Source organism: Tachypleus tridentatus, chromosome 3 (genome assembly GCF_004210375.1).
Source record: "Tachypleus tridentatus isolate NWPU-2018 chromosome 3, ASM421037v1, whole genome shotgun sequence".
NCBI classification, from domain to species: Eukaryota; Metazoa; Arthropoda; class Merostomata; order Xiphosura; family Limulidae; genus Tachypleus; species Tachypleus tridentatus.
The window spans coordinates 15783267-16044738 of NC_134827.1; the positions used below are offsets into that span (position 1 = coordinate 15783267).

Genomic DNA, 261472 nt, shown 5'->3' on the forward strand with positions numbered 1-261472 from the left:
TAATGTTGAACCGACTCGAAAATTTATTTTCATGCGAAAGTATGTTTTGTGGTTTTTCTTGTTAGACATTTATTGTGTCATTTCATCATACTGTCGTACCATTTGTAGAAATGGGTTTAGAAAGCAGAAAAAAAACAACAACAGGAATTTACGTTCTATATGAACGACCTATATAAATTAAATGCTGTCCAGGGAAATAAAACCCACCCAAAATTAGTATCGGTGTTAACTTTAGATTCAGAATAACGACACTAGCACAATGTTTGTGAAAGAAATTACATTAATAACGTATAAAAGAAACTGCTCTGTGTAAGACAGTTGTAGGTGTGATATTTAACATCATACCCGCTTGTTAAACTCAATGTTCACTTAATGTCTCTAGAATATATAACAACGCCAAAATTATTCCTTTCAATAAAGTACTAACTACTATACAAGTTATATCAGCTGGAATTGGTAACGGGCCGGCTCCAGTGAGGCCTTGTAAAGGCCAGGTATCCTGTTCCTCCCCTAAGATAATACCGCACATTAATCTAATTTAATATTCATTGCTCTCTCTTCAGTTAAGTGAAGCTGAAAACGAGATTAAATCAGTATTACAGGGGGGAGTTTTAATAAATGTGATTCACGTATATAAATTTTAAAGTGCCATGAAATAATCTTTGTTTTTGTATTAAGGCTGCTTAAATCACTGCTGTATAGGTACAATTTTGTATTTTCCAATGTCCGCATACAAAGATGTACGACGTTTATATCGTTCCACGTACAAGTCCGTATAGAACCTTAACTAGTTCAATAACTGTACAGAATTAGAGTTCACAACATTCTTAATCCCTGTGAACTAAATACATGAAAAATACACTGCAGAGTTTTGTAAAACTGTGCATGGTAACAAAATCTAGGCACATAATTGTTCCTTCACTTCAATACTCTTAAGGAGTTTGGTAGTGTCACGTGCCTGTAAGTTGTCGTTCATTGGTTGACAATATTTGCGCCACCTGTCAATTGTAAACTTTGGACTATAACTTAAATCCTGACAAATAATTTCATATATACAGGAATTTATAAGTTCAGTACAATGTTACATTTTACCTTCATTGTACTGGTCTGCCGCACTAGTCTTTCAGTGTGTAAAAAAAATGCAATAATTTAGAAAACCTTAACATTTATTAATAATGTAATATATAATTCTTAGAGAAGAATGTCACCACTGCTTAATTTATTAATGCATATGTCCTCTAGGTCTTTAATTCGGAAGTTTCGTGAAATCATACAGTTGCTTAAATGTTACGCCGATGTTTTATTTAGTTTTTAAATATTTTATTTATATTGTGGTATCAATGGGAATTCCATTCGATAGTGTACATGTACATATTGCTTCTATACAGCAAGTATTTTATTTACTAGTAACATTAATAATGTAGGTAGTGATGGGCTTTACGATTTGTTAGTGTATCATGTTGAAGGTTATGTTGGTCTAACTTAGAATATTATATCGTTGTTTGGTCACAAGGAAACTTTACGTCACGTGCTGAGCGCGTGGTCTATCATCTGGAATTTTCTATAGTTTTAGAACTGTTAACAGTACAAAATGCGAGTTCAGTTAGAGTAAATGATAATAAACTATTAAGTCTATTTAAGTTGTATTGAGTCCGAAGCAGTGTCTGTACAAGAGATACGAATGAGCGAGTGCAATTTCGTATTAACGCCTAGTGTGAGTTTAGGACAATCGCTCAACGAGCGTTAGTTACGTAAAACCACATTAAAACCGTTAAACTTGTATCCGGAAAACTTGGACGCTTTCGTTTTCATTAATAACTGACAAATCACCTGGATCAACTATTACCAAACTTGGCATATGTGCCCTTAGGTGGGCTCAGATCTGACCATCTTATTGTCATCCTGAGAGTCCGAGTGCCTCCCGTTGCGTTGATCGGGTATGTCAGTTAGTAGATTTTAATAATATTTTTATCGCTCAAAAGCGGGTTTTGATTTTAAATATTAATATACTCTGCCTTCAGTGTCAGTTCTCATTTCAATTAAAATTTTTGTTTTAAAGAAATTGTAAATAAAAATTTTAATTAAATATTACAGTGTGTTATTTTAAGAAAGTTCGTATCTTTGCAAATATGTAATTTGTTCACGAGAAGAATTAATTGACAGAATAGAGCTGAGAACTGCAGCTGTGCAGTTTGGATTTTCAGCATGGCTTTAACAAGTCAGTTGTGATATGCATGTTTGTGATTGCGTTTATAAAACAATTACCTATGCTTCCTCTGTTGACACTACAGATGACATAATTCGGACATTCAGGCTGTTGTGTGGTATTTTCCTTAAGCTATACAGTCCACAGGAGGTTCAATGTATTTTCAAATATTTCAGTCCCCAACACGTTGAGTACTCAATACTGGCAAATCATTATTGTTCGACTGTTTTACGATATTTGCTGTTCTGGTAAGCACAAAGCTAGGCATTAGGCTATTTGTGATGTGCCAACCACAGGTATCGAAACCAGATTTTTAGCGTCGTAATTTTCAGGCTTCAACGCACAAAGGAATATATAACGTTAATTATCGAAATTAGTTACTGTTGTAATAGTAATGTGATGTATTGCACATAAAGATTGTGTACATTGGATGATATCAATATATTCATACTCATATTGACTAATGGGTTAATGCGTGTGCTATAAATGTGCGTGTGATGAGATCGGCTATATTGATTAATGTGTTTAGTACATATATATGTATTCCAAAATGTACGTGTGATCAGACCAGTCATATCGACCGACATTTTTATCCTTGTATAGGTCCAGCATGGCCAGGTGGCTAAGGCACTCAATTTGTAATGTGAGAGTCGCGGGTTCGAATCCCTGTTACACAAACATGCTCGCTTTTTCAACCGTGTGGACGTTATAATGTGTCGGTCAATCCCACCATCCGTTTGTAAAAGAGCAGCCCAAGTGTTGGCCATGGCCAGTGGGTTAAGGCGTGCGACTCGTAATCTGAGGGTCGCGGGTTCGAATCCCTGTTACACAAACATGCTCGCTTTTTCAACCGTGTGGACGTTATAATGTGTCGGCCAATCCCACTATTCGTTTGTAAAAGAATAGCCCAAGAGTTGGCGGTGGGTGGTGATGACTAGCTGCCTTCCCTCTAGTCTTACACTGCTAAATTAGGGATGGCCGTCGTACGTGGCCTTTATAACTTTAAGCGAAATTCAAAATGACAAAAAAAATCAATTAAATAATAAAGTATATATTTTTACTTCAATATTGCAGCGGTTGCTGAATGTTTGTACGAGTCCAGCTTAAGCTATCCCTAGATGGAGGGGCAACAGATCAGATATGGGGTGAAAAATTATAATGATTATAACTGTATTGGAATTGTGTAGAGAACTCGGATTTTGTTTAGAAAAGTTTTAGGTTTTTTTTATTAACAGTAAGTAAAACGTTAATTTTGGATATCTCCATAGTTTGTTTCGGTTTTAGCATCGCTGATATGTATATTTATGTTAAAACACAAAATAATTCAACTTATTTTTTAATATTATATTTGAGATTTTGATACGAAAATAGCATTAGCGTCACCCCTTGACAACGGACTTGTAATTATGGATTAGTAGCAGAGTGAAATTATAAAGTATTTAATGTAATAAAATATTGATTAATAATCAATCATAAGAGTAAGTTTGTGAATGTGGTCTTTGACTGGATAATTCCAAAATTATTGTATACTTTTGAGAAAATGAAGATGGAAATAAATGAAAAATAAAAAATTAATAATTACTCATTGGAACGCCATAAAATATTAGGTTTACGATTCTCGTTTTTGCTGATAATTTCATTAAATGGAACTGACAAATTTTTTGTTGAATTTTAATACAAAAGAAGTAATTTTTCTATTTCATTTGATTTTACTTGTACTTTTTAACACCAGCAGGAAAGTGCTGAACAGGGTATTTGTTTTGGGTTAAATTCGAAAGTTTATGGAAGGCTGGAAATATTTTCTGGTATTCTTGCTGCGTGTTTTATGTGCGGAAAACTGGATCAGTCACAGCTGTGTTTGGCAGAGGTGTTGTTAGGTGCTTGAAAGATTCGGGGCTCGGACCCACAGCTGCGGGAATTTTAGGCGTTTCAGTATAATATCGATTACGATTTTCTGTTTTGATTTTTCAAGACACTAACTTGTTACTCGAGGTACTGTCAAATAGAATAGAGACAGAGGCCTTATGAATAAATGCACAGTGACGTCTCTGGCGTTTAAAATTAAAAGCCGTGTAGGAAAAGAATTTGATCACAGTTTCGGATCGGGTTTGAACTAGTGGCTGTCGCAGTGGATCTGAAGACTCATGATTCGTAACCTGTTGCTACTATAACGCACTTTGGGCAGTAGGTGCGATGCAAGTAAAATCAAACTAATTGTTCAGATAGGATTACCCTAAGCGGTTGTACAAGTTTTACGATAAATGGCTGGAGATAAGTAGTTTCAAAAAGTATGTTTATGTAATCGGTTGATTATGACCTTCTTACTCGACTTTTCAGGCAATGTAACCGACTCTGGATTGTAAAGTCTCAGGTTTGAGCGTGTAACCTGCTACATCATATGCCTATCAATATATTCTGTTCCTTCTGCTGTGGCCCGGCATGACCAGGCGTGTTAAGGCATGCGACTCGTAATCTGAGGGTCGCGGGTTCGCATTCCCATCGCGCCAAACATGCTTGCCCTTTCGGCCGTGGGGGCGTTATAATGTGACGGTTAATCCCACTATTCGTTGGTAAAAGAGTAGCCTAAGAGTTAGCGGTGGGTGGTGATGACTAGCTGCCTTCCCTCTAGTCTTACACTGCTAAATTAGGGACGGCTAGCACAGATAGCCCTCGAGTAGCTTTGTGCGAAATTCAAAAACAAACAAACCTTCTGTTGTTGGCGTATTATAAAAGCAGCAGTTAGTTCAGTCATTCGGTTGAGTGGCCACAGGGACAGTGAATATTGCTGTTGAATTCCTGTTTTTTTCTGGTCATTCGCTTTAAATCGTGGATGGATATGCGTGAATCCTGGAGCTTCCCGATTTAACCTATTAATGCACAATATATCACTCAGTTTGAAAAACACCACTTTTATTAGCAGTTTACTTATGTTTCTACTGAAGTCATCTTTATATTTATTATTAAATCACGTACTAATAAAGCTGTTGCTTTATGGAAACGATTCTAATATCGTATATAGACGTCGGTATGAACAAACGTGTAGAGAATGTCTAATTACATAAGAACTTTAAACCTCTGTCGCTTTCAACAAGTCTATCAGTTGCAAGGTCCCACCTATCAGAAGCCCTTTTTTATGTAATGCTGTTATATAAATATTTGTAGATTCCTATCACAACTTTCTAGTTTTTTTTATGCGTAGTTTTAGATGTAATTGCTTTTGTGATGTCCATACAAACTTCGTCTACAAAACATGCAATAAATATTAAATGTTCAGGACATTAATTTAGTAGGTTGCTCCAGAGAATGTTCTTCTTAATACGGAAGCTTCAAAGAAAGTTCCAAATAAGAGTAGTAAACCTTGATCTAGCTGGTATAATATGTATTATACTTTAATATTTTTAAAGGTTATTAATTTGATATCACTGAGTTGAAAAACAAATGTACATAATTAAGAACTGACTATATAAGTTAATGGTTTACTTCTTTTAATAAAAATATCAGTTTTGAAATCATCCGATTTGTTGGGTGATTAGCTATTTAGTTACAATCAGGTATAAAAGTACAGTTGTGCTTATAAATCTAAAGTCATTTTGGGAACATCTGGCCGTTCCATCGGTCATGTGTAATGCTTACATTACAAGTATACAACTACTTTAATTCTGGAGCACATTTTTGAATCTAACTACGGAATGATCAGCTTTCCTCTCCTCGGTGACTCTAAGAGTGAGGTCTTCAAGCGTTAAAATTCAGGTTTGATACTTGTGGTTGCCAGAGCACACACACACACACACACACACACACACACACATTGTGCAGATGTGTGCTGGACAATGAGAAAAAATTCGGTGATTGCGACGAGTCTGTGTTGTTGCTGTAAGATCTGTCATTTACAATCAAAGTATATAGAGTTTACATTAGAACAGTAGTCATTTTAGATCAGTAGGACATTTCGGAACCACACTAGGAAATACTTACTTGTGCCTACGTATGATGGATTACAACAACTAAACATAGATGTAGAGACCATAGCGTATTGTTACTTTAGTACTATTATCTGCAGGTTAGAAAGCAAACTTGTGAAACCTATTCTAAGCATTTTCTTCCTGGACATAGTTTTTAGGTATTTAGATCTATGAATGTGTTAGATATACATGATCGATTATTTTAACTTTACTACAAATGTAGTGTTTATTTTATAATAGCGCAAGCACTGAAGTAAGTAATATTTATGGCAAGTTTTTCAACTATTTACGAATCATCTGTTATGTGCTTCAGTTATAGTGAACTAAAGTCATGTTATTCGAACCTTCTAAATTTTTCACTCTGCCTTAATCGAGTATAGTTACATCACATGATATCTAGTGATGTGTAGAAGGTTTTAGATTATTGTCTTGTGTGTGTCTCTCTCTCTCTAGCGCGCGCACACACACACACATACACATTTGTCTTACTTATTAGCATAGCAAAAGATGTGAATAGAAATAAACTGGATAATCGTGAGTTTAGCCTAAAGTGTGTGTATGTTACAGTGGTTTCAAAGTGGATATAACAACCTGAAGCGAACACGCGTATAACGCCAAAGACTCGTAAGTTCTGTACTTGTACCATTACTTGTCGCCCCCAGTGGCTCAGCAGTATGCCGTCGGACTTACAACGCTAAAAACCGGGTTTCGATACCCGTGGTGGACAGAGCACAGATAGCCCATTGTGTAGCTTTGTGCTTAATTCAAAACAACAACAACCGTTACTTGTCTGAACATAATTTAGTGTCGAAGGTGTACTTGTGTGTATAACACTATTAAACGCAATACAAGTCTGTTTGGAATGTGTGTCTGGCGTGATGTTCTTGAAATGAGTTTTCAATAAAACATTATTGTATTTAGATACCAATACGAATGTTAGTCAACATTTTCAGCATATAATTTTATAGTAAAGATAAATGAACTTATTTTGTAAATACTTAATGTTTGGGTTTTCTGTATACACATTACAACTGTTTTTTTTGTAAATTACAAAGTGTTAAGAATGTTTTAGGATTGAAATGTACATACACGTGTTCGTACTTTCCGATATTTCATGTAAACATTCACTGCATGAACTATACCATCAACATTATTTTCTAGGAAACTCTAAAGATACTAAGTTACCACACAGTTTTCATCATTTCACTCGACTTCAATCAATGTTCTTAAATTTTAGACTGGTATGTACGTTCATTATGCAACTCTCACATATTACTTAAATAATTTGTTTGGGCATTGTTTCTCTTTATTTCTTAACATCTCTTGTACTGCTGTATTCATCTTTGGATCCAACAGTACGCTAAAATACGTGGTTAGATTCCTGTGTCGGTATTAACAAGATTAACTATTGAATAGCTTTGTGCTCAACAAACAACCCATCTTTATAAATTCACGTTTTCTCGATGTAGTTTAGCAATAGACAAATTATAGGTAAGGACTGGAAGTCCTGCTACTGGATAGCCACTATTTTGAGTATTAAGTGGACCTTACCTTCGTTCATATATTATTCTGTATCTTTGAAATATTTGGAAACGTTTCAGTGTAGGTTCTCTGTTAATCTCGGTCTTTAAAAATACATAGACGTTTCAGCGTGTGCGTATAATGATTGTATGCACTCATAATATACCAAAACCCATATTACCAGAAACGGAGAACATGCAATTATCAATGAATTTAGTTTACAGGCGTTTATTCAAACACTGTCAACAGATAGCTCAGGACATTTTAGATGCGTCCTTCAGAATACATTTTAGAGTAAATGAAAACTATTCGAAGTTCAATGCTACAAGTTAGAAAGCATCTTATTCCGCTAGTGGAGGTAAATATCCCATCCATCAAGTTGCAGCAATCAACGCTGAAAACCAATCAATCCAGCAGAGATGGACAATTTAAGCAAATTTATAAATCCAAATATACCCGCAGTCAGTAACTGGAGCAATTTCTCGCGTTAAGGACTTTTACCGACGTCAAACAATCTCAGCAGGATGCAAAATGTATTTTGAAGGAGAAGAAATAATAAAAGTTGTCTATATATCATGTAAGAAATAAAATACTTGCATATATATTTTCAGTTGTTGAACCACTGTTGCAAGAAAACATATTTTCACTCTTATCACTTGTATTACCAGGAGTTTCTGATCAACAGTGAGCTAAAACTATCAGAAAAAGTAACTTGTTAATAAATATTGTATCTGACAATATGGCTACAGGTTCAGGTTAGCAGTACGGAGAGATAATAGGCAGTGATTGCTTATTTCAGTAATGACGTACAAAACGTTTTTTAATAAACGAAAAGTTTTGTTTTATCTCGCATAAAGAAGTAAATAATTCAGTTGAATTGTGGCAAGATGAGCTTAAAATACTTTGTGTCAAGAAATCATGAAGCAAGGAAATAGTTTATAATAGGGATCGCCTATTTGTTCTTCCGTAATGGACATAAATCCATATAATAGCAGTATTGTCCTATCTGAAACAACGAAGTTAGATGAAATACGTAGCTAATATATGTTGCTCTCTCAGAAAACAAAGAATACCTGTGGAAAACAAAGAATACATGTGGAAAACAAAGAGTACCTGTGTAAAACAAAGAGTACCTGAGGAATGGCAGATTGTACTGCTGTTGTTCCTAATGTTATTGCCACGTTGACATTGGTACTGCATATATGATCACTCTAATACATGGTGATCAACATACCACATGCCTATAAAATATATATAGCTATTATATCTATACCCTGTAGCTGTGAAAAGTTTGTAAACGTTGGATTGGACGGACTACTGAACTATACTGGATTGGCGCATGGACTGAATAATGTAATCGCGTGATTTTCTTACATGAATATTGGCTAACAATTGTGTGTGATTCAAACACAGGACAGTGTGTCATAATGTATTACTATATGTATACATACAATAATTTATAATATTTCTTATTATTGTTATATTTCCCTCTTCCTCTCCGCTGGCTATAGAAAGGCCGGTCACGGGTTTTGCTGCAGCTGGTCAGATTTCTTTGACATTCTAAAAACTCTACAAGGTCGAAGTTATAATTATTGATTTATTGTACTAATGTTCCTTTCCCCTTTAATCCTTATTGAGCTTCGATTATGGCACTTTAAGCTTGGATCATGGCACTCTCCTACTATGGTAACCCTAAATTCTGAGTTGTCGCTGTTGCTTACGTTTTCTAAATTTTATTTTCTAAGTATAACGTAGCGACAATATTTTTACCTCACTTTCACCTAGAATAAACCATAATTTTCGTCATCTCCTGCTTGCGCGATTTTTGTCATTTCTTATAGTCAGTTTCAAGGATGGCTACTCTTTCTGCACTATCTATAAAATCACGTAGTATTGGCCGTAATTCGACATTTACCACTAGTTGTCACTGTGACTGTCGATTCGATGATCGAAACTGAACTTTGGGCTATCATTTAAATTGTGGCTTAAATATTTCTGTTGGGGAAGACAACCTAAACGTTTGTACAGTTTGTTCGGAAAGTCGCTGTGCACTTGTATATTTATTAACAGACATGTTTCAATATAGGATACAGGAGGTAAATATGAATGATAATTATAAACAATGTTGAAGGTGACCCCCGTTGGCATCAATACAGGCCTGGATCCTTCTTATTTTGTTTCTAAACACCGCTGTCAGTTGCTGGCTTGAAATAGACTGAATAAAGTATGATTTACAAAACTGCACAGTGACTTTCCGAACACCCTGTATAATTTTATATGTGTTTGTGAAAAATGGCCGAAGTCGATCACGCAGAGGTAGATGATTGTGATCCTGTCATCAGCGTCGTATAAGAAAGGACAAGAAATATACATTTAAATAAACGACGCAAGTAATATTCGCATATAAAGTGTTGTTGGTATCATTAGCTAATCAACTTATCCTTAGATCTTGAGTGGGGTGAATAGAAATATACCTATATGTGACCTTGGACTATGCTTGAGCTTAAGGTAAAATCGAAACACCTGCCAAGGTATAGGGATCAATACAGTTTCAACAAGTTAATAACCGCTATAGTACATGCGTCTTGCCTGTTATATAAACATTAATTACATTCACAGTCTGCATGTATAGATTATGAGGCTCTAGAAAAGCGACAGACTATGTTAAAACAATTGGGTGTTATTGTATATCATGACGTTATTTTCTAGATAACCAAATAAGCTTTAAAACTACTCTACACAATGTGCAATGATGCTTTTAGTAATAGTGCTATGTTTTATTACAATGCTCAATTATTTTTGCTGTTGGCTAGTGGAACAATAAATGGACGATCCATATTATGAACTACTACCGCAGTTTGCGATAATGCACATATGGAACGATTTTTAGTTGGAGAGGGTTATCATATATAAGAAATTTCTTTACAGAATTAAAATATATAAAAATAGAATAAACCAGGAATTTTGTAAAAAGTCGCTTGTAACAACTGTCTACACTCTGCAGGCAAGTTACCTGTCTGAATCTATCAATTGTTGCTGTACGCCTTTCCCTTTTTCAACTTCTCAGTAGGCCAATCATCAGTAAGTCTTACGTAAGATGTTTATCTACCACAAGAGGCTAACTCATGCTCAAATGTCTCCGTTGGCTAGCTGTTTACCTAATGTACGACGTAGTGAGAACTGGTGTGGCCTTGGGGTGACAGTGATGAACACAATCAGTGCCTTTTTATTCACCGTGTGCGAATTGGAAATAGTGCTATTGGCGGACTACCAATCTACTTCCCACCGTACCTAAGAGACTGCTTAACTACCCGGAAAAATCAAGCAGAAATATTTCAAACTGATTGTGTACTCTATCGACAGATCGTGACTAGTTTATCGATACGAGCTCAGATCCCATCATCCTTTGAGTATTATAAAGTTCCAAAGGCTACTGCATATGTTTGAACTATTATATCGTATGTTAGGTTAATCTTCTTAAATTATCTTGGGTTCCTGTTCATTAAATGCTTCACGGCTCCTCTTCGAAACAACTTAGTTCAACGACAATGGTCAAACTCTTCGCAATTTCTGAACAAGAGATAAGAAAGGTTTGTGTGTGAAACACTGTCCATATGATGATAACTATTTTTGTCTAAGTTTTATGCTGGTAGCCATTAGATAAGGTATATATAGTTTGAACAAATGAGCTGGTTTGAACTCTTCAAATTCGAGGTGCTGCCATCTGGTGTATGCAAACTGCCAATATAACTTATTGTGCTCTCTGCTGAAAAATATTCTTATTGCTAACTTCTCATTTTCAGATTAATTAGTTTCACTTTAGTAAAGTGACTTCTGTTCATAAATATAATTACTATTGAGTTTCATATTAAGTTAGCATTAAATTTCATACGTTAAAACCTGTTGGCTTACAGTGCTAAAAATCTAGTTTGGATACCTGTAACGATAGTTCATGGTAACACAAGTTTGTCTTTGTTAGACAAAATTCTACATTTGTGAAAGCACATGTTAGTTTTGTTTGTTACATTTTTTCATGTCCATTCACCCTCCCCCAACAGAGTTTCTAAGGTGTTTAACTATTTACAGTTTTCTCTTGAACATCGTGGTGAATAATATTAGTGTACTAGTGAATTTAAAATGTACACCCAACCAAAACCACGTATTCATAATCTGCTATATAACTATGTATCATAATATGAAAATAATATCTACTGCCTTTTTGATATCTATATTAACACGTGATGGTTATAAAACTTTTCTCGTTGTTTTGTGTTCTGTTTGTAAGATTTCTTGCAAAATAACATTAACTTATTAAACATCAGCAGTTGTAAACCAACTTTAACTTCTGAAACAATCCTTTGTGAGTCAAAAAAATGCATTAGTAATATTTATTTTACAAAAATATTAAAAAAGAGGCGAAGAAATTTTATAGGGCGCTAAAAATATAAACTTATATTCAAGCAATGAAAAACGCCAACTGTTGACCTGATCTACCAAACTGTCCTACATTATAAGCGAATAGCTCGCCTCCATTTGAAACATCAAATCATCACAATCGTCCGTCGGCATGAATCTAACAAATAGTTAATTACATTTGTCATAACGTATTAACATTAGACTTGTTTTTAACACTGCATTCTGCTTCAATCCGTCGGTTTTGTTTTTTGTAAAAAGATGAACAACAAGTTGTCGGCAAAGGATATTTCGCACATAGTGTTACTAAAATACTAAAAGTAATGTGGATTCTAACACCTGTGTCGTAAAAACTGGTAACTCTCAATAAGCGACATGCCATCTTAGTTGTTATTTATCGTTCTATAGAACAGATAAGGTTTCTGTCGGGAAGATGTATTTTTCCCTCTGGTGTGAAAACCGACACACTAAGCTTGTAGGCTCAGTAAATGAATATTAATATTCTTCGGAGATGTGTTGAAGATTAGAATGACAAGTTTTCAACTCTAAGTAGTATTTGAAGATTAGTTTAAAATTCAGTGCTTTCATTAGCCTAACACATCTGAATTACTTACAGTAGTTTCTTCCTTTTCTTGTTCAGAATAAAGCTATGTAAATGAATATTAATATTCTTCGGAGATGTGTTGAAGATTAGAATGACAAGTTTTCAACTATAAGTAGTATTTGAAGATTAGTTTAAAATTCAGTGCTTTCATTAGCCTAACACATCTGAATTACTTACAGTAGTTTCTTCCTTTCTTGTTCAGAATAAAGCTATGTAAATGAATATTAATATTCTTCGGAGATGTGTTGAAGATTAGAATGACAAGTTTTCAACTATAAGTAGTATTTGAAGATTAGTTTGAAATTCAGTGCTTTCATTAGCCTAACACATCTGAATTACTTACAGTAGTTTCTTCCTTTTCTTGTTCAGAATAAAGCTATGTAAATGAATATTTATATTCTTCGGAGATGTGTTGAAGATTAGAATGACAAGTTTTCAACTATAAGTAGTATTTGAAGATTAGTTTAAAATTCAGTGCTTTCATTAGCCTAACACATCTGAATTACTTACAGTAGTTTCTTCCTTTTCTTGTTCAGAATAAAGCTATGTAAATGAATATTAATATTCTTCGGAGATGTGTTGAAGATTAGAATGACAAGTTTTCAACTATAAGCAGTATTTGAAGATTAGTTTAAAATTCAGTGCTTTCATTAGCCTAACACATCTGAATTACTTACAGTAGTTTCTTCCTTTTCTTGTTCAAAATAAAGCTATGTAATGGAATATTTGTAATGTGCCCATCACGGATACCTCAGTCGGGGTCTTTAATATTATAGACTTACAGACTTCTGGCAAGTCTAATGGGAGGATATCGCTTATAGTAACAATAAATGAAAACACAGAGGGCACGAGTTAGCCCTGTACAAGTAGATCTCTAGACTTCGGAGTTGGTGAGCTGGTTGTAAAGAAATATATTAATGGATACTTATCACAGTGAAGGTCAAGCCCTTAGTCTGAATGTTAAGTTTCCGGATGCTGTTTGAGTGGCTTCGTTCCCTCTGGTCAGTATTACAAAATTAAGAATGGTGGAAGAAAGCATCTATAGCTTTGCCATAAAACGCAAAATACAATTACGAAAAATGGTAAAGTTTGCATCATAAGAACAATTGTATCATCAGAACAGAATATGATATTTATATTAAATTTAAAAATCTTGGGTTATTTATTTGTTATATGGATGAAATTAAATTATGTGGGCCTTTACTGCCGCTTTGGTTATCAAAATATATTTTATAATTTAATGATGTTTGATGAGAAATGACAAAAAGTTTCCTAGTAGAACCAAAATCATTTGGTAAGATATGGGAAACGATAAATGCTTAATTCCGGTAGAATGAAAATCATTTGATTAGAAGTTGGAAATGGCAAAGGGTATTTTCTGGTAGAACCAAAATAATTTGTTTGGAAATTGGAAATGACAAAGGATGTTTGCTAGGAAAACCAAAATAATTGATTGGAAGTGGGAAATGGCAAAAGGATGTTTTCTGGAAGAACCAAAATCGTTTCGTGAAACGTTGAAAATGACAAAGGATATTTTCTGATAAATCAACCTGCTGTTCGTGGATCTGTCAAAAATGATTTGATGGATTTTATTTTACTTTTTTATATGAAAATCTCATGTTTCAGGGTATGACATTTATTTTTAGTACATACACAGCCATAGAATAATGGTAAAGTCGTATGCAGAGTAATCGCGAATTTCAATTAAAGAAGGTAATTTGAACCTTTTTTCTTCTTCTACATGATCAGTGTGGAGTCATAATATTTCATTATGTAAAATTAATAGTATTAGAACCGGTCAAAAATGTATTCTAAACATATTGTTCACATGCCAGAAGGAAACCTATTTTCGCACGCCAGTTCTCAATCGGTTCCACTCGGATTTATATACACACTTTCATTATAAGTTGATTGCTGTGGTAAAGTCGGCCTGCCGCTGATGACTGATGACATTTTGTATATTCGGTTGATTTATTTCATCGACGTTTCCCGCGAGGAATCACGGGTAAAACAACGTGAAAAGTACGACTCGGTCGCGAGTAACTGGCACGAGACATCCAGATTGTCACAGAAGTTCACTGGGCGTAGTGTGTTCTGTTAAAGCTTTAATCTCAAACACCTTTAAACGTGTAGCTACAACCCGTGAGTGTTTTATAGTGCTCGTAGTAACCGATAACTTTATTTTCATTGACACCCTCGAGCAACAATGTAAAATGGGAAAATAGATCACATCCTGATTAGAAGGTAGGATATGTAAGCCTTTCTTAATAATGCAAAACTAGATTTGCGAATTGTTTTCATGAAAGTGCAAAGAGTCATAACGTCTTTTTGATTGGGATTATGGTCAGATACACTGTTGTTAATGATACTATATAACATGAAATTTAATATAACTAGATATCTGTTATATTTCTTGAAGTGCACGTGCTGTATACCATATGATGTTAATGATCTATCACAATTTCAATTCTTCCAACTTCAATATCACCTTTCAAATTAACTTTTAGTAATTAATGTACATTACTAGGTAACTATTGCTAACAAATTCTGATTTAACTGTGTTCTATCTTAATTTATTACAATTGTTATTAAAACATTAAAAATGTTACTTGTCTTATTACAACTGCATTTTCTGTCGTAGGGGACAAGCAAGATTTAGATAAATGATGATTGTATCTATTTTTCGTTAACTTTTTTATTACGAAAAAAATAAGTAAATATGAGGGTTGGGCAGCAACCAGTGATTCGCGTCCCCTTACTATGAAAATCAAACAATATCGTAGTCCAGTTTGCGGCATCAGTGCGTAGTAAAAAAAACTTTCAGATTCCAGCATTCGATTATAATAACTTAAGAGTTAGGTGTGGTTCATTCTGACGAGGCACTTTTTCTTTAGTCTTCATTTCAAAATTAGACAGGCTAGCATAGATAATATTTGCAAAATTTTGCTCGAATATTCCAAACAACTAGTTAACTAGAAAGTAGCAACATAATCTGGTTATCATTTGTCAAATCAACTACACTTACATATATCAACTTTCATTTCGATTCACTTGATGAAGTCCACTATAATGTATTTCATTTAAATCAAAATGCGTCCTTTCCCTGTTAACTGATATATGTGAATGCGTCACTACTGACTGATCGTTGAAAAAAAGATCTTTGAAATACTAAGTTTGAACTTGTTCCCATTAGAGTTGAGTATATTACATTAAAACAATTTTTAATACAAAATTCGGCGAGTATCGTTACAGTTATAACCAACGGAAACTCTCTGTGCAACGGAATCTATCAAATTAGATTTGGACTTTATTTGGCGACCTCGAATAGTATGATGCAACCAAAATTTGATCGCTTTTAGGTAGGATATGAATATTAAATACACTCAGATCGGGGATTTGGAATTTCAAAAATAAATACCCATATCCCTTGTAATTAATGACATTGGATAAAGAAAGGAATGTGAACCAACTTGGAGCACCAGGATCAAACAGAAAGAGACCAGAAGGAAGTCGAACCTTAGGCGTAGTAAGCAAATGCATCATCTTATAACAGGACATTCATGAACGTAAATATTAGTGGCAATAGCTGTTCACGTGTCTCAGAAATAGTGCGCAACATCATAAAGAAGGATATTTTATTGAATGCTTCGTTTAGTTTCGTCACGTATTACTATTTTTCCCAGCTATATACTGTAGTTTTCTGAAGTTATTTCTCTTCTGCCTGTGCCGTGGGAGCAACCTGTACATACGTGATGAATCTAAGCGTAATGTACAGGGCGGCCAGTAAGTCCCTACCCATCCCTATATCTCATGTATCCAGTGTATCTGTGTGCTGTCCCTCATTCTCGCTGCATAATATTATGCGATGCCATGTTCTGTGAGACATTTTCCTTAACATAGCAGGGGTTATTGTTCCAAATGCCGTGGTAACAGCTGCCTTCAACTCATCATCATCATAATTGGATATAACATAATAACATATGGATGGGTAGGGACTTACGGGCCACCCTGTACATGTTATTTGATAACTCTTAACAAGTTTCGAGTCATTTTATATCAGTAAACGGATGAAACGTTTTCCAAAACTGGTATCCTTATTCAAATAAATTATTTAGAATTACTAGAAACTGCGCCAGTTGTAAGTTAGGGACCAGAAGAGTGGACGTAGATGTAAAGATGAACTTTGTGTACTACTAGACCAATATTCTAGACTTTTTGTAGAACACAAAAATACCGCGTTTATTACCGTAACGATAGCAACAAGGTATAAGTTCACCAAGATAAGGCTTGTAGTCATACCTCCAACTAAACTGTTGCATATTTCAAGCATTTGAAGAATTAATAAAGTATTCCTGCTATTCCATAAGATCTAACCAAGTCACTTTGCGCAAAGACTGAATTTCTATACAATGGAAGTGTAGAAACTTACACTGTGAAGCTGTTGTTCTCGTATTCTAGGTGGTTTATTGAAAACAAACAGAAATAAGTGATGTGCTTTGAACGCAACGACTCTATCGTTAAGCCTTTAGTAATGGAAACTAAGTTGCAAGATTATTGTGAAGATGTACTGTCGTCAGATATAACATGGTTGATATTTCAACATGACGTGATGTGGCTCCAAATTAATTTTAATATAACCTGCTCGACTCGTATTACATACACGATGATCACAAAATGAGGTAGTGTTTTAGTTTAGCCATCAAAATTATTCACAACACTAATGTTTATTATTTGATTTCCATCACTTATCGTCTCCCCTAAAACATAGTGAATTTTATTTACGTTTATAAATAAACAAACTAGCTTTAAATGACCTAATTATTTTGTATCTGTTTCCAAAACATAAAATAAGTTAATATTAAATATTTCATGTTCTGCAAAAGTTAATAAAAAATATTAAAAAAAAGTCCTTCAAAGTCGTGTGTGTGTGTGTGTTAAGGCGAGGGATAAATATTTTAAAATTTTCAAGTTCTGTATGTCCAAGATTTCGAGTGGCAACAGGAGAACTTGATTTTGTAAACAAGTTACCAGCAATTTTAGTATAAATTACTATCAGCTACTCTTTTTTTCTCGGTATACAAAACTGTTATTCATTTATAGCTTTAAAACATTATATACATCAGTACCTTAGCCTTTTTCACCCGAAAATGTATTAAGCCTTCATTCATTCAAGAACCTTTTTGCTTTTCGAAATAGCGGTTATTGTGAGTTTATTGTTGAAACAAATAAATAAAACAAAAAAAACACTCGATTATAACAACGACCATTTCAGTTGCACCGACGTACGGGTCTTGGTAAGATTATTTTCGAAACAGTCCCAAAGGTACAACAGTTTTATTTATACCAAATAATGTATATATAAACTAAGTATTTATTTATTTTATATCTAGGTGTCTGCTAATAATAGTAATAATGGTGTGAGGATTGGATTGACAGGTACTCACAACTCGATGGGCTCTTTAAGTTATGATTGTGTTAAAAGAGTGACAGTTAAAACTATTAGTTGATTCAAATCTTGGCAAGGTCCTTGTGGCAACAAGTACCGAGTGGTTGTCTTCCGTCTGACCAGTAGTTTAAAATTAGGGATTGTTTATACTTTAAAAAGAAATTCTCACATGGCCGTTCACACCACATGAGTTCAGCATGTATCATTCAACTTGAAAAAACCTCTGCCCCAGGATTTGTCTTACCTGTAGAAGTTCGGTAATGATGTGATGTTTGGTTTAAAGAAAATCTGTATTGGGAATGTTTCTACAAATGTTTCAGAAGTATCTACTATGTTCCTCGCTGGAACAGCGGTAAGTCTTCAGATTTACACTGCCAAAATCAGGGGTTCGATTCCTTTTGGTGGGCACAGAAGATATCCATATGTGACTTTACTATAAGAAAAATGCTAAACGCCTTCAGAAATATAAAATATTTTCACTTGTACAGTGACTTCGAAATTAACTATTCAAATATATCACTTGTGTGGTTTGTTCAATAGCTGTATTAGTTAAAGGATAGTTGTTTGGTATTTTAGGATAAGAATATATTTAATATTTTTGGAAACTTCCTTATCCAGGAATTGTAATTCAAAGTGGTTTTCTGATACTGTTAGAGAGAAACAAGTAACAAGAAATATACGGATTATTGATTTTAATGTTGCAGGTTGCATGCCTGAACCAAACATTGGAAACCAATATGCTTGATATTTGCGTTAGAAATCATATTAGGTTGCTAATGCATTTTGTATTAATTTTACCTTCTGTAGTTTGTCCATTATGGATTTAAAATCAGAACTAAGCAAAAATTACGTTTCATATCACTCTTTTGATCTCCCAAAAGTCGTTGCCCAGGAGATTCTATCGTTCAATACCAGAACTTGTCAGCTTAGCTGGACGGATAATTCTAAAGGCTTCTGGTATGGGTATGAAAACTTTTATACCTGCATTAATTAATTAATAATTTAACATCTAACTGCAACTCACCCTACAGTCTCGTACCCGTTCACACACTCGTTCCTAAAACATCTTTACAGCATCAGTCAGTTGTGAACCCTCTTTGTTAACCTGAAGATGTCCTGAAAAGATCAAAATATTGTACTGTACTTTATTTCAATTAAAGTTTTAATACCCATACCAACCGTCTTTAGAAAAACATATGGATAAGTATCAGAACATTTCTCCTAATCATACCCCATTTCTTTTCCCAACAATTAAAGTTTTAATACCCATACCAGCCGTCTTTAGAAAAACATATGGATAAGTATCAGAACATTTCTCCTAATCATACCCCATTTCTTTTCCCAACAATTAAAGTTTTAATACCCATACCAGCCGTCTTTAGAAAAACATATGGATAAGTATCAGAATATTTCTCCTAATCATACCCAATTTCTTTCCCAAAAGGCTTCATAACAACCTTGATTAATAAAGGCTCTACCAAGACGACAATGCTCCAATATACTGTACTCGTTCGTAATTAGTTGCAACAGTTCTAACCATGGCTTCAATAATCTCTCCTGTCTGCCCCCCACCATAATAATCAAATCCAGTTTTACTGAGAACTATCGAAATAAGTCTGGACATCACAATCACTACAGTTAATGCTACCAAAAGTTTGACAATGTAACTGCTTCTCCTTGACGAATTGATTCCCCAGTAAGTCTGGGAAATTGCAACGCAAAACTCCAAGTGGTGGGCATAAAAGAGATAGCCCATTGTGTAGCTATGTACTTAACAAACCTTGACGATTGCACTTCAATCTAACGAGACACCTTCCACAATCATGTGAACAAATGTCATGCCAATCTTTGATCGTGATTTAAAATGAAAGAAAGAAAAGTAGTCCGAAATATTGTTAGGTTAGTAAAACAGACTATCTGTAAACTGATTATTACTAATGTTTAAAACATAAGTGGTTTTGTAGCTTTTATCACGTTGTTTATTGCGATTACGAAATTGTTGGTTTCATAGTTTTCGCTTCTTTTGCAAAAAAAAAAAAAAAAAAAAGAGATACCGAAGTTATCTTGAACTTAACAATCGACTAGTTCTCCACAGGTCAGTGGTAATTCTAGGGACCTGAAACCCTACAGTTTGAAGCTCAACTTCCCACCATAGACAGAACGAGGATAATTTTGTGTGTAGCTTTGCGTTAACATAACGCACTGTCCATTGTTTTACATGTTAAGAAAATACCTGTAAGATCAGAGTCATTGCTGCGCATTGACATACAGAAATCGTGCCCCGAATCTGAAGTTGATGTCTTCAAAAATCACAAGAGAACACTATGATCGATGTCATAGTGAAACGCCAAAAATTTCCGATCCTATTGGTACGAGATTCAAATCTTTTTAGCATCCAGCAACGCTTCTGTGCAAAATCATAACTCTAAATACAAGTAGCTGCTAATGCACAATAATGACTTTCACTTTCCCTCGATCCATTTCCCTTGTTTCCAGATTAGTTAGCAGTAAGTTTACGTACTTACAACGCTAAAATCTGGAGCTCAATTCCACACGGTGTCAAGAAGGCACAGCCGATTTTGTGCCTTTGTGCTAAAACAAAGAAAAATAAAAATTTGATCTACAGTGACTCAGCGGTAATTCCATAGGCTTACGACGCTGAATAGTGAGTTTTTATACCTGTGATGAGCATAATACACGTAGTCCATTATGTAGCTTTGGGCTTAAAAACAGTGAAACCAATAAATACATTTGTTACGTTAAGGTCTTTATTTTAATTGCTGAGCGTTTTCTGTATCCATATTTGTATAACTTAGTCTCACATTTCCCTAACTAATCAAAATAAACAAATTTTGCGAAATCCAACTTGATTAACTAAGGGTTATAAAAGTACAGTCAAGACAGCCAAACACCAGTAAATTCCTTTGTGAGCTAATCAAAAGTAAAATGTTTCATGAAATGAAAACGTGAAGTATTCATAGAATGATTATTGGTAAAAATCAATTAGAGTAATAGCTTCTAATATATAGAAAAAACGATGCAATTTGACACTAAATTCCAAAAGTGACTTTTTTGTCATGTTGCACTGAGAGTATAAAAACTGCAAAAGAGTATTTGTTTATTCTTCAATTGAGAGTATCCGTTGATTAAAGAGGTTTTATTTTTAATTAAAACAATGGTGATATAACAGAAAATAGCTAAATTAAGAAACGATTTAAATTTAAAATTTAATCAATATTTTTTCCTTTCATGATAAATTTTATGTATTTGTCTCTAGACTAAGTAATCCCACATTATATTTTTAGGCTTACTATACCAACACTCACTACACTTATAATGTTTCACGGCCCCCTTGCACTCGCATCACTAAAATTGCAAAAGGCAAACAATGATAAAATATATTCTATCTGGATAAATGCATTTTAGCTTTGATGATTCCTATTTCAAGAAATCAAGCGTGACGTTTCGTTACACACACAGTAGCTTTTAAATGTATGTAGGTTAGACAATGGCGAACATGTGCGCCACGTGCTAGTAATACAAAACCTTTGTAAATCCTATTGTTCAAAACACCGTTGAAGTAAAAGGCATTAAGCTATCGCTTTTCTTTGTCTTTACAAATGTTTACATTGTTACATGAATCCATTTATACACTGAATTTAACGTGGTTTTGCTTTAGTAACAAATATATAATAACGTAAACCGCTTATGTATCGTCATGTCATTCTCAAAAGTAAATCTAGTTACGGGCTAGTTCATTGTTGTTGATTTGCTTATTCTCTACAGGTTGTTGCGAATTAGGAAGCTAATACACTGTAAATTGAATTGCAGGTTATTGATGTTGCTAGTTTGTTTTGAACAACAGCTTATTTTGACAGATTTTGTAGCGATGTTACCGTTTTCGTTACTCGTTTTCATTACGTTTGTACAAAATTTTGTTACACGCGCTATTTATTTTACAACTTTTAGGGTAAAAATATATGTGACTTTAATTTTAAATATGAATACCCTGGGTGGTTATAGTTAAGTTATATAACTGTAGTTATGTTACATGGTCGCAGCTGTATTATTTAGTTTCAGTTACACAGTGTACCTCTGTTTACAAAAGTACATATAGGTACATTTATATGTTTATAGTTAGTTGACTATAATTATGTTACATATCCATAATTAATTCTCCACAAACATACTGTTTTTCTATTGTTTTTTTTCTTCCAAAACACTTATTCAATCAACTGCCATTCATCCTTTTCTTGTTAACCACGGGTTCGTTCCGGCATGGCCAGATGGTTAAGGCACTCGACTCGTAATCTGAGGGTCGCGGGTTCGAATCCCCGTCACCGCAAACATGCTCGCCCTTTCAGCCGTGGAGGCGTTATAATGTTACGGTCAATCCAACGATTCGTTGGTAAAAGAACAGCCCAAGAGTTGGCGGTGGGTGGTGATGACTAGCTGCCTTCCCTCTAGTCTTACACTGCTAAGTTAGGGACGACTAGCGCAGATAGCCTTCGTATAACTTTGCGCGAAATTCAAAAACAAAGAAACCCCCGCTGGTAGAGCGATAAGTCTATGAAGTTATAACGCTAAAATCAGGAGTTCGATTCCCTTCGGTGAACTCAGCAGATAGCCCGATATGGCTTTGCTATAAGAAAACACACTTTTTCATTTCTCGGCGTTGATGTTAAACTTGGTAAGCTTATACCTTTTTTCAGTAAGTCCATAAGGCTTTTTATTTTTATTTATTTTTTAGTTAGACCTTTTCAGGAATTTTATGGGGCTATAAGTCGTTTTCTACAAGCCAAAAATGTATAGTTCAGGCTATTTTGTACGGTTATATTTATAGCAATCAAGCTTAGAATTGGTACAAATTAAAATTTTCATGCACTCAACACGTTGGAAAAAAAAAACGTTGGATTTACCCATTTTGAGTCTTTTAAGGGAAAGGAAACTTACAAAAAGTATAATTAGGTGTGTTTTTGGAATATTACTTGCATGGAATAATTCAATACAAAGATACTTTTCTGTTTACCTACCCCCATGCATTTACATACAAATATTGTGGAACATTATTTTAGTACTTATAGGAGGGTTAAAAAAACCCACAAAAACCATAACTTTAGGATTTTTTTGACAACTACTTCTTCGGGTTTTGGTCGACCTACATGGTATTCGATGAAAAGATAATTTTTATAGATTTTTTTTTTGTTTTTACAAAAAGTGAGATGCGTCTATTTTTGGACATTTGATGGAGCCCAAAGGTCAAATAAACGTATAGGTTTAGGGTTTGGGCCAGTTACTTAGCTTTGTTTTAAACGTGGTACAAAGATACTTTTTGTGGGTTCCAAACAGTGACATCGACAATTTTGGAATTTTTGTGTTTTGTTCAATTCTTAAGTTAGAAAAGTACAATTTTGAGTTTTTGTGAACTGTTATTAACGTATATGTCAACCAACGTGTACGGGATTTAGTACAAAAATGCCTTCTTTGCTGTAGTTACGTTATACTCTCATAGTAACACTATGTATCTACACTTACATTTATACTAGCATGAATACATATTAGTTCAGCCCCTTATAATATTTAATTAAAATTAATTATTAGGTTTACTTCAAAATGTCACAGAGTATTTTTAAGGCTATCGGAAAAAGCATGTATAAATCGTATTAGATATATTGATTGTTGAACCTTTTAAGGCACCATGTAAATAATCTAATTTACGACTACAGGAACATCTTTCAAGTGACTCAGAAACAGTTCTTGTGATTTTAATCTAATGTATATTTATTTTCAACAGATATTTCTCCGAGATTGTTCCTTGCTAGGTAACATTAATATATTTGCTAGTATTGCATATTTTAAAGTTGATTACTTCAATAAACCATTTTACATTTACGGTTTTTACTTAAAATTATTTTGTAGTAAAGCGTCTAACATCTCGCGAAATGAGGCCAACGTGTGTAACAAATGAGACTATTTTAAAACTACTTGTTAATTTTGTCATTTTATACAATACTATCATAAAGCTGTACACTGAACTTAGCTGTGTTTTCTCCTTTAAATTTAATAGCAGGATTTAAAAGCTTTGTTTCTATTTTGTGAGTTATGTAGTAAATTAAGTGTTTTTATTTGTTTTTATGATGATTATTCTAAAAAGTAAGTTAATGTTTACTAAAAAATAAAGAACGATTAATTACACTCCAATAAACAACAACTTTAGTTAAACCCGTCCATTTCGGCTTACACTTTTCTTAAGGGTAAAAAGAGTTTCATTCTGTTATGCTATGAAAGTTTTAGAAACTAATAAGTGAACACTACCTCGTTTCTTTCGGTAAAACGGATTGCAGTTTCACTTCCTTAAGCACCCTGAACTGTTGAGATTTGAGATCTATCATTATCACTGGGGTTATTATGACTAAGCCTCATTTTTCTCTTAAACAATTAATATCTTAAAACGTTATACGTCAATAAACTACTTGTGAAGGTTTTAAGTCGTGTCACGTTTCGAACATATTTTTATCATTTTTCCGCTCTCATCTTTTTTCCAATTAATTTTCATAATCGTTAGTTATTGAATTTTGTTTTATAAGTTACAACTAATTTAATTTAAAAATTGAAAACACAAAAGAAAAAAAGCACGCGAGTTAATAATAATTGTAAAGCTGACTAAAGGGCTCCTTTTTATTATAGCAAGCCCGGCATGGCCAAGGCGATTAGAGCGCTCAACTCGCAATCTGAAAGTCGCTGGTTCGAATCCCCGTCACAACAAACATGCTCGCCCTTTCAGCGGTGAAGGCGTTATAACGTTACGATCAATCCAACGACTCGTTGGTAAAAGAATAGCCCAAGAGTTGGCGGTAGGTGGTGATGACTAGCTGCCTTTCTTTTAGTCTTACACTGCTAAATTAGGGACGACTAGCGCAGATAGCCCTCGTGTAGCTTTGCGCGAAATTCAAAACAAACAAATTTATTATAACAACGGACAAGGTGGTTATTTCTATAGTATCGTAGTAAAACGCACCTAGATAACTAAGTAGTTCATTTATAGCAACAATATAAAAAGTGTAATCGGGTAATTTTTTGTATTGTGATGGTATTCTGGAAATGTGTAACAAGTGCGATCATTAGCGCTTTTCGTGATGAACGTTACAGTATAACTGAGTGCGTTATGCTGTATGTAACGACCTATTTTCTCTTATATAATCCACCGAGCCTTTTACTTCGGTTCAGTAAATTTCGTAACGATGGAGGAATATTAATGCTGTCTTCTTACAGCTATTGATCTCTTTAATGCTTCGTGCACTTAAAACTGTCGAGCGAAATAAAATACGTAATAATTCAGTGTGATTTTAGAAGTTTTGTGCTATTCATAGAATGGTTTTATAAATGATAGTAATCGAGTATCAAAGAATTCCTTTAACATCCGTGAATACAACAGTCTGAATGGATAATCGTAATTACCTGGATTTCCTCTGAAGTAGAATACAGTTATGCTCACACGCTGAAAATCTTTATTGTTATTTTCGGTGTGCTGTTTGTTTAGCTAAATAATTTCAAGTACGATTAAATTTCTTAAAATTGAAAAGTGACGGGCGTGGCCTCCTTGTTAATATAAAAGTATCGTTGGTCTGTAAATGCTGTTGAATACTACGTGGGTTTTCAGTTGTTGGTGAGTTATAAAAGTAACAGTCAGTCCCCTTTATTCTGTTCATACAGCCTTAATGTATGCAATGCAACCTTTCCTCTAATCAATTTCGAAATTTGTGACAGGTATATCTGAACCCCAGTAATCTTTGACCAGCACGTTTACTGAGCATGCATACAAGGTACAGTGAAGGTTAAAAAATTCAAGTTTGAAAAAAAAAAATCAGAAAACTAATTTCCATTTCCTGTTTAAAACACACTTTTTTAAATTTATTTTTAGTTTTAAGATACACGAGTAAAGTAAAAAGGTCCAAACATTAGTATCGATTACACTAGAAAGAAGTAATTAAAACATTTTCAGAATATTCCTTGCAGTACATTCCAAAAATACATTCTATGGTTTTGTCTGATGTTTCTGCTCTTCCCTTTCAAGTTGTTCCCACAAATACTCAGTGACATGGAGGACCCAATCCTGAAGAATCATTCCGTAAGTGACAACACACTCATTGTAATGTTAGAAGAACACAAAATGCAAACGGTTATAGATGTCTTCTGATGTCAGGGCGTTTTTTAAGTATATTTCTATCCTGATAAAATCTCACACTACTGCGGGATACAACTATAAGCTGGTATACTTTTCTTTACATTTCATTCATGGTTCTAGACTCCGATTCTTAGGCCTTTATTTCTAGTAAACCACCCAGCTCATTTTTGACACAAATATTTCGCTTTTTGACATACTTAGTTCCAAGAGCTTTTCTCCACTATCTTGCTCTTCAAATTTTGCATTCTTGAGCCAATGTCAGGCTTTTCATTTGTTACCACGCCGCAGAAAAGATTTCTTTACTGCGATACGCCCTTTTAATCGTACTTTAATCATACGAGGTTGGGAGAGTAATGGAGTGATTTACTTCGCTGATAAGCTTGAGTTAAAGTACCACACATCAGGTTTATTGAGGTTTTAGGGCGTTCACTGCTTGGTTTATTATTAGTAAAACCTTTTCCATCGTACTATTTTTGTGTGTATTTTGAAAACACGTGTTTTAATTACCTTTGGAATGTTTTGAAAGCAACTTTCACCAGAATAACGAACCATGCTTTGTTGAAGCACAGACTACAAGTCTCAGAACTAAGAACCCATATCTGAAATTTTGAAGGTGTAGACAAGTATTGGTTCTACACTCATGACTTGACTTTTCGAACATTCTTAACGTGCGAGTTCAATAAGAGCTCAAACGCCACTAATCGGGAGAAGGTAAACTTGTGTTAACTTTAATATCTTGTTCATCTATAACACAATCACGGTTAAGAGGTTCAGATGAGAAGAATTCAGTTATGATGTTTGTCATGATTTACATTCTTGAGAAATGGGATTAATAGTGGTATACTGTTTAATTATGGACATCAGTACAAACGTGGCGTAAAGATAAACATCGTTATTCAAATATGTTTTGAAACTATTATTATTAGTATTTTAAACATTTAATCTATACCGCTGTCAATATTATATTACCCTATAGAAATGTATATTTCTGGCTGTCTAAAATAACGTATTACCTTCAAATGATGCATTGTAATTGTGCTTTCAATAATATGTAATACAAACTCGAAAAACATATCCTATTTTCACAATGATAACCAAATAGTTAAGGAACTAACAGAATAGGGCCCGGGCATGGCCAGGTGGGTTAAGGCGTGCGTCTCGTAATCTGAGGGTCGCGAGTTCGCATCCCCGTCGCGCCAAACATGCTCGTCCTTTCAGCCATGGGGGCGTTATAATGTGACGGTCAATCGAACTATTCGTTGGTAAAAGAGTAGCCCAAGAGTTGGCGGTGGGTGGTGATGACTAGCTGCCTTCCCTCTAGTCTTACACTACTAAATTAGGGACGGCTAGCAGAGATAGCTCTCGAGTAGCTTTGTGCGAAATTAAAAAAAAAAAAAACAAAAAACAAAAACAGAATACACTCTTGGTGTATCTTGAAATGCAGGTGAACCTTTTCCCTTGGTCTTCGATGATCCTACCTTTTCACCTGTTGCTAAAACAAAAATGCCTTCCTTTTTTGATGGCAAAGATGTCTTATAAGAGTAACAGTTAAATATCACTATTTGATTATTGAAGTCCAAGAACTGACACTGAATAATGCTGACTGCTGCCTTCCCTATAGTTCATTAGTCCAAAGCTAGGGATGACTAGCACACATAACCACTGTGTAGCTTTGCGTGAATATCAGAAACAAATAAGTGAAGAGCCTAAGGTTTGAGACGTAATGCCGCTGAACACGCTCCACGCTTTCGTCTATGTTTGCATAACAAACGTAATAGTCAGTCTCGTTATTTGTTTCAAAGAATCAGATAAGTCCTTGTGGCAGCAGGAGCTGGTAGTTGACTGATTTCTCCTTTCTTGCCAGTAGTTTGAAATGTTTGTTTGTTTGTTTGTTTTGGAATTTCGCACAAAGCTACTCGAGGGCTATCTGTGCTAGCCGTCCCTAATTTAGCAGTGTAAGACCAGAGGGAAGGCAGCTAGTCATCACCACCCACCGCTAACTCTTAGGCTACTCTTTTACCAACGAATAGTGGGATTGACCGTCATATTATACACCCCCACGGCTGGGAGGGCGAGCATGTTTAGCGCGACGCGGGCGCGAACCCGCGACCCTCGGATTACGAGTTGCACGCCTAACGCGCTTGGCCATGCCAGGCCCGGTTTGAAATGAGGGACAGCTATACTTTGAACCATACTGGTTTTAAAATATCATCCTTAGACCTCGTGTATATACGGTGGTGACTAGTTAAGAATTTGAATTCCATTTTCATACATATAACGGTCTCAACATTTTCAGGTTTTGACACATTCGTTTTTCACTCTTAATCATTCTATGAAGAAATTTAAGGGTAAAATATAACGAAAATCGAGTCCGTGTCATATCTTATTGATTTATATTATTTATGGTTACAGTGTTCGATTTACTTCTTCACCGAACATTTTAAATTCTGTATTATAACTGTCTAGGTTTAGGCTAATATCAGTGTATTGATTTGTGCTGTAAGCTATCTGTACGGGCTTCTGTACAAGTTCTATGTATGTGAAATGAAACCTCCATCTTGTCAAGTACGTTACTTATGAACAGCTGTTTAGTCTCACACCAGAAAATAATTGCTCCCTGCGAATGAGTCTGTGTAGACTGTAAGAACTAGGTAAGATAACTACTGTACTCTTCAAGTTACTAAATACAGGTCAGAACATGAATAATAGCTTAAGGCCCATCAGAAAATAAAGAATTTATACTATCACTAACTAGGCTTTAATTATACAGCTCATGTTAACAGTGTATCAATTGAGTCACGTATATAAAGTCCAAATTCCAGGTTATAAACATGGAAAGAGAGAAAAAATTGCTTAATTATGGGCGCCTTCTATTCAATGTAGTTTTAATGTGTCTCGCTATGTGGAATTTGGAGCCAATCAATGTGGTACTACTCAGGATTGTTTGTTGTGTGTAGCGCAAAGCTACTTTGGAGCTGTTTACGTTAACCTTCCACAGTTTTGAGGTGATAGACTGTGGGCTACTCTAATCGAATACTGCGATTTAACCGTTACTTTTATAACGCACCAACAGCCTCAAAATCTAGAGCACGGTTTGTTTTTTCAAAAATAACGATATACGAACCGCGGAACCTCCAATTCACAACTCGATTAGCAAACCACGGGCAGTGCTCGGCCTCTTTGTGAAAGACGATCGGTCTCTACATTACACCTCTGCATCACAAAAATAGTTTAATATATGCAGAAAAAAACAAAGCCTATTTAGATACGAATTCAAAGCATTAGCAGGTTACTGACGAACTTCCTACATCAGCTAACAAAACGATTTGACGACGTAAAGGAGCCAGCGTGTCTAATTGTCGAAGAAGGCGATTAAAGTTAACGTCTCTCCAGTTGGTAGATCATGTTTTTTTCTGAAAAACAGAAACAACAACGATTTTCGTTTTTCTGCACGAGTTAGAATGCTATAAGAGTTGTAAAAGAAATGTTAAACATTAACAAAAATAAATAAATTATTACGTTACATTGATAAAGATGATTTTAAAAAGAATATTTAACTGGAATGATCACCTACAGTAGCGATTCCTTTGTTGTTAGTAGAAGCAGTCTAGTTACGAGTGACAGGTTCGTGTTTGTTTTGTGTACAAACTTAACCAAATGTTTTTTTCCGAATTTCACAAAACTAAATTCAGTTCTTCCAGATTTAAAAAATAAATTGTCTGCGATTGGGCTACCATACTCCACAAAGATGAATCTTTGTTTGTTTTTAAAAAGCTACCCGAGGGCTATCTGCGCTATCCGTCCCTAATTTAGCAGTGTAAGACTAGAGGGAAAGGAGCAAGCCATCACCACCGACCGTTAACTCTTGGGCTACTCTTCTGCCAACGAATAGTGGGATTGACCTAAACTTTATTACGCCCCCACGGCTGAAAGGGCTTGCATGTTTGGTGTGACGGAGATTCGAACCTGCGACCCTCATTATTACGAGTCGAACGCCTTAACCCACCTGGCCGTGCCGGGTCTAACATCAATGTTTCTACATTCTTTAGGGTGATAGATACTCTTCACCCCTCATCCAACAATACTCACCCACACATGTATACCACTCAGTTTTTAAACCTTATGAAACTGTCGAATTAATCGATGTTGAAACATGAATAGTTCAGGTCAAATACTTTGCATGGCGCACTTTTCGGAAATATTTTCTTCCCATATTACTGTTAACAATTTCATCGTAAATATCCAAAGTTGTATATAAGTGTCTTCGACATTAAACTGAGTTCAAATAAAGAGGCAAGCAAAAACTTGCAATATTTTAATTTTCTTTGAACAAAAGCAAAATATGAATTTTGCACACTAACCGCTAGGCTCTGCTTTGTAATACGTAATGTATAATAGTGACAGATTACACAATGTAACATAGATTTTGTTCCTGGATAGTATGTGTTATTTCTTAATTGCTTACATTGTAAAAGTACAGAAAATGGCCATTATTCCCTTCAATCTTTACTTTTGTGACTTGAATAATAAAATTTAGAAATTAACGGATTTTATCTGTAAAAACGGGCAAATTTGCACATTTTCATTTACATAAGGTCTGAATAAAACAACTTATGAATTACGATTTAAATGTATTTAAACTAAAGTTATACAAAAATGTTTAGAAGTGAGTAATTTTTCAAGATTTGCGACTGTAATGTAAATCACTTTCACGTATCAGCTCCAAAATATAGTCGTATGGCGTATTTTATAATACGCCAACAGCAGAAGGTTTGTTTGTTTTTGAATTTCGCACAAAGCTACTCGAGAGCTATCTGTGCTAGCCGTCCCTAATTTAGCAGTGTAAGACTAGAGGGAAGGCAGCTAGTCATCACCACCCACCGCCAACTCTTAGGCTACTCTTTTACCAACGAATAGTGGGATTGACCGTCACATTATAACGCGCCCACGGCTGAAAGGGCGAGCATGTTTAGCGCGACCAGGATGCGAACCCGAGACCCTCAGATTACGAGTCGCCCGCCTTAACACGCTTGGCCATGCCGGGCCCAGTTTGAAGAGAAAAATAGGTCTTTTCAATTTACTTTAGGCATAAGAAATTGGGAAATAACACTTTTTTATGCCCAGGAACAAGAAAAACTAAAAATGTTGTTACATAGTATTACTTACGATGGTAGAATATAAATCCAGGCCTACGTACGTTGTATGTTTCTGTCATAAGTATGAAATATATATAATACAGTAGTGAAAATGAAGCTGACAGAACGTCATTACAACTCTGCAATACTGTATGTAGACTTTGGCAAATTTGCAATGCAAATCTAAGAATGACGTACAGTTTTTAAACCACACCTAAAGAATGCACCCTGAAATTATTTTGTCGTTTGCAATGACATAATGATTTCACGCACGCCGCCATTTTTAGCTGTCTATTATTTCATTCTGAATTTCATTATTTGTAACTGTCAATTGCCAATCCTTGGCGGATTAACTAACGGTGAAAATGTTACCGTCCAATAACCTTTCATTGACACGAGCATCTTTAGAACAATGAAATGAAAAAACAAACAAAAATAAATAAATGCTCTGGTGCAAAACTGTACAAGAAGGCTGTCTGCACTCTGTTTGCATTTCTAAATGAACCACCACTTTTAGCATTGTTAAATAAACAGATGTTGGAATAACTGAATAAATGTATCAATACATGCATGTATGAGTGTTATTTATTTAGTTTTAGTTTTGGTACAAAACCGTACTTGTGTCTTTACTCATTAATTTTCTATACTTTACACTGTGATTCTCCAACACAACTTAGATGTGCTGCACTTTGATTCAATGTCATGTTTGGTTATTGATAAACACAAATATACACATTGAGCTGTGCGTGCTGTGCCATCACAGCTATCGAAACCCTATTTCTAGCATCGTAAGCGTGGTAACTTGCAGCCCGGCATGGCCACATGGTTAAGGCACTCGACTCGTAATCTGAGGTTCGCGGGTTCGAATCCCCGTCACACCAAACATGCTCACCCTTTTAGCCATGGGGGCGTATAACGTGCGGTCCATCCCTCTATTCGTTGATAAGAGTAGTAGCCCAAGAGTTGGCGGATGGTGGCGATGACTAGCTGTCTTCCCTCTAGTCATACACTGCTAAATTAGGAACAACTAACGCAAATAACCCTCTTGTAATTTTGTGTGAAATTCAAAACCAAACCTGAAAACTTGTCGCTAAATCACTGGGAGGATCCTTTTAAGCATTCACACTTTTTACATATGAATGCTCTTCCACACAGAATATAACAAACACGAATGGGTTATATTTATGTCTACTTATTGTATTTTTCAGCACAGTGTTGTTGTTGTGGTGTATCAGCAGACACTTCAATGCTGAGATTAATGTTATGCTTCTTTTCAGCTTTATTACCTTCCAACATATTTAATGTCAAATCTAGTTTTCAAAGGTGCAAAAAATATTGAAAGAAACGAGTCACCATTTTGTTTTGTTCAGTAAAACACGACCAAAACTCGTGTTCGTTTTATCCATACGTTACCCACCCGTCAAGTAACAGACGTAGCTCTATGATAGTGTTGGTTAGGCAAAACAAAAAAAAAAACGCACGAGTTTTATGGGTTAAGTAAGCAGTGCCATTAACTACACAGAGTCTGATTTGATTTATTTGTTTCTTTTTGGAATTTTCGCTCAAACATGTACAATGTTGAAGTGATAGGATGAAAGGAACTAGCACAGAACACTCGTCCACCAATCACAGGATGAGAACTATGGATCCTCAGATTCACAGTCTGATACGCTCACCATTAGGACACACCGTCTTATTAAATAAGGAAATCTGGTGCAGTCGCTTTCGCGCTCTTTGAATGTTTTCATCATTACTAAACTTAGTCGCCACCTACTTACTGGAAGTGATGGCAGCATAAAATATTAATGAGTAAAGAAAAGATTTTTCAAAAAGGGAGTAGATGTAGGGATGGCTGACATCAATCTTTCAAAAATAATGCAAACAATATTAGTAAGGATGGCATTTGCATCTTTCCTACATAATTAGCACAGGCACACAATGTAGTAGATAGACAAAAAACAAATTAAACTAAGTTGTGACTGAATATTTATATATACGCTATTCTTGCCTGTGCTATTAATGTAAGAATGAAGTAAGAATGATGTAAATGCCATCCTTACTGCCTTGTTTGTATAATTTTTGTAGGATTGACATCAGCCGTTCCTATATCTTATTTTTAAAGGTTTTCACTACTTGTTTGCTTGTCTTTTTATGCAGTGTTTCAATAGGCTTAGTAAGGTTGAATTTATAACCAAGTTCTAAATAGAATGAGGTTCCAAGTGTAATATTTGTTTATCTATTATTGTCTGATAATTCCTGTTTCGTCCTGAACTTAAGTTTTTTGTGGAAGGACTCAAAACGTATGTAAAAAAAAGCTAACTCCAAGGGGTAACAAGTACATGGTTTTCATTATTGTTTTAATTACTACTAGTTATTTGTTTCTGTACTTTTTGTAGTTAAGTACAAAGCTACACAAAGGGCTATCTGTGCTCTGCCCACCACGGGTATTAAAATCCAGTTTCTAGAGTTTTAAGTCCAGTGACACAGCGATATGTCTGCGGAGACACTACTAGTTGTTAATACAAAAACAGATCCTGCATTTGAAACTGTCACCTCTGTAGAATTGGTTGACACTGTTTTAGTTTTTCAGTTTTCATGTTATAATAAAAAATAAGCAGAAGAAAGCATAACATGAAATTCAAACTTTCTTATATTTACAGACATTAATATAACTTATAACTCAGTTATACAGCATTACTTTTTAATATACATATATCTCATCAACTGATCATATTTCCATGAACATTACGAGTCATCCCTACGTTGGCTAATGAGAAATGAAAACATCAAGCCCACTGTAAATGTGTTCTTAAATCATTATGTCTTCTTCTTAAAATTTTTCAACTCCTACAAAGACGTTAAATCAATTTTTTATGCACTTCATCAATTCTCTTTCTCTCTCTCTCTCTCTCGTTTTCTAGATATATACGTAGTTTCTTCATCTGTCATCGATAAATTGTATCAGCTATTACAGCATACAAAATATAAGAACACACTTAACTGGTTATATGTCCACAATATTTTGCCTAGCAAAACTTACTACCTTTATAAACAGCGTTCTTCTATGGTTTTTCATTTTATAAACTTAAAACTTGTTTATTGTCGGATATACAATAAAAAGTAATTGTAATTTATGGTTACAATGTGTCACCAGATTAATCTGGCATCATTAACCTCAACAACTACAAGGAGTGAACTCCTGAGCTAGATAATACGACAAACGAGCGGACGGATATATTGGTATTTGATTGGTTTAGTTTAACAATACTGCAAAACCAATAACAAAATATGTTGCAAGTAGTCAAACAATTATTGTTATTTTTCAGTAAACGAGGAAACTTTATCTTAAACTAAACAGAAATCAGTCAGCCAAACTGATAAATAAGACTGGAAATTATGTCAAAATAAAAACCGTATTTATATCTCCAAAGGTTGCCAAATTTCAAATACTACTGAAGATAAATTTAAGCTGAACCCCCATCTCTGACGTCATATATTATTTAGGGACTTGAAATTCCGTTTTAAATAAACAGTGAACGTGTTTCTCTCGGCAACCAATCATTGAACACAGGGCACGTGATGGCGCCTAAAACTGTGTACAGACCAATTTGATGTTGCATCTAAGCAGTTGTTCAAAATATCATTATAGACTTAACTAGGTGTTGCGTATTATCTGTTATTAGTACGTTAATATTCTTATAACCGTGAAGGAAACTTTCAACCAAACACTTTTATATATATGGTACATTGCGACATATGTGTTCGAAGCGTAAATCTAATATTTGCTAGGAATTTCTGATAAACCAATATGGCCTCAACTATAAAACGTTTGTTACACACTTTCAAAAACTCGATTCCACATAGAAAAAACAAAACTAAACATCACATTTCTCAAGAAATGTCGTGATAACCTAGTCCTACGGCTCATAAACTGTACATTAATTCCTCCGAGCGGAAATTCTTGAAGATTGTCAACATCACGCAATTCAAGTTATTACGTGAACACGTTGTTGTCAAACTAGCGCAAATTCTGTCATAGGTGCATTTCACATTGAAGTCAACATTGTCTTCCATAGATTTCAACACTATTACTCGCATCGATGAACAGGCCACCAATAACTTGAACCATGCTGTCACCACAAGACATGGGAAGAAGTTCCATTGCTAAAAAACACCCAACAGAATCCACTTATACAGCATATCAATGCAAACATAACTCTAGTATTAGAAACAAATGTAATTCCCAATGTTTCTAAACGCCAACTTTCCAGGAATGAACCTGGGTTTGTTTGCTGCTGTTCCCAAACAGTTTCCTCTTTTTAGAACTAAAAATTCGTTTGGAAGTTTTCTCTAGAGTCCTTTGGCCAAGTACTCTCTAAACTAAATAAAAAAAAACCGAAGTGAAGCATCGGCACAAGTCAAGAGATAAGGAACGTCCTCTTTGTTGTACAGTTCCATTTATCACATTCAATCGTCCAGCGGTAAGTATACGGATTGACAACGCTAAAATCAAGGGTTCGATTCCCCTCGGTAGACACAGAAGATAGGCCGATGTGGCTTTGCTATAGAAGATAACACACACACATTCAATCAGAAAGAAATCGCAAATTAATGTGTGTGTGTGTCTGTATGTAATTTGTTTCTTCATGGCAGAAAATTAGAGCAATTTCCATCGGAATATTCTAAGATTCTGAAACCTCTGGTTTTATGCACCAAATAAATTTTGAACAATGCGACGAGTTTTCATATTGGTGAAACCCACATACAAGTTCCTTCAGTTGTTAAGAAACATACCCGATTCCACCACCTTCCCATGTTTATGAATATATACCCAAGCGTGGCCATTCGTTTTAACCTGAAAATGTTGTGTTTTTTTTCGAAATAGAAAGAAATTTAAACCGCTGCAAAATAAAAGAAGCCTCATGAATTGAACGGTTAGAACATAAAATTAATAGATATTTTGACATAGTTGTACATCTTGTAACCGTAGTTTGAAACTTTTGAGGTTGAATTTTTGTAAACACGTTTTATTTTTACTGATTTTAAGGTGAATTTATAACATAATATAATCCGATTATGTTAAACTATCGAATAATTACGTTTAAAACGCATACGTCACAATATACGTTACTTAAAGCTGTTTTATTTTAACATTATAATTAAGAATATTAACATTATAACAGCAGGTAATGTACAATATCGGATAAAATGTAAAATGATATTGTGAACTGCTATTTCACAAGCTTGTCAACCTTTGGACAAATAAATCTTTTTGTTTTTTATTTGGACATAATTTCTAGTTTTCGATATTAATTTGGCTAATATCCAATTCAGTTTAGGATTACATTTGCTCATGTGTAGAAGAAACAGCATTAACTCTTTGACAACATCATATTTGTTATTGTTCTGCAGTCTTGATAAGTTCAACCAACCAAATACCAATGTATCCATCCGCTAGGTTTTCGTATTATCTATCTCGGGAGTTTACTCCTTGTAGCTTCGTAGCAAATGATGCCAAGTTAACCTGGTGACACGTTGTAAGGTAACCATACATATTATAGTCTGTGTATCCGATAACAAACAATTTTTTTATATATAAGAATACTTCATTTAACTATCATTTTATGAGAAAAAAATGACAATCCTACCACGAGGGGAACTCTAATCGATGTATTGGTATTGAAGCGAAAGATAAAAATCATGTACAGTATAGCACAACTTAAAACTTGTCTTACTCGGTATTTTTGTTATATATCTTGTATGTTTTTAATCATATAATAGACTGTTGGCATTGAAATAGGAAATAGGCAACAAATGTACTAAAGTTCTGAGTAGGTTATAGTGTTAAGCTATTCAGTTACCCATACATAAACTCTCTTCACACACCACGTGGTTCTAACTCAAGCTTGTCATAATTTCAGATATGATTAAACAATTAATCATGTTGAATAATTGTCATTCTATTCACCAACACGAAACTGATGTCCTAGTCTTCTAGAATTTGACAAAGAACTTACTATTGTAACAATAAAGAGAGATGTATGTGTAAGTCTAGGTCGTTGTTGTCTGGTTGTGTCAGATATGGATGAGTTGGGGGGGGGAATTCAGCAAGTAAACTTGATCATTGAGTACTAGCGAAAGATAGTCTGACCATCCCGTTCCGTTTCACTTCCAGAGATAGGGTGATCCTATACATTCCTTTTGATCTTACTGTAGTATGCAGCTTTGACACATACTGAGAAACAGTCAGAACTCGTATGTTTTCAGCTTTGTTTTTTTCGTCATATTTCCCAACTTCCTTCTATCTGTAAGTGCTTCAAATTAAAATATTGGTTCCTAAAACAAAACAAAGGACAAAACATTTTGTTTAAGCACTGACGCACCGCACGACAGCTTTTCCTAAATATAGAACAATTGAATGTACCCCTCACTGTTATCGTGGAAAAATAGAATGTTAATTTTCAAAAATATTTCAATATATGTAACACACACACATACGTTCCCGACTGGTATAGCGGTAAGTTTACGGATTTACAATGCTAAAATCAGGGGTCCGATTCCCCTCGGTGGATTCAGCAGATAGCATAATGCTGCTTTGCTATAAGAAAACACACACACACACACACTGTTCATTGAGCATGCGTACCGTTCCTCTCGTGACCGTTAAACGGTAGTGTTTTCTTAGACGTGGTAATAACCATGTTGTTTTAACTTGAAGTTTAGTTTGAATCCTTACTGACACGACGCTTGTCGATTTTCTGTAAAGATTTTAGGGGAAACCCTTTAATATTTGAAATGGATTTCCCGCGCTTAATTCGGATGTCTGAAACTGAAACGAGTTAATTACAAGGATCAGTAACCTATGTGCGCTTAACACATAATATGTAACATATAGAACGTTGAATCGTGTAGAATAGATGACATTCACAGCTTTCTACTTGGCGTCTACATGTGTGATATCTAGATTCTGAAATTTAGTTACCTAAGACATTCCCGTGTAAGCCCAAGTAAGTCAGACCTCTTCCTGCAGTGGTATTATCTGATAGAATTACCGATTTGATACCCCAATTCGATGTCTTTTAAACTGTCGAATGCTCATGTGCTTTTGACTAGTTATATAAGAATATTCTAACCTATGATTATTACCGTTATTTACAGCTTATTGTTACCCATGCTTTCTAAAAGAAGTATTTCATGACTTTTTATTTCAAGGGTAAACTATCTTTACTGTAATTCGATATTTTACCAATTTGTTTTTAAGCACTCGAATAAATCGTAAGGCTTAACATAAAGTTAGTAAATATATATATATATTCTCATAGTGTAGATATATATTTATTCTGATATGCCAGTCCTAAACGTTATATATGTTTTGTTTAGAATTATCAATACAACTACATGTTTGAACATTTCATTCCATACATGCCAGGTACCGCTATTCTGTACGCTCCTTCGTGTCGATGTTACTTTTAAATGAAACTGTGAATGCTGAAGCAAATAAAACAATTAACGTGCAATAGTAAAATTCAGAAATGTTTTTGAGTGGAATAAAATAATATGTTCTTGCAACTCATTCAAGTAGGAAGTTGTAATTTAGTTAATTCGAAACGTGGCCATTAGCGACGTTAAGTTATAATCAACATTTTATTTGTCGGTATATACTTATGTAAATAGACAAACCGTATATATGGTAGCAAGTACTGAACCTCTATTAAATTCATAGAATTGTTGTTAGCTGCTCAGAGTAGCCTAGAAAGAATTACTTCAAAAATAACATTATTCATTGCTTTATCTATAAGTAAACAGATCAACAATACGTATGGTAACAAGTACTGATCCAACGTAAAGTTCATACAGTTATTGTCAGCTACTTAGAGTAGCTTAGAAAAAATTATTTGAAAAAAATATATCCGCGTGTGACATACGGCATGTTTACTGCGAGTGAAATTGAAATATTCGTGGAACAACCTTTTGACTGAACTCTTTAATTCATTTTTTCTCTAATACGATATGGGCTGTGACTGACAACTCTGATTCTAAACAGCTCAAGAGGTGACTGAACGTATAAGTAATTCTGTTTTTAGAACTGTGTCCTTAAGGCATTAATCTAATTCATTTTTATAGGCTATTTAGAGCCTATCTACTATTTTTGATGGACTTCTCCTATTAGTCATTTTGTATTTGGCATTTTCAACCTCAAGAACATTAAGCGACATATGAGCTGAACTTCCGTATCAAAGGTCCCTGTTTTCAACTACAGTTTTCCCTAGCTTAAAACTACCGTTTGTAGAAAGGGGCATTCATTCAGAAGCGCTTCCCGCACACATCTTCCGTTGGATTGACTGCTACTCTTATAATGCACCCACAGCTGAAATTGTGGAAAGTGCGACATAGTTAGTATCGAATTTTAAGCCTTTTTATCCACAGCCTGATACAACTACTAATTGACTACACCTAATTCATCATTTGTTTGAATAATTCAATACAATCTTCACAAGGTACTTTGCCATGTATAAAGCATGACGTAAAATGCATTTTCCAGGTTTCATAGATATAAACGCACAAATTTTCCTCCACGACTGTAGGCGTTGGGGAAAAGAATGTTTTGTGTTTGTTTTTTTGTTGTTGTCATTATTATATGGGATAAAAGGTCTTCCGAGCAGATAACTTCCACACATTTCTTGGTACTGTCTAACGTCGACCTTTTAGGAAACTCTTCTCATTTACATTTAGCTATTTCAGTGTATTCCCTTGATGAGTTAGGAAGTCTTTGAATAACATCCTTACTTTGGAAGAGAGAGCACCTCTGTAAATTACGTAAATCGTTTTCTAACCCAAGTGACTACACCGATTACTTTCAATTAGATTATTGTCGTCAAACATTCAGTGGTTGGTTTTATATTTCCTAATGTCGTGAGGGAGGGCCTGGTGCATGTGATGTGCCATATTGTTCCTTTTCTTTTCTAAAAAGACCTGGCATGGTTAGGTGGGTTAAGGCATTTGGCTCGTAATCTGAGGGTCGCGGGTTCGAATCCCGGTCGCACCAAACATTCTCGCCCTTTCAGTCGTGGGGTGTTAAAATGTGACGGTCAATCCCACTATTTGTTGGTAAAAGAATAGCTAAAGAGTTGGCGATGGGTGGTGATGACTAGCTGCCTTTCATCTAGTCTTTCACTGCTAAATTAGGGACGGCTAGCGCACATAGTGTAAGACGAGAGGGATGGTAGCTAGTCATCACCACCCACAGCCAACTCTTGGTCTACTCTTTAACCAACGATTGGTGAGATTGGCCGTCACATTATAACGTCCCCACAGCTGGGAGGGCGGGCATGTTTGGTGAGACCGGGCTCTTTAAAAGTAACAGTATACATTTTTTCTAAGTCTTAATGACCAGTATGGTTTATCACTAAAAATTCACATAGGACTAAAATTTAGACAAATCCAACAAAAAGAAACCAATTTTTCCCCATAAAAGGAGAAAAAGTTGCCTTGTCGAAAACCCCGGGTTGTCGAATTCCTTATTTTGCGATACAGTTTGACTATATTGCAGTAATTTAGCGACAACTGTATGGCGCTGCAATTTTATGTAATTTTAAAATTGACAAAATTCTCCAAAACCTGTTTTGTTTGTTTAAGAGCAAAGTTGCACAAACCATAGTATGCGCTGTACCCACTTAAGGGATCAAAATCTAAATTTTAGCGATATTAAGCTCGTTTTCGTGAATAGTTTTATTATTACGAAGTAGAAATTGTTTTATATTTTATTTTTGTTCTTTTTTTAAAAGTAATGTTAGAATAGAAAGAGCTGTGTAGGCCCGGCGTGGCCAGGTGTGTTAAGGGGTTCGACCTGTAATCTGTGAGTCGCGGGTTCGAATCCCCGTCGCACCAAACATACCCGCTCTTTCAGCCGTAGGGGCGTTATAATGTGATGGTCAATCCCACTATTAGTTGGTAAAAGAGTAGCCCAAGAGTTGGCAGTGGGTGGTGAGGTCTAGGTGCCTTCTCTATAGTCTTACACTATTAAATTAGGGATGGCTAGCGCATATAGGTCTCGTGCAGCTTTGCGCAAAATTAAAAAAAAACAAAAAAACAAACAAGCTGTGTATTAACCCTGAAGAAGCCGCAAAGGAGAAACATTGGTTTAAAAATATTTTTTTATATTTATCCGGAGCATAAAAATCATTTTTTCTTAACTTCATCAAAATGTGCAAATCCCTTTAGTATGAACTACATATTTTGATAGATAAAAATTAAGCTAATATTGAATATCAGATGAACCTTACTGTATAGTTCAAGACTCGTTTGTACGGAAAAACAGTTTAACAGAGAGACGTAACATTTCTGTATGTTTCAGATATTTGCTCTTAAGTTTTCTTAAATACACTCTAGTAGCTTCCCGCTAGTGCAGCGGTAAGTCTATGGATTTACAACGCTAAAATCAGCGGTTCGATTCCCCTCGAAGATCTCAGCAGATAGCCCGATGTGGCTTTGCTATAATAAAATACACATACACACAATCGTAAGTTTTGGATCTTGAATTGCCTTTAAAATTTCGGCCGAATGATTAGTTTGTGTACATTAAGACTGATAGATGGTGTATCCCTCACCGCAATATGGATCCCATTTCGCAAACGCCTCCACACCCTAGGACCTATTTTATGTCCCACATTATATCCTGTAACGTGGGGATACTTTTAATTTATGCAGCAATTTTAATTTTGTTTTGTTGCTTTCATTAGGGCCTATTTTATGTTCACTTAAATGTAATTTATCACAGGTTTTAGTTTCCTGTTTTTAAGACTCCCTCTTAATTTCAAGTTGCTTGATTGTTTTTTATTTCTATATATTCTACTAATGAACTTAACCTTTGCAAGCATGTTATAACACAATTATCAGTGTTTTGCCCAGTGATAAGTAAAACTGTTGAAATGAAATGTTAATAACATTAAAAACTAGGAGTTAAATCGAGAATTTCTATCCATTTAATTTTCAGCCAAATTGTTTGTTTGGTTTTGATTTTTGAATTTCGCGCAGAGCTACTCGAGGGCTATCTGCGCCAGCCATATTGAACTAACAAAGAATGCGGGTATGTATCGTGATCAAAATTAAGGGCCAAATGTATGTTTAAGACAAACATTTGAACAGTATTCAGACCTTAGTATTAAGCAACATGATGATTTATAAGGCACTACAATGCTACAGTGGCCTGGCATGGCCCAGGGCGTAAGGCGTGCGACTCCTCGTAATGCGAGGGTCGCGGGTTTGCGCCCGCGTAGCGCCAAACATGCTCGCCTTCCCAGCCGTGGGGGTGTTATAATGTTATCTCAGATGGGCCCTAGCATGGCCTAGCGCGTAAGGCGTGCGACTCGTAATCTAAAGGTCGTGGGTTCGAATCCCGGTCGCACCGAACATGCTCGCCCTTCCAGCCGTGGGGTCGTTATAATGTGACGGTCAATCCCACTATTCGTTGGTAAAAGAGTAGCCCAAGAGTTGGCGGTGGGTAGTGATGACTAGCTGCCTTCTCTCTAGTCTTACACTGCTAAATTAGGGACGGCTCGGTGCAGTGGGCTAACAACCTACTCACTTAAATGCTTGTTGAAGAATCCGCAAGCGATTGCGGCCCTATGTTCCTCGATGGAATCTAATGGTGATAACTAACAATGCTACAGTAATAAATGAGCTTCACCTGGTGATGAAATAATGTACAAAGCTAATGATGATAAAATGTACTTTAACATAACCTGATTTTACTACAGGATTAATTGACAATACTTATCATCATGATATATAATCTAAATGTTCGATTAAACAGTTTTTTATTTTAAGCATCAAATTGTTTCTAGTGTAAATTTTGACTCAACAATCCAATGTGTTTTGTATTATTACACGTAAATAAATCCTACGAGTTTTTTTTATGATAACGGAGTACAGTACAATTGTTTTTCTGTGACCTAATATCGTTCACTAAGTTTGTTATTAGAAGTTATAAGTTGTTTTCTTACAAAATCTTTGGACAAACTCGATAAAGTAAAGCTTGCGTTTCGCATTTAATAATGGAATATTTGTAATCACAGCTTGTTTTAGAAAAACAAACGTCACCTGCAAATGAGGGACAACATAAAAAATTGTTCCAAATTTTGAGCTCATTGACTAAATTGAAGACAACTAGTCAACAACTATTGCCATCTTTCGGGCTACTTCTGTTTGATCATATAATAGAACTTCACTGTCAGTTTCCTGTCGCCTATAACAATATATTTGAATTCAAGAGGGGGGCACCTTATATACCATCTCAATCGCAAACATTGGATTCAAAGCTGAAACAATGAAACTTTCCGCCCCCTCCTAGTGGCACGATATTATATCCGCGAATTTATACTGCTAGAAATAATGGATTTTGATACCCTTGGTGGAAACATCAGCTATCCTTTTGTGTAGCTTTGTGCTTAGTAACAAACGACAACAATAACTTTCAAGGATAGTTATACACAACTATTTATTCCCTGTTACAAGAGACACTTCACTACTGTGTCACAGTTGAGACACTCTTCCCTCCCAGTACCTCTTACTTCCTGCGTAGCACCTTTTCCTTTGCTTCAACGGGTGGGAGAGGTGAATTCTTGCTTTCCAATCGCTAGGCCTATCTCGGCCCAGCTGCAGAAGCTACTTCGTTGTGCTAATGTTAAAAAATAAATATGTTTGTACTTCTATCAGTTCCAATATATACAGTGTGTACTCTTGAGAATTCAGTTCATATGAAACGATATTTTAACATTCTGGTTAGTAAGTAAAAAAAAATATTGATCGTATAGAAAGTCCACATTATATGACGTCATCAATGCAACTAATATGTATTGGTTCTCTCATGTTGAAACCATAATTTATTCCTCCTCTTAAATCTCTAACGTTTCTTTAATGGGGAAAGAAATTTGAAGACATTGTACTTTTAAATATTTTCACCAAAACTTTCAAAGTATTTGCATATATTTAGTATATGAATACCATAGCATCTAATGGGATAACTTTTTATTTGTTTAGTTGATGAGCCTTGGCCAGAATTTTGTATGTTACGACAATGAATTACCTTTTAAAGTATGCGATTACTTGTTTAATATTTCCTTCTGTGTTATCTTATATTAAACAATTTAAGAACATTTTTACCGTTCTACTGAATAACTTCAAAAGTATTTTAAATGTTTGAATGGGGAGGGAACCAGTTGACTGTTGTTTGAGACTTCTGCTACACACGAGTAACAATTTGATTATCTCGTTGAGAACTTGAAGCAATATGGAAATTAAAATTCATTTGCTCAAACAAACGAGAATTCCTTCCAACGTCCATGTCTTATTGGCTAGTCACGTTGCTGGTATTTTGTGGATTCCTTTTAATACATTATATTAAAACAAAATGTTGATATGTACCATTTTGTTTAGGGATGGTGTAGGATTTAAAACTTCATCAGTGATAGTTATACAACTATTTTCTTGATCGCTCAAATCAAATTGTTACTGATCGGGCACAGAGTATTCTCGAGCTAGTCGACTTTCACAAAAGTGCTGTGTTAGATCTGGGAAATGAACAAGTGTAATTTTACGTAAAAATGAACACTTCTGACACAATGCAATTAATTTAGCTTCTTTATACAATAGAACACTTCTAATGCAGTGTAACTAATTTAGCTTCTTCATGCAATAGAAAAAAGTTTTGTTTTTTCAAAGCTATTTATTCTCAAGACTTCTTAGTTGTAAAAACTTAATTAACATGGGAAGTATGTATTAATCTTGTGATCCTAAAGTTTCAAATGAAAGTGCTATAGACTTTCTTTTTATCTAGTCAGTTATTATCGGAAGGCTCAAATGATTAAACCTTTGAAAATAAAGCATATCTGAATAGCATCTTAAATGATCAACATACGTATACACTTGTTTATCCATCTATGATTCCATTAACTACGACCAGTTATTCGTCTAAACCTTCAAATTATCTTGTGTTGTTTTTAATACTGTTACCATCTGTGGCGTCCACACACATCTTGTTGAGTAAAGATGTGTTACAACTTTCAATGTAAAGAACTGAAAAGAAAAAAACAAACAAAAAAGATGAAATAACATATTTTCTATTTAAAATACATAAAGCCAAACAGCAATTAGAGTGATTAATTGCAATATTAATGCTACTTTCTTTCTAAATTGTGTTTGTGACTTGCATATTGGAGACCCTGCAACTAACAATGTAATCTTTTAGAAAAGCAGATGAACAGTTTAAAAAAATGTTTTGGTTTCAAAACTGTTTCATGGTTGTTTTGTTATATTCAAGTGTATTTGTTTAGAAAGTATCATACACTTATTGTTGAATCATTAGTGAATCACCAGTTACACGTCTATTAACATGAGTGTTGTGGTGTTGTGCTTTATTTCAATATGTTTGTGTAATAACACCTGTCTTACAACTTCACTTACTTCAATATGCTCAATTTTATTCGTGTAGCGTTTAAAGTGCTGTAATGTTTGTATATCTGACTTTAAACTGAATACTGTATTGTGTGTGCTGTGCTCTGTATCACATCCTGCTTCATAAAGTTAAGGTGTTGTATAATACAGATTCCCTCACGAAACGGTGGTGTAAAACAGTTCTCTTTTTAGATTTGGCCAAGTTTTATAATGCTGCTTTACCAAATAGGAGTAGTAGTGTTAAAAAGTCTTATACTGAAGTTAGCAAAATAATGTACTTTATCTCAATACAAAATCACGTCTCAAAGAAACTGTTTTGTTTGATAGAAGTGGCCGTAATTAAGTATAGAATTGTGTTAAACTTGATGGTAGAATAATATTCACATTATTTATAATTTTAATAGAATAAGTATTTTAAAATTATATATTCAAGATACTTATTTTATAAATTTGTGGCGAAGACATGTAAATGCAAGCCGAATAGTCCAGTTGACATATTCCGCAGCTCTCGATATGCTGTATGAATGATTGTACGCATCGTGCCTTGAAGTTCCACAACATGTTAGATGCCACTGAAGGATAATTGTGTTGGTAAAATGTAGACGGAACTGTTGGCACGTTTAGAAACTTCTCACCGAAATTTAAAATGGAACATGAAATAAGCCTAGGTAAATGTTTACATAACACACGTTAGGTAAATGTTTACATAACACACGTGTTTGACAGCTCTTCGTTTTATGTTTTATCTCCTTGAAGAACGCGCTCTTCTAACCTGTACATACATATTATGAAGAAAGAAAGCTCTGATTGGACGGTGCGAATCGGACGGCACGACGAGAAATTTGAGAAGGTTGGATTCAGACTTAAGTGACGCAATCGGAGAGCGGGAGAAATAAAGGATTGGTTTATTCGGGTTAAGGCAGATAATGGACATTAAACAAAGAAACATGCGCTTTACAGGCGCTCGCTAATGATTTAACGTTTTAGCCTTTTGTTCTGCGAAGTCCTAAGTGTATCTCGAGAAATAACCATGAAAAAGCTTCGGCTTTAGTTTGACTATCATTTTAAAGTTTACATAACAGAAACAATTTGACCCGAAGTCATTGTTTATAAACTATATAAGTATAAACTAAAATGCAGGCTGTATATACAAGTACGATATAGCTTACCAGTTTAGAGAAGCATTATTTCGGATATATCTTTTAAAATATTAGTTCATTTGTAGGATAATTGACGTTAGATGAAATATAAGCAACAGATGAGCCTCTGATAAAATGGGTGGTTTGTATATTAATATTTACATCCAAAGGTTATTCTTCATTTGTGCATTTCATTTTATGTATAATAACAATATTTTTAAAGCAAAAGAAAATGCCCCTGCGGCTAAAACACGTTCGACAAGAAGGATTTGAGCCTGTAAACCCCAGATTGCAAGTCGAGTGTCCTAACCAATAGACACAACCGTAATTACATACACTAAATCACAAAAGTATTTGTTGTGATTTTAAAACTGTTGAATTTTTTTAATATAAATATTTATTATAGAATTATTTACGCTAGTTTTCACAGTGTATATTATTTGTGAATTACTTACCGATTTTTAATATTAACCTTAATTAATGGTTTTAGTTTTGTTTTCATGGTAAGGGTAATTATTATTTTTTGTATGTTTAAAAAAGTTTCACCAAACTGTTTTTGAGAATTTTGATATGTATGTTTGGTAAGGAAATAACATTCATTTATCACATAAAGATTCTGGACTAGTTGGAACGGTCTACTTTTTTAACAGTTTAAAAAAGTTAGAATTCTAAGAAAACATATGATCATTCACATTTGTCAAGTCTCCCGCTGATACAGCGGTAAGTCTACGGCCCCTCGGTGTGGATTCCTATACGTGGTGAGGGGACCTCCCAGGAAGATTCTGCTCTTTCAGGTTACCTCCTCTGGGATCTAAACATCCAACCACGTGTTTCCCGTGCGTGGTGACCTGTGAAGGGGAGGAGAGAATCCTGGTGATTGAGAGATCCAACCCTAACACACCACTTTGGCCTTGAATTCCTGTAGACGGGCCTTTCGATGGCCCCCCTTGGGTCAATCGGCTGGTCCACTTGGATTAGGGTCAACCAAATACCAGAGTTGGAAGTTCTCAACGGGTGTTGTGGACATTGTGTCTGATGCTGGTGTTTGGGTATCGTTCTCATGAAACCCTGGCGTTGCTGCAGTGTCCTTGCTTGACATTGTAGTGCTTACCCTCGTAGGGCTCCATGTTGGGTGGGGTCAAAGAGTACCAAAATTTTTCCTTTTTTCCTATGGATCCTCCTACAAAAATTTAAATAAAATAGCGAAAAACAATCAATGGGTAAACGAGCACGTCTTGAAGACTCTGATCAGCAATTTTCAACATCTGTACCACCAGTTGTACCTCATTTTCTCATCCTACATTCTCTTTCAGAAAAGGCCCGGCATGGCCAAGCGTGTTAAGGCGTGCGACTCGTAATCTGAGGATTGCGGGTTCGCATCCCCGTCGCGCCAAACATGCTCGCCCTTTCAGCCGTGGGGGCGTTATAACGTGATGGTCAATCCCACTATTCGTTGGTAAAAGAGTAGCCCAAGAGTTGGCGGCGAGTGGTGATGACTAGCTGCCTTCCCTCTAGTCTTAAACTGCTAAATTAGGGACAGCTAGCACAGATAGCCCTCGAGTAGCTTTGTGCGAAATTCAAAAAAAAAAAACTCTTTCAGAAAAACCTTTAGTGTGATTGTCCCCTTTTTTTATTCAGAAGGGACTAGAGGGTCTTGCTGGCTCTCCAAAGTCAGTAAAGAAGCTTTGATCTAGAGACATATTGGTTGAAACATTCACATTTCAACACAGTGAACTCCTCTTGAATTCAAAGGCAATTGGGGATATACATATTGAGGTTATACCTCATGCTACTTTGAATTCATCACGATGAGTTATTGTTGAGAGGGATTTGAAGAACATCCCAGAGTCAGAGATTCTCGCTGGTTTCTCCACTCGAGGAGTTTCTGCAGTGAGGTGCATCTTCACTCGCAAAGGTGGAGTTACACTGCCGACAAATATTCTGGTTTTGACATTTACATCACCACGTGCACTTGCCACCATCAAGGCAGGTTATCTAAATTGCAGGGTACGGCCGTACATTCCAAAACTTCTCCGATGTATCCAGTGTCACATCGTTGTGTGATGGCAAGGACCACGATGCCTATGAGTGTGAAACAGACCCACATTGTGTCAACTGCAATGGTCCTCACCCATCATACTTTCGTTCTTGCTCTAAAGGGTTGGAGGAAAAAGAGATACAACGTTTGAAAACAACTCATAACATTACTTATCCTGAGGCTCGGAAATTGCTGTCCATCACCTCATCTCGGGCGTATGCTGCTGCACTGAGTTCCACAACTATAGTGGGAGTGCAGACAGATCTCTCTATGCCTCCAAGAGAATCTTTCTCAAACAAATGAAAAGCCTTTTGACCTCCATGGTTAAAAAATTGATGAATCAACTTCTACACCCATCTCTGTTCCTCCCATACATTCCAACAAATCCCAAGATCCACACGTTGTTTTTCCAGGTACAGGCATTTTTTCGGATACATCTTTTTCTCCCACCCCAAGATGCAAAAAAATCATTCGTTCGCGTCCTCAATCACTGGATTCCCTTCCAACAACAAAGCCCTGCCCAATCGACCCAGGGCAGGATCCATGGAGGTAGATAGACCTCCTCCGAATAAGGACAGTAAGGAAAAAAGACGTGGTCGTAAACAGAAGGGTTTTCCAGCCAATTCGTCTACACATCATTGAAAATGGCCACCTTGATACAATGGAACTGTCGAGGTTTACGTTCTAATTTGGATGACACCAAAGTGATGATTGCTTCCTACCATACTGTATGTCTTTCTTTACAGGAAATATTTCTGAAATCTGCCTATACAGTCACCTTTTAGCAGTTTTCTCTGTACAGAAATGACAGGGGGTGGCACTGTTGGTTGATCAGCATGTGCCCACCCTGTCTCTGTCACTCAACACACACTTGGAGGCCGTAGTCATCCTATGTTCTTGGATCATACCAATACTGTTTGTTCTCTCTACCTGTTACCGGGAGAGACATATGATCAATGAGACCTTGATGCTCTCATTGAACAGTTGCCATCTCCCTTTCTAATTCCTGGGGGACTTTAATGGACATCATCCCCTCTGGGAAAATGCTGTTATTGATAGGAGGGGTCGCTCTGTAGATCGTATGCTCTCTCATCACAACCTCTTCTACTTATTTTCATGCACCTAGTCAGTCATTTACTGCTATTGATATCTCAGTTTGCTCCCCTTCATTATTCTCTCATTTTTCATGGAGAGTTGACAATAATACACGAGGCAGTGATCATTTTCCTATACTTTTGAGAGAGACTGGCTGTGGTCGATGCCACCCACTCCACGTGCCCCTGTGGAAGCTGAATCAGACAGACTGGTCCACTTTCACTACTCTTACAGAACCTGAGCCTGTCATCGTTTGTAAGCCATCAATAGATGACTGTATGGCAGCAGTAACTGACTTTATTATGCAAGCAGCTGCTCAATGTATTCCAAAACCTCGACAGGTTTTCCACGATATCTTCGTCCATGGTGGAATTCTGCCTGCCACATGGCACGGACGATTCAAAAACGGGCCTGGGGTACTTTCCCAAGATATCCCACACTTTCAAAACGCATCGCTTTCCAGCGGGCCCGTGCACATACTGGGTGGATAAGACGTCAAAGTCAGAAGGAATCTTGGATTAAGTGTACAAATGGCATATCTTTTACTACCAGTTCCAAAGTCATATGGGACAGGGTTCGAAAGGTCAGTGAGCACTACAATTCTGTCCCCCTCTCGATCTTACTCTCTGATGGTCAAGAGGTAACTGATATCACTCTTGGTGAAAGCTTTTGCCGGGTATCTAGCACTTTTGCTTGTTTCTCCACCTTCTTGGCCATCAAGACTCGAGCAAAGCGTTCACCTTTTCCTTTCCAACTGACTGTCTCTATGACTATAATCGTCCCTTTACACTGGTGGAACTGAAACTGGCCCTTGATCGGTCTGGCAGTACATCTGTTGGACCTGATGATGTACACTATGACATGCTGCGCCATCTATCTCCTGCTTCTCTTCATATTCTTCTAATTGTTTTTAACCGGATATTTTTCCTAATGCCTGGCGCCTTACCTTTCTCTAAGACTGGGAAAGATCCAAAGATTCCTTCAAACTACCGTCCAATTGCTTTGACGAGCTGTCTCTGTAAGACCTTAAAGAGGATGGTTAATAATTGTCTAGTTTGGTTCCTCGAATCAAACAACCTCCTCTCGCCCGCCCAATGTGGGTTCCGACGACAGCACTCTACCATGGACCACCTGATTTGACTTGAAATGTCAATCAGAGAAACCTTTCTCAAACAACAACATCTTGTATCAATATTCTTTGACATTGAGAAGATACAACATGGAGGTATGGCATTTTGTGAGACCTCCACGTTTAGGGTTATGTGGCCATTTACCCATTTTTATTAAAATTGTTTAACGGACAGGAAATCCAAAGTTAGTGTCGGTTCGACACTTTCTCGTACTTTTCTACAGGAACTTGGAGTCCCTCAGGGCTGTGTTTTGTGTGTCACACTTTTCAGTATAAAGATTAATGCCATCACTGAACAACTCCCTCTCACTATTACAAACAGGCACTATGTCGACGACTTTCACATCTCATGTCAGTCATCGAACATGAGGTATATTGAGCAGCAGCTAGAGACTGTCCTCAATCGTTTATTGAAGTGGACCAGAGCAAACGGTTTTAATTTCTCTCTCTCTAAAACCATTTGCATGCACTTTTGCCGCCAACGGGGTATTCACCCCGTATCGGTGAAGTTTCGCTGTCTGTGGTCTCTGAGACCAAGTTCTTGGGGCTTATCTTTGACCGTAAGCTGACCTTTATATCACATATTAAGCAGCTACGGGTCAAATGCACAAGAGCACTGAACATCCTCCGTGGCCTCTCTAACACCAGCTGGGGAACGGATCGATGCGCTATGTTAAAGATATATCGTGCTCTTATTTGATCGAAACTCGACAATGGATCACTGATATATGGTTCTGCCAGACCCTCGGCCTTAAAGATGCTGGACCCCATTTATCATCAAGGACTTTGACTCTGCACTGGGGCTTTCTGCACTTCCCCAGTTCAGAGCTTATACGTAGAATCTCATGAACCTTCTTTGCACCTTTGCCGTTTGCAACTGTCTTTACTATATTCTTCGAAACTTCGTTTTTTACCAAAGCATCCCACCTGGGGTTGTGTTTTCCTTCCTCGGTAAGCCATACTTTTTTTAGAACAGACGATCTGCCATTGCTCCTTTTTGCCTTTGCGTCCAGGAGCAACTGGATGAATTGAGTCTGTCCTTGGATAACGTTACAGTATCCACTGATCAGGCCATCCCACCATAGCTTATTAGTGTCCCTAAATGTGACCTTTTTTTAAGTCATCTGAGAAAAGGAGATACTTCCGTTTGGAAGTACCGGCTTTTATTTACTGAACATCTTTCGAACAATCTTTCCATTCCAATTTATACGGATGGTTCCAAATCAGGTGACTCTGTGGGCTCTGCCATGGTTTGTTGCGGTTCGGTGGTTGCGCGCAGAATCCCCTCTACAGCTTCTGTGTTCACTGCTAAACTTTACGCCATTTCTCTTGCCTTGGATCACATAGAAGCTATGCAGTGCTCAATCTACACTATTTATACTGACTCGCATAGTTCTCTAGTGGCTTTGGAATCGCTTCACGTTGACTCACACCTTGTTCTTGCTGATATTCAAAACCGACTGACCCATTTATCATTACCATCTACTTCCTTCCAGTTCTTCTAGATACCAGGCCACGTTGGCATTCGCGGAAATGAGCTTGCAGGCACAGTGGCGGTAGTGCCAGAGCAGATTGATTTAACTACTGTGTCTGCAAGCTCATTTGGACTATGGTCCTGCATTCAAGGCTCGGCTCCGTGTCAGCTGGCAGTCGACTTGGAGTGAGCAACGCGAAAACAACCCTTTCCAAATAAAAGCCTATATTGGAATTTGGCCGTCTTGCTTCCATAAGGATCGGAAGGAAAAAGTTGTTTTAACTAGACTGTGCATTGGTCACAGTTTTTTAACTCATCGTTTTCTTTTATCTGGAACTGATGCACCAATGTGTAATCTGTGTAACACACAAACCACTGTGAGCCACATTTTACTTTCTTGCCATCGTTACGACTCTTTACGACGGCACTATTTTAACACTGTTCGGTCCCAAGGTTTGTCTGTAACATTAGATAGTGTTATTGGTGATGGTGACACTGTCCACCTTGATAAAGTTTTTAGTTTTTTGAAGGCCATTAATCTTTTTAATGTCATTTAAGTGTTTTAAATTTATACATTAAACCTTTTTTAATGTGATTCTCACAATCTTTCTAGTTTGATTTGAAATTAGAAAATGGCCATAACATTAAATAACTCGACACCAGGACTGGAAAGGCCAACTTCAGGTGACTAATGGTGCTGTTTGAACTATCCGTTTAAACTACCTTTTATTCATCCTGGTGAGTTATTATTACAATTTTGCTGCATGTCTTTTAAATCTTTTATAACTTTACCTTCTGAAAATGGCCACAATGACACATAACCCGGAACCAGGACTGGAAAGGCCAACTTCAGGTGACTGACGGTGGTTTTTGTACTTACCTCTTAGTCTTCCTGGCGAGTTATGATAATTACCATTATGCTACAGAAAGTCTTTTACAACTTCTCCTACTGTGGTTTCTCTCTTAACATTGTAAACTGGAGGTCATCATTGGTTTTATGCTATTTACGTTTTTAAATGCTGTTTTGTTTTACCTTCATTTCCTTTTATGAATTTTAATACATTTACTTTATTTTTACCTTTTTACCGGACGTTTGACGCAGATAGCCTAGATGCTTTGTGCCATAAAACACTAAATCAATCAACCAAGTCTACGGATTTATAACGCTAAAATCAAGAGTTCGATTCCACTCGATGAACTCAGCAGCTAGCCTAATGTGGCTTTGTTATAAGAAAACATAAACGCACGTTTTTCAAAACAATGTCTTGCAACAAAATTTTGTAGATTCCACAGCATATTATATGAGAACTAAATCAAATTAATTTTACTTTAATAAAATAATGTACATTTTATAAATCAGTTGTGTTAATTTAATAAATAAATAAGTAAGAATATATTATAAATTGTCGTTTACATTTCGTAAGTCAAGTGTTTTTCTCAGCCAACTATTATATTACAAATTGTAGTGACAACTTAGAAACTGATAGATGAATCTTACACTTTCCTGGTTAACAGAGATGACAGAGTGAAGAAGTGTGAAACGTATAAAATACACATACAATTTATTTTAATTACAAAGTTGCACTTGGAGCCTCATAAATTTGTGCCTTTTTCATCACTTCCAAAATCGAGTGAGCATATTGTGAATTGAGCACCCAAACCATCAGATCATGGTTGTATAAAAGTATTAACACGTAATCCATACATCCGGACTACAAATTTCTTCTCAGTCCCATGGGGCTATTTAAGTCGAAAAAATAAGATAATTGGCGAAACATTTTTTGCATTGATTCCGTCATAACGTGACGGAGCTAAATTCGGGGTTTTCCTGGACCTATTGAAATTCTGCCATGTTAAATTAGTTTCTATAAGATAGATATGAGATTTTGAAGGAGACAAACCTTATCGGATGATGTTGAGAAAAAATAAAAACAAGATTATCCAAATCAAACAGAAAAACAAATGAAGAAGGGTAAGAAGCTGAAGGCGTAGTCCCGGTTTTATCATGGATTCTGTACTTTGCTTTTGTGACCTGGATAATGAAATTTAGAAATTAACCTATTTTCTATGTAAAAACGAGCAAATTTGCACATTTTCATTTACATAAGGTCTGAATAAAACAGCATATGAATCAAGATTTACATGTATTTATACTAAAGTTATACACAAATGTTTAGAAGTGAGTAGTTTTTTGAGATTTGCGACTGTAATGTAAATCACTTTCACGTATCAGCCCCCAAGTATAGTCTCCCATCATGTTTTTGTTATATGCTTCCAGGTCACAAAAGCAAAGTTTGAAGAGAAAAATAGGTCTTTTTCCATTTACTTTAGGCATAAACAATTGGGAAATAACACCTTCTGTCCAGGACAATTAAAAATAAAGTTTTTGTAAAATAGTGTAATTTATGTGAATATTGCTACAATATTTATGTGAATTTTTATCATGTCATTTATTATTCCAAGAACTTCACCGGTCTTCTGCTGTAAACATAAGCATTGTAATGATATTGTGGGGGTTGATTTAAATCCATTTAGTGACCTATGTGTGCGGTTAAAAATGATGTGTATGTTTGTGGTAGGGCTTGAGATTCAGGGATACACAGTTTTATATTTTCGTATGTGTGTTGAAAGTTTTTAGAAACTTACGTCGCTCCATAGGTATCTACACTGTGTTTTCAGTCGTTTATTTCTCTCGCATGGTTATGCTACAGACAAAAAACACAATGTAGATACCTATGGAGTCAAGTAAGTTTCTGACTAAGTATAACAGTAAAACTGACCTCCTCAGACAAAGTTTCAGGTTCTGGGCTTTGCAATGTGTGAATTAACCAACCGTCTGTGATCACATAACGTTACTTAATGTTTATGACATCGTGTGATATCTTCTACAATAAATACGAGGTCTGTTCAAAAAATACGCGGACTGTTTGAATTGCGCGGCTCCAGCTGGTTGCAGGGGAATCCGCTTGGTGTCGCTATGTTCTCACAAATCAGCTGAATACGACGCCATTTCCCGATTGCAGATATCTTCATTTATGTATTAGCTACGCGGTTTTAAGTGAAGGGCAATTTTTTTCGTTTGGCGGATTTCAGAATGAATGACCTGAAGGAGCAACGACTTGCTGTGAAATTTTGTGTTAAACTTGGAAAATCTGCGACTGAAACTTTTGCTATGCTTAACACGGCTTACGGTGATGTTGCTATGAAGCGTACGGCATGTTTCAAGTAACATGAACGTTTTAAGGATAGTCGACAGTCCATTGAAGATGATGAGCGTCCTGAACGTCCTTCCACGTCAACAAAATCAACACCCTGGTGCGGGCAAATCGACGTCTGATTGTCAGGGAGCTTGCTGAAGAGTGTGGGATATCAGTTGGATCTTGTTACGAGATTTTGACCGAAAAATTGAAGATGCACCGCGTTGCTGCGAAATTTGTGCCTCAGAACTCGTGAGTTTTTGGCCAAACACTCGATCACTGTTCTTCCCCACCCCACCCCACCCCCTTTTACTCACCTGACCTTGCTCCTTGAGATATTTTCTTGTTCCCCAAACTCAAAAGGCCCTTGAAAGAAATAAGATTTGAGACGATTCCCGCGATTAAGGCAAATGCGACGAAGGAGCTGGAGGACATTACAAAAGAAGCGTACCAGGACTGTTTCAACAAGTGGAAACACCGTTGGGATAAATAAGTGTGTGCGTTGGGGAGGAGAGTACTTTGAAGGGGTCCCAGACCTGTAACTTCTAAATAAAGTACATTTTGTTTTATGACGTCAGTCCGCGTATTTTTTTTGAACACCCCTCGTATATAGATTAACATGAAAATAACTGGAAAATACTACCCGCTCAGCATGAAAAACAATAATGTTATTTGTGTATGTGGTTTGGTTTAAATTTCGCGCATAGCTACGCGAGGGTTATATGCGCTAGTCGTCCCTAATTTAGCAGTGCAAGATAAAACAGCTAGTTATCACCACTCACCGCCAACTCTTGGGCTACTCTTTTACCAATGAATAGTGGGATTGACCATCACATTATAACGCTCCAAGGCTGAAAGAGCGAGCATGTATGGTGTGACAGGGATCGAACCCGCGACCCTCGGATTGCGAGTCGAGTGTTCTAACCACTTGGCCATACCGGGCCTTTGTATGGGGTGTGTATTCTATACGTATATTCACATAGAAGAATAGTACTTAAACGGTCAAGGAAAATAAAATCGAAGGGAAAAACTGCGTTAAAAACAGCAAATCACAGGTTGGATTTGCTGGATTTTATATACATATAAAATTATAATTATAAATTACTTAATTTAAAAAATTATGAAACATTTGTAAAAGGATAAGGTCTTTCACCTGATGTTATTAACATTTTATACATTATACAGTAGTTCTCTTCCAAACAAAAAGGCAGTAGCCACAAGGCCATGGTGGATGTAATTACCACCTTTTGTTCTGCATGGCTTTGTTTGCTTAAAGAAAATTATCTTAATATTAATCAAGAATACCAACTATGAATATTTATGTAATGCCTTCGTTTTATAGTTTGTCTGGTGAGACGTGAAATAATCCAACCGTCAAGCTTGAACAATAAAGTTAGCGAGTTCATTTAAACTATAAAGTCTGTCAACATGACAACAGGATAAATAAACGTAGAAGGTTTAATCTAAAGAAGCCTCGCAACGCTTAACGTGTTCGACAGGATGGCGTGTCGGATGTTTTATATAAATGAACTGGTATTATTTTTAAGACGCTATTTCTGCTTGTACCATAGTCTTCCTTCATCGGGGCAAATGCTTCATTGGTGTTAAGTGGTTTTATTCTGATACATTTAAGCCAGAGAACAAAGATTCACAGTAATTACTTACTTTTAAGTAGGTCAGACAGAAGATTTGTTTATGTACCATTCCGAAGCCTGGTGAAATTACCAGCAAGCAAAACAGAGTATGAACAGTTGACCCTTGAACGTTATCTTGAATATATAGTACATGTGGGATAATGCAGACGACCCTATTCTATATATTCCTCCCTGTATTCGAACTATTATACGAGCAAAGTAACCTACTAAAACATTATAACGAACAGCTTAACTCTTATGTGCTCTAGTTCTCGGGTTCATATTTTGTTATTACACAATAATAAATTTATATCACTACTGACCGAGTTTTATTTTACCAACGTTCCACTTTCCCTGTGCTCATACGTTCATTCGATTGTATGTGTGTTTATTTATTTGGACCTTGGTGATTATAAAGCTTTCTTCAAGAAGCTACATATGTAAATAAGTATAGAGTTGATCAAACTGCTTCGCTTGAAAAATCGTGCTCGTCGCTCTACCAGCATCTCTAAGCGGAAGTTGTACGTTCCCTAATGTAACGGAATGTGATATGAAGCACTTGTAGGTTACTTGTCCTAGCGAACTTTTGTGGGAAGTCTCCATTAAAGTTTCATCACCATTTATCATACCCAACTGCGCAGCGTAAACCATATCTGGCGGCCTCACTGTTACACTGCCTCCGTCTATACATGTTGTCTATGTATATGCAGTGTTTTGTTTGCCAGTGGTGTAGCTATGCGTTATAGCATCTACCAATCGATCGCTGTCACTTACGCGTGTGTGTGGGTGATGTTTTACTTAGTATAAAGTTTCTATAAGTCTTATAAACGAAAATAAAATATAAACTTTCTGAAAAGAAAAATGTATATACTTAGTAATGCATGCCATTGTTAAAAAGTTTTAGTTGTGTAACATCTAGCATGATATCATATTGTTGATGTACAAGTACAGATATGTTTGTAGCTGAACGCGCTTCGCACTTTCAGCTGTGAAATTCGTATGTTTTTGTCGTTGTCCCTGATGATTCAGCTGTAAGTTTATAACTCTTCAAAATTAGGGATTTCATTTCCGCCATGGAAATAGTGTTGTTCACAAGCTACGGTTGCTTGTACCAAGTTACGGTAATTTTAACTATTGCATTTGAGTTAAGGAAAATAATTTTAAAATTGATTGTGGGAGTCGGTATTTTGGTCAAAAGCGTACAAGGCTTAAGAACTTGGTACAGAAGATATTCAAGACGATATGAGTAATGTTTTAGCTACACGAAGAGAAACTAACGTTCAAATTCATGTTACTTGTTTTATAAGTGTCATATTAAGGGAAGAATTTGATTTGGTTACCATTTTGAACTGTGAAGACAAAGGTAAGTTTATATTTGAATGAGCTAGACATCCAGAATGTGGCGCTCGGTATGGTTCTAACAATATTGGACCTTAAGATAGAACAAACCAAGAAGTTATTGACGTTATGGTTAATAAGTTCCACAAAGCCAGTAGTTGCCTCTGAAGCTAGAGCCACCACTATCTTTTACCCTTTTACACATAAACTCTCGCAGGAATACAAACTTATATTGCTTTCTCAGTGTTTTGCTTATAACAAAGCCACGTCGAGCTATCAGCTGTGTCCACTGAGTGGAAATAAACTCCTGATTTTAGTATTATAAATCCGACGACTTACCGCTGTCCTAGCGGGGACATGCTTTCTAAGATAGAGTTATGCTACCCGCCTTCTTCACAGAAAATATCTTTGGCCGATTCTCAGAACAGAACTGCACAAGAAACCAGAAATGTTGTGAACGGTGCATGGCAGGGATCAAGTTTTTACCAGGAATATCGTATTATAAAACTGGGACCAACAATGTGGTAACGACAGAATGAAAATTTTCACTGATTGAGAATACTATCAAATTAAAATTGCTCTAATATTAACAGAACATATTTCTTACCACCAGGGAATATACGTCATGGTATGTTCAAGGATTATAAGGATGCTCTACTAAATCGTTTCTTACTTAAAAATACAATAATTTGTCTCATTACTTGGTATCACGCATGAGATGGCTGGTAGATTTACTACCACGGATATCTAACACATATCTTGTTTACTTTTTCAGATTCTCTATGATGAGAATCAAACAGCTAATATTGTCCCCTTTTATACATTTTGAGACTAAATGCATTGTTACATTAGAATATGTGTGTGTATTTTTTAAGCTGAAAATAACATAAAATGCTTTATTAACCCCCACCGTTTACAAACAAAACGCCAGTGTACATTTATTTCCTATCTTGTGTTTTCTAGTACCGGATATTGGTGTGAAAGTGTTGGTGGAGGTCCATTGATTGGGAGGTAATATCTCCGTGAACGAAGCACACATAAAGAACATTTTTAATACATTTTCCATATCTTATACCGATCTACAACCAACATAAATGTCATCGGTCCAAATAAAATGGCGCAATAAATCAGTTTGCAAAAGGTGTGTGTGTGTGCCTTTTCTTGCGTTTCGGTTACTAAATGGTGTACCGTTTACAATAATATTTATATAAAGCAGACACACATATATACATACATATCCGTTTATTTTTACATTTTTATACGTACATTTATCTTTAAAATACTTGCTGTCAGTTGCTTGGCATGCGTATACCGCCACTGAATGTTACGACAAAATAAACTGTTCCGGTTTATAAACCTCTAGGTTGTGTAAGTTTTACGCTTATAGTATACAAAAAAGTAAAACTTGGTACGAAATAAAGATCCAAATAAATAAGTAAGTTTCGTAGAAGACGAGCTAGTGAAAAACCATGTTCTAAAGGTACCATCATAAACAATATGTATTGTATATTTTTAATAGTTTTGAAACTAATCAGTTTATAAAAATACTTGTACAAAATACAAGCACTTCCTTCCGGTACATTAAACCTCTTCCCTTCTTTCTTCCCCGATTTAGAGACCTCGAATAGACCAATTAAATTCCTTCATTACCCCCGGTTACTTCTACCCCAATCAATTAAGTATCCTGCCGATAGGACTAGAATACCCGGAAAATCATAATTCGTGGGTCATCTTAGGAAGGCGACTTATACCCTCTGTAGGGGGAATTGACTGCACTTACATACAAATATGAGTTATTAAAAAGACAAAATGAAAGTTTAAACTAAAAATTATAAAATAGTTACCACAACTATCAGTTGCGAGTTTCGCTTCCCTTATTCTCATGTGTTGCATTATACAAGATTTTAAAAAGGAAATAGAGGCACAGAATGTGTTGTGAAACATAACGTTCGTGACATTGTTACCACAGGTCCTTATCATTACTCTGTGTTGATCTCGTGTAACTAAGTGTTTACGGAAAGTTTGTTTGTTTTTTGTTTTTGGAATTTCGCACAAAGCTACTCGAGGTCTATCTGTGCTAGCCGTCCCTAATTTAGCAGTGTAAGACTAGAGGGAAAGCAGCTAGTCATCACCACCCACCGCCAACTCTTGGGCTACTCTTTTACCAACGAAAATGGGATTGACCGTGACATTATAACGCCCTCACGGCTGGGAGGGTGAGCATGTTTAGCGCGACGCGGGCGCGAACTCGCGATCCCTCGGATTACGAGTCGCGCGCCTTGCGCGCTTGGCCATGCCGGGCCGTTTACGGAAAGTAAAATCAAAGAACATGACATTAATACATTATACAAGATATGACTGAATTTTATTCACTTCTGGTTTGTTTAAGACTTTAATATGAAATCAAAATACTCGTATTAAGTACCACGTTGTGGTTTTATCAATAAAGCTCTAGTATTAAGTACTATGGCCCGGCATGACCAAGCGCGTAAGGCGTGCGACTCGTAATCCGAGATCGCGGGTTCGCGCCCGCGTCGCGCCAAACATGCTCGCCCTCCCAGCCGTGGGGGTGTTATAATGTTACGGTCAATCCCACTATTCGTTGGCAAAAGAGTAGCCCAAGGTGGGTGGTGATGACTAGCTGCCTTCCCTCTAGTCTTACACTGCAAAATTAGGGACGGCTAGCACAGATAGCCCTCGAGTAGCTTTGTGCGAAATTCAAAAACAAACAAAAACAAACAATTAAGTGCTATATCGTTTTATAAGTAAAGCGCTTGTATTAAATACTATGTTGTTTTATAAGTAAAGCGCTTGTATTAATTACGATCATGTTATGTTTTTTTAAACATAAGCTTGTCTCATTGTGTTTTTAACATTTTGTAAATTACCTCTACTAGAGAGTTGCGTTAAAAGCAATTTCTTCTGAAGGCTTTCACGATTATCTATTTTCTTTTTACAGATCTAGAAGACGATTATTCATATTCATAACATTAAGTTTTATCTTTTCTTTTCTTTCTTAAACCAATTGCATGAGTTGCTTTTGAAGCAAATATTGGAAACTTGGCATATATTTCGATTACAAATTGATGTTCATTTGTTTGTTTCCACACGTTACGTATCAGGTGAAAATAAAAACACGATTGCAATGCATCACATTTCTGAATTAGTAAAAATAATTTTACTTTCACACAATTGTTTGATAAAATCGTGCTCGTTTTGTTTTTGGTCACATTATAACGTGATAGTTATTTGTTTCATATGTTAGTACAAGAAAGAATGTCTTCGAGAGTTTTAAGTTTAATCGTATTAGTTCAGTGAGCTAATCTAAAGGTTAGTTTCAGTCGACATCGTTTTCACAATTTCATACAGAATGTGTCTTAACTAATAGTTAAAGAGTTTATTTGATATACTGAAAAATATATTGTTGTTTTTTCTGATTTTATTCGCCTATTGTGTGACTTTTGCAAGTTATTATGGCAAAATATATATATAAAACGGGTAACAAATCTGACTATTGTGTGATTGGACCATTCCTTTATTGTATGATAATTAATTGCATTACAGTAGTCACGTGCTAATAGCTTACATTTGTATTGACTATAATCCAACTTATAAAACAAAAAATGCCACACCTATGTTGCCTTTAAAGGTACAGCCAGCCAGAAATGGTCAAGGTACAAAACCCAAACTATTAAGTAACTAAAGATGTACTCTTCATGTGATACACTACAAGTCGGAAGAGGTTTTGCCAATAGTCTGATTTTTAGTACATAAGTTAATACTATCTCTGATGCTGAAGAAATCCGTTCGCACTAAGTGGCTTTATTTGGTATATAACTTCTGAAAAGCCACTGCTTAGGAGAAAAAATAAAATCCAAAAGATGAAATTGGCATCAAATTTTAAACAGCTGGATAAAGCACTTCACGTGTATCACAACTCAAGTTGCTTAGCAACAACCAACAACATTTTGTTTGAGAGCAGAGAGAACACCATTACGGTTAACATCTTCAGTGAAGCATGTTAGTGAAGGAATACAAGTTTGGGGTCTTTCTCAACCAATGATGTTGGAGATCTACACAAAATCGATGGTACTTTAACTGCTAACAACTAAAAGATGGTTTTTATCCATCATGCCATTCGTTGAGGAACGAGACCTGTTGGCCAGAAGTTCATCTTCCGTAATGACTGATTTTAAGAAAAGATTGAATGTTTTTTTAACGATACCTGGAATAACATGGCCAGTGAAAACACTTGCATCCTTGGTTTGGCGTTATATTATTATTATTAAGGCTGGATAGAATTTGGAAATTATGAAGAATAAACGGCAACCAAACGATTTAGATGAACTACAGAAAAAAATAGAAGACATGAGAAATAATATTTCAGTATCTTACATTGATAAATACATGAAAACAGCCTACTGCTCTTTCAAAGCAAGTATAAAGTATTAATGCGTAATTACTTGATTTTTTATTCTCTATCATGATGGTAATGTGCCAATGATAAGTTGAAAATTGAATTAATATTACTCATTGGTTGTCTTGTATCGTCCATTATTTTCCATAATTGTTTCCGATACTGTATTTACATAATAATATACGGGTATTAATATAAATAACTGTATGCATAAATAACTTGTGTTGTAACTTATAAGAACGTAAGTTTTGTATGACACAAATAAATCCCCCAGAAGACAACCCTCAAACATTATATCAAATGAAAATGAAGGGTTTGTTCTTCATGTTCATATATTGAAATGTAAAGGTTACTGTCAATACTGATCTGTGAAACATTATTGGAAGAAAATGTAGTCTAACATTTTTATAAATGAAGATCGAAGAATGTTTTCAGTACACTGAAATGTTCAGCAGGTAGTGGATATTCTTCTTCGAAAAGATGAGAGCCGTAGATGAGCTTACACTACAATAGAGAGAAAACGTGGATTAATGTAGACAATAAAGTTAGAAAAATTACTTTTACTCTCCAAATTATAACTTTTTATTTCACCAGGCATGGCCAGGTGGTTAGGCCGCTCGACTAGTAATCTGAGGGTCGCGGATTCGAATCCCATCACATCAAACATGTCCGCACTTTCAGCAGTGGGAGCGTTATATTGTGACGGTCAATCCCACTATTCGTTGGTAAAATAGTAGCCCAAGAGTTGGCAGTGGGTGGTGATGACTAGCTAGCTGCCTTCCCTCTAGTCTTAAACTGCTAAATTAGGGACAATTAGTGCAGATAGCCCTCGTGTAGCTTTGCGCGAAATTCAAAGCAAACAATTTTGTTTTATTTCAGCCAACTTTCGATATTGCAGCATCTTCAGAACTAGAAATAATGTTAAGAAGATATTTTGGTAATGGAAGAAGCGAAAGATATTTTCGAATGGATTTAATCAAAATATCCAGGAGTAGTGAGTGAGTGACCATATCTAAAGAAAACGAAATTCGCTGAAAGTAGCCTGTATAATACTAAACGTATACTTGTTGCACTCAGTACAATTTAGTTTTCATGTGACACATTCAAATATGCAGGCTGAAATATCTCATATAAACTTGCAGTTGTGTTGAATATTTATATCGGTACAAAATGCAGTTAAAACCCATCATAGTGTTGACTGTGAGTTTCCAAACTGAAGCAGGAAGCTCTTACCTATAAGGTGCTATTTTGAAGTCGCCCTGGCTTAACATCTACTAAGCCTATGGTTACTACTACTCATGTTAAACAGGAAGTAATTATATTCGAGTACCACAGTATTTCGAGCAAGCCGATTGCACAGTGGAATGTCTGCGGACTTACTGCTCTATAAACTGGATTTCGATAACCGTGGAGGGCAGAACACACATAACCCATTCTCCACCTTTGTGCTTATTTCACAGAAAAGCATTTCACGGAAACCCCAACAACCAAAAGATGGTTGAAGTTGGGTCCAGTTAACGAAGTGGTCATTTAAAAGAAAAGTGACATGAAATAATTCTGACCTAAAAGTGCTCCAGCAAGACATGTTTTCACCTGCTTAGCAGCATATAATGGGCCACCATCTTGCATGGAATCTTCAGCCTAAAACATTTCCTTACTGCTGGGAATCACATTGGTTGCGAAATGTGTTTTGCAGCATTTACTGTGAAGGTTTACAACCAATGTGCTGATGGTTTTCAAACCTGTTGTGGTGGCCCGGCATGGCCAGGTGGGTTAAAGCGTTCGAATCGGAATCTAAAGGTCGTGGGTTCGAATCTCGGTCGCACCGAACATGCTCGCCCTTTCAGCCGTGGGGGCGTTATAATGTTTCGATCAATCCCACTATTCGTTGGTAAAAGAGTAGCCCAAGAGTTGACGGTGGGTGGTGATGACTAGCTATCTTCCCTCTTGTCTTACACTGCAAAATTAGGGACGGCTAGCGCAGATAGCCCTCGAGTAGCTTTGAGCGAAATTCAAACAAACAAACAAACAAACCTATTGTGGTCTAACAACAAATTAAGCTGTGAAACCATGCTCCACTGTTGCCTTAACATCAAGGAGGTGTATAGTAAATGTTACGAGTGGATTGGTTAGGTTCCTAGAGTATCAAGCAATTTTGAATGTTTGACACTTCCAGTTCATAACGTCATTGATCACTCACTAACTCCAGTGTTTCTAAACCTAGGCGGTACCACTTCCTAGTGAGTCTTTTTTGTTATTTAATTCGAGGGAGGAGGTGGCAGTAAACTTTGAGATGACAGATGAAAAAAGTTTTGATGGCTTCAAAGTTATATAGTTAAAAATAAACCATAAGAATTGACTTTTTAATTTCTTACAATTTTAATTTTAGTAAAGTATTTCAATGGTAAAAAGAAATGATTGTAAGGAAGCATGAGTTCTCATTGTGATTTACCACATTGTAAACAAGTGCAACGTAAAATTAACACAGGGAGTTAAATACGTTTCTTTCATTAGATTGGACATGATGCAGCTTTGTAAGAGACATTCACGAAGTTGAACAAATGGCCACACAAAGAGTTAAAATTCGCAAGTCCAGGCATCAAGTGATATAACTTGCACTGCTACACCCATATACACTTTAGCAGGGCTTTTTTGTTTTCTGCTTTGGCGTGGTTATCTTCAACAGTAGTTTTTAGTAGGCGTCGGTGGTCTGCACGTGCATGGCTCATTGCAGGTCATCCGACCTGCCTTTCAGATTTGTTATGAACTTTAGAATAACCACACTAGAAGAAGGTTCTGTGAATGTTGTACATTCTTCGATGTTTCCTTACAACTGACTCGATATTGCATTCTTTGGTGTAATAACATTTCACTAGTTCGCTTCTCTGCACATTTGTCTGTTTCACGATGGCTGAAAGAGCGGAACTATGAACGACAAAGCCCACTTATACCCATGGAAAATATGCGAAAGAAACCAAAGTGTTGCCACCACATTCCTGGTAGAAACATGTGACATCTTTGGTATTTGCATCCGAATGATATCTTTAACACCTCTAGGCGATTTCACCTTCCTTTGAAAATACCGTTTCTAAAAGATGGCAATCTGAGGAGCGGAACATTCTTTTATTGTCATTCTGTATACCAGAAACTGTAAAACAAAGGCAGTACTTTGGGAAATCTATAATAGTCTGTTATTGTGGGGTTCAGGGGTTAGTTTATAGATTTACAATACAAAATCTGAAGTTCAAATGTATCTCAAACGTAACTTGAAGATGACCTAAGAAGGTCGAAACGTTGTCCTGCTTTATCAATAACAGTTAATACCCATACCATACAATTTTACTTCAAGTGGCTTTCTCGTCATCACGAAAATCTGAAGTTCAGTTCCCCACGGTGGACAGATGGCAGATAGTCCATTGTGCAGCCCTGCACGAAACCAAACATAATAGCCTTGTGTTCTACTGTAGATATACTAGTTACTCAGATGTTTGTTTGTTTGTTTTTTTTTAATTACGCGCAAAGCTACACGAGAGCTATCTGCGCCAGCCGTTCCTATTTTAGCAGTGTAAGACTAGAGGGAAAACAGCTAGTCATCATCACCCACATTCAACTCTTGGGTTACTCATTTACCAACGAACAGTGGGATTGACCGTCACATTATAACGCCCCCACGTTGAAATGGCGAGCATGTTTGGTGTGATGGGGATTCGAACCCGCGACCCTCAGATTGCGGGTCGAGCGCCTTAACCACCTGGTCATGCCGGTTTGTTTGTTTTTGAATTTCGCGCAAAGCTACGCGAGGGCTATCTGCGCTAGCCGTCCCTAATTTTGCACTGTAAGACTAAAGGGATGGCAGCTAGTCGTCACCACCCACCGCCAACTCTTGGGCTACTCTTTTTACCAACGAATAGTGGGGTTGACCGCACATTATAACGCCCCCACGCTGAAAGGGCGAGCATGTAAATAATAGGCCTTTCAGCTATGACGGTAAATTATATTATTATTATAGCGTTTTCGTTCCAGAATTTTGATCTTGATTTTATAAACTTTGAATTATTGTATGATTTATAATTATACAGAACATTAAAAATACGGTATGTGAAAAATTGAAGTATTTAATGTTATACAACTTTCTTCTTTCGTATACAGAAAAGGTTAAAGTGTTTTAGACAGTTGTGTAAATATAATCTTCCCTCTTTATGCACTTATAGGCTTTACAAGATACGCAATTTGGATGCTGTCGTATTTCTCCATGTCTTTGAAAAATGTCTTTTTTTCGTACTTAACAGACAGCAACTACAAGTCCGTCTTTGACGGGGTTCTCTGTACATAGCAGTTGCTTGAAACCCTTGCCATTATAAATAAATATAAATATGTATAATAAACACCATACACGCGCGCGCGCATCCTTTAACTAACCATGTAGAGATACTAAACATCTTTTCTTGCAGTATATTTGGTTCCATTAGTAAAGTTGGTTTTCCAAACTGCTTTTTATGATACGTTTACTGCTCCTTTTCACGTATGGAAATATATCACGTTATTTACATGGTCTCAAAAGCGACATTAAACATGCTTGCGAACACCCATAGAATTAAATCCTTTATCCGTCCCTGCCAGTAAGTATTAGTAGGTTCTTAATGTCCGTGAAACAAGTCGTCCCTACCACTAAGTATTAGTAGGTTCTTAATGTCCGTGAAACAAGTCGTCCCTACCACTAAGTATTAGTAGGTTCTTAATGTCCGTGAAACAAGTCGTCCCTACCACTAAGTATTAGTAGGTTCTTAATGTCCGTGAAACAAGCCATCCCTGCCAGTAAGTATTAGTAGGTTCTTAATGTCCGTAAAACAAGTCGTCGCTACCAATAAGTATTAGTAGGTTCTTAATGTCCGTGAAACAAGTCGTCCCTACCAGTAAGTATTAGTAGGTTCTTAATGTCCGTGAAACAAGTCGTCCCTACCAGTAAGTATTAGTAGGTTCTTAATGTCCGTGAAACAAGCCGTCCCTGCCAGTAAGTATTAATTACTAGGTTCTTAATGTCCGTGAAACAAGCCGTCCCTGCCAGTAAGTATTACTAGGTTCTTAATGTCCGTAAAACAAGTTGTCCCTACCAGTAAGTATTAGTAGGTTCTTAATGTCCGTAAAACAAGTCGTCCCTACTAGTAAGTATTAGTAGGTTCTTAATGTCCGTGAAACAAGCCGTCCCTGCCAGTAAATATTAATTACTAGGTTCTTAATGTCCGTGAAACAAGTCGTCCCTACCAGTAAGTATTAGTAGGTTCTTAATGTCCGTGAAACAAGTCGTCCCTACCAGTAAGTATTACTAGGTTCTTAATGTCCGTGAAACAAGTCGTCCCTACCAGTAAGTATTAATTACTAGGTTCTTAATGTCCGTGAAACAAGTCGTCCCTACCAGTAAGTATTACTAGGTTCTTAATGTCCGTGAAACAAGTCGTCCCTACCAGTAAGTATTAGTAGGTTCTTAATGTCCGTGAAACAAGCCGTCCCTGCCAGTAAGTATTACTAAGTTCTTAATGTCCGTGAAACAAGTCGTCCCTACCAGTAAGTATTAGTAGGTTCTTAATGTCCGTGAAACAAGTCGTCCCTACCAGTAAGTATTAGTAGGTTCTTAATGTCCGTGAAACAAACTGTCCCTACCAGTAAGCATTAGTAGGTTCTTAATGTCCGTGGAACAAGCCGTTCCTGCCAGTAAGTATTAGTAGGTTCTTAATGTCCGTGAAACAAGCCGTTCCTGCCAGTAAGTATTACTAGGTTCTTAATGTCCGTGAAACAAGTCGTCCCTACCAGTAAGTATTAGTAGGTTCTTAATGTCCGTGAAACAAGTCGTCCCTACCAGTAAGTATTAGTTACGAGGTTCTTAATGTCCGTGAAACAAACTGTCCCTACCAGTAAGCATTAGTAGGTTCTTAATGTCCGTGGAACAAGCCGTTCCTGCCAGTAAGTATTAGTAGGTTCTTAATGTCCGTGAAACAAGTCGTCCCTACCAGTAAGTATTACTAGGTTCTTAATGTCCGTGAAACAAGTCGTCCCTACCAGTAGGTATTAGTAGGTTCTTAATGTCCGTGAAACAAGTCGTCCCTACCAGTAAGTATTAGTAGGTTCTTAATGTCCGTGAAACAAGTCGTCCCTACCAGTAAGTATTACTAGGTTCTTAATGTCCGTGAAACAAGTCGTCCCTACCAGTAAGCATTAGTAGGTTCTTAATGTCCGTGAAACAAGACGTCCCTGCCAGTAAGTATTAATTACGAGGTTCTTAATGTCCGTGAAACAAGCCATCCCTGCCAGTAAGTATTACTTACTAGGTTCTTAATGTCCGTGAAACAAGTCGTCCCTACCAGTAAGTATTAGTAGGTTCTTAATGTCCGTGAAACAAGTCGTCCCTACCAGTAAGTATTAGTAGGTTCTTAATGTCCGTGAAACAAGTCGTCCCTACCAGTAAGTATTAGTAGGTTCTTAATGTCCGTGAAACAAGCCGTTCCTGCCAGTAAGCATTAGTAGGTTCTTAATGTCCGTGGAACAAGCCGTTTCTGCCAGTAAGTATTAGTAGGTTCTTAATGTCCGTGAAACAAGCCGTCCCTGCCAGTAAGTATTAGTAGGTTCTTAATGTCCGTGAAACAAACTGTCCCTACCAGTAAGTATTAGTAGGTTCTTAATGTCCGTGAAACAAGCCGTTCCTGCCAGTAAGTATTAGTAGGTTCTTAATGTCCGTGAAACAAGCCGTCCCTGCCAGTAAATAATTATATAAGAGTTTTATAGTTTGTAGTGCAAATTGGAGAGCTGTCTATTGTTAAAAAGACAAATGAAACACGATCTATTACTCCAGAAAATGTTTTATTTAAGCCAATGTAACGCCATTTGACTTCATTAAGGCAAACAAGATACTGTCGCAATGTCGAAAAGTTAACTTAAATACAAAAACCAGTATTTTTCAAACATTAGGCTATGTTTTCTTTATCTTTCACAAACAGTCAATGCAGAGAGCAAGCAGCCAGTAGTAAGTCAAAATTAAACCTAAAATCTAGTCGAATTGTTCATAAGACATCATAAAAAACAAAACATGGTCGAAGTATAATTTAAACAATGAAGTAGTAACAATGTAAAAATAGAAAATTAACCTAATTAACAAAAAGATAATTCAATTACACTAGTAATGTTGTATGATAATTTTATATGCTGCAACTTTTTTAACACAGAGCTGTGCGTTTGAATTAGTAAAGCTGTAAATCACAAGTGTTCTGGCGTTATGTTTAATTAGTAGAAAAAAGATAAAATTCTAGTGGAATTTAGGTGAAGGTAATGAAGTATACAGCCATCACATCTTCCATAAATAGGTAAGTCGGTAATGGCGCCAACACAGAAGCGTGACTTGTTGTTGTTGTTGGACGAAAGGATTACTGTCAAAACAGGAGGTGACTTAGTAATTAATTACTTTGAAAGCTTTCAACTATGGAGCTGAGCTTAAGTGTGTAAAACACTTTTTATGGGTCGAACTCGAAGTAGGCTTAATTGGTTTTTAAGTTTACCGTCACTTGGTAGAAAGTTACTCTGATTTCTCGTGCTCAGCTTTAATCTAATTACACGCTTTTATATTAAAGGCCTTGCCACTTTTAAAAGAAAGAGAGATCCTATAGTTCTTGTTTTCTACTTGTCTTGAGTTATTTCTTTCTAATCATACGTTCTTACTCAAATTAGGTAACTGTTGATGTGTAGTTCAATCCTCTGGTAGCGTAATGCGCATTATCTACATAAGACCTATCAGTATATTAATATTTTGAAAACCGTCTGTACAGTGACATTTTTATCACCTGTTTTAGTAATACCGTCAGTGTAGTGACATTTTTATCACCTGTCTAAGTAGTACCGTTAGTGTAGTTGTTGTCTGTGTGAATACCATCAGAATAATAAGTCTTGTTACTGCCTGTATGGTAGCCAACATATTAATAATGTTCCATATGGTTAAGTACCATAGTCTAGTTAATATCTGAAAGTTATTATTTTCCTGTAAAAGACCAGTTTAATGTTTATTTTTATAGGTTGAGTACAACAGTTCTATTCAGTATAATTATTGGTGTCTATCTGTATCACAACCAATTTAGTTCATAATTTCGCCTATACGACTTCCATAAGCAAATTAGTTTAATGGCTATTATTTCTATTTGCACGAGAATCGTCAGTACAACACATGGTACCCACTCACCCAACCACCTAGTGAATGTCATCATTTTGTTAAAGCGTTTGAATACATTCACTATAATTTTTAAGCTCAGATCGGTTAATAATCTAAATACTCTTAGAATAGTCACATTATGTAACCATAACAATATTACTGTTTACATCCAATTACGATACACCCAACTTTCTTTATTTCTAAAATCTCATTAGTTAATATCTTGATTATCTCTTAACGTTATCCATTTTAAAATATTTACATTAGAACTGCTTAAAAAGATCGTTGAAAAATGCACTTTATTAGCGCAATATAATAGACTGCACTTTGACTAAATTGTTATTATAATATAAAGTAGTGCAATCAACTGAAATATTTTCCCTGTGATAATTAAACGCACATTTTTTTCATTTTATAATTAACGATTATAGTTATTTTTTTCTTTGTGTGAGGAAATTAAGGTAAAATTACACGCTTAATGGTAGTTTGAGTAAGTCGTTAAACGTAAATAAAATCGTATTTTTATTGCAACAACAAAAATCGCTGTTGAGATGGTCATTAATAAGAAAACACGTAATCCAAATCAAATCTGCCTGTCGAGTAATGGTCAATAACACTTAGTTAAATCATATTCTTATAGGTGGGCGGAATCATAACGTAGACCAATAACGGACAAGATCGTACTGCACCAACAATGTGCGGCACAACAAAAAAAACCCATAAAGGATACTGTTGCATAAAATATTGTTAAAAGCCGATTGGAATAATAATGAAACAAAGAATAACTAAACTCATTAACAAGATAGGAGATACATCGAGAAGAGGATTAATGGTGACTAGCTGCAATACTCATCTCTTGGACAGAAGTTATATGTAAATTCATGATTAATGAAATATTACATTTGAACATGAAACGATACTTCCCTTGTACGTAATTGTAAGAAACGTTGAAACTCCCATAAGAACTGCGAAACGCAAAATGTGAAACCCCTAATTTGCATGTATCTCCCCATGGGCCCCACGAACCTTCCTTACAAACTTGGTGAAGATCCACAACAGGGGACGAAGTAGTGGTAAAAAAAACGCCCTTAAAAACCATATGTATGAACCCCCCTCCTCCCTCGTATGGACGTAATGAACCTTCCTATTAAATTTGCTGGTGATCCATCCAAACCCTGCGAAGTAATTACATGAACATACAACATACAGTGCTATTATATCTATATACATACTAATATGTCATACATTATTTTGAAGCTGGAATCAAACTACAGACTTTGGCCAACAAGACTAATGTTTTTGTGCATTTCTCTTCTCAAAAAATATTTTATGTTAGAAATGGAGAGAGAAAGAAGAATCACTATTAAGTCCGTGCGGGTCCATATTTTCTTTATCTCTAATGCTTTTCTGTTACATCTTTGTTTTGTCGGAATTTAAATAGAGTACGAGGATGTTCCGAAGCGCGTATGTTGCTAACGCCTTTTTGTTTTGTTTTATGTCAAAGATCTTAAATTGATTTAATCGCAACTATGCAGCCGGGCGCGGTTTAATCATCACTGTGATCAAGGTTTATGGTTTGCAGCTCGCTGGTAGAGAAACTGGTTCCGAATTTTGCTGCTTTAAATGCGCTATAAGAGGGACTGGGGTTGAAATCCCATTATTTTTTTAAAAAAGAGAAGACCAAGAGCTGGTGGTGGATTATTTTATCTTCTCTCTAGTCTATCAGCTCAAATTTAGAAGTCATTATTCGCAGATAGTTCTTTGCGCCAAAACAAACTACAGTTGTTATGGTGACATCTTTCAACTGCACTCAGTTATTGCAAGCAAGTGTTCTTACTAAAACTTAAATGTAACGTTTTGGGGGACCATTAGCAAAGGATTTGGTTTGTTTTGAATTTCGCGCAAAGCTACACGAGGTATATCTGCGCTAGCCGTCCCTAATTTAGCAGTGTAAGACTAGAGGGAAAGCAGCTAGTCATCACCACCCACCGCCAACTCTTGGGCTACTCTTTTACTAACGAATAATGGGAATGATCGTAACATTATAATGCCCCCACGGATGAAAGGGCGAGCATGTTGGGTGTGACGGGGGTTCGAACCCGCGTTAGCAAATGGAAAACAGAAACATCTTATATATACGTACTTCAGAATATATTTACGTATCATACATAAAAATAAAACACAACATAAAGAAGTATTAATCCTTGCAACTTGACAGTGACTCTCTTTGTCAAACACAGTTTTTAAAAGAAAGAAGTGGGTCTGATAAACATCCTAAAACAAGCAATTAAAATATGGTCCCTTTAACTGTCAAATACTTGCTCTTCTAGTTTGGAAAGTTTTAAACTAGCTATCATGTCTAGTTTAAAAATAATATCACCTACCCCATTTCTCGCTAGTACAGCGGTAAGTCTACGGATTTACAACTCTAAAATCAGCGGTTTGATTCCCCTCGGTGGGCTTAGCAGATAGTTTGATGTGGCTTTGCTATAAAAACACACAATATTATCTATTTTCCTTTTAATTGTAATTTAACCTGTTTTAATGGTTTAATTGTAATTCCAACTTAGTTGTAATAAATTATATGATAATAACAACTTAATTTTAGTGGTTTAATTGTAATTCTACTTTAAGTTACTAATTTTTTGGTAATTTTAAATTATTTTTAGTGGTTTAATGGTAATTTCAGCTTAGTTTTAGTGGCCTTATAATAATTCTACACATCCTAATATTTATAAAAACAACAACAACAAAAACTTCTGATCAGAATGTGCCAAACTACATGTACGTATATATGTTGATTAACTCGAGAATTAATTAATGATTTAATCCAACGCTAAACATAGATCAATCTTGTAATTAAATGGCATGTCACTTTAAAACTGTTAATTCTAGGGCTGTTAAGATTAATATATGAACATTTTACACATTTAGAAGTATGCTTGCAATTACTAGTAAATCCAGAAGATTTCGGTAGTAAAATTAATGAATATTATTTATTGTTTTATATAATTTCATTAAGTGATTTTTAGATAAATTCTCAAGTTGCGAAATTCTTCTGATCATAATGATTTCAAAATGAAGTAATGCATTACTGTTAATGCCTGTTACTGTCCATTACATGTGTAATTACAGATAAACGTGCGCAAAAGTTAATATTTTCTACTTCTTCATTAATTTCAACTTTATTAGGCACGTTCCCACGTGATCACTCAATTTTGTTTATGTTGTAGGTACTTAATTATGTCACAACGTGATATGTAATATAGCTGTATGATATTCTGATTTCAATGTTGTACTTTGTGTTTAGGTATGTCGGATTACTGATTATTTAAGGTAAACTCTGGTGCTGTTTTCAGTAACGTTCTGTTTGCTGTGTTTCAGGAATTTTCTTAAATTAATAACTCTATAGCTGATTTGCTACTAAACATATGTTTAGGTACCATACTTGAACTTAACTGCCTGATCGTATTAAAGCACATTTTTCTCAGTGGAAATACGAGTCACGCCCGATTGCGCGTGAATATATTTCTCGTGGTTATTAATTATTACTCAAGTACGCATGTTTTAGGAGAAATTCATTTTCAATTCAAATGAAAGAAAGGTTTGCGTGGCTAGTACCAAAGAATGTGCCACAATGCACGTGAAAATGATATGAAAAATAAGTTATTGTCACAATTAACGTGTGTTACGCTGGGATGAATAGCAATAAAAAACATTGTTGTAATAAAACTTGATTTGCATCGCGCCATAATCGCGAAAAGTATTGGAGTTTATTTATAACTTGTTTGATGAACGTTTAAAAGGTAAATATAAAATGTTCTATGGTGTTTTGATGTTATAGAATTGGAAAATGCTGCACTGACGGAACTCTATGGAGGAGGACCGTGCCTCTTTCTTTTTGGCATGATTCTACAATACACCTTGACCCACGCCTTATCCACTTATAAATAAAATCTGCTTTAACTAGCCTAGAGTCCCGAGTTTATTCCAACTGAGCTGTTGTATGACATTTTCTAGTAAAAGGAGGTTTGGTATACTCCACAAATGTCAATAACAGATTTTATACGTAAGTAATAAAAACTAAAGGTAGCTTTACTCCTGTGGAAATGTTGTCCTGGAAACGAAGCATAACTTACAAACCTTCCTGTCCTCTTGTATAATTTTATTCCATATAACTTTTTATATTTTATGATTCTTCCTGGTTCAACTGTACTTTTATCCTAGCGTGAGTAATTAATACTTTCGTGATAAATCATTTATGCACATATGATAATGAAAATCTGACCACATTTCATTTTCAGTTCTCACATTTATAGATATTAAATGTAGTGCTCGTGGTTTGAGATCTGTGTACAACGAAGGTATAGAGAACTTCTTATAAAGTACAATCTATAAGTTCAGTATCTCATTCTGTGAAATGTTCTACTTTATAATCAAATCTGTATTTTTAAACTACAAGCGAGCATGGCTTATGAATAAAAGGTGTCTAATGGGAGAGCCAAGTCCTACCGATGATGACTGAAGAGAATCAAAGGAAAGGGACGAAACACACACACAAACATTTTAACATGATAGAATTATCTATAGGAAAGTTTCCTTAAATACACTACGGTATCAAAATAACCAAACTATTCTCGTAAATTTAAGTTAATCATTTTTATATACATGTGTAATAACAAGTAAACTGTCATAGCCATGATAAGAGTTAAGCTACTATTTGATCTGCTGTACAGGTGACGTCATAAGAGTACTTAATAAAATATGGAAAAATATGAATGGAAATATTTTTGAATCTAAAAAAGTCATAAGTTCTTCCCATACGTGTGTAATGTGTAACGTAAATTATACTTCATTTATTCTTTATAATTAAACCGAGCCACACTTTAGAAATTACTGAACGTAAGATTTTCGATCATGAACACTTCTGTTGTTTTTGTTCCCTTTCCTCACTGGTGAGTTCGATGTTTTAAATCTTTAAAAAATGATTATTTATCACAGCCATACTGTCTCGTGCATGTAGTTGTTATACTGTGTAACTGATATATTTATTGTAGTTATCATAAAGTCATTTATTTAATAACATTATGATGTACTTTCCATTACTTTTGATGACGATAATTACCTTCTATGCACACGAACGTATTGTCATATTTTCCTAATCCGTACTTTCACTAGTTTAGAATAAGTTGGCATTCATCGAGCTTACGAATTGTGCTACACCAATTGTTAACTTTGTACATTCACATTATCATAATAGACTTAAATATTATTTTGATTGTAATTACATTACATTGAAACTTTAATCTTTAGGCTTCTATCCCATAATTCTGCAGATGATGGCGCATGTGTTATATGCTCATGACTTTTTCATCTTCTGATAATTATGTTTCTGAATAATTTTCAAGCTTATGGAACACTCATCGACTATGATCACATCCTCCACTTCTGCTACTCAGACTCAGACATTAAGAGGGGAAAAAAACTCTCCAACCTTCTCACCTTGACCCAAGATGATAAACAGCTTACTGATCCCTCCAGACAAATTCGGCACTTCAGGCCTATTTCCTCCAACACTACACAATCCAATGACTGTTTCTGTTAATTTTTAATAACCAGTAACTCCACTTTCTGTTGTTCTTCCTCCAGCAATAACGATGACGAATACAATCTTGCCACACATTCAAGTCCTCTCTTCAGCCAACCTCACCCATTAGGTTGTCTCTCGACCAATATGAAAGTCCCATGGCAACTTCGTATCCTATTGAGATTACCAAACTCTCTTTCCTTCTCACCTCTATCTTACCAGACAGAATTTTTGGTACCTACCCAGTGAAAGTGGGTTTTCACGAGACATTCCCGTCCCATCCTTCACATTGAGGGTATATAATTCCACTCTTTCGTCAGCACAAGATCTCTCTCAAGGCATTTTATTGATTACAGCATTAACATAGAAAAGGTCTCGGAAACTTTTATGTGATTTAGATAAGAACTTCATAGCTTTTATGTTTTTTTGTATAAAAAATTCCAAGCAATCCATTATAACTCTTGCAGCAAGACTCTGTAGTGTACTCGGATCAAACTGATTTTCCCAATCAGGAAGTTAGATAAAATGACTCGAACTTTATTATTGAATATTTGATACTAATGCAAAAATTAAAGAATATGAGCCCTTTGTGAAGAACAAATAAAATCTCTGTTCTCGGAATCACAAGACTACGGAAAACTGGATGTGTTCACTCTTACCAAGACATGTGGAAAGTCTTTGATACTAGATTATGCCAAGTGTAACAGCATTTTTTCTTTCAAAATAGGCTTCTGATGAACTAAATACAATGACCTCAAAAGGAAGTCTTTTTAATTGAGTGTCAAATGGAAAGTATAAACTAGTAAACGTAACGTTTTGGGACAACATGGGAAGTTATTGGTCCATCTCGGCTGTTCCACATTATAAACAATATTAAAATAATTAAAAACAACTTAAAGCCATTCTTTATCATTCATATACTTTTCAAGCTCTTTTAACTCACTTAAGTTAACTGTCACTTCAACATTCAAAGGTACAACTACCTTGTTGGAAAAATTAAACTGTCTTGGTACAACTACCTTGTTGGAAAAATTAAACTGTCTTAGCTGAAGATGACTCCTACCCTGCCAATATGTTTTCTAGTCCTACTGTTCGCTGTTAAGTATAAAAAATGATGAGGTATCAAGAGTATCAATTCCCTTCACAGTCTTAAACTCCTCAATCAGATCTTCCTCAATTCATTTTTCAAAAGAAAAGGGTTGAGAGGTTCTAAACTCTCCTCATATGACAGCTCATCCATTCCAGTAACATTTCACTGAACCCTTTCCAATAAAACTATGTTTATTATCCAATAAAATTCTTATATTGTTAAATGACTTTGCAAAGCATCTTTTAACAGTCTTTCCAAAACTTCCACACAACTTGTGTAAGGCTAATGAGTCTATAATAACTGGCAAAAAATTTCATCTCTCTTAGAAAGATGAATTACATTCGCTAACTTCCAATCCTTTGGTACTTGCTTATTATTCAAGGACCGGCAAGGCAAAGAAGCCCAGCATGGCCAGGTGGATAAGGCACTCGACTGGTAATCCGAGGGTCGCGAGTTCGAATCCCCGTCACACCAAACATGCTCCCCCTTTCAGCCGTGGGGACGTTTTAATGTGGCGGTCAGTCCCACTATTCGTTGATAAAAGAGAGTAGTCCAAGAGTTGGCGGCTGGTGGTGATGATTAGCTGCCTTCTCTCTAGTCTTACACTGCTAAATTAGGGGATGGCTAATGCAGATAACCCTCGTGTAGCTTTACGCGAAATTCAAAACAAACCAAACTGACAAAGAATAGCATTAAGTGGATGACATGTTCAATCTCTTAAACCCTTCAAAACCCTTGTAGAAATATTATCTGGCCCAGGAGTCTTATCTTTTTATCAAATTTTACATTTTTCTTAATCATCTCAGAATTAATGAAGTACTCTTGTTTGATCTCGTTTCTATTTACCAATTGTTCAAGATGTGGTATGCTACTTAAATATTCATTAGTAAAAGCGAGGGAAAAGAAAGTTTAATAATCCAGTCCTCTCATCTTTAGATACTAGCCTTCCTTTATCACCATTTAAAGGTTCTTCTCCCATTACTAGCCTTCCTTTATCACCACTCAAGGGTCCTTCTCCCATTACTAGCCTTCCTTTATCACCACTCAAGGATCCTTCTCCCACTTTAATATTTTGCTTACCCTTAATGTATTTTTTTTTAAATCCTTACTGTTTATTTTATATTTTTATCCAACCTTTTCTCGTATATTTTAGTGTCCTAATTTCCTGTTTCACCAACTTTCTTAATATTCTAAATCTCCTATCATACCAGTCACTTCAATTTTCTTAAATCTATAATGCTTTTTACTGAAATTTATTTCTCAAACTCTTTGTGAGCCAACTCAATGTTTCACTTGCTTCTACGTTTTCCTTTCTATAAGGATTTTGTTTACCATGAATATTTAAAAATTTATATTTAAAAATCGTCCACATCTGATTAGTATCTCCAAATAGCTCAAGTGTCCAATTCACTACCGATAATACTTGTCGCATCCCTCAAAATCTGCTCTTTTTTTTTATTAAAGTTGTAACCTAATGTCGAACCCATAATTATGTATGAAATTCCTAACAGCCATTTTGTTTTAACGCCGTTGTTTTTCATTGTCGCTGGCTTCATTAATCGACATTTATCGAAATAGCTGCAATTCACCAGTTTCCGGAATGATTTCCGCCCGCTTTGTTGACCATCTTAGTCTCAGTATTGAAAGATGCTCGTGTGGCAAGTGTTAAAAGTGTTATTTACTTTATCTATCATTTCTATAAAGAACAAATATTTTGAAACATGTGGACAAAATTAAAACACCTGTTCACAATCAACCTTCTGACTACATAAAATCTGGATAACATGTAATTTTCTTTGCACCCGAATTCATAAACCACTACTCATATAAGTCATTAAAATACTTGCTAGTAATAGGAAATAAATATGAGACGCTTGTGTACAAAAAATGAGTATGTAATATTAAAACGATTTTGAAACCTCACCACGTCGTTACAGTTCATGTCGCCATGTCTGGTCGTGCTCTATGTGACGCCTGTGCATCTAGCCTTTAGTCCTGAAGTTACCATTGCATGTTACAAAAGAAAGCTGTTAAAATCATTATGATAACCTCGTATTCCATTGGATCTTATTGCTTCTCTCTTACAAAGTTAGAGTTCTTGCGAAGAGTTAGACGTTTTCAACTTTACTTTAAATAATGTTTATTCTCGATTGAAATGTCTAGCTTATAGATAAGATAAAATTTAAATCATTTCTTCCAAGCCTTAAAGTAATACTCTATTATCATATTATTAGAGTGCTTTCTAATCTGTTGGATACACATTACTGTATTTATGGAGAGTATTATAAAACGTCGCTTTAGAATGCATTTTCAAATTTTTATCCATCTACTGTAGTTCGAATGTTTTTGTCTTGTTTTCAGTTTGTTTCTGTGAGATAATTGATTATTAAGACTAGATAAACAGTAATTCTTGTTTCAGCGATTTGATTACTGTACACACGCACCGGGTATAGACATAAGCACATTATTAGGATCAGTGACTGATGCAATACTCTTCTAGTGTGCATTTGTATAGAATAAGAATTGCTCTATCCACACACACACAACACAAACAAACACTGAAAGTATTATTGCAAAGTTAGCTGTTGATCTGGGTTCCAAGCGGGAGGACTTGTGGCGATCTTTTGTGAACGTATCTGGTTCACTGCAAATTCATTCCAAGACGCTCTCACTGAAACAGTCCTTATGATACGGTATGATATTAGGTATATGATCTCCCCACTGCTCGATACTTTTCACTATAAGGGGAGATCATATACCTAATAGAAGGATTCAGAAAATACTAAAAACACTGTCTTTTTCTTCACGCAGTAATGTAATTCAAACATTATTCTTATCCATAGAAACGCTGAATGTATTTACTCAAGTCCGTTCGAGAATCTTAAGAGGGAACCCCTTTCCCCTGAGAAAAATCCCTTTCAGCGAGCGAAACTGCCTTCATACTTGAAATTTTATGTTTTTAAAAAATGTCACATTTCATTTTGACGTCTGGAAAAAACAATAAGCAGAAATAGCTTTTACGAAAGTTGTCTGGTGTTCCTTACGAATTTACAATTATTTAAACTACGCATTGATTTAAAGTTGTTATAGTATCGTGATCTTAAGTTATTTATTACGAAATGTAGATGTACATTCCAAGTATATTTTGCAAGTGGTTGGTTTCATTTATTGTCTGTTTTCTTCCGATATAATGTAAGGAATACTTTTCATCTGGGCCCGGTATATCCAGATGGTTAAGGCACTAGACTCGTACTCCGAGGGTCGCGGGATCGAATCCTCGTTACACCAAACACGCTTGCTCCTTCAGCCGTGGGGGCGTTATAATGTGACGCTTAATCCAACTATTCATTGGTAAAAGAGTATCCCAAGAGTTGGCGATAGGTAGTAATGACTAGCTGCCTTCCCTCTAGTCTTAAATTGCTAAATTAGAGACGGCTAGCGCAGATAGCCCTCGTGTAGTTTTGCGCGAAATTCAAACCAAATCTTTTTATGTGTGAAAGTTAAAGTGAACAAATTTAGTTTTATTCATATCATGTTTTCGTTGTAATTATCATGTTTTAGGTGTGATTTTGGCGTATAGCTAGATATTGTGGTTTTGATGAATATCTGTTTTTCAAAATTTCGATAGCTATAATTAGGAAATAGTTTAAAAACAAGTTTATTTAACAACACCCTTACGCCTTACGTCATGTTACGAATAATTTGCGTACGATGTAGTAAGGCCAATCAAGTCGCGGCTTAACCACTTTTTATGGCATGTATAGCTACAATTTAAGTATTAAAACTTGCTCAATAAATTACATTGTGTGTATGCAGTATCTGTAGCTTGTTTGTTTGTTTTTTGAATTTCGCGCAAAGCTACACAAGGGCTATCTGGGCCTTAACCCAACTGGCCATACCAGGCCGTATGTGTAGTTAAAATGGCTCAAGATTTAATCCCATAGCATTAATTTTTCACAATTTTAAGGAGGTCACGCCACCAAACCTCTAAAAGGTGGCAGTTTTGCAATGGCTGACCACTCGAATTGTTTTCTACGACAATGATATGAAACCTTCCCCAGACACGAATTTGTGTTATGGATAAAAACCTTCCTAGCATGTGTCTTCTGTGTGTAGAATAATAGCAGAAGTTATCTGTCTTAGAAATGTTTAAATCCAACACTTATGTTCTTTTTATGAATATTTTATATTTAGGCATTATGCTCGTGAAAGTATATCTTAATTTTTAGTGTTTAAAATATATAATTTGTTATTTTAATATTAATAATAAAAAATGACTCATTTTTAGGTCGTCTTATAATGATGACTTTTGTTTCCTCTTTCACTTCACTTCACTAGTTTCTCATGTTTATTTTCTGAAACTGTGAAATTTGATACGTTTATTTGTTCAACCGTGTAAAAGAGTCAGTTCTTCTGCACTAAGTTAAATTTAACAACACGGAAGATTTTCAAAACTCTAAATTCTTTAGGTACTACGAACACATAGTGATGTAATGTTAAACAAATTTAATAACAATCTCTGACCATTTCACAGTTTATCTGTTAGTTTTGCGCTGTATATATATATATTTGTGTGTGTGTGTGTGGAAAACAAGGATTACTTATTTTGAACGTGACCTTGTATAACTTGTAAGCGTGAAACAGAAAATTGTTATTATTGATTTGTGTAAACTGCAAATTTTCTGTTCCATTTCCTATAAAGCCTGTCGTAAGTTTGAAAGTTTATAGTACAAAACATAGGATTTTACCCTACAATGGGCGGAGTACATTGGGCAGCTACGAATTTGACAACAAAACGTTCTTGCAATTACAAATCAAACATGTTTCTTGGAAGCAGTTCTATTAATACACGTTCAAGCTCGATGAGATTCAATACTCACATTGTTTCATAGATCAATGGTAAAGTTAGAACTAAAACACTATACAGGTAACAAAACCTGTACACGTAACATTATTCATGCAGGAGGTGTCTAGTGGAATGTTGAACAAGCAAACAAAATAAGGTCTATACTTAAACAAGTCATTATTAGCTTCTCGACAACTCTTTCCATGTTGATCACGCAAACTCTTATTGCAAAAGAATAGTCTAGCTGATAAATCTCTTTTGAACTTAAACTCGCTGGTAGATGCGAAGCGAAATTTTTTATTTACTTGCGAAAACTTGTGTTTGCAATCAGGAACTTTAGTGTTTGGTCTCTGATACATAAAAAAATTCGCCTGTGTCTTTATAAGGACAGAACATGAAGGGAAAAAAAAAGAAATGAATATTGCTTTAGGTATTGCCCCTGCTCCCCACTTTACATATAACCAATAGTTATTTTATTTATTTCTTTATAAAACTACAATTCACGGCTATTGGAAAACTCGTAGTTCCAAATAAAGATCATTTAACCTTACAGCATTCGGACACAGTCTGATCTAATGGAAATTCTGCATTTGTCATGCGTTCGGATTCTTTATAAAAGACACGAGACACTATCAATAGGACTTGATTGGTCGTTTTCGCAAAAATTACAAACGACCCTGTGCAGTTGCTACAGAGAAATAATGTCTCGAAATTTCTCTCGAATAGGTGACTGATGGGCTGATAAACGAGGTGAATAATTCATCTCAAAACTCGGTTTGTTTTGTTTGAATTTCGCGCAAAGCTACTCGAGGGCTAGCCGTTTCCAGTTTAGTAGTGTAAGACTAGAGGTAAGGCAGCTAGTCATCACCACCCACCGCCAACTCTTGGGCTACTCTTTTAACGACGAATAGTGGGATTAACCGTCACAGTATAACGCCCCCACGGCTGGTGTGACATGGATTCGAACACTCGACTTGTAATCCGAGAGTCGAGTGACTTAACTTCCTGGCCTTTATAAGGTACTTTCTTCTGTGAATCTGCATGACATCACTGGAAGTTTATTGAGAACTTTTTGGCATAAAATATTTACAGATTAAACTGTTTACATAAAATTACTACCAAGATTTTCAGTATATGTTTGTTTTCCACCATTGTTACAATACTAAAGATGTTGGTGTTAGCCTTTATAAGATAAGACAGTGTTACACAATGTTATCGCCAGAACAAACGATTAATAACCAACTTCACAAAAAATCGGATTTTATGTTTTAACTTCAGTTCATTTCAGTTTAAGTAAATGTGTTAAAACATGTTGGTTACGTTGTCAGGTTTATTTTGATCAGTAAAATAACTCAAAAAACATGAATTTAACAAGTCTTTCACGCGAAGGGAAAGAAAAAACAACTCAAACGCACAGTTCCTCCTGTCACAAAACAAACTTTAACACTTTTAACATCTGTAATGAGCCAATCAGAGAGTGTCAGTGGTATTAAAAAATTAAACTTTACTATACTTGACTTTTCCTTTCAGCCTTGCGGTCCCTTATAAGATACAATATTCTCTAACCCTCCGATTAGATAAGGTAAAATAGGCTACTCTTCTATATAAGATACAATATTCTCTAACCCTCCGATTAGATAAGGTAAAATACTCTTCCTATTTCTATACAATTAGGTGATTCATAACAGTGGTTTTCATACATAAGCAATGTGGCTTAGAACACTGGAATATTTTAGTATCTTTGCAATATCGTATACATTATTTAGTATCTTTAGAGAAACTAGTACATGAAGGTACACGAAGGGTATATATCCGTTCATGGTAAAGTCTCGTTTTATACATTTCGTTTGTTTGTTTGTTTTAGAATTTCGCACAAAGCCACTCGAGGGCTATCTGTGCTAGCCGTCCCTAATTTAGCAGTGTAAGACTAGAGGGAAGGCAGCTAGTCATCACCACCCACCGCCAACTCTTGGGCTACACTTTTAACAACGAATAGTGGGATTGACCGTCACATTATACACCCCCACGGCTGGGAGGGCGAGCTTGTTCAGCGCGACGAGGGCGCGAACCCGCGACCCTCGGATTACGAGTCGCACGCCTTACGCGCTTGGCCATGCCAGGTCTATATACATTTCGTAACGGGGCTACAACAGGCGCTAGTGTTTGATATTTTTGTCATTGGACTGGTATATATTGTAACGTGATTATTTTCCAACTGTGACGATACATGAATAAATATTAACTATCAGCCATTTTATCTACTCGAGATACAACTGTGGATATTATGATACATACTTGAACAGTGCTTTCAATCAGTTCCTCTGCGCCTGTTGGTATGACGTGAAATATCAGTATTTATGTAATACTCCGACAGTAAATTTATTCTAGCTTAGTTATTTAGGGATGATTACTATGAAAAGAAAAATAAAACCTGAAAACGGTTTACGCAAGTAAAGCGCTCTGCTGAAATTGAAAAGTCAGGCAAAGGAAGCCGTAATTTCATTGAGTATTTTAACTATAGTGATTTAAAACTTGACACGTTATGCGCTAAATCAGTCAAGGTACTTGCATAATATCTAGTGTTCCGCTAAGATTAATTGTTCAGTATTAGGACAAAGACAAATTGTAGGATAATGCTATCACAGATATATATGTTCTTTTACAGTGTAATAGCTTGTTATTATTCGGATAATGTTCTTCCTTTGATTCGAAATAATACATACACACTTATTCATTTACAAATAGCACAGATCGCCAGCGATAAGTTCGTGCGAAATTAAAAAGGAATTAAAAATAGATTTACAAATACATTTCAACATAATGATCGTTTATAATTTTTTATTCGATCATTAACAGTGTCTGAATATAATCAAAATGGAGTAGAACAATTGGTATATATTTTGAAAAGGAAAAGCCTCGTTTCTACTGAGTAGTACATTTAGCTGATGTTATAATTTGCTATGAAGATGTTATATAACTAATTTTACTTTGAACTATAGACATCAGTTTTTAGAATTATATTTCATATTAACATATATTTATACATGAATGTAAATCTAATGTGTTATTGTAATTCTTTATTGTTGATTTCACATGTGAGGAAAAAAAGACATGTCGTTAAACATTTTTTATGTTGTGTAACTTTTTGGTTCTTTCTTTATTTGGATGTAAAGAAAAATAATTTTATTTTATACAGGTGACAAGCTTCCATTTGTCTCAAACGTGACAGTTACGTCATACATAACGGGTGCTTTCGTTTCCTACATCTTTGCACGTGCTTTCTGCAGCTGTACCGTACTCTCGAATAATAGTGTCAAACTAGTCAGCATGACTTTCTTTCCCAGAAGACGTAGTCTCGTTCTCAAGGTTCTGGTGCTTGCACCTGTAACGTGGTTTGTGATCACGTTGCTGCTAGCTTACAACGAGAAAGTAAACACGGATAAAAACATACCGAACTTAGAAAGAGCTAAAGAAGGCTATAAAATAGATTCTAAAAATAATCTCCCAGAGGAACCAGCACATCCACAATCTGCAGGACTGCGTCACAGAGATAGTGACACACCTGGTGATCGGGGTCATGGAGTCATTCCTCCTCCTAGAGATCCTGACGGCTTAGGTGAGATGGGCAAACCAGTTCGACTGACTAACCTCACTCAGATTCAGCAAGCTATGGTTAAGGAAGGGTGGGATAAAAATGCTTTTAATCAGTACGTTAGTGATCTTATTTCTCTTCATAGGAGTCTACCTGACGTCAGAGACAAAGAGTAAGTTAAGTCGAAAGTGATTTAATTTTACGATTTAAAAAAAAAAACACCTTAGTTTTCTAGTTTCCCTCAAATCTGTCTTAACACTCAAAGTGACATCACTTTGGAGCGATGTTATTAAAACTGTTTAAGCAATATGCATGTATAGTTACGTGTTATAATTTACGTCGGTCGAGCCTCCGATTTATTATGTTACGTACCTTACGTTTTACGGTTTCATATAGCAGGAAATTTTAATTTTAATTTAGAAGTTAATTGAATCTTAACACTCCTACGAAAAGTGGGGCCTAATAGGCCCCAGAGCAACTTGAAAGGTTATTAATATTAGGCTAATAATTTTGTATTTAAATGAAATTGCTATTTAAATCCATTAATGAATGGATTAACGAGATTCCCACTGTCCCTATCTACTATATAGCGAAACCACATCCAGGGGAACGGGCTTGGAGAAATCAGGACTAGAAACGTCTTTTCGCAGGAGTGTTAAAATACATAAAATTTATTACAACAAGCTTGATTCTCCTACACATACACTTTTCTTTCTTATCACAAATATAAGGCCCGGTATGGCCAAGCTTGTTAAGGCGTTCGACTCATAATCTGAGGGTCGCGGGTTCGAATCCCGGTCGCACCAAACATGCTCGCCCTTTCAGCCGTGAAAACGTTATAAGCGACGGTCAATTCCACTATTCGTTGGTAAAAGAATAGCCCAAGAGTTGGCGGTGGGTAGTGATGACTAGCTACCTTCCCTCTAGTAATGGTTATTACATATAGTTAATACTAATGATTATCTATATATAAAAAGTTTACAAACTCAGAAATAATATTCAGCCTTCTATCTGGTTTGGAATTTAGTTTTTCATCTACATCCATGAGACACAAGTGATTTTTATGTTAATACAGTGACAGGAACGTTCTATTCTTGTTTGGCCTAACGCGGTTTACAATCTTACTCTTCACAGAGGAAGATATCTAATGTCATTATAGAAATACTAACGTCCGAAGTTAATTCTCTGAAGTTGAACGGTTTATATTGTCCGAAATCTGTAAACGTTCCTGGTCAAATTCTATAGTTTTCCGATTAATGCGTTTATCACAATTAGATTTCGGACTACTTTCAATGAGCAGTAGAAGGTGAATCACGGATGAAACTTAAGTTTTATTAATCTTCAAATTTAATACAATAGAAACTCAGTGGAAGTGCTTGATCTCAGCAAACAGTTAATATTTCGTTCCCCTCTTACTTTAATAACTGCAGAGAGTTGCAACATATTTAATCAAAGTACCCTTTGGAATTTTACTTCAAGCGTTTCTAATACTTTCCCATAAAGTTTCTTTGAAAATAACTTTTGATTTATCAAGTTTTTGACATATTAAATCCAAAATCTACTCAATTGGATTGAGATCAGGGGCCCTGTGGGATCATTGTATCATTTGAATGACTCCAACAGCTTCTTTCTTAGCTAATTAACTTCTGCATAGGTTGAATGAGAGTTTAGGGTCATTGTCTTCTTAGTAACAGAATCCTTTTCCAATAATACGCAAACCACATGATAGGGCAGTGTATGATAGTATTAACGTTGGTTCATTATTACATCTACTTTGTAAATATCTTATGTTGCACAAAAACACCAGCAAACCATTACACTGCTTCTTCCATGCTTCATACTAGGTGCTATTCATTGAGATATTATTTTTTTTACTTTTCTTCAGCCGGACGTACGACCCAAATTATGGACTAAATATTTCAAACTTGGACTAATCCGCCTATGACACGCTTTTTTGATTTTAAATAGTCAAGTTTTGCACGTTTAAGCAAAGTTTAGTCTCTTGATAATATTTGGAGATCAAAGTAAATTTTTAAAGCTGCTACACCAGCAAACATTCCTTTCTTGTCAAGTCCCTTTCATACTGTAGATCTCGATAGTTTTATATCATTTGGTACACGATCGTTTATCTCCTGCTTAAGATCAGTGTCAGTCTTCCTTCTGTTCCAAAGGCTGAATAAATGAAGGTACATAACATTAACATTATTGAGTTTAAGTGTTCTGTCATCTTCTTTCCTATTTTAAAATTTACCTGTTTCGGTCCTTCGACCTAAGGTGTACTTGACAGTTTTGGGGAGCATTTCAAGTCTGTAGCAATTTGTCAGAGTCCAACCAGCATCGCATTAGGCTTTTATGCGAACTATCTGCTGTAGTGACAATTCTTTACTTTTTTGGAGACTTGGTATGACAAAATCTTAATATATAGTGTAAAACACTGTTTTTTATCAAGGTTTATCTGCGGTTTAGGAGCGCTATTAAATTGATTTATTATAGCATATACCGGTATCTTATGCAAGCTTCTTTCTATATAGTTATGTTGCATGTAGTACCATGACGATTATTTGAGATACTAAATGTGATCAATGTGTTCATTCAAGCAGAACCCTTATGATATGCTCTTGGTACAAGTGTACTGGAATTATATGGAACAGGCATTCTCACCCTGGCCCATTCAGTTGTCAACAGGGATCAACCATTGTGTTGAAATTTACCTTCTGTAATGGCATGGAAGAATTAGTCCCACAAAAAGGAAAGCATGACGAAATATTTTATTGTCCTGATAGATAGATAGATTCTGTTTACGTTCAGTATATTTCGTACATTTATTCTGGTAGGTATGTTAGTCTAGTGTGGGTTTAAACTTACTTTTATGAATTTCAGATTTATTACTTATTTCGATTAGTTGGTATTTTTCCCACACAAACGTAGTTCCCAAAAAATAGTTTGGTTTGATTTGTTTTGAATTTCGTGCAAAGCTATTTGAGGGTTATTTCAGCTAGCTGTCCCTAATTTAGCCGTAAAAGGTTAAAGGGAAGAAAGATAGTTAATACCACCCAGCATCACCTCTTGGACTACTTTCTACCAACAAATAGTGGGATTGGCCATCACATAAAACGCTCACGCGGTTAAAGGTTAGATCACGTACGGTAATTGCAAACCGAGTCCTAAGTACCACGACATACCAGTACTGAATATTATAGTTTTTTAAAAAAAAGACACCGGATGAGACTGATTTCCTTTTGTTCTAAACCTCCTATACATATAAACTATGATTGTTCGTAATATATGTTACATAAATTTTTAAGTCATCGCCTGAAGGTCCTTCAGGTGAAAACTCCTGATTCAATAAAACTAGAAGAAAAACACACAAAATTATAATTACCTTCAATACTCCAACCTACCACTAGGGCATCCAGGAATATTAGACACATAACTTATTTTAAAAAATAATCTGTTTGCTAGCTAATTAAAGCCTTGCCGGGTTTCGTTAGATAAAATAACTGGTAGCACAAAGTTCTAGACAAACGTGAGGGTTACAAACTTGTTACAAATAAATTAATGGAAATCCTTTATCTTAAAATATGAAATAAATTAAAACTAATACAATTAGCTATTTGTTTGTTTGTTTGATTTTGGAATTTCGCACAAAGCTACACGAGGGCTATCTGTGCTAGCCGTCCCTAATTTAGCAGTCTAAGACTAGAGGGAAGACAGCTAGTCATCACCACCCACCGCCAACTCTTGGGCTACTCTTTTGCCAACGAATAGTGGGATTGACCGTCACATTATAACGCCCCCACGGCTCGGAGGGCGAGCATGTTTGGCGCGACGGGGATGCGAACCTGCGACCCTCAGATTACGAGTCGCACGCCTTAACGCGCTTGGCCATGCCAAGCCCATTTGGGTATTTGTAAAATTCACCTCCCAAGAAAATAATAAGTTTCTAACATTATAGCAAAGTTGAAAATATTGTAATTTCTTTCAAGTCCACCCGAAACAGTTATCAAACTGATTTACATAAAATGGTTAAGTGGGTTAAAACGTTTGACTCGTAATCCGAGGGTCGCGGGTTCGAATCCCCGTCGCACCAAACATGCTCGCTCTCTCAGCCTTGGGGGCGTTATAATTTTGGTCAATCCCACTTATCGTTGGTAAAAGAGTAGCCCAAGAGTTGGCGGTGGTTGGTGATGACTAGCTGTCTTCCCTCTAGTCTTACACTGCTAAATTAGGGATGGCTAGCGTAGATAGCCCTCGTGTAGCTTTGCGCGAAATTCAAAAACAAAAAACACAAACTTTATAAAATGTTAAGATTCGCGAATAATTGTATTGAATCTTCAACCTAAATAAGTTAAGAATTAACAATAATAACAAATTTTCAGCTTTTCTCATGTTTTACCTCTTACTTTCCGACTGCTAAGTTGAATTTAGTTAAATCTCTTTGCATTAAATCTATAGAATGAAAATATTTCAAATAAACTACAGGGAGGAAGCTAATTATTATATAAAAATATTTTGTCTAAACTCTGATTTTGCGTTATCTGTTCAGATATTTATTGAAGTAATTCCAAAACTACTTGTAAAATGCTTTAACCTGTTTTACTAAATATATGGGCTTTAGTTTTAGTATCTCTCTATACTAGTGTATTTTTATGATAAACTAGCAAAACCCCTTAAGATGAGAAATGCTTAGAAGAGTAAAATGCAAAGTTAGAGTCTCTTAGAGATCATTGAAACATACAGCAGAACATAAGTAAATGAAAACGATGCTCCCAGGAAAAATGGAAGAGGTGGAGGCCCACTTCTAAGCAGTGCGATGTGCTTCTGCGTAAAACAAGTCACCAGGGAAAGGATTTTTGTTTTGGAATTTCGCACAAAGCTACTCGAGGGCTATCTGTGCTAGCCGTCCCTAATTTAGCAGTGTAAGACTAGAGGGAAGGCAGCTAGTCATCACCACCCACCGCCAACTCTTGGGCTACTCTTTTACCAACGAATAGTGGGATTGACCGTCACATTATACACCCCCACGGCTGGGAGGGCGAGCATGTTTAGCGCGACGGGGGCGCGAACCCGCGACCCTCGGATTACGAGTCGCACGCCTTACGCGCTAGGCCATGCCGGGCCCCCAGGGAAAGGAGCAACACTTAATAAAGGAAAGTTGAGTCAGTTCGTTTATTTCATATTTTCACGTGATGCTATGCATAGCCGACCTTAAATTCGAAATATTAGACAAAAAGAAAGGCAAATATTTACTAACAATCTCCGTCAGTTCTTGGACTGCTCTGCATTTTACCGTCACTTTACAACGTACAAAGGGCCCGAAATGTAAGCAGTGGTTTTGCGACGATTCTCAGATTCACAGTCCGAACATGATAGCCACTAGACACATTTAAATCGGGTGTTTAGTTACTTTTTGGTTATGACACGTACGCTTTGTGTTAGAGGCACTGTTCCTCGGAATTTAAATATACGTTTCTGACAGCTGGGTGGGATTTTATATTTGAGGTTAAGTACGAAGTATAGTTCTATGATTGAGCCAACAGGTCACTTTGGAAAGGTCACAGTACAGTACTTCGTATTGGATTAGTTTCAAGAAATAAAAGGGAATACCTTGATAACAATATGTGACGAGAAAAATAATTTTTACCCATAAATTTCTATTGTCACACATTTTGTAATGAAACGAATCTTTATTATAAATATGGGATGTCTTAGAGAAACCTGTTTAATTTATCGCCCCACAGGGGCATAGCGTTATGTCTGCAAGAAACCTAGTTTCGATCCCGTGGCGGCCAGAGCATAAATAGTCTGTTGTGTGGTTTTTTAATTGACTTCAAACAAATAAATTTACCCTTTAGGCTTTTTCAAAAATATATATCCATGAATAGTTCGTTATACTGCTATAGTAACATATTAACCTCACACACACAAACTAAAAGTGAAAATCATGAAAACATAATAAAACCCACTAATTACCCGTATTTATTTTATGTAGAAATTTGGCGAGTTCCCCAATGTTGTTTTTACAAGTCGGCTCTTTACACTAAGTATTGTATCTTTACACTAAGTATTGTATCTTTACACCAAGTATTGTATCTTTACACTAAGTATTGTATCTTTACACTAAGTATTGTATCTTTACACCAAGTATTGTATCTTTACACTAAGTATTGTATTGGGTTGAGGAATAATTCGTGAGCGTTTTTTCAAGTTAAACAAATATATTCATAAATGAAACGCTTTCGCAAAATATTTCACGTAATTTGGTAGATAATTTTTTGCTCTAATAGATGGTGTGTTTGATTTTCATATGTCTTTAATTTTTGCTTTCATTTTCAGCTCATTAAATGGAATGTCAAGTGGACAAAAATCGAGCATTTTCGACACCGTCTACTTTTCGCATTTAATTTATTCCTCAACCTAATAGCTTTACACCAAGTATTGTATCTTTACACCAACTATTGTATCTTTACACTAAGTATTGTATCTTTACACTAAGTATTGCATGGAGTAAAAAAGTTAAAATCAATGTATACGATGTGATGTAAGCAGTTGTGGTATATAAAGAATTCAGTTATTTGAAAGTTAAATTGTCTGTCTGAACGAAGTTGCGTGATTTGATAAACTTCCTCCCTAGAGAAAGTAGTCATTAAAGACATATTAAGTAATATATACATGAAAAAAAAAGCTGAGGTATCCTTCCGCCCTTTGAACTTAAAGAAATGTGTGGGTTAATGCTATGATAAATAATAATAAAAATCCTACCTTTTACACAATTTATTTATATTATTACAGTAATCGTTATTGCCTCAACAAAGATTTTATATAAGCTGTACTAACCCGATAAGTATATAGTTAAATTCCTAAATAGAACAGTTCTGTTATAATTTTATAGACTGGTTTATTTAGAATTTCGCGCAAAGCCACGCGAGGGCTATCTTCTCTAGCTCTTTCTAATTTAGGAGTGTAAGAGTAGAGGGAAGTTAGCTAGTCATCACCACCCACCGCCAACTCTTGGGCTACTCTTTTACCAACGAATAGTGGGATTGACACATTATAACGCTCCCACGGCTGAAATGGCAAGCATGTTTGGTGTGACTGGGATTCGAACCCCTCACCCTCAGATTAAGAGTCGAGTGCTTTAACAACCTGGCCATGCCGATCCCCTTTTACAGAACTAGAAAAAATAAAATTTATCTTCAAAAACATAAGACATAGCGTTTCTGTAATTCTAATAACTGTATATCTTTCAATAAACAGGTTTTTAAACAAGTAACAGGAGTGGCAGTTGAAACTAATTACTTACATAACAAATTTATATCGTTATTAATGCGAGAATATATTTATTGAAAACTACACAAATCCATATATTTTCACCTTAACTTAAAGGTATATAGATGATTTAATTAGTATAAATAATCCTGAAATAAATGACGTTATTAACACTATTTATCCAGTAGAATTAGAAATTGAAAATACATCAATATCTAATACAAAAAAAAACATTATTTAGATTTAGAAATTAAAATAATTGATAAGGATATTCATGTAAATATTTTTGATAAAAGAAAATATTTTGCCTTTTCAGTTTACGATTCACCCTCTTTTAATAGTAATGTACCATACCCTTCTGTTATAAGCATTATAATTTTACCATTATTCAGATATTGTTGTTAAGGTTGTTAAGGCACTCGTCTCGTATTCCGAGCGTCGCGGGTTCGAATTCCCGTCACAACAAACATCCTCACCCTTCCAGCCGTGGAGGTGTTATTATGTTACGGTCAATCCCACTATTCGTTAATAAAAGGGTAGCTCAAGAGTTTGGCTGTGAGCGGTAATGATCAGCTGCCTTCTTTCTAGTCTTACACTGCTACATTAGCGACGGCTAGCGCAATACAAAAATTAATAATTAATAGATTTAGTAAAGAAAATTTAAATTAAATTGTGTAACAACTATAAGAATTTATTAAATAAATGTAAAGAAATACAATTTGGAGAAATTTTATTTAAATGACCTTATTCTTAACTAAAAGTAGTTATTAGAAAATTTAACAACGTGGAACTACTTTATGCGGATGTACATCTTTGCGCATATAAAGGTTTGTTTAGAACATGATAGTTACATTAGACCTGGTGAATGGGTGGTGGTTAGGAGCTATACTAGTTTGTTTGGATAGCTGGATTGGACGCTTCATGTTGGTATAGTTTGTTTGCTGTGCTCTCATTTAGTGCCTATATACCATATTGGGGCTGGAATGCAAACTTCAAGAGATAAGTTTTCAACTTATTTACCCCAAAATGGTGTCCCTTATTTCCTTTTTTTCTTCATCTTCTTTACTTAGGAGAGCAATCAACTTCTCACAACTGTCTGCAAGCAGTAAAGACTGATATAGAAGAGGGACGTTGTGGACTTGAGCACCCACATCTCGCCCTCCTAATTTCTATTTCTATGTATATTGCTTCTCTTATATTTTTTTATGTGAGACTGGCGAATGGTGGTTGAGACTTATAGACGGTGTATCCCCACCGCAATGTGGGTCCAACATTATCAGTCACCTCCAAAACCTGAGGTTCATTTCATAATCACACATTATAGTTGTACCGTGGGATCTTTTCAATCAGTGCAGCATTTTTATTTAATTTATTTTTGTTTCAGCTTGTTTTTTTAAGTTATAACAAACTAATATAATTATTCAGAAATTTGGATTTGTTGTTTTTAACACAGCCCTTAACTGTGATTTTGTTTATTTAACGTCATTAAAATGTATTCATTTTCACTAGTTAAAACATAGTATACATTGTGCGATGGTCAGGGTGACTTTATAGGAAGAGGTAGCGGCCAAAATAGTGGTGTTAAGGGTGTATTTTGTTACCCACTTTCAACATCTGTGTTTCCTGTGATTAATTAACTAACAGCCACTGGCCACAGAAACGTGTTATGAGCCGAGGTTAAAGGTCATGATAAAAGTAGGAAATGGATATAATTCAAGAAACGGCTTTCCATATCAACCTTTTGGTGGATATAAGAGAGCTAATTTCAGTTCACTATGCAGTATTCCAATAGTGGCGGTCAATTTTTTATTGTACTTCCCCATCGTGTGCTACCAAACTCTCTGAGACGTGTGTGTCCTCCCCTACACTGTGTATCTTTTATTTTATAAAAAAAGTAATAGTTGTTTTTCAAGAACGTGGAACCATCTTTGAATGTAGATAACGTTAACTTACGTCAAAGATAATAAATATTCAATAACAGCAATAATGGAGAGTGGGAGGATTGTGATCCCTCCATTAACTTGCCCCTTGTTCCAAATTATCATCACACAAAGTTTGTTTGAGGCTGGACCGGTGACCTAGGAGTAGTTAGATAACGGACAGCCCCCTGCTAGTACAGCAGTAAGTTTATGGATTTACAATGCTAAAATCAGGGGTTCGATTCCCCTCGGTGGGCTCAGCAGATAGCCCGATGTGGCTTTGCTATAAGAAAAACACACACAGATAACGGACAAACAGAAGATAGGTTAAACGTTTGAGGTCGGTGTTACTAGTAAATTTAAATAATAACATCCAGATTATGTGACACTTGTGAAACAGTGCTTTTCGTGAATGTAATGGATTATTTCGTTTGTATAAAGATGTTTGAGTGTTAGAACTGTAAGAAAACATTTTTTAAGATACATACATACTAAAACAAGAAATGAATACTCAAATCATGTATAACTGTGGTTTATACGTTGTTAATTGTTATTATTTTGTCTTTAAAGTGACTGCCGTGGAACGTTTGTTTGTTTGTTGCCAAGCGTAAAAATACACAATAGACTATCTGCACTATGCCTATCACAAATATTGAAACCCGGCTTTTAGCGTTCTAAGCTCCCAGACTTACTTCTGAGCCACTGGGGGCGATCATGTTTAGCGATATAAATGTACAAGTTATATATCTATCCACAAACTTAGATCGAAACAAGGCAATTACTTAAGTCGGAACTGAACAACAGTTTGAAAAATATATCTAAAATCAATAAAAACATCTTAAAAAATAAAACTTATAACGACTAAAAAAGTATTGATGTCTCGGTATTTTCTAAAACTTGTTTTACTAAATGTTCGCATCTCTACCCCCCACCCCCATTAGTTCAGCGGTAATTCTGAGGGGTTATTGTACCAAAAATCGTATTTCGATACTTGGGTTTGGCGTAACAAATTTAACGGAAAGGCATAGATAAGTTTACTATTTGTACTAATTTTAACAAAGTAATTGAAACTTAAGAAATTAGCCCCCCCCTTTCCATTACTACGTGTATATTATATAGACACACACACACACACTTCTAGATAAGTTTATAAATACGTTGCTACTGGAAGCAACGTTTAATGCGTGAGAAAATGTAGGCTGCTTAGATTACAGCTATACAGGTTTCGAAAGCTTGTATGTGGTTGTATTTATTTGTGCATCGATGTGAGGCTCGTAGATAAAACTAGCAGAAGATAGATGAGTGACCACATTATACACGTTTAAACTCGATGGCAGACGCGTCAATCATAAAGCCCTGGGAAACTCATACGTACTACTCTTGTTGAGAAGAGTTTTTGAGAACAAAATTCCTGACAGACTGAAATTTAGCCCATGAATACAGTTTTTTTTATAGACGACCAAAACAAGGAGAGGTACCTTTGTTTTGTTTTCCAATGCCATGCACGCACACACACACACACTCTTTATATGAGCGTTTTTGTTTTTTTTTTGTTTTAACTATCTGGATACCATTACATATTACATAACTAAGTTTCCATCGTAGATTTAGTTAGTCACGTGATGCACTCAAATCAAGAAGTCCAAGAACACGATTTTTCGTTTGCACTTCGCTTGGATAAATAATACACAAAGCTTGATCTATAAACAGATGAGGCATTAATACCTTAATAGCTTAAGACGTTGAACTGTAGAAGAATCGCTAAAGATTAATTTAAATCTGGTTTGCCAAGTATTTTCTACTATTTTATGTCCAACATATTTCCGAGTTGTCAAAAGGAACTGACGTATCATAAACCATTCTATATCCTACATTAATTGTTGTGGATCATTCTCTACCGCATATCGCACGTTAGGGGTCACTTTATACATTCTCTATCACATGTTATTGGTCATTCTGTATCCTATAATACTTGTTATGAGTCACTATATAATATATTACACGTTAGGGGTCACTCTGTACCCTGTATTACCCTTCAGAGGTCATTTTGTATTCTATATTACGTGTTTTGGGTCATTCTGTTGAAGGGTATTAATTTCGACACTTCATTTCGTCTTAAAATTTGTGAAACGTGTATATTTTTGTCCCCGGTAATACATCTAGACTTTTCTGTAAGCATGTATTTTTCTTCACACTAGTAATCCAATTTCCAAAGAAATGTTGCATACATGGATCGAAATTAAGGAAGGCGCCTCATTAAAACCGTACTATGTCTACCACGCCAGAAGCGCTTTGTGGCCGCTTGGGATGCTGTATTTATTCTTCTTTACTGCCTCGTATATTGACAACACATATCACCGAACTGCACGAGTTGTGTCGCAGTACACAGACTGAATTACTTTGTCCATCAAACCCCGCAAAACCTTAAAAAAAAATATTCTCACTATACCGAGATCGTTAACTTAAAGACACGCGCTATTCATGCAGCGCTAACACCCATTAGTGTAATTCTCTTTAGAGACGTATAGGCACTCACACCCATTAGTGTAATTCTCCTTAGAGAAGTATAGATACTCACCTTTATCAGGACTTGCTCTCACAGTGTGTTGAGTCGTTACGTTTTCTGCAGGTTCGGTACCTATTTGTGTACTATTCAAATAGAACTGGAAAAAATAACATAACTCGTTACCGGTTTTCAGAAGAAGAACAACTTTTCTTTAGTTCAAATTCTACAAAAAGAAAGAGAGAGAGAAAGAGAGAGTACTTGTAGAAGTTCACCCACCCCTCTACGCACGCCTATTTATATGTAGATTTGTGAATCAGACACTTATTCCACGACCATTACGAGTGGACACTTCATAACTAGCTATATGATAACTGATATTTTGACTTTCAAAAAATGGAATAATACGAGTAAATTTAGAATTGTCATCCTGTAATACAAAGGTATTTTTACTAGTGACCCTGGGGAAGTGTTCGGGGGGTTACTGTATCAAATACGAGGTATGTTCAAAAAATACGCGGACTATTTGAATTGCGCGGCTCCAGTTGGTTCCAGGAGAATCCGCTTGGTGTCGCTATGTTTGCACAGATCAGCTGATTACGACGCCATTTCCCGATTGCAGATATCTTCATTTGTGTATTAGCTACGCGGTTTTAAGTGAAGTGCGATTTTTTCGTTTGGCGGATTTCAGAATGAATGACCTGAAGGAGCAACGACTTGCTGTGAAATTTTGTGTTAAACTTGGAAAATCTGCGACTGAAACTTTTGATATGCTTTTGATAACACGGCTTACGGTGATGTTGCTATGAATCGTACGGCATGTTTCAAGTGGCATGAACGTTTTAAGGATGGTTGACAGTCCATTGAAGATGATGAGCGTTCTGGACGTCCTTCCACGTCAACTGACGACCCACACGTCGACAAAATCAACACCCTGGTGCGGGCAAATAGACGTCTGACTGTCAGGGAGCTTGCTGAAGAGTGTAGGATATCAGTTGGATCTTGTTACGAGATTTTGACCGAAAAATTGAAGATGCACCGCGTTGCTGCGAAATTCAGCCCTCAAAACTCGTGAGTTTTTAGCCAAACACTCGATCACTGTTCTTCTCCACCCCCCCTACTCACCTGACCTTGCTCCTTGAAATATTTTCTTGTTCCCCAAACTCAAAAGACCCTTGAAAGGAAGAAGATTTGAGACGATTCCCGAGATTAAGGCAAATGCGACGAAGGATCTGGAGGACATTACAAAAGAAGCGTACCAGGACTGTTTCAACAAGTGGAAACACCGTCGGGATAAGTGTGTGCGTTGGGGAGGAGAGTACTTTGAACGGATCCCAGGCCTGTAACTTCTAAATAAAGTACATTTTGTTTTATGACGTCAGTCCGCGTATTTTTTGAACAGCCCTCGTACATAAAGTATACAATTCTGTTAATGTACTCAGTATCTGTACATTCATGGGGTGTGGGCTTCAGTTAGGATACGGAATGTTATGATGGCCCTTGTGCTGACAAAGTTTGATAATTCTTGCACTCATATCTAGGAACCTTCTTAGCACAAGCTTGTTGTTGCTATTAAGTTGTTCCATGAAACAAAGAAACTTGATGTCTTCGTTTTATTAACATAAGAACACATCTCGATATGGTTTTGTTTGTTTGTTTGTTTTGAATTTCGCGCAAAGCTACTCGAGGGCTATCTGCGCTAGCCGTCCCTAATTTAGCAGTGTAAGACTAGAGGGAAGGCTGCTAGTCATCACCATCCACCGCCAACTCTTGGGCACTCTTTTACCAACGAAAAGTGGGATTGACCGTCACATTATAACGCTCTCACGGCTGAAAGGGCGGGAATGTTTGGTGCGACCGGGATTCGATCCCGCGACCCTCGGATTACGAGTCGAACGCCTTAACACGCTTGGTCATGCCGAGCCCCGATAGGGTTAAACCTCCCACACCAACGAGCATTGTTTTTTGTGAAATCGGTTAAAATAAACAAAACGGTGAACTGTTTGAGTTACCTGGTAAAATTTTAATTTTTGTGAATTAGTAGCCAACTTAATTTAAATTTTATTTTACAGTTTACAATAAATATCTATCATGTATTAATATCACTTAATAAAGTATTTAAATTACACCGTGTAACAAAATTTTTACTTTTTATTGTTCCTGGGCAGAAAGTGTTATTTCCCAATTGCTTATGCCTAAAGTAAATGGAAAAGACCTATTTTTCTTTTCAAACTTTGCTTTTGTGATCTGGGAGCGCATAACGAAAACATGATGGGAGACTATATCTGTAGGCTGATACGTGAAAGTGATTTACATTACAGTCGCAAATCTCGAAAAACTACTCACTTCTAAACATTTTTTGTATAACTTTAGTGTAAATACATGTAAATCTTGATTTATATGTTGTTCTATTCAGACCTTATGTAAATGAAAATGTGCAAATTTGCCCATTTTTACATAGAAAATAGGTTAATTTCTAAATTTCGTTATCCAGATCACAAAAGCAAAGTTTAAAGGGAATAATGCCCATTTTCTGTACTTTTACAACATAAGCAATTAAGAAATAACGTATACTATCGAAGAACACAATTTATGTTACATAGTCTTATTAAAGATGGTAGCACGTATACAAGAAGTAGACATCTTTAATTACTATTATTACTGCTTTTTCTAGATGTCGACACAACACATATTTAGAAGACTTGCCGCAGACCAGTGTAATAGTGTGTTTCCACAATGAAGCTTGGAGCGTCCTCTTACGGACAGTCCACAGTATCCTAAACAGATCTCCACCGCATTTACTTAAAGAAGTGATTTTGGTGGATGACTTCTCCGATCTACGTAAGTTAAACGCAGGTTTTACAAATGACTTCAACCATTTGTTAATAAAATACTTGCAGAAAGGTTCATTGAAGGTTTCGCAAGGGATATTCAACTGTTTAGTAATAAAATACTTGTAGAACTGTTCAATGACGGTTTTACAAATGACGTTTAACCGTTTGGTATTAAAATTGTTGCGGAAATGTTCACTGACTAATTTGTCATTTCCAGGCCCCCCCCCATCCTTTTTAAAATCATTTTAGCACATACACAGACATAAGTAAAAGTATCACGTATTATCCCCTTGAATGCTTCAGATAATAATATAGTTAGTTATATTTAATATAGTTAGTTACACGACAATAAAAAGAAAAAGTAATTAAATGTAATTCAATTAACGGCTTACATTTCTGTACTGTTGAGATTAATAGTAATTATAGCACGTGTTACCATTTGCTGTGAAACAACAAATGACATGTTTGAAAGTGGTATTGCTATGGTATGTATTAAATGAGATTGAAATGATATTTTGAATTTATAATAATTGCTTTAAAGTACGTTTATTACCACTGGGTGTTTTTTTGTTTGTTTGTTTCTTCATATTGCAATAGCACCCACAACCAGTCAGAATTGTTGCTGCTGAAACTCGTGCTGCTATTGGTAACTTCGGGTTCTGTCCCCTTAGAAATGTGTATGTTTCTCATCAGGTCCTACAGTTCGTGATTTCATTCACATAAACGTCTTTGACTGCTACTAACGGAGAATAGTTACTGTTTTACTGTCCTTCGCTTTTGCCATTTCCAGTGGAAATGCACTCACAACGGAAGACCCTAAAAATGTTGAAGAAATTATCTTAAAGACAGAGCCAAATTACGAGGTTTTCGTGTATTTACTTTCCCAAAGTTTTACAAGGAAACTATGTGTACTTTCATTCGATTGGATGCGCCAATGCTGCGCATGCACTTCTTATTCTCCCTTTTGCTTGCTTGCTTGAGAGGCTTAGCGCGTTATCTTGTGCAGCGATAATGTGGCGTAGATCCTTCATTAATGTTCACTAAGAATACATGACATATTTTCTAAGGTCATGTACCTGTAGCTGAAACGTTGTAGTTATCGCTACCTGATAAAGGCTCTTTGATTCTTACCCTCCCATTTATATCAGTAAGGTGAAAAATAAAACCAACTCTTTACCATTTCACAATTAACGTCTCAGTTTTTGTTACCCATCATTAAAATTTCAGTTTAACTGTGCCCTTGTTTCCTACCTTTAAGGTCTCAAGTTGTCTATACATTTGTTTCCCACCATTAACGTCTCAATTTAACCATACTTTACTCACTATTAACGTCTCAGTACAACTACACTTTCATTACCCACCATCAGGGTCTGAGTTTAACAGTACTTGTGTTTTCCACCATTAACATGTCCGTTTGGCTACGTTTATGTTTCTTAACATTGATATACAAGTGTTTCCCATCGTTATTACGTCAATATTCTTGCTCATACTGGTCTCCCATAGTTACGTAATTTAAGAAAAACAAGTGTAATGTCATTTACACTGCGAAACAAAAAGTGTCTCTACATTTTGTTTGAAAACTCTATATGTGGACTTTATTTTTTTCTAATAAGCAAATAATTATTTAGGGAATTCACTTGAGAGCAACAGACGTGTTTACACAGTATAATCCGCCTTACAAAAAAACACAACCTTAAATTAATACGTAAATATATTTTCAATTGCTTCTAGTGCAAAGCTGCACATTGGGTTATCCGTACCGTGTTCAGTTCAAGGATTGAACCCAAAATTTAGTATCATAACTTCTAATTATTATTGTTGAGCCACCGAATACTTCAGTCATTGTAGCTAAGAATGAGATACGAGAAACGTACAATTATGCAAGGATAACCATATGTAATTTAGCAGGAATACATTTTCCAAACGCTTTACGCACAAGTTTTTTACTGAAGACATACTAAAAAGTTTTAAAAACAACTCTGGATCCCCTCATTTTAAACTAGTTTCCTTAATCTTATTGACTGGATGAACCTACATGCACCAGTAATGGTCTTATGTAAATATGAAATTTCTTATTGTTCCTTCCCTTTCTTAATCTTGCGTGTTACATATTGGTTTAAGTTTTAAATATATTTGGATGTAATTCAGTATACAAATACTTTGCTTTTTTTTACAGATATCGATTTTTAAATTATAAAAGTACTATGTGCCTTTTTATTATTATATTATCTGTGAAATGTTTATCTAATCTGACTGAAAACAAAGGGAAGCTGGATTGCTAAAATGCATTTCTTCTTTCAACCCTTGTGAGATATCCTGAGGAAATGAATTGCATATAATATGCTATTCTTTTCTATTAACGCATACACTTAGTGACAGAGAACGTTACTGAGACAGTTAAGAAATAAATAAAAGCGTTCCAGTCTGCTACGACCGTTGATTCTCTTTATATGGCCAAAATATATAGTCTTAATACTTTGAGCATAATAGATTCAAATTTTTCTTTGTTGAAATTTCGATTGTGTGCAAAGTGAAATTGAAAGGCCCAAGGTTCGAGTTACGATTACGCGCTAAATGCACTTCGCTGTTTCGTTATGGTGACGTTACAACTGAGACACATAATCACGCTATTAGTTTAGGAGAAGCCACGTAATCGACAGGTGATGTTGATTAGCTACTTTTCTTTGATCAGTAGATCTTAATTAGGAATGTCTATGCCTGAATAATGGGTGATCATTGACCTGGCCATTCAGCCCCTGTGTGTTTCATAAGGTCCGTTCTTACTCGACACCCATAGTCATTAATGAGTTAGAAGTTTTATTTTCGTAATAATTTATACCTTGGTGCTAGAACAGTCATCAGAAAGTGGGCGAGCTATATTCTATGTCAGTTAATAGTTTACCTTTGCTCTTGTTTTTCTATCTGAGGTCTTCTATTAAAATCCAAACAGGCACTTATCAGTTAGAAAATATATTGTATATGCAGTGCAAAAAGTAAAATTATATATTAATATTTGCGTAAATTGGCAAACAATATGCACAATGAAGTGATCCGGTTTTTTGAGAGAACACACTGCATGCTTTTTGAAGAAAAACTATTGTTCTGGCGAAACATTTAGTATACCTCCCCCAATCACTTCATTATGTTTATAAATCGTCATACAGAAACATTTTTACATGCTTAGTTTTTATATATAATAGACTAGAAACCCAAAGCAAAGTTCACAAGAAGCAGAACCCACCCCCCTTTTACCAAACAGTGAGCGAAACGTTCTGGTTTTGTTAGTATTATTTGACGGGTAGAATATAATTAAAAGCATAAATTAAAGTTTCTTGTCTTTGAACTCTATATACTTAATAGCATTAAGATTTTCCTGTTTGGGAATTTCGCACAAAGCTACTCAAGGGCTATCTGTGCTAGCCGTCCCTAATTTAGCAGTGTAAGACTAGAGGGAAGGCAGCTAGTCATCACCACCCACCGCCAACTCTTAGGCTACTCTTTTACCAACGAATAGTGGGATTGACCGTCACATTATAACGCCCCCACGGCTGGGAGGGCGAGCATGTTTAGCGCGACGCGGGCGCGAACCCGCGACCCTCAAATTACGAGTCGCACGCCTTACGCGCTTGGCCATGCCAGGCCAATAATAGCATTAAGACAGGCTTCAAGTCAAATCTGTTATTACTGAATAATTTTTATTTCTATAAGTTTTGTTGATTCGGTTTATTAAAAGGGTTAACATTTTACAAAATACTTTGCCTTAACTAAACGTTTCTCATTTATCGGGTGTATATCTTGAAGAATAATGTATTACAGTTCATGACACCTTTTCAAAATCAAGTCTGTCTACTGTCTACATCACTAAAACTCTGGTGCTCTGCCACAACAACAGTTTTACAGGGGCTACATCTCCGTAATCAAAATGTTAAAATTCATAGTTTCCCTTCATCACCAGATCTTACAAGATCAGTTTATGACTTTTCAAATACACTTAAAATGAGAGAGTTTTTCATTAAGCGCAGTCAGTAGTGCTAAAATGGAACTTTTGTTTAAAGTCTCGTGCGGCGTGTTGACAGGATCAGTTATATAGGAACTTTTGTTTAAAGTCTCGTGCGGCGTGTTGACAGGATCAGTTATATAGGAACTTTTGTTTAAAGTCTCGTGCGGCGTGTTAACAGGATCAGTTATATAGGAACTTTTGTTTAAAGTCTCGTGCGGCGTGTTGACAGGATCAGTTATATAGGAACTTTTGTTTAAAGTCTCGTGCGGCGTGTTGACAGGATCAGTTATATAGGAACTTTTGTTTAAAGTCTCGTGCGGCGGTGTTGACAGGATCAGTTATATATGGTATGCCCTTTTTTTTCCTATTAATGAATGTGTGCACGTTTGTTTGTTTTGTTAAACACAAGACTACACAGTGTTATCTATTCTGTATTCAGATATATATATATACCATACCAGTGGCTCAGCAGCAAGTCTGAAGGCTTACAACACTAATAACCGGTTTTCAATACACGTAGTAGGCACAGAATAGATAACACATTGTGTATTGGTGTGTGTGTGTTTGCATACAATTTTACGTAGGTTTTTATAAAAGATTTTGCAGATCAGATTTTTAAAGCAGTCATTGAATTTGTAAGTAATTATTTTCACTTCTAATTATCATGAACTCTAAACCTAACTCAACTGGTGACATAAAATTTTAAACTTTAGAAAAGTACCTAATGCCAGTTTTAATAACTGTACTCGAGAAACTTCTAGATGTAAAATAATAATAATATTCATGTTGTCGGACTGACCAGATCTGTACATTTTATCTAATTTTCACTGCTTGTTAAAAAATGCAAGTATGCGTTTCAACTGTAGGTAGAAAGACAAGTAAAGTAAAATATTTGTTTATTCGATCTTTCCTCATTATTAAAAATGTCTAAAAGTTAAAAATTTGTATGCAGAAGAGATTGAATCATATTTTCTTCAGTAGAAATTAGGCCTATTTATGCGCTTCTCTCTCTGTTTTATAAGGAGTGTTTCAACGTACTAAACATTTTGTTTACGTAAAAATTATAAGTGTTTATAACAGTGATACAAACATGTTTATACTACAAACCACTAGACCTATTCTGTTTAATGGAACCACGTCCTTACGAAGTAAAATATTCATATTGTTTTGTTTGTGCTACAATATACCATAAACTTTCTAAATGAAGAAACATTAACGAAGTCTTAGTCCTTAATATGTTTTCAAACAGGAAATAATTAAACAAAGTTGCTAGCCTCAAAAATATTTGTCCCTCGAAAAACATGTATCAATGGTGACTAACTTACAATGCTAAAATATGAAGTTCAATTTCCACATTGGACGTAGCATATAACCTAATGTGGCTTTGCGATAAAACAAACGAACCAAAGCTAATTTCCAAAGGAATTCATCTTTGGCAACTATGCGGTGGTATTTCAATTGTATATATTTGTTGTACAGTAAATAGGTATAGGGTAACGAGAACTCGAGTTAACAATTTTTCTTTCAGTTTTATAACTTGCCGAGTCATATATGTATGACAACAAATTTATTATCTCCTGTTTGTTACATGTATAAGCCTATGGCTCACTGAGTGTTCTTTCTTTATAGCGTTGCCATCTTGTTGACTTTCCAGCATTACTTTGATAGCAGTTAACAGTTTATTTTGAATAAACCAGTGAAATGTTTTAGTTAGCAGAACTTTGACCTTTTTTATATAGGTGGCTTGAATATTAAAAAATAAAGATTGTTTTATCTTAGTCTTCTGAAGGAAAAATGTGCCGATTCTTCCCTAAAAGGACCAGGCGTAACTCAGTTAGAGTGTGGGGCTAAGGATTGGAAGGTCCAAGGTTCTAGTCAAAATAGGCTGCTGAATACCTTCGATACTTTTTGTTGGTGGAAGGAGTATAAATGTTATAAATATAGTTTCTTAGGCGGCGTGTGCTTCTAGCTTGTTGCTCTCCTAGTGGTCAATGGTTTTAAGTTATGGACGACTGAGCTTAAACCAGAGGGGTATCTGACCTAGCCATTTAATCCATTCCTTGTATGAAGTTGAAAATGACAAACACCTTCTTTAAAAATTAAAACAGTCTCAGGATTTTGCATTTAACTATGTTTTCATAATTCTCTAAACTAGATAAATAAAACAAAGTAGCTGAGTGTGATTCTCAACTACTTTGTCATTCCTTTTATTTAAATTAAAAAATATATTATTATTGCTTTAGGAATATTGAATTTTTATAAGTGATAATATGTTTCGTATACGTACGAATAGAACCGGATACAGTTCACACACTATTAGACTTGAGGGTTAACGAATAGAACCGGATACAGTTCACACACTATTAGACTTGAGGGTTAACGTGATGAGCGCTGTAAAAGAAACGTCACTTTTCGTATTTCCATCATGAACAGTAGTTTTGACGAATTTAAAATGTGCCACTTTAGTTTCGTATTATATAACCTTATATCACCTATTCACTATTTTTCATGCGAGCCTAAACTTCGTTTTACACCTGAGTTTGTCATAGTTTTTATTTTTTCTTTGATAGTGTTTACAATTGTTAAAAAACTGTTACTTTTTGATTTATCATTTTTAAGCTTTGTCTGTTAAAACGGTTAGCTTAATAAAACCTTAAATGAAAATATTAACATAAGCAAATAGAAAGTTAATTGATGGTGTTTTCTTTTTACGCTTTAAAATATCACAACTGGATAAATTGGCTAAATAGATAACCTTAAAAGCCATACGGGATTTAGATACAATTATATAAGGACTTCGAGCTCCCAAGAGGGGTCTTTAATTCTCAATGACATTAATCTCTAGCATCATATTATTGAATGGTGGTCTCGAAGCCCTGTTTAGAAGCTTCAATTAGCAAGTTAATCAGTATGTGTATATTAATAACTCAGCCACATTAGATCTTCCATATTTATTGTTGACGGCGTTTCGCTCATTACATAGTTCATCATACCAGCTGTGACACAAAAAACGTAATGGATATGTCAGGTATGATGTGGTTGAAACATTATCATAAACTCATTCTCTTCTTGAAATCCTAACGAAGTGAACAAAGAATGTAATTTAAAAAGGTACAAGTATAATAAATTATAATTGTTCTCTTCCAGCTTAGATAAGGCGTTAACACCTTAACAACTGTTATTATGATTACCAGAAATACCATTCTAGGGGCGGCTGTTTGAGCTAGTACTTATTAAACATGTGCTTGTGTTTACTGACATATTTTTCTCAACCTCTCAAGCCTTTCACCTTCTGACCTTGCATCTCCCAGATCATGCTCATTTTCAGACGTCCTCCTTAGCCTCTGAAGTCTTTCACCCTCTGATCTTGCATCTCCCAGATCATGCTTATTTTCAGACGTCCTTCTCAGCCCCTGAAGTCTTTAACCTTCTGACCTTGCATCTCCTAATAATAGAAAGGAAGCTCAAAATTAGTAACGCTAAGAATACGTCGTAGGATGATATTTTAGTTTCGTACTTAAATAGCTGGTTTAAAACCGCTCCAGTCTATTGGAGTGTCATACAAGCACTGTTTTTGCTGACCTGACATGACCCTAGTTCACGATTCTGATCCTGTTTGTTTGTAAATATATTTTAAGGTTTAATTCGAGTTGACTCCGTTATGTAAAGTTCTGTACCTTTGTTTTTTATGTAGCCGTCCTTCTTGTGAATTTTTTTCACTACATTCTTGTCGTATTTTGAAAATATTTCACTATGAAGATAAATTTACTTTTCATTCGTGAAAACCTTCCTGTTCTCAACTTTCGAACCACTGATGTAGATTCATATTAGATTCACGTTGTTTTTTTTCAGTAAATGCTTTCTCTGCGTTGGAGGTTGTGGGTGAACTAAATTGACGCTATTTGAAACGTAATAACTCCATAGGGACAGTTAGTAGCGTTTAGATCGTACACGTAATATTTTTTCCACTGCGTATGTAATATTGTAGCCAAAAATCATGTCTCACCATATTGAAACTTAACTCTTATTGCTTAACTAATTGATATATATACAGTTGGGAATCAACCATTGCAAGAACACTGTAAACCATTTTTTCTCCTCTGTTTGCCTGTCAACAAATCACCGTACGAGTTGTATTTTGTGCACGTGCATTTCCTTTCATTTCTGAAGTTAAAGTTTGACACATGGCTTTTATAGCAGGTATTGAATACCAATGACAGTGGTTAAAACACATTAGTTGCAGAAAAACTTTTGATTGTGTAAGCGAATTTTCCGGTTTCTTCTTTTACAGGTCACCTCACCTCTCTCTAAGTCTTAAGATTTCATATGATTTACTACTTGCCACACCAGTTTTAAGTCATTATCGTCTCTCTAAGTCTTAAGATTTCATATGATTTACTACTTGCCACACCAGTTTTAAGTCATTATTGTCTCTCTAAGTCTTAAGATTTCACCAGTTTTAAGTCATTAACGTCTCTCTAAGTATTGAAGGCAATCGGTTGAAAGATACTTTCAATATGTTTTGAGTTGTGCGAATTATTCTATCGAATATTTTCAATTCATTCTTAAATTAATGGAAAAGCGTAATTCTATTCATTTATTCGCTGACTTTTTTGGAATCGTTTTATGTGGGCAACAACTAACAATAGAAAGTAATTACGTCGCACAAACTGTTCAACAGCCTGTAAGGTAAACATGCTAGATGGCGCTTGTGATGAATCGTACTCGGTAACCCATGATGTTGACAGTTTCTACTCCTGATCTTCGATAGTCCTTACGAGGTAATGGCTGTATTGTTACACATGTGTGTTGTTTTGGTGTCTCTTATTAGTTACTCCCTATATCTAATACGCCAGTGCATAATTTCGTGGTCTCAACAATCTTTAGAAATCAAGAGCTTCTTTGTTTTGGAAGTTTGGATTAATCTATTGTTCTACAAGCACAACGTGAACATAAAGTTGAAAGATTCAGGACAACCTTTGTGACTTCAAGAAAATCCAAGAGCGAAACTAAAGCAAGGCACAAAAGAAAATTAATCGTCTTGATTACTTTAAGGTTTTCATCAAAGAAACGGTTTACGTGGATGTAAGGAAATTCCCAATTAAACCACCAAATCACCATTTCCAGATCGGTTTCGTAAATCTTTCTTCCATAACTGTATGTGGCCCGGTATGGCCAGGTGGGTAAGGCGTTCGACTCGTAATCCGAGGGTCGCGTGTTCGAATCCCGGTCGCACCAAACATGCTCGCCATTTCAGCCGTAGGGACGTTATAAAGTGACGGTCAATCCCACTATTCATTGGTAAAAGAGTAGCCAAAGAGTTGGCGGTGGGTGGTGATGACTAGCTGCCTTCCCTCTAGTCGTACATTGCTAAATTAGGGACGGCTAGCGCAGATAGCCATCGTGTAGCTTTCCGCGAAATTCAAACTAAAACCTGTCAAATTTTATGTACGAGATAAAGTGCGTTTCATCTCGTCCCTCTGTATTGGAGATGGGCTTATCTGTTCTGATGTTTTTGTATTAAATGAATAGTTATGGGATTATTTTAAAATAATTCTCTGCTGTATAATTATAGAATATACAGAGCATCTTGTTTCGTGTTATAATGGTGTGGTAAGTTACGAAACTTCAGTTTTTCAATGTAGTATTTTTCAGAATCATTCCGATTAATTGTATATCCTGTGCTTTTTCTTTATGTTATCTTAAAATGTCTTCAATGCTATCAGATTTATTTTCTTTTATATTTTCATAAAAATCTGTGTTTTTAGTTAGTTTACCCCTCAACTCAAGTGTTGTTTATTGGTAAGCTTTCTGTCTTCTGATAGAATAAACCACGCTGCCGCTTTCCTACTTTTTTGTTTCAAGCATAACGTGCTGCCATCTATTGAAACATATATCAGTATGCGTACAGTATTTAGTTTTCTTCATTATCTCAGTACAATGGATCTTATACAAGAAACACCAGGCTCCCAAGTAATAAAAATAAACATAATTTAGAAAACAGCTGCAAATTAAAAGCGTGAGGAATAATTCTGTTATCAGATTTAAAACGATTATATATGTCTTAATACGTCAGTATATAAACACACACAAACATAATACACAAGTATTACTGCTGTAACTTTTTCACAAGTCCAAAAATGAATAAATAAATAAATGTGTATATATATATATATATATATTCTAATAAATCACAATATTTTATCAGTAATGTTGAAATAGTGATACAAAAATTAATAGTTAATGGATTTAATGAAGAAACTGTAAATAAAATTATCAAATTATTCTGTAACAAATACAATAATGTATTAAATAAATATAAAGAAATAAAAAATACATAATTTTTCTTAAAATTTCTAATAACTATTTTTAGTTAAGAATAAGGTCATTTCACAACTTCGCACTATTTTATGCGAATGTACACTTACTGGGAGCTGGATGGGACACCTCATGCTGGTATAGTTCGTTTGCTGTGCTGTCAATTAGTGTCATTCTAACACATTGGGGGCTGTAATGCTAACTTTAAGAGGTAAGTTTTCAACTTACTCACTCCCAGATGGTAGTACTTTTTTTCTTTTTCTTTACTTGGGAAAGCAGTAATTTTCCCACAACTGTTTGCAGGCAGTGAAGGGTGATATAGATGTGGTACGTTGTGGACTTGAACACCCACACTTCGCTCTCCTAATTTATTTTAATTCTATATATATTGCTATTCGTTATTTACTATATGAGATTGGCGAATGGAGTTTAGGAATGATAGACGCTATATCCCCACCGCTATGTGGGCCCTAGTTTCGCAGTTACCTCCTAAACCAAGGGGAAATTTTATAATCTCACATTGTAGCTTGTACCCTGGAATCTTTGCAGTTGATGCAATGTTGTTTGTTTCGGTTGTTTTTGAGTTAAATTAACAAATTATATTCTAATATATATATTAGAGAGAGAGGGAGAACAATAGAAAAAGAAAATTAATACTAATCAGTAAAGTAAAACAAAATCAAAAGGAAAGACTGTGTTAAAAACAGCAAACCCTAACCTCTGAATTATGATATTCTAATAAACATAAATAGGCCTAATCACATATCCCATCAAAGACTCTGCACCAATCAAAATGATCCACACGGTCTTGCTTTAATGCACCCTCATTTTGGAGGTGATTGTAGAAGTAGTACCCGCATTGCGGAAGGGATACACCGTCTATCAGTCTTAATTTTCGTTCGCCAATTTCGCATGAAGTAATTCATAGAAATAAATAATAATAATAAAAGAAATAATAATCAGAAGAAATAGAAATTAGCAGAGCAAGATGTTGGTGCTCAAGCCCACCATGTTCCATATCTATACCAATATAGAAAGGTTGTAAAAGGTGACTACTCTCTACAGTAAAGAAGCAGAAAATAGAGAAAAAACAAGAAATAAGGTACTAACAAATGGAGGTTAGATAAATTTACCTTATAAAGCTGACATTCTAGCCCTCATTATAGTAGTAAAGCACTAATTACTAGCATGGTAGACAAATTATACTTGTATAAAATGCTTAATTAGAAAACTACATATATGTGACCAAAAATGTTTATAGTTTTCAAACATTGCGTTCTGATGATAGTATTTCCTTTATAGTTTTCAAACATTGCGTTCTGATGATAGTATTTCCATGACAACAGTAGATATTTTCGTCAGAGAAGCTCGCCTATGAAGAAGCTAGCTGGCTTCCCATAAGAAGTGTACCTATGTATCAACGTAGAATTATATTGCTCATCGTGAACTGTCGATAAAATATTCAGTTCCAAGCCAAATAGAAGACACAGTATTGATTCTAAGTTTGTAATTTTTTTATATAAATCCTTTTTGTAATAGCTATTTGTAGTAACTGGTATTATAAATTGTATTGTTTTTGTATATTACGTTAAGGAAGCAAATTGTGTGTATCAATCTTGTTGGCGAACATCATAAATTTGATACATATCGATATTTAATTAACTTCTAAATTCAAATGTCCGGTTATTTGAAATCATAATACTTACGTAATATAATAAATTGGAGACTCGTACGAGATAAATTATAACATAACGTTCAACTGAAAAAAAACAACGACAGGGAATCCTCAATAGACGCGGTACATGTAACTTTTTTAGGCATCATTAAGGTAAACTATTCTGTGAGACCAATCTCCTTCTTATTCGCTATATTTTTATGCAATACCAAGTGTTGGGCGAGGGTATACCTGATTCAGTTTTATTTCTCATTAATATATTTACCAGCCAACCCTACAATTAAAATTGTTTTAGGCAGGATTAAAGTAAATTAATCTATGTGACCTTAGGTGTGGTTAAATACATCAATCAAAAAAAGTTTGCCCTTCTGAGTCCAAAATTGCAATTAGATTTCAAATCCGTCAAGAAACGATGGAGCTATGATTAAAAATGTATTCCTGAGAAAAAAACAAAACAATTCAGAGACAATATTCCGAGACTAAAACTAGCGTTAAGGTCGTTTAATGGCTGCTTATTTATTCATCTATTCTTTTGCATTTATTATTTTCAATGGCGCTCTATCGTAGTACCAGAAACCAAATAATAAAATGTCTAAGGACTATTCATAAACATATGGCGTCTGTCGAAAACCTACCATCTGCTTACTTTATTGCATTGTTACGCAGTCGTCTTGAGTTTGACAGGGCATTTCATTTTGAGACGTTTCTACATGTCTTAATCGCTTCAGTCAGCAAATAGAAGACGTGTCTGTATCTGTTGTGACAAAAAAAAGGTTTTGTAAATTTAGAAGCAAATGGAAATATTAGTTGCATGACTGAAATCATAATGAATAATAAATATATCATCTTGATGTGCGTGACAGTTTCTTTGTAACTTGTGTAACAGATGTTGACTTCCTCTATCCTCGCCCCTTTTTTCTCTATCTGCTCAGTTGTGAATTGAGTGACGACGTCTTACACTAAATACCCTTTTGGTAATGCCAGATTATCTCTTAACAAAAATATTAATAGGAAAGTTTGAAATGTAGAATCGAAAAAAGGCTTGTGTGTATAACAGTATGTCTTTTATCTCGTTTCTCAAAGCGTTCTTCCTGTAAATTTGCTTTCAAAACTACGCGTGGTTTTTAATTAATTTCGTTTCTATTCTGTAAGGTTTTATTCACAAAACGGGTTGATTGTGTGAAATATTTTAAATATTAATATTTGTGCCATCTGGAGAGTAATATTTCACTAATAGAAACCTAACAACTTCAAACAAAAAATTAGGCCTAAAGACACCTAGTTTTGATCTTGGAAACAATTTTGTTAAGTGAAATGGGTTTGTTATATGATACTTTTTTTTTGTGATTCTATATACTGTGTTCAGTATAATATATATATAAATTTACATCTACTCGTATACTGAATGTGAGAAACATTTTTGTTTTTATTCAAGAACAGTTTTTGAAAGGTATTTTTAATTGGTTTATTTTGAATTTCGCGCAAAGCTTCGCGAGGGCTATCTGCGCTAGCCTTCCCTAATTTAGTAGTGTGAGACTATAGAGAAGGCAGCTAGTCATCACCAACCACCGCCAGCTCTTGGGCTACTCTTTTACCAACGAATAGTGGGATTGACCGTCACATTATACACCCCCACGGCTGGGAGGGCGAGCATGTTTAGCGCGACTCGGGCGCGAACCCGCGACCCTCGGATTACGAGTCGCACGCCTTACGCGCTTGGCCATGCCAGGCCCCATATTTTTACTATCACTTGTTATCGCCCACTGGACCATTTCGCCTAACTGCTTGTATGGGCCTGTATTGTGATGTTTAGAATAATGGAAGCACTAAATATTTACAAACTACAAATTTTTATCACGATCTGTTAAAGAATATTAAAAGAAAATATTTTGTCATTTTTCCTATTTTAAATGTCTACTACTTCATGCCATTACAGAATGTAAATTTCATCACTATGGCAATACTTCACTAATCCCTGTTAATAAGGGGTGAGAATACTTATCATTCGTTAGAATTCCAGTGTACTTGTATCAAGGGCATGTCATAATAGATTTGCTTGAATGAACATACTGATACAGTTTTGGGTCTGAAATAATTATTATGGCAACCCGTACAATGTTTTAACTATAGAAAAAAGCTAGGATATGGTACCAGTATATGCTACAAAAATTCAATTTAATAGCACTCTTGATAAAAACCGTTTTCATGCCATGGCCTCAAAAGCGTAGAGAATTGTCAGAAGGACAGAGAGTTCACACAAACGCTTTACATAAAGCTGGTTGGACTCTCCGACAAATTGGTTCAGACTTGAAATGATACCCAAACACTGTCAAGTGCATCCTAGATCGTAAGACCGAGATAAGTAAATTTGAAAATAGGAAGGGAAAAAGCAGAACATCTAAACCCAATCATGTTGATGTTGAGTTTCTTCATTTATGCAGCCTTTGGGACAGAAGGAAGACGGTCACTGATTTCAAGCATAAGATAAACGACCGTATACTGAATTACAAAAAAGTGTCCAGATCTACAGTATGAAGAGGACTTGACAAGAATGGAATATTTGGTCGTGTAGGAGTTTTAAAAAATATTATTTTAATTTCTAAATATTGTCAAGAGACTGAAACTTGTTAAAAGCTACTAAAACTGTATTGTTGATCATTGGAAAAGGGGGTTATCGACGGATGAGTCCAAGTTTGAAAAATATTATTCAAAGCATATATTGTACATCGGGCAGAATAAAAGTAAAAGATAAGTACCTCAATGCATGGGGAAGGGGGAAATGCAATGGTTTGAGGATGTTTTTCTGCTGAGGCGACAGGAAATATTTGCAAAATAGATAAAATAATGGACTCGCAAGTACCATCAGATACTGGTCCGTCATGGTGTAATCAGTAGTTTACGTATTATTGATAAACGATTTTACTACCAAGAATATAATGACACAAACAATCATTCAACCTATGGAGAAATTACTTAGCTAAGAAAGTATCAATAGCTGCTGGAGTCATTAAACTGGTGCAATAACCGCCGCAGAGCTCCAGTCTTAATTCAATTGAAGAGATTTGGAATTTCCTAAATCAAAAACTTGACAAATCGAAAACTACTTCCAGAGAAACTTTGTGGGAGTGTATTAAAATCATTAAGAGTAAAATTTCAAAGGACACATTCATTAAGTGTGTTGTAACAATGCCGAAAGACTGTAATTGCTAAAGCACAGAGGAACGCACAAAATACTGACTGTTTACTGAACACTTCCACTGAATTTCTGTTGTACTAAATATAAAGATAATAAAATTTTGACGTTTCACCTGTTTCTCACCTTCCTTGAAAATAGCCTAAAATCTTTTTTTTTTTTTACTTTGTCCTAACACTTTTGTACCGTACTGTATAAAATGTGATCTGCGTAGTCTATAGTGCAACGATGGTTTACAAACCTTGCCAGTGTAGTTCAGGTCTGCACGTTTTACTGCCACAGTCCATTAATCTTTTACGTATTGGATGTTTTGGAAACCTATAAAACGATAATTCTGGATTCTTTGTCTGGTTACTTGTAACAAATAGCTGCTGCACAGGTGATTGTAATTTCAAGTATTTGATCCCATATTCCAACACAAGCAATTACAATGTGACGTCTGAATTGTCTGCTATTCTTATAATGACAGTATTTGCTTTTCGGCTGGCCAGTAACGTCTGTGTGACGTCAAGCGCTTAGGGCCTATAGTTCTCCGGTATAGAAATATGATGTCAACTCTGCTGTAAGACAACAGCGCCTCTTGTGCAACTCCATGGAACTATGAGCCTAACAACGTATCCTCTAGTGCCACTTTGTGGACGTCATCGCATTCTTTTGCTTAGGACATAACAGTTATGTAAACCTTAGATGTGGACATAACTGACATATTATGTAGCATTCAAGAGACTTCCTTTGATCTCCATTCACCTGGCAAATCTCAACTGAAGTGATATCCTTAGGGTGCTATGTTATCGTGACAACTACTGCCTCGTATTAAATAGCATTAAAGGGAAACATATAGTAAGAATCGACGAACCTTTATGTCATTACAGAATTAAGACGAAGCATTTAGTTATGAAGTTTTCAGGTGTTGTCAATCTTAAACGCGAAATTAACCGTTGTTTTGTTTTTGTTAGGTACAAGAATATAAATAATTGATACATATAGTAAATGGGAGAAAGATGTGCAAATTTACTCAGTTATTTACGTTCAAAAATGTAAGTGTGAGTGAGTGATGGAGAGGGAAAATATAATATTACGTTCTTCATAACAAAACATTGTGTACGGATTTGACTTACGTAATATAATAAATTGGAGACTCGTACGAGATAAATTATACCATAACGTTCAACTGAAAAAAACAACGACAGGGAATCCTCAATAGACGCGGTACATGTAACTTTTTTAGGCATCATTAAGGTAAACTATTCTGTGAGACCAATCTCCTTCTTATTAGCTATATTTTTATGCAATACCAAGTGTTGGGCGAGGGTATACCTGATTCAGTTTTATTTCTCATTAATATATTTACCAGCCAACCCTATAATTAAAATTGTTTTAGGCAGGATTAAAGTAAATTAATCTATGTGACCTTAGGTGTGGTTAAATACATCAATCAAAAAAAGTTTGCCCTTCTGAGTCCAAAATTGCAATTAGATTTCAAATCCGTCAAGAAACGATGGAGCTATGATTAAAAATGTATTCCTGAGAAAAAAACAAAACAATTCAGAGACAATATTCCGAGACTAAAACTAGCGTTAAGGTCGTTTAATGGCTGCTTATTTATTCATCTATTCTTTTGCATTTATTATTTTCAATGGCGCTCTATCGTAGTACCAGAAACCAAATAATAAAATGTCTAAGGACTATTCATAAACATATGGCGTCTGTCGAAAACCTACCATCTGCTTACTTTATTGCATTGTTACGCAGTCGTCTTGAGTTTGACAGGGCATTTCATTTTGAGACGTTTCTACATGTCTTAATCGCTTCAGTCAGCAAATAGAAGACGTGTCTGTATCTGTTGTGACAAAAAAAGGTTTTGTAAATTTAGAAGCAAATGGAAATATTAGTTGCATGACTGAAATCATAATGAATAATAAATATATCATCTTGATGTGCGTGACAGTTTCTTTGTAACTTGTGTAACAGATGTTGACTTCCTCTATCCTCGCCCCTTTTTTCTCTATCTGCTCAGTTGTGAATTGAGTGACGACGTCTTACACTAAATACCCTTTTGGTAATGCCAGATTATCTCTTAACAAAAATATTAATAGGAAAGTTTGAAATGTAGAATCGAAAAAGGCTTGTGTGTATAACAGTATGTCTTTTATCTCGTTTCTCAAAGCGTTCTTCCTGTAAATTTGCTTTCAAAACTACGCGTGGTTTTTAATTAATTTCGTTTCTATTCTGTAAGGTTTTATTCACAAAACGGGTTGATTGTGTGAAATATTTTAAATATTAATATTTGTGCCATCTGGAGAGTAATATTTCACTAATAGAAACCTAACAACTTCAAACAAAAAATTAGGCCTAAAGACACGTAGTTTTGATCTTGGAAACAATTTTGTTAAGTGAAATGGGTTTGTTATATGATACTTTTTTTTTTTGTGATTCTATATACTGTGTTCAGTATAATATATATATAAATTTACATCTACTCGTATACTGAATGTGAGAAACATTTTTGTTTTATTCAAGAACAGTTTTTGAAAGGTATTTTAATTGGTTTATTTTGAATTTCGCGCAAAGCTTCGCGAGGGCTATCTGCGCTAGCCTTCCCTAATTTAGTAGTGTGAGACTATAGAGAAGGCAGCTAGTCATCACCAACCACCGCCAGCTCTTGGGCTACTCTTTTACCAACGAATAGTGGGATTGACCGTCACATTATACACCCCCACGGCTGGGAGGGCGAGCATGTTTAGCGCGACTCGGGCGCGAACCCGCGACCCTCGGATTACGAGTCGCACGCTTTACGCGCTTGGCCATGCCAGGCCTCATATTTTTACTATCACTTGTTATCGCCCACTGGACCATTTCGCCTAACTGCTTGTATGGGCCTGTATTGTGATGTTTAGAATAATGGAAGCACTAAATATTTACAAACTACAAATTTTTATCACGATCTGTTAAAGAATATTAAAAGAAAATATTTTGTCATTTTTCCTATTTTAAATGTCTACTACTTCATGCCATTACAGAATGTAAATTTCATCACTATGGCAATACTTCACTAATCCCTGTTAATAAGGGGTGAGAATATTTATCATTCGTTAGAATTCCAGTGTACTTGTATCAAGGGCATGTCATAATAGATTTGCTTGAATGAACATACTGATACAGTTTTGGGTCTGAAATAATTATTATGGCAACCCGTACAATGTTTTAACTATAGAAAAAAGCTAGGATATGGTACCAGTATATGCTACAAAAATTCAATTTAATAGCACTCTTGATAAAAACCGTTTTCATGCCATGGCCTCAAAAGCGTAGAGAATTGTCAGAAGAACAGAGAGTTCACACAAACGCTTTACATAAAGCTGGTTGGACTCTCCGACAAATTGGTTCAGACTTGAAATGATACCCAAACACTGTCAAGTGCATCCTAGATCGTAAGACCGAGATAAGTAAATTTGAAAATAGGAAGGGAAAAAGCAGAACATCTAAACCCAATCATGTTGATGTTGAGTTTCTTCATTTATGCAGCCTTTGGGACAGAAGGAAGACGGTCACTGATTTCAAGCATAAGATAAACGACCGTATACTGAATTACAAAAAAGTGTCCAGATCTACAGTATCAAGAGGACTTGACAAGAATGGAATATTTGGTCGTGTAGGAGTTTTAAAAAATATTATTTTAATTTCTAAATATTGTCAAGAGACTGAAACTTGTTAAAAGCTACTAAAACTGGATTGTTGATCATTGGAAAAGGGGGTTATCGACGGATGAGTCCAAGTTTGAAAAATATTATTCAAAGCATATATTGTACATCGGGCAGAATAAAAGTAAAAGATAAGTACCTCAATGCATGGGGAAGGGGGCAATGCAATGGTTTGAGGATGTTTTTCTGCTGAGGCGACAGGAAATATTTGCAAAATAGATAAAATAATGGACTCGCAAGTACCATCAGATACTGGTCCGTCATGGTGTAATCAGTAGTTTACGTATTATTGATAAACGATTTTACTACCAAGAATATAATGACACAAACAGTCATTCAACCTATGGAGAAGTTACTTAGCTAAGAAAGTATCAATAGCTGCTGGAATCATTAAACTGGTGCAATAACCGCCGCAGAGCTCCAGTCTTAATTCAATTGAAGAGATTTGGGATTTCCTAAATCAAAAACTTGACAAATAGAAAACTACTTCCAGAGAAACTTTGTGGGAGTGTATTAAAATCATTAGGAGTAAAATTTCAAAGGACACATTCATTAAGTGTGTTGTAACAATGCCGAAAGACTGTAATTGCTAAAGCACAGAGGAACGCACAAAATACTGACTGTTTACTGAACACTTCCACTGAATTTCTGTTGTACTAAATATAAAGATAATAAAATTTTGACGTTTCACCTGTTTCTCACCTTCCTTGAAAATAGCCTAAAATCTTTTTTTTTTTTTACTTTGTCCTAACACTTTTGTACCGTACTGTATAAAATGTGATCTGCGTAGTCTATAGTGCAACGATGGTTTACAAACCTTGTCAGTGTAGTTCAGGTCTGCACGTTTTACTGCCACAGTCCATTAATCTTTTACGTATTGGATGTTTTGGAAACCTATAAAACGATAATTCTGGATTCTTTGTCTGGTTACTTGTAACAAATAGCTGCTGCACAGGTGATTGTAATTTCAAGTATTTGATCCCATATTCCAACACAAGCAATTACAATGTGACGTCTGAATTGTCTGCTATTCTTATAATGACAGTATTTGCTTTTCGGCTGGCCAGTAACGTCTGTGTGACGTCAAGCGCTTAGGGCCTATAGTTCTCCGGTATAGAAATATGATATCAACTCTGCTGTAAGACAACAGCGCCTCTTGTGCAACTCCATGGAACTATGAGCCTAACAACGTATCCTTTAGTGCCACTTTGTGGACGTCATCGCATTCTTTTGCTTAGGATATAACAGTTATGTAAACCTTAGATGTGGACATAACTGACATATTATGTAGCATTCAAGAGACTTCCTTTGATCTCCATTCACCTGGCAAATCTCAACTGAAGTGATATCCTTAGGGTGCTATGTTATCGTGACAACTACTGCCTCGTATTAAATAGCATTAAAGGGAAACATATAGTAAGAATCGATGAACCTTTATGTCATTACAGAATTAAGACGAAGCATTTAGTTATGAAGTTTTCAGGTGTTGTCAATCTTAAACGCGAAATTAAACAAACGGATAGTGAGTTGTTTTGTTTTTGTTAGGTACAAGAATATAAATAATTGATACATATAGTAAATGGGAGAAAGATGTGCAAATTTACTCAGTTATTTACGTTCAAAAATGTAAGTGTGAGTGAGTGATGGAGAGGGAAAATATAATATTACGTTCTTCATAACAAAACATTGTGTACGAATTTGACACTTGGATGTTGTCAAATTGTCATGACGGCGTGTAATTTTGTTTTTGAATTTCGCGCATAGCTACTCGAGGGCTATCTGCACTAGCCGTCCCTAATTTAACAGTGTAAGACTAGAGGGAAGGCAGCTAGTTATCACCACCGACTGCGAACTCTTGGACTACTTTTTTACCAACGAATAGTGGGATTGACCGTCACATTATGGCGCCCCCATAGCTGAAATAGCGAGCATGTTTGGTGCGACGGGGATTCGAACTCGCGACACTCTGATTACGAGTCGCACGCCTTAACCCACCCAGCCATGCCGGGCCTTGTAATTTTGTAATAAGACAAGTTGTCGTGCCATGTCATGTTTCTTAATGAGACCAGTCTGTCATGTTTACACACTTTTCATAGAGCGATAGAAGGCTAATGTTTACATATTTTGACTACAGTAATACAAGGCTATCATGTTTACTTGTTTTTACTACACAACACGAAGCTATCGCGTTAACGTGTAAAGGTGCAATGTTTTATTGACACGTTTATTGTTATTTGTTGTTGTTGTGATGGCATCCACCGAACAATGTAATCTATCTCCTGATTATCCAAATTCACACACAACTCTCTCATTTACGTGTTTTTTTTATTTAGTTTTAATTTTGCATGATTCTTGTTTGTTTCGTTTATCTGTGTGCTGAAATCCGCATTTTTATTGTTACTCTACATTTCATTTCGTTTTCCGCATGCCGTAATTTCACCCTTTTATTTAGTACCTTGATTTGTTGCTAGTCGATACTGGAGCATGAGCGTGGTAAAGTGTGAACATCTATAATTATTTGAGAAGATGGTTGTAGAGTGATAGGAGTAAAGATTACCAATTACCGATAATGAGATTACAGATCACCAGAAAAAGCGTTAGAGCTGTTAAAATACACAGGAGAGTATTTCTTGAAATATCTCTGTAGATTTGCTACTATTATTACTGTGTTGTATCCGTAAGAAAATTCTTTATTAATTTAACAGTGCAAATTACTTTAATTAAGGCTATAGTTGTGAAAATAACTAACTTCTTACGAAGGTCGGCCCGGCATGGTGAGGTGGTTAAGGCACTCGACTCGTCATCCGAGGGTCGCTGGTTCGAATTCCCGTCACACCAAACATGCTTGTCCTTTCCGGCCTTGGGGCGTTATAATGTTGTGGGCAATCCCACTATTTGGTATACCTACGTTCATAAAAGAGTAACCCAAGAGTTGGCGGTGGGTGGTGATGACTAGCGGCCTTCCCTGTAGTCTTACACTACTAAATTAGGGACGGCTAGGTCAGAAAGCCTTTTTGTAGCTTTGCGCGAAATTAAAAACAAATCTAGCGTACGAAGGCGCACAAATGCTTGTACGTTTTAAACATGTATCGAAATTTAATACTTGTCAAATAGTGTATTAGTTTACTGTTTCTCTAGAAGTGCTTTAAAAATATGCTAAAATTGCGGGCACAAGACTGCAAATATATGCTTACCTGTAATTGTGCGTATTCAAGTTTTTATCATCAGTACAAGTTTCATTTGTTGTTAAAAAGTGTGCCATGCAAAGAGTTTTTTGTTTTCTTAACATTTCTAATTGCGAGATTTCGGTTAGTCCCAGACCTCTGCTTAAAATATCCCCCCTCTAACAGATAAAATTCGACGATTTACAGTTATAAACATTTTCTTTTACTTTTCTGTAACCAGCAGTTAGGTTATCTGAGTGGGTTATATGAAGGCTCGGCATGGCCTGGTGGTTAAGGCACTCGACTCGTATCTGAGGGTCGCGGGTTTGAATCCCGGTCACACCAAACATGCTCGCCATTTCAGCCGTGAGGGCGTTATAATGTTTCGGTCAATCCCACTATTTGTTGGTAAAAGAGTAGCCCAAGAGTTGGCGGTGGGTGGTGACGACTATCTGTCTTCCCTCTTGTCTTACATTGCGAGATTTGGGACGGCTAGCGCAGCGAGATAGCCCTCGTGTTGCTTTGCACGAAATTCAAAAACAAAGAAACACTCTCGATTATGTGAAATATACGTTGTTTGTAACTCGGGGTAAGATTTATTTTTCTCCTATAGCTCATTTGTCACGCCAGCTGGAAGATTACATTGTTCAGTTTCCAAAAGTCCGAGTGTTTCGAGCGCGACGAAGAGAAGGCCTCATTAGATGTCGACTCCTGGGGGCGTCGGTGGCTGTAGCACCCGTTCTTACGTACTTGGATTCCCACTGTGAATGTACTGAAGGTAGGTAATGTATCTTACGACGTTTCGTTTTTGAGAGCAATGAATAGCTAAGATGGATATTACTTCAAACTGAGTGAAACAGCAAGCCACGAGAACAAGCGCCTTCAAGGAATATCCTCTTCTTTACCAGGGTTTCCTTTTAAAGACCAAAGTTCAGTCTTCTGAAATACTGCAGCTTTAGTTTATTCACTGATTGATGTAACTAATATGAACTACCGTATTGGTTCAAATTACATATCCAGTCATACCAAATACACTCAATATAATCCAAAGAAAACAAACTTAAAAGACGAGGTAAATCTAGCTGATTTGCTAAATATTTTATGTATTTTTAAGCAGTACTCCATGATAGATTGTGAAAATTACCTGAAAATAGCAGTTATTTGGATAATACATCACTATTGATTACTTGTTGTTTTTACTAACATTGTTACGACTGAACTATCACATGAGAGCAAAATAATTCTTACCAAAGTAGTTTGAAGTGCACTCGGATTATATGACACTTTCTACTTGTGTTTATATCGCGTACTTTCAACAGATTTTGTTTTAGAGTATTTGCGCAAAGATAGAAAAGGACTGTCATTACATAGCCGGCCATAATTATCACTAAATGACTTGAGGTAAGGAAGCTAGTCGACAACACCCACCACCAACTCTTGGGCTGCTCAAGTCTGACCGAATATTGGGATTTGATTTTTCTAATAATAACGTACGACTGTCTTGTGAACGTGTTATATCTTAGTGATATAATAGCATACATCATATACTTTGGTGAAGGATTTGTTATTTCTCTTGTCTGAAACACTTAAATTTATAACATCCATAAACCGTCGAAATATGCCTGCAACATTTTGTATTTATGACGTCATCAAGCGTCTCTCATCTGCGTGTGTTCTGTTGTTTAACGAACTATGTTTAATAAGTATAGACCATGTAATCAGACTCAGTGAATCGGATATTTTACTCGTGTTTCAGTCATTATTGCATTCTTAAGAAATCGCAGTATCAAGTGTAGCGAAGAGTGCATAAAATAAATATAATTTAAAACACTGAGTGAGTTTTACACTCACTGTTTGAATGAAAGTAATATAAAGGAAGCGTGCTAGTCTAGATATAATTACCGATTGGCTACGATCCTGTAAAAGTCAGGTGTTACAAAGTCCAGAATGTTGAAACATTATTCCAAAACCTGGAGTACAAGGAGTAAAAGTTGGTCTTCCCTCCTTTTATTTTGTCCTAAATATCACCGTATAAAAGTGCTATCTTCATAAAATGTAAAAACATCTATTTTTAAGTGGCAATTGACTGACTCATCGTGTGAACGCGATAATTGCTATTGCAATATTTTACATAAAACATTTCATTTAAAAAACACAGGTGAGTTAAAAACGGAATCATAGGTAAAATATGTGTTTTGTTATAGCAAAGCCACATCTGGCTATCTGCTGCGTCTACGGAAGGGAATCGAACTCCTGATTTCAGCGTTGTAAATCCAAAGAATTACTGTTGTTCCACCAAGGGGCCATAGGTAGAAAGTTCGAATGTATTCTCAAGACTGCTGGTATGGATATTAAAACTTTAATTAAAGTAGAGTCAAGAACAACGTTTCGACCTTTTTAGGTCATCTTCAGGAAGAAAATTTGTTCCGTGCCAACAGCTTACCATCCATACTTCACCCACTTGCTTTAAAAAATACATACTTAAACTGCTATACAACTGATATATTACGGTTAAATTGATATATTACGTGGAACGAGAATGAACAAGTAATCACGAGAGTTTGGTAAAATTTACTAACTGTAAAAGAAGTAGCCATCTTTTATGCCTTATTTCTGGGTTATAGTATTAGTTCTCAACCACATGGGAGAGAAGAGACCCCACGGACCACCTACCGGGCCGACCCTAACCGTTCGATTCGCTCGTATGGCGTTGAGCTTCTGTGACGTGAATTTTGGACTGGCCAGCGAACCAGTTGAAGGACCCTCGTTGCTCATCAATGGGTCGTAGACTATACTTTGAAAACCACTGGGCTAGAGAGTGGTTTAGTCATGTCTCATGCACCTTGATAAGTCACGTTGAGAAGAAGTTGGCTTTTTTCATCTGTTTTATATGAAGTTGATAAGATTTTTTTTAATCAGTACATTCAAAAGGAAATCAGAATATTAATATCTGTACTTGTACATTTTGTCGTTAAAATAAGAAATTTTAATACGGTCTAACTTTGTTTTTTATTATGAGGTGATCGAGACACACAAGCTCTACAATGATCAAACTGTAAGGTGTAAAAATAATAAACGTTTATATAGCTGGTTGGTAAAGAAAGATGAATAGTTTAATAATTGCCTTGTTTTGTCACGGAATTAAAAAACATTAACATGTTAATTTGTAAAATCATTTGCTTGCTAATAATGCAGCAAGTAGGTGCTAGTTCTCCCGTCTAGTGCTCATTAAGATAAATATTTTTTGTCCAAATAAAGATAATTAATTATTGTGACCTGAAAAACAAACAATGATGGAGAGACTCTTGGAAATACTTTCTCGTGAGTTTCTCTCTTTGACGTAAATATACAGGTTGATATGATTGTGAATGTTAATGTGTATTCCTAATAAACGTTTTCATCCTCCGCAAGTTTTAAGAACAAAGTTCCCTAACAAAAATGTTAAGGTTTTTAAATTTTATGTGAATATAGCTTAAAAACGTCAAAACCTCTTTTGAATCTTTTTAAACCTTCATTTAGGCTGGTTGGAACCCTTGTTGGATCGTATTGCCCGAAATTCTACAACAGTGGTATGTCCCGTGATTGACGTCATCAGTGATGACACATTCGAGTATAACTTCAGAGATTCTAGCAGTCTGAACGTAGGTGGATTTGACTGGAACCTTCAGTTTAATTGGCACGTTATTCCAGATAGTGAAAAAAAACGTCGCAAGCATCCATGGGAACCTGTCTGGTAGATATGAAAACATTGGTTATATTGTTGAAATCCACATTTCATGTTTATGAATCCTACATAATCGGTTACTCTAACTTTATACGCTTTTATATATATACAGTATACATATTTTTACTGCTAACCTGTATTCACTACATTTTGTTTAAATATTCCAACTTTTTATTACGATTAAATTACTTTTTTTTCTTAAGCTTCGTCATATTATTCTAGATTTTTCGTTACCCTGATTTTGCATATTGCATGTACCAATAATTATCCCATTAATACGCTACGAATTCATTTCATGAAAGATCTTAATTTTAATTGGCTCGCGGAGGAATCTACCGATGTTTGACTGAACTCTATAACCCTTTTCTGCCTCTGTTTATGAAAACCGATTTTACAAAATTTGTTTATCTCAGTCACCTGTGGAATATGAGGTTAGGGTATGCTGCGGGATGAGAATATTAGTATTTGGCTCGTCATTTTCGTTAGTAAAAATATATCAATTATTACAATGTCCAAAAATCAGAATTGAATCATTATTCCTTTACGTACTTTACCTAAATATAAAACCGTATTTTTGCAAATATTTTTGATTCGTTTTGCAGGTCTCCAACTATGGCGGGAGGTTTGTTTGCTATTGAAAAAAGTTTTTTTGAAGAGCTGGGAACTTACGACAGTGGATTTGATATATGGGGTGGAGAAAACTTAGAATTGTCTTTCAAGGTATTTTGTAGTGTTTTTTTTTTTTTTTTACATTATAAAATGTCTGTTTTGAGTGATTAAAATTTAAATGTATAGTATACATGTTGTTTAGAATCCGTTTTTATTTGTAGTGTATCCGTATTTATCAAGGTCGTGGTTATACTACTCGCATATATTGTTAGAACTAGTAGGAAAAATAACGATATTCTTGAAATATATATAATACTAACTGAAATAGGCCTGGCATGGCCGAGCGCGTAAGGCGTGCGACTCGTAATCCGAGGGTCGCGGGTTCGCGCACGCATCGCGCTAAACATGCTTGCCCTCCCAGCCGTGGGGGTGTATAATGTGACGGTCAATCCCACTATTCGTTGGTAAAAGAGTAGCCCAAGAGTTGGCGGTGGGTAGTGATGACTAGCTCCCTTCCCTCTATTCTTGCACTGCTAAATTAGGGACGGCTAGCGCAGATAGCCATTGACTAGCTTTGCACGAAATTCAAAACAAACAAATATTTGACTTTAAAATTTAGTAAATAGTGATAGCATGAAAATTAAAAAACGATACATATTCTAAAATAATATTTAACCTTAAGTGTCAGGTAATGTTTTGGAACGCTGCTTACACAGAATTTTATTTTTAGCGCTTTTCAATTTGTAATTTTTGAGATTGAGATTTGCATTCTGATTTTGCGAAGTGTTTAGGATTTGAATTTATACTCAGGGATAAACTCGTGCTTTGCGTGCGATATACAAATTAAAAGTATTTTATTACTGAAACATTGTTTACGGGATAACTGTTCTTAAAAAATTGGATATAAAATAGAGTAATGTGTTTTGCCATATGAGCCAAAGTGCAATAATTTTAGCTGCGGCACAGTGGCCCATCGAATGGTTCCAAATTTGTTTGTTTTTGTTGTTTTTTTGTCTCCAAGTACAAACTTTTAGGTTATAGCTCCATCATCGGTTGGCTGATTTTAGATTAAATTACAGTTTCAGATTCATGAGGTCAAACCCTTTCAAATAACGTATTTGAGGATGCCAAAGATCTCATAGTTTAATATACTGTAATCCTACCTAAAAGAATTTCAACTCTTCATTTTCTAAGATAAAACAATTTGTAGAGATTTCAGCCTCTTCTCGTATGATAACCCTGTAACCAGGCACCATGTTAGTAACCCTTCTTTGAACTCTTTCCAACAATTTGATGTCACTCCTAAGGTAAGGAGTCCAAGGTTGAAGAAAATATTCGAAATGTGGCCTAATGAGTGACATGGATAATGAAATCATAACCTTTAGATATCTATTCAGTATTTCTGTAGATACAACCTAAAATCATATTTGCTCTACCTCTAGCAACAACACACTGCTTTGGATGGCTTAAGAGACTGATTAACTACTACACCAAGATTCCTTTCTTTCATAACATTAAAATATTCCCATCTAGATTATATTTGTCATTTATTTGTCCAACTCACTACATTTTCTGAATTATTTTTATAAATCAACAGTATCCTCTTCACAGCTACCAACAACTAAATCCTTAACATCGTCTTCAAATTTAAACAATTTAACGGCATTCAGTCGTGTATGTCATTGATATAAATCGAAAACAACAAAGGTTATGAGACTGAACTTCACTTGTGACATTAATCCAGTTTGATTGAACTCCATTTGTGATAACCCTGTTTTTTTTTCATCTAGCCATTTTATACTGATAGACGGTGTATCATACTTCTCAATCACCTTTAAAACCTATGGTACAATTTATATACCACATTACAGTTTGTATCCTGAGGACCCTTGTGATTTGTGTCTTCGATTTGATTTTTGTTTGAGCTTGTTTATTAAAATATCATTAGTCAGAGTTTCATTTGTTGTTTTTAACGCAGTCCTTCCGTTTGATTTTGTTTTACTTGACTGCTGAGAATTAATTACACACATACGACAATAATGAAACAAAAACCTAAGAAAAAAAGAATGTTACGTTGTACTTAGATGTGTAACAGACGTGGAGTAACTGTAAATGAAATATATTTATGTACACTTTTGTATTAACACCTCGTTTTCAAGATATTTGCTATCTTTTACTAAGATTTTGAGATTTTTTTTTCCTAATATAACTCTTGGAAAGGCCACGTTATAAAATAGTGAATTTTTAAAATTATGGTGTTAAGAAGTTGAAAAATGAAACGTCTTCTTTGTCCTTTTTCTTTCTGTAATGGTATGAACTTTTTCTTTTTTTTTATTCTTCCCCAAAGGACTAACAAAGTGTTTGTCCATAGACATTTATAACAGAAGTGTTGTAATATTTTATTCCTCTAACGCAGTGGTGCACAAAGTCCGGCCCGCGATGTCTAACGGGAAAGTCAAACGTAGAGAGTTCGCATCTGCGCGAAGATTAAGCGCTATAGAAGAATATGCATTAGATTAGATACTGGATGGTTCCATATTTGTGTCGAGCAATAAATAAAATTTAATAAGCAAATCTCGTTAATGCATAGGCATTTAATCATTGGCGCAATGACGTAATATTTCCGTAATTACGAAATCTCACGCATTCCTATTGTTCTTCGAGATTTACTTACGAGCCCTATTTTGATATTATTTCGTAACAAAAATGAATATTACCTTATTACACCTTACACCTTTCTTTTGTTCTACCACAGACATGGATGTGTCATGGAACATTGGAAATAGTACCCTGCTCTCATGTGGGCCATATCTTCAGGAAGAGAAGCCCCTACAAGTGGAGATCAGGAATAAATGTATTAAAGCGAAACTCGGTTCGTTTGGCAGAGGTGTGGCTTGATGACTATGCTAAATATTACTATCAGAGGATAGGATATGATCTGGTTAGTGACATAGCTATACTGTTAGTTCTTGTAAATATTTATATTTCATGTATGATACTCAAAACTTTAATACATCAAAGTGTAAAACAGATCTTTAAGAACCTCAAAATAGTTTTTTTTCTCTGTAGTAGTGCTTGTTGATTCATATTGAACAGTTTGTTTTTTGTCAGTTACTTTCATTGAAAGTTTGTTCTCATGTGAAAAGGTTGCTATCCACCACACAGTTAGCTGCTCATGGTGTGAATAAATATGCTATATTGATTAAAAAAAAACAAAATTATGGAGTTATCATTTTGTGATAATTTTAGCCCACACTGTTAAAATGCTGATGGCACATTAACATGTAAGAACAAGTAAATGTTAAATAAGGATTTACATAATGACTAAATATTTTCATTTGTATTAATTTATCATAAAATAAATGTTATTTCTTAATGTTTTGAAAACATAAAGTTTGTTATACTTCTTGCAGGGTGACTTTGGAGATATAAGCTCAAGAAAAGAGCTGAGGAAGCAACTTAAATGTAAAAATTTTGATTGGTATCTTAAAAATGTTTATCCAGAACTCTTTATTCCAGGAGAAGCTGTCGCTTCAGGGGAGGTAAGACATTGATCTAATCTTGAGTATGAAACCATTCCACAGATGAATAGGTTAAATGTTTTGACGGATTTCATTTGTATGCAACTTCATATTCCTTGTAATTTTGTACCCAAATTAGTGAAAACAGGTTGTGTTACAAAGTTTATTTGGTTTCACTGAATAATGTTGTATTGATTTATTTGATGAATAATTTGTATCACTAATTAAGGATTTTGTTTCCCATTGATAGTTGTTTTAAAAATATTCCAAAACATTAAATTGTCACAGTTTGGGTATAGAAATCTTGCTTAAAGAGCCATGGAAAATGTTTTAGTATGTTTGAGTAGGCCATGATATACAATGGTTTTTTAATACAATTTTGGACCTGATGATTATGCTGATGCTGCATATCATGCTCAGTTTGCCAATTTTGGCCCAAAAATTGACAAAAAATAAGATGACTACCAAAAATAACACAAGTCATTACGAGTTCTTACCTGTCCTCTGTAGAAAGATACGATTTACTCATTTAATATTGTTTTTAGGATATTTTAGGTATCAGGTAATGCACAGAAATCAGTGTGAAACACACATTTTTGGCTCTTTGTGGTAATTTTTGTAAGGTCATATTTTGTTTATTCACATGACACATGGTCAACACATAGGAACAAAGTGGTACTTCAAATGATACAAGATACAAATGTAATGTTATACCATGTTTTAATATGTTAAACATCTGTAAATCCAATGGAAAGCAACTAAATTCTCCAGTTAACACTTTAAAGTTCATTACCAAATGTTAAGGTAATATTTCCTTGAGGTGCAACTTAATATATAATTTCATATTATATTAATTTCTTAGTATATCGTCTTAACGTAATCAGTCTGTATCCAGTATCTAGTTTCAAAATATTAAATTCCCATCAATTTGCTAATGTTATGCTTAGTGTAGGTCAAACATTACTGCCTCAGTTATTATTTTACTACTGTGCAACCATTACGCAGAATGTAAACAGGCTTTGACAGATTTTGTTCCAAATGTACACAGTCCATAATTTACTTGTTTTGTTGAGCTTTGAAGATTTGATGTACTGCTGCCTGAGTTACAGTGTTGGTACTGAATTAGCAGTAGAGATGATTATAATCTACTGTTTTTTTTCTTTATCTGTGAACCATATATTCTGTGATTAGTACCAATTCAGAGACTTGTTTAATTCAGAGGCATATAAAATGCTATATTTTATGTCTCAGCATGGGTATTTTGTTAGCACTTGAATGTAATTTTTGGACTTCTCATAGGCCCATCTTTTGTAAGGTTGTTCTTTCTTTTATGTTGACAAGTGATGTACAGAGAATACATAATAGGTGGTGTCTTCTTAGTTAAGGCTAGTAATTGCTTCCATTGCCTCATTTTCTTTGAGTTACTACTAGTTCTTTGAGATTTTGAGTTCAGAAAACTCCTGTACTTGATCCAATGATTGAAGTTAAATACTTTGAGTTGTATATTATATTTGAATCTTGGATCATATACTTTTGGGGTTGATTAATCTACTAAGGTTTTGATTTAGCTTCTCTTTATTGTGGTTACACTGGACCAGCGGCATAACTAAAAAATATGCCCCTATAGATACCTAAAAAAAATTGGTTCTCATACTTCTATTCCTGTGCAATTGTAGTTAGAATTCTAGCTAATTAATACCATTAACTTAATTGAATATCTGTGGATCCTTTGTGGTAACAGGTGTCTGTGAACAACCATTGATTTCCAGTGTTAAACATCTTTCTTCTCCATTATTCTTGCATTTTCCAAGATCCTGATTAAATTGTTATATCAATTTGTTCCTTTACAATAATTTTTTCAGGCTAAAATTACAAGGGCATTTTCAGTAAAACCATAAAGTTACAAGATGGATGTATTTAGTAAAAATAAAATTGCAGGATAGACATAAGTTTAACTTGATTTTAACCTCTGCACAAGTATTTTGAAATGTTTGGATCATATATTATCACCATTAAATTTTAAGTGTTGTCAAGATATCTGTTTAAAATGGCAGGAATATAACATGCTTATCACAAAGTAAGATAATACTAGATGCTGAAATTATATAATTCATCGTGGCAAACAGATCCATTTTGAGAAATAAACCCCTTCTGCTACTTCACAGTCGTTAATCTTACGATACAAGACCAAATAAGAAATCTTTTTGATTTTGTATTATATATAGTGTGTGTGTGTGCATGTGTAAAAGCAATAGTAATTGGCACACTGATTTAGAGTATATTGGAGATAAATGGATTGAAAATTTTGCTCTGACTGAAATATTTAAATTTCAAAACAAAAGTTTATTTCAACTATGTTTCTTTCATAATTTTGTTTATTATGCATCTGCAAAAGCAAGTTAGAATTTATCAAACACTGCATGCTGAAATTTTGATTTCATATACTTGGCTTGAATGTGAACTCTTTTCTTCCAAAATTATACCAAAAAGTCTTAATCTAAATATTTCATTAACATACATGTAAAAATGGCTCGTTTGGGTTGAGAAAACTTTTTATGTAGAGGAGCGAACAACGTTTCAACCATCTTTGGTCATCGTGAACCTGACGATGATCAAAGAAGGTCGAAACGTTGTTCGCTCCTCTACATAAAAAGTTTTCTCAACCCAAATGAGCCATATTTACATGTATATTTTTCTCTACAAGTGGGTTTTCTTGACATCACTGATTATTTCATTAACAACTTTGTCTCTTCTTTTCTGATTGACAGGTTCGCAATATAGGTGAAGGGTCCACCACGTGCCTTGATAGCCCTGCTCGTAGGGATGACCTTCACAAACCTGTGGGTCTATACCCATGTCATGGACAGGGTGGAAATCAGGTGAGTAGGATGATTTTAGTTCTGATCTTCAAATACTCTGTTAAGTAAATTGAAGAATTCCTAGTTCCATCAATATCACGATGAACAATCTTGATGCTAATTCTCTATTGAAATCTTTTTCTAATTGAAAATACAATTATTTATCAGTGGATATGTTTGTTTCCTTTGGACATACACACATTTCTATTTGATGTAATTTCAGGGTCAATGTAAATAAAATGGGGAAAACGAACAAGAAAAAAGTTTAATTAAAGTTTTATTGAAGCAAGCTTCAACTGCCTTTTTTACTAAACTTACTGCCTATTATGCGAACCTTAAACATATCAATATAAATCAATTTCATAATACATCTCAGTGTAATTTATGTTGTAGAAAATGTCTTTTCAGTTCTATCTTTTTTATTTTTTCAGATGTTAGTTTTTTACACAATGTGCTTGGGTGGTAGTAAAAGTGCACGTGATACAATCTTTTACAGAATATTGTTTCGTGACGTGATGACAAGTTCCCTAGTGTAAACACACTGCTTATTGTGATGATTTAGTGACGTGGTGACAAGTGCCTAGTGTAAGCACACTGCTTATTGTGATGATTTAGTGACGTGGTGACAAGTGCCTAGTGTAAGCACACTGCTTATTGTGATGATTTAGTGACGTGGTGACAAGTGCCTAGTGTAAACACACTGCTTATTGTAATTATTAATAAGTGGTGTGGTGACAAGTGCCTAATGTAAGCACTCTGCTTATTGTGAAGATTTAGTGATGTGGTGACAAGTGCCTAATGTAAGCACTCTGCTTATTGTGATGATTTAGTGACGTGGTGACAAGTGCCTAGTTTAAATACAGTTTGTAGTATAACTATTGTTTGATAATTTGTAGATTTAGTTTTAGTACAGTTAATTTTACACAGTATTTTATTAATATCATTATTATTATTGAGATTACTAGATATAACAATTATTTTTTATTATAAATTGCTACATAACTATAAACGTAATTTACTTACAAATAACATTACTGAAGGACATTTTTATTTATGATTAACTCTTCTGGTTTTAGTTCTGGATGCTTAGTAAAGAAGGAGAAATTCGACGAGATGAAGCTTGTCTCGATTTTGCTGGACAAGATGTGATACTTTATCCATGTCATGGGTCAAAGGGTAATCAATTTTGGATCTATGATCCTAATGTAAGTAAACAGATAGATTACAATTACTTTAATTGTTTTTTGTCAAAACATGAAAAAAATGAAACTGGCCTCAGTTTTGCTAGACAAGATGTGGTATTTTATTATGGGTCAAAGGGTAATCAATTTTTTCTCCATTTTGGGTAAAGGCAAATTGTATTTTGTTCGTAATAAGATTGATATTGGCACTAGAAAAACCTTGTAGGTTGACTTGTAATAATACTTGTTAATGCAAGTTTGAATGAACTGTAAAATTTGCTTTTTAAGTAGCTTTTAATTCAGCTATTAGTTTTACATACTCTTAGGCATGAGTACGTGTTAGTACTAGAGGTTTGACAGCTTATTTTATTTTTTATAAGATATCATATGTAAGGTTAAGTTGTATCAAACTCATTCTTTTACTTACAAAAAAGTATAGTTTATAGAGGACTGCTCTCAAACTATGGTTAGAATTTGCTTCTTGACTCCTTGTGGATGGGTTACACATACAGAACATTCTGGCATAAAGTTCTCCTATGATGTGACCATGGAAGGCATGGTAAATTTAGCCTTTCAAAGAGATGGGTATCTTTAATATTGAATGATACTGATAAAGTAATAGAATTCATAATTCCACTAGGGAGAGACCTGGCTCCCAAAACAGCTACAACTTGCAGTTAATGAAAGAAGCTTAATAACTTCTCCTCTGATGTAATCAAAGTTCACAACAATTGCTGCAACTAAAATAAGAGATTCTCTATAGCTTATGGGGATTTAAGTCTACAAGTGTAACACACAAGAGCTATAATATAACATTTTGAAACAAGGTGGGACCTAGTGGTCTGTCTTGGGTGTTCCATCCTCTAAACTCAGTAATAATAATAAAAAATAGATAAATAAATAAAACCTCAAAGCCAGTCCTTATCATTCACATACGTTTTTTTTCTCTCAACTCACTTAACTTTTCGGCTTCCACAACATTTGAAGACAACCCATTCCAAAGGCCAACAACCATGTTAGAAAAATTAAACTGTCTTAGCTGAAGGTAACTCCCACCTTGACAAAATTTATACTTGTGTCCCTTTAGTCCTACTGTTCTTACTGTTAAATATTAAAAAAGATTATGTATCAACATTATAAATTTTATTTACAATCTCAAACACCTCAAACAGATCCCTCCATACTCTTCTTTTTTTAAAAGAAAACAATTTGAAAGATTTCATCTTCTCCTCGTGTGATAACCCTGTATCCCAGGCACCATTCTAGTGACCCTTCTCTGAAACCTTTCCAACAACTTGGTATCTTTTCTAAGGTGAGGAGCGCAAGACTGAACACACTATTCCAAATGGCCTAATGAGTGACCTGTACAATGAAATTATAACCCCTTTAGACTTGTATTAAATATTTCTGTAGATACAACGTAAAATACTATTTGCCCTACCACTACCAACAACACACTGCTTGGATGGCTTTAAAGATTGATCAACCATACACCAAGATCCCTCTCTTTCATAACACTGTTAAGATTATTCCTAACCATATTATACTTACAATTCAAATTATGATAACCCACATGCATTATCTTGCATTTATTATAATTAAAACCTACCTGTGATTTATTTGCTCAACTTAATAAATGATCTAAATCCTTTTGTAAATCAGCAGCATCTTCTTCACAGGTAGCAACACTCAAGACATCTAACTGTAAGTTTCAGTAATTTGTTGACTATTTCCTTCATCTGTCATTGATGTGAATAAATAAAACAACAACAACAACAAAAGTACTAAGAATTAACCTTGAGTTGCTCCACTAATGACATTAATCCAGTTTGACTGAACTGTTTGTAACAATCCTCTGCTTTCTTCCATTTAGCTATTAGCTACTCTTCTATCCAATTTGCTAAATTATCTCCCACATCTATAGAGATTTTTTTTACAAACCCTATTATGTAGCATCTTGTCAAATGCTTTCTGAAAATCCAGATATACCAAATATATGCCCTCACCCTCATCTAAATAAACAGTAACCTTTTTCAAATAATGTCAAAAGATATGTAAGGCAAGATTTTCCCTTAACGAAACCATGTTGACAATGAAATTCTAAACTTTGTTAAATGATTTTTCAAAACACTTTCTAACAGACTTTCCAAAATATTTCTCACAATGGATCTAAGATTAATTTGTCTATAATTACTTGGACAGTTTTTGTCACTTCCCTTGAAAAGAGGAGTTACATTTGCTAACTTCCAATTCTCTGGCACCTGCCCACTGTTCAAAGACTGACAAAAAATAGTAGTAAGTAGCTCGCATATCCAATGTTTAACCTCTTTCTAAACCCTTGGTAAAATATTGTCTGTTTCAAGAGACCTATTATTTTTAAACTTCCCAATTTTTTCTTAATCGGCTCAAAACTAATGCAGTTATTTTATTTGATCTTGTTTCTATTTATCAACTGCTCAAGATGTGCAATACTATTTAAACCTTCATTAATAAAACTACGAAAATTTAATTACCCAGCCATCTCATATAATTGTCAGGTACTAGCCTTCCTTTATCATCCCACAAGGACTCTACTCCCATTTTAACATTTAATTTACCCATAATGTATTTAAAAAAATCCTTACTTTTAGTTTTTATATTTTTAGCCAGCCTTTTCTCGTGTATTATTTTTAGTGTCCTACTTTCCGGTTTCACCAACTTTCGTGATCTTTTATAATCCTCTAAATCTCCTATCATACCAGTCAATTTAAATTTCTTAAATTTATTGTGCTTTTCTTTAATTTTATCTCTTAAACTCTTTGTAAGCCAACCTGGTTTTTTACTTGCAGCTACCAATTTCTTTCTATAAAGATTATATTTACCTTGAATATTGAAAAAATTTCATTAATAATTTTCCACATTTGCTCTGTGTTTTCAAATAACTCAGTTACCAAAATTGTTGTCACATCCTTTCAGAATCTGCTTTTTGAAATTTTTAACCAAAATATCATCATTCCTTATCTCCATAGGCAGCAAAACATCGAATAGAGCAATAATCACTTGCACCCAGATGTTCTCCAATTTCCATCCTCTCAATTATTTCTGTATTCGAAGTTAACATTAAATCTAAAATAGCATTGTTTCGGTTATTCTCATTACATCGGAATTCATCATTCAATTAGTGCTCTAAATCATCTGTTTTATTTCTTATACTTCTAGCATTGGAATAGTAAAAATTAAGCGTATCCTTATAACTATTTCTGTAGTCACTTCCTATGCTAAACTTTTCTGTGTTTCTTATTCTTTTTGCATTTAGTTTTTTCCTGGTCTTCACAGCAGTCTAGTTTTAATTTAAAACTTCTCTTACAGTTGAGTTAATAGCCTTAGTAAATATGCCAGCTTCTACCCAATTTAAATGTAAACCATACATTACAAAAACTCCTTTCTTCCACTGAGCTGATCCTACAAATCCAAACAGCCACTCTGCTTCTCCTTACATACTAACCTAAGCTTTGCATTTAGTTCTAGTGAATAAGTTATAATTTTATCATCATAGTTAATTCTGGCCAGTATATCTGACAAATTTAAGTTATGGCCTTTTACTTTAAATGCCTTTATCAACCCTTTGTACTTAATAATTAGCTCCTCTTCTGGCCCCTTTTATTACATTTTCTGCTCTGTTAGTTATATCCTCCATCTGTGCCTTTGTGTAACATAATCTGATTTTTTTCTTCATATTTAACTCATAGACAGTTCTAGCCACATTACTTGTCAAAGAATCACCTATAACTATAACCTCCTTATCATCCACATTTGTCCCTCCAATAGTTTCTCATCTGCAGAAGCCAGGGGCTGAAATTTGTTACTTATCAGAATAGGGTCATTATAACTAAATTCACTACTTATATCATTAATTTCTAACTTTCTAACTTCTTGAAAGTTACTGTTAGCTAATGCATGCATTGCACATAAAAGCTTGATCTCCTCTTGAAGTTCTGCTGACATTTCCCACAGTCTACACTTCTCTCATGGGGGTAGACTTTGAGGTGATTGGTCCAGCAGTTAAAGTTGACTGTTCTCCTGCGATTGGTTGATACTCATTGACCAAAGGCTTGAAGTAAAATAACATAAAATATTATGGGAAAGTTTAGCTGTGTATACAGTTTTCTCATCCTCTATAGTTTGTCTTGAATAAACATTTTATTCCAAATACGTAGCATCAGATTACATTTCACATTCCTGAACATAGTTATTTAAACTTTCATATCCTTCTGATTGAATCACTTTATGTGAAAATCTTCTCCATTATCATTGATATGAAGACAGTGTTAACTGTTCTTGACAGATCTGTTCAATGTTCGTTTTTAGTTCGCATTTAATAACTATTATTTTTCAACACATCATAAGTTCATAGATTAGCTTGATCAATTCATGTGTTTATTATGAAATGGCAGATCAGCTGGTTGGCTGTCAGAAAGGAAACTGAAACTTTTTTTAATATTTCACAACATGGCCATGAGCTCAAAGACTGGAGAAAGCACACAAGAAAGTATAGTTGAACTATTACATTCTTTTAGGGTGATTCACTAGCATTTGAGAGCAAATTGTATAATTTTCTTATCACTACTCTGTCTTTATACTAAAGTAATAACGTTTATGTTTAATTATTTAAAATTAAGAAAAAGAACTTAAGTTAATTCTTAAAACACCAAGAGACAATAAACTAATTTTTAGATTGTATTTATTTAGCATAACAATATATTTATCCTGTTTTATGATTTACCAGTAAGTTGAATAGACCTAAGCCTAAAATACTGTTATGCATACTAAGCCTAAGGTTATAGTAAAAGTAACACCACTAAACTTTAGTTAAAACTTTAACCATCTTACTTTCATTTACCAAAATTACTACATTTAGTTATTATATTGTTATTTAACCTAAATTCTTACAAATTATGATATTAAATAACTTTCAGAAATTTATAACAGTATAATAACTTTTCAACATCTTCCTCTTTCATTAGCCCCCTCTAAATGCTTTGTTCAAAAGCATATAGCTAAACAGAACACCAACTATTAAAAGCTGTCTTAACAGTATTATCACATTGGACATAACATATGATAAAGCCTCTGCAAAATCCGGGCAAGTAGCACGTACCATGCTGTGAAAGGTTTTGCAAAGGATTTATGGTTGTTGCAAATTACAGCTATAATGGTAAGATAAAGCATCAAGAGAGTCATAAAAGAATACCAAATGAATTCTTTTCATGTAAACCACCATGCCAGTTTCTTCACATGATGCAAACATTAATAGGAATTCATGCTACATTATTTGAAAACATCTCCTTTGAATTTGCCTTTCACTTACTCATACAGGACCTCATAATTTATATTCATGCACCATTGATAGTTTTTTAGAAAATGTGTTATAAAAATAGAGTACAAAATTTATCTAGGTTTACTGCAGAAAAGCCTTTAGCAATGATATTTGTATTGTAGAATAATATTCCATGTTTATAACCATCACACAGACATTATTAATAGTGGAAGGAGGTCTGTTAAGCCTAGATACTCATCCTTGTGTCATTACCATAAACTGTGAAATACAAGGTGTATTTGAGTGTTTTTAAAAGTTTATTCATTATATTGTGTGTGTGTGTGTATATATCTATATATTCTGTTTTGGACACTGCAGAAACACAGCATTCAACATGGCAGCAGTCGGAAATGTTTGGAAATGGCACAAAATAAACAGCAAGTGCTCATGAGAGACTGTATAGGAAGCTATCTACAGCAGTGGAAATTTCAGAATTATAACCCGTCCAAAGCAATAAAGACACAGTCCCAACAGGTTTAGTAATGTTTGGGTTTAATGATTTTCATACTAAGGGCTTTATTTATTGCATTAAAAAAGGATAAAGACATCTCACTTTTTTAACATGGGTGAGAACTACACATTATCTAGTTTGTTTGTTTGTTTTTGTGATGGTTATGCAGCATGATTATGTTTGGTCAATAGCACCAGAAGTGCCCTTTTGAACTTGGTATTTGAAATTTGAAGATTAAACAGATCTACCTAAGATGTGATCTTTAGGTATAATACATTTAGGTATATAGTAACAGCACATTTCACTGAAAGTGTTTTACATTTGTAAAGGATGAACAGGATACAAGAGGGGAGAAGTGTGTGCCTTAGTCAATTGTGTTATTGTATGAAAAGAGCGTGAAAACATTCCACAAATATCATTCTTGTTACAGTGTAAATTGCTATGAAAATAATAAAAAATCAGTGATTTCTGAAGAGAGGATTAGCTGAGTTCTAACTGTTTTGTTTTGAATTTTAAAGGTGGTTACACTGGGAATCTATAAATGCTGTACATTATATTTGTCTCCGTTTCAGCTGGTATGAACTATTCATATAAACCTTTCTTCAAAAACTTATTTTATAACAGAAAGCTTCAATTGGTCAATAACAGTAAAGATTTTATTGTTCACTATATATTAATTTTAATTTTATCATACTTTTAATATCAGCTAATACATAATCTAATGAATTTCATTTTAAATTGTTAAGGGTGATTAGATATATTGCTTTTATAGCACAGAATTCATTCCGTTCTGAAAATAAGTAAAATATTTCCATACAACATTGATAAGTTATGCAAGATCGAAACTAATATCCTAATGCAAGTGTCTTTTGTGTATTTTTCAAAAAATACTTAAGCAGATGTATTTTATAAGGTAATTCTGTTTCTTTAATTCAAATTATACAAGAATCTGCATTTTCTTTCTTGAATTTCAAACAACAGTCAGAGCATCATAGTTTATAATTCTAGTTATACAGTATAACAAAAAGTTTAACATGAAAAATAGATCAGTACTGAAAGACATAAGCAAGCTATTGTGTTATTTTAAGATTCATATGTTTACTGAAACTGTTCTCAGATTCATTGTTTATAAGAGAAATAGGTTTAAGTTTATTTTTTACCTTTATTTAATATTTGTTTTATTACTTTCAACTACATTCTTATAAGTACAAAGTACAGTTGGTTGCTGTGTCATTAGTTACATTTTTGCACTGATAATGTAAATATAAGATTGACGTTAATGGTACAAGATACCCAAAAATATATAAAATTTGTTGTATCATTTTTTTAATTGGGTATTACTTTATCAAGACAAAAAATCTAATACAAGACTCTTAACTATTTCCTGCTAAACTTCTACAAAAAAAAACCCACCAAAAAACCCACTAATAACAGCATATTTAAAAGTGAAGTTTGATACTTCAAAATTACCAATAATATCTGTGTAAAAATATGTTCTGCAAAGAGTTGGTTCTCATTAGGTAGGTATCTTAAACATCAGTAGTAATGAAAAATACAATTAGAAAGGGTTAATGAGAAAATGTACACCTTTTCTGTTACCACATGTAACAACTGTGTGCACATACACCAGGCCTTGGTACTACAGTGAATATTTATATCACTACTGTGTGATGTATAATTGGCAGTTTGTTTTTAACCATATGCCAACACAACAGGTCATGTGTACTTATAGTTAAATATGTGCTGATTTAGAGCATGTTTAGATTATTTATAAACTTTAAACATCTTCAATAAAACTGATAATAAGAATCTACATGGCATAAAATATAGTTAGGCAAGATGGTTTATAAATTATTATGCAACAACTCTCAAATAGAATTTTACTAAAATGATACGAGAAAAACATCAAAGTAGAATATCACCATGTTAAATACCTATAATTTAATTAAGAATTACTTCTAGCATCACTTACCTCAATATTGTATATGGGTTACTTTAGAATTGTTATATTTATTGACTCTTTGACAAGGAAATTATGCATCTCAAGTGCTAGTGTGTTTGTGTAACATGGCTAGAATTTTAGACAAATGACCTTGACCTCCTTTAACATTTATATTTAGTATTCTAAACCACATAAAATACACAAAGGTAAAACAGAACAACTATCTTGCTGACCTTTTTTCCCATCCCACCAGACCTGCAAATTTGTAACTATTTTGACAAATGGAATTTGTGTGCCATTATATTTTGATAGGTAATGTCATGTATATTAATAATGAAATTACAACTTGAATTTTGAAGGGACTTCTGTATTCTTATTGGGAATACAAGTTCCTGCTTTATGAACAGTTGTGCCTTACTAACCAAATAAAACCAAAGTTTAGTACTGATTAAATTGGTAAAGAAGTATTTGTTGAATTACATGTTCAAATTACATTTTGTCATTTTAAAATCATGGCTGTTTTGTATCATCAAAAGCTTTACCTTTTTTTTTTTTTTTATGAGCCTTGGATCTTGAAATTGTCTTCTAAAACGTGAAACCACTGAAAATATTTCTGATCAAAATATAAATTTTCTTTCTTTAAAATAATTATACTTAACTTTTAATTGCATTACACATGAAGATATGGTGGGGTATGATTTTCACATCTAAGTTATGCCCTCATGTGTGTTGTACAGAAACGTAACTTTTTTTGCTATATGATTTTCCATACGATAAGCAATTAAGTTTAAGTTTATCTTGAAAACCCACAAAGATATAAAATTCAATTTGACATTTATTTTATTGGAAGGTTTTATCTACATAGAAATACATAACATAAGATGAAAGTAAGAAATAGTCAAAATGAAGTTAAGAGCTCAAATATGAAAATTAATTTCCCTTAGTAGTAGCTGATTGAGATATACTAAATGGTTGGTGCAAAAGTTGGAAGTAAAAACACGTAAACTAACATAATGTTAAACATTCCTATTCAATAACATTTAATAGATGAATTAGAACTTGTTTATCTACACTGTCTCATTCATCAGAGCAAAAATTTTCACAGCTCTTTCCATCTCTATACAATAGTATTCAGAATTCAAAAGGAAATATTTACAACAAAAGTTTATTTAATTGCTAAATGGAAAAGCAACAAGAGATTATCTAAGCATTGACAAAACAATTTTTTTATCCTCTGCCTTTATTGTTTTTATGAAATAAAGGTTTGTAATCTGAAAGCCATTGGTAACCGTTGGTTGACATAGTACATAATAATATATGTTAGACATGCATGGTATCATAAGTTGTTCATATGCTATAATAGAACTTAATACTTTCAAATTATCTTGATTTAGTATTTTTATTTATAACAGTTTGTGATAAAGTGTTACTGTTTTGAAAAGTAAACATTGTCAATTTAAATATAGGATATTTAAATTATTGTCCTTGTTTCATGGGTCATCACAACAATGATAGAAAAATCTGATTATTATGCAGTATATGAAACAAAATGTATCCTGCTTAATACTGTGGCTTAAATACATAGGGTAAATAAACATGTAACAAGGAATGGAACAGCTTTGTCAAGAGAATGCTTTGTTATATACATTATGATAAAGATTTCTGCCTCCTTTTCTTTCTGTGAAAATTTATTGAACCAAGGGTGTTAGTTAATTATACAAACAAATATAAAAGTCAAAAATGAGCAATAAAAAATGAGCAACATTTTTGGATCATGAAGGACCCTCTTCTAATATTAAGTGCCCTGACTACACATTTTTAGAAAGGTTATCGGTGTGGAAAAACAAATGAATTTTTTTTTTTCACTTGTAAACTTTATTTTTGATAGGTTTTGCTCTTTCTAACTTGGTAATTCAGACTCCATTAAACATGTACATCTGTCAGAAATTATTTGCCAGTTACCAAAAATAAAGACTTTCACTTGGTAAAATTGAAAAGAATTGATAACAATATATAAATTCTACATAAATTAAGATACAGCAATAAACTTCTGCATTATTGTTAAAAATAATATTATAAATTTCAAACATATCTGTGCTAAATACATGTTTTCACGAATAAGAAAATGTAGACAATGCTCTTTGATTTATATCCATTTATCCTGAGTGCATGCTGACTATAATCACTACTTGAAGTGGGATAGTTTGTGGAATATTTCAAGGTAGTGGTAGGATGGTTAGAATAGAGAAAATAAGAGATCAGATTAGTATCTACTGAGAAAAAAACGTACGATATTTACTTGGGAAGTTTTGAGGAATATTGACTATTAAGTACTTTTAATCTTAACATGTAAAAATTGAACCTTCCATTCTGAAAAGCTTACTGTCATGAAAACTGTAGAAGGTAGGGGATTAGTGAATTGGAGTGTATGGGGGGGGACTTGTGTAACTCTGTGCATAACACTATTTCATTGTGAATTTGTGTTGCATCTAGCTGCTTGTACCAGTGCAAAAGAAAGGATATTTAACTGTTGGGACAGTTTCAAAATCTAGTACAAGGTAGCAGACTGGTTTTGAGCACTCCTTAAAAGAAGTGGGATAGCATCGAGGCTTATACTGCCCCACTTCAAGCATTGAATGTAGTAAGTAAACAAGTTTTATATAAAATTCATGAAAAGTCAAAACTTTCATATCTCATACCATGTGTTAATTGGCACATGTTAATAACTGAATCAACTGATATTCATACTATTTGTTCACAATAATACAAAGATTTAGTTTAAATACACTAAATATTACAAAAATACTGTGTGTATGTTTACATATCCAAATAACACGAATGTACCATACATCTTTAACTTGTATGCGGATGAATGACCAAAGATTCAGGTGTGTTATTCTAACTAACTAGTTCTTTGATTATTAAAAATCAGAATATAAAAGCTACACATTCCAGTTTCCTTAAACACACAATAACAACAATAAGCATATCATAGAGACCTTGCAAAACATGTATTTTTTTGTGTATACCAAGCAAGTCACAAACTTGAAAGTTACTATTGTGTGAGTAGTAAACCTGTGTATGTAACAATGAATGTATTACACAGACCTTAAGGAGGGGGTCTTCTTTATGCAATCACTATGCAAAATTAAAGAATTAATATCAGAAGGTCTGGTTTGAAAAGCCAGTAGTCTTTATTACTAGCCTTTCACACATGAGAGAGAAAGAATAATGTCTTTACAAACTGTTCTTTGTGATGTGGTTCACATGATATTAATCCCTGCAGCATACAGAGGTGAATTGTAAATTATATCTCAACAATGTGTTAAATACATTAAGACAGACTCGCATCTTTAGAAAATAATTTATCACTAATCTATCAAGATTAGTTAATCTGATAACATATTCAAAATGGTAATCAATATCTTGTGCTATGTGGGGTTACTTTAACAATGACAAATATATAGTAAGAAAAGAATGGGAACAATATATGTTTTGTAAGACTATGTGGACATATTAGACATTTAAAAAATGTACAGGGTTAAAAAGGGGTGGCCTATAGTGGCTGCTGTATTGTTTTGAGAATGAAAAGTTTACTTACTTCCAAAAATATTGGTAAGATGAAGTGTCCACCATTTCCTATTGTATTAAAGAAGTATAACAACAGAATGTTTAAACAGGGTAATTCTGCTAAGGATCAAAGAAGACTTGCAAGCTCATCTCAATGTATTTAATACATTAACTCCTTAAACCTTAGAAGGTGCTGCCAAGGTCTGGCCAAAATCCTAATTTATGCATAGGAGGGTAATAATATTAGTCTCTCTTTGGCTGAAAGCTAATCTCCAGTATGTTATTATCCACTATCAATAGCAACATATAATCTATTTATAAATAGACTGAACATTGTGTAGTGTATGTTGATAATTATTAGAACATCATAAAAATAATTCCAGCAAAATGTGCAAGAACTTAGGGGCTTAAAAAACAAAACAAAAATGTTAAGATAGCCTGACATCTTTTGCAAGCAGTTTATCATTAAGTTTCTAACATTAGTTATTATGAATTATTTGAACAACAGTGAGTCAAAACTAGGTAAAGTTAGATATTAATACTGGTTTCTAGCATTAGGTCAAGAAAATACTGGTATGTACTGTAAAATATATGAATACAGTCTTATTTAAAGAGTTATTTCAGTATCTATATATTCATTCGTTTTACACAGAAAAAATGAATAAAAGTAATGACTTTCTCTGGTCAAAGATTTAAAATCCTATGCAAGGTTTTGATATGATTTCTCCAGTACTACTGTGTTTGTGTTAATGAAACTAAAAACCTATACAAACAGCATGATCACAACCAACATGATGTGTTATGTCTCCATAGCCAAAACATTGATGTAATAAAATAATTAATTCTGACTGTAATTTATTTTGTAGTACACAGCTACACAGTGGGCTATCTGCAATCTGTTCACCAGGAGGAATCAATTTTAATGCTGTATATCTGTGAACTTCCCACAAACTAACTATAGCATCACAACCAACAACGATGGTGCTTACTAGTAAATATCTGCAATAAGTAAAAAGAAAAAACTGTTTTTGTGTGAAGGTAATGCACTTTGAAGAAGTGAACACATCATTATAAATGACTATATAAATGAAAAGCAAAATCTGTGGACAGTTCCAAGTAATTCACAACTTGCCTGTACTTTAAAATGTGCAATTTTTCAATTAGCTCCCATGATTCAACTTAGATTATTTCTTAAAACAACAGGCAAGAAGATTGTCTTAAAATGTTGTGAGCATTATATGACAAACTAAGTAAATAACAATGGTTTCAATTTGTAGTATGTATACTTTACAACATCAAAAAATGAAACCTTAAAGCTTTCTATAATACAATAATTACTAAGTTTTATTTTTTGGAACCTTCTTACTTTGTTTATATGTAACAGCTATAGAGATATTACTACATTGTTATACTTAAAATTTCTGGTTAACAGTTGTTTATCAATAAGAAAATACAATAATTTAATTCCTCTTTACTAATCAAAATATTTCCGTATTAAAAGCCATTGTTTAGCACCAAAATCTTTTTTCCCCTACTGTATTTATTATGATTTACAAATTGAACTATTCCTGTGCAGAAAAGCTTGGGTTTTACACAGGCGGACTCTTAGATATAATACTATAGGTAGCATTGAAAACATCAAATGGCACAACTGAGCTGGTGATGCAAGAGAACTTTTCCTCACTATCACAGAAATTTACAACAAAACTATTATAACCGACAGGACATTTTGAATATTTTTTATAAGATTTCTAAATAAAAAGTTATAAAAATACCTAGTACAACCTACAATATCTTGATTTTTTTTTAAGTTTACAATTAACTGATATCTGTCTGCTTCTGCTAAGTGTGTAATTCATTAGTTGATTAGGAAATGCAAATAGATGGTCCCTTTAATAGGACAAATTAAGGTGTTAGTTTTTCTTTATTTTGATGTTTGCATATAGACACACTACTATGAACTTAAAATTCTTGAAAACCACTGATGCAGTGCAAACCAAAAACAATTCAGTGTTGTTTTCAAATGAAGTAATAGAAGGCAATAGGTTGTGGGCAACCTTATCACTGTCAATGTGTACACAGTTATCACATGGATTAACTATTCAAGTCATTTATTCAGGAAGCATGTGGATAGTTATTTGAATCTTTTTCTTCATTTGGCACTACTCCATAGCGACGTAACGGTCTTGCGAAAAATCCACACTAAAATAGGGAAAAAAACATACTAAATTATTTCAAAATTTATAAAATAAACTATTATTAAACCTTCATCTGTCACCATCTTACAAACATTTTAAATAACTATTCACCATCAGTAACTTCAATGAATTATTGGAATATGAGATATAAAAATATAAGAAGTTAAAAATAACAATTCCATATGAATAATATACATAGACTTCTAAAAATAATAAGAAATGAATTCTGAGCTTCATAAGCTTATCCTTCTAGTTCAAAGCTCAGACATTTCTTGTACATATTATCTACTTCATTAAGTACCAACATTTGTGTCTTTCAAAACAAAGTAGCCTAGTTTGCTAAATCATTAGCTCAATAAGCAGTAAGAGATTATAGGTTTTGATCCTCCTGGTTTAGATTTTCATCTCCACCTTGTGGAAAATTTTAATTCCAAACTGGAACCATACTTTTATGACTTTAAGGTATCACAGCTCAACTGACTGGCAACAGAAATGAAAATTAGAAGTTAACAAACTGAAACTGTTATACGAATTGTATGTTGTCTCTGCTCATGAGAAGAAAATATTAAAACAATAAAGAGCTCATGTTATACATATTACTCACCTTCCACAAAATTAGTATAACTATTATAAGTAAAAGTACACCACAAGCCACAGAAACTATAATAATCCAGATTGGAACTCCTTTCTCTGCCTCAGAAACAAGTTTGTCTGGATAAGCCTTTGTTTCAGCCTGTGAAGAGAGAGGTAAGGTATTTCATACAAACAAGCTCCATTAAAAAGCAATACAAATCTTATATCTTTACATTTTTTTCTAACCAACAGTTTGTCTTTTAATGTATGCTTATCTGATGTAACAACACTTACATCGAATCAGTTCAGGTATAGTTTGTTATATTCAGTGCTGTTATTGACCTTGATGTAACTACCAAAATTTTAAAATAAAATAATTTTCAGAAGCATAAGATAAAAAAAATTAATTACTAAACTTACCATAGCTTTATCATTAGTGGTGTTCTGCTCAATATCTAGGGTTGGGTCAAGATATATCACCCCTCTGGAAATAATACTAACGTAATCGACATTAGGATAATCCTAGAAATATTCAAAATCATCATTAAAAAAATTTTTTTTTGTAACATAACAATGAGTTAAGAGTTAACCCATTTGTTTATTTTAAAAACGAGTACTTTTTATATTCTTATATTACTGGGTTAATTATATCTTTATAACAAAAACAGTTCATCTTTGAAAATATTTAGCTATTCTTGAAACTGTAATACACAAATATCACAAAAACGGGATTTACAGATAACATTTTATCAGAATGTAGTATTACATAACATAATAGTTAAAAGTATTCTTAAGTGAAATGAAAAATCAAGTGCATTACCTCCACAAATGTGCTGTTCCAAAGACGAGCTTTTATTCTTATAATATCACTTTTTCTGGAATTGAGGTTATTGATGATACAGGTAAAGCGAAAACATTTGGCACTTCCTCGTTGACAATCCTAGAAGTTAATAAGAAATATTAAAGTTTCAGTAAAAAAGATATCTAAAGAAAAAAGAAATTCATACTTTACAAGAGTCCGAGCACTTAATATTTGATGTCTTTTACACCAAGAATCATATACCTTAACAGAATAAAACATTCTGCATTGTTGATTTTAACCATTAGCTGACTGATTTATGAAAATACTAATCTAAATACTAATTATTTTTACTTCATACATGAAGTTTAAACAAAAACTATTTGAATCATGCTGAAATGTAAATATTATTAAACTCTAAATGATCATTGTTGGCATTCCATTTTTTTTACTGTTACTTCAATTTTGAAAGTCCTTACATTTATAACAACAATAAAAAATAAACTTAAATCTGCCATACAATAATTTCAAGTAAGGAAAGTAGCAATAAAACAATGACCAAAAATATTGTGTTGGCTTTAATCATGTGCATTCAATAAGTTTTTATTTTAGTTGCACTGATCACTCAGATATAAAAACAATATATATGATTATTACCTTTACGTGATAAAGGAGTTTTAATTTCTTAATTATAACAATAAAGTCATCTTCGAGTAAATTAAGTTGTGAAGGTCTGGCCTATCACTACTGGCTAAATTTAAATTGTCTGTTTATACCAACATTGATCAAATCACTTTTATGTTAAATAAATTTTGAATGGCTAACCTCATCTACTCAAATAAAACTAAAATGTTTTAATCATTAGTGAAATGTATTACAACTTCATTTATGTGTATATTCTGAATTTCATTAAATGAACATGTATAAGCTTCTGTCTTAATTATGTTCTCCATTATCAGCATTATTAACATAATAAAGATTAATTTGTTCTTGAGATAATTTTCTTTACATAGATTGTTGTTACAAGTTTATTAAGTGCTAAAACAAAAAGTTACCATAACTGTAATCAACCTACAAACTGTGTTTTCATATATGATAAGTGGTATGTGTAGGTTGTTCTTTGACCTACAGGTCAAAACTTTTCTCTTGCTACACAAACTTGTATTTATAACAACTCGTACCAGTGTCACAAACTTGACCATTTTTCCATCCACTCTTTTTTCTTCAGGGAGTATTATAACTTCTCTTTTTGTCCGACCATTAACTGTCACAACACCATCATCAACAAATTCTGAATTGCCATCACGACTTGTCTATGATGAAAAAGAAAATCAATGACATTCATCAATAATCAGGTTATGAAATGCTATATACATAAATTAAGTAATGGAAAGAAACTTTTCATATATCTAATAATGCATAGAAAGCCCAATGTAAATAACAGATTTATATGTGTCTTAATAAAAGCATTACAGATATCTGTCAACTATGTCAAATTCCATAAATTATATCAAATTATATAAATAATGAATTAGTAAAAGTTTTCAGTAATGGAAGTTTTTGTTTTTTTTACAAAAGTAATTCACTGTCTACAAGTTTAACATTAATAGATTCTTTTTCTTGAATTAGAGAATGTTCCTACATTATTTTTTTGTCAAATAATACAAATACAACTTCCATTAAAGCAACAGATAAGTCTTACATGGTACATATTTTTTCATGGAACACATCTTCCTTTAGAACAGAAGAAAGATTATTCTGCAGTACATATTTTTATCTGAAGTTACAGAAAATGTCTTATAAATAAAATATCTTTCTGTTAACCAGTACAATATCACAATCTTAAAATTTTCTAGGGATAAGTAATATCTTTTGATTTAATATCTTTACAAATGTTCTTGAATATATTTGTATTGTTTTACACATGAACATAATTTGTAATGCTAAATATATAAACTAATGTACCTGTAATTTTAAACAAAGCATTTAAAGAAGGCCCTATTAAATGTAAATATATTAAAACTTCTGAAAAAGTAACATACTGTTTTGATTTTTCATGTGTTTATATAAGGTAAAGAAAGTTAAGAGCAAAATTCGTAATCATATAGGTGTTAAGTGTCTGAAATTCTGAAAAGACACTACATATAATTTTGTGAAACAAGTGCTAAGATCTGCATACAAATAAGTGCATTTTGAACTGAACAAACACTCAACACAAAATATCATTTAATTGCACAACCAAAACACTACGTAATACTAAACTATGCAAATTAGATTAAATTAGGCCTGCATTATGCTAATTAATGAAGTTAAAATTTTCTTATTGAGATGTTTTTTTTTTTAATGAAATAGAAGTTTGCATGGTCCTACCAGAAGTTTCAAGGGATTCACTTGGCCTTCTTGCATTTCACAATAACCATTTCCTTCAACCTATAAAAAATAGAGGATGCTTGATAAACTATATACTTTAAGTCCAAATAGCATCACAGGAGCCTTTAAAATTGAAGTTCATAAGTATACTGAAATTTGTAAAATGTGTATGATTTATATATTATATAGTGTGTGTGTGTGTGTATTTATATATTCAACAAAATATACTCTATAAACTAGAGTTTGGCACTGCTGAAAACATGTACACAAGTTTAATATTTGTGTAATAGTATGAGTGCAATATATCTTAATATAAGGTTCAGAAAATACATTTTATTTCTAAAATTAAGCTTAAGGGTATTTAACCTACTTCAGAATAATATAAAAGCACATTTTTGATGAAAAATTAATTTTACTTTTTATTCTACTTGAAAATTATTAAGGAACCTTTTATAATATAAAAAGAAATTTATGCAACATAGAGGAATAATAATGTATAATGATGTGAGAAGCAATTTTAATTTGTTTTTCATGTAACCTACACTAATTTTGTTGTGTATATATCAATACCACCTTTATCAACATCTCAAAATTGCATGTTCTTTACATAAGTCTACCTGTTACGTGAACATATGCACATCAAAATTTATTCATATATCTAATCCAACAACCATATGTTACCATTAACAACTTTTCATTATCTATCAATATGTCCAGTACATGTATGTACTAGTATTTCATAACATACTGTTAGGTGTTCCTACTCTCTAACACTAGAGCATGTATCACTCACTCCTTATAAAGTTTATATAGGAGCTATTCTGTGTGTGTGTGTGTGTGTGTGTGTGTATGTACGTACACGCAGGGGATACTTATAGTGTGTATCAAGTTAGTAATAACAAAACTTCAATTTATAATGCTGACCACTAGATATTATAATAACAATACTTAGTGATATATGGTTTTATAGTGTACTGTTTCATGTTCCGTAGCTACCACATTAGCAATAGTTACTGTGATATCTTGTTTTATTGTACCATTTCATGTCCTGTTAGTGATTATGCCATAAATACAATTCATACTAGCCAGTACCATCAGTATTGATAAGTTGTTACATGGCTAACCACTTAATTCAAGATGATAAATAAATAAGTATGCCATTTCACTCTTTCTTAACTGGTTTTATTATTACTTCTAATTATGTTATTAAATGGTTCCAAATAAACGATGTTCATTGTATTAACACTTCACTTTTTTTTTTTTTTTTTAAGAACTAATTTTTCACATTTTGTAATACAATCAAGATTTATTTGTTATAGCATACTGGTAACTTTTGAAATATAGTTATGAACTTTTTGCTTGCAAAGTTATATAGCTTTTCTTTAAAAACAGGAAATATTTTTGGGTCTATGCAGTCTCTAGCAGTATATTCTCAGATAACTGTATTTTCAAGATTTGGATTAAGTTTAACCTGTTGATTGCCAAGTATTTCAGCTGCTACGGCAACTCCGAACCAAGTTCAAAATACAACTCTAATGCTTCTTCATTTTGTAACCTTTATCGTTACGCCATTTTGGATCGAAAGTGAAACAATATGTAAGTAGGTCAAATGCATGTGTGGTGCTGACATCTAGCGTTAAAGTTAGGTATTATTGAGAACGAATTAACTCGTCCGTGGCACTGAACAGGTTAAAGATACATTAGTTTTCAAAGCATTTAACCTCAATTAAGCTCGTAGTTTGTGTGAAATGAGATCTTAATCCTTTACCTTTGGAGTTTCCACCATGTATAACAACCATTTCCCATGTGCTCTTTTATTTTCTACTTCATATGGCCATGAGATTATTACCTTCACCTGTTTGGCTCTATATGGTCCATAGTTGTGTACCTGAAATGGTTAGGAATGTTTCAAAAACAAATGTAACCAACCAAAAAATTATGGTCAGCTTAAATAACTAACACACAGGTGAAATACTTTATATATATATATTAACACAACTGTAGATTTATTAAATGTACTTACACCTAACAGATATACACTGACAGGATGATAATGCTAGATAGGAAAGAAAAAACACAAGTTCTTTGTAATCATAAAATATACTGTTATTCAATTAACATGAAAAAATATATAATGTTAGGGGTAAGGTGAAAAACAGAAGATCTTTTTACATATTTTTATAGAATACTTAGTTAAGAGTAACAGCATGAAAGAATGTTTATTTTGCAAGAAAATATTAACCCAGAGCAACATTTACAAGATGTAATATGATTCATTCTCCTAGCCACTTGAACAGAACTGACTTTTGTGAAAATGCATAATAATTTAATATTTCTATTACTCTCAACTTGGAAAGATAATTTCCCACAATACAATATAACTTTGATCATAATCAAGTGAAAACGATATTGATATGTGCTATTCTTTGGGAAAAAAAAATTAAAAGATATGCAGAGAGCTAACAAGTCAACCAGTTGTGACTAAACTTTTTTTAGATAATTATTCTCATGATTTGATTTTCAAATTCTAAATGCACAAAAACTACTTATATGAGATTTAACACACCTGATATGTGTGAGTAACACTGCTACCAATATCCCTATCATACTTCATTGATGTTTCCCCAATGACATCACCACCATATAACACTTGTTCTGGTTGAGCTCCACTAATAAAAATGCAAAAAATAATAACCATTGTTCTCTTAATAACTGAACTCAAGAGCAGTGTAACATTTTTATACACAAAACTATGTATTTTCACCCACATAAGGTTTCATATTACTAGGTAAATAATCAATAACATGCATTCCAAACCAAAGTTCAGTATCACTGACAAAAACATATAAAAGTGTCAAAACTTATGTCCATATAAATTTTTTTGTTAGTTTTGTAACAGTGGATCTAAGTGTATCTAAGCTTTTGTAAATTTCATGTATCTGTAATTTTATTTATTTTTTACATTACAGGTATAATTTCTAATGCTTTTACTACTATTTGGTTAACACTGGTTTATAAAATAAAGATACATGAGTAATTCCAACCAGGTACATGTTTTATGATGCCTATTTAGATAAAAAAAAAAAAAAAAAAAAAGATATATTTCAACTTAGTTGTATCCCATTATTGTCTTTCAGAATGTACAGCAAAATAACACATACTTGATCAAAATTTCTCCATTATTGACTAAACAATAAAACATAGACCATCCATTAAACATTAATTCTACCTAGTGACAGAAACAACTCAAAATGTTACCAAAATAAAAACCCTGGTCTTGTAAAAGAATCTGTTATCTCACTGGTAGATGTTATTTTACCCTTTTTTTCATTAAATGCATTTCATTTAGGAGCATTTTCAGCAGCTTAATTATTATGATATATAACATTAATTTGGGAAAACATGATCCATTATTTACTACTAGAGATGATACTACATAACAGTACAACAGTAGTGTTTACATTAAACATTTTGATTAAAATGTATGCAAAACTTAAAGAAACAGATAAAATAATATATTAAGAAATCATACCCATTAAGCTCCAATTCTGCAAGTCGTACAATATCAACCTCCTTTGTAAGTTTTAGATCCTTTGCTAAGTTCACACTGGTACTGAAGTAATATTATATGAAAGAAATATCTGTATTAAGTTTTCTTACTGATGCAGTCATTTGCCTTTAATAATTATATAGAAAAAAGGTTCACACTGGTACTAAAGTAATATTATATGAAAGAAATATCTGTATTAAGTTTTCTTACTGATGCAGTCATTTGCCTTTAATAATTATATAGAAAAAGGTTCACACTGGTACTAAAGTAATATTATATGAAAGAAATATCTGTATTAAGTTTTCTTGCTGATGCAGTCATTTGCCTTTAATAATTATATAGAAAAAAGGTTCACACTGGTACTAAAGTAATATTATATGAAAGAAATATCTGTATTAAGTTTTCTTGCTGATGCAGTCATTTGCCTTTAATAATTATATAGAAAAAAGGTTCACACTGGTACTAAAGTAATATTATATGAAAGAAATATCTGTATTAAGTTTTCTTACTGGTGCAGTCATTTGCCTTTAATAATTATATAGAAAATAAAATTATGCTTTAGAATTCAAGAAAATCATTTGCATTTTGAAAATAATTTTAAAAGCACAATTTATACCACAACTCTTAATTACTGAGCTAAAAAACAGTACAATTACATATTAGAAGCATTTAAAATGTGTTTTTTGTCCCATGTATCAAAAATTTCTTCAAGAATGAAAGACAATTTGTTTTTCACATCAAACTTACGTATTCACGCTAAACTCAAACTGCAAGCTTTCTCCTTCTTCTTCTTCAACTTTCCGAGGATCAAACTTGATCTTGACTTCAACCTGAAAAAATTAGTGTTTCACTAAAATTCTACATTTTTACAAAGTTTTGTAAATGTTATCTATTTCTACAAAGTTTATTGGTTGTCATGAATAAAACATTAAATATTTACTATGTCACTGTACTGTACTTAAAATAGACAGCTTCGTATATACACAATACATGTATTCTCGTGCACATAAAATGTAAGTTTTCTCAAGTATGAATTTCAACAAAAGATATATATTCTCTCCAGTTTGAAAGTAGTACCATAAAATAAACATCTACAAACAAATCGAGAACAGGAGGTAACCAAAGCAATACGCTTGTTTAATACATCTTTGCAATAATTTATTTTAATCCAATTTAAAACATGTTCCTAAAACTTGAAAATTTTCTGTTGTTACTCTATGTTAGTCAATATAATGCAAAACCCATTTAATATTTAATGTACATGAAAAGGTTCAAACAATCATCTGAAAGGAATTCACTCTTCTGGTTCACAATATTGGTATCTAGCTGTATCTATATGTATTTAGTTTTATATCATTACATTGTAAAATCCTACATGTTATTTTTCATCTTGAATATATTAGTTGGTATTACCATTGGTGTAATATTACATCACAATGCAAAATCTGTTTTACCACAGCTTTCATGTTTTATTTTTTTTATATTTACTAAGTTACATTTTTAATAACTATCTTAAAGATGGTCATTTTACCAGCATTATTGTGACATAATATCAAATAATAAATCTTGCTTCATGAGCTTAGACTTTTAATTTTCACTTTTTGTATGCTACACTGTTCTATAACAGTAGTTAAAAAATAAGTTATTCATTTACAGCATGAAAATCTAACTGGACAGTTCACTGTGCAATTCATTACTAACGTATTGTCGAGAAACACAAGAGGCTTTATCCATGTTCTTTTCTTGTTTTAAGATACTGAGCCTTACAACTTTTGATTATGCTATTTAATATTTGGAGCTTAAGGACAAGTTTGTTTGTTTGTTTTGAACTTTGCACAAAGCTACTCGAGGGCTATCTGCACGAGCCATCCCTAATTTAGCAGTGTAAGACTAGAGGGAAGGCAGCTAGTCATCACCACCCACCGCCAACTCTTGGGCTACTCTTTTACCAATGAATAGTGGGATTGACCATCACATTATAATGCCCCCAGGCAGAAATGGCGAGGATGTTTGGCGCGACCGGGATTCGAACCTGCGACCCTCGGATTATGAGTCGAACACCTTAACACACTTGGCCATGCCGGGCCTCACTTAAGGGCAAATAAAGAAACACCAATGTAAAAGCTCTCACTGCACAATTCTAGAAGAGAAATGGAAAAACCTAGAAAATTGGATAAGCTGATATTTAAAATAATGAATAGAGGAAAACTAATTAGTAAAAGACTGACTTGACTTTTCCAAATTACACTTGAAAGCATAGTAATATGTGTTAAACCTTTCTATTATTGATATCATGAAAAACCTTATATTTCCATCTTACAAGCTTGCCTGTTACAAGACATTTGCTAAAATTTTCAAATCTGTTTTAAAAGGCTTCATTAATGAAAATTTGTTGCTACCAGAGTTGCCAACTTAAAACTTTATCCTCAATTGTAATACTTGGTTTTTAGAACTCATTTAAACACTTTTTTTTAATTACAGGAATAAGATTGTTAACAAAAGTTTAGTTTCTTTTCATGATTCCTTTACAATTGTATGTAAAAGGTATAAGGCACATTTGCATTTAGATTACATGAAAAGACCACTTTAGGCAAAGTAAAAGCACTACATCTAATACTTAGTGATATATTTTTCATAATGTATCACAGATATTACAATTCTCAATAACAGTTTCTATATTAATAAGATCAAATTTACTAATATGAATGTTAGAAATTCTAGTGCACAGTTTGTTTGTTTTTCTTATAGACGTAGACATATTTCATATTATAACACAATGCCAAGAAGTCTAAATTACTAAAATAAACCATATAAGAGTGCAGACTTATATAATGAACATTACCTTTCTCAAACACAAATGTTTTTTTATTTACCAATACATTTCATTCACATATAATAATGTGCAAACACACAAACACTTTGAAAAGGTAAAAATATTACAAAATTTCATTGAAATCTTAAAGTTAATAGCCTTACTGCTTGGCAAAATTTTAACAATATTTACATATATATTTGAACCTCAATGCAAGATTTTTATTTTACAATATTTGTTAATTTCTGATAAAAAAACTATTGTCAAATTACCAGTCAGCTTAGAGAATTATTATGAAAAATTATTAAATTAAAATACAAAAGGACTTACTTCTTTCAGGTTGAAAGGATTACCAAGAGTACATTTTAATGAATTCTCTGTCACTGGCTTACATTCAACATTAACTAGATTGTCTTTCTGAATAAATAAACAAATGATAATTTTTCAGTTCATGCAATATAAAAGTCATTTTTTTATTAGCACAATATCATATTTTTTAAGAATATCACTCATCATAAAGCTTATTTCTATACCAAACAAACCATCATTCTGCAACCTGTCTCTTAAGCATGCAAACTGTTTTATCTCTCAACAACAAAAATTATCCATATACGAGTATATCTCTGCACTAAATAAACAATCATTCTAAATCCTATTTATTAACCTCACAGACTGTCTTCTCTCAACAATAACTAACAATATACAGTTTATGTCTACACTAAATAAACCAGTGTTCTGCAACATGTTTGTTATTCCTACACATTTTCTTTTCCCTCAACAGTAATAATAACTAGTAACATGCATTTTATTTCTACTAAACAAGACATCATTCTAAAAATTGTTTCTTAACTATACAATGTGGTGGTCCATGTATACATGGAAAAGCATAAATGAAAGTCCCTGATGCATTTTTATCATTCCTTATAAGAAGGCAGACCTCACACTGGATTTTAAACTGAATACTCAATATTTAAGCCTGGTCAAATTTGAAGAAATCTGCTAATTTTCTTAATTACTCTTTGTTTACTGGTTGGCAAAGAAACAGTTGCATGATCTCATAAGTTTGTTGTATACACAATTTTATAATTCAATATACTTGGTTCATGTGCCATGCAGTTTCTAGATTTAAGAGGAAACAATCCAGCATCATGCCAGAAGACGTCACAGTGTTTCAATCATTGATCAATTGTGGTTTTGTGATATGATGTTTGAAATTATGCTTTCACTGGTATTTGCCAGGACTACTGGTCTATCAAGTAAACCACAAATCTGTCTAACAGATTCCAAGTACAATGAGCATCATTTAACAAATTTAATTTTATGGCTGCCAATGATACAAAGATACCCACTTTATCTTCATCAGTACAATGAAACAGGAAAGAGACAAAACAATGTTTTAATTGAATGAGTTGTAATAAATGAAATCATATCCCAGCAATGATTATGAAAAATTCTTTAAGCTTTCACTTGCGTTTCTAGGAGGCAAGGCTCCTACTGAAGTGACATTCAGGGTGCTGGTGCATGTCATCATGCATATTGGATGGCTAAAGCCACATACTCTATCAAATACTTCTCCTTTAATAACATTTCAAACTGGTTGACCAAAAAAACCAAAGGCTTGACACAAGCATGCCTTTTCATAGCTGTGGTCTACACTTGTTTCTGGAATGAAGTTCCTATAGTAAAAGCTGCACCCTTCAATGACCTTAACATGATGTTAAAGGTGTCTCCATATCCAGATCATTCCATTGCTAATGCTACAATGACAGGCTTCAAAAGACACTTATAGTACTTATCAGATGACTTGGTTCTGTTTAGCAACAGAGTTCAGATAATGACCAAACGTGAAATGGTGAAGAATGTTGATATTCCAGAGGAGAAAGAAAATCTTTACTGTCTAGAAGGAAACAACTTTAATATCAAGGCTTCTTTATAATCCTACGTAACAAAAAGGACTCGTAGCATATTCAAAATCTTAAATTTAAGCAGGAGAAAGAATGCAAATGCATTCATTTCTAGAGATAGACCCAGCAGACTGGAAAGGGATTCCAAAATATGAAGAAACATAGAAGGCAGTTTCTAGGTTAAGAATCGTGAACAACTGCACATAAAGAGCTACTACTGTATTCAAACATTTAACTCTTCTATCACTAAGGGTGAAGATCAAAAGGAATACCTTCTCTACACAGTTCAACTACATATTTTTGATGCCAAGAAAGAAAAATTTGATGTCTTAAGTGATATAACCAATTATTTTATTACTCTTACAGTTATATAATATTCACCTGAAGAAGAACAGTTAATTATATAACAGTGCTTGAGTTCTGTGTCTTGTTTAAAAACACAAGTTTTGTAGGTGATCCCATGTGCTAACTTTTTAACCATAAGATATTATAGTTATATGTTATTCAGCTATGCAAGACACTATGAAAAACTTCATTCAATTTGCTAATGATTTTTTTAGTCTTGTTTTTGTTACTGAATAAAAAACACAATAATGTCTATTTCATTTGTTCTTCCTTATCATGTATAATGATACTGAAGTGTTCACGTTGCACCACCTTAAAATATGTACAAATCAATCCAGTTTTTATTTCCAACATTATTAGTGGTAGTGGAATACAGGCAAATATCACGTTAAATAATTTTTCATTTTTATATTTTTGGGCCACTCTACTTTACAGATAGTCTCTTCTGTCAACAATAATTATCAACATACAGATTATATCTACACTAAATAAACCATCATCCTGAACCTGTTTGTTAACGATATAGATTATCTCTTCTCTCAACAGAGATCATAAATATCTATTTTATGTCAACACTAATCAAGCTATCATTTCATGTTCATGATAAGAACTTCACTAAATCTTTCAAATCTGATGATTGACAAAAACTCCACAATTCACAAATGATAAAACTAACCGTAAAATGATTAACATAGCTTGTACTACTGGGATGTGAAATATAAAAAGCTGCATCATAGGCTGGCTCTCCTTTGTTCAACACTCGAACAGAAACATTAAAATGTCCTTCTCCCACATACAACTTCTTCTCATCTTTTACACTGGGAAAAGAAAGTAAATTATTACTGTTAGTAAAAAAAGCAATGCTATAAGCTAGGCATTGAACTGTCTACCATGACGTGTTTTTTTTTATATAATTTCTTTACAATTTTATGTAAAAGGCATGTTGTATTTTGATTATATGGGAAGATCATTTTAGGCTAAATAAAAGCACTAAATTTATTTTTGGCTTAAAAGCTATGAGGAAGTTAGTAAAGCATTCGTTTAACAACACTTTGAAATAAATATTATATTTTGAGCTTAATGTAAGTTTTTTGGACAACAAAAGCTTTCCTTCCAAATTGATAACTGATAAAAAAACAGAAAATAATTAAATTCAAATATAAATATAAGTAGCACATTAAGTGATTTTGACATATCTTTGTCAAAGAGGAAACCTGAGCTCATGAATATTATTACATGTTTCAGAAATAAGTTCCTTTTTTTCAGTATAAAACTAACAGCTTAAAAACATTACACATTTACACAAGCAACACTGGAGTTAAAATAAAACATAGCCAGATCACTACAAAACTTCAAAAATGCAAAGAACAGTATGTACACAAGAAACCAGTCAATTTTGTTTGTTTTTATACAAGATACTAATTTAAGTTCTCATATATTTAGCATTAATTAGTTTATAAAACATAACATTTATGATAGTTAAATATTTTGTGTAACTTAATAAACTCTGAAAACAAAAAAATAACTGTGCTAAAGGTATTGATTTGTGAAGCCTTAACTGGTGCTAAGAACTTCCAGTAAGTGAGGTTATTTCTTTTTATATTCACTATTAGTAATAACAGTAATTGATCACTTAATATTTATGGAAAAAAAAAATCAAGCAATTTTACAGTGTCTGAGTGAGGCTATGAAAATGGATCTACGGGCACTATTTATTATGGTATTCATAATAATTTGTTGTTAATAATGTTATACAGAACTCACATCCAGGATAAACAGGATCTGGATTGAACTTGAGTTGTTCTTTTAGTTTTAATATTATTTGAACTACCACAAGAGAAACCATTTCTCCAAACCTCCTCCACAGATTATTATAGTATTTTAAACATCACTTGTCACACGTCACATTCCTAATTATTCAACCTTTTTAAAAGTGGAATTATTTCTGTGTTCAGTTGGGCTAAAGACATTTATGAGAATATAACTTTAAGGTTACTATTAAGGCAGTTATAATATGGTTTAAACTTGTCTCATAGGTTGTACAAACCTTTACCTTGTTAGCTGTGGCAGTTCAAATATAGCTTCAAGTGTAAGTTCACTCTGGCAAATTTCATCATCTCCACAATCTTTCAAAAAGGTAGCCTGAAACAAGTATTAATAATAACTTTAACTTACTCTGGTTTTGTGATATGCACAGTATTATTATAATATTTCAATAATTACTGGAGTGGAACTCTAAGAAGCATCTAAAAATAATATGCTCTACAAAGGTGCTTTAATCATTTGTGAATATAAAAGTTTGTTTGTAATCAAGCATGAAGCTATACAATGAGCTACCTATGCTATGCTCACCACAGGTATCAAAACCCAGATTTTAGTGTTGCAAGTCTGCAGACAAGTTGCTGTGCCACTGGGGGCAAAAATAAAAGAAACTTGGAAAGTAAATGTTTATTTAATTCATCAGATAATGAAGCCCTTGTCCTACAATTGAAGAAAATTTAAATTTTTCAATTTGAATAACATGGAGAAAGTTAAAGCATATAGGACATTTCATTTCACTCTGTAGTTCAGGTTACATGTATTTTTGAAATTGTAACTCTTAATTCACAATCAAGAATATTTTAATCACAATAACGTTAAGGGTCAGACTACCAACTAAGGTAGAGCTTAAGATTTTCAGCCTGGTATTTCTAATTATGAGAAAGAGAACTAAAAATCACTAAAACTTAATGACATATATAGCTAACTTTGTTTTTCTAAATTTCATATTTCTCAACTATTAAGCCAAGCTACTAATTCCTAACCTGAAACAAACCTTGTATAACGTATGTAAAAGTATATGCAATCTTAATGAGCAGACATAATGAGTTAATCACAAAATAAAACAGCTAATTCATAATGCTTTTTTCAAAGATTCAGTTCTATTCCAAACTCTCATAATAAATGCAGTAAAAAATAAACTCTAAAAACGCTTGATACACATCTGAGTCATGGGAACTACTAATACAACTGATATCAATATTTTGATTATTCTATTAAAACAGATATTTCATTTTTTTAAATATGAGGAAATTTTAACTTTGATAAACAGCTTCTGGAAGATGAAACCAACCCAACAGAACAATTATTACAAATTAAAAGAACCAATGGATTCATAATAGCCTAAGATGAAGAAACTAATAACTGAAAACTATAAGAGTATTTGAAAAGGCAGATGAAAATGAAAATTCTTTATTTAAGAAAACTGAAACTAAATAAGAGGAAAAATGGATTCACTTAACAATAATCAATTTTGAAAATAAATATTCACATAAAATAAATAAAACTACGTAAAGATCTTTTAACATCTCTTATCTTCAGGTTATTTGTAATACACCAGTACCAGATGGCATACATCAAATCTAGCAAGACTGTTTCATTCATGTCTTAACATGTAAATATGGAAGATGTATATGTCTTCATATGTATACAAACCTCATATGTCTAGGGTGATACAAATAATTTGTATAATTGAAAAAATATGTATCTGTACACACACAAGTACCTATTACTAATATATACTATCTACAAACTAAAAACAAATTTAAATTTGAATAATCATAAAACAAGCATCACCATCAACTGAAGAGATAAATAAAACTTAAAACGTCAGGTATTTCAAGTTTTACTGTCCTTACACCACAAATGAGATTTGACTCCATGATGGAGTTGGTAGAAAAGAATGTGAAGTTGATGCCAAAAAAAGTGATGTTTAGCACGGGACATAGCATAATTAGTACCTACATCAAATGAACAATTAAAGTGCTGCTGCTTAAAATAACAGAAGAGGGTGACTAACACTTCTGTTTATAACATTAATTTTCAAGTTTAATATTACTAAATACCTTCACTAGTTATATGATAGCCTGAAGTTATTTTTTGTAAGCTAGTATGTGTATATACATAACTGTGTCACCTCGAAAGTTTTTGTTGCTTCTTGTTGGTTAAGAATTGGGTAGTTGTTCACATCAGGCAGTTTTTCTCCTTCTTGAGGCATTCTGGGATCTTTCTGAACAAGAGAATATGTCAGCTTGAATTGGATAGGACTCTGGATATCTGTTTCATCCTAGGTTGAAATAAGGAAAATAACGCAAGACACTGTATACAAAACATGACTTCTTAATATATATTATTGCAATTAACATAAAACGTTTTAACACTCAACATGTACCTGTTTCTTACAGCTATAGAAGCTCTTGAATTAGACAAAGAAATATAACAGATATTTCAGTTTTTGTAGCTAACATTTTTACAAACTATTTATATGAATTTCAAGGGAAAAGAAGGAGCAAATACTTTCTTCTCTTAAATTACAAATCTACCCCATTTTCTAAAATCTTTTTTGGACAGCATCATCTTATGAAAGAAACATATTTTATATTAATCAAATAATTCTGAAACTTTGAACACTCAAATCTTGTAGTTTCTGTGTGTCAAAAGTAGTTTCAAACTCTTTGTCTATGTATTATAAATTATTTTCTGAAATTTTAAAAAGCTTTTACACACATAGCATGACTGCTGTAGTAGAAAAAAAGTGAATTCATCTCATTGAAGCTCAGTTAATGCATCTATTTCAAAATGAATTGGAGTAACATACTCTTGGTTCATTATTCTGGGACAAATTATATGTATCAAAACACCTAATACCATTAAGCCTATTCTCTTTATTGTCTTAAAAGAGTTACAAAACAAAAATGAATTTCTAGGGCTTATTTCCTCTTCCAACAGTCATGCCTACATCAAAAACTATCAACTTTCTCTGAGGTTGGTGGTTGTTAATAATCTATCATACAAATAAAATTGTGATATACAGTGTAACATACTAGTTTTTTGTTTTTTTTGTATTTCAGTGAAATTCAAAATGTAAGCATAAAACTAGGCATCAAAATATAAAACATTTTTTTAACCTCTAAAGTATTTTTAGTTTCTAAGTGAAAATGTAGAAACATGATAAAAGTTACCTTTAAATACACCATTTCTTTTTGGCATGTAGGAATTCCAACCGCTACTCTAAGATCAGCTGTTACAACATTTGGAGAATCTGAATCATCAGATGAGCCAAAAATCACTCGATAGTATTTTCTTTTGAATGTTTCTGCCTCAATTTTATACCTGATTTTCAAATCAGTGCCAAAAGAGAGTCTAGAATCTGTGATTTCGAAACATGCTTCAAGTGAAAAGCTGTAAAATTTCAGTTCTTTAATAAACTTATAAATAAGCAATTAAAAACTGCATGCTAAAAACACTTAACAACACTAAGTCAACCCATGCAATTGAAATGTATTGTTCTGAGTCAAAAAAAACCTTTAGTAGATCCTTCAATAGGAAATGATAAGGGCAAATGAGTTTGTAGCAGACCTTACAAAGATTATTAGGTATAAAATATGGAAGTAAATATTCTAATTATAATACCACACTTGTGGTCATTAGTGTACATTCACAATTAACGTATTTTTTATTTTCTATTAATTTAAGAGTACTTTATTCATCAAGACAAGGAAAAATATTAATATCTTGATATTCCTTACTGTGTAATCCAACTAAGAAAAACAAGAGAAATCTTTAACTTTATCTAGTTTTTAATTTTTAACACATTAACATGTTATTTATAACATGATTAAGAAATAAATGTTGATAGATTTTTAAGTAAACTTTCTTTATAAAGCACAGAAAAAAAATTCATACCTCAAACTTTTTATCCATTTACTAAATGAAAAAAACATCAACCTTCACATCAATACAAAATTAATTTTGATATCTTTTTTCATATGCAAACTATGGCAGTGAAACAAGAACATTACATTTTAGTGTTGATGACGAACCACAAAAGAACATTATTAGTATTATACTTTAGATAACCCACACTAAAAAAATATCTGGTTTTACTTGATAGTTATTTAATGTTCCTTGTTTACTTAGTAAATCATACTATGAAAATCTTAGATTTGAAATTTCAGAGAGTTGAATTTTCATTTAATAGCAGCACCAAAAATATAAAAAAAACTGATATTTTTTAACATGTAAACAATAACATATTTTAAAATATTCTCTTTTTTCAGTAAAATGATATTGAAAAAAGAATACAAATATGTTAACTTGGTAAACTGTGGATATGCAACTAATACATGTAAAATTTTCACAGTATACAAAACAGTTTTGAATTAATGCATTTGAGTCCAAACTACAAGTTTAAGATCAAGGTACAGGAGTTGTTAAGGAAACATAATTTTACCCACTATTTTAAAAGAATTAAAGTAGTTCCTAAACTGCAAAAGCAGTTCCTTATTTTCTTATATTGTATTGAAATTCTAAGTAGTTTTCTAAAACAAAAACATTCAAGAACTGAGATAGTTTTCATAATGAGCTTTTCACTTAATCAGATTTATTAACACTTCATTAGGGTAATTGATTGAGTGTCTGCTCATTTCATGTCTGTAATTTGTCAGAACCAATCTATCTGATATAGACTGCATCATCAGATTATACATAATTAGAGAAGAAAATCTCCAGAATAGTTTTCAAATTAAATTGTTATCAAATCTTACCTCTGATAAAAATAAAATTATATAATTAAAATATACTTCTTCAGATCATGTGCTTGATGCTAAAAAATTTCAGTTTATTTACATATTTTACATATTCTGTTGAAAATGGTATCTTAATATTGATACTTTACTAAAATTTCACTTTTCACACTCACAGATAAATTAGAATATAACCCTAAAGGTATGTTTTTGTAATAATTTAAAGAACAATATTTTTCCACGCTAAATAAATTATTACAAGTGATTAACTATACAAACTGCTTATTAAAATTCAATAACTTAGCATTTTGGCTTACCAATGGTGGTTTTGGTATACGAATTTCACTGCATAAACTTGACAGTGGTGTCTATGCTGAGAATACGTCTACCAGTCATTAATTTGATTTATAAAAACTAGTTCATGAAATTAACAATCAGAAAAGCAAATTTATAAATAAAATGTTGTACAAAATTACATGAACCATTGAATGAAAAAACAAAACATTCTGTTCAATGATTACAAAACTTGAACTTACCATACACGTGGATTAGAAGGATCTTCTGGGCATCCCTTTTTTTGTGGGTCTATGTGTGTAAAGTTACCTTTAACTGTTGTTGTCACACCAATAACTGGTCGAGATCTATGTGATAAAAAATAATATCAGGCCATCAACCCATCAAGAAAGATTAGAATTGTTAAAAAACCTACTGAAAAATATAAAAATTTTCAATAACTATATAAACAATAAAGAAACAATACTGGATACATCACAAAGACATCTTGAAAATGCTTTCTTATTTATATATATGTTCAAGTAATCAAAGAATAATTATATTTAGTTCCACAAATGTAAGATTTTAACTACAAATTCTCCAACTTATTTAATATTTTGTTCTCATATAACATTTTTTCTTATGTTTCTAATATTAATTAAAGTTGAGACAGTTATTAAAAAACAAACCTAAATTAAGTTAAATACACAAAAACTGACATAGGTTGAAAAAAAGGCATAAATTAAAAACTATTACATGAATCACAGAAAAATCAATTATGCTGGAAATAATTTCAGCTTGTGCATCCATTACTGTCAATTAACCATTCTATGACAGATGTAAGAATATTTTTAAAATTATTGGGTAACCATTAAAGAATAAAATGCTTTCTTACCTCAAAAGAACCACAGCATCACTTTCATAAGCACCAACAAGGAGATCTGGATAGCTATTAGAATCCATATCCAATCCTCCTGACAGAGAGTATCCAAAAGTGGTTAATCTTGTTCTAAACAGGGCTTTTCTAGGAAAATCTGAAGGTCTGATAACCTGCAAGTGTTCAAACAAGAATTATCACCCAGAAGAAAAATAAAAATAACACAAATGTTGTAAAATTATGTAAAAGTAAAACATTCATTCATCTTTCTAATAATGTAGTGTAGAATTCAAATACAGACACTCTTCTTGTTTAACTTCAACAAATGTAATCTAATAAAATCTATAGATTAATACTAAAGTGATTCCATAAACATATTAATTTGATAATAAATAAATGAACTAAAACTTCTGTAGAAATAGATCTACTATTGTTGCTTCAACAACAGTAGCAACAATCTGATGATGAATGTTTAGGGTTCATTTGAAAAATTAAATTTCACTAAAATTTGGAAAAATTAAAATGTCCCTGCCTCTAACATTTACTCTAATCTCTAAAGACAACAACAACATAGAGAGATAATGTGATTTAAACATCATAAGAAAATCTAATTTAACATATCATAGCACAAGAGTATCTGATATCTTTTTCCTAGACTAGAACAATAATGGCATCAAACACAACCATCACAATACATAAATCATACTACAAATATAACAATATTTGGTTTGCCCTACAGCACATTTTAGTTATATTTGGTTTTACCAAATAAAATGATATAAATTGCAACAAAATCTCAAAACGTTTTCTTCTTAGACCTAATACAATTCTTATACATTCATATCTACTAATATTGATTCATTTTTCAGTAATCTGATGTTGTTACAAACATATATAAGCATTATTGAAGAACATAAGGGCAAACTGGTTACATCCTCATAGTGATTTTCTCTTTGCTGCTGAGAAGACCTATTATACATTACCAGTTAGGATGCAGGGACAAGTAAATGAATGATTAGGTAGTGACTAATTCAGCTCATTATATTTTAACTAACTATAACTTGTAAAAATATTCATGAAACATACCTGAACTGCTTTTATTGTAAGACCTTCTGCTGATCCCAAATGTATATAAACAGCACCTCTACCATTTTCTTCATAGGGGGCACCAATAGCCAAATCTAGATAGATTTTTACACACCTATAACAAACCTTCTGTGGTGTAAAGCCACACTAATAGCCAAACCTACAATTTGGCACATCTATAATAAATATGCATTAATAGCCAAGTCTTGATAGTTTTACCTTTTTATTACAAATTTTATACAATGTAAAACTACATGAAAAAAAGATTTACAAAATGTAAAGCAACGTTATACCTTCAAAACATCTTTAAGGAGAGAAACAAAATAGAGTTAGGAGTTCTGGTTTAGATTAATTAATATTACTTTTTGTTAAAACAATATCTTGTGAAAAAAAATTAATGAAAACTAGCTAATTATATTCTCTTACTGTTATGAAAATAGAAAGACCGCTTGAAACATTTTATTATTAAATTTTAAAACTTCTTATGTTACAAAAACTACAATGTTATACACTAAAACATTTATTATTTATAAATCATCTTAAGACTGGTGTGACCTAAAACGTTGGTTTAACTATAACATTCTAAAAGATGAAAATGTGCATCTCAAATGTATTTCACTATACCATAGTATCCATCTTTGTTCAAATCTCCTGCAGTGGATAGAGCCATCCCAAATGCAGATTCCAATTTACCTGTTAGCTTTGTTGGTATATTTGTTTTTTGAAAACCCTAGAACAATAATAGGTACCATAATTATAAGAGTTGGTTTTATGCACTCTTATTTACAGAAAATTAAATAATTTAGTTTTTTATTCATTCAACACGCATTTGTGTTATGGCAATGTGTGAATTTTCCTTCAATACCCCATTTACAAGATAAAATTCATAATCAACATAGAGTTTGAATTAGAGGTGTCTAGATGTTTGATATCAGCAAATGAGGTACAAACATGCATGTGCAAATTCTGATGTGCCATACCTACTAAAATTACCGATTTTAATCTGTCAGGCCACATGAAAAAAATACAGCAATCATGCTAATTAATTTAATACACCAGTTACAATGTATTTTACTACTGTCAACCTCTACCACTTTTTTCATTTGCTCTGAAGAGCCAAACCCTCACATGATTTTGACAACTTTAACAATTAAAAGTTACTGTTACCCTGTGTGTAATTCAAATTGTCATCAATATATGTATGTATGTATGTATGCGTGAACAAAAATAAAATACATGAAATCCATTTTAGAAAGGAGTATTTCACTCAATCAAAACGAATAATTTGTCATCTATCTTGAATTTCATTAAATGTTGTCTTGGTCTGATCATTCTGAATATCAACATTCATGTAAATACAATCTAGATGTAGGTATGTATGTGAGTAATAGGCAAAAAAAAGGTATACTCACTATGTTAACACTTATGAAATCTTCATAATTAATACATAATCATACATATAAAGAATAATAAAATCTCTGTTAACATGATACCACTATCTTGTTTAGAGTACATAATCCATTTTAATTAGTACCTGCAACTTTGATATGCACAACAAACAATTCCTGTGTGACTATTATGGTTATTTTGAAATTACACAACAACACACATGAAACCTGCCTGCATACAATACTATTTATATACATGTACACATTATACATCAGTGTGCATATCCACACTAGTGTTGAAGGTCTTGACACCACCCTATGGGTTACAGTCTCAGCATTTCACAGGTTTCGAAAATGAGACTGGCTAAATTTAAAAGACTTACCAGTAGTACACAAGTCACCTACACAAATTATTAAGCAGTAAATGTTGATTATGCAGCAGCTCACACAAGTCACGGTGTGGCATCAAAGATGTCTTACCAGTAAAGCCCTCTTAGTTCTACACCTTTGTAATGATGTGTATAGTCTCCCATATTGTTGTTTATATCACCAACTCCCACACTGCCTGTATACCAATTCACAATTATAACACAAGCTATTCAAAACTAACTGCTACTATACTATGCATTATACAGACTTACTACAAGTTTGGATGTTTTGGTTTTTTTTCTGATGTACTTTTCATGTCAAAGATTAACATTTATCCCAGATATTCAATGTATCTAGTAGATCTACTGTGACCCTGTTGGGCTTCAAGGATCATAAGAACTTCGCCAACACCAATCTATTTTTAGCTTTATTTGATCACCTTTTTGATTTGTTAATTCAATCTTTTTTCTTCATTGTTTTTATTTTCCCATAGGAGGAAGCAAAGGTTGTGGGGTCATCATGTAAAGGATTTACAGTTAAAATATTAATAAAGTCTGTTTGGTACATGTGATTTTTATTCTTTCTGTTTCATCTTTTCCATTTAATTTATTACTTGGCCTTAGTCTTAAACTCTTGGGTCTCAATCTTGGACACTGAAGTCTCAACTACAACAGTGACACAGAAAATCAACAAGTGTCTAGAAGCTAAATGTACATTGAATCACTAATTGGGTTTCTTCCTTGTTAACAGTTTTCAAAATTGATGGATTAAACAATTTTTTGTACTGATAAATGCAATATACTAACAACAGTATATACAATTCTTAAATGTATGGACATGCAAGTTTTCAGTGTTAAAATTATAAACATATTAAATTCATCACATTAACTAAACTATACTTAGTAAATAAAATGTAAACAGGTGAGTCAGCAAATTCAAAAAATTATAGAAACGTACAGTTCCCGTGTTCAAATAGACATACACAGCTCCTCCATCCTTCTTGCTGAAATAGAATGGAGCTCCAACTGCTAGGTCCAGTGCTCTGTTGAAAATATCAAGATGTCTTTAAAATCTAATCCTATGTAGAATGTAAAACATTAATTTTTGTTAAAGAATATTAAATATTCCTCATATTACACATTACTATCAAATAATTATGGCAACAACAGTGAAGTAAAAAAAGAACTTTTATATTGCACTGGGAATCAATTTTTTATTAGCATTATATTATCAAATTCATATACTGACAACTATTATTTTACTTATGAAATCTGGATATGAAAGGTTCATATATGTGCATATATATAAGGATAATTAAGTGCATCATATACCAATGAAACAAAAATAGCAACAATACTGTGAAATTTTATTTACCTTTAATGACTTTATTTAATACATTTTTTGATATATTATCTTTTACAAATTATGTTTTCAATAACATATAATAACCTGCTATTTTTTTAATTATTTTAATTTCATATTTCATTATAAAATTAAAATCATTTCATTTGCCATAATATCATAAAATTTAAACTTAAGAAAGTAATAAGAGTTCAGGCATTAAGCAGCCAAATAAGGAAAAGGAACAAACAGATTGTAAATGAAACACATCTTACCCATCTCCATTAATGTCTAGACATGTTACTGAATACCCAAAGGAGGATAAAAATATTTCTCCATCTAATATTAGCTCTACTACAAAGTGTTCATTCTGTTTGGTTTCATCCTTCTTGAAAAACACCACTTGACCTGTACCGTTAGACCGTGGAGCTCCTCCCACAAAACTGGTATGACTTCCAAAAAATTTTCCTCCTGTTACTGACATACCTAAGAAAAAATAGTACAATAAATATGTGTTTAAGTGAAGTACTGAAAGCAGTTTTATCAGGTGATGGATATTTATCTTCTTTGTTTGTGACTCAAAGATTAAAATAACTATTGTTAATACTCACTGATATCACACACATACTTATTATAAATATAACACATACATATATATGTATTTATGGTCGATGTCAAATTAAAAAGTAAGTTAATTCAATAAAAACGAATAAATGGAACTTACTACAACTAATTTTACAGACAGTAAAACCTTCCTTTATCTAAACTTGTATCACATTGGTCAATACTAGTTTGTTTGTTTTTTACCAGTTTCCAAGGGCTATTTATAATAACTTTGTTGATTGTTTCACTACATTAAGGTTTTGCATTATACATTTTTTTTAAATATTACACAGAAAAATTACATAAAAGGTTTGCAATGAAAGTTAATTTTAATTCACATTACCTTAAGAAAAAGCTTAGAACTAGTTTGCTGGTTTTGACCAGAAGAAACTCACAAAATAACTGGTTACATTAAAAAGTGATAAACAGTATAATCAGTACTGCAAGAGCACAAGACTGCAACAATATGTATCTATATATATATATATCAAACAGTGTGTTTCATAGAAATGAGAATTAAAGAACATTCTAGAACCTGAAAATTAACGAAAATGGATTCAATCTTTGCATTCCACCTCACTGAGACTAAACACCAACTTAATCCGGAAAACAAAACACTGCACAATTTTATGTATCTGTGAAAAGGTAAAAAGATAGATAATCTGTAAATGTTAGAAATAAGTTTCTAAAAACAAATCCAGAAAAGTTCTAAATGATCAAACTCACTTAAGGTTCTCCTCACTTGTCTCCAGGTGAATGTCAAGGCCCATCCAGTTCTTTGTTTAAACATAAAAAAAAAAACCCTGTTGCAAAGCAGTTCAGTCTGTACCTGATGATGTCTTTACTCACAAAACCATCATTGTAATAAATCATGTGTTTATAAAATGTAAACTTGTCTTATTTTTCCTCTATTTTGATAAATACTATACTTAATGGTTCGCATGTTTTAAAAAATAACTTAAATCCTATAATTACTTTACAAATACCTACCAAGATAACTGTACTTCTTTACTGGTGGCAAGTTTATATCCATTAAAGGGCCCTTATACCACAACTGATCATCCAAAATACCAAAACGAACATTATTTACAAAAACTGTTCCTTTCCATGTGTATGGTCCTGGTGTGCCAATTACCAGATTGTTATCCTTAAAATAAAATTTACAACTCATGAATAAATTTAATATTTTAAAAAGTGAAAAAACAAACCAATTTCACTTTATGCCCTAAAATACATTCAAAAGGTAGAGAAAAAATTTAATTAGCATTTATTTAGCTTTGTCAAATTGCCAAGGAAATACATGTACAAACATTGCTTTCTCTTTGTGAACTAGACATATTTATAATTAAAAGACACCATCCTACCAGTGGTGTACTGTTAACTCTTATGTATCTTAAAATTCAATCATAGTTTTCATATCGGTTTTCTGATACAAAAATAACAATCTTGCTGAATAGCCAGAACCTTTATAGGGATAAACATTTCTAATAATTGCTCACTTGTACCATTTATTTTATAACTACTATTTCATTAAACTGTAGGAGACATGCCACATCACCTACTATAATAATGTAAAACTTGGAATTCTTGTCAAGCGCAAATGCATAATGCTTCTCTACTAATGACACTTCCCAAACTATCCTAAACTAATTCTGGTTCAATACACAAAATCTTTACTTAATACACAACTTGAAAACAAAAAAAACTTGTAACGTTCGTTTGTTTATTTTTGGAATTTCGCGCAAAGGTACATGAGGCCTATCTGCGCTAGCCGTCCCTAATTTAGCAGTGTAAGACAATAGGGAAGGCAGCTAGTCATCACCATCCACCGCCAACTCTTGGGCTACTCTTTTACCAAGGAATAGTGGGATTGACCGTAACATTATAACGCCCCCAAGTCTTGAAAGGGCGAGCATGTTTGGTGCGACGGGAATTCGAACCCGCGACCCTCAGATTACGAGTCGAACGCCTTAACCCACTTGGCCATGCTGGGCCTCACTTGTAACGTTTGCAATGCTAATATGATTCAGTGTAAACCTTAAGTTAGAATAACTAATTTCCTATACACTAGTGTGTATAAAATAAAACACCGAGATAAGTTGCACATTCAGCTATAACTCCTAATTACCTCTGTAATATATACACTAACTCCAGCTTGACAATACCCATACTGCTCATGAGCTTTGTTCCTAGCACGATTTAGACATGGGTCCCATTCCCGATGACGATCTAAAGCTGGTGTAAGAGAATAGCAAACACCTTCTCCCCAACGAAAATCTGATCCTTTCAGCACATACCGATGAGCACAGGTCTGAAAATACATGCAGACGTAAAATATCACTGTTGCATTTATGATTAAATAATAACAACATAAAAATGTACCTTGAAACTATCTCTAAAAATATGGCACACAGATAAGCCATAAGCTACAATATTATCAAATCTTAATATGCCAGTAATGTGTAAATCTACAATTAAAACGTATATCTTAAATGAAAGTATAAAAATTCTGCTATGTTTGTTTCTTTACGAAATATTACTAATCGTTTGTTATACATCAAAACTGGGTTTCTCAATTTACTTTTTTATATAAAACAAAAAGTAACATAATACTTTCCAAATTTGATCTGCCAAAGTCATTGCTGACAACACTTCATTTCAGCAGGTTTATCCTAGCAATGTAAACTGTAATTACTTTATTAAAAACATTAATCTTACAGACATATTATCGCTAAACCAATACCAGTATGGACATCTGTTAAAGGTCCATAATAGTATATTACAAACAACATTAAAAAACATGGCTAGATGTTCTTTTCAGAATTAACACCAATCAAAACTAAAATGTTTCCTTCTGAATTGCACATTTCTTTTTACCATTCTAGGTTTCCTGTTTCAAAGTAAATTTCTTAAGAAAATTCAAACCATACCAACTACATCTTAAACAATTTTTATAGTTTTATGTGAAACTGCTTAAGTAAAAGAAGTTTATTAACCTTTTAAGAGCTTATTTCATATGTTGATGAGATTGATTCTTTCAAGATTTAGTTAAATTATTGCAGTGATGTTATTACATTTGAATCAGATAAGACGTATCAAATGCCTTCAAAATTAGCTGGCAACTTACAGTATCTTGCAAAATGAAATATTAATATCAATGTTTTTGAGTTTAAAATAGCTTACGTGAAAAACAAATAGTTGCTTACCATAACGTAGCCACCAGGTTTCTGGCTCGTCACTGAAACTCCAAGCCATTGACCATCTTTGTCAACATCATCAGCCGGCTCTAAACACGAAGACGAGTTATAATGTATTAATAATATATACGATATAATACATTTCAGATGTTTGAATAATATTGAAATGTTAAAACTTGGTACCGTTTACTTTCTTAACGTGAAACAGTTCACGTACAAATGTATATGAAAGAACACAATATATATAATACAAAAAAATTCCTCACAGAGTTACTCTGTTCATAAATGGCAAATCACAGCTACACTTAGTGGCCACTTTATTAGGTACACCTATCTAGTACTCGGTAGCATTCCTTTGTGCCTCCATAATAACCTAAATTATTCGCAGTATAGATTGAACAAAGTGCTGGAAACATTTCTTGGAGAGTTTGGTCCATGCTGACTTGATAGCATCACTCAGTTCCTGTAGATTTGTCAGCCACACATTCATGCTGCGAACCTCCCGTTCCGCCTCATCCCAAAGATGCTCTAATGGATTGAGATTAGGGGGCTGTGCAGGCTAATGGAATACAATGAAGTCAATGTCATGTTCGTGGAACCAGCTTGAGATGATATATGCTTTGTGACATGGAGCATTATCCTGATTAAAGTAACCATTGGAAAACGGGTAGTCTACGGTCATAAAGGGATGCATATGATCAGCATCGATGCTCAGGTATGATGTGGCATTCAAATGATGCTCAGTTGATATTAAGGGGCTTAATGTGTGAGAAGAAAACATTTATCACGCCATTACACCACTCACAAAAACCTGTACCGCTGAGATGAATGGATCCATGGATTCGCGCTGTTTATGCGCTAAATTCTAACCCTACCATCTACATGTCGCAGCAGAAATCGAGATTCGTCATATCAGGCGACGTTTTCCCACTCTTCAATCATCCAGTTCTGGTGATCCCGTGCCAACTGTAGCCTCATCTTCCTGTTCTCAGCTGACAGGAGTGGAACCCGGCGTGGTCTTCTGCTGCTGTAGCCAATCCGTTTCAAGGTTCGACACTTTGTGCGTTCACAGATGCCCTTCTGCACACGACTGTTGTAAAGAGTGGTTATTTGAGTAGTTGTAGCCTTCTTGCCAGTTTGAACGATTCTGGCCATTCTCCTCTGAACTCTCAAAGTAACAAGGTGTTTACGCCCACAGAACTGCCGCTTACTGAATGCTTTTCTCACCATTCTCTGTAAACTCTAGAGGCTGTAGTGCGTAAAAATCCCAGGAGGTCAACAGTTTCTGAGATGCCAGGACCATTACATCTGTCACCAACAATAATTCTACAGTAAAATCCGCTTAAATCACTCATCTTTCCCATTCTAATGTTTAGTCGAACAACTGAACCTCTTGACCATATCTGCATGCTTTATACATTGTGTTGCAGCCACATCATTCACTGTATGGCTATTTGCGTTAAAGAACAGGTATACCTAATAAAGTGATCACTGGGTGTATATTTTGATGGACGTGGTACGTCGAAACTAGTCGGGTAATTAACTTCATATGTTTGTAAAATTGTGTTGTTCTTGGTTTGTGGTTAAAAAGCTGTTATCTTTATAAAAACTATATTGAGCTTTGTACTTCAAATTCTGTATTAACCCTTTCTCACTTTTAACAGTCAAAAGTCAGCTATATCAAATTAAAACAAACAAAAAAGAACGAATCGTAGATTACAGACATTAGAAAATTCAACAATGATCACTTACCTAAAACGTCTGATTCAACATCAACTTGCCTACAGTCTTTTCTGAAAGTATTCAACTCACACTGATAGAGGGCGCCTGAGCGGTTTGTTCCTGGTTGAGACGTCTGTGCAAGTGGTGCTCCTACAAGTAATCTGCAAAATTGTAAACAGGACATGAAAGATGTGCAAAACATTCATTTTTCCATATATCAAATTCCAAATACTTAAATTTCCTCTTTTATGCATTTTGTTAAAAGTAAATAAAATATTTCAACACGGTAAAATGTTTGTTTTGATGTAAGGAAACATCACAGATAAGTCTGTTATCAAATAATACATGTGATAGTATTACTCGATTCAGGGGTAGCGAAATACTGTATAATTATAACTAACTTTTATGATGCTAATTTACAGAAACCGAAAATTAAAACATTTTTTAAGCATGTGCAGTTCTGTCTATAGCAGAGTACATATCTTACTAAAAATAAAAGATAGTTTTTAGTTAGTGTTTCTTTGGTTTGTTTTGAATTTCGCACAAATTTACACGAGGGCTATCTGCGCTAGCCGTCCGTAATTTAGCAGTGTGAGACTAGAAGTAAGGCAGTTAGTCATCACCACCCACCACCAACTCTTGGGCTACTCTTTTACCAACGAATAGTGAGATTGCCCGTTACATTAGTTTGTTTTGAATTTCGCGCAAATTTACACGAGGGCTATCTGCGCTAGCCGTCCCTAATTTAGCAATGTGAGGCTAGAAGAAAGGCAGTTAGTCATCACCACCCACCACCAACTCTTGGGCTACTCTTTTACCAACGAATAGTGAGATTGACCGTTACGTTATAACGCCCAAACGGCTGAAAGGGCGAGAATGTTTGGTATGATGTGAATTCGAAAACACGACCCTCGGATTAGTAGTTACTCGACTGATTAATCATGAAATAAATTGTCCAAAATTTTGTTGTTTGTTTCTACGTCAGATGTAGTACCGTTAGCGAAGATTTCCTTTGAATGTCGCTTGTAAATTTAAGCCTACAAGTTATAAGAAAGTAGAAATTTGTAGGAAGAAATACATTAATGTGTTATCGTTGTCAATGCATGGAATGAACTTCGAATTACTTTCATTAAATAATTCAGTAAAACTCGCCCAACAAGAAAACAATATTACAATAGTATAACAACCGAAATTAGTGTATTTATGAGAGTAATCCATTCTGATTCGTTTTGAAGCAATTCACATTTAAGTGTTAATTACTATCTAACATTTCATGTGGTGGAGCATCTGGTGGTTGTTTGCACTTTTCCATTCTGTATTGTTTTTTACAATAAGAAAACATGATTCGTTAAACAACGTTACGTTATATACTGGCTATTCTCGTTATCAGGAACAGCACGCTGGTTAGACGTTTCTTGGTAAATTGTCTTAAAAAAGGAATTCAAAGACAGGGATAACATAACACCTGAGTTATGAACATACACAAACATAATTAAAACTAAACTAAATGTTGGTCCTGATCAGTCACGTTCCACACAGTTTGTCTAGTTTAAAACTTGTTGATAAATGACCAGGCCGTATGATTGAAACAGCCAAAAAACTAAACAATGGCGACCACTGGCTTAATCTTGTCATTGCCTTGTTATTCTGAAAAGAAAACTTCAAACGAACGTTTCGTGATGGTAACAGTGAAAAGTCTGCGAATACCAATGGGTAATTGGCAATTCAAAACAAGCCCGAAAGACAATGAACAAAACGCTTACATCACTGTAACAACCAAAGAGCGACCTGGTTACTCCTCTGAACAAATCAGTGGACCTATTTCTATACCATTTCTGATTAATCGTGATAACTGCACACACATAGTTAAGGTGAACTTTATTACCTTGTTCGTGGGAATAATACCTGGGACAATCCTTAAACTCTGTCCCATAAAATGTGAACGTGTATTTTTGTTGTTGTTGTATATTGAAATAACGTTTATATTACATTTTGGGTTGTAAATGATTTAAGGACAAACATTTTGAAAATATAACCAAATATGAATTATCGTATTTTCATAATCTTATTGCTGTTGTTTCGAGCTGAATTAACTTCACCTTAATTGAAGAAGAAAATAAATCGATTTTATCGACGAGCCAGATATTTATATATTTGGAGCCGCTGTAAACATAAATCAGGTTTTCTCATTCAAGTTTTAACAAATATCTGATTTCACATTAATTTGTAAATTAATTGGTAGATGCAAAAAAGGAAACGTGTCTGCCTGCCAGTAATTTTCGAAATAAGATAGTTAACCCTAGTTTCGACTTCATCCTATATATTTCTGAACAATTATGTACGATAATTCTCATTTACGTGCGATAACTTTAATCGAATACAGTTTACTAAGATAAGCGTTATATTATTGAATAGTTTACTGCAGTACTTCATAACATTCAAGACTTTACTATCGCAAAATGACAGACTTAACGAGATTCAAACTCATTGTATACTTCCCTGTCTTCCTTATGTGCATTAATCAGTATTGTAAACGTTTCTGTTTCTCTTGCGTGTATTGGTCAGCGAACACAATTAAACCTGTTTTTCTTTGTTCAAAGCCATTACAGTAAAAAAAAAAAAAAAACTTAAGAAAATGTCATCAACCACTTAGATACACAAATCTACCAAACATATAACATCCGTATTAAATGTTGCTTGTGTTGTATATATGTAGATTGTGGAACGAAAGTATGCTGTTCTACTTGGATATTTATAACTAATTAATTTGGCACTCTATACGTAATTTCAGACTTTCACCAGTTCGGAACTCCTGTCATCAACAAAGCTCATCACTCGTACTGTCCTTTCCTTGTCAGATTATTCTCACGGTGATTCTTTCCTCATTAATTTGTATATGTATTATCCATACGCATCAAAATAAACACCAGTAACCACTGGGGCTAGAACAATAATTTATATAGTGGGGTTGCTGAAAGCCACTGAGCAAAATCGAAACCCCTACATGCTTTCGAGTACTTTCGAACTCCATAATTCCCGGGACCTAGTCAGTAGTGATCAGTTCTTGTGATTCGCGAGTCTTTCAAAGCCACGTGATGAATACTATCTGCATACATTTTCTGAACTATACATGTAGAATTTATTTAAAATGGACGATGACAGTAATTATACAGAACTGTCACGAATCTTTGCTGTAAAGTATCAAAATAAATTACTAAATTTATATTTTCTGATACAATGTTTTCAATGTAACTTCAAGAGCCATTATTATATATTTTTTCTTTCACAATGAGAAGGAATAGCATACTGCATTTGCTCGCTTAAACGAAGAAAATAATATGCACCTTACCACATGTATGTAAACATGATTTGTCAGCATTCTATTGTTTAACAATGGTAGCAATAGAACAAAAATTACAAGGACATCATACGTACACGGACAGACGAGTTGATTTGTACTTTGAACACTCAACCTAACATTCCTTACCCAAAACGCATACACAACCTTTGGAATCACCCTATTTTGATATTTAGCTCACAAGGAATTTACAATGTCACGAACTTTCGTCAGCCCTCCTTTTACTACGGTCGCTAACTCTCATTTTGACTTTCACATTTTGATTTAACAGTCATACGTAATATTTATAAGTTAAAATTATTTAATTATCTTCTGAAAAATGAAGATCCGAAGCAAAGGGAGTTCATATTGAAAGAAAAACATGGCGGGACCCGGCAGGGTCAGGTGATTAAGGCACTCGATTCGTAATCGCGGGTTCGAATCCTCGTCGCGCCAAACATGCTTGCCATTTCAGCCGTAGGGGCGTTATAATGTGTCGGCCAATCCCAATATTCGTTGGTAAAAGAGTAGCCCAAAAGTTGGCGGTGGGTGGTGATTACTAGCTGACTTTGTTCTAGTCTTACACAGCTAAATTAGGGACGGCTAGCACTATATAGAAAATCTGACAAAAAAGAAGAAAAGCGATTGTTAGTTTTCTCATGTTACAATAGTAACCGACTTTTGAGACACCCTGTCCTAATAACAGTCACACAAACTATAACCATTGTATTGAGAGTTGTACGATCTTTCCGCGATTACAAGTATTATATGTCACAAAACAAATGTTTAAGGCTCGTTTTGGGGTTTCATGTTACACTCAACGACATCACATTCAAACTTTAAGAGTCATCTTTTGTTAATACAATATAAAAATAACTAACGGATAGACAAAGATACAAAAAAACAATTTTTCCCGTTTAATATCCTTTGGTATTTGAAAATAACGATATGAAAACCGAAAGGCGTTTTTAATTTCCTATTAAAGTATTTTACATATCCATTGTAACGATTTACTATTATGTTTTTATTTTACTATCTATATTTGTTTCAGTTTAATATATATTTAGAAATGCATATGTGTATTGCAAAATGCCGCCTATTCTCTAAATTTCTAAAAGATTCTCAAGCGTAAGAATCAACAATTTAATAGCTGTGTATGTAATAGTAGTGACTGCTAGCATTGTTGCCAAGTGAACTTTCGAGATCATCGCCTTAAAGTTTATAAATCAGTATACTACAAATTTCGGAAGCTATAATTGTGATAAACGCTTATTTAATAGAAAAAAGATACAGATATCTGATCAGGAACGTTTATATATTTCAAATATTATAAACAATTTAACTTCAGTGAATTAACTTCGGACGTTAGTATTTCTACGAGGACATTAAATATCTTCGTCGGTAAAAAGCAAGCTTGTAAGCGGTGCGAGGCTAGCTAAGAATAGACAGTTAACAAGCTTTCCGTCAAGATAAGTGTACCTGTGTATCAACATACAATTAATTCACTCTCCGTTCGTTTTTGAATTTCGCTCAAAGCTACAAGAGAGTTATCTGCGCTGGTCATCCCTAATTTAGCAGTGCAAGAATATAGGGAAGGCAGCTAGTCATCACCATCCACCGCCAACTCTTGGGCTACTCTTTTACCAACGAATAGTGGAATTGACCATCACATCATATCGCCCCCACAGTTGAAAGGGCGACCATGTTTGGTGTGACGGGGATTCGAACCCGCGACCTTAGGATTACGAGTCGAACGCCTTAACCACCTGGCCATGCTAGGCCTCGCGCTCCGTAAACGTCGATAAAAGATTCAGTTCCAAACAAGATAGAAAGCTCCGTAGTGTTTGTTAGTTTGTAATAACAATTATAAATTGTATTGTTGTTTGTATATTAAAATACATTTGTGTTAAAAAAAAATTTGTGTGTATTAATCTTGTTGGCATATATAAATTTAATACATAAACAATTAATTAACTTCTAAATTAAAATTAAAATTTCCGGCTATTTGAAACTGTAATACGCAACGCACGTAACATAATTAATCGGGACTCACCCGAGATAAATTATAGTATGTGATTACCCTAGTGTCTTGTATTATAATATGTAAAACTTAATTTGGCATTCCTTTTTTTTAATATAAAACATGAATTATTCGGGTAGTTATATATTTATTTTTTACTTATTTGTTGTGGTTTTGATAGGCTGTTAGGCCTAGAGAGGAAAACTTGCTTCCAATTATCAGTCATTTCGTTTTCCCACATCCCATACGGTAACGATTAACTTTATATATTGTGTCAGTCGGTCTATAACATTATACTGCCTCGCGATCAGAATAATACATTCTAAAACCTGTAGAAACAATTTCTTTGCGAGATTGCCGATAAATTACTTGTAGCCAGACAGATCGTATAAATTGAAAGGCGTCTTTTTATTGTAGGATTATTCACGCTGAGTTTGCCAAGCAATTCCACCATCACTATTCCTATTGAAAAATAAAAATGCATGTTGTGCAATTTTTACTCTTTTTTTTCTCTCTCTCTCCATTACATTTTAGGGTATTCAGTATAATACTACACAGTACTTAAATCACCAATTCGGAAGCGCTCCGAAGATAATTTTCCTCGCGCCACCAGCAATATTCCATAAAAGTTCGCCAGAGGGTTGTTAACCGTTTCTCTGGATGATAGTCATAATGAGAAATCAAATATGTGCACATGACACAATAGCTTGTTAGGGTACCTCGTACTACCGGCGACTTTGAACGTCAGTAGGAATACTTTGTCCGACTGAAGTTACGGTTCTCTGTGCGGGCCAACCACCTCGCTAATTATACTCCTGGGCGCCATTAATCAGGCAATCCATCCATCCAGAATAAAGAAGGAAGCGAGGATATTTCCCTCCCTGCCGCTAGTCAAGCAGTCACTGCTACCTTTACATTCAGTCCTAGGAACATTGAATATATTCTACTGCTTTTTTATTCCATAAATTACTCAACTAAGCTAGCGCCCCGTCCTGAATCATGCTAACAACGACAAGATGGGTTTTATGGATGTCTTATTATTATTATTATCACCACACTTCTTAGGTGGTAGACGTTAATTAAGGCACCACGGACTACATATTGCCTGTATATAGTCACAACCTACAAGCAAGTCAGGTTAATGGTGAAAGCTCATAATTAAATCCACTTGTTCTGCTATTGTCCTTTAACTATCCGAATAAACGAAGTGTCAATTTGAGCGAGACTTGAATCGTGTGGGTCTACTTGGGTGGTCAAAAGCGATAGTGCACAGAAGTGAAAGTTTTCTCTAATACAGTAAATGCTTTAATGGAACTGTTGTTTTTTTATTCAAAAACCCAAACGAAGATAATGTTTTAACAAAGAACATCTGATTCTTTCTGTTGAATAGCTATAAATGTTATTTAGGGTAAATACATCGCCTGCCTACCTTGTATTTCTTTTTCTAAATCTTGACAACATTAAACTGATAACGTTAACTAGTTAGAAAGTTAATTTTTTAAACAGTGGATTTGTAAATAAATGAAGGTAAAAATATTTTATTCATAATGAAGTACTGTAAAAAGGACAACGTTATACGACATGAATTACAAACATTCAGGTTGTCCCGACATATTTCGGTGCCATCAAGATAACTGCAATTATGTGGATGGGGGATTGGGGGGAGAGGGCTAGCGAACTTGTATGGATTATCCAATAATGAAAAAACGATTGCCATAATATATCAGGTCAGTTTCAATGTTGTTAATTGAAATTGTGCCTTTTATTGCGTTATACGCTTTAAAAACGAAATTAGATTTTGTGTAAATTTTTCATTTACCGTATACACACCAAACACGATAGCCCATGTAACATTTACAGAAAAATAAATAGGTTACGGATAGTTTTTTTAGCAAATATGAACTCACTAACAAAACAAATATATATGTACATATATATACATAAATATATATATATATATCTATGCTATATATACGTACTATTTTGAACTTCTATAAAGGTAACTTAATTCACACAGTGACCATGAATCTCAGCCTTTGTCGCACCCTCACGGCCCAGAATGGAAACGTCACTCATTTTTATGTTCAGTCATTCTAAACCTTAAAAAGCTTACTCGTTATTTAGTCTTGTGGTCAAAGAAAAGTCCTTCAGGAAGTAGCCTTTCTACTAGTGCCTTCGTTATTTTTCGGGCCATTTCTGAAATGATAACTTTAGCATTCGTAAGATATCGTATTCATAGGGGGCAGAGCTGTAAACGGTTCGTCGAGTTCTTAATTCGTAAGCTTGGAAACTTTGTGGCACCACCTTTATTGTACGACATGTCAGCTCGTTCTCAAGGTAGATGACTTTTTCCACTTTCTTTTCTGTATATTGTCGTCAATGTTACTTACAATCAAACGTCCTTCTGGCGAGTGTAGGTGAGGACAAACTTGTTGCATTAGCAGAAAAGGAAAATAGTCAAAAAGAGAAAACTGTCTCTTTTGCTAAAGCATGCAGGAAACAAAATTTGGAGCTAGCAGCTAAAGAAAAGCGTAACGGGGAATAATTATTTCCACACTATTAAAATATTACTGCTTTATTTCTTTATGTATATATTAATGTCGCTTTGTATCACAACGTAGATCTTTGTTTTCATTCAAGTATATTAAACACTGTAGTCTTTATACTAAGACACGTTAATCATCAAGGGAAATGTCCTCAGGACATTTATATCCCACCATGGACAGCTACACAACACATGGTAAACCTTCTTTGGAAAACTATAACACACAAGGGAAAACCTCATCTGGAAGGATAAAGCACATCATGACTTGGCTTGTTGTACTTTGAGGACTGTATGTTATGGTATTTTAGGTTGTAGTTTGAGAACTGCATGTTAAGTTATGGTATCTTAGGTTGTAGTGCGAGGACTGTATGTTATGGTATTTTAGGTTGTAGTTTGAGAACTGCATGTTATGGTATTTTAGGTTGTAGTTTGAGAACTGCATGTTATGGTATTTTAGGTTGTAGTTTGAGAACTGCATGTTAAGTTATGGTATCTTAGGTTGTAGTGCAAGGACTGTATGTTATGATATTTTAGGTTGTAGTTTCTTCACCATATTAGAACCCTATTCACATGGGATTTAAATAATGTGTTACTTTAATAATATTATACTGATTTTTAGTCATTCAGGCGAAAATATGTCCGACACTTATCGCTTGTTTTTCGATTTGCTCGTATTCCATGGTTACTGACGAGTGTGGAATTTTCCAAACCGACATAACTTAGTTACAAGTGGTGAATGGAATTATATACTCAGAGCTGCTTATTTCTTTTTACCTTATCTAACACCCTCTCTGCTGAATAATTCATAAAAATACGTTAGTAGCACGAATTCCACGTACACTTCTATTCCGATGTAAATATAAGCTCACCGTGCGAGTTAAAGACAACTAAAAACACACATAAATATTCTATCCCTATCAACTAGCAAGAATCGCATAAAAAAAACTAAGTTTCAAAACAGAAACACATCAAAGAGCTACATTTCATATAAAAAAATCAATTATTACACAAGCGAATCAGAACCTAAAACATAGGTTGCACTGAACTTCAGAGAAAGTTTTTTTTGGCAGGAAGAACTCCTGAAAAGAGATGCGGAGTAAAAGCGGTTTCTGAATCAAACAGGAAGAACTCCTGAAAAGAGATATGAAGTAAAAGCGGTTTCTGAATCAAACAGGAAGAACACCAATGTCATTGTAACTTTAAAACCGACATCACTTGATTACACTTCCTTTCAGACAAACTCACAACGTTAGATTCTCTACTCGACTATATCTGCGCAGGTTTTCACTACGGAGCCGCTCAGTGGACTATCTGTGCTCTATCCATCGTGGGGATTTAAACCTGATTTTTAATGGTACAAGCTTTCAAATGTATCTCTTAGCCACAGAGGAGCGAGGGATGTTTTTTTTAAGGCAAATATTAGTAATTAAAGTAAAAATATAATTTCGTACAGTGGACTTTAAAATGTTCGGATATTTTCTGGTAGCGTTCGCCAAACAAATATAAAGTTCATTAACTTAACCATGTCCTTTATTTAAAAAGAACAACAACAACAACAAGGCTTTCTTTCCTTATCATTTTACATTGCACACTTATATTTATATATTTATTTAGCGAGATAAAATTGTGATTTTTGCGACAGTATGATTTTTTTCGGTTCCTCCTGATGTGAAATGAATATTAAGAAGAATCTGAACAAAACTGTGTTTTATAGATTAACATATGGTCCCTGGATAAAACTTCCTCAAAAGGAACGTAATCCAGCAATCTATTCTAAAGTGCATGGCAAGAAAAGTCGATCAGCTCTCATTGAGGCGAAACAAGTTAACACTAAAGTCGAAAGCATAAAAAGGTAATCTTAAACAGATAAACACACACGGTGTTCGTAATATTTATGTACAAGAGAAAATAAGATGACTACAACATACATAAAATATCAGTTTACATACAGACTTAGTTGCTTCTTCAGTGTGCCAAGATATCAGGTTCTTAGGTTGTAGGTTTTCAGTACCGATATAGGTTTAATATTGTCTACTATTAAACGCAAACGTATATGAAACAACTGAATTAATATAGCTATTTTCGCTTGTACACATTATTAAGCTACACAATGAGCTATCTGCAAAGTTTCCGCCGCACCGAGCGAACACCGGATTTTAGTGTTATAAGCTCTCAAGGTTACCCAACCATTTTGCAGAAATTCACTTGTATTTCTGATAAGACAGTTAAAACGAATTACATATTCCAATTCAGAAAGATCGATTTCATTTGTTCTGAATTTTGCGCAAAGTTACATAAAGGTTATCTGCGCTAGCTGTCTCTAATTTTGAAGTAGTAGACTAGAAGTAAGGCTACTTGTCAGCAACACCCACCGCTAACGCTTGATCTACTCTTTTACCAACAAAGATTGAGATTGACCGTCACGTAATAACGATCCCCATGGCTGAATGAGCGAGCATGTTCGATGACAGGGATTCGATCCCGTGACTCTCAGAATGAGAGTCGAGTACCTTAACCATCAAGCCATGCCATACCAATTCAATAGAAACAAAGGAAATGATAATTCACTTCAAGTTACAGTGAGCATAAAATGCTACATTAAGATTTTTATTAGACATTTACATTGTCATTGTGACTTAAAAACATAATAGCTCCATCAACTGTTACAGAAATTAATAAAAAAACGCAAACAGCTAAAACAATTTCAACTTTTCGTATAATATTTTCTCCTCTTTTTGTTCATGTAAAATTTATACTTGAATGTTTCAATTCTGAAGTATGTACTTTCATACTTACACGCACTAATGAAGTCTTACCTCTCTCAATTACTAATACAGAATTCAACATGGCGCATATTTCTACCACGCACCTTTGATCGAATTTGACTCTCAAAAGAAAATGTATCAAAATGTCCGTCGTTATGAACATAAATGGACGATTTGTGGCAGGAAAATACGAAATAATAGGCTACACACGTCCACCAAATTTCATCAAAATCCAATCATTTTTGACTGAGTTATATAGTGTAAAATTATCTCCATGTTAACAGATATGTAGTTTTGGGATTTTCTTGAGCTTGACCTTTGACCCTCCAAAAACTAATCACTTCTTAGTTGGGTCATAGTTCAAATTTATACAAACTTCCGTACAAATCCATTCAACCTTCTTCGACAAATCTTGCTGACAAACACACAGAGGGAAAACAAAACCTTTGTCAACTGTGGTGGTGGAAGTACTTACTGCTATTAGCAAACAAGTTCCGAGTTTCATTGTACATTATAAAGCGCCTTCTAATAAAATGTTAAAATTTTACTAGTTATCCAGAATTTAATATTATATACGACTTTTACATTTCTACGAAAAATGTAACTTTCTTAAACTACCTAAAAGCATGACAGCATACCTAGAAGAATTTCAAATAAATAAATATTTTATATCTGAAACAGTTAGGAACGCTATTTAGACCAAAGTTCAAATGGCCAGATACGCAAGAACGAATACAGTTATTTATTACCAGTATTCAGTAAGCCAAGGCAGTGACCAACAGTACAAAAAAACAAACACAGAAAACCTGCACCTTAATTTTTTTTAAGGCGAAAGGAAACAGGATCAACATTACTGCTCACCCTTTAGACCCACCCATCTCTGGACGAAAGGCGGAAGACTTTCGAAACGTCGTTCTCTACATATGTGTCTCCACAACAGGCAGTTGCCGTCCATTCTACAAAGCTTCATCATGAATACTCTGCCTAAACAATCTGTCAAAGAATAATCTTCGAGACTTTGTTCATTGTCAAATGCATCAATCGAAAAGGTTTGGCCTTCTTAGTCCAAAACTGTAATTATATCTCAATTCGGTTAAGATATGACGGAGCTATGAGCTTAAAGTTTGTACTTGAAAAACAAAACCTCAGAACAGTTCACGAGTCGCTAAGCCGTAACTAAAAACAAAAACTCAGAACAGTTCTACGAGTCGCTAAGTCGTAACTAAAAACAAAACCTCAGAACAGTTCTACGAGTCGCTAAGTCGTAACTAAAAACAAAACCTCAGAACAGTTCTACGAGTCGCTAAGTCGTAACTAAAAACAAAACCTCAGAACAGTTCTACGAGTCGCTAAGCCGTAACTAAAAACAAAACCTCAGAACAGTTCTACGAGTCGCTAAGCCGTAACTAAAAACAAAACCTCAGAACAGTTCTACGAGTCGCTAAGTCGTAACTAAAAACAAAACAAAAAAAAATCATGTACGCAAACCTCAAGACAAAACAATGTAGCTAATCGTGATAATGTGTGTGTTGGTCTAGTTTAAATTTCGCGCAAAGCTACACGAGGGATATCTTCGCTAGCTGTCCCTAATTTAACAGTGTAAGACTAGAGGGAAAGCAGCACGTCATCACAACCCACTGGCGATTTTTTTGGCTACTCTTTTACTAACGAATAATGGGGATTAACAGTACCATTGTAACGCCCCCACGGATGAAAGGGCGAGCGTATTAGGTGCAAGGGGGATTTGAACCAGCGACCCTCAGATTACGAGTCGAGTGCCTTAACCTCCTGGCCATGCCGGGCCTCTGTGTGTTTGTATTAATTAAGCTTACCTACAGTAACTGACTGATAATATATACAGTCATCCTTAATACTTATCCATCTTAATTAAAACTTACAACATAATGTATATCAACTCCATCAGTATTAGGTCTAGCCATGCAAACTAACTTTGATATTTTCAGTATGCAGATATATTCAATGTATGGATAGCAATTATTCTTTGCACAAACATCAGCATTATTAGTCATAACCAAGTTACGTTAGCGAGATGTTATATAGAATCACCATTCATCGTCAGACTTAACTGTAAGCTAAACTAGCAGGATGTTTTACAGAAATACCATTCATCGCCAGACTTAATTATAATATAAGCTCAACTACGGAGATATTTACATGTAGAAAGCCAGCAACAACAAAAGACTTACTTAAAAACAAACGCCAACATTCAACACATTCAAATTAAACTACCAAAATGTTTTACCCGATCGTTGTTACGCTTAACCTTTTCTTTAAACTAACGGGGTATTTTCCGTAACCCGTATTAGTTTTAGTTAATTATTTCTAAATTAAAGCTGCGCAAGAAATGGATTGCTACAGCTGTACATTTAACTACGGTCCAAAATAATATGTTTAGATTGGTGGATGTTTGGAAAACGTATGGTCAGAAACATAACCTGAATGAAAAAAAGAGGACGTACGCTATTTAGAAATCCTCTGCTATGTGTTTTCATATCACAGAAGGTAAAATATTTGTAATACACTTGCAAACATATTAGCCTTAAACAATGAACTTGCTAGTTCATGCGTATCTTACGTTCACTTTATGGTATGCGCTTAGAGGCAGTAAAAATATTTATTTTTCTAACAATAAAAAACAAAAAAAAAACAATATGCCAAGCATACTCAAAGTTTAGGTGACCTAAAAAACAGAAATTGAATACTAGGAAAAACACTTCTGACCTATGTACCCTCGGGGTAGCATCAAAATGAAATAATGGTAAGTTTATTATGCTAATTGGAAAGTATTCCTGAAAATCTTAAACATCCATGAACAAGACAAGTCCACCGTTCTGAAACCTTATAGGATTGATTAGCTTTATTATGGAAAATATAACACGTGAGGGCACTGGCTCAATTTAGCTCTAACACCCACACTTTACGATCCACCCCACCCTCTTTGTGTTAAAGAATCAATCACTGCCAAATGCCATCACGACACCGGCAGATTGTTTTAACCTTCTAAAATGCGCGGTCGTTAAGCGCCGTGTGACACGAGGACAATTTAATCATTACTTACCAGACAAGTTGAGTATCTATATTAAGTGATAGCACGTATGAGGCGACATCAAGTGGGAATTGACGAAATACAGACTATAGAAACAGGGTGAATGGAGTTATGTACTACACTTATCTTTGTTCGTGCTCTCCGTTAGGTATGTTTAAAGTATAAAGCTTTACCTTCGTCATCTTTTTCGTTGATGTGGAAGATAAAAAAAAAAACTTACTCGCGTGCGTGTAATCTTCCAATTATCTAAAAAACAAAAACAAAAAACTCTTAAGGGTCGACAAAAATAACGCCATGAGGACTCGAACCTCCTAATCTTTGATACTGGCATTGTGAAGTTCAAAGTCAAGAGACCGAATTTTCCTTCTTAACAAGTTCTACCACTAATATTGTAGAAAGGTTTTGTTGTTTTATGATAACGTTTTTTTGTTCAAGTTTGATATACTCGTGAGAAGGTAGTTATTTTCGATACATTACGTTAACTGTTTTGTGGCACAAGCATATCGTCAACCTGTCTTGTTCAACAGAATATTGGGAAGATTTGCTGGATCAAATGAAAGGTATATAAAAATGGAATAAATTCATAAATACTGAATTCTTCAATACTGTCAGGAAGTAGTTTATTAAATTATACGTGTTTCATAGTATTAAAGATATCACTTCTCATTATGGTTTAAATAGGAGACTCACATAGCTATATCCTTCTGATGCTTTTAATTAAAACTATATCTGATTATCAGTCATGGGAAAAAAATGTGTAAATGTATCTCACATTTACAGGATAAGCTACAGCTAGATCGAATAAATGTATGTTACAGTAAAAGTTTACAGATTTATCTCACAAGTAAATTACACAATATGTTACAACCAAGTTATTCACAAGTTAATAAACAACCTTACAACCTGATTATACACATGAATCTTATCGCTAGTTAATAGATCTAACATGCATTTCTGCCACACTGCTGATTAAATGATTAACACGATTTTATATTATTGAGTAATATTAAAACTTGACAAAGAAACAGAAAAGAAAATAGTGGGTAAAGTATGTTGAACCAAAGCAGATGGCTAAGAAAAAAAAAATGGATGTTTGCAAGATATAATAGTTAGAAACCTAAACATGATAGAAAAAGGAAAGAAAAACTGGAAAACAACTTGGAAGTTATAGTGATAACACAAGTAGACAACAACTATCTGTCAATTTTGGATCGTCGCAACTGTATGGTATTTAGTTCGAGACTGAATCGAAGGTTCGTAGCCGCAACTACGTTATATGTGTCAACGATTAGAAAAAACGTTAAATGACTATTCTTTATGGTAAAGATGTCTAAAATAAGGCACAAACAGCCTGTCTGCAATGACACCAATAACACATCCACTGGACTTGATGACACGTAAGCCAAGATTCCTTTAGCATACGAGTTAAAGTTCACCATGCCATAAGTTAACAAGCTTACACTCGCTTGGCGAGGTACAGAAATCACGCCTATTTACATTATACATTATACAATAATGTGGCACGTAGGGTGTGATGAAAATATGGTGGGCAAGTATGAGAACTGATGTGCATACCAATGTATACACAGAGTAGAATAATACCACTAACAGTTCCATTTGTGCAAACATACACCGATACAACTGATCCATAAGCTGTCTGGTCCACCGAGATAAACTATTTGATATATGTTTGGAGGAAAAAAGAGAGAGAGAGAGAGAGAGAAGGTTGATCGAAAGAAATGGACTGCATGTTTACCAAACTAATATTGTTGATCATTCATGGGCGATGAATCACATTCAAAAGTTACTTCAGACACTAAGGGCGCTATGGAAACAATTATTTCAAAGAAACCGTGAAGCATACTTTATACCCTATTAACACTTATCGTAAGCAAGTAACACTGATACCATTATACACTTTCTGAATATTTCGATCAATTTTGATGTAAAATATCATGAAATATAAATACGTAAATCCACATGTAATAAATGTCATTTAGCGACTGTAAGATGAATGACTAATTGTTATTTGTATTTCAGATCACGATGATTTTGTGTTGTGATGTCTTGAATATTCATAATTTCAAGTATCTTTTAGTTCTTTTGTGCAGCATGTCTTCATTTATCCAAATGTCTAAAAACAAACTTTGGATCCGAAATGTTTTACAGGAAAAGCCTAAAGAAAGGAGAGAAACATTTGCGCTACAAAATTCTGTATTAAAAGAATCACAGTTCGCAACATATATCTTAGGCAAAAAATTAAACAAGACCATATTAGAAATTTGAACGATGCACGCTATTAAAAACAGCGAAAAAACATCAGCGGACATTCACTATTAGACTATAAAACATTACAACTCAAGATCACATTAGAAAACATCCTTCTATAAAACCAATGTATAAAGTCTTTTTTTTCGGTAGAATGAAAAATTATAAGTAGTACATCAAAAAATATTATACGAGGGCTGTTAAAAAAATACGCGGACTGACGTCATAAAACAAAATGTACTTTATTTAGAAGTTACAGGTCTGGGACACCTTCAAAGTACTCTCCTCCCCAACGCACACACTTATCCCAACGGTGTTTCCACTTGTTGAAACAGTCCTGGTACGCTTCTTTTGTAATGTCCTCCAGCTCCTTCGTCGCATTTCCCTTAATCTCGGGAATCGTCTCAAATCTTCTTCCTTTCAATGGTCTTTTGAGTTTGGGGAACACGAAAAAATCGCAAGGAGCAAGGTCAGGTGAGTAGGGGGGGGGGTGGAGAAGAACAGTGATCGAGTGTTTGGCCAAAAACTCACGAGTTCTGAGGCACAAATTTCGCAGCAACGCGGTGCATCTTCAATTTTTCGGTCAAAATCTCGTAACAAGATCCAACTGATATCCCACAGTCTTCAGCAAGCTCCCTGACAGTCAGACGTCGATTTGCCCGCACTCGGGTGTTGATTTTGTCGACGTGTGGGTCGTCAGTTGACGTGGAAGGACGTCCAGGACGCTCATCATCTTCAATGGACTGTCGACAATCCTTAAAACGTTCATGTCACTTGAAACATGCCGTACACTTCATAGCAACATCACCGTAAGCCGTGTTAAGCATAGCAAAAGTTTCAGTCGCAGGTTTTCCAAGTTTAACACAAAATTTCACAGCAAGTCGTTGCTTCTTCAGGTCATTCATTATGAAATCCGCCAAACGAAAAAATCGCACTTCACTTAAAACCGCGTAGCTAATACACAAATGAAGATATCTGCAATCGTGAAATGGCGTCGTAATCAGCTGATCTGTGCGAACCTAGCGACACCAAGCGGATTCCCCTGGAACCAACTGGAGCCGCGCAATTCAAACAGTCCGCGTATTTTTTGAACAGACCTTGGAGGCACCAAACAAAACAACAGCCAGTAGACTTAAGAAAAGAAGTAATGAATCATAAAACAATTATAAAAAGTATATATAACATTGTGCTACGAAAATTTACCTTGCAAGTTTCTTTGGAAAATAATCAATTATAGTTTATTTTTGGTATTCAAGTTTACTCAAACAAACTGAATATCTTTTAATAAATCATAAATAATAATAAGTGTTTTGTTAAAACACTTGTTGAAATCTTGATTCAATTCCAAAGGCATCATTTTGGCCAAAACATTATTTCACCTTATTGGTGAAGTACATTTTAGGCATTAATTTTTTTAACAGCAGACTCTGTTTAAGAACATCTGTACTGACATAGAATTCAGTATCAAAGTTCGCATAAAATATGTTGAAAATATAGAAAGAACAAACAAATTCTCAGTGAAATGGCACTGCCTGCTACGTACATATATGAAAAATACAAATACCTATATTACTAACTCGAGTATTTATTAGTGCCAATATGCATATATTTCAATAAATTCAAATCACAGGTTAATGGTCTATGGGCAATGCCGGATTAACATACCCCGAAGCAAAGAATAATAATAATAATAAAAAAAAACGTCTGGCGCGGAGGCCCCATAAGTTTATTGCAAGCTATCTACGATAATACAATCGATACCGTGCTGGTATTTCTCGTTTATTATATAATTATCAACAGCTTGTTTTTAATAATAATCAATAATTGATTCTTAGCGGGTTTTTTTTATTTTTAAGATATAAAAAGAATTTCTGCAAACATTAAATTCTTATTTGTACACTCCTATTTAATTCGCTAAATTATAAATATTTTTATCCTTTATTAATCTTTTACTACCATACTTAGATATTATCCAAATCGAAAAGGTCATGCATACTGAGAATACTTTGTTCACTCACAAACGGATTTGATATTTCGTCACTATGAAAAAAAACTTATAGCCACATGGCTTACGGTGGAGTTCATAATGTGCACGTGCTAATATTATAAAAAAAATCAAATTGTGAACTTCATTTTATCTCCTGATGAATGTATGATGAACATCTGTTTATTAGTGGTTCGAACTTTTTCATTTATTTTAATCGATTAGTACAATAATACACAGCCACAAAAGCGAGGAGGTTCCTAGGACATGCCTCGTGCGCCTTGTGTGTTAAATCCGTCCTGGCTATGGGTAGACCTGAAAAACAACGGAATCACAGCAAGTTGTTGCAAAATTGTTATAACTCTTCAGTAATCATTATCAGAGTATAGAAATGCTTCCAAACTGAAGTTACAAGTTATCAAAACCTGACCAATGAAAACATCATACACACCACAAGGAAACGATTATTTGTTATAGGTTCTGGATCGTCACACACAAAGTTCAAAATCACATAATATCTACTTCAAGATTGAACCAGAACCTCACGGCCTTCCTGGTAAACCAGAAGTACAAGATCAAAAACTTGTATTAATTCCCAACTTCATGTAACGGTTACAGTATAACTATACTACACAGGTTTGCCTGCTTGCTTCCTGGTATACGATTACTTACATACCTCAAATAAGATGATAATTTATCTGTATCTTATACGTTTATTTAGAGTTATTCTTGGACACTGCAACTGGAACTTTAGCTTAGCAGCCACTTGCAGTCATAAACTGAGTTAGAAACAGACAGTAAGTTAAGGTTACGCTTTTAGCGTGAATAAAATGGTACTTATTCATTCACTTATGTCATTTGCTGTCCATGTACGAAAATATTTTATGTATTTCTAGACCAGCACTTTAAGGTATACTTATAATTAATTACTTGACAGATATCAAATACTTTAATATCACAGACTAGTTAATTATCAAGTTACATTCTGTTGTTGTGACCAAATGACTTATTTGTTGTAAAGCCTATCTTGAACGTGTTTTTTTAGTAGTTTAATGAATAGAGAATAACACTTCCTTAAAGAGTGTAAAATTTATTGTGGAGAGGAGGAACTTGCAATGGGGTTGAAGACTCCATTTCAGAATGTGCAAAAAGCTATTGCAAGTAACGGTGAAAATTGTGTCTAAATTCTCAATTTGTTTTGGAACTGAGAGGCTGACAAGTAGTTAGAGGGAAACCCACACTGCAGTTACTTGACCACTTATATGGCAACTCTGAACAACCTTAATATCCCAAAATTCACTAGAGTGGTCTCTATGGGACTCCATTGAACGACAAGATGAGTTCAGACTAACTGCGACTAAGAAGATTGGCAAGTTACAGGTAGTAGACAAAATCTCATAATGTCAGCAAGCTGACCAACCAGCATCTCTTTTTAATCTACCCGATATTTAAGGAACAATCTTCATAGCTGTTGATGCATGCTGATAATGCTCTGAAACAATATCTAGCAGTTGAGGTTGATGATGAATGCAGTGACAATGTGTATCCTTAAGCGAGAATGTTCAACAAAACTTAACCGAAAGATGCCACAGTCAGGCTGCATGTGTGAAGAATACACAGTCCAGCTTTTCTACTGCTGTGATACTCAGATGCACAGTAGTAGAGAAGATGGTTACAGGCATCTGTATGTCACTTACTTTTGGTGGTGATGGAAAACAGGTAAACCTGCTGGTACTTACAAGGTCAGTGAATGAAGTTTTAAACCATTGGAACACCTGGAAAGAGCCAAACATAAAGGAGCTAACATTAGTAGCCAATCTTTTGTAGAGTTGTGTCAAGTATTAAATGTAATGAATGTGTATCATCCTCAGTCTGAAGGTTTGTCTGAACTGATGCTACAGACTGTAAAAGGTATACTTGATGAGTTTGTGAACCCTAACTGAAATGATTGCAATAAATACCTGTATATTTATGTCATGATGACACAGTGCCGAACCAACAATAGTCAAGTGGTTGTTATCTGAATCTCCTGTTACTGGGACGAGAAATACAGCTTCCAATGGGTCTCATGTATGAGTCTACACCAAGTTTGAATGTGCTGCAATGGCCACAGCAATATGTGGAATCCCCAAGTTCAGCAATAGTTTATTCACATGAAGTTGTGCATCAACAAATAGATAAAGTGGTTTTGCATGTAAAATAGATGCTATAAAAATAGTAAAAGAAAGATTAAGCTCAGTGATTCTGTAACACGTAAGCAATTTATTTTTGACTTGACTTGTCCACAGTTATTCTGTCCGCAGTTCAATGAGGTTTATTATTAGTTACACCAGTCGAACAACGCTAATTGAATATGTTAATACCTTGAACTCTTACATCATCAACGAGTATCTTGAGAATTGTTTACCAAAGGAGGGTAAGCCGTCTGACTCTGGTGATGAGAAAAATGTGTCGTATGATCTCGTCTCATCTTATGGATGGTTAGTTGGTTTGGTGTTTCATGGCGCAAAGCAACTAGGCTATCAGCGCCAAACATCCGGTAAAAAGTTAAAATTAAAGTAAAATTATTCATAAAAAGAAATTAAGGTAAAACAAAAAGTTTAATTTTTTAATTAAAAACGTAAATAACATTAAATCCAATTTGTATATCTAGTTTACAGCAGTAAGAGAGAAACGACAGCAATACAAGTTGTAAAGGACTTTCTGTAGCATAATTGTAATTATCATAACTCACCAGGATGACTAACGTGCAAGATCAAAAATCAGCGTTAGTCACCTGAAGTTCGCCTTTCCAGTCTTTGTTTACAAAAAAACTAAAAACATTTCTAAGGTGGACAGTGTCACCACCACCAATAACAGTTTAACGTTATGGATAAACCTTGGGACAAAAGATGTTTAAAATAATGCAGTCGTCGAGAGTCATAACGACGGCAAGACAGTGAAATGTGGCTTACTGTGATGACTGAGTGTTACACAGACAACACATTGGTGCATCAGTCCCACATAAAAGAAAATGACGAGTTTAAAAACTGTGACCAATGGGTAGTTTAGTTAGAACAACTTCCTCCTTCTGATCCTTACAGAAGCAAGACGGCCAAAGCCCAAAAAAGTGTGTTTGATCTGGAAAAGCTTGCTTTCACGTTGCTCATTCCAAATCGACTGCAAACTGGCATGGAGCCAAGCCTTGAATACAGGACCACAGTCCATGTATGGAACAGGCACGGCGGTGATAGTGCCAGGGAAGACAGATTCCAGGACCAGTAGAGAACTAAGCGAGTCAGTATAAAGAGTGTAGTTTGAGTATTGTTTAGCTTTCATGTGATCCAGGGCAATGGAAATGGTGTACAGTACAGCAGTTAACACAGAAGCTGTAGAGAGGATTCTGTGCACAGCTACCGAACCACAACAAACCATGCCAGAGCCCACAGAGGCACCAGGTTTCGAACCATCTGTATAAATAGGAATGGAAGGATAGCTCGAAAGATGTTCAGCAAATAACAGACAGTATTTCCAATTGGGAGTGTCTGCTTTTCTCAGATGGACTTAAAGATAGGTCACATTTGGGGACTATAATAAGTCATGGTGGGATGGGCCGAGCAGTGGATACAGAAATGTTATACAAGGACAGACCCAATTTTTCCAAAAGCGCCTTAGCAAAGACTAAGAAGAACAATGGCAGATCGTCTGTCCTGAAAAAGTATGGCCCACTAAGGAAAGAAAACACAACACAAGGTGAGATGCTTTGGTAAGGAACGAAGTTTCGAAGAATATAGTAAAGACAGCTGCAAATGGTGGAGGTACCAAGGAGGTTCATAAGACTCTGTGTATAGGCTCTGAACTGGGAAAGAGCAGAAAGCCCCATTGCAGAGCTGAAGTCCATGATGACGAACAGAATCCAGCATCTTTAAAGCCGAGGTCCTGGCAGAGGCGTAGACCAGTGATCCATAGTCTAGTTTCGATCGAAAAAGAACACATTATATCTTTAGCATAGAACATCGATCTGCTCCCGACAGTGGTGCTCTCCACAGAGAGGACGTGGAGGATATTAATTACTCTTGTACATTTCACCCATAGCTGCTTGATGTGTGGTACAAAGGTCAGCTTACGGTCAAAGAGAAACCCCAAGAACTTTGTCTCTGGGACCACAGGTAGCACAACTTCACCTTTACAGAGTTCAGAAGCAGGATGAATGCTCCGTTGGCGGCAAAAGTGCAGGCAAACGGTTTTAGTGATAGAGTAGTTCAAACCGTTTGTTGTGGTCCACTTCAGTTAACGATTGAGGATAGTCTGTAATTGCCGCTCAGTATATATCATGTTCGACGACTGACATAAGATGTGAAAGTCGTCAACATAGAGCCCGTTTGTAACAGTGAGAAGGAGTTGTTCAGTGATGGTATTAATCTTTATACTGAAAAGTGTAACACTTAAAACACAGCTTTGAAGGACTCCAAGTTTCTGTAGAAAAGTACAGGAAAGTGTCGGACCCACACGTTTTTGGAATCTTTTCTCCATTAAAAAAATTGTAATTAAAGTCGGCAAATGGCCACGTAACCATATATATGGAGGTCTCGCAAAACACCATACCACCATGTTGTATCATAAGCCTTCTCAATGTCAAAGGATATTGACATAAGATGTTGTCATTTGAGAATCAGGTGGTCCATGGTGGAGCACTGTCGTTGGAACCCACACTGGGTGGACAGGAGGCTGTTTGATTCGAGAAACCAAACAAAACGAGCATTAACTACCCTCTCTAAGGTGTTACAGAGACAGCTCGTCAAAGCAATTGGACTGCAATTTAAAGGAATCTTGGAATCCTTCCCAGGCTTAGAGAAAGGTAGGAAAATAGCCTGGCGCCAGGCTTCAGGAAAAACATTCTCCTGCCAGATATGGTTAAAAACAATCAGAAAATTAGCAAGAGAAGCAGGATATAGATGGCGCAGCATTTCAGTGTAAATCATCAGGTCCAACTGATATATTGCCAGATCGATGAAGGGCCAGTTTAAGTTTCATCAGTATAAAGGGGCAATTATAGTCAAAGAAACAGTCAGATCGAAAGGAAAGAGGTGATCGCTCTGCCCGAGTCTTGGTGGCTAGGAAGGTGGAGGAAGAAACAGAAGTGCTACATACCTGGCAAAAGCTTTCCTTGACTATCGGTGATGCTCCGACTATCAGCTTTTTTTCTGGCCATTAAAGAGCAAGATAGAGAGGGGAACAGAATTATATTGCTCACTGAACTTTCGAATCTTGTCCCATATGACTTTGGAACTTGTGGTAGAAGATATGCTGGTTGTGAACATAATCCAAAATTCCATCTGGCTTTGACGTCTTACCAACCGAGCATGTGACAGACCTGCTGGAAAGCGATGCGGTTCGAGAGTGTGGGATACCTACGAAAAGTATCCCAAGCCCGTTTTTAAACGTTCCGTGCCATGTGGCAAGCAGGATTCCACCACGGACGAGGATATTGTAGAAAACGTGTCGAGGTTTCAGGAATACATTGAGCAGCTGCCTGTATAATACAGTCAGTTACTGCTGCCACACGGTTGTCTACTGATGGCTTACAGATGATGGCAGGATCAAGTTCTGCGAGAGCAGTGAAAGCTGGCCAGTTTCTTGATCTAGCTAACATCGGGGCAGGCGGGTCGGGTGGCATTGACCACAGCCAGCCTCTCTCAAAATTATAGGAAAATGATAATTGCCTCGTGAGTTATTGTCAACCCTCCATGAAAGGTCGGAGAATAGTGAAGGGGAGCAAATTGAGAGATTAACAGCAGTAAAAGACTAAGTGCATGAAAATAAGTTAAATGACCAGTATTAAAAGATAAAGATTGTGATCTGAGAGTATACGATCTACAGAGCGACCCCTCCCATTAATATCAGCACTTCCCCAGATGGGATGACGTCCATTAAAATCCTCCAGGATTAAAAAGAGAGATGGCAACTGTTCAATGAGAGCATCAAGGTATGATCAATCATATGTCTCTCCTGACGACAGATAAGTAAGACAAACTGATGATACGACCCAAGGAAACACGAATGGCTACGATCCCCAAAGGTGTGTCGAGTGGCAACGGCAGGGTGGGTATATGCTGATCAACCAACAGTGTCACCCTTCCAAGCACTCGTCCATCACAAAGCTTGTCATTTCTGTACAAAGAAAACTGATGAAAGGTGGCTGTATTGGTAGCTTTTAGAAATATTTCCTGTAAGGAAAGACATACAGGATAGGAAAAAATCAGTGCTTTGATGTCATCCAGATTAGAACGTAAACCTCGACAGTTCCATTGTATCAAGGTGGCCGTTTTTATTTATGTGTAGGCGAATTAGGTGGAGAGCCCTTCTGTTAACGACCACGTCTTTTTTTTTATTGTCTTTATTCGAGGGAGGTCTGTCGACCTCCATGGATCCTGCCCTGGGTCGATTGGGCAGGTCTTTGTTGTTGGAAAAAGATTCCAGCAACGGAGGATGGAAACGAATGATCGTTTTGTTCCTTCGGACTGGAGATGTACCCGAGGAAATGCCCGTACCCGGAACCAAAGGAAGTGGCCCTTGGGGTTTGCTGGAATGTATGTTAGGGGCAGAAATGGTTGTTGACCTAGATTCAATTTTTTTAACCATAGAGGTCAAAAGACTTATTTGGTTTGAGAACGATTCTTTTGGAAGCACAGAGAAACCCATCTGCACTCCTACTGTAGTAGTGGAACTAAGTGCAGCAGCATACGTCCGAGATGAAATGGTGGAGAGCAACTTTCGAGTCTCAGGGTAAGTAATGTTTTAAATCGTTTTCAAACGCTGAACCTCTTTTTATTCCAACTATTTAGGTCAAGAACGAAAGTAGGACGGGTGAGAGCCATTGAAATTGACGTAATGAAGGTCCATTTTACAATCATAAGCACCGTTATCCTTATCACCGCAACGATCATACGTCAAGGAACCACGACATGAAGTCTTTGAGTGACCGAACCACTAACACTGGAAACATCAGAGAGGGTTTGGAATATATGGCCATACCTTGCAATTAAGATAACCTGCCTTGGTGGTGGCAGGCAGACGTGGTGATGTAAATGTCAAAACGAAGATATTGGTTGGCATCGTAATTCCACCTTTGAGAGCAGAGATATGCCTCACTGCAGAAACTCCTTGGGTGAAGAAACCAGCGAGAATCTTTGACTCAGGGGTATTCTTCAAATCCCTCTCAACAATAAATCCTCCTGACGAATTCAAAGCAGCATGAGAAGTAAACTCAATAGGTATATACCCAATCGTTTTTGAATTTAAGAGAAGTTCACTTTGTTGAGATGTGGATGTTTCCACCAATATCTCACCAGATCGAAGCTTCTTTACTGACTTTGGAGAGCCAGCAAGTCCCTCTAGTCCCTTCTGAATAAAAAAGGGGACATTTGCCCTAAAGGTTTTTCTGAAAGAGAATTTAGTATAAGAAAATGGGGTACAGGTGTTACAGATGTTGAAGATTGCTGCTCAGAATCTTCAAGATATGGTCGTTTTCCTATGGACTGTTTATTCACTATTTTAAGTTCTTATTTAGAGGATCCATAATAAAATATGAATATTTCGGTGCCCACTGACCGCACACCCACTATGAAGCCCTATGAGGGGAGTAACTACAATGCCAAACAAGGACACTGCAGCAACGCCAGGGTTTCGTGAGCACTATACCCAAACACCAGCATCAGATATAGTATTCACAACACCTGTTGAGAACATCCAACACTAGAAGATGATTGACCCTAGCCCAAGTGGACCAGCCGATTGACCCTAAGGGAGCCACCCCAAGGCCACCCGTCTAGAGTAATTCAAGGTCAAAGTGGTGTATTAGGGTTGGACCCCTCAACCATCAGGATCCTCTCCTCCCCTTCATGGGTCACCATACACAGCAAACACGTGGGTGGATGTTTAGATCCCAGAGGAGGTAAACTGAAAGAACAGAACCTTCCCTGGAAGGTCCCCTCACCACGTACAGGAAGCCACACCGAGGGGCTCAGCTTATGAGGATGTAGAAACTGGTAGTTTAGAACGATTTTTTCACGTGGAGTCGGTTGACAAAAACTATAAATGAGTAGTATATATGCTCTTATAATTGAACAAGAGATCAATAACATTCTCGTAATTGTGGCTGGGATTAACTGCTTGAGCGTCAGTTAGAACGGTCATATAACTAAATAACCAATGGCTGAAAGGAAATAGCATTAACTCACGTATTTTCCTTTGCAGATGTAGATAAATTTCTGTATACTTGATCACGTACCTAATCTAAGATATCCTAAAGCACAACTTCTCAGCGAATAAAAAATTATATTTGTATATTGAGATGTGGTATACTTGATATAAATGACAGTGATATGCATTGTGAAAGAAATGTGGAACGTTTTGTTTTAAATGCAGGTAAAAACTATATTCAAGTTATTTTCATTTGGTTAAGGCAACTGGAATATTCATAGATAACGTTACTTTGTCTTTTACGTCAACTTTGTTGTTAATTACATATAGTTATAATCCTTTGTCACAGGTTTTATGCTGATTACAGGAATGTGATTTTGTATTCGTTTGTGAAACTGGACGTGAACTTGTTTATTTGGGTTATATTTAACTATCCGATGGAAAAGAACTTGTGAGCAGACGTTATGAAATATTAAATATCAGAACTTTATTGAATTAGTTGCAAAGTAGTTAAACTGGCAACTTAAATTAAAATGTTTGCATAGTTATATGTATCTCCATTGTAATTGGGCTGTTTCTATAGCTATAGAGGAGCTATCATGCATAAGATATGACTGTACTCAATAATCAGGAATACTGAGCCAGCGTACTCAAGGGCTGTAGCTGATGTTGCGAGAAGTTTCGTTAATACTTGAAGCGTATTTTCATAAAACAAAGTTGTGAGTACGTTTACCATAAAACACTGCGAAATCGCACGTATGTCATCCTTTCCAAGTAATCTTGCTTTGAAGAAAGGGCTTGACCACATCCTTACTGGTCATGATGTTTAACCATACACTATTCACTGAACTTCTGATAAACACGGATTGTCTTGAAGTTTGTAATCCTGACGTTTACTAAAAAAAGATACGATTCGTGAAAAATTGTTACCTTAACAAATATCTGAATTTAGCCCCGATGCCATTCAGCCTACAGAAGTTATATCCAGATCGTGTCAAGAACAGCAACCCATTGTTGAAGTTATGGTGCTTAAAAACGAAGAAGCTAAAACCGAATAACTTACTTACCATTTTGCTTTCATTTTTAACAACCTCTTCTGAGTTAATGCCTTTCACTCCACCGATAAACACCAAAGTGGAACAAAGTCCCAAATATTTTGAACAAGTTTATCTTTAAAGTACGCCAAAGAACAAAAATAAACCACAAAATCACTTTCAAAGCAAAACATGGCCTTCATATTATGCCAAAATATCAAAAACCTGAATATGTACCAAATTTAGGCATTAATTTATCCTTGCCCAAAATATCACTGAAATCTGCAACACGACAGTCAGTGCAGATTTTGTTGTTTGTTTCGGATGTTCTTATAAACCTACAAGAGGGTTAAGCTGAGCTAGCCATCCCTAATTTTAAATCATAGCGTAGAGAAAAGGCAGCTAACAATTACCACTTACCACCGTTTCATGGGCTACTCTAATCGAAAAGTGGAATTTTAGCCGTCAAATTGTAATCTGTTTATCGAAAACGGGGAACAAACCATGGAATTCGAGATTGAGAGTCGAGTACACCAAACATTGGGCCATACTCGCCTCACCCACAAATAAAAATTCGAGCCAGATTCAGCAGCATCACGCCTCGAACCCAAAACCTTTCAATCCACAGCCTGACAAGCTAACCGTTATGCCATGCTCAAACCTTCAGCAATTTCTGATCAAATACTAAATGCTTGATATCTAGCGCCTTGTGAAAGTCACGGCAGAGTTTATCAAAACGCAGAAGGTACTAGCGAATCCAAATACGTATTTGTATATACGTAAGATATACACGATTGAATTTTTTTGTTATTCAGGTTCGAAAACGGAATAGCTGAATCGCAGTATTATTCGACTGATCTAGTTTAGCTGCCAGTGTGATATATATACTTTTATTTGCTCATCTGTGATAACATAAAGTAACAAATTCTAACATTATAGAACAGTTCGTATGCTAAATAAATCTGGATTTATGTATTTAAACAAATACAATGAATTTAATAGCTTCTTATCCATTCTTACATTTTGTAAAAATAAAAACAAATACTTAAGGTATCTTAAAATTAAATGTATCTTTATCTGGTTAATAAAAATTATCACGGTGTTTTATTTTAAAAAATTCGCTATTTTGACAGTTAATATATCATTTATGTAATCGCGCAGGTACTTCTGTAAGTCAGAGGGCGCAATGACAGAATAGGTAAAGTTTATTTTGTTTGTTTTGAATTTCGAGCAAAGCTATTCGAGGGCTATCTGCGCTAGCCGTCCCTAATTTAGAAGTGTAAGACTAGAGGGAAGGCAGCTAGTCATCACCATCCACCGCCAACTCTTGAGCTACTCTTTTCCCAACGTAGGTACACCAAATAGTGGGATTGACTACACATTATAACATGCCCGCGGCTGAAAGGGCGAGCATGTTTGGTGTGACGGGGATTCGAACTCGCGACCCTCGGATTACGAGTCGAGTGCCGTAACCAACTGGCCATATGAAAAGAAAAAGCATTATATTACATGCTGTATACGACTGCTATTTTCCTACGCCAGTTCGAATATTATGATACAATGCCCCAAATAAGAAATATTTTGCAATATATGCTGGAAAGTAAAGAATAGTGCACATTAAAATGTCCACTGTGTGCTTAAGTATAATAATTGATACCTCCCAGCGTACAATTTATTTTTTCTTTTTTGTCTAAGGAACAAAAGTGAGATCCTCGTATCATGTGCTATCGTACATGGTTTGTCATTACTTCAGATGCACTTTGTCAATGGACAGTGTTTATCTTCCCAAAATAAATTAGTTTGTAACTTAACTAAGCTTGCAGGAAATTGTTATCAAGGAGTATTTTATCTTCTGACCCACAAAGATATAACAACTTTAGGGGCCTCACTGTCTCAGAGATAAAACCTTTTTATCCACACCAACTTCAGACATACAAGTAGAGAGAGAAGTATACTTGAAACACTACAGTCGTAGTGGTACTTTACGTGGAACAATTATATACGACTGTACTAAATAAGAAATGACGATATATTTTAGAGGGAGTAGCGAGACTGCACATGAGGCCTAATTTTCTGAACTAGATACTGTTTGTTTGGAACTATGCGCAAACCTGCACTAGTCGTCTCTAATTCAGCAGTGAGAGACTAAAGGGAAGGCAGCTAGTCATCACCACGTACCGTCTACTCGTGAGTTACTCTTTTACTAACGGATTGGGCCTGGCCTGGCCAGATGGTTAAGGCGCTCGACTTGTAATCCGAGGATCACGTGTTCGAATCCCGTCACACCAAACATGCTCGCCCTTTCAGCCGTGGGGGATTTATAACGTGACGGTCAATCCCCCTATTCGTTGGTAAAAGAGTAACCCAAGAGTTAGCGGTGGGTGGTGATGACTAGCTGCCTTCCTTCTAGTCTTACACTGCTAAATTAGGGACAGCTAGAGCATATAGCCCTCGTGTAGCTTTGCACGAAGTTCAAAAACAAACAAACGAATTGACCATAACAATATAACGCCCCCACAGCTGAAAGGGCAAGAATGTGATGAGGTGATGATTTGAACACGCGATCCTCATATTGCGAATAGCGTGCCAAAACTACGAGGCCCGATACAGACGTCTTTATCTGGCAGTCAAAGTGGTAAATAATTATGCTTTATTACACCGTAATTGAATTATATAGAATATTACTAATTAAAAGCCGATATCAGCTCAAATGTGCGAATTTGGTTACAGATATTCCTGGAGGTGCATTTTGCTAAAACGTTACTCTAAATATTAGCAAATATTAGAAATGAAACATGTAAGACGTTTTGATAAACCTCTGTGGACGCTGTTTGTTTTTCAAACGTTGTTTCCGTGTACGAGAAACGAGTGAAATTTAAACTTGATCGTACCACATTAAATCACTTATATATTGATACCCGTCCCATTAACTCCCAGCCATTTGTTTAAAAAGTATTTTCGTTTGTTTTGGTTTGTTTTGAATTTCGCACAAAGCTACTCGAGGGCTATCTACGCTAGTCGTCCCTAATTTAACAATGTAATACTAGAGGGAAGATAGCTACGTAACAATCACTACCCACCCCCAACCCTTGAATTACTCTTTTACCAAATAATAGTAGAATTGAGAGTCACATATAACGCTCCCACAGCTGAAAGGACGAGCATGTTTGACGTCACGGGGATTCAGACCCGTGGCCCTAAGATTGTTAGTCGAGTGCCCTAACCACCTGGCAATACAAGGCCCATTATTTTCGTATTTAGTAATGTACTCCTATAATTACTAGAACTAATGTAGGCACCTTCTCACATGTTTAGGCATATTTTACAACAAAGAATGCTTTATTCCTGACCATTCTCATAAATTTCGTAAAACACACTAATGTTAGAGTTTTAAAAGTCATACAAAATAGATAAAAATTCGTTTTAAAGATGAAATGATAAAGACTGTAAATAACGGATTTTTCTGTGATTGATTTACAAGCAGATCATGTGTATTTGAGTGTGTCTGTGTGTGCGCGCGCGGGCACGATTTCATGCGAACAGTCACTATATCATTTACTCCAAGCCCACTAATAACCTTAGTATTACTGAAGGTTCGGAACTTGTTCTAGTTTTAATGGTGTCCAACAGAGATTTAGGATTTAATATTTATAATCCTGAAATTAGCGCGTTCCAATACTTCTTACAATTAGAACCACCTTCCTTTTAAATTTATAAGCTGTAAGCGCTAAGGGGCTTCAAAAATGATTTGAAGTCCTCATAGTTAAACATATGCAAATACGCAAACAGGCCTTTAAAGGTTGTTTGTTTCGGATATTCATGCAAAGCTGTACGACTTAGTCGTCCCTAATTGTGAATCAAGAAACACGAAGGAAGGCAGCTAATTAACAGCGCCTACCGCCAGCTCTTGCGCTACTGTAATCAAATAGCATGATTTGTTTGTCGTTTTTACAACACCCTCAATCTCGAAGAGGAGAACGTGATTATTTCTGTGTTGTAACGGGACATGAAGCATGAACCTCAGGCCCACAGTCTGGTCTCTTTAGAACAGTGGTACTAAAACGTTTCTTGTTTTCCCCTTTCTCTTATAGACTCCTCATGAAATAAACTTGTTGAATCCAATACTCAAACAGATCCATCTTGGAAAGTTCATCCTACAGATTTTTAAACACAACATTGTACTTTGTAAACTACAATACGAAAATACAAATTTACCGTTATGGTCACCTTTTGAACGAACACAGACCGCTAGGGTTCCGAGACTCACAAGTTGAGAACTATAGATTAAATGTGGGGGCACTTCTAATTTAATTTATACCCGAGCTTGAGTGTTCACAATCTGGAATTTTCATAAAGAGGTTATTCAAATCACTTGAAAAGAAATTTATGAAGCCTTGAAAAGCTTGGGATCTTACACAATTATATCAGTTAAATGGTCATAATCGAAATTTATAACACAACATGCCTCACTAATATCAATTTGTAATACCTTAGATAACTGACAAAGTGAAGCAGTTCTAAATAATCGGTTATGCTAGGAATGTTATAGTAAAGGAGATAGCAGAAATTCCAAGGCTCTGACTGAAAACTGCTTAGACGAGAATCTTCTTGTCACTGACCATATATTTACGATTTAAGAACAATCATACAGAGTGATCCAAAATTATATTTCCTATTTCATAATTTAACAATTAAATAACTAAAGAAACACAACCACGCAGATTTTCAACATATTGTAGCCAAACTTAAACTTCTTACTGACATATCAGTAGACTTCCACTTGTGCACCATTAGTGGATCTCAGCACGTCTCTCCAATATTCAATTTCAGTCCACGTTCACTGCAAGATATCCATTAGTTACAATAGCGATGGCATCCGTTACACTGGTTTTTAGATTCGTAATAGTTGCCATGGGTGTACGATACACGATATCCTTAACATACCGTCATACTTCTTTCCTGTATCAGTATCTGTAATTATGCTGCACCACAGTCACTGATTTGGGGTCTGCAATCTAAACGATACTTTGAACCTTCCCTTGCAGGGCTCTCATTGTTACTAGGTAACACTACTCACTGAAGTGAAAAGAAAACAAAAAAGGCAATCTAAACTGTTCGAGTTGGACTATAAGATGTTAAAAATTGCATGATTGTATGTCTTTAGTTATTTAATAATTAAATTTCAAAACAGAAATGATAATTTTGGACCACCTACAGTCACCTGGGGGTTCATAAAAAAAGCTTGGAAGTCATATTAGCATCAGTAAAGTCTTGCCATAACATAAAATGCACATTTTCAAAAATCACAATAAGTCCATCTAACAGAAATACATCAAACTAAAAATATAATATTGAATCACATGGCCTGTTGGTTAGGTCTCTCAACTTGCAATAGGCGGGTTGAGGGTTCGAATCAAATCACCGACCACACTTGCCCTTTTAGCAGTGTTGGCGTTATAATGTGTCTTTCAATCCCACCACTCGCTGAAAAAGAGCAGTCCAAGAGTTGGCGGTTAGTGACATTAATTAGCTGCATTCTGTCTGGACTCACTTCTACTTCTAAGGCGATTAAAGTATACAGTTCTCGAATAACTTTGAGCGAAAATCAACAAAAATCAAAACCCTAGTAAGCCTACAAGATATGCGAGGAAAGAAAATAAAAACTTAATGGATATAGATCGATAGATTTAATTTGTAATTAAACATGGTTTCATGTGACGTGTGAAACACGCATTAGGGACTATCAAAAGAAGAAAAGATTTCAGTACTTAATGATCCCCACATTCCAACCATCCAAACCATCATGGAAATAGCTCACGTCCCGTCAGTACCGACGGGGTAATCAGTTGAAAAAGTTTTTTGTTTTTTCCTGCAGGGAGCCTTAAGCTCCCTCGACCGCCGACAGTCGGTTAAAGAAAATAAAGTTTTATTGATTACATTTATGAGTAAGAACACTTCTTTGTCTTTTTGCTGGTAGTTTTTGGATTATATAAAATAGAAGAAAAAAAAAACTTAAATACGAAACCATTAACAAAAATCGTAAATAACAGAATTACCAGTAGAGTTCCTCGACCCAACTCTGTTTTAAATATATTGCATAAACTACAATCTGACTTTTGGGTTCATGATCTTCTTGTTTACTAGGTGCCTAAAATAAATGAATTGCAGAGAAAATAAATAAAAATTGTCTCCAATATTGCAATAAATCCATAATTTATTGTTGAAAGCTTTCCTATATATATTTACATAGAAAATTAATTATATAATTTACGTAGTTTGGTTAATTCTTTATATTAAACGTTGTAATATGCAAAAGACACGTGTTACTCAATATTATGTAATATGTAGGTCAAACGGTAGCAAACGTTGCAAAATAAGTGGGTAATGTAAGGGTTAAAAATAGTAATTTAATGAACTACAGTTCCTTGTTTTGTCTTTACACCTCAAAGAGTAGAAGTGAATATGCATAAAAAAGCATTGCTCACACTTGTATCTTCAAACAATTTAGACGTTTTGAGCAATGGAAAACAATGACAGTGTACTGTTAGCTACAGATAAACAGATTTGTACGACGAATTGCAAAATATACACACAGGCAAAAAATATTAGCACTTACTGTCAAATTATTTCTTTTGTTTTGAATTTCGCGCAAAGCTACACGAGGGCTATCTGCGCTAGCCGTCCCTAATTTAGCAGTGTAACACAAGAGAGAAAGGCAACTAGTCATCACCGACCGCCAACTCTTGTGCTGCTCTTTTACCAACGAATAGTGGGATTGATTGTACCATTATGATGCCTCCATGGCATATATACTAAGGTTAATACGTACTTTGTAAAAAAATGCAATTTTCATGATACCCTTGGAACTAATTACTACGGTCGAACGCGCCCATTTAGTAGACATAGTTATATGCTACTGACCAGTTCTACAACTTCTATTGTGACAATCTTCTGCGAAAGATTGTGGAACTAATCTTAGACCATACATGCATACATCTTAACAAAATTTTCACAGATTCTTCCATTGTACTGGGCATCTGCATTTAAAAGCACCTTCATTAGCTTGTTGACTGCCAAGTATTTCAGCTGCTACAATACAACTCTAATGCTTCTTCATTTTGTAACTTTTTCATGACGCCATTTTGGATTGAAAGTGAAACAATATGTAAGTAGGTCAAATGTTTGTATGGTGCTGACATCTAGTGTTGAAGTTAGGCATTAGTGAGAACGAATTAACTCGTCCGTGGCACTGTGTCACCGATCGGCTTGGACGAGTTATCTATCTCGTCTACGGCACTGAACATGTTAAATGTCAAATACGTAAAAGTTCAATGGAGTTACTTCAGAGACTTGGCTGGTACGTGATTACTTCGATTCCGTTCTGTTTCTGTTATATTTTCCATAAAAACAGCCGATGGTTTCGATCTCTTATTGATGGCTCGTGAACATTTAGTTTGTAGCTTTGTCAACTTCAAGCTCTAGTTGAACATATTGTTACAAGTACCAGGAGATACGCCAAGCTTCATTACAATGGCTTTTTCGATCAGAATATTTTTTTGTCAGTTTACTTGCTGTGTTGCTTGTCGGCAATTTATTTTTTTTTATTTACTTTCTGGTTGGTACACTTCCAATTTGCGGTATATTTTTACACTTTATATTATCGTTGATTTGCTTAGTTGCTCTACTGCAATGAATTTTTGAACTTTGTATTACCATCGATCTAGTTCGTTGTTGTAAACATTTAATTAATTTTTTATTCATTAGTTATTTGCATGCATGGTATGTTTCTGAATGTGCACTTGCTGGTTGAGTTAGTTTATTTCTGACGCGTTATCTTATACGATTAACTATAGCTTTTGATTGTTTTAATTACACAGTTATTTCTTTAAGTTAATTTATAACTGAATGTCGGGAAGTTTATTGAATTATTCAAGAGTAATCAGAACACAAGAGTTTTCAAACGTTTTCTTGTCTGGTGTTAAGCACAAAGCAACACAAAGGACTGTATTTCTCATCACGGGTATCGAATTCCGATTTTAGCGTTATAAACCCTAAGACTTATCACTGTACCAACGTTTTGTTATATTTTTATAAAGCTATTAACTGTTTAAAATGGTGGATATCGACTTTCTGAAAAGCAAATATCATAAAATTCTAAGTTTGGATCTGTGTTAAAACCTTACACTATTTCCTCCTTCTTTGTATGCTTACTGTTAATGATTTTTAAGTTTAGAGTCCTGTAATATTTTTTGTTATGTTTAGGTGGTAAATATCACCGTAATGCTCATTCTTGGGTTTGAAACGTCACACAATAATAATTATAAACAATAACCGTGATATGACATAAATACGGTCAAATCAATTTCAGTCTTTCCGCCTATGAGGATTTAATTGATTGATGTAGAAGATTGGGTTCTGGAAGACAGGTTGAAATACAGCAGGACAGAAGATTGATGACTCCGGTCTTTTCTCGTTCAGATTTGCCGCAAAGATGAGCAGTCTTTGCATAATGAACCTCACGAACAAGACACTGGTAGATTACACCTAAAAAATTTACAAGTAATAGTTCTCTAATTTAAATAAATATCAATCAGTTAGAAAGGATAGTATAATATACAGAAGGTGTGAACTGGTATATACATTCATCCACCTTGTTATCATTTGACCTTTTCATTTTTACAGCATCTCTCGTGAAACATTTAGACCAAATAATAATGCCATCTGTGTAAAAAAAAAAAAAAAAAATTGCTCAGCATCTTAATTCGTTTCTCACACGTTTATTTTGTTATACTTTCTTTAGATTCATTTTGTTAAATTCACATCTAGTAGTCTACACACTTATTAAAAAGAAAGAGGGCCACAGTAAGGTAAGAGACTATTATATTAAAGGCTGTACAACATTTATTGATGTTAAAACTTTTTTTTTTTACTTGAACTACCTTAGTTCCCCTTTACACAACATATGTTAAGAAATGCTTGGTTTATATAGAGAAAATAGCAACAAGTGAAAGGTTAGTTTTTTTCTGTTGTGTGTTGAATATTAGCTATAACGCAATTAAAAGCAGTTATTGACTGATTGGTTGAACAGTTTGCTTTTACTTTTGTTAGAACTCGGCTAAGACAAACGCCTTTCTAAGGCACTTCCTGAAATACCTCATTAAAAACAGCTCAACACAAAACGTCGAGTTGGAGTGACCAAAGTTGAACTCCTATCTTCATACAAACATGTTGCTACGAACTCTGTAATACATCTACAGAGCTATGGATGTGCATCATTAATATATACATGTATGTGAAGGAAGTAGACGCTATATTTGTAAGATTTCCATATTCCAGAAATGTCTTAGTTTTAATAATGACTAAGATACTTTTAGACTTAAAGGAAGTCGTGTATCAACCAAGGAACGAAGATAACAAACATTAACCTGTTACAAAACAGAAATATCCATTTTGTAAACACTTTAAAACAAACATATGTTTTCAGTTTCTTATTTTCATGAAATCACAACTAAACAGAAAACACGATTTCAACTCAGAAAGCAGAACAAATAATTGCACTTTTAGCAACAGGAGGTGCAAACATGACAAAGTTTGGTCGTGTGGCACGCGTTTCTCATGACTCTGTAACAGCTGGGGTACAGAAAAGCTTGGTACTGTTATACAAGTTTCCATATGGCACATGAATTTCACACCATGAGACACTTTAAAGAAAAATAATTGATGACAACTGAAAATGACTAATGTACCTAATCAAATAGTCAAATAAATCGTTATAGTACAAAACATATGGTCTGGGATGAACAAAACACTTTGCCCACACAAATAGCTGCATACTTACGTTTACGCCTAAATAGTGCTATCGGGTATATTGTCCATCTAACTAAGTCTGAGAGACAACACCCCGTTTGAAGTAGTCTAATACACGAAAGGAGTATTCCGAAATACCTGTTGCGAATTAAACGAAGATTTGGTTCACGTGCACAAATAAGGTCATCTACAAGGTTATCCACGGAGATGAATTTTAATCACGTCCGTTCTCGAATGTGACATTTGCAAGAGCGACGACACTGCTACCTTTAAAGGAAAGATTATGCTATTATATGTAATGATAAAAATACTGGTTCAGACTCACGTAATGTGTAGAATTTTAAATAGTTTGTGAAATGTGAGCAAAACATCTTGAATGTCGGTTTGTTGTTGTTGTTGTTTGTTTTCAATTTCGCGCAAAGTTATATGAGGGTTATCTGCACCAGCCATCTTTAATTTAACAGTTTAGACAAGAGGAAAGACAGCTAGTTATAACCACCCACCGCTAACTGTTGGGCTATTCTTACCAAAGAAAAGCGGGATTCACCGTCACATCATTACGTTTTCACAGCTCAAAATGCGAGCTTGTTAGGTGTGATGAGGATTCGAACTCGTAACTCTCATATTACGTGACAAGCACCATAACCATATCAGTGTTAATTTTATACTTGACGGATTTTCTTTACCTGATATTTGCTTCGAAACTTTCTTATATATTGGGTATCCCATTAGTGACGACAAGAATAAATGTTTAGAGCTCCTTTCTATACTTAAACTGGTACATCAGCTTCTCGACATGAACAACATACAAATAAATGAACAACTTAATACTATTGTGTTCACAACAAAAGCTACGGAGTGTCTGTACACGTTTAACTGATCTATACGTATTGCTAAATTTTGCCACATAAAGACAGGTATTACTAAAATAGTTTAACTGCATTGCAGGGACTGATAAGAGACAAAGTTTTAATTTATGAAAGCTCCTAAGTTCTTGTGCGTCGAAGATGTGATGTATAAGAACACTAGTGATGTCGAGAAAACCCACTTCTAGAGAAAAATATTTATGTAAAAATGGCTCGTTTGGGTTGAGATGACCTGACGATGACCAAAGAAGGTCGAACAACGTTTTCTCAACCCAAACGTACTTGGACACAAAGAAATAACACATTTCAAATTACTAATGTTTTAATTACATTGAAGAGAAACAATTAACTTAGTGGGAACCTCACATTTCAGAAGGGTGGGGAAAATGAATAACTTTTTTTTTTATGGAAAGTACATCAGTAGAAAATGTTAATTTGTAATAAAAACGCGTCCATGAAAACCTGTTTCAAATCAAACTATGTGAAATATGTCACATACACCTTGTAATGTTTATAATACCTCAAGATATTTTCAAGAACTTATAACAGTAATACTTCACCATCAGTCCTTTATAAACTTACAAACGTACGTGGGAAGACTGGAATGATGTCACAACATCACTGGAAACAGTGCATACACACCCTGTGACGTAAAGCTATTTTCCTTGTACTTTTTTTTTTAAAAACTAATTTCAGGAGCTGCATACTATCGTAGATTTCGCGCAGAATATCACACTGCAACATTACTTTGTTGTTATATCAGCTATCACCTAAAAGAAGTTTAGTTTCTTTCGAATTTCGCGCAAAGCTACGCGAGGGCTATCTACGTTAGCCGTCCCTAATTTAACAGTGTAAGACTAAATGGAAGGCAGCTAATCATCACCACCCGCCGTCAACTCTAGGGCTACTTCTTTACCAATGAATACTGTGATTGACCGTAACTTTATAACGCTCTCACGACTGAAAGGAAGAGCATGTTTAGTGGGACAAAGATTCGAAACCGCGAACCTCAGATTGCGAGTTGAGCGCCCTAACCATCTAGCCATGCTCCCCCCCCCTCTACAAGAAGTAACTACTGTTACTTATTTGGAACCGTTTCATTTTCAGTTGTTTTCATTTTGCTGTGATATTTTAAATTTGTTGAAACAATCTATAGTAAATGTTTAAATATCATATCGGCAAACAGGTTGTGAATTTTATCAAAGTTCCCTCCCAACATACTCGTTAAAGACTTGTTCGTAAAAACAAGTTACCACAACTTTTCTTACAAGAGAGAAAAAAGAACTTCATATACCTTGACTCACTACAATTTAACAGTCATTTACAGAGGTTCAAAAGCTTCCTCTGCTTTTACAAAGTTCTAACAATATTGACAGTTATTTTGCTCATTTTGTCATCTATACCTATACTATATAATGAAAGTAAAAACATTTTATTTTAATCAAATATTGTAACGAATATATATATATATATATATATATATATATATATATATATATATATACACACACACCTGATGTATTTAGGTAACAGAACTAACAATGGCTATCACCTCTTACTCAGAAATTAAACTTCTTGTTTTTTTATATTTTGTAACAGTTATCTCCATATCTGTTTAAATTATATAGAAATATATAAACTTAGGCGCGGCTTTAACAAACATAACGTGATATTTTCGGATAAATTCTAGCTCATAATGAAGGTAATTTCATGAACCAAACTGTTCTCGATGGTAAAATTAGTGCTATTATCACAAAAAAATAACTGGACGAAACAACACCATACAGCTCCCAGCCACTTTTTTTCATACCAAGTTTATAAAATTTTCTAGATATAGCATACTTTAATACTACATAGACGCTTAAGATAAATCAGTTTATGGTGGTTAAAGTTGTTAAAAGTGTTTTACCAGGATTTGTTAGAGTCTGTTAGCTCAGTTAACCTCGGGTTCGAGCCTCAATCATAGAAGAATTGGAAGAATACAAAACTAAATTATCTCCATTCATTTGTGTCATATGTCTAACTAGATGTAAGGTATGTGTACGTTTAGGTACACAGTACATTCTTTAAACAGAAATTAAATTGTCAACTCAGCTCAATCATACGAAGCTTAAATTTCTAGTTAAGAATAAGACATCTCGATGTTAGAGAATTTGCAAAACAAGTCAGTAAAATAACCAATTAGTCTATTTTCACATTTCGCGAGATCTTCGGGGACCACGAGGTTAACAATAGTGACACCCTGAAGGTACGTCCGTCTTCATGTCTTTGGAGGGTTGTTTTCTGCAAAACGAATGGGGCGTGTGTATATGTGCGTGTCTTTTGCAGGGTGTTAAATGAACTTGAAAGTTCTTTAAAACTATTAAAGGCTGGTGTTTGCGTGTAGTAAAGAGCACAGGCGGGTGTCTACAAGAACCAGAGTTCCAGGCGGTTCACGCATTTAGCGTAGAAAGGTTGACCCAAATATAGATTTTGGTGTATTTTAATTTTGCTGTGCTGGAAGCAGTAGGTGACTTTCTTCTTGTTCATGTGGTGATCATTTCTTTCATTTTCACACGACAGCACCAGAAATTAGACTTAGATTAACATTGTCCATTGTCAAACAAGTATTGTAATGTTAGTTAGATAACTGTAAATCCCGGTATTTTTTTTTATCTCAACTTTGTTCTAAAATAATGATTCCAACTAAATGTACTTGGGCACTTCTACATGAAAAAACGCCAATATGTTATTAGCGTAAAAATAAAACGTTAAATAATTATATTTTCTAAACGTTTATCTGTGGGCAACAAGGGCTATAATAAACGTAAAACATTATAAAACTCTTTGGTCGACACATACATTACATAATCATAATTAACGAGTTCTAGACACCACGCTCACTTAATATATTATGAATAATACATCTCACTGGGTAAGATTAACAAGTAGTGAAATCTGGCAGGGTGTTCAAAGACTAAATAAAAGCTGCTCTCAAGAACGTAAATTAATCACAAAATGTTTTATTATAAAAACTTTATTATTTTATGGCCTTGTAAATAATTGTAAACCACAGTTTTCGAATGCAATAGTTGCCAAAGCTTGCTGATAGATTTTCTACCACAAGAACTTTATAATACATACTAAAGTAATTCTTAGACAATCTAAGATGCAAAAAAACGTTAAAACACCAAAGCACGATGTTTAATCTAGTGTATTTTCTATTAACTATAAAATATATTTTCTGTGACGCAGCAGGTTGTCTACAAAGTCCGGGTAAACACTGGTGAAAACCGGTTGTTCACTAAAGTATCATATCATATATCACAGATAGTTCTCTGCACGAAACCAGCTTTTTAGTTCTTGGCTCTAAATGGTAAGAAATCGGACAGACTTGCTTGTTTCCACGTGTTTAGTATTATATTCTAATTTTGTTTCTATTATGTTTCTAATTTTGAAATTTATCTCAATTAAACAGATGTGAACATGAGAGAGCTTGTCAAAACTGTGTTATTCAATTTTATCAATACTGTAATCCACTGTATATGTAATATTACTGACATTACTACATGGAAAACCAAAAGCCGATAACCCTAATTCACATGCTCTTTGTCACTTTTATTTCTACAATATTTTTATACGGGTTTGTTTGGTTTGTTTTCGAATTTCGCGCAAAGATACACGAGAGCTATCTGCGCTAGCCGTGTAAGACTAAAGAGAAGGCAGCTAGTCATCACAATCCATCGCTAAACTATTGGGCTACTATTTTACCAACGAATGGTGGATTGACCGTTACATTATAACGTCCGCGCGGCTGAAAGGGCGAGCATGTTTGGTGTGGCGGGGATTCGAACCCGCGACTCTCGGATTATGAGTCGAGTGTCTTAACCACCTGGCCATGCCGGGCCTTTTTATATGGGCCTCACGGTTTTCTTCAGTGTTCCAGCTACACTAGAATCAATTGTTTGCTGAAAATTGACGTAATTCACTAATCCACTTGAAATATTTCATAATTCCATCACACTTTGTCAACTTGAAATGAATGTTCTGTCAAAATTATGTCTGTGTTTTGGGAAAATATCAGAATCAGAGTTTTATGCAGTGATTATGATACTTAAACGATGAATATTTTTAAAGCAGCGCGAATTATTCATCCAGAGGAGCTTCCAAAAGACGTGTTGACTCGTAATACAATCACATCACTGCGATGTTAATATTCTTTGTGTATGTGCGTGTATTTATGTACATGTGTGTATGTACACAGACATAATGACATACGGATCTATGCCCACTTGTTACAATAACCTTTTAAGGACTTTTCAAATAACTTGCTTATGACATCTTATTAATCTTCTTACGAAACATTTACAAATGTTTTTTGTGCATTTCAAACCTACAACAGTTCCTCACTCAGACAATTAAAACTGTTTCCGTATTGTACCCGTGCGATAAGACATGCACATGTGCTAACTGGGCGACGTTTGCCCGTCATTGAATTACATGAATCTTTGCCTTAACACGCATATAGCAGTGTCCTTTAGTAAATATTGTGTCTATGCGGTTAGACATGCACATGTGCTAACTGGGTAGTATTTGTCCATAAGTGCGTGGAACCTGTAATTTTTAAACCACTACGCAGCATCATTCTTTAGTAACCATCATATCCACGTGGTCAAACATGAGCGTGCGCTAAATACGTGCCATTTTACTGTCAGTGAGTATTTTTCTTTGTTTTATTTTTTACAGCAAGCCTCATTGCGTTATTTGGCGTGTCCACCGCAAGGAATCGAACACCGGATGTTAGCGTTCTACGTTCATAAGCTTACCGCTATCCCACCAGGGATCAATGTTTGGTTTGTTATAAATTTCGCGCAAAGCTCCACGAGGGCTATCTGCGCTAGCCCTCCCTAATTTAGCAGTGTAAGACTAGAGGGTAGGCAGCTAGTCATCACCACCCACCGCCAACTGTTGAGCTACTCCTTTATTAACGAATAGTGAAATTGATTGTTATATTATAACGCCCCCGCGTTTGGTGTGACGGGGATTCGAACCCGTGACCCTCGGATTACAAGTCGAGTGCCTTAACCACCTGGACATTTGTTATTGTTATAATCAGTAATCGTCCATTTATCGAAGCAGACACGCTTTTTTATTATTGTATCTATATTAACATATCTAATTCCAAATAAATTCTTACATCATTATCATTAGTACCACGGTGAATAGATTGTAAGGCACACCCAAGCTAAATGAGCATAGGAAACAGAACAAAGCCAAGCCTTCATACTTTATGGTCGAGTAATCATTATAGACTTGTGAACTTTGTCAGTCTTGCCCCTCTATGTTTTGAATATTATATCAGCCTTTATGTACGCTTTATTTGTATCTTCTGCACGCCTTATAAGGTAAAGATGAAACAACTCTATACAACATGGACTGGACCACTGTTTCAAGGTTGTAAACAAAGCAAGCATAATAAATTTTGCAACCCTAACAAGCCTATTACAGTAAGTGATTAAGTTTAAGCCTGCCGAGTAACGAGCGATCTACAGTCATATTAGGAATGGAGACTCGTGACGGACAAACCACTGACGAGAAAAAAACAAACTTGGAACACAGCACAGTTCAAAGAAAAACATAATAAAACTTGATAAACTGGAAACAAGATGTAAATAAATATCAAAAATACACCTGTAAAAACAAAGGTGGCAATACACGGTAGAAAAGAGGTTTGGTGATTAACTGAGAGACAAACTGGTTGTTTCAATTCTGACTTGACATGCCCAATCCCTTACGTTTGCATATACAACCATCGAGAGCAGTTTCGTACATCATCTACAAGGTTTATACCCTGGGTTCTGCACATTTAATTCAATTTTTTCAACTGTTACAGATCTATGAATACAAATTTTGATAAGCGGAAGTCATTAAAATGACCAATATTTTATGGCCAGATTTGTATCTTTACAGCACGTGTTTATTTGAATGGACGAATGTAGCAGCGTTGATGTACGCAGTCTGAAAGGTCCAAAGGTGGTATTTTCCATCTGTACTTTGTTTGTCTGGTTTATCTACAAAGGATAGAACTAGTAATTTCGGGTGTTGCTTCATGTGCGTGGTTTGAAATTTCCCTCCTATTTAACCCTTTATTTAAATTACTATACAAACACAACTGAAACAAACAAAAAGAACTCTGATTTTGAGAATTCGTTTAGTCACGTATATTTTATAGTATACGATCATAAAAGGACAGAAGTATTATACTAAATCGTGTAATAAAGATTACTTTTATTACTAAAACAAACATGAGCTATATATTTGTTATTTATTGTTTAAATATAATTCAAAAGCCAGCCTACGATATATCTTGATATTTAAATAGGACTAAGTCTAATCAGGTACGTTAGAAATATATGTTTTACGTATCTTTAACCCTAGTTTTACCGATTGTCCATCCCATCAACCTTTTACACTAAATTATCTTCATGCATCCATTTGTTTGTGGTTTTTGGGTTATACAGTCGTGATAACGAAGTTCATTCACACGTCTCTCACTGTCACCAGTGCTGTAGCTTTTGTGCTTTATTTAAACCGCGGTGTCACGAGTTCTGATAATCTGAAGACTGGTATAATTAAAGTAAATGATTTAAAAATAACACCTTTTCTGTGCAAAACATAATTCGTGTAGTAAAAACTTAAGACACAAAGTTTGTGAAATTAATACTTAAACCCTTTCGACGGGTGTGTGTATGTGTTTCTTATAACAAAGACACATCGAGTCCACCGAGGGGAATCGACCACTGATTTTAGCGTTGTAAATCCGTAGACTTATCGCTGTACCAGCGAAGGACTCCGTTCGACGGACGACAGTCCCTAAGACATCTAATAAACGAATAATAAAGACAATATTGATGAAAAAATGCATTAATTATACGAAAAACGTTTAACTGGATTAATAATTTCTTACAAGTTTGTTTGTCTATGTGAAAGTGCAATCATCTACGATGTGCCCACAGCTAGTATAAATCAAACTCAGAATTTTAGCGTCATAAGCCCTCGAGTTTACTATTGAAACACCAGGAAACAACGTCTTACAAAGTATATTTTCAAACGTGAATTCTCCTGAGCATTTCTAACACTCATTTCGTTCGTATATTATTATGTACAACTTTATTTATACCGACATCAACAGCACTAAGCAGGTGTTATGGACACAAAGTAGATCAAACGTCAATCTACAAAACAATCTGTCGTTTTCAGTTGGTTAGCAAATGCTTGTAAGGGATTTGTCTTAATGCCTCTAATTTTCTTATAAAAATAGCAAAGTCTATACATATATATATATACACACATAGGAACGACTGTTTTACAAAGACATTTCTCTCTGATTTGGCTTTTTTTTTTTTAGTCCTTCTATACCTGGTTTTAGATTTCTCGTTTTGAAAGAAAAAAAAAAAGTCGCGTGTTGTTAAAGATTAGTTCTTCTCAATTTTATAAGTTGTATCATTGTGATATTATGAGATATCTTTATTTCTCCGAGGTCAAAACAACCTGTTGGTTTGCGTACAATGCTGCGAATTAGGAGGTCCATAGTTAGAGCCGTGATACTCTGCTCAACATGCTCCACATTTAATTCTAGGAGTATTTTAACCATGACTATAGCTTTATGGTTAAGAAGTAATTTGTGATGACGAGAAACCCACTTGAAGCAAAAATGTATTCTCAAGACGGTTGGTACGGATACTAAAACTTTAATTAAAATAAGGTACAGAACAACATTTCGACCTTTTTAGGTCATCTTCAGGTTAACCTGAAGGTCGAAATGTTCTTACGTAGTTTATTTAAAGTTTCAATACCCATGCTAGCTGTCTTGAAATTACATTTTTAGTAAAGCGTAGTCACGTAAAAGAAAGCGCGACGCTGATTGGTTACCCTCTCTTTCTGATCACAATTTCAAATAGAACATAAATATATATATTTAACACACCTAACCCTTAGGTGTCTCTAACTTAGCAGATTAGCCATGTGTTGCATAAGGCACCATTCAGGTTGAATTACCTTAACCTGAATACTGACGTCCTTCGTTAATCACAGTTACAACACCAGGTCAAACACCTGTTTTCAAAAAATGTATTATCTATTATTTATCTGTTTGAACAACTTTTTTTATTGTTATATAGCCAAAAGACAAATATTCTGATGTTTTAAATTTACATTATAACGGTTTATAATGTTGGAGTTACGAATCTTACGTTAATAGTATATGTTGATTGTTATCTAATAATCCAAATAAAGTAATACTAAGGTATCTATACCATCAGAGTTTTTATGCCTAGTGGTCTTTAACTGAATACTAAAACATTAATGCCACCTAACATTTGTTATTTTATATGTTATAAACGTGTACAGAATTTCAGCTAACTTTGAGAAGTCAGAATAAGGAATACCAACCTATTAAATCATTTGTGTCTTTCTTCTAACACTCCTGGGTATACGATGGCCTACTAATACTCCACGACTAATAGTTCCTAAAGAAATACGCCGTTTTAACCTAATAACGCGTAACGAATTAGTTGACTAGTACAAGAAGTTATTAATTTGGAAGAAATTCGACTCTTTATCCAAAGTCGTAAAAGATAAATTCATTTTGGCATGTCTTTTTAGGTTATATATACCCTTATTAAAAATTACAAACATTTTTATAAACTAGTTACCAGACAGTTGATTGTTAACCCTCTCAACAGAGTAGTGAACTATAGTATAAAAATCCCCACAAAATGCGGTAATTCTGTGTTAATGTTTTGGATGTACACAATTGTCTCTGTACACAATTACTTTCCTACGATCCATGGTTAAAAGGAAGAAAAAAAATTAGCACGTTGCCTTCTAGTGTAACATAGATAATTGTGGTCTTTAGGGCAGTGACTTAGGAAAACTAACCAATTAGATCAAAATTCTACACTTTTTCGGAACCATACTTTCCTGAAACTAATTAATAGTTTTTCTATTGTCAGTGCTTCTTAATAGTAATACATCATTTAGGATAAGCAATTTTATTTTTCCAAGTAACATATACCTGGCGGAATTTAAACTTAGTCGTTAATATCCTTACATCACAGAAATAAAGTTTTTATTTTAATTCTATTTAAAGGTATTTAAAACCGTGATAGCCTTTAACAGCATCTGTTTACACAACTTTCAACTGATCTAAAGTTTTTATTATCCTTCTCCTGACAAGCTGAAGCCCGTTAATTGTATTAACCGACAAAACAATGCCACACACTTCTATACAAACGTTTTTTTTTGTTTTTCAAATTTATCAATATTACCAAATCAGAGAGATATATAAAGTCGTAGGTCAAATGTCCACTGAGTGAAGATAACAAGAGTAAAAATAAAATCATGTTTCATTTTTCTCATTTTTATTCAAATTGGTTTACTAAAATAGTCATACGTTTTATGGGATTTTCGAGCAACTGTTATGTATTAATTTTCTCAATATTTAAGTTTTAAAATATCTAAATTGTGAAAAAAACATTTACCTGAAGGATTACACAATACCTAGTATTAATGCGACGGAAACACTAATTCAAGAACTGAAGAAAAAATGTCAGTATGTAAAATATTAGTGACGTTTCCTTGTTTTAGACGTCACTTCCGCCCAGCTTCCTAAAACAAATGTATTACTTATTTATTTTTAGTTTATAATTGGGTTTAACTGTACTATACCCCATTGTTAACCTAAAGATGACCTGAGAAAATCGGAACGTTGTTCTGTACTTTATTTTAATTGAAGTTTTAATATCCCTACCAGCCGTCTTGAGAATACATTTAAAGGTACTATAATTCTATAATTTCAGTTACAACTAAAAATACAAAACCCTATAACCCGAGTATTTTCGAAAAGTGGACCTTTCTTCATTAAGGACAAACTGCTTAGTGGATGAGCACATTTTTACTCAGGAATAGTATTTCTGCGTAGTTTTATGTATTATTTAGGTTTCACTTACAATTTATTACAAGCAGTAACTTGTTTTTGTAAAAACACGTATCACGCGTTTTTATGTTATCGCAATGGCTTGAAGGGTTTTGTTTTTATTAAAGCCATCTCCTACAATTGAAACGAGATGTGGATTTTTTGGAACGCAAACTGACCTCGTCTTTGGTCAGACTAGCGAAACCACAAGGTTGTTTAGCAAGAGGTAAGAGTTAAAGGTACATTGAGGATTAGCTTAATACAAAGGATTAACTTGTTTTTCTAGGTTAAACACGACTTAAGGCAGTGCAGAATAAAAAACTACACATGGTTCTCTGAATTACCACAAGAGTTCCATGCACACAATCACAATATCGTACTCTCGTTAAGATGCATTTTAACGTAAACCACCTTTGCCTTTAGTTCTCTCCAATTTCTTGTTTCATTGTTTGATTATTTATTAATTATTTAACAAAACCTTACAGGTGAACGAATACTTTTATTTTGTTTATTAAATCTCCAATATTATAAAGAACATAACATCCAAAATAGGAGAAAACGGGAGATGTTAATGCTGATAATGTGCCAGTGCTTGCCCCCACCCAGTTTATTTTTCTGACACATAAAGAGTGTAAGTTAACGGACTTTCCCTTTACAATTTTGAACAAAAACTAAGCTTTTTATCTGGCTCATATTTACAAGGTGTGAATATTTCTTTTCTTCAGAAACTGAAAGCTATCAACACCGTTAGTCCTTCGAACCAATAACAGAATGGCGGCATTTCCCACGTTGATACTAACGAAACCTGGCGGTTAAAAACAAATTAATCCCAGCAGACATCTCTGAACTTGATCAGAAATATATCAGGTCAAAAATATATTACATTAAATATATTGTACGATGATCTTCTGATCGTTTTCAATTGAAGAAAATATGTCGAAAACCGATTCACAGCGATATTTTACTTCGGTTTTATCATTGAAAACAACTACCCCAAACGAAATGTATTCAGTATCTGTTACGAGTTTCTTGTGCGTATATGAATAACCAGATTGTAGTGGATCAAATCTAATATTTTTAAATCAGTGTACTGGCAATACATTAAACAGATATAAATGACCAACATGATTTATATACATACCTCTCTTGATATTTTAAAATAGAATATTTGTGATTGGTGCAAAATATAACCTAATTATTTGCTCTTAATAAACTGTCACGAGGGGGCCTAATGCAAGAAAAAAATCATCGTACAAGAAACACAGAAAATAAGATCACTTTAAACGAAGGACGAAGTAATTATACGTAACACCCACAAGCCAACAGGGCGTTTACAAATAACCCAGCTTAATATTACATCAAACCACACCCGATCAGGGTTTGACTAGAAATCGTATTCCACAAATTATGCTTCGATCACAGAATCCACACCTAAAGCTTAGAACCATAATCTAAAAACGTTAATGCGCGTAAAACTGTAGTGACAGAGGAACGAACTAATTATACCTAAAACATTCGTAGTCGAGATTTTTATTTTTTTACCTACCCTGTCTCATATATTAGTGTATACCCAAGTTCACTTAGGTACATATTGAGTGCCAGAATTATATCCGCCTCCAACGTTTCCAAACACTTATCACCCGCCCTACGTGATTACCCCTTAACCAAGAGTCACTTTACGAGTTATGATACTATTCTGTGTCAGAGGAGGATCTGAGGTCGTTAATAAACGTACGATTTACGAAACGAAGCACATAAAAGCTAATGCGAAGAAAAATCCTTGTCACCTTTTATGCGTGTAGTTCTGCACATTGAAAACAGAGGTAGTCTTTGTTGAGATATATAAATATTCGATTAAAATGTAATACGTTTTAATATATTAGGCTAAAGACATTAAGAAGGGCTCGTAACGCTCATTTATTATCGAATATAAGTGGTTATAGGGAAACTGTCTTGAGTAATGATGAAATGCGTACAAAACTCGTTCGTATTTTGATCGGTATAAAACTAAGCTTATTCCGTTATCAAATATTTATATTTGATCTTTTTTTTAAAACACCAGAGATCGGAAAAGCATTTATACTGATCGTGAAAAAAATATGAGAGAAGGTAATAATTATATAATTACTCGAATAAAAATGTTTCATACACGGCTTTTGTCGTTCTTGAGTGTGGTTAGGTGCGAGATTACGTGGTCGTTCTTAAAATTACTAAATATGAATTACGTTTATATAAATAAATCCACATAGATATTCAAAAAATGAACTAAATGCACGGATAGCTAGTATTAATCTTTCAAAAACATTACAAACAAGAGAGTAGGGGCGGCATTTGTTATGGGTTAATTTTTGCCCGTGTTATTATGCAGGGACAACCCCTAGTATCTTGTTTCTATGTATATTGTTTTTCAAAGGCTGATATTAACTATCCCTACATTTATTTATTTTTTTAAAGTTTTCTTTACTAATACGATTCTTAGATTCTTGTATTTTTATGCAGTGTTTTAATAAACATAAGAAAATTGTATTTATAACCAAATTCTAAATGCAATGAGGATCCAGTTGTAATATTTATTGCTAATAATTCCTGTTTCTCTCTGTAGTTAAGCTTTTCAAACGAACACCAAATTTCTGTGTAAAAGGTAACTTGAAGGTGTAATGATATAGTTTACAATAGAATTGTGACTTCTCAAAATACTGGTAGTTTTAAATAATACGTATAAAGGCGGATACTACGTTTACAACTATTTCACCTCAGTAAAATTGGTTTGACATCACTGTTTTGGTTTCTGACTTGTAATAAAAACTTGCGACTTAGTCATTTCAAAGATGTTGTTACAAAAAGATACATTGTAAAGTTCTGATGATCTGTTGAAGAGTTCTTTAAAATACCACATCCATGAACAATCCGATCCACGCCTGTTTAATATACTTCAGAAACACAGCGTGTCTGCCGACGACACGCAGTGAGAGTACTAACCTTGGAATAAGGATACTAAATAAAGCAAAATAAGCATACATGCTAGAAAGCTAGGATACTTACTCAAGTTATTTCACTGTCCCAAGTGCTGCTCAATAACATTTATTGATAAAATGTTTCACCTATTTTATTTTACTACACTTACGTATATGTTTGGCACGTAGCACATCAGAAATATGTCTACTTAATACCAGCACTGCAGGGTTTTATCTTCCTCCTCAAGAAGGGTGAACTTCAGCAGTTAAACTGCTCTTAGCATTGACTTACGACGCATGGCAAAATATTTAATGATAAGGAACCACGTGGCTAAAGTTATATAATATTTATTAGCTGCGATACTAAAACTTTTCGTATGTTTGTTTCGTTCTTTTTTTTTTTAAACTCGTTAGATTTTATTTGCTTACGTACCTGGAAACATTTGTTAATAGCAACAAATAAAAGTCCATTCATAGACCACGTAGATAAACACAAGAAACAAAAGCTGTATTTTTATAACAGGTACGTATTAACAAACAAGAAACAGTACAGAAGTTCTAGAATTATTTTGAGCATCCAGCAACAAATTTTAAATCAAGCATGTAAACCAAACAACCATAACAAAATAATGGCCACTTCAACAATAACAAACAAAAAATGACATCCTCACAACAAGCGGATCAAACTATGAGACAACAATGACATTCTCAGAACAAATAGATCTCTTGAACATCAAAAAATTACATTCTAAGAAAATGTGTATCAGCCTATGAAGAAACTCTGGTGACGTTCTTAAAACTAGTAGATAAACTCATGCAACAAGAACAAAATTTTATAACCAAATAATGTGAACAAAATAACAATAGTAACCTGTAAACCAGTACATCAACTGTTTGTTTTGAATTTCGCGCAAAGCTACACGAGAGCTACCTGCGCTAGCCATCTCTAATTTAGCAGTGCAAAACTAGAAGGAAGGCGGCTAGTCATTACCAACCACCGCCAACTCTTGAGCTACTTTTTTTACCAACGAATTGACTGTTACATAACAACGCTTCCACGAGTAAAAGGGCGAACATGTTATCAGTATGACGGGGATTCGAACTTGCGACCATCAGATTACAAGTCGACCGCCCTAACCACCTGGCCATGCTCAACAACAACAAAATAACAATGGTATTCTCGGAGCAACCATAGAAGCCTATTCTGCAAAAGCAAACCATTCTTAGAAAAGAGAGCAGTTTTGTTAGTGCTAACTTTATCTGAAAACAGCACATCAGACCTGATAACTGATTATTATTAGTCCCTATTAGTCGCTTTTGTTGGTTTCTTTTTGGAATGCAAGACATTTTTACAATTAAGCACATGGCTCTTTATTAAAAACTGTAAAAATATTAATTTTATACACCTGGATTAAAATAATAACTGGTTAGGAATATACATATAACTGTTTCTAGTATTGGTGATGTAACCAGTTATACTGTTTTGTTCCGTTTATAAGTCTAAGTGGCTTGGTTTTCAATTACCTTTTCTGTCTATTGGCTGCATTCTCACATCAGTATCACCCTGAATAACAGAATACTGAAAGTTCGGTACCCAGTTGTTTAAAATCAATTATACAGTTGCTTACAAAGAAAAACGTAAGGGAATGATTAGGCAACTGGACTGAAGATTTCATCTGTTCAGGATATGTAAAAACGTGATGATACATGTGTCAGTTGTGCTTACAGCGAAGACTGGTCAGGCACTACACGAAACTCATTTAAAACTAGTACTTCCTAGAGTGTCGGGAAAGTACGTGCAGATGAAGTCAAAAAACAGATTGCTTCCCTGAACACAGCCTCAGGTTTTAGACAAAATCTGAACAAAAATTATACGAGTTTATTATAGACAAATGCGAAATAACACGAAGAAAAATTATAAGGCTTTTTCGGAGAGACCCAAGTTTATCAAAATGATCTCTGTTCACCTCTCACAGTAAGACAAATGAAATAACAGAAGTCAATGGATCAGTATTGCTTAGCAACACTTTCTGAATTTATTCACGTGACAAACAAAATTCTAGTGACACCCACTTATTCACCGTAAATATCTCAAAGTTTATATAGTCTAGTTGAAGTACATATTTGACATCTTTTTAATAGGTAAAATAAAAGGTGAAAATAATTCTTATCTTAGAACGGCGTTTCTTAACCCATGGAACATGACCTAAAATTGGGTCATCAGAATGAGTAAAAGGTTTGTGAACAGACTATGAAAATAGGTAGTAATTTATTTATCCACTTATATATTTAGTGCATGTTTTACAGTAAGCCAGATGTTTTTACATTAAAGCTACTTACTCCATAGGCCGCAACTGACCATGAATGTTTACAAATGGATCGTAAGCCAACAAAGGTTAAGAACCACTGAACAAGGACACACGTTAACCTCTGAAGTGGGACAACATTTCACTAGAAACAGTCAAAATAAAAAGAGACAGTTTTACAGCACAAGTGATAACTCGATGTAGAACATTAAAAATAGTAAAACACCGAACACTCAGACATTTTAAATGTTCGCCAATCTGTGGCTAACCTATGGATAGGTAGAAGTACGTGGCTGGTTTATACAGACTATTTATTTAATATTAAAAGTAAAAATACATAATTTCGACAAATCCATATTTGAGAACCGAAAAGACTAGTTGTCACTAAAATCAAGATTATAAAATAAACGAAAAACTATGAAATATTTCGAAAATATTTTATTTACGTTCTATGATGATGGCTAAACATGCACATAAAGTTGGTTTCGTATCTATTTGTTTGTTTTAATTTCGCACAAAGATACTCGAGGGCTATCTGTGCTAGCCGTCCCTAATTTAGCAGTGTAAGACTAGAGGGAAGGCAGCTAGTCATCACCACCCACCGTCAACTCTTGGGCTACTTTTTTACCAACGAATAGTGGGATTGACCGTGACATAATAACGCCCCCACGGATGAAAATGCGAGCATGTTTGGTGTGACGGGGATTCGAACCCGCGCCCCTCAGGTTACGAGTCGAGTGCCTTAACCACCTGGCCATGCTGGGCCGCACATAAGGTTGGTCATTAATTTATTATTTTGCTTATGTGCGTAAACTAATTATCACTATGGCCTTTAAGAAACTGAAAACTACAGCTGAAATAATTTTAATACTTGTATATCTGTTTTATCAAATTTATATTTCAAACAATTTTTTTCTGAATGAAATTATTTTTTTAAAAAAAGTGGAACGCAAACCATCGATAATTCACTTACACTTACAAAATTACTTATTCTGTAATTTACTGATCTATGCTAATTTTGGTATTTTTGTCAGATATACTGGAATGTGTTATTTACTTTTCCAGGAACTTTGGTCATATAAATAAACTTCACTCAACTGCGACTTCTAGAAAGAATAACCACAAATCGATGAAGCCGTCTTTTCAAGTCTTGCAGAGGACAAGTTGAATCATATTATTGACTTCATTATATAATATGTAACAAAGAGTATTTTTATGAATTAGCCAATTAATAAGGTTATACGTATTATGCGCACTCCAAACCAGAATCATCCAAATACTTAGATTAATAGCGTAAGTACTACATAGAAAATATTTATTATTCAATTATTCGATTAAGGAAGTAACGTTCTCAATATAACTGAATTGCTTTATGCGCATAACTATTTGTTAGTTACGCTTTTACGAACTAATAGTGGGATTGACTGGGACGATGTAACGCTCTCAAGGGTGAGCATCTTCGATGTGACAGGCATTCGAACCCACTACCCTCAATCGAGCGCCACCTGGCCACGCCGACCTGTACGAGAACAACTAAAATTTCAATAAGATATGGGTTAGTGACTTCAAACACATTCAACTTCAAATTTTAGGTTTATAATTTATCTCTTATTTGATGTTTAGTTTTTTACCATTTTAGTAAAACGATAAAATGACTTAATTGTAGCTTGACTTTTAAATTTCGAGGCTGTAAGCTAGTTTTTATTATAGGAAACCGGTTTCATAAAATTTTACAGACAACAAAGAACTTTTCCGATATAATTTCCATAACAACACTTGGGATGTTACGTAAAATCGTCTTTATCACATGGCTATTTTGATATCGCATATATCCAACCACTATGCGAACTTCCAAAGTTACTATAAACTTTGATATACCTAAAGGGTGTCATAACAAAAACAATACAGATATCCATCCATAAAATACAGTCTAAACCACTAAAATAATTGCACTAAGATTTCTGGCAGAAATGTTCCAATTTTACGGTTATGTGTAAAACTACTTAAAGTTATAGTTTACCAAAAATTGACCTCACTTTGTTGCTTTCAATGTTATTGTATCATTTTAAGCCACTCTTGTCAATGTCTATTATTCGGAAGGTTGATTACATTACATTAAAACGCTTTTGAACATACAGCAAATAAGAAAGTTACGTAACTATCGCAACCGATATAAATTTGCGGTACTTATCAGAACTACATTTTTGCATTGTTTAGTGTCTGCCAAATAGTATGATGTCACTGAAAATTGATTGCAAGATATTCACAAACTCAGATCATATGTTAAGACTAAAATATTCTTTGTAATTAACGGAATTGAAAAAAGTAATGTGGATTAACTTGAGGATAACAAGACCATAATAAACGAAACCTGCAAGAAGTCGTATCTCAAGCATGGTAAGCAGGCGAGAATCCATGAACATAAAGACCAATGACAAAAGTCAGTACGCAATATAAACACCTCCGTCTATGAAACCAAAACAAGTAACATCACTCAGGTTGCTTCCACGACGTAGCTGTTCAACTGTCGCATAATTCAAGCAGCTCCATAATAACAGAAGTATTCGAGCTCATTCATATGAAGCTGCTAATACGGATTTCTGTACATTAATACTGTTGGAGACTGATCTGTGAAACTTGTGTCCTTGTACACTAAATTGCTTACGAAAAGAAAAAGTAAACAGTGGTGTACTTCTGACATGACAATGACAACCTTATGACGTAGCCTTTTGCTAAAATAACTGTGTTGCGGGGCTATTATCAAGATCCACGGCTGTAAGAGACAGTACGACTGAACTTGGAGACGTTGTGTAGTTCCAAAATCATTTCAATTAATACAACGTGCTCATCTCTGTAATACTAGCAAATATCGCATATATCTTCCACCCTTCCAACAAAAAACTAACTGAACACATTAACGGATATTTAATTCATGCACGTGAAACTTATTAATTGAAATAAACATTAAGTTTACATTGTTACGAACTACAGGTATGTATCCAAGACGTTGTCTATACCAATACATTAAAAATATATCATTTCATTCATGTTCTCTACTAAAATACTATACCCTCAGTGAATAATTCACTAAATTTGACATTTTATAAAATAGGAAACGAAATTAATTCTTTATACTATTAAAGTAATTTTAGTTTATTATACTAAATATTATAACGCTGCGTACGAAATAACGCCGTCTATGACAGGTTTAAATCTGTTCATTGGCATTTAATGATAACACGTCTTCGAAAACTTGTTTTATATATATATAGCTATTGGTGTGGTTTTTGTCTTCGTTCTTCCTCAGCAAGCTGATTGGCAGTTGTTTAGCTATATACAAGTCAAGAAGAACAAATTTCTCAAGTATTTTATAGGGTAGGTGGAACAACCTCGTGTGAGGTAGACTGAATCCAATCTGTAAATTTTCTACTTAAAATCTCAACTCTTCGAGGTTCCACATATTAGCTTTAGGCTTGAACCAATCCTATAGAGCATAAATAACCACAACTTTGTCTTCACTCACTACATGACACGGAGGCGCCGGTTCTACAAACAGAACTTTGACTTTACGTTAAGACATTATGCGTTTCCCGTCTGCAAAAAAATACATATTTATTACTAAACTGTATATTTAATAAATATATACAGTAAATAAAATGTTTTTATTGTGTTTTTTTTTTCTTCCTTTGATCTGCGTTTTATGTTTAGCCTTGTTGATTTTCAGAGAAATTGGTACGGCAGTTTTAAATCATGTTTCATGTGTTTGTTCCTTCACTTGATTAAAAAAAACACTCCGCAAAATTTTTATAATTCAATAAACCTTTATTCAATAGACTAATTTTCCTTAATCTTCGTATAGTTTTTATATTTACTATAGTATCCGTAGTATAGGATAACCTAACTAATTGAACAAATAAAACAAAAGAAAGGAGGAGAGTAGTGACCTCATAGTTTCAAATCACGTGCGTCGCATGCCTCCAATATCTCACCTGTTTCAAAACTAAGCAAACTCTGAGTGTGTAAAAACGAAATGTCTGAACTAGATGAAATTTCACCTACTATTAAAGGTATATCTTTGATATCAATCTGCTTTTGTTAGTTAATACAAACGTAAGATATCGATAGTACACCAGATGTGCACGCGCCCTATCCCAGGCCACGCTCACGGCTCTCTTCGTGACAAGTTGCACTGACAGCTACAAGGTCAATCGTTAGCTCGCGTAACGACTAATAACCTCTGTATTTCACGTTTTGTTTCTGCTAGCCGGAAACACTAGTTGTGGTTCGTTCTAATAAAACAATGAGTTGTGATTATTTCGGTGCAGCCTTACAGTGTGTAATGTGTAAGCTGACGACAGAGATTTTATTTTTGGGGAATTGGTTTCAGGAGAAGTTCAATTAACTTAGGTGGAAAACTAAAATTTTCAAAATTCAAGTCCTTTACTAATAATTAATTTTATACAAGTAACTTTTTTTCATAACTCTTTGATATAAGTATAAATTCTGTGTAATATGGGCTGTTTATAATAGTCACGTGTCATTCAAGAGTTTAACTTGTTTATTTGAATGTGTGGAAAAAAACAAAGCAAATGTTCGAAAATCGAAGATTTATTGTTTTAAATAATTAAGCACCTTCTAATGATATTTTTCTAGCAACTCACGATTTGATCAGTAAAATGAATTTTCCTAACTTTCTGGTTACAAAAATTGTGACAAGAACTGAAGTGCGAATCTGTCAGTTAACAAAACTGATGGTTTAAAACAAATACATTAGTATTTTGAATTTTTTAATGACGCCTGTCTCGAGGTCAAAAATAAACTGACATCTATCTGTCCATCCTATTGCAAAGCCCATCACCATCCTTAAAAAAAAAAAAAAACAGATGCCAACACATGTTGCTAAACTTTCACTATAGTCACACCACTCGCTATATACCTATATGACCTGTCCTCCTAAAAGGTCCCTATCGGAGAAGACGGTAGCTATCTCTCGAAAAGGTATGTGCAAATATAGAAGACCCCGAAGGTCTAAACCTACCTAAAGCTGGCAAGATCGACTGTGGCATGCAGAACTCCAACTGAGACAACTGTTTGTTCGCACACACAGATATTCTCTGCGGGAAGCAAGTTGTCCATCAAGTGCTGGTTAATAGTGCAAAAGACATTCTTTTTTTATATTACATTTCTGAATACGCTACATGCGCGATTGCAATGGTGGAAAATATTGTCGTTTAATTATGCGGTAGGTCGAAATTGAGTAGGTATGCCTGTAGCTAACGGCAAAAGACTACAGACATTTATACAGTAGAAATATCCTGAAGGGATTAGAAAACGCTGAAGCGTAAAATAAACTTCATAAGGTTGAGCTTTTTTTTTTCAATTCGCTAATCCGAGGTCTACGATAAAAACACTCTTTCTTGTTCTGAAATAAAAATATGTAATGTATAACATCAACAAACTGCTGTTGCTTTGACATATGTTAACAAGTTACATATCGTACAGTTAATTCACAAAACCACGAAGCGTGTGTAAATTAACAAATGACTCGTGCTCTTATTTCGTCACTCATTTCGTCTTACAAAGTGACATACCAACGTTATATGTAAAACTGTACAATAACTAACAATGTGAAAACAAGACTGTCGTTTTACACCAATCCTAGCAAAAAAATTTAAACTTTATGAACACGCTCTTTACTTTCCAGAAATCGCCCGCTCCTCTCTTAAACTATTGTAAAGTGCTGGGCTCCAGTTCTAGCAACAACAGTTTACTTAATAATTTAAGCATCCTGTTAGAAAAAGGAAACTTTCTTAAGTGCAGGATAGCTTGTCTTTTCCTGTATCAAACACTTATTATGTACAGAATAGAGTGCATAAAAAACAACAAAAAACGGAGCTCTTGACCCAGTCGAGCCTCTGGATAATCTTATAAATTTCAATAAGCTCACCCATTATCCTTACTTTATCAGGATAAAATAAGTTACAAGATAATAACCATACCCTGGTTAGGTTTGAAGATAATCCTTCAAACTCTCAAAATAATTCTATTAGTTCTACTCTGAACCTTTTCCACTAAGACCATAACTTTTCTTACATAGGAGGACCCAAAAAAGTATTCCAAATGTGTAATCAACTACTAACAGGGTCTAGTCTGAGTGGACTCCAAAAATAACATTTTGGCTTCTTTCATCCAGCTACCCAACAATACAATTAAATAGTCTTTCCCCAACTTTAGAGAGGTGGTTTTCTTAGCTACGTTTTTGTGGCACCTTTACGAAGAACTTTATGAAAATCTACGTACGCCATGTCTACACCCTTCATTCTTTTACTATAAAACAAATACAGTTTAATGATATTTTTCTTATTCCCGGTAATGTTTATTAGCCCATTAAAAGTCCGGTGTTCATCAGACAAACCTTTAATTAGTGTGAACTACTAGTTCTTCCTTTTATCCCAGAGTTTTCTGACTCTCCAGGTTAGGTTTATATATTGAGTACATTTTAGATAATAAATAACAGAAAAAAGCAGAAACACGAGTTCAAATTTCAGAGTTAGCTTAAATTCGATAATTCTTATTATCGGACAACTAAATTTCTGACTAGTGACTAGAACGTGAAACGTAAAAGAAATTAGGTTTCCTTACTGTTTGTCCTGTGGTTTTCTATGTAAATTAATTGCAATTTATTGTCTCAGTGTACACATAGATTTATATAAAACTAAAACTTAACATGCTCTTTTAAGCCCTTGTATAATAATTCATTAACTGGAAACAGTACAAAATGTAAAGCCTAAATCCATTCTTTTCTGGACTACTTCACACACCCTACTTTCCTTATTGTTGTGCAGTCTTTCCACACGCACAAAACGTCGCTGGTCTAGGTGCCTACATACAGCATTTAAGGATAGTACATAACACACCAACGTACTTGACACACCTGTCTTTTCACCGAATTCTCCACTCACGAACCATCGAGTTAGACAAGAAAAAGAAGTGTTATTCGCCTGAATAAAACTTAAATAACTAGAAAACAAAATTCTGTGAAAACGCTCTCTTCTCTGTGCCTCACTGACAGAAAAAAAGAATACAGAAGTAACAGAAACTCGCCAGAAAACAAAACAAATAAAAGGAATATACCAAACTATACTGCAAGATGCACAATAAAGAACCAAAGATAATGATTATGGTTTTAAGTTTCTTCTGTTGAAATGTGTTTATAATTATTAGTGTTTTACACTATATTTTTTATGGGTGAATATCTACAATGTTTTAGTTATTTTATGACGCCCTTTAGGTTTTTCTCAGAGCTTAGGGTAATTTTAGGTTCTCGCATAGTAGTTGGAACAATGTGCTATCAAAATAGCTTTGTGATAGGGACGATTTTACGTAACCTCTCAAGTGTTATTATGGAAATTATGTCGGAAATTATTTTTACTTATGCAATCTGTAAAATTTTATGAAACTGATTTCCTATCATAAAAAACTACTCTTACAACTTCAACATTTGAAAGTCAAACTACAAATAAGTCTTTTTATCGTTTTACTTAAACGGGAAAAACTAAACATCAAATAAGAGATAACAGTCATAAACCTAAAAGAAAACTCCTTTAGAGTTAAATGTACTTGAAACGTAAGTCTTATCTCAATTAAATTTTACTTATGCGTACACAGCACATTAAGTTACTCTAATCCTGCCTGATGGATGATAAACTCGAATCTGCTATATGCGCGCCCCAAGCACAAAATACAGCTCATAAAAATGATATTACTTTACTCTTATCCTGCCTAAAAGAATTAAGTGTCGCGGCTATTGAGAATTTCCTCTTATTTGTACATAAAATACTTTACTACCTACATACCATACATACTTAGTAGTGAGAACACTATTACCTACATACCATACGTACTTAGTAGTGAGAACACTATTACCTACATACCATACGTACTTAGTAGTGAGAACACTAATATCTTACTAGTACTTTACGTTTATACTGTTCTCTCCCCACCATCTAACACATTCTGTACAAGCCAACACTGGTAATTTATACAGAACGAAAAAAACAGTATTTGTATACACACATTTTAATACTAACTGTTATTAGGAAAATAATAACAAGATCACTTAAGTTTGATATGAAAAAACTGTCATTGGGTTAAAATGGAATCGAGTTTTACCTTCATGTCTTAACTATATTGAATTTTATCTACTATTAAAGGTACATCTTTGATATCAATATGTTGATGTTAGTTAATACAAACGTGTAATATCGATAGCACACAAGATGTGCACATGTTCCATCCTAGGTCATAATTACTGTTACTTTTCAGGATGTTAGTTGCAGTAAATGAGACAGCAAGAATACGACATACCGATTTTCAGTTGTGAAGAAAAAAGTACCTTGGTGTGAATACATTTTGGAATTGTCTTTGGTAGAAAAAAAACTATACATATAGGTGTGTTTGTTTATATCTCTTTAGTTAATTTGTGTTAGGGTAATAGTAGTACCGAAATCACGTGAATGTGCCCCTTCGTGACTGAGACTGGGAGTAGAACCTGAAAAAGTAGTACTTTTTACAAGAATGTACGATGACACCCAACAATATCTAACTCTACCTCACCTACTCGTCTTTCTTACACTACTGTTGAAAAATAAACTCAATAAGAAATCATTTTTGGACAAGCTATTTATTTGGCAGTGATTTGACTTAGTCCTTTCGCTCTTTATTACTATTACAGTCATGTAAGTTATTACAGGTGTTGACTTCCGATAGTTTTACTCGAACAATAACAGAGGCGTTGAGTTTAAATTAGCTCTTTCATCACAGCATGAATCTTCATCAGCTATTCACAAGACAAATGTAGTTACTCCCAAAGAAAATTCAACGTTTTGAATGGATTTGTTATTGGATCTCAAGATTCCGTCTGGTTGAGTTGACACTCGAGACAACAACTGAATACAAGGCTAAAAGCTGTTCAAATAACTGTCTCTTTTAACGTTTTCATCCGGTTATTGATGTTAGAAAGCTGCAAAGTTGATTACTAATTATAAATAAATTGTTAATTTTATCACAGATGTTAATTTTCAAATGCAGTGTTTCCCACCAAAACGCCAAGTTGCGGGAGTCATTACACCTATACGCCCAAATTGACGGAGGTCAAACAGGTGCACGCCCAGGAAGGGCAAAATTTTGTAGCTTCAGAACTAACCGCAAGGCATAGTAGCACATTCGAACCTTACAAGAAATACAAAGGCGTTTAATGTACAAAGGAAATTATTCGTCTAAAAACAAACAACACCTGAGAATTAAGTAGCATACACTTCAATAATAAGTCTTAAAATTTGATACATAAATTTACTTCGTGATATTTACGCGAGAAATAATTAATAGACATACCCTAAAGTTTGAGAAATATAATTACTGCACGGAAGTGTTTGAATGAAATACGTTGCATACAGATATTAACAAGGTTATTACAATAACAAAATCTTAACGTGGAGTTTCCAACTGATTAGAATATGTATTTAATTAATAACCTCTCGCTAATTAATAACTTTACTATCAAATTATTAAAAGCAACAGTCTGGTCCAAACAGGACAATAGTATCACTTATACAATTATAATTTTGTGGACCAAACTGTTGTTTTTTCCAACTAAATATATTTTATTCATTATTATTTCATAATCTGTTTAAAACGTATAATAAACACAATGACTTTCATGTTACGTTTCACAGTCATTCTCTCCATGCAAATTCCAAACTGTATTAAGTTCCCAAATAAATCTTATTAGAGTGATATTTCCACTATTTTGAGGCTTGACAAAATACTGCAATTCACTAAGTATCTTTAACTCGTAATTTACAGATAAGATTGAATTTGATATGTCTTAAGGTGTGTGTTTCTCTTGTAATTACATTTTGTTTAAAATGCAAAGAAAATATTCGCCTGTACCCTCTTATCTAACGACTTAAAAGTTAAAACTTTTCCATAACTATGATTGAAATTAATATTATCAAACATTCCTTGAGTATACATGAACAGGTATACTATTTCACTAATTACATTTTTTTTTCTTTTCTGTTTAACACTTTTTTTATCTGCTGAACCACGATTTGCAATTTCTGATAACAGATTCGTTAGTGCAGAAATATTTTCTTGAAACGATTTTTACAATCCACAAAATTTATGAAAATATGGACCACGTTATCTCTATTTTGGTACTATGCAGATTTTGCATTTAAAATTACTAATCGTTCAAGTTACGTTTTCTTTACCAGCCTACAACTCGTACTTTAGAAACACTAAAATAAAACAAAACCAAATATTTTAAAACATAATTTTCCTATTATGACAATAATAATAATTTTGATGTAAAATGTAAAATAAGCTGCTTCTTATTGTATCATAAAAAGTTTAAATGTTCGTGCCTTGTACCACGAAGTTTGATATATTGCTGAATAACAAGTGCAGTTTTAATTTCACCTCTAAATAATTATGTATCAGTACGTATTTTTTTATGTAATTGTTAAATTCATTCATTTTTAAAACTCCCAATAAAATGAACTTACACAGGGTAGAATTTCGAATCTTCGCCATACACAGCAAGATGTTCAGCCACTGAAAAACCAAAGTAAGAGCCTCTGTCACCTTGTTTTATCAGTGGCAAACGTGTTTCCAAATTAAAACTCTTCACCGGTAATTGTATCTGCAATAAATACAAAACTATGAAAGTCCAGAACCTAGAGTTTGTTTCCATAGCTATTTGTAATTTCGTACTACACTGAAACCCACACTTCCTACACTGAAAGATAATTTCCACATGCACTCAGGTCCAATCTAAATTTTTGTTACTCTCGTCACTGGTTACTCTCGCACCACCTGGCAGTGATGCAAGCGACCTCATCAAACTTGGGTTAGGTTATAAACGTACGTGTTACAACATCTAATAAGAACTAGTAGTTTGTTAAAAGAACAGGGAGTAGCTGAGATTCAAAACCTACGTAAAGTGTTTAAAAATTCGTCTTACGTGTTATACAGAGTTTGTTTCGACGGTTAGTTGTTACTGGAATTGTACTAATTTTGTTCATAGATACTTAGCTAATATACGTGACGCGATAGTGTTCACAAGACTAGACTTAGTAGAGCACAAAAATATAATTAATGATGCTCGTGTATGTTCATTACAATCAATATTTAGTTAGCCTAAACTTGATAGTGTTAGTTTACTTAAGATATATAGATAGATATCTTATAATAATTTGATGGAAGATTGCTATGAGTTTGACTGGTTCTTATGATTTACTTTTACTCTAGCAAAGTTAATTTACGAAAACAAGTGATGTCAAAATATTAGTATAGGTGGAGGAAAACTAGTATATGTTTATATATAATTTAGGGTTGGCGGAAAGTACGTATTATATAAACTTAATTTTAAAATTTAAGATCAACTAATGATAGTAATATGCTGGGAAAAGCTGCTTTTGTAGAGAGAGAGTATCCTTAAATTTGTAGGATGTTGGTTGCAATAAGTAAGAGGAAGAATACGAAAATCGAGTTTACATTGTAAAAAATAATGTAGGAGCTGTTTAAACGATAGTATGATACAGTTGTTAAGGAAATCTTAAATATTACTTATACTCTTATTCGAGTGTTGCTATTACTCAGTTTAGTGATTGTCAGGAATGTATGGTAAATTAAACACTGTAGTGTGTATACATCTTATGTAACGCACATGCCCTTAAAGTCATATTGTTACCAGTAATGTCATCAAACAAATTTAATGAGATAAGTAAAGATGAAACAAATCACTGAATTATTTTAATGTAAAGATGCAAATATCTGTTTCAGGAAAATGAATTGGAGTATTATATGTTCTTTTCTCCAAGTAGTTCATTATACATGTGGGGTAACTTTATCTTAAATTTTGTAAATCTGAGGAACATATTTATTAGTTGAGGCTTTATCAGAAAAGGTTCTTAAATTTCATTCTATAGTTCATTATACATGCAGGATAACTTTATCCTAAAGTTATTGTAAATCTGAGAAACATATTTATTAGTTGAAGCTTCATCATAAAAGGTTTTTAAATGTTACCCTGTAGTTCTCTTTTTGCACAGTTATCTTGGGTCACTGACAGATAAGCATCTAACTTTGAAAAACAAACAGTGCCAGTAAATTTCTTAAATCTTTTAAATTATGGTCTGCTAAGTTATTTTTCTTTTTATGATGAACTTGTTATGAAAAGGATTTCTGATTTTGGTAAAGTGTGTCTAATATAAACCATTAGATGAGTTTAAACATTTAAAAGTTTGTGTACTAATTATCCCTGACTAAACATGTTTTCATATGTCATAAGTATATAGCATTACTGATTTACTTGGAAGTGCAGATCTTAGTAAGTGGTTATTCTATACACAAGTAAATTACATTAAAGAAATCATAATGTAACTTTCATGAACAGAAATATGAACTGAAGTTTGAACCATATGTATACACTAATAAAGACACTATAAAGTAAGGTCTATCATACTTAATGAATGTTTGTAAATAGTTTTCTTCTTTTCTCATACACAAACAATTTTAACTAACTTTATATTTATATATAAATATAAATATTCTGATAACTTTGAATATGAAAAATAAATATTAGTATGAATCAGGAGAAACTCAGAAGAAAATATATGTATTGATAAGGAATTATGGAAAAAATTGAAACAAAATATATAATGTTCAAATTTTACAAAATATCCCATTGGAATTTCCTGAAATAAAGTTAGGAAATGCATCTTAAAGTTATATTTTTAAATTTTACTCATTCAGTATTTAGTTCTAAACCAAAGCTACTCAACACATATTAAATACGTTGTTGAGTATCCGTTTTAGCTATACTAATTTATAGTTTCTGGTGTAAAACAAAATGAATTATATTCAAATTTACATTTTGGCTAATTATGTAGATACTTTAACCAGCTTATGACTTTATAGCTGAGTGAGTGAAGTACTAGTCTAATGAACAGGGTCATGGATTTGGGTCCTGTTTTTCTTAGTGTGAAATTCTTCAGAAACCTGCATAGTTCACCTTGAAACAAAGAGAGATATTACATATACCAAGAAAAATGTATAATTTCTTATGTCACCTGTAGACAATAAATACAAACTGATCATATTTATTAATGAAAAATTGTTTAATACCATCAAATTACAAGAATTAGTTAGTAACATTTTCTGGCAACAGTTTTTTTCTGGTTGGATTAGTGTAATTCTGAAGCATAGTACATTTATTTTTAACCTTAACTTTAAAAATATATAAAGTGAAAATGAAATGTTTTAACATTTCTAATTTGAAATATTCTGTAAGCCAAATTAGAATAATGTTTGAAATGCAGTTAAACAATATGCCTACCAGTGACACAGCAGTATATCTGAAGACTTGCAACTCTAGAAACCAAGTTTTGATACCCGTGGTGGACAGAGCACAGATAGCCAATTGTTAAAGTTACATAAGAAATGAACCTTTAGAACGAGAGATTCTAAATTGATGGTCTATGGAAGGTATTTAGGGGATCCATAAACAGGGGAAAAATTTTTTTTCCTCCATTATTTTGTGCTTATGTGCATTTTGTTCTGGGAAATGGATCCACAGCTTTTAAATTAGATTCTCAAAGGTGACATCATTCAAGAAAGGCTAAGAAACACTGCTTTAGAATGTATTTTCTTTTTATTAAATGAAAATTTTATTATTTATTAGATTTAACCAAAATAAAAGTGTAGGAACCACATCCTTAATGTGCAGTGACTTATTTTTCTTGCCCAGTGTTAATGTAGAAGCTGTTTTTAAGGTTAATATTTCATTCTTTTGGAAAATGAAGAAAACGCTTAAAAATGTCTAATCCTAATTTTGATGAATAATGGATGATGTAACCAATAATTAAGTTATATTTTTTGTGAGCCTGCTTAAAATAATAATGCATATGTCAAACCAGCAAATACATTTTGGAGGTGATGAATTATTCACATCTAAACATCATAAATTTGAAGATCAGGTAAAATAGACCCCAAACCATAAATTTGAAAATGGCAGTATATGTTATATTTAAAATTTAGTTTTGTAATCATATGTTTGTGGGCACATTTAACAGAATGATTTCAGTATTTATTAACTTGTGTCTGTGTAAAAACTGAACATTGCATTGTACAAGGTAATTTAGTCAGAATAATGAACAATCTATGAAACATAAACTCATTTTGTATCTTTATGTATTTATTTTCCACAAGGATATTTTTGAACTGTGGATGAAAAATTCATTAAAACAAAGAGAGAGATAAAAAAAAAAACATTCAGTAATTGTAGCTGACAATCTGACAACAACTCTAATATTTCCTTCTATTCACAGTCTGTGTCTTTGGTAAAGTATTTTTTATCAAATAAATGTTTGAGTCCATACCTATATGAAGATGCTAAAATAATAAATTAATTATTAGAAAAAGTTTACTCACTGGCTACAAAGGTATCACATTTTGCAATCACTGTTAGTTGAACCACCAAACGTTTGAACAAAGTTAGATCCATTTGTAATAAAGCATGTTGTTGTTAATAGTGTATCCCAACTACTTAAAAAAAATATGTCTTAAGTTTATTGTTAAGGGAGTCATAAAAAACTTGATTTCTCGAGAAATTAGAAAACTAACTAATAATTGTTTTGAAGTGAAAGCATTTCGTATTTATAATTTTATTTTGATAGTAAGACATCAAAAGTTAGGGAGATAGTTCCCAAATATATATAAGAAATATAGAATCAAATCCACTGCAGCGATCTAAATCTTATAATATATGACTCTTATAATGACTAGTTAGTTTCTGGTAGTCACAATCAGTTTTCATTTGCTTGTGACCTATGACCAAAAGGTGTGGGCAATAGCAATCGTAAGACGTTCTGAGCATTGAAATGTATACACCTTACAGCAACCACTTTTATATTTAAGAGATACTGGGTGCAAAATAAGCTTATACTACGAAAAACGCACAAATCACATGCATGCGATATCAGCATATCGAACACAGACAGAACTCGTAGATCAAACGTTTTATTTTTCAGCGTTTATTGAGCACACCTAGTCAAGAGTTCTTTGTTGCCACCTACCCCGCGAGCCTTTTATAAATTGTAAGGTATAACATAAAAATAAATGTAGTAGTTATACAACATTATAGTTTTTTGTATGATTATTTCAACGTGCTCAAATGTATTTTACAACCACCATTTTACTTTGTAGCACGAAATTAACTGTTCCGTTCATCTGTGAAAATGATATTTGAATTAGATGGCTGAAATTTTAGCAAATTCATATTGATGTTTATGAATTATGAGGCCAATGGGAAAAAGGTTATTAATTAAACGATCCCCCAAAACCGGGTTTCGTCACCCTTGGGGGGTATAGCACAAATAGCCTTTTGTGTAGCTTCGTGTTTAGTAACGAAAAACCTATTAATTACGCAAAAGTGAGAAATGGTAAATAGGAATATGTCTAACACATTTGCTATATACAATGCCAATGAGGCCTTTCGCCAAATACCACAGATATTTAGAACTGCCGAGATACGATAAACGTAGTAGCGGTTGAGATGCTATTTATATTATTAACTGCTTGGACAGTTTTTCGATGCGAACTTTATTAAATCGAAGAGTAATCTGTTCATAAATTTTAATTAGGTTTAGAGAAATTTAATTATATCACTTTGTTTTTAAATCAATTATTTATAGTTGTTTGTTGAAGTTCGAACAAAAGTTATCCGCGTCATCCGTCCCTAATTCTGAAGTGACAGACTAAAGGGGATTGCTTATCGCTATTTTTTAACTTGAATTAACCTATTTAGCATTCACAATAACAATGTAAAATAATTCCACAAAAAAGAATCTGGAATATCACAGATTCGGTTTAGATTATTTGTAGCGCCATCTATTGACTTAAGTTATAGTGTTGAATTATAAAGTATTGCAACATTTTTTAAAAATATGCAATATTAGCCCATTGTAATTTAATGTGCATGATATATTCAACTGGCATTAATTTGTGAAATATATACTTTATTAGAAATTTTAGGATTATTGCATATGTTTCAAACAGTTGAAAAACGTTATATAATATGTCAATGTATAAATTAACTTTTGATTATTAAGAGCCCAGATAATACTGAATGATTAAATTTAATATTATGATTAGCTAATCAGTAGAAATGTTTATTATTCAGTTAAAACATTTCCCCACTAAAGCTGATCACAATATTAAATCTAATTTTCAATCAATTTTATTTTGTGTGTGAGAAAAGAAAACTTTATTTACCTCAACATCGTCAACTAAGGAGTAAATTAGTGAAATAATTTATTCCACGAAACAATCCAACTGTTTTAACGTAGGTCGTGAATTTTAAATTTACTACATTATCATTTCACTGAAACTTGTGTTTCAGAAGTATTTTGTGAGAAACCTTCAGTCTAATTAAACCACTAATTTTAGTAGAGCAACAGCTAAAATGTAAATTAGCTATCTCTTCCTAGTTTGTTAATATTAACTAAATTTTCAAGTTCGATTCCAATCACCTTCATTTTTGTTAAATACTACCTTACTTCAATTGTTTTTAGCACATAACCAAATTCAGATTGTATGTCAAATTTGTTCATGAAACACATTTTGATTTCATTAGATGGAACGCCCCGGAAACTTAGGATAGGCTTAATTGTGTGTTTTCTTATAGCAAAGCCAAATCGGGCTATCTGCTGAGCCCACCGAGAGGAATCGAACACCTAATTTTAGGGTTGTAAATCCGTAGACATACCGCTGTACTAGCGGGGGCGATAGGTTTAATAAATCGTCACAAGAATTCGGTGACGAAGAAAAAAAAGATACAATCCAAGTGAAAAGATCAGAATATTTCTTTAATATAACGTTGTTTTCGATACATTAATCCATGACAGTACAATGCTAGTTTAATTATTATATATACTAGCCGATTATCCGTGGCGCCAGTGCTCACTTGAGGTGCCACCAATTGGTAGGGATGACAATGCATCGGAGCTGTGAGTGATATGCAGCCTTGTATAGTAAAGTAATCTCTGTTGAACTTTATTTTATTGTCTAAAGACGAAACCATCAAAATACTCCGTAAATGTCAAATCTATGTGTGGCCTCATCACCTTCGTTTTGCTCCACTACACGTAGCAAATTCGGTTGCCCAATTTTTTTCAGTCCGGTATGGCCAGGTGGTTCAGGCACTCGTCTCTTAATTCGAGGGCCGCGGGTTCGAATCCCCGTCGTACCAGACATGCTCGCCATTTCAGCCGTGGGGGCGTTATAATGTTACGCTTAATCTCACTATTTGTGGGTAAAAGAGTATCCCAAGAGTTGGCGGTGGGTGGTGATGACTAGCTGCCTTCCCTCTAGTCTTACACTTCAAAATTATGGACGAGTAATGCAGATATCTCTCGTGTAGCTTTGCACGAAATTAAAAACAAACCCAATTTTTTTTTTCTCTACATTTGAATGGATAAAAATAAAGTTTTCCGTAACGGGAAACGGAGACAAAACGTGAAAATTATGACCCCATTGCAAATCAACATGCGCACAGGTTAAAAAAAATTGCGAAGTGCACATCTCATAATAAAGTTTTTCAGTATCGCACATATAAGCAAGAATTTCATTATTGTATGATATATATTAGCGGAAACAATATTGCCACTACTGTAATTGACCAAAAGTGGACACGGAATCCGTTTATTATTTTAATATTTGGATGTGCCCTCTCAGGTCGTGATTACTGCTTGATATCACCGTGGCACAGAGTACGAGAGGGACTGTATGTAAGCAAGGGGACTTCATGATGCCAAATATGGATTAGGGCGCATGAATAATGCCAACCTTTTTAAGCCCACAGCATGAAACAGTCATCTTGAAATGTGCAATGGTCAGCTTCACCGAAATAATCCTGAATTGTCAGCTTTAAATAGATCTCGAGGATTTCAATGTACTTGTTAGCACTAACAGTGTGTTTTACAAATTCAACTTCCCATACCCTAGCTTGAGATACATCCCCACGTTATCTGACTCTCCGTCTACGTATGCTTCAAGTATCATTCAAACCGCTCGCTGGATGAAGTTTTCTCCACATCAACGCAACTGAATGCATTTCCCACTAGACCCGTTCAGGTTCAGCTTTGAATCTCTCGAGAACACTTTGCTCCATATTACTTCAGTCCAGTCAACATGCTCTTGATTCCAACCAACTCTAAAGGCTTACAATGCTGAAAACCGAGTTTTTCCCCGTGGTGGTCACAGTACAAATTGCCCATTGTGTAGCTTTGTGCTTAAGAAACAAGCAAACTTTTCATGCTAAATTTTTGTATACAAGGGTATTAAATAGAGCTTGTTCTAGGAATCATGGTACTGGTGACGTGTACATTCAATGTTGTGTTTATTTTATAGTATTTTTTGGGCGAATGGGGTCTGAAGAAAAGAGAGAAAAAAGTAGTTTATGGAAATCCTGAGAACATATTGTGATAACTCGTGTGGTGATCAAGCTATGGCTGTCCGGACAAAGTAAGAAATAAAGAGAAAGACTGTCCAGGGAATATATGTGTATTTAAGTGATGAGAAATGCAGATGAACCAAAAATAATACATATTCAGAGACAAAGAAAGGATGATATGTGTAATTAACTTCTTGGCTTTGTTAATAGCATTTCATGAACTTGCCTTTTCACTTTCTTCAGGTCGCATCTTTCATTTCGACAAGATTTGAAGCAGAAAAGCAAATTTGTGAAAAGCTATCAATAAAAAAAAAAAGAGTTTTTCAATAATAAAGTAAGACCAGAGTTTTAGGTAGCTTACCTGATTTTAGTTTTGGGTGACTTAACTGATTTTCCGAAAAAAAGTCTATTGATTATGTTTCAGTTTTTCTTACTATATATCAAAAAAGCATTATGATAACAATATCACAAAAGGTATTTTGATCTGAGCTGTATATAATACGTTTTAGAGAATTGTAAAATAGCACCATATTACACAACAAATTTCAACCACCCTTAAATGCAAGATTCGAGAATCAAATAGTCTCACTGGAACATTTTTTATTGTTATATAACAAGTTTGGTCACAACACATTTCCAGAAGAAAGTGCTACTGTTAAAAGTGTTAAACATAGTTCAGGAGACTCGTTTTGTTTTTGAGAATAATTGCAATACAAACTTAACATTTGTTAAACTAGAATTCTTTTCAGTAATCTAGCCTACAGGAAATTCTGGTAGGGTAGAGCAGGGAAGCAAACAAACTAGTTTCTGGTAATAACACTTTATTTAATATGGTTATGAAATTATAGAGAAAAATAGTTCACACTTTCGCACCCTCATATGAAGTAATGCATAAATAGATGGGTGTTAAAATTTATGATCCTTCAAATTTCTGTAATATTTTATTTGAGGTGTTATATTTTAATATTTTGTGCATTGTGTTCGTGTTTGTCAGTATTATTCCTTGTTTGTTTGTTTTTTGAATTTCGCGCAAAGCTATACGAGGGCTATCTGCGCTAGCCATCCATAATTTTGAAGTGTAAGACTAGAGGGAAGGCAGATAGTCTTCACCACCCACCGCAAACTCTTAGGCTACTCCTTTATTAACGAATAGTGGGATTGACAGTGAAATTATAATGCCCCCACGGCTGAAAGGGCTACTATGTTTGGTGCGATGGGGAGTCGAACGCCTTAACCCACTTGGCCATGCCGGGCTACTATTCCTTACACCTACAAACACATTTTTACACGCTTCCTTACAGTTCACCAAGAAGATTGTAAGTTTTTTAAGCAGCCAAGAGGGTCTTCACTGCAGCTTAAATTTAGTATTTATTGGCTAGTTTAATAGTAACTTTATACAAATATTGTATAAAAAGTACTGTAAAATATACGTGATGTATTGAATTATGTGCAAAATAAAATATATTTGGTTCAGCCTTTCTCGTTTAGTCTGCTTATTAAAATACATTTTTATTTATATGATTATTGTTATTATGCTGTATTTAGTTAGGGATTTGCAAATGCCTCGGGTATTTTTCATAAATAATGATAGCGTTAATAATAAGAAACGTATCATATTATTGCCTATTAATGTTAACAGGTTTGGTTTGTGCTTTTAACAGTTTTTTCTGTTCTCTCACCAGACAGTTTACGTATGCTAAAATTCAGGATTCAATTGCATGTGGTGTACAGGTTGCCCAGTGTATAGTTTTACACTGAAACCATAAGCAACCGCAGGAAGGGGCAAAAGAGACACTTACCCGCCCACTTACATTTCACAAAAATTGCACTTTTTGTGATGTAAACTTTATATCGTACTTAAATTTTAAATTTTAGTATTTTTTATTGAAAAAAACTAAATTTATGTTTGTGTTTAAGCACACATAATACATTCTTTTAATTTGTTGACTTACACTGGAAAAGTTGGTCCCCTATATACATGTCTCCCAACGAAAATATTTCTGTGGACGCCCATTGCTGTGACAAACTTCTTGTCTTTATCAAATATCCTATATATTTAATAAATAATATTACCAGTTATGTAGCAGTCTGCTAATTTATACTGTGTTTGAGATTTTTACGTTTTGGCGTATAAGAAAGAAATAGGGACTTTCAAGTAGGTTCTAAGTAGTAGTAAACTGTTTTTCAGACAAAACGAAAAACTAGGTGAGTTATTTAGAAATAAGTAATAACAGATGTTTATTATTCATAAGTGCAAAGAAAAATAAATATTGAAAATAAATTATTCGTACACTTTTTGTCAAGCTTCATTTAAAAACACATATATGTATTGTAAGCTATATATTTAATGTTGTAAGATAGACGTTAGCCAGAAAGGGCTGTGGATCTTAATGGTGGTGTTAAGATCTAGAAATTTAAGCCTATATAGTTTTATAGTTTTTGACGTCAGATTTTTCTAGTAAAATCGAGGATAAATTATACATGCGCAACAAAGGATTCAAAAGAAGTTCGATACTTGCTTGCTTGTTTAAAGTTAAGCACAAAGCTACACAATTGGTTATCTACAGAAAACATACATACACGCACTGGAATCAGCATTAGCAACTTTTCTAACGTATCTCCTTTGTATACCTTTCAAAGTTTACATTTTTAAGAGACTGTTAATTCAACAGTTTAGTAAGTGTAGTTTAATTTTTAATCAAAATTGTAATCATTTAACATTAACTGTTTAAAGAAAAGAAAGATTGGGAATAAGTTAATCATATCTCTCTTTCAAATCATTGTCATGTTTCCTGAGCGAGGATCGAATCCCCATCACACCAAACATGCTCGCCCTTTCAGCTATGGGTGCGTTATGATGTTACGGTCAATTCCACTCTTCGTTATTATTATACACAAAAACAACGCCAGTCTTCTTAGGGTACAGGTGCCCCCGTGACTGTGGGCCATTCATTATAAAGCAAAGGATGTTGAATTCTTTGGTCATCACTGTTCTTTTCAATACAGTATGTTTATGTTACAGCAATTCTTTACATGCGAAAGTGCACATACTATAAGTGAATTGTCTAGATCTGTGAGCAGCTAGGACAAGAGAAACTTAGTGCTTGACTGGCTTTCTGTATTTAAAACATGTTCTAAATATCCACAGGGACATAGAAAAAACTAAGATAAGAAATATATCATAAGCTGGCATACTGGCTAACCTAGACATTCCTAACATTAAAAACTAAATCATTTTGCATATCAAGAAATTGTTATAAATTACTTTCACCCTTTCAAAACACTTAAACTACAACTCTTACAAATTCAACATCAACGTAAAATCATACACAACAACATAAGACAGTTCTTCACACAAAATTAACAATACAAATATATCCTATTAGAAGTAAAATGAATCAAAACCAGATATAAACCCTTTAAAAATCCCATTACACATGTTTTAAATAATAATTTAATATTATATGAAACAAACCTACTACATACCTGAACTAAAATAATAATAATAGAACATGTACTACTTGACATCAAATATACGGTACAATACTCTTTACATAATAATAAGAGTAAATAATTCAATCATAAAAAGTCAAGAATTTAAAATATATGGTCACGTTGTTTCTGATTGGTCAGAAGAAGAAGATACTATAAGCTTGTTTGTACTCAGGTTTATATTACAATAGAAAATATAACCTTACAGTTGTGAATCTCTTGGTCAGCCTGGCTTCATCGAGTCTCAGACATGACCAATATTCAGCTGTCATCATTGGTATGAAAACCATTAATACAGCTACCTTGGAACCCAGCCACAGTTGTGTCGCTACTGTATGGTTGTTATACAAACAGAGACTAAGTCCAGAAGGAAAGATGTAAGGTTAAATCTACCAGCACAAACCTCTGCATTCTGACCACAGAAATTAATTAACGTTGCTATTTCATTTCTTATCAGACACCTCACAGATACAATCAAGTATCACTCAAAGGTTACTTTAGTTATATATATATTCATAGTATGCACTTTCATACATTTAAAATGTAATGAAGTTACTTATGTGGGGAAATAATATTTAACAAATATCCAGTAAAACTATGTACTTGTAAAAATAATCCAATCTACGTGATTGAAAATATTGAATAATCATCAAATAAGACATTGAGTGCATCAAGTTTACCTTTGGTTTGATATAAACTACTGTTTGTGAACTTTACTTTCTACAGATAAATTCATCTACTCAGTTATACTTCATTTCAATCCAAACAAAATATTATTTGCTGATCTAGTAAAAACAACAGGTTAAACAATGTTTTTCCTGAGCATAGTATGATTCTAGTTACTACTCATATCTTCCGTGAAATATTCTCGTCCCAAATACATGTGCCCAGTAACGGTCACTTTCAAACTGTCTTTGTTAACCTGAAAATGACCTAAGAAGGTCGAAACGTTGTTCTATACTTTATTTTAATCAAAGTTTTTAATACCGATGCCAGCCGTCTTCAGAATACAAATATTCAACATGTAATGTATTTGTAAAGTAAAAACTAAAATATTCTCCCAGTAGTATTTACATATCATGTAAACAGTATCTTCAAATAATACCTCACACGCCGGTAATTACAGTTAACTTCAAATCTCAAAGTCTTAATATTTAAATCAATTTTTTTTCATTCATTGCAATTGATTTATTTATGTTATAAAACATTCTTGAATAAATTTATGTAATCTTCATTGAAATGTTTAACGCTACATATATGCTACCATATATACATATCTCAGTATTAGATATCATTGCATTACGAATGATAGACAAACTCCCTCTGGCTCTTTCGCTGTTATTATGGTGACCTACACGGGCCATTTCCAAGAGTTAAATATCAATAGCTATGTTGCCTTCATGTGCTTCCATCTATGAGCCATTAATGTCAACTATTTTCATCACAAATTAAACTCGCAAGGTACAGGTACCTGATTTATGGTATATGTCGAGAAAGAACACAATTTTTCACTGCACTGGAGGAGTTTATTTATATACGCATATACTGTTGGTCAGTCTCACAATCTTTATATGATTTGGTCTGTTGATTGGGTATTGTTCACAAAATGTAACATGTCACAATTCTTTGAAAAATCCCATATCACTTGGTTTGTTTGTTTGTTTTGGAATTTCGCACAAAGCTACTCGAGGGCTATCTGTGCTAGCCGTCCCTAATTTAGCAGTGTAAGACTAGAGGGAAGACAGCTAGTCATCACCACCCACCGCCAACTCTTGAGCTACTCTTTTACCAACGAATAGTGGGATTGATCGTCACATTATACGCCCCCACGGCTGGGAGGGCGAGCATGTTTAGCGCGACGCGGGCGCGAACCCGCGACCCTCGGATTACGAGTCGCACGCCTTACGCGCTTGGCCATGCCAGGCCGGATATCACTTGGAAAGTAACGGTTGGTTGGTTTGATTTAGTGTTTTATGATATAAAGCAGCTAGGCTATCTGCGCCAAACATCCGGTAAAAAGTAAAAATTAGAGTAAATTTAGTAAAATTCATCAAAAGAAATTAAAGTAAAACAAAACAATGTTTAAAAAACACATAAATGGCATAAAACCTATGTTTACATCTAGTCTACAACGTCAAGAGAAAAACTACAGTAATTCAAGTTGTAAAGAACTTTCTGTAGCATAATTGTAATTATCATAACTTGTTAGGAAGACTAACTGGTATGTACAAAAAGCATCTTCAGTCACCTGAAGTTGGCCTTTCCAGTCCTGGTTTCGAGTTATTTGACGTTATGGCCATTTTTCAAAGGTAAAGTAATAAGAGTTTTAAAAGACGTGTAGCAAATTTTTAATAATAACTCTTCAGGATAACTAACGGGAAGTTCAAACAGCACCGTTAGTCACCTGTAGTTGGCCTTTCCAGTCCTGGTGTCGAGTTATTTAATGTTACGGCCATTTTCTAATTTCAAATCAAACTAGAGAGATTGTGATTCTTAAAAGGGAACCACATTAAAAAAGGTTTAATGTATAAATTTAAAATACTTAAATGACATTAAAAAGATTAATGGCCTTTAAAACACTAAAAACTTTATCAAGGTGGACAGTGTCACCATCACCAATAACACTAACGTTATGGATAAATCTTAGGACAAAACATGTTTAAAATGGTGCCTTTGTTGAGAGTCATAACGACGGCAAGACAGTAAAATGTAGCTTATTGTGATCTGAGTGTTACACAGACAACATATTGGTGCATCAGTTCCAGACAAAAGAAAACGAAAAGTTAAAACTGTGACCAATGCGTAGTCTAGTTAGAACAACTTCCTCTTTCCGATCCTTACGGAAGCAAGACAGTCAAAGTCCCAATATAGGGTTTTATTTGGAAAAGCTTGTTTTCGCGTTGCTCACTCCAAGGCAACTGCCAGCTGGCACGGAGCCGAGCCTTGAATACAGGACCATAGACCATGTATGGGACAGGCACAGCAGTGATAGTGCCAGAGCAGATAGACTTAGCTGCGGTGTCGGTGAACTCGTTCCCGTGAATACCAACGTGGCCCGGTATCCAGAAAAACTGGATAGAAATAGATGTTAAAGAGAAAGGGGCCAGTCGGTTTTGAATATCAGTGAGAGCAGGGTGTGAACTAACGTGAAGCAATTACAGGGCCAGAAGAGAACTAAGCGAGTCAGTATAAATAGTACAGTCGGAGTACTGCTCAGCTTCAATATGATCCAGGGCAAGAAAAACAAATGGTGTACAGTTCAGCAGTGACCACAGAAGCTGTAAAGGCGATTCTGTGCGCAACAACCGAACCACAACAAACTATGGCGCAGTCCACACAGTCACTTGATTTAGAACCATCTGTAGAAACAGGATTGGATGGCACGAAAGATGTTCAGCAAATAGTAGAAAGTATTTCCAATCAAGAGTGTCTACTTTTCTCAGATGACTTAAGAATAGGTCACAATTTGGAACTGTAATAAGCCATAGTGGGATGGGCTGACCAGTGGATACAGCAATGTTATCCAAGAACAGACCCAATTCATCTAACTGTGCATGGATACGAAGGCCAAAAAGGATCAATGGCATACCACCTGGTCTGAAAACACATGGCCCATTGAGGAAGGAAAACACAACCCCAAGTGGGATGCTTTGGTAAGGAACGAATTTTCGAAGCATATAGTAAAGACAGTTGCAAACGGCGGAGGTGCAAAAAAAGTTCATCAGACTATATATAAGCTATGAACTGGGAAAGTGTGGAAAGCCCCAATGTAGAGCCGAAGTCCTTGATGATGAATGGGGTCTAGCATCTTTAAGGCCGAGGATCTGTCAGAGCCACAGACCAGTGATCTATAATCGAGTTTCGATCGAATAAGAAAGAGCACGATATATCTTTAGCACAGAACATCGATCCGCTACCCAAGTGGTGGAAGAGAGGACTGGGAGGATGTCCAGTGCTCTTGTACATTTGATCCATAGCTGCTTGATGTGTGGTAAAAAGGTCAGCTTATAGTCAAAGATAAGCTACAAGAACTTTGTCTCAGGGACTACAGGTAGTACAACTTCACCGATATGGAGTTCAGGATCAGGATGAATACACCGTTGGCGGCAAAAGTGCATGCAAACGGTTCTAGAGAGAAGAGAAGTTAAAGCCGTCAACTGTGGTCCACTTCAGTAAACGATTGAGGGCAGTCTCTAGCTGCTGGTCAATATACCTCATGTTCAATGACTGACATGATATGTGAAAGTTGTCGACATAATTCCCATTTGTAACAGTGAGAAAGAGTTGTTCAATGATGGCATTAATTTTTATACTGAAAAGTGTGACACTCAAAACACAGACCTGAGATACTCCAAGTTCGTGTAGAAAGAAACGGGAAAGTGTAGAACCCACACGTTCCTGGAATCTCCTATCCATTAAAAATTTTAATAAAAATAGGCAAATGGCCAAGTAACCCATAAATATGGACGTCTCACAAAATGCCATACCTCCATATTGTGTCATAAGCCTTTTTAATGTCAAAGAATATCCATACAAGATGTTGTCATTTTAGAAAGGCTTCTCTGATTGACGTTTCAAGTCGAATCAGGTGGTCCACGGTGAAGCACTGTCGTCGGAATCCACACTGGGTGGGTGAGAGGAAGTTGTTTGATTTGAGGAACCAAACAAGACGAGCATTAACTATCCCCTCTAAGGTCTTACAGACACAGCTCGTCAAAGCAATTGGACGGTAGTTTGAAGGAATCTTGGGATCCTTCCCAGGCTTAGAGAAAAGTAGGACAATAGCCTGGCACCAGGCATTAAGAAAAACATTCTCCTGCCAGATATGGTTAGAAACAGAAAAATAGCAAGAGAAGCAATATATGGATGGCACAGCATTTCATGGTGTGCATTATCAGGTCCAACTGATGTATTGCCAGACTGATGAGGGCCAGTTTCAGTTCCACCAGCGTAAAGGGACGATTATAGTCATAGAGACAATCAGCTTGAAAGGAAAGAGGTGATCGCTCTGCCTTAGTTTTGAAGGTGGAGAAAAAACAGAAGTGATAGATATCTGGCAAAAGCTTTCACCTGTTGTATTAGGGATGCTCCAGGTATCAACTACTTCCTGGTAATCAGAGAGCAAGATCGAGAGGGGGACAGAATTATATTGCCCACTGACCTTTCGAATCTTGTCCCATATGACTTTGGAACTCGTGGTAGAAGATATGCTGGTTGTGAACTTAATCCTAGATTCCACCTGGCTTTGACGTCTTACCCACCGTGCATGTGCAGGGGCCTACTGAAAATCGATGCAGTTAGAGAGTGTGGGATATCTACGGAAAGTATCTCAGGCCCGTTTTTGAACCTTCAGTGCCATGTGGCAGGCAGTATTTGGGTGCCAGGTTTAAGAAATATTGATCCAATAAGTTCCTTTCAACACATCCAAATATTCATCTATCCATGGGAATGGAAAGGCATTTATCTGGGTCAATGTGTTTACCTGTCTGAAATCAACAGAGAATCTTAGTGCATTCTCCTCCTTCCTGATAATAATAGTAGAGATTAAGACTATTTGACTGTCTTTTAACACCAGCATTTTTATGCTAGATTGGTCTCTTGTGCACAATGAAAGTCTGCACAAATACATTTACATAATCACCAATCTTTCTTGCATATCTTTCTTTCAATCTCACCTAATCTTTCTTCCCACTTTGTTGAACCAAAATTGCTTGCACAATTTCTGACCAGTGACCTCAGACATGCCAGAACTTAATATTTCCTTTTGAACTTTATGTGAGGGTATACATTAGATATACTGCTAGTTTCAATTACTTTTACTTCTATGCTAAAGGATATTTTAGATAGACAGCTGTTCATTATTACAGAATACTCAGACTTCATCCATTCTCACTGCCTGAGTGCCTGCTTCATTGATAGAAGACAATGCTTTTTATGCAATGGCTCTGTCACCACATTACACAGACATCAACGTATTATAACTTGTCCATACTAGGCCATAGAATATCTTTGTTCACTTAAAGCTGCTGCGAGTCCTTCCACAACAAGCACTTGTTCAGTTTACTGTTCCTGGACACAGTCAAGCCGATATGTATAATTTTCACAAGAAAATGCATCTCATCTGTTGCACAGGCATAATCTGTGAACAATTTTCTGCAGTGCATCCACCTCTAGGATACTACATATGATTACCTTTATTCTGTCTGACTTCACCTAGATGTAGTTGGAGACTTGCCTTTCCACTTTAGTCTTGTCTATCACCATTTACCAGAATGAAGTTAGAACTCTCACAAAGCGTGCACGTCACGACTTTTTACAGAACTATATTTAAAAATTTAAACTACTTTATTATCAATATAAACAAATACACTTAGCAATCAAAACATAGTCATTAAATCATATCTTAATATTACATTTTAAATTTATAATAAACTGCTATAAAATCCTCAATCAATCCCAATATCAGAATCATGACATTTGTTCTCTAGGTCTTTTCCGTTCTGTAATTTATTTACTACTACTCTCTTAAGTACGAAATGTAACCTACCTTAGTCATTATAATGTATATATTATTAAAGCAAGATTTAATGTTTATAATCTTCAATTTCACTTGTTTTGGGAGCCATAAACTAGACAATGAGGCTCATTTGTCACATCTTCTCCCTCATAATTGTCAATAATTCTCTTTTTATTATATCATTTATAATCAACAGAAAAAAAATAAATGAAATGCCATGTAATACTATGTTGTTTTAAACACAAGGTATTTTCAGTTTCCTTCTCAGATTGAAAACTTATGAAATGGTTGTTAGATCAAGCAGCTAAAGAAATTATTTTAAGCCCTTCTTATCTTAGTTTTCAGTTAAGTTATAATAGTTATAGGGTATTGTTTGCCTTGTGTATTGCGTATATATGTTATTATAGGTTAAATTAGGTAAGATAATGTAATATCTTATTGTAAGGAAGCTTCAGATGTATGCGTACAAAACATAAAACTGAGAAACTACCGCACCGATCATCACCAATCAGAAATGGGTAATATTTATATAACTAGAGAGATTTTTACAGCTGAACAATAAAATAACACAAATTTCCACAGAAATTACGCATTTCAGATTTGACCAATAAAATTGCTAGAAAGGATTAAGGCTCAAATATAAAACAATCACAAAAAATTTAAAAACGATTGATCTTCTTTAGTGAAAAGTCCATGAATGTGGCAACAGAAAAGCAAAACACTTTCATTGATAATTGTATCTACAAAGAAATACTTCAATAAAATCGACTCTGTGATGTAATACTGTAATAATAGCTCATATTTAAATAAATTAAAATTTCAATAAAACCCTTTCTCTCATGGATGGTGAACATTACTGAATGTAAAGAATGAGTAGAACTGCCAGATAATTCTAAAAAAGGCTTAACAACATTCCGCAGGAACTTAGTAGTTATAACACGAATAACTACGTGATAAAACTTGTAACTGCTTAAACCGATTTTCGATTTTAACTTATTTGTATTGATAATTCATTTTAGCTTCTGTGCACACACACATTCGTAATTACTTATTTTATTAGCCCGGCATGGCCAAGCGTGTAAGGCGGTCGATTCGTAATCCGAGGGTCGCGGGTTCGAATCCCGGTCGCACCAAACATGCTCGCCCCTTTCAGCCGTGGGTGCGTTATAATGTGACAGTCAATACCACTATTCATCGGTAAAAGAGTAGCTCAAGAGTTGGCGGTGGGTGGTGATGACTAGCTGCCTTTCATCTAGTGTTACACTACTAAATTAGAGACGGCTAGTGTAGGTAGCCCTCAAGCAGCTTAGCGCGAAATTCAAAACAAACAAACTTATTTTATTGGAAGGTTAAACAACAATAGTTTCTTAATTTGGAGATGGATTCAAGTTATTTTAAACAATAATAGTTGT

General features: G+C 34.4%; 2 protein-coding genes across 3 annotated transcripts; one reads left to right on the top strand and one right to left on the bottom strand.

Annotated features, from left to right (window-relative positions):
* Window positions 1-10877: 10877 nt before the first annotated feature.
* Window positions 10878-141443, top strand: LOC143246419 (putative polypeptide N-acetylgalactosaminyltransferase 9). 2 transcript variants are annotated; one of them, XM_076493095.1, is made up of 11 exons: window positions 10878-11279; window positions 86292-86859; window positions 101053-101219; window positions 123877-124041; window positions 126783-126996; window positions 127590-127707; window positions 130352-130537; window positions 131010-131138; window positions 133886-133996; window positions 135052-135180; window positions 140831-141443. In XM_076493095.1, exons 2-11 carry the CDS (start codon window positions 86423-86425, stop codon window positions 140990-140992), a joined length of 1818 nt encoding a protein of 605 aa, XP_076349210.1. In that variant the 5' UTR covers window positions 10878-11279; window positions 86292-86422; the 3' UTR covers window positions 140993-141443. The 2 variants fall into 2 exon arrangements, with proteins under 2 accessions (XP_076349210.1, XP_076349208.1); XM_076493093.1 differs by lacking the exon at window positions 10878-11279 and adding an exon at window positions 14773-14950.
* A 2287-nt stretch (window positions 141444-143730) lies between these two features.
* Window positions 143731-242422, bottom strand: LOC143246418 (integrin alpha-PS1-like). Its single transcript, XM_076493092.1, has 26 exons — window positions 242103-242422; window positions 178476-178606; window positions 176733-176812; window positions 175655-175837; window positions 174517-174673; window positions 173199-173409; window positions 172540-172624; window positions 170450-170555; window positions 169826-169920; window positions 168758-168912; window positions 168126-168230; window positions 166027-166246; window positions 164982-165131; window positions 163080-163168; window positions 161703-161844; window positions 159108-159194; window positions 156713-156795; window positions 155948-156028; window positions 154982-155084; window positions 154184-154303; window positions 152416-152475; window positions 151227-151358; window positions 150067-150186; window positions 149667-149768; window positions 149278-149406; window positions 143731-148677 (listed from the first exon to the last, which is right to left on the bottom strand). Exons 1-26 carry the CDS (start codon window positions 242288-242290, stop codon window positions 148591-148593), a joined length of 3201 nt encoding a protein of 1066 aa, XP_076349207.1. The 5' UTR covers window positions 242291-242422; the 3' UTR covers window positions 143731-148590.
* Between the last annotated feature and the right edge of the window lie 19050 nt (window positions 242423-261472).

What these genes read in the sequence shown, in the direction of transcription:
- LOC143246418 (XM_076493092.1), bottom strand. Translation starts at nt 242,290, where the DNA reads ATGGAAACAAACTCTAGGTTCTGGACTTTCATAGTTTTGTATTTATTG. An exon ending in AAAGAAGTACAGTTATCTTG is followed by an intron (nt 173,410 to 174,516) that starts GTAGGTATTTGT and finishes ATTTTTTCTTAG; the next exon opens with GTATGTCAGTAACAGGAGGA. An exon ending in TGAATCCCTTGAAACTTCTG is followed by an intron (nt 151,359 to 152,415) that starts GTAGGACCATGC and finishes TTTTCATCATAG; the next exon opens with ACAAGTCGTGATGGCAATTC.
- LOC143246419 (XM_076493095.1), top strand. Translation starts at nt 86,423, where the DNA reads ATGACTTTCTTTCCCAGAAGACGTAGTCTCGTTCTCAAGGTTCTGGTG. An exon ending in GGATGACTTCTCCGATCTAC is followed by an intron (nt 101,220 to 123,876) that starts GTAAGTTAAACG and finishes TTTCTCCTATAG; the next exon opens with CTCATTTGTCACGCCAGCTG. An exon ending in AAGCTGTCGCTTCAGGGGAG is followed by an intron (nt 131,139 to 133,885) that starts GTAAGACATTGA and finishes TCTGATTGACAG; the next exon opens with GTTCGCAATATAGGTGAAGG.